Source organism: Tauraco erythrolophus, chromosome 7 (assembly GCF_009769465.1).
Source record: "Tauraco erythrolophus isolate bTauEry1 chromosome 7, bTauEry1.pri, whole genome shotgun sequence".
Lineage (NCBI taxonomy): Eukaryota > Metazoa > Chordata > Aves > Musophagiformes > Musophagidae > Tauraco > Tauraco erythrolophus.
The window spans coordinates 59,583,887-59,850,431 of record NC_141471.1 but is presented as its reverse complement, the minus strand read 5'-3'; the positions used below and the strand labels follow the sequence as shown (position 1 = coordinate 59,850,431).

Here is a 266,545-nt window from a genome sequence, read left to right as displayed (position 1 = left end):
AACATCAGGTTCTTATCCCACGACTCCTCGTCGTGATATGACTCCATTACCCAGCCCAAAGAAACAGGCACACAATACATTTGAGCTTATGTGATACAGAAATAACAGGCACACTTGGACGGAGGGCTGCCTTCCCAGCTCACGGAAGAACTGCGCGTAGACCCAAAGTGCCAGCAGGAGGCATCACATGGAGGTGGAGAAAGAGAAAAAAGGGGAAAAAAGCCAAAAAAAGACAGCCAGCCAACAAACTGATGTGGACTTTCGCTCGGTGGGTCACTACGAAACACAAAAGTAAGGGGCACAACAGCATTTTGCAAACGAGCACATCGCTAGAATAACTTAGGGGCAATAATTAACCACACGGGGATTTCTGTAAACTGAACTCAAACCTTCCCAGACAGATATTGATCTAAATCTTCTTGGCCAGAACAGACCAGGGTTAACTTTCAGTGGATTTGAAGACTTTGGTTTTGGTGGGGAAAAGGGAAAGAGGCACGCTGAAAACATACTGCAGTTAACATGCACAGATAACATGATGCCTGTTAAAAAACAACTCACTGGCAGGGATTTATTCCCATTATTATATTCTCTGTTGCGTCACGCAAACTGTCTCCTTTAAGCTTTTTCGAAATGACTCGGAGAAACGCGGACTCCTTCGCAAAAGTAAACGGGGCACCGTGATTTCGGCTTTTCCTTTCCTCCTTCCTCCCTTCCTTCCCTTCTGCTCCCTCACCGCCACCCCCCAGCCTCTCCTTACAATTTCAACTGTGTTTAGTGATCGTCAGCAAACACGTAAAAAACGATGTAGTCGGGATGGTGAACGTTCTGTTTAGCCAAGATCTTCAACCTTGAGCTTGCAAATGTTGCTGTGAGCACTGGTGGCTAAAGACAGAGGTTTTCAATTAGAGCCGTGTGAGTGCTTAATGTGTGCATCTGTTCCGCAGGAAGGCTGAGCATCTTTAAAATTTAACACAAGCCCACTGACATTGCAAAAGGAAAATCAAACGCCATTGAGAAGCGAATGGTTAAAAAGGTTGCTGAGGATCTTATTTGCATTTTTTGGATGGCTAATTAGGTCACAAGGGTTAATATGTTAAAGAATGGTCTGTCTATTGTTATGTTGGCTGTCAGAGCCTATCTCAATCAAGCATAACTACAGATTACGGGGCAGCTGTCTTTGATCAAAATCCGAGCCCTTGTTTAGTCTTGGTTCAAAACGAAAAGCCTAATAGTTAATACTTTAAAATATTTTGTAGCCCGAGTGCCATTGTGAGTAAAAGTCCCACTGAGGGAAACAAAAGCTTTCTTATGAAAAAACAGGGAACTTTTTTGCAAACTTAAATTGTTAGTCCAACGCTTCGCAAGAATAATTACAGAATAAGGTACAGTGGTGTTGGCATAATTTTTTTTCCTCCAAAACCAACAAAAACTAGTCCAGTACCACCCTGTTTCAGGAACGATCACAATCTGAGCAACATTTGCTGAGGACTTGTGTCCCTTCGATATATTGAACAGGAGCAGAAACACTATTACAATGGGCATATTCCCCCCTTAGAGTGAACAATTACTCGGGAGTCTCGGTTATTTTAATGGACATATCACTTTAAACTAAGCTTTCGCATCTGTTCTGCCCTCTAATTACAAATGCAAAAAGAACATAAATCACAATTGCATCATAAAAAAGGAAGCTGTAAGTGATTTAAATGCATATGTATGTTCTTTAGTAAACACAACATGCAATCTGCTATGTTTTTCCCATGTACTGGGAACAAATCAGATGGAAAACCTGATGTACCGACTGGAGATTTCTTTTCCCCTCTCCCTTTATTCCCGCAGTAGAAGAAAGATTTCACTGTATGAATGGATCTGTTGAAGAAGTAAACCGGTGGAAGAATCAAGCACATTCTCCTGCTTTCTTCTTATATGGTAGAGGATTGAATAAAGCTGAGCAAATACTTCATGGTTCTTATTTATTTAACAAATTTTGATGTCTTCTGTCTGCAATCTGTCCCTGAGCGACTTTTTTTTTTTTTTTTAGTTCTTCTTAAAGAATTAGGGAGAAAAAATGACACATGGGTTTTTCTCCTCCTTTTGGTCAATACCATATTTTTAAAAAAATAATTTTCTACCCACTTTTGATATGTTTCTCTGTTGCAGTTACTGAAATACTTGAGGAATTTTGCTACTGTTTTTGTTCCCAACTGAACATGGCTCATAAGCAATTTTGAACAGCCATCTGATATGCCAGTTTGGGCAGACTCAACTAGTTATTACTGGAACACAAGTTGCTTGGTTCATGTCTCCCTATCACAGTGGTTCTCGGAAGCAGGATGCCAGTAAACAATCACATTTAAACGTTGGGTTTTTTTACTCTTAATACTCACTTCGAATTCACAGTTCCTATAAATATGCCTGGTAGGAAACACTTGTATGAAAACTGTGTATGAATACGTAAATAATCGACAAGATCATTTGGACATCTACTCATTTCTCCCTATAGCACTATTCAGGGAGCAACAAAGGTGCAACTGAGGAGTCATTTTCTCCAGCCTACCAACTCTACTGCTTGCTTTTCCAGGCGTTACCACCAGGCTGGGCAGATGACACGCTTGCTGTGATCTCACACACTTCCACAGCCCCACGTGTGCTTCTGAAGAGTGGGCTGCAGGACTTCTCTCCACAAAGTCGATTCTCTTATCTAGCAATGAGCCTTACAGAACAGCTGCTGTAGGGGCTGGTATTGTGGGGTTTGTAGGTTTTAACCCCAACTGTATACACCATTCAGCAAAGCACAGGAGAAGACATCAGGAGAAATGCTGATGTGTCTGAAAGTTTTTGCCAATTTTTTTCCCCAGCTATGTGTGATATAAGCCATCCTCTCACTACATTCCTCTCTTCTCATTTAGTTTGCCCTGTACATTTATAGCAGGGATGGTATAACAGAGAATTGAGCTTTTAAGCTGAATCCTTAGATCCCTGATGTGATGAGGTCTCCAAAGATATTTGGAAAGAGACCATCAGCCACCGGTGATCTGCAATAGTCATTGAGTGTTATCGCCATATTTCAGACCTTCTGCTGGTCACCTGACAGACCAGAAGAAACTCCGTTTTCTTAACTATAACCCCATCTTTTGACGCATAGCATGGTTTCTGGGACATTTTTTCACCTTCTCCCATTGAAACAATTGGAGACTGGCCACAGCTGTGAGCAGAATGGACCATTGCCCACTTTTTATAGTCCTCTGAGAATCTCATGTAGTAATACCTGTTGAAAGGACCAAACCCCCAAATCTTTAATTTCCCCTTATTTTCATGGTTGTCAGTCTTCTACTACTCGGCCTATGTTTGTAACAGCACCTCAGGAGTGTTTGGTGGTGTATGACGACGCACGGAGCTCCCTATTGATCCTCCATCCCTTACAACACCTAATTATTGTGGCTAAACAGCTGAGGAACAGCAGTGCCCGCGCGCTCCCACCGCTGCTCCGCGTTAGGAACAGATCTAGTTAGCAAACAGCGAGCAAGGCTTGAAGCAGAACAATTCAAAGCTTTAGGGAAAAGCCTGGATCTGCAGATTTCACTGACGTCTGCCTAAAGCAGCATTTGCACGGCAGCTCAGCAAGCCCTGGCCGAAAAGCGCGCTCCGCCGTACGTGTTCCCCTGGCCTTGACGTCATTCTCCAACAGAGACGCAATCCTACACGATGAATCCCACGCTGGCTCCCTCGAAGAACAGAAAGTCCACAACAGCGTAAAACTTAGAAAATCAGATTTCAGGCAACATCCCTCATTGTTTTCTTTTCCTCACTTCTTTCCCCAACCAGTAACCACGGACCGAGCAGGGGCGTCGTGCCGGAGTGCGGTGGGGCTTGGAGCCGGGCGGGAACGCTGCAGCATCCCAGCCCGGGCGTGCTCTCCCGTCCCTGCCCTCGGCCATCCCCGGCTGCAGCTGGCACGGCAAACGGCCGCTTTCTCACCGCGGCAGTTGGTTCCTATTGTTTTTGTGTCGGGCATCAATAGGCCTCCGCCGCTCCGTTTTATCCCCGTGGCAGCGAGCGCCCCAGCAAGCTGCTGCGCTGTTTGTCTCCGCCAGTCCCCGGGGACCGTGGTGGAGACTGCGTTGGGTGGGTTTTTTTTTTTCCTCAAGAAATGGCAGGTGCCTGCTCTTTGACAAGGTGAATGTAAGTCTAGCATGGCAGACGTACTGGGAAGAAAACAACCCTCGCCGGGATTGTGCCTCCGGCATGAAAGGCAGGCGTTTTCACTTGGTAGTTCCCGTCTGTTCTGGGCAGTTTGGTGCCCTCATGTTGGGTGGGAAGGGGAGATACGACATCAGAGGGAAGCGCCGCCGAGCTCGTAAGCAGCATGGGCAGGACTGGCCCCCCTGGACCCTAGCTCCTCCTTCTCCCAGCTCCTTCTCTCCCATCTTTGGGCTCTCTGCTGCTGTTTGCCCTTTGCAAGGAGCCAAGCCGGGCCAGGCTGCATGCCTCGCTTTCCCCTCACTTGTTTCTTTTCCTATTTTTTTCCAATTTTTCCTATTTCCTATTTTTGCTATGACTGCTGCCCCACAGCAGTAAAATCCCTATTTTAAACACATCCATGGCTGGCGCTGTGGTGGTGTATTAGAAGCGAGGTCTCGTTGGCAGCCAGGTCACCACCCTCCTCTCTGCTACTCACTGCAGCAGCTGCCGAAAACACCCGTATCACTATTCTGGCCTCTGAGAGCATCCTTCCTCTTGGTCCTGCTGGACCACAACCCCTGGAGCAGTCATTCATTCTCTCCTACCGCTCCTGAGGATTGCCCAAGTGCTCTCTGCAGGAGCATCCTTCTTATGTCCGTAATTGCAGTAGAAACATCACAGGTCCCAAACGAGAGATAAGGAAGGACAGTTTGGGGCAGAGGAGCCAGTGCTGCTGGTCTTTCTGGCGGAGGCTAGTTAAGGACTCATGAAACCTTCTCATCTGATGTTTTTTTTCTCCCTTCAACGTCCTACTTCTTCTGGAGCACTGCAAGCCTGCCAGGAAGTAGGCTGACCTCGAGAGAGGAACAGATACATTTTTGGTGATGAGAAGGGAGCAAGAAATGGGAGGGTTTCTCACTGGTAAGAAATATCCTTCACAGAACTGCATCAAATTTGGCAGCTCTGAGAAATCTCTCTGGATCTCCTCGCCCCATCATATGTCATGGCTAAATGATAAAACACGCTGTTCTCTCACTAAACGAGAGTGGAAAAATCCAGAAAGTAGGACACTGCTTTCTCCTGAGTGGTACCACCTCTCAGCCAAAGGCCAGGTGGGCTGCGGGAGGACTTTTGCCACTGATATTTAAAAATGGTTGCCACTGATATTTAAAAATGGTATGGTCTCACCCTCCGTCATAACAGTTGTGAGTAAAAACACTTGCAAAGTAATGCAGACAGACGATAAATCAACACTACGGGAAAGTGCAGAGGTCTGTCACGCAGTGAAAACCCATCTCACAAAAAGTAAAGCTTTCCATGCTGAAAGAATGACTGCACGGTTGAGGCTGAGTAGCTTTTTGGGTACTTTCCATTAATTTCACATTTCGACAGGAATATAATGATCTGATTTGTAGGTCCACAATTGCCAAGCATTTAAGCAGCCACAGCTCAAGAAGATTTTTTTTTTTAGTTGAAATCTGAAAAGAAAATGCAAAACATGAGGATTAAAAGAAAGTTCTGCTTAGATCTTTGATTCTTGGGATAACATCATGTATTAGCAAACTACACATGTAGGTTCCCAGATACTACGTGTGGATACGCATATTTTTAACTTTTCCAGTTGTCCTGCTGCTGTGGCCTCACGTGGCAGAGGAGTCTCATGGCTCTGCTTCGGAAGGACACCGAAGCACTTGCAGCCCTTACAGCATGAGTACTTCCACTGCAGCCAACCAAGATCATTACATTCCCTGTGCTAGAGCTGCCTGGGAAGCCTTTACCAGAGGAGGCCCTATTTGGCTCAACTGACCTCTAAAATTCAGATATTCTTCCCATCATTCCCTTTTTTACAAGAAACAGAAGGTCATCAGAGCCAACATTACCACTTCTTCCCCCCTCCAACTAAATCCTTCCACCCCATTAAGTGTTATGCATACACTCTCCCAACCCCAATTTACACAACTCATTTTAGAAACCTAGAAAAGGTCAATTTCTGTATTTATATCTTTATTTAGTGAATTATGGCAGTGGCATTTCTTCCGTTTTTCCATGTAACTATGTAATTCTTCGCAATATGTCTTCTTTACACTGCTGTGGTATTTTATCACAGCTACTTTGTCACATAGTGGATATTTTGGTAACTGAATATCTGCATTTTCTATAATTTCTATACTGTTCAAGTAGGATTGCCCAACTCATATCAATAATTGGTCATTCCCAGACGATGCTTACTAGTGTAGCTATGCTGAATCTTGTGCAAATTAGGAAATCAAAATGTAGAGAGTTTAAATGTCTTTCTAGGGGTCTTACCAAGAGTCGGGCAGCCAGGCATAAAAATTGCACCATATCCATTCTGGATTTATGATTTCTCCTTCAAGCGCTAGGCCAGTCCAAAACAAATGAGCATAGGATTATCACCAGAATGTATAGTATTAGATAGCTGATGCTATTTTAAAAGTCATTTCAGATAAGGAAAAATATAACAGCCGGGTTTCGCAAATACGGCAGGTTCCCAAGAGAGGGCTGTGGCTGCTGATGCCACAACAGTTCATCGACTGGATAAGCATATACTTCTGTCTCTGCTAACAAGTCATAGAGCAGAATCAAGGCTGACATGTTTAACTACTTCTAATCTCTTTTCTAATAGGATTATATCCATTATTCATAGAAATTTGCATATTTTGCAGTATGATGCAAAGGTGGGATTCTGCTTTATTCAATTACGATACATGTCATATAGAGGGGACGATAGCCGACCCAGCTCCATCAATACACTTATTTCTAGCCATGGATATTTTTCCATGTTTAAAGTTTTCTATGGAGGAAGTTTGGGCCAACTGCTCTTCCACTTATTCTGGCTGCATATAATCACGTTACTGTAGAACTTAGGCAAATTTCCGTGGGCAGAATACGATCACAATATTATATTCTTTTCTAGACTTTTTTTTTCTTTGCATTTTGAAATATAGCTATTTTCCTAGATTTGAGACAAAACAGCTCACATTTCACAGGTGTTTCAAAATTCTTAGCAGACGTGGAAAAAGCTGGAAAAGATTGATTGCAAGCGGGCCATTTTGGTATCTCTCCCCCCATCAAATTAAAACATTAGCCTGTAGTTCCTTAGAATGTTACCAACAGCATAGCTGCAGGTAGTGTTGAGTTTTTTCTAAAAGGTAAAGTAAACCTAAAGTGTGAAGAGGTTTTTGTGCAAAATCCTTGCAAAAGTAACACGATGCTTTTGAACCCGGCTGCATTCTACCGAGCCTCAGAACTACCAGAAATCTGCATTGAAACAAGAGGGTTAACTCCAAAAAATCTCAAATCATATGCTTAAAAAATGGGAGATACTGGGAAATCATGCCAGAAAAGCTAAATCAGATGCAGCCTAAATTGCGCAGCACAGTAAAATTCACTCCTACGAAGAATTTCTACTGAAGAACTCAGAAGTTATCTTCTTCATCTGCTGAAGGTGAACTCTCTCCTGAATTTAAAGTAGTTAACAACAGCTTGGCTAGATTGATCTTTCATTTTTCCGAGTGCAAAGGAAAAAGCCAAAAGAAAAAAAAAAATGAGGAAAAAGAGAAACAAACAACAACAACAACAACAAAAAAAACCAGAGGTTGTTTCGTCTGAAAAAACTGACTACCCGCTGGTTCCTAGCGGGAAGCCTTAAACCTCAGGAAGAGAAAAAGAAATGGCAAGAGGAAAAAGACAGAGAGAAGGGGGGACGAAAGGCTCCTCGGGAGCTGTGGGAGCGGCCCGCAGCCCCCCCGCCGCGTTCGTGTCGGGCCCCATCCAGGCACCGACGGCGCCGGGCGCGGGGGGAGGCGGCGGAATCCCGGGCTGGCAGTGACCCCTAGGGGCAACCGCTACAGCTGCAGGACAACCCCCCCCCACCCCCGCTTCCCCATGCGAAGCCTTTTGCTTCGACACAAAAGGAGTCTCCTGAAGACTTTTTTTTTTTTTTTCCCTAAGGATCATCCAAAAATCCTCCGTGAGGAGCAATCCAGTGCAGCCAGGTAGTCGAAATGGGGAATATGTCTTTCCAAATACCAGTTTGCTGCTCAGGAAACAGATCGATGTAAAGAACTGAGTGAGAACACCGTCTCAGAGTGGGGGGGAAAAAAAAGTTAAAATAAACAAATTAGAGTCCTCAAACCCTCTGTACATAGAACGTAGTGCTGAAACTCACACTCACCTTAGCGAGCGAAGGACGCGATGGGCGTGATGGATGTCCACCTTCCATTCAGTTAATGCTACCCAAAGGAACTCCAGCCATAGTCCTGCAAGAAAAAAATAATGTTTTTATAAATAAACCAGTAATCCTCAGCACCTAAAGGCCATCATTCGTGAGTGTTGTTCTGTGAGAGCCCATCCTCACTTTAAAACATCAAGAATCCGATTCCCATTTACTCGGAGACTCCTTTCTCCAGCCAGACCAGTGTAAAAAGTCTGTAAGGCAGAGTAATGTGTACACTGGCAGGTTATGTTTTAGCACACTTCCCACTGCGTGAGGAATTAAAAGCTCAGTCCCTGTTATTTGTAAAAGTTGTGTAATTAATTTGCAGCATGCATTAAAAAGCTCCGGGGAACTCGAATGGATTAAATTAGTGATTTTACTATTGTTCAACCAAGCTCTGCTCCAATCCTCAGAGAAAAGACAGGGGACTATAAACTGGAGGTTTTAACTTCTAAATTCCACTTCCAGTCTTATGCCAGCTGTCACTAAGGTCCGAACTCTGACTTTCTGGCTATTCACAGGCTTTTCCCCAGAGGTGACCTGGGCCATACTGGTATTTCAGAGGTGAATGTTCATAGGGAGAGGTGTTACACAGAGAGAAACCATTTTCTGGTCTTTTCACTGGACACAGAGGACTTTCTGATGCTACTAGCACAGGCGGAGTGCGGCTGTCTGTCTTCACACCCTGGCAGAATCTGAGGGGTCTCACCACAGGGACGTCCACGGTGCCTGAAGGCACAACTTCCAAAGCCTTACAAAGTCTGTATGTTAGATGTTTGGATCCGATGTGTTAGATGAGAGGAGGAAGAGAAGGCCCATAGTGGGCCCAAGGAGAAGACAGAAAGTGTGGTGCTCTGTCCAGGTGGCTGTTGAGGAGCGAGCTTCCACCTCCTTCCATCACGGATGATCCTCGTGTGTTCAAAAGTATCTGGGCAACTGATCTGGTTATTTCTCCAATGCAATTTTACCGCTATTAAAGTCAGATAATACGAACCTCTCTGGAGGGAAAAAAAAACCCAAACACAAACAAAAGAGCAGCTAGTTAGAAGAGTAATTTGATGGGATTTATTGGACACAAGACTGCAGACAGGGGAAATACTGCTTGGTATTTAAAAAAAAAAAAATGCCCAACGCTTCTTTAAGCAAGGGAGAATCAGAGCAAAACAGCCTTGCAAATCAATCATCCATTACAAACCAGAACATATTGGCATCTCAGTCTGCAGTCACTCAGGATGGGGGCGAAGTCTCCTGATGCCAGCATTGCTCCAGGCTTTCTGAGACATCTGGTCATTTCACTGAAAGGTGAAGACTCCAAACAGAAGTGAATATACATGAAAATTAATTTAAAAGAGGGGGGAAATCCTCTCGCTAGTGCTGTTGGGATGATTTCAGGAAAAAAGGGAGTCAGGGCAATGCAGTGCATTGGCTGAGCAACAAGCACAAGTTGGGGGGGTGTGTAAGTGAGCTTGGCTGCACAGAGCAAAACCAGCATCCAAAGAGATCTGGCGATGTTTTCATAACCTTACTGGAAACTGGATAAAGGAAACAAGTAACTTAAACAGAAGTTAAGCGACATAACACGAGAGGTCGCTCGAGAACAGGATTACAGAGGGCTGGAGCACCTCTGCTATGAAGACAGGCTGAGAGTTGGGGCTGTTCAGCCTGGAGAAGGGAATGCTCTGGAGACATCTTCTAGCAGCTTTCCAGTACTTTATGAGGGCCTACGAGAAAGCTGGAGAGGGACTTTTTACAAGGGGTCCTTTAGTAGTGGTAGGATAAGGGCTTTAAACTGAAAGAGGGGAGATTTCAATTAGATAGAAGGAAGAAATTTTTTACAATGAGGGTGGTGAAACACTGGAATAGGTTGCCCAGAGGAGTTGTGAATGCCCCATCCCTGGAAGCATTCAAGGCCAGGTTGGAAGAGGCTTTGACCAACCTGGTCTAGTGGAAGGTGTCCCTGCCCATGGCAGGGGGGTTGGAACTAGATGATCTTTATGGCCTTTTCCAACCCAAACCATTCTATCATTCTATGCCACATTGACAGTTCACCTGAATCCCATGTGGTGAAAAAACCCCAGCAAACACAGCTGCCCAGTAGTGCAAGAAAGTTACACCAGATTGCAAATCAAGTCAGGCTGATTTTTTTTTTCCTTTTGCCTGCATGTAGCTTTTTCAAACATACATAATGGTCATACATTAGTGGACAAAACTGCTATTGTATTTTCCTTCTTCTCCCACTGATACTCAAAAAAAATCAAATGGAACCAAACTCAAGCTAATAGCAACGCGTCAGAGTGGGAGGCATCTTCATCAGTTACGTTCATTCACTGAAAGAAATATTATTGCCCACAATGAATAGTGTGGCTTCGTTTCACATACAGGGATTATCCAATATGGGGGGGGGGGGGGGTGTCTCCAAATAGCCAAAAAATGAAGAGCAATCAATGGAAAATAACCAAATCTAGGTAAAGCATCTGACGACAAGGTCTGCTGACATCTCCAGAGTGTCTTTATCTTCAGTAGCTTTAAAACTACCTTTGAGAACAAAATCTCCTCAGCCATGGTTACTTTTTTCTACTCGATTCCCATGTACATGAGGAATTGAGTTATTGCCTGTTTTCTAGTCTGCGGAGCGATGCTGCCTGTGTTAAACAGTGGCTCTCAAGCTCTTTCCTCAAATTTACGACACTTCCTGCAGCATATGACTTTCTTTCATTGAAAGAAAGCTTGTCATTTTGTTAATAAAATTCACATTTTCAAAGAAAGAAACTGAAACCTCTCTTCTAATTGCCTACACTCATATAAACTAATGATGCTAGGTTGGTAATGAATATGACAAATTCCTGTGGTAATTTGCACTTCACGCTGGCTCTGTGTGGGCTTGCAATAACATTTGCTATGCTAAAAACATGAGGTGAAATCTTGGCCTCGTTTGAATCAAGGATTTTTAATTTCTTTTTTTTTTTCCTCTTTCAGCCTCCGCAGGGCTGTGCCGCGACGGTGCCGACTGAATTCAGTGGCATTATCTGTTTGATTGCTGTGAACACGGCCATATGGACGTATCCTTTGCCACATGGCATCACAAATGAATATCTGATTTTTTTCCCTCAAGAATTATAAGATGTTATGCTATGTGATGGTACCATAAAATATTTAGGTTAAGTCCCTGCTCCTGCCAAAGTCAACAATAATGAATCGCAGAGCTCCCAAAGGGACAGGATTTCACCCTAAAACTCGCAGGAGGGCAGCTCTCTGGTGGGGAAGCACAGGGGACTTATTTAAGCTCAAGTCCTGGAAGCAGCTTTGGTAATGTACTACTGCATTTTCAGTCATGCGACTATGTAAAGCGAGTACATCACCCTCTCACTGCTCTTTCCCAGCTTTTGCCTGCTTTTCAACACAAGTGTTTTCTGCTTTTTTGCTACACAAACAGAAGATTTGCTTTTCTCCTCCCTTCCCCTAAAGTTATGGGCATCCATCAATTCAGCGATAAGTAGGTAAAGCTGAGCAGCTTCTGACAGACATGGGATCAGGCAAGACTCCGTCTCGCCTCCGTTATATGAATCGTTTATGGCTTCTAGCAAAATTTCTAGAGGAAAGGGGTGGGTTCTCCCCTTATTTCCTCAGTTTACTGTTATAGGGCAGTTGCGATATTATCTGAGAAAATAGAATAACAAATAGGGAGAAAATAGAAGTATGGGAAAGAGGAGGAAGCGTCTCAGTGTGGAAACACAACATACAGCTGGGAGCATCTCAGATACCTTCTGCTTCAGTCAGCACCGGGGTAGTATTCATTTAGCATTAAGAAGGATGTCCCGGTTCCATCCCCTCCAGGACATGGACCATGTAACTATCACAGAAAACTTCCATGTGTAGCACTTCTTTTAAAAATAACCCGCGTTGGGGCCGGCTCAGTGACAGCCTAAATAACGCTGAGCTTTTCCTTGACTTCTTTCCCTCTTCCCCGAGCCCCAAATCTTTGGGTTTCTTTTCCAGGCATATCTTTGGGAAGAGCACACTGGGAAGCCGGTGAGGCCCATTCAGATTTCCCCCTGGGATCATGGGCTTTGCGTGCCGCTGGGCTACGACGGCAGGGCATCACCTTGGGCGAGCTCCAGCCAAGGGAGCGGTGGGTCCCTCTGAGCTGCCTCCGGCACTTGTGGGGAAGCGCTATGGGGAAGATGCAAAATATTCCATGGTGGTATGTGACCACGCAGACTTCTGGCATGAATAGCAGAAAATTCTGGTTAAAGGCTTCAGAAAATTGAGTAAAAGCTCAGCTTTTCAACAGCCCTGGGTTTCTCTTGATGTGCTTTTTGAAGTCCACACAAAGACAATAAATGCCTGAAATATGTAACCAACCCAAAACCCCAGTGGCTGCCAGTGAAGAAGTCCTGCCCAGGCTTTTGTATGTAACTTTCAGCCCTGTGGCCACACTACTTTACATAATGGAGCCTGTTACACGTTAACCTGATAAAGTGGTGTATAAAAGAACTAAAAAAGGCAGAACTAATCCTAGGGGTAGCTGTGGACAGCTAGTAGTGTCAAAGGAGTTTAATCAGAATAATGAACACAGCATAGCTGAAAAAAAAAAGTACAATAAGTCTTTGTTTCAGTGTCATTTCTGCACCAAAAAATTAATGAAAGAGGAGTAACTTTCTTGATATGATGCTAAATTTAATAGGGAAATTGGACTGCTTCGTACCATACCAAAGCATCTTTCAAGTCACTTGTAACTGTTGTGCAACAGTTACTTGCCTCCTAAAGACGGTAAAAGTAATGATTTCTTTTAAGAGGGTTATCACAGCTTTTTAACAATACAGTAGTCAAGACAGCAGAAATAATTTGGTTTTCCTACTTACTGTTCAAGATCTGCTCACTAGCAGCGAGTAGCTCTGTGTACACATAAACTTGGCTTTTTTTGAGTTTATGTGGTGTCAGTTTTACCTCCAATGTTTCATTTGGCATGTAGTGTTTGACAGCACTAGCACTGGACTGTAAAGCAGACAAATAAAGTTTTGTGGGGAGAAAACATTTACTCAGAGATTCCGTTGCTGAATATTGCAAAAACCTAGGAAAGGAATATTTAAGGCAAGTCAGTGGGCAATCTTCATTCCTTTCCACTTCCAGTATCCCTTCCAACTTCTTTCTTTCCTCAGCCACTTTAACTTCCAGTAAAAAATAAATCAATACATTAAATTAAAAAAAGAAAATCTTCAATCCCTAATGTACTTCATCCAAAAATGTCACCAGGGTCTCTTTCTGTGCAGTTGGCTAAAGCTGCAAGGCTAATGTTCACGTCCATTAGTGAACATTAGAGTTGGTCTGATCTCTAATTTTACAGTCATCTTGCCTTCAATAGCCTGTAGGTTTTCTTTGGCAGGCTGCTTTTAATGATAATGAATTGATCACCGCTGGATTGCTGGAGAGCTACATGAGCTTTATAGACAGTGAGCTTAATCCTCCTCAGATTTACATTCACTCGGCTGCTCCAATTACCTCCGCTGTGGCTGTGCTAGAAGTGTTTGCCATAAAGAAATGAAAGCACCTAAACTAAACAAGATTTTTTTTAACAACCAAATGTTTTAATTTTTTTTTTTTTTTTTTTCTGTCTAGGATTCAAGGTCTATCCAGGTTTCAAGTAGTCTGAGTTTTTTTTTGTATCCATAAAGTAGTGTTTGAACTCACAGACTGACCTGAGCACGTGCCAAACAGTGAAAAAGAAGGCTCCCTGCCCTGCTACTTCTGCAGTTTTTACAGTCCCAGGCACCAGGTCAATAAAACAAATGGATACAGGAATGCAGAGTGGGATGAAGTAGTAAGACACAGGCCATTACAGTAAGTGACACAGCAGGATGCTGTTGTGGTATTATTGTAGGCATCACAGAGACAAGCAGTTTAAGGAGATTATCCTAATTATCCAAGGTGGCTTTGAATACACTAGTGATTCAAATTCAGGACAAATGAGCGGAGTAGTATTACGTTAGAAGATAATGATCCATATTTTCTTAACCTAGCCTACAGTTTTTAAGACTATTACAGCATACCACTGCTTAGGCAGAGCATAGACTCATTGCTTGGCAAAGTTAGGTGGTTGATTCTTTAGTAATTTAGGTCAGCCTGGTAAATATGAATTGCAATAGAGACTTGTCTGTTATCAAAACGGATACTACTTCAAAAGCGCATCTAATTCCAAGTGCGTTCAGAAGTGGACCACAAAGAGGATGCTGCCTCACACTAGAATAGCTTGCTTTTAAATCGTAGGATCAGTGTCACTTTTGCTAAAAACAAAATGTTGTGTTTCAGTCTTCTTTGGCACTCTCTGTGCTGACCCTGGAGTTTTCAATGGCTGGCAGAATTTTACATCACCAAGATCAATCAGTAGGATAAAGATCAAAATCCTGTAGGATCTTCTAACACTACAGAAGCTTTGGAACATTTATTTTATTTCACACAATAGGGTCTAGATCTTGGAATTTGTTGGTGTTAGTGTAACATCAACGTACAAACAACAGCAGCTCAGGAGACAGGTAGCTGAGTCCACTGTTATTCAGCTTTAAAAGTGCATATTTTAAATTACCCGGTAATTAATTCAATGTGATGCGTGTTGGTGGTCTACATGAAATGAGTCTTTGATTCCTGCTTAGTCCCTGGTTAAATATTGCCAACGCTAAATTGATTATGACTTTAGTCATAACTTCTCCTCTTAGACATGTCTGCTGTAACAGGCTCAAGGAGTAAGACTGTTCTGTGAAACAGCACACGGACACCCACCTTACCATTGGCAGTTCTGTTGAAATTTTACTCACAGGTAGAAATTAGGATCCAGCTTCACATCCCCTCGGCATCTCTTGTTATTCCAGTATTCAAATGTTCACTATGGCAATACTCATCACAATGTTGGTGATGCTTTGAGGGTCCACCTGTTCCCCAGGAAGAGGACTTGGTCCTTCAGAGCTTTCGTTTTGCCACCTCTCAAAGGGCTACAACTCTGCTGGGGAAAAAAAGAAAAAAAGAAAAAAAAGAAAAAAGTGGGGAAACAGAGCATAAACATTTATTGGCACTTCATGTTACATGATTGTTGTGACACAAAGCCATGGAAGAAGCGGTCATCAACTGCTATTTTGAGGCTCAAATTACAATTTCAAACTGCAATTGTTTGATGTTCTTTAGGTGGACACTTCTAACTTTCAGCCATGTTCCTGACTAGCCTTTAGCAGCACTTCAGCTTTTAGGATGAGCTAAGCAAAGCAGAATTTATTTCTTTGTTGTTATTAATGTTGTTGATTGGCACCTGAAGGACAGTTTTCCTCTGGGGACAACCTGAGATGTTTTGCTGCAGTAACATATGTTCAGGGTGGCAGGGGGAAGGTATTTGCCATCAACTATGTGATGGGAAAATGCTAGGCAGTAAAACAAATTGTAAAGAGCTATGTCAGAAGGAGCGAAAACTTTAAACGGCAGAAATAAGCAGAACGATTAGGTATCATTTTGGTGAGGCTTGAGATGACTCAAAATGATATTAAGAAATTGGATCTTTGGAGGACTTGGCATTGGACTCTTGAGATATTTGATATTAGGAGCCTCTCATAGTCCAAAATACTAATTTTCTTTAGAAGTAGTTTCTTGAGGAAGTAAAAGAGCTATTGGAGTAATCCACTCTCCAACTGCAAAAGGAAGACACAAAGATTGAGATGAATAAAAACACAAACCAATCTCCTCAATCTTCCCTGTTCTCTGATATTATGTTCTATTATTCTTCTTAAGACAGATCACATCTGACTTATGTGGAAATGGGGATGTTTTTTCCTCCTTATATGGAAATAGGAATTATATTTTTATTATTATTACAACCACTGAAACAAAACAAAAAGAGCTCCCTTAGGAAGCCAGAGGAGTTCTCTGGTGCCGTAGCTCATCTAAAGAATTCCCTGCCCCTGCCTTGCTCATGGAGGCCAGTTGGAAGCCATGAGGATAGACAAATGCCTGCTCTGCACCCGTCCATCTCATCCAGCATCCTGTCTCCAACACTGTCTAGGGGTAGACATGAAGAAAAAAGACCAGGTCAAGTGGGACTTGACATTTCCCCAGAACACTTGCCCTGCCTCCAGGGCAGAAATCACTGGGATTTCCTGAGCCAGAGGTGATCTATTTTCTTTTAATAACCATTAGTGGATTTTTTCTTTTGTATTCCAGTCAGGTTTGCATTGAAAGCAAATCAGTGAGGTAAAACCTGAGTATTATCTTGTGTGAAAAAATCTGAGTATTTTGTGCTTTCTCCGTACCCCAGAACCATCCCCATGTACGTATACACACCCTAATGACTGAGGGCTGACACGTTTTCCCAGTGTGAAGGTGCGTCCATTGCTTCTTCATGAGAATGGTAGGATTCTGTACATTATAAATGCAGTTTAATCCATCTAGACTTCTCCACGCCAGGTCTAACGGAAGTATCTCTAAAAAATTTACAGCTATAAATATAATAAATATGTAAATGCAAAGCTACATTTGAATCATTAAAATAGTTTGGTAGGAAGGGACCTACAACAACCCTCTGGTCCAACTGAGTTAGTGAATAGTACTTGTGCAATTTTGAGGAGCCTTAGCCTACACCCAATGCTAATCTCCCAAGGAACAACACCACCAGGCGTTAACTAGTGAAAGAAATTAAGACAGAAAGAAATAATTCCGGATTCTTTCATGGCACTTAGCCTATACCATTCTTTCCTTAGAAAATATGTGGGCTTTACATTTTGGCCATTTTGTTTTTCATTTTATTGAAGAAAAGATTATTCCAAACAGAAATGTTTGATAACTAACAGCGTCCCTTTCAGAGTATATGTTGGCTTTTGTTACCTGTCACCAAAATAGGTCATTATTTTTAAAAACACGACTAGGATTTTATCACCTTGTTGTAAGACCGTGTTCTCTGTATGGTACGCCAGCACTCAGAACTATGAGACAGCGATTCTAGTCAGAAAATCAACCAAATAAATCAATTAAAATAACATTTTCCAGTGCATATTAAAGTAAACTAGCCTGGCACTCAGAGACAGAAAGAGAAGAGAAGCAGATTGTTCAATGGGCAGCGTGCTCAAACGCCAATCCAAACCCTATCGCACACACACAAAAAAGGGCCATTATCAATGAATACCTACTGAAGGTGACTTTGGCACATCAAGTATCAAATACCTGTGTGGTTATGAACTTCCAGATACTCAGCATCTGGGCGGATATTTATCTTGTTAAATAAAACATGCACCTGGCCCCTTAATTATCAGCTGTAATTGACAAGTTCACCATATCATAGCACTTTTATTCTGCCCATACTGCATTGCTGAAAAGTAATTAGACAGTAATTAACAGTGCTTTAAGTGCATGACATCTTAGGAAAGACTCCAAGCCTAAGACCGATGGGTGTTTTGGTCACCTAGCATGTGGTCAGCACTATTTGGGAATTTTCTGATGAAAATCCTCAGTGAAGTTAAATTGCTTTATGCATTTACATACCAGTTTCAGTTAACTTTTGTCAAAATACAGCCAAAACTTCCCATGGAGAACCTTTTTGATTCCTTTCCAGCTCACCTAGCATGAAGGCATCGTTCTTCGAAGATCTACAGCTCCAGACATAGCCATGAGATGGTTCCCTTCAGCTTGTAACAACTTTCTCCATGGGGCACATATATTTGGGTTCCAGAATCCACAAAATGGTAGATGAAAAGCTCTTGAGAAAGATCATTTGTGCTAGGTTTTCAATGTCCCTCATCGTTCAAGACATCTCATGGAGAGCTGGTAACCTTCATGGAGCCAAGAGAGCCAGTCTTATGTACAGGTGATGTACAAGGCATCGGACAAAGAAATTGGTTCCTCACCTGGAAAATAGTGCCTTCTTCTGGTCATCCATATTCAAGAAAGATCAACTCAGAACAGGAAGGAAGGAAGGGAACTATTTAAATGAATAGACTTTGTTGGCAAGAGGACAAATTGGGATTAAAATGACCATTAACAGCACCATCAAAATGAGGTGATAGAATAGTCTTTTAGCAAGAATAATATAGAAAAGAAATTTAAATAGTTCTACTGGACTTTGTTCAGTTAGTTCATGAAAGGAAATATATAGCACAGTTGCCAATAAAAATAGGAGACTGGACTTGAAGACCTTCCAATCCCATGCTCCTAATTGCATTTCAGAATTTCCAAACAAAATGTTTACATTATTCTGATGGGCTGAGGCTTTGGCAGGCTTGGCCTTTTCATGTGATTTGTCCACTTACAAAATAAGTTTCAGTCATACACACGTGTATCTACCTACCTACCTCAGACTTCATGTTCATTAATGTTTTGACAGGTACACTTCAACCGTAAGTTCGATGAAAAGAAAGCCAAGGAAAGGACCACAGTGCCCAACACAACCTCCCGCAGGTCTCAGAACTACTGACGCAGTTGGGAAAACTGCCAAGTTTTCAGGACGAATCTTTCTTTGGGTCTGAAACAAAAGTGACATATTTCAAACTAAGGGCAAGACGGGGAAAAAAAAATCACTTCAATGTAAGTTAGCCCTCTTATTCAGATAAATTGAGAGAAAAGGGTAGTAACACTTAGGAAGCAGAGGAGATAGTTAAGAGGAGGTCAGGTAAAAAAGTTGGTAGTGTCTGTAGGATGGGAGTGAGAGTGGGACACGCACACTTGAGCAGGCAGTGGAGTATGAGACAAGATTATAATAGGGTGACATGTGCCACCTGGTCAAGGTGAAGCATGGGTCTCTCCTTTGATGAAGTCATTTCATGGACACAGTCTTAAGCTACAAAACAAGGCAACACACCACCTTGATTTTGGCATTTGGCAATCTCACAAAAAAATTTGTATTTTCTTTCACTGTCGGATGCAGCTTCTCATCCTCCACCCTGAAAATCAAAAGGGGGAAAAGTATTTTACCCCATTTCTCTCATCTTCTATCCAACCTCATATATAAACTTAATGAATTTAATACTGAGCAGTACTCTGATCTCTTACTAGGTAATCACTTCATTGCCAGCTTCCTGTTCTGTGCCATCCTCCTAAAATTAACACAGCAAAACATATAATTGGAATTTTACCCATCAGCCTCATTACTCAAGTTGATAAAGGTAAGGGGGCAGCTCATGGCCGGTTCTCAAGGGCCCCATCTCCACTGAGAGACCAGGATAGGACAGACTATATCTTCCCTATCAAGTGGATAAAGTGATGGCTTTTTTACTATTCCTTTGCTCTTTCTCAATATAGCACGGAGCAGCATCATTAGGATGGAATTACACAGCTCTCAGATAGCAAACCCAGAGGAATACTGTTTAAACGACAGAAGTTACTGTACATTACCACTTATGCAGAGTAGTGCCAAGCTTGTCTCATGATGTGTGTCCATCAGCTTCAAGAGAGCCTGTTTGAGCCCCTTCTCACTTGTGTTAGTATAAATCTAGAATAATTTCATGAAAGTTGATACATCATATCTGAATATGTGTCTGCAGCAGCAAAATCTCTGCTCAGGGTTACTATTTCATAAATTTCTGATTCTTTACAGCTGTTGAACTGCTGGTTAACTTACCAAAACACCACACATCTAGAAGTTTGGGCATTAAAATGACACTAACTACATCAAAAGCAAAGAGGAAACGAACTGGAAATCCATTAATTAATCCTTTCAGACAGTCACAGGAAATTACAGCATGGCTAAGACATGAAAAACTGATTTCCATTGCTTTTTTGTGAAAATGATTCATTTCTGCGCTATCATGCTTTACGTCTGTCAAAACCACTTGCAAATAAAATCTCCATTTGCAGCCATTTAAAATGTTGAAACCTTGGATGTGCAGAAGTGAGCAGCCATACGACTTTAAATCTGTTTGTGCATTTGAATCTTCACAAAACAGCTGCTTTTGTTGTCTTCTAATTCTGGTAGCAAGCCAACCGGGGCCAGAGGACCAGAAGATCTACTTTGCATCTTTAATGATTCCCACAACACTCTCCCCAGTCATTCCAGGACTCAATTATCCAGTGTGCTACGGGCACTCAAAATTTTAATCAAATCAAAAGATCTTACCTAGGACTACTTTGGTCAGTACCCACCCCACTAGATCCAAAGGGCTGTTGGGAAAAGTCACTTTTCTTCTTCTTGTGGGCTATGTCACTGCTAAATGGAAAAGACCTAGCAGAGGAGCTCCCATTACGCTCCATTGTAAGAGCAGGCAAACAGGCAGTGTAGGACGCCGAAACATCAGACCAGCTCCAGTCCTACACATGAGGCAGGCTGAGCAGCACGCTAATAAAGGAGCTGTTTTTTCCGTGGTGAAAGGACATCTTCCCTTTCTTGAATTTTGATGTACTTCTTCCCCTCTTGGGGAAACTGGAAGCAACAATTTTGCAAAAGGCTTTGGGTTCGTTTTCTAAAACGAAGCCACTTTTTCGCAGAAATTCTAAGAGGTTCTTAAAAGCCGCTTAGGTGGAAGGCAACGTGCAAAATCCAGCCATGTAATCTCTGCTCGTTAAAACAAAAAAAAGGCAAGCCACCCCCAGGGAGGCAGCGTTAGCTCAGCAATCCTCCGTGCCCAGGAGGGACAGCCACTGCCTGCTCACACACACACACGCCCTCGCACCATAACAAACAGGTATTAATACATCTGGTTATTATTTCAGCTGCTGCTGCTGCGCTGAAGCTTCCACCAACCTCCAAAAGCAAACCGTGCGTTGCGTTCCTCTCAGGCAGCCGCATCCTCCTACCACTTCTGCCCAACGATGTTTTCTTGCCCCTGAAGAAGGCTTTCCCAACTGAGAGCGTTTGTTTTTACTTTGAAGGGCGATACTTACGTGCCAGGACCCACACCTGCTGGGAGCTCTCCTAATGCCTTTGGCTTCATGGTACATAAAGCCGTGGTCTTCCAGCAGCACAAACGTGCTCGGAGTCATAGGTTAGGTACTAACTCAGCCCAGTCTGTTCTTAGATATTTAGCTGACAGCCTAATGGAGAGGAAACAGGCTGTTTCTGTAGGGCTGGAGAACATCTAAACACTGACACAGAGGGTCTCCACAAAAAGCAGAGAACTGAGCCAAAGATGAGGAGAGGGAGAGCCTGAAATTTCAGGTTCAGTTTTTCAGTTTTGTTTTAGAATGTTCAGGTCAACTCATTTTACTACAGAGGTTTCATCCATCCTCAAAATGATGAGAAAACTTTGATAGGACCTCTAATGGGTAAGAGAAATACAAAGAGGTACACCACAGCCATAGAAATCAATCAGGTTTTGTTACTGCTTCTATCCAGCTTCTACACCCTTGGACAAAGTAAGCAAACAGAGAGTCGAAAAAAATCTTTCCAATGTATAATTTAGCTACTCGTGGAATATAAATCCTCGCAGAAAAAAATACGTGAAGCTGAATGATTTGACTTTCATCCAAATTCACACAGATTGTAACAGAACTCAAGTTACGGAGGTTGACGCTCTCATCATAGGGCAACACCACCACCACGTGGGGTTTTATTTGATGTTGATAGAGCAAAACTGTTGAAATATAGATAATTCCCACTGCTATTATTTCATTTCCATGGTTTTACAATATTGTAGTCAAGTTAGTTGTACTCTTAGTCTCCAAACAGCCTGATTTTATACTAGTGACAGAATTACGACAAAAGTTGTCCATTATCCACACGCAGCTAAACACATCCACGTACCATTTAATTCAAACATACACAAGAAAATGTCTCTCCCGATACTTCAGCTGGACGAGGACAATAAGTGACAAAATGATATTATTAGGATAATTTTGCAGCCACTTTTTATTCCAAAAAGTTGTACTTTTGTAAACCTGACATTTCCAAAACAGTGCAAGTGAATTAGAATACAGGTGAACACGAGCTTCTAAATACAGGTGACATCAATAAGAGTGAACACATTCTTCCAACCACAAGTTCACAAAAAGAAACATACAATTTTACAATACATAAGGAGTGACATTCTAAGAAAAAGGAGTGACAATGGTGTGGGTACCCTACTGTGTATGCAAACCATGCTCCAAAAGCAATTATAGTCTTCATGCCAGTTTAATCAATGTACACTAAATGAACCAAATCCTACTTTCACTTATATCCAAGAAACCCCAGCAAGCGGATGGACTTGGACAAAGGTAGAAATCAGTTCCACGACGCCCTTAATCCTTTAGTGAAAGCAACATTACATATTTCCACGCCACATGGATACTACGCTTGAAACCTGTGCGAGACTCCAAAATGTGCCGATAAACAGAAGACATTCACGAAAGTCCATATTAAACATTGCCCAACGCAACCTTTGGGCACCTGTTGCTTTCAGCAAGCGAGGTTACCTGCACATCACCGACTCGTACGTAGGGTCCTTCCCATTCATGGATCGAGGTATGCTCAGCATTGCAAAGCCTTTGCCACTTCGAGATGCACGGATTGCTCAAGCGGTTTACGGGCTTAGGGTTCACATCAAGCACAGCTTCTCTCTCAGGTAATCCAAGTGATTTGTGAGGTGACTCCAATTCAGAGGCTGCTCCAGCGTTTTCTACAGTTTGCTGACCTCCTCATTGTAATTGAGCAAATTAAAAACTGGGTTTATCCAGAAAAACACAGTTGGTGTTTTTGTTAGCTACAATGACCAAGTACCAGAGCACGCTCGTGACAGCCTCAGAGTACATGAGCCCTGCTGTTGCTTGGGGTGAACTGATGGAACTTCACCTCCAAGAGCAAACCCTTAGTCTTCAAACGAAATGGTCATAAAACCTGCTGCGAAAAGTGGCAAACGCTTTCAGCTCTTGGGAAGTGAAACTCATCCCTGTTCTGCGGCCCACCAAAACTCTGAAATGACTGTGATCCTCTTGATGTCAAGAAGGAAATTAAATGGGGTTGCAGCAGCATGGACGCTGCATTAAGTGAATTTTTCCTTAATTCCCACCCACCTCCCCACCCACCCCCCCCGCTTTCTTCCTGATCATGTTCTTCTGAGATTGTTTTCTTCCTACCCTAAAAGTGACTTCAAGGGTAGTATCCATAAGAAGACACCCTGCCCATTGCAAGCTTCAGGGCTTAAATAAAAGATCTCTCAGGTGCCAGATGATGCATTTGAAAACATTATTGCCCCACTTTTAAGCTTCCACCTGCAGAGCTTAGTGCCAGTGCAAAGTGAGCCCACTGAAAAAAAAAAAAAAAAAATATGCAATGCCAATTCAGCAAACCTTTCAGTGAAGTTGTCCAAGACAATTAATGACTTTGTCCTGAAATGGATTAACTGGAGAGAACCAGTACAAGGACTTCCCCCAGCTCTGCTGTGCGAGCGGTACAGCACAAAGGAACTAACGAGCAGCTGACAGATGGGAACTTCCAGAGCCCTAGAAGCAATTTTCAAAGTAACCATGTCTCTAGATTTTGACACAATTACATTTATTAAGATTTCTTAAATTAAGAAAAAAACCCAGCAGATCTATACCACAGCTATTTTCTACGCATTCTACATGTTTTCATAAGATTTTTGGGTTAGAAACCAATTGCAACCAACTGATATTAGTGGGGTGGGGTTTTTTTGTCTTGCTTGGTTGCTTGTTAAGGAGAGGAAAGGTACATCTACAGGATTTTAATACTAAGTACTAGTATATTTCACTGTCAAATCTGGTTATCCTAACTGGAACCAAGCAAGAGCGACAATGGAATTTGACAAAAAAAAAAAAAATAGCAAGAGTATACATATAAAACCAAAAGCATCTGTGAGAACAGAACTACTGAGCACCTAACAGTGATTATACTAAGAATTTATAGATTATTTCAAGAATTTGTCACTAATCTGGCCAACAACTAGATTTTCACTGAGTGACGACTTGTGCTGGATCAATAGCAGACAATTCAAGTCAGAGATCAAAAAAGTCCAGTGTGGGCTCAATCAAATGGGATTTACTTTTTTTTTTTTTTTTTTACTTTAACAAAATAAGAAAAACATTTTTGTCTTGAGCCAAAAAAAAAAAAAATGTCCAGCACAATATGAAATGCTAAATGGGTATTTTACCTTTTTAACTCTCTTTTTTTTCCATATACTTAAAAAAGATGTTTCAAAGGAATAACTAATCTTGATTTTTAAAATACAGTCATGAAGCATTTTTGGCAGATCTGAGAGTAGATTTTTGTTCAAAAGTGGAAATGAGGCATTTCAACTTTTCAAAGAGTATTTCCTCCTTTTTTTTTTTTGATGGAAACTTTCAAATTCAGTCAAATTTACAAACAGTTTCACTTGTTCTCTGATTTTTTTTTCAGCAATTTTTTTTTAATCATTTTTGAGGGGCTCAGTTTTAGAGAGGGTAGATACTGAAAATTTTTACAGCTAAATAAATGGATGTCTGTCTTTTCAGTAAGTATTCTAAGCAATTCCTTATTCAATTCATAGTTGTCAATCAAACCCATGTCCAACTTCTATCTGCCAATCTTAGATATTTTTCAACAACAGAAAAAATAGACACACTAGGCTTAAATATTAGCAAAATTAATCGATGTCAGAAATATCATACTGAGAGGAATTCAATAGCCTCTAATACGACAGTGCAGTCAAAGGCCACCAGCCTTTTGTTTTTGCACTCTGATGAAAAATCTGCAGTCCACTACATGTGGTTATAACAGGATTTTGCCTCAGCAGTTTTTTTTTCAAATTATGGCTGAAACGATCGTTTGCTATACAAAATCTGTCCCGTCACCAATGATTGTTTTAAGAAAGATAACTGAGTAGACTAATAGCTTTTCTTGTCAAACGTTGAATCAATACACTTCATTCACTTAAAAACCATCTTCTGCCTAATGGATGCAGATAGTTAAGTTAATAAATATTGATCAATACTGTAGTAATAGCAGGCACTTAATGCCAGTGAGGGGAAAAAAGCAAACAGGTATACGGACGTGGTTAATTTTTTAAAATTTGAAGCTATAATGAATTTGGCAAGAAAGAGCAAGAATAAGACCTGTTTTCAAGCAGATTTCTTGCACGTTCTCTGCATTCAAGTTTCCAAACTTCCAGCAGTTCTCTTACCTTATCAGTATGGAAGGAGACATCCTGCAACCATTCATTCCTGTTTCTCCTTCACCTTCTACCATAGAGCTCGATCTTTCTTTCCCTTACATGGATTTTACACCAACATGACATTTACTTCTTATTTACACAAGGTGCAAAGTACAAGTAGAATCTAAAACCAAGTCTCACAGAGTTCCGCTATTTCCATTCAGAAATCAGAGCTTTTTGACGAAACATGGTTGAATTAATTACAACTAAGTTTCTTTTAATTCAACAAATGATTTTCTAAGGAATTACCAGTGAACAAAGCTGCAATCTGAGATCCAGTAATGTCTGCACCTTGATTAAACTTCCTCCTTTATGCTTGAAGAACGATGACACTCAGTACTTGGAATGCCCAGATAGAGAATCTCAAGACCCAAAGATCCAAACATTTTAACCTTTGCATCTACTTATCTCTCCTAAAATTATCATATAAACAAAATCATGACTCGTGTATAAAACTCACAAGGCAGGCATAATGCTCATAGCTTGTAGCAATTTATCACTTGCTTTGGTAGCAACAGATTACAGTCATTAACAGTAGCTTAAAAACTATCCCTCTTAATATTAATATGGCTCCATTTATTTTTTATTTTTTTTTTAATTCCAAGGAATTTGTCAATGCCATAGTGGTTGGTCCAATTATATCCCTCTGGTATCTCAACCGTACAGTCCTAGACCATTATCGAAGTGCTAGAGACTGCAAGAGAAACATTCCCAAAGGAAAACATTCTGTGATGCTTTCTTCAGCGAGCCAAAGTAAGCTACAAGTCTTGCCACATGTCACTGAGGACACGTTTTCATCCTCTCCCATTCAGGCCAGTAAAGGACAGACTCAGATACAGAACATCACATCTGTGTAATACTTCAGGTTCTTTTGTTTGTAAATTGAACACCAAATTCAACTCAAAAAAAGAGATACTGAAGAGACTTTGGCTTATTGCCATTAAATGGTCTATATACAACATTACCAAGTCTTGTGAATTAAGCATATGAGGATTTCAGCTACTTTTATCTGCAAATCGCTTTTCTCTCTTGCATTGAAGTTTAAAAGTACAATAGGATTTATATATACATATATGTATTTCCAAGGATTTAGCCAGATATCAGTGCTTGAGTGAACTATATAGCTATTCAATAGAAACTATAAAACATTGATACAAATATAAAGACATAATCAATATAAAAAGCTTATATTTATAAAAAATATTTTTAGGTAACAGTCTTCCCCTGAGGGTATACCACATAGTTGGATTCATAAATATTGCTCTGCACTGCAGCTTGGTTACCAAAGTTCGAAGTTGAGCTCTTAAATGAAGTGTAAATCGCTCCAGTCACCTGACATGGCCGCAGTGGTTGCCTCAGGATATGTTCCCTAGCTTGGTGGAGTGATAAAGACACAGCGTCAACGGGGTCTCCGAAAAATCTGGAGAAGATTCCTTCTTCCACATATGGAAGATACGAGAGCAGGACCTATAGGCTAGCAAGCGCGTGTCTCATGACTGGGCTTTAGTTTTCACGGGCAGTTCACTGATTTTTCTGGACCCAGTCCCAACTATCTTCATTCTCCTTTCTGCTCTTTTCAGCCTCAATAATCTCTTTGTACCTCCGGCGGAAGAAGCCCATCTGCAAATCAAGAAGAGATGATAGTGGTAAGTAACAGTATCATTAAATTGAAACTTACTTTGTCAGAAAACAGCGTGTAGGGAAAAAAAAAAAAATAGCACAGGTGTTAATGCCTAGTTTCTCCTACTGCCAATCCGGAATCATAGCTCCTTGTTTACATCAATATGAAAGGGATCTAACCGGGTCCCAAATCTTCATAAGTACTCTGTTTCTATTACATGAAACAAGATTTTCTAAAAAAATGCACATAAAGTATTTCTAATAAACACAGACCAGAAGAGGCAGATACAGGTTTATTGGTTTCAAACAGAGACTCATACAAAATCTGAACCTAAAGCCAGGCTGGCTCCTGAGTAAACGCTCCCAGAGTTTTCTGAACTGTGCTCTCAGTGTCCACGACTGCACCAAACAACAGAGATCAGAGGAATACCGTACGCCCACCTCCCAGCATCCAAATACCAACTCTCAGCCTTTTTTTTTTTTTTTTTATAAGGAAACCTCTTCCAGAAAAGCCAGCACGGTTTATTGTCCATCACAGGTGCTCCACCACCGTTCTGAAGAGCTCTGCTGCCATTTCGGCATACTTGTCTCCAGAAGTATCAGCCCACTGCTGTGCAACCACAGGTGCTTCTCTTCTGGTCAGTAATCACTCTAACTTCAGGTCTCAAATTTTCTATTTAAGGATTGTTTACGTTAAGATGTTTTGGAGGAAACCAATACCTACAGACTTTTCTTGTTGCTAAATGATCTCTCTTCTCTTGTCCCACCACTACCAGTTATATAATCGGCAGCTCAGAAGGCAAAATACAAGCCTGATCTTACAAAATGCAGAGCATCAACAATAACTTCTCTGAGAGCTTTCAAGATGCTGCAGGGCTGATAATCACTTCTGCATATCTTCTTGTTTCCTAAACTCTTGTACTTAGTTAAAGTAATGCAAGTGGTTTTAATTTCAGTTTGGATAAAAACCTCTCATATCTCTTTTTTTTTTTGTCTTTCAAATAAACAAAAATGATTTTAATAACAGACTTTGGTAAGCATTCAAGAATAACTCCTTAAACTTAGCAGTGCACTACGGAGACCATTGAATCAATATTTTGTTCATCATAATTAAACATTTATGTAACTCCTAGCATTCTAAACCTGTTTTCTTACTCCTGCTGGGTAAAACATGATGCTTTAGTCTTCCTTTATTAACCAGTTATTGCCATTCTTTATTCCCAAACTGGTTGTATGTAGGAATATTTTATGCTGTTTTGTCACTACTAAGTTTCTGTTAAGTTGGGCTTTTTAGTTTCAGTTCTTTAGCAACTTTAATTTTCTTCAAGTATATTTTAACTCACAGGGAACCGAAAGGCAGCTTGTTCAAACTGCCAACGGTGCTTCTCCAGCAGAACTTCCTAAAGCCCAGGTTTTTGCCAGTGCCCCCAGTTACATCCTGAATTCAGTACAACATAACACCAGGAACACACCATCCTCTCACCACCCCTTACCTCCGATGCTTGGCTTCTGTGCCTGTGCAAAGGACAGAGAAGCTGCAGCGTGGTCTAACAAGCCTCTTTTTTGGATAACCGTGGACCCCAGCCCTGGGGCATGCTATTGATGTAGAGATAGGTGCACCCTGCTGAGTGCATAGATACACATTACATACATGCACACCTACAACCACTTTATAAATACATGACAGGTTGGTTTATGCCTACGACCTCAACTTTACAGAGGTCCCATGACATTCTGAAAGCCCTCATGAATAACTGGAATTAGACTGTAAAACTCATTTGTTCATAGTCTTGTGCACAGACTATGGACGTAGTCTCTTTCCTGTCTACCATAAGCAAAGCTTTGTCTGCTGCTCAATACAGGCAAATGCATGGATAATGGTGGTTCTGTTCTGAAAAACCACTTCACAAAAGGGACACTGTCGAATTTTGGAAGGTCATGTCTCCTTCCCCTCATAGCATCTTTCAGAACAGTGTACACAAGGATTCAGAAAAAGAGAATTACAGAATAGTTCCTCTAGTTTCCTATTCTTCAAACTTGCTCCAGAAGTCAGATCAAGTTCTTTCTTTAGCAGAAAAATATCATTACTAGTAATTTTTTTACTTGTACCTACGAGCTACACCAGTACAAAGGACTTATTTTGAGAAGACATCCTCAACATAGCATTGTCATAAAACACCAGGGAAATTTCACCATTGATGCTAACACACTTCGGCTCAATGGAGACTTGAAGCCAATAGCAAAAATTTCCCTATATTTTCACGGTCTAAAATGGAGGTGAATTATTTTATTGATAATGAAAAGAATAAAAGTGTAAGTACCTACTACTCCTCTGTTGTTCTGCCCCAGTAGGATCAATCTTAGGTACTTATTTTAGTCACAGGAATCTGCAGATACTCCTTACATATGTTCAGGGAGCAGATGTGTTGAAGAAGTGGGTGCCATTTTTGTATTATCAGTTTTTATAACAGACCTACATGTTCTGCACATTAGAAAAGAAAATTGCCACAGGACTTTGTTTCCTAAGATTAACAAGAGAAGTTCAATTTGTAGCTTTTAAAAACAGGTTTTAAACCCTTAAGGTTTCCATCCTTCATGCAACCACATCCTTGGTACAATAAAATCCTCTCTTGAAGTTATAATCAAAATTATAGAAAGGCTTTTTAATTTCCTCGAGGGCCAAACAAACAAAAGCAAACTCCTTCCCACTGTTATTTTAATAAAAATTGTCTCTTTGTGAACATCTGTTTCAGGAATTATCTTTAAAAGTTGGTTAGGATAGTTTTGGTATTTTACTATTTTGTTACTGGATACAGAATGCTTTTGTATAACTTTCCGGGAGGGAAAAAAAAGTGAGCTGAAGTCTGTAATAAATATTAATGAAGCACAAAATCCTACTTCTAGAGGTGATTCCACTACAAAGCTGTATATGTTTACTTGCTATAAATGATGTGGATAATTTGAAATTATATACAGGACTTAAATTAAGTGAAAGCAGAAAGAGAAACTGGACCTTAAGGAATTTATTTTTTTTTACATTTTTTAAAATAGCAGTCAGGGATTGGACATATTTCCCATCTCTGAAAGGTGAGGATGTGCTTTGTTATGGGATACTGTTCCTTAATGTTAAAACCATATATTTCCATTAATGTGACAGAGTCCCTATCATCACCAGAAAGAGTGGTTTTTGGTAATGGCCGTGAAGAAATCTCAACATAGTCATTGTCTCACAAGAGACCACACAATCCACATATCCATCTTCTTACAATAAACTGATTTCATTAAAAATGACAGAAATATCAACCCATATGGTGAGGGCTGATAAGTGCCTGTGGCAAGCTGGAGAGAGTAAGTGAATTTAACATACAGTGAGGAGATACAGGGGTAATAAGGACAAGGACACTCAGACCAAAGCAGGAGAATCGATGCAACATGGGGCTGAGTAATGCAAAGCCCTTCTTTAGGGAACTCAGAAAACCCAGGGAGGACAGCACTGCTGGGATTCAGTCCTGGATTTCAAGCAGGGAGAGGAGGAGAGATCCTCAGCTTTAACAGGAGTGTTGCTGTGATCTCATTTTGGAATGGGTGTTTGCAGTGGGCCAACAGTCTCCAATCCATGTTTTGTGGGCAATGCGCCTCTAGTATTGTTCAATTCTCCCAAACTTTGCTTTCCATATATACAGACAGACATGCGTGTGTGTGTACACATATAGATGTATGTAGATGGTCCAGAGCCACGACCCCATCGTGCAATCCCCAATCTGTGAGTTCACACCACCATATCCAACGACAGGACTGATGGAAACATTTTGATCAGTTAAGCTCTGCCCGGGGAAGGCACTCATGAGAACAGCAGCAACAGGAGAACATATTTACAAGAGGCAAGGAGAGAGGAATGTGGGAAGCTGAAGGGTTATAACGGAAGAAAAGGCATCAGCCACCAGAGACAATGTAGGAAATGAGAAAAGCAAACTACAGTCAGCATTTCGAAGTTGGGTGCAAATTATTTGGGAAGGCTGAGGAGGCCTTCTTGAGATATAGGCCTTTTGGGTCAGTGTGGCTGAAAAAAAGGTCTCAGGAGCGGGACGCTGCTCAGCATGCACCATGCTTTACTCTGAACCCTGGCAGACCTCACCAGAGGGCAACTCCTACACCAAGGGCACCATGCCCTACTTCTTTTCTTCTATATGCAAACAAAGAGGAGAGAGAGGGCCATGGAAGACCTTGGGAATGTAGGTGTAGTCCTGAAATCCTGGTGCTAGTAATGTCACTCACAATGGATTCAAGCCCCATGCCAGGGAAAGGAGAGAGCGTCTGAATTGTCTCTGAATCCACAAACTCATGCTTCACATCTGCCATGATAAACTACAGAGATACCTGCTTGCTCTTAAACAAATCCAAACAAATTCAGGCAGAACCAAACAAAACGGAAAGAAAAAGCTGGCCTGGTCTTTACCAGCAGTGACAAATAATACACAGTCCTTTCTGGAGGTGCCTCAAGTAAGTATTAGAGCTGCTATAAACAGGCAGCTTAGATTCAAAATCTGAAACCATCCATAGGTTTTACACACATCCTTTAATTTAGTTGTTCCAGTCCCCGTACCCTTTTGTAGCATAACCTTACTGCCATCTACAGTATATGCCGAGCAGAAAGTGTGTTCCTGGCAAAACCGAACAATAAAGCAACAGAAAATCTGTGTTATTTGTAGGCTGGGGAATTACACCTGTTATTGTGAAGTTACTTCTTGCCATGCAACAGCACTGTCAAGTCCTCTACTCAATCTTGAGTATTTAAAGCCTCTTTCACTAGCACACACAACTCCCTTCAGCTGTCATGCCAGGCTTAAATCCCTTAAAAATCACAGATAAGTTGCATCTAATGACACTCATATAAAACTGCATTCTTCAAGCGCTTGCACAAACTGAAAACTTCAGTCCAAGTGATTTCAAAGTGTTGAATTAACATCACAATAATTTTTTTTTTTTTTTTCTGCTGCTATTTTCTATACATCCAAAGGCTGATCACGGAATTAACGGACTTTATATTTTTCCAAACTCCGAAAGTATAAACATTTAGCCAACACTTCCTGCAGTACCATCCTGTGGCTACCTCTCTAAGGTGCCAATTGTAAGTATGTTTGAAGAATGACAATCATAGAATCATCGAACAGCAGCTGGAAAAAAACAAAGCTGACCAGAGGGCAAGCAATATCACTGCCTTTGTTATATTCACTGTTGGGTAAACGTCTACAGCATTTTTATCATACCCGGCAAGGGTTATTCTCCAGCCAAATAAAAAGAGAAATAGTTTGAAGTGTGGATTGTAGAAGAATGGTTATGCTTCATATTTTTTTTAAAAGCCTTTTTCCCATTAACATTATCCATAATGAAATGAGAAAAAAAAAGATAAAAACAGTTACACATGGCTGTAAAAAGAAAACTATGTCTTGATTTGCAGTAGTGTTTTGAGACTATAACTGAACTAAGAATAGAGGTTTGTGAATGACAATGTTGAAACAGAATCCAAAACTGTATCAGACACTTTTGCCACTTTTTGTCCAATTTTTAAATTCAGTTTCTCTAGCATATACTGACGTACTAAGCTGCACACAAGAAGTATTCGTATTTATCAGTATGGCTCTGCTGACAAATGTCTTCTAATGGAGGTTACTGATCATAGTACAAACCAACGAGTAAAAAGAAAAGGGAGCAAAATCAGTACTGACATAGGTGTAACCAAGAAATAAAAGTAAATGTAAGCACTGCTGAAGAAATCTCCCATTGAACTAGGCTTTGACAAGATACTTTGGGTTCAGTGCCTTAATCACAAGCTGTCTTTTCTCTATTATACAGTTCCTCCATCTACTGTAAGCACCACCCAGCCGTACCTAATGAACAGTCTGGACTTACATCACGAATTTTTTACTGCCACATCTCTTTAAACTAGTCAGAGGTCCCAAGCCATTCATCTCATGGCCTTTAGAAAAAATTAAATTACTCTTCTCCTCACCTTTTTTGGGTGCGTGCCCCTTGGGCACTTCTCCCTTCTCATTAACAGTACCACAACTGGAAAAATATATAGCTAATCATGGTTCAAAGCAGGGCCAGGAACCTCACCCCAAGCAAGATGCCATCAGTTGGCAGAGCAGCAAGATCATAGAATCATAGAATGTTTAGGGTTTGAAGAGACCTCAAAGATCATCTAGTTCCAAACCCCTACCATGGGCAGGGACACCCTCCACTACACCAGGTTGCCCAAAGCCTCATCCAACCTGGCCTTGAACACTTCCAGGGATGGGGCAGCCACAACTTCTCTGGGCAACCTGTTCCAGTGCCTCACCACCCTCTGAGTGAAAAATTTCTTCCTTAGATCTACTCAAAATCTGCCCTCTTTCAATTTAAAGCCATTGCCCCTTGTCCTGTCACTACACACTCTTAAGAAGTCCCTCTCCAGCTTTCCTGTAGGCCCCCTTTAAGTACTGGAAGGCTGCAATAAGATCACCCCGGAGCTTTCTCTTCTCCAGGCTGAACAGCCCCAACTCTCTCAGCCTGTCTTCACAGCAGAGGTGCTCCAGCCCTCGGATCATCTTTGTGGCCCTCCTCTGGACCCGTTCCAGCAGCTCCATGTCCTTCTTGTGTTGGGGACTCCAGAGCTGGACACAGTATTCCAGGTGGGGTCTCATGAGAGCAGAGCAGAGGGGCAGAATCCCCTCCCTCGATCTGCTGCCCACGCTGCTTTGGATGCAGCCCAGGATACGACTGGCTTTCTGGGCTGCCAGCGCACATTGCCAGCTCATGTTGAGCTTCTCACCCACCAGCACTCCCAAGTCCTTTTCCTCAGGGCTGCTCTCAATCCATTCTCCACACAGCCTGTACTTGTGCTTGGGATTGCCCCGACCCATGTGCAGGACCTTACGCTTGGCCTTGTTGAACTTCATGAGACATCCCCAATCTCTGCACAGCAAGAGCTGCTGAGTTGGAAGGATGGAGTGTTCCCCCACGCAGAGATCGATCACTGGTTATTAAGTAGTCATCTCACTTTACTGTTGCCAAGAAGGCAGGAAAAAATACTTTGTGCCTGGGTTCACGTGGCCCTTGATAATTCTGGCAAGTCATCAGCTCCAAGAGGATGCACAGTTTCCTTCCTCCCAATTAAAGGGCCCTTGCTGCAGTACAGAGGGGTCACGAACAGATATTGTGTATCAGCTTTTCCATAGAGGACTGGCAAACTACCACCTCCCGGGCCCCCCCCCGCAAGGAAAAGGCACGTTTGGAAGGCAGCCACACGTCCTGCCTGTAGTTAAAGGAGAAACTGTATATTTAGGAGAAAGGATGATACTGTGGCTAAGGTAAGTTCATGAGAACTCCGGTGGTCTGGCCTTGATTTTTCAGTCTTTCATTGACTTTTGAGAGGCAAATCTCTTACCTTTCCTGTAATGTAGGTCCTCGTTTGCTCAATGAACCATGTACAAGAGAATAAATACATATGCTTCAAATGTCACCGTTCCACAAGTGGCTGGTGTGTGTATGCAGCCACACACGTACAATATATACTCTGTATATACACACAATGCTATATATACCTACGCAGCTGGGGAACTGAGGCAAAGTCAAGTTCAAAGATAAATTCTCCTCTACAAATACTCGGTTTAGCTACTTTGGAAGAATTTGATACCTAGTGTCTGTATCTGATCCCAAGGTATTGCAACAGACATTGTTGTGGCATAAAAGAATTAGCAATGTAAGCAAAATTGCCCTTGACTTTTAAGTTACTTTCACATAGCCTAGCTAACTGACTTAAGATATTACTGTTGGAACCTAAGGTGAAGATCTGTAGCCCTCCATAGATTTTACAAGGAAATTTATTTTGTATAGTTTTTAAACACACATTTTATTAGGCAGTTACTCTGTAATTTCAAAATAATAAGAAAAACTTCAAGTGCTCTTTTTTTGCCAAGAACAGTCAGTCAATTCATAAACTTAGTTCAAGCGGTCATTAAATGAACTATTAATTTAACCAAACGCTTTATGCCTGTCTCAAAGGCCAAATTTTCAAAAAATAGTCACTAAGGCTCGGTACCTCAAAGCAGATACGCAACTCAGACTAGCAGCAGGCATGGAAAAGATGCATTTAGGTGTGTGAAAGAGAACCGTACGCAGAAACAGACACTGGTGCAGACAATCTAATTTAGTACTTTGTTGTTTTTTTTTAATACAACATGCCTTGCTGTTGTCACTCCCCTCCGAACATAAAGCTCAGTCATCAATGATTTGTTCCTCTAACCACTTCTCATGCAACTTTTCTCCCAGGAGTTGTTCAGTTGGCTTCAATGGACCTAACTTGCTAATGTGGTGAATAAAGCTGTAGTTCTGGTGTCTGCCCTTGGAATATCTTTACCACACAGGTAAGATCTGGTTTGCTTCAGACAAGACTCACTCACCTAGCATTTGATTTATTTGTGCTTACATAACATATTTTGCTAAGGACTTAGTACTTACAGTACTTTAGAAATGAGGAGAACTCCAGTGACTGGACTTTTAAAGATCTTTCAGTGCTGAGTTCTGGTAACCTGAGTTTAATGAAAGCACGAACTTCTTGCAAGATGGTAACTGTGTACAGTAACTTGTATGACAGATGTTACCAGTATACTTATAAGTGCAATCAAAAAGCAGATTAGCCAACATTAAAACTTATAAACATTTTCAAATAGTTTAAAGATTTTTTCCTATTGCAAAATTTTACTAAGTAGTAGTTTATTTTTAAAAAAGTCATAGAACTAACACAGCTGTCATCCAAAGTTCATCACTGATTATCAGTCTCAAAAACTAGAAAGAAAACAATGTCTACTGCAGATATGTCTGGACAAATTACTACAGACTGATTTCTTAAATCTCGGCAAGGAATAGGACAATAATTAGATATATTATTCCTGTAAGTGCAATTAATTTAAGATCTATCTCAATCCATATTTTCCATTTCCTCTCCAAAGGAAAAAAAAAAAAGAAAAACTACTGATATATTTCTGGCTTTGTGTGAAAACCAGAGACTAAACACTAAAGACTATTTCTGGAATCAATAAAAAGTAGCTTTACAATTGTATTTTGATATATTTGACCTGCCAAAAATTTTTGAATGAAAGTTGTACTATGTCCATAATTATCAGAATAAATTACTTTCAATGGGTTTAGCCAAACCAGGAGGAAATGGCTATGGCTGGTGTAAGTCATAACATAGCATCTCCCACTGTCACACCAAGCTTAAAGAGAATTCAGACTATGTAAAAGTCACATTTTCTCTGTTCTTGGCATTTGAGTCTAAGGGATGCTAACGACTTCCAATAAATACACATGTTGTGTTCCAGCAATGGGGAACTTTGGAACCTTAGGTACTTATTTGCAATTTTTCAGTCTACACATATATTCCTTTTCTGGTTTGGGCTCCTGAAAATAATGGTTATCTTTCTTCTTTTCAGAAAGACGTTCTGAACCACAACCCAACCTCTCTTTGCCAGTGGAATCAATTTGTTTGCGCGGTGCCAAGACGAGAGCAACATAGCTGCGATGGCTGTGATGTTCTCAAAGCACCCTGGCATGAACAGCTCCCATTTGGAGGGCACTAAGACCAGAGAGAACATTCAGCCACAACATTATTGTTGTACATTGACATAGCTCATTTTATCTGGAAAGATAACAAAGGCATTTCACAAGTGCTGGACACACACCACCACTGAAATGTTGCCAACCTTGCTCTTGAGGGTGGTGAACAAATATCACATGGTAGCCAGTGAACTCATTGGGGAAGGCAGTGTTTTGGCTACAAAAGCAGCACTAACTATTTACTTGTATAAGAACAAATAAAAGATGTCCAAACACAACCTTCCTCTAACATCTATTCAGAATTCAAAAAGCGCAGCAAATCACCCAAATAATCTACTGTAGAAAACTCAGCGTTTGAGCCACTGTTGCTAGAATAGAAACCCTTCTGGTCTTGGGAAGCCAAGGGTCTAACAAACATTTTGTGATGTTCACTTTGGTGCAAGAAAAGGAAACATAATAAAACATAGTTTTGTCTGTTCTTTAAGAACACAAGCAGACTTGAAACGATCCACCTAACTTCTACCTGGTGAAAGGATCATTATTTATATAACCAAGTACCTCCACTGCCCCATTCCCTCAAGGTTTCCTAGCTGCTATACATAATGAAGATCCACCTGTGTTTGGGAGATATATAGGTTTGGTTTTGCATCACAGAAGCTAATTATCACCTGACTGCATTTTTACTATTTATAACAGGATAATATTGAAAAAACTCAGTTCTAGCCTACTGAGTCTAGAACCTGTGTCAAAAAAGTAGTATTCCTGACAAGCCTACATAGGAGGTAGCAAGTACCAACTTACTTGAAGCAACTAGATAAATGCTAGTTTATCTAGCATTACCAAAGCAAGAAAACGAAAAGTTTATCAGAAAAACTCCACAGAATGCAATTATTAGAGGACTACAGAAAGAGGAAATCCAAAGAACAGAGTCACACTTTTGCAGATTTGACAGACAGACAAAGGAAAGGTACGGGCTATGTAGTTCCTGAAGGTAGGGATCATACTTTTGTAAGTGAGACAGACTGAAAAACAAGTGGACAAAGCTGGGCAGGAACTTGGAACAAAGTGTGAGAAACTAGTATTGATATGGTTTTAAACTGAGGAGAGATAGTGAAGTAGGAAGGGGAAAAAAAAAAGAAAAAAAAAGAAGTATAGACCTCCCTTTACAAGTTCTGAGGCAGCTGGTGCATCCATCTACACCTCCAGAGGGAAGACCTTTGTAATCTGTGAAATCCACCCTTCCCATCACCAGTCTCTAGTAAGTGCTTTCACAGCAAGTTGAGCCAACTGCTTGGTTTATCTGAACATCAGTAATGATCCTTAATTTTAAAGCATCACCATAGCAAATAATGGTTTATTCTTGGAATTATATGTACAGAAAGGAAGAAGAATAAGCAAAATAACTTTCATCAAAGACCAGAAATGCCACTTAGTTTCAATAGGTTTCTCTGTCCTCATCTCTGAAACCAACATTTGAAGGTATACAGCGTGATAATGGGTGGGTTACACCCACCTGGGAGACTTTTAACTGGAAAGTGCTTTTCCTGGAAAGATTTGATATATATAAATAGAATATAGATAGATCGATCTAGATTAGAGAGAGATAGGGGAGGGAGAGAGGAAAAAAAAAGAAAAGAAAAAAGCGCCAGACTTCTGCCTTGTACTGAAATCCAAAGAGGTTTTGTGCCATATGTACCTCTGGGGGAAAAAAAAAAAAAAAAAAAAAGCAGTTTTATTTCATCGCAGAGCTACTACTCCAAAAGCTGGCCACCAGGAAAGGAGGTCGGTACAAGGACCAGCCAGGAAATGGTAGATAGCTTCTGCCACCTGAGCTGTAGATAAAAGGGACAGAAAATGTTTCGGGGCTTGTAACACAGGATACTGAGCAACCAGTGGCAAATAATCAGTGCAGAGGTTTTTTGTTGTTTTTTTTTTCCTCTGATGGAAAACGGTAAGCTGTATGTTTTGGCCCATTGTAAAAAGACTTAATGTTTGAGGCCCTACGTAAGGGAAAGTGTCTTATTCCAAAAAGGGGAAAACAGTGTTTTTTGCTACATAGATGGATTTCAAGTTAGCTTTAGCCTTAGTTAGCTTCAGATATTTTCTGAACGCTCAAACAATATGTGAAGCAATGGCAACTACTGCATGTAGAGGATCACACGTGTTCTTTCAAAGACACTTGTGCAGCTAGAGAAAAAAGTCATATGGCTTCTCCAAGCAAGAAGCCCAAATGGACCTTTGAAAAACCTGCGTAGGTTGCTCTGGCTTTTTTTAAAGAACTTCACGTTTCATAAAGAAAGCTTTATATTTCAAAGTTTGTCCCTTAAAGCAGTGCTAGCAAACAGCAGCATTCATACATACAGCCTCTGCTTAAATGAAGATTTTGCAAGTCCAGCACTTGGTAGGATTCATGTTCCCCATTGGAAAAAGCTGCTTCAAAGCCTGCACTACTCAACTCAGTAGACAGAACTGTCCTCACATTATTTCTCCTAAAAACTCAAAAAAAATCCCCTCTTCAGACTCTCATTTTAAGACAAAGGGCAAAATTGATCCATCTAGCACGTATTGAGGAGCAGGAACCCTCTGGCTAATCAAAACCCAACACACATGGGTGCTCTTCTGCTTGTTCTTCTGCCTTCGAAATTCTGTCAGAAATCCAGGGTTTGGAGCAGAAAAGCGTCTTATTACATAAGGGACACCCAGAGATCAATTCTTTGCCCCAGGAATCCAAAAGCTGTAAAACAGTGCTAGAAACCTCATTTTAGGTTAAGTCAGAGATTAGATACCACAGCGACAAGCTCAGTTCAGAAAGAAGCTTGATGTCTAGATCAGTGCATTGAGATAAAAGTCCAGCTCCTCTGGACAACAAAATAATGTTACTGCAACAAATAAAAAATTTTTGTTTGGCAAATCACTTCCACAGCTGGCTCCACAGCTCACTCAGCTGCCCAAATGTCCAGTCTGGCACTGGCTTACACATCCCCTCTTTCACATCGTCTGAGCACAAACCATTTTTTTAGATGAAGAGCAAAGTAAGAAAAAAATGATATGGATTGAATAATCCCCTCCACAACTGCAGCCAGTTCAAATGTGGGAACTTCAATCCACAGCATTGTAAAGCACTACTATTATTAATGGAGTATGTATTGTGTTATAATATAACACATTTCAGGTTTTCATTTGCATGGCATCTGCCAACTCTCCCCTGGTTTACGCGTGCATAAAAACGAGCAGAGAAGCAAAGCCAGTCAAAAACTGATCAGGCTCACACTAAAAAGCTTGTTAATATGTGTAAAAACATGGCTGTGGTCTTGTATGTGAATAAATAAGCTTTTATTTGAAGTGAAACAACCAGGCATTTAACACCACTTCCACTGATATGGACCCCTAAACTGTGCAATTTTAGATCCATAAATTATGAAATAATTACCACCCTCTTCTTATTGCACGTGCAGTAACTTCATTTTGATTTAAAATTGGATTTTGGGCTGGCACTTCCCTGAGCTCTCATCCCTGCTTAACACCATTAATTCTAGCAATGCGCAAGGCTAAATAGTTACATGTATTCTAATATTTTTCTGCAACTTTAAGGAGCTGCTCACTCCGTGTATGAAATGCTGACGTGCTGGAGGACTCTTCTGTTGTGCTGCACCACTCACGGCGCAGTCGTGCACGCGGTGAGAGTGCACCTTCTGCATCGGGCTGAGATGCAGTTGCTGCCAGCAAACCCTGCGCTGCTGCCAGTGCTCAGCTCCCTCATCATGAGTTTGCTCCAGCTCCTACTCTGTTTAGTGTAAACAGCTGCCTTCCAGGACCATAGCTTAGCTTTAATTAATTTCTTAATGAAAATATAATTTAGTTTACGCTCAAGTCTTAAAATTGGGGTAATTTCTAGTTCTTACTAAGACTCCCAAAACTCCATGTAATTCAAATCGGTTCTTGCACTCCACAGTCAAAGACTAAGACACTTCTAATTGAAGTTTTTTTGGACTTCTTCACATACAAAATTTAGGAATGACTGTAGGATATACTTGGCTAATTTTGCCTAACAAACATTTACAATCAGACAATTAAGATTCCTCTGCAGGACTGTAACTTTCCCATGTCAGTTTTATCTCAGACAACTTTAATATTGCCAGTAACTTTAATAAATACAGCAACTAGAGAGTGTGAAGTATGACTTCTGTATATGTTCCAAACTCAGACTTAAATGAAAATACTGGCTGATACTAGCAGCTACATACTTTTAATCACTCTTCTCTCAAACAAAACCATAAATTATTGATTCTTTTAGTAATAATAGAATGGTTTGGGTTGGAAGGGACCTTAAAGATCATCTAGTTCCACCTCCCCTGCCATGGGCAGGGACATCTTCTGTTAGACCAGCTCGCTCAATCATGCAACTCAGTGGATAAAGCACTGGAGGGCAGCTGACAAAGCCTGGCTTTTACTGTCATCTCTGCCACAGGGCTCTGGGCAAAGCATCTAACCTTGCTTTGCCTCAGCACTTTAACATCTGCATGCAGAAAGGGCTAGATAAGCCTGGTGTTAATTATAATTATTTGTTGCTGCCACTCGGAATTTCTCTCAAGGCTTTCATTCAACAAAAAGGCAGCTTCTTCATGTGTGTACTTGAATGCTCCCTATAAAATTTAAAAGAGCTCAAGTCTGAAGATTAAGCCAGGAAGCAAAGGATTACATTCATTCTAGTAGAGACCAAGAACTGAACTTGTGTCAGATTCTCATGGAGACTCACAGTGAAAGGTGCTATTCCTCTTATCTTGCACAGTTTGTCTAGTGCCTTTCCACGTCCAGGAAACGAGCCGTATGAAACCAGTCAGATAGGTATTGGCAGCAGTAACTCCTTTTTCAAACCTGCGTGTCATCGGGCCATAAACCCTGGCCCTCTTCCAATCTCACATTTTTCCATTCTCATGGTTATTCTACCACCTTAATTGCACCAACTTTTTTTTTTTTTTCCTTCTTTCTGCCACAGAAAGCAAAAGCATTTCTCACATGCCAGAAAAACAGAAGTTATGAGATATTCTAGACTGTGGTCAAACATTGTTTTCCAAATGGAAAGCGCAGTCAATTTTGACCTGGCCAGTATATGTTTAAACATCTTTAAAACTGACTATAAAAATACTTTAAATCTCTAACCCATATAAAATTTATATAATCTATGAAGTAGATGTGTAATCTATAACACCGATATACACACATCTGTATAATCTACCATAAGAATTGCGTGGCTTTTTGTAAATCCATGTGACATCCTCATGACCTGCAGCGCTACGTCCCCTCGCAGCACATCGGGGCTGTGACCTCCGGTCCCGGCACAGCCGGCGAGCAGAGCCTGCAGCGCACATGCTGCTATGCAGTGCTGCTGGACCTCTGCCACGGGAAACAAAATCAGGTTGGACTTGTTCCCGTGTGTGCATTTGAGATTTACTTCTCTCAGAGACAGTCCCTGACCTTGACCGTGGCCTTTTAAATTTATGGATTGGTAACAAGGAACTGAGGAATGAAAGCACTTGAAGCTCCTTACCCTTCATATTTACCACACCAGATGGCTGCTGCTAAGTGTCAGCATCAGCCCAGTTTTACCATGTAACAGTGCCTGGGTACAAGAATTGTATCTTATCAGAGATGGTGTGAAGCCTGGCTTTTAACAGGTCCTGGTGCTTCTTGCTCTGGTAATGCATTTTACTCATCTGGAACTCTTTCTTTGAGGGATCTGAAGAATTTATAGCTGGGTATTCCTCTCCCTCATGAGTTTACCTCTTGAAAATAGTAGCTACTGACTGGTTTTTTGCTAAGCATGCACCCAATCTTTTAGCTGGTCAAGCAAAGCTAACCTGATTTTCAGGAAACCCTGTTACAATCAGTGAGCCTCAGTCATCAGAAAACCATAGAAGTGTTAGATAACAGCAGGTTTCAGAGACTAATCCTTCCTTTGTCTTGAAACAGTATCAGAGGTTTCAATTCTTAATAGCCAGGCCCTAAAAAAATAAAAAATCCACTTTTCCACTTCTTCTCTACATCACGAGTCTCTCCCTGTCCCTCACAAAAGCGTAGATATGAAAATATTTTTGCTGGCTAATGGCTTCTGTAATGGAGTGGACAATTATTTAGTTCCTAAAGCAAATGGATGTTAAGTACAAGGATAAATTTAAGCTTTTTATTCATGGGACTAGCCTTGGTGTGTATGTTGCATCTGTTACCTTACCTTCCATAAGAGTACAGCCAGCAACAGGAAGATGAGAATTCCCACCAGCAAACTGATGGCAATGATCCATCCGACAACATAACCACGAGGCTCCAGATTGTGCAAAGCCTCAAAGACCACCTACAAAGCAATTAGAAAAAGATCTTTTAATGACTGGAAGTTGTATTGTTTTCTCTTGTACTTATCTTATTAAACACATTGCATGGTGGCCTCACTGATCATATTTCATCTGTCAAACAAATATGGAATGTGTCCTTAATTTCGTGCTTCCCATCTATTTTTCACAAGGGATTTAAAGCTTTCAAGTGGAATTTGTGTAGCCATGCATTGGATCCAAAAGATATCAGCTTCCACTCTGAAATAACTCTTATCCTGCCAACCTCCCATCCCACCCCAGCCACTGAGCTTGTTCTGGTCCTGGGCCACCAAAGGTGCATAAAGGTTTGCATGAAAAACTCCATCCCTTGGATTTGCAGGGATTGCCATGACATCTCATGTGGCATGTCTCACTCATCATGCTCCTGTCCCTGCCAAACACCCCAGTGCTTCACATGAAACACTCCTGTATGCTGAGCTTGTTAACTTTTTTCACAAAAAATGGGACAACGCGCGTCTATCCCTGTTGAATACAAATTGTCCCTGCTAAACTTCACAAGACACATTGTGTGAAAGAGGGAAGGGCGTGTGCAGTCATGGGTTCTTCTGGGAACACAGAGAGCAGTCCTCTGCTGTTCTGTTCTCTGGTTTTGTATAGCATGTATGGCAGGGAAATATATCCTACAAAGAGCTTTCCTTAACCGTCTGCCTTAAAAAGAAAATGGGAGCAAATTATACCGCTTGTATACACTATGTGAATTTCCAGTCTCTTATTTCAATCAAAACCAGTCCTTCAGTGGAAAACTCAAAAGCAGTTGTCCTCAGTGAGGTCTATTTCGATGTTAAATTTTGCAATTTAATATCCAGCAAATACAGAGAGGCAGTAGGGATTTTTTTTTTTTTTTTTAAAGGTAATATGTTTGCTTTGTCTGGCTTTGTTTTGGAAGGCAAAGTAGTGAGTTTTCCATCCTCCTTCAGAAACCACTTTCATCATCTTTGCTTAAAAATGTTAAAGCCTTTTTGTAGATATGAATCGTTAAATCAATCTTTTAAATAAAACAAAAAAATGTAGTAGCTAAAAGTGGGTGAAAATTCGGGAGTTAGAGTCAGGTACAATTACGCAACCCCAAGATACCTATCTTTAAGAGGCCTATGGAAAACCCATGGAATATCTCCAGTCGCTGGTGACACCATTCAAACAGTGTCACTTACGAGACAGCAAAGGGAACGCGATACCATACAGCCCAGATGGATGTTGAAGATGAGCATTCAGGAAAAGGCTGCAATGGGGAGGTGATGGCAGCACTGGAACAGGGGGACCCTGAGCCAGTGTGGGCACCAGCCCTGCTTCGAGTGGGAAATGGGACACGACAGCCTCCCCAAGATCCCACTACCTGACATTTCTCTGCTTCTGTAAGCATACACACCCTCAGCAAACATCCACAAAAACTACAGGCATAGCTGAGAGAAAGCGGGTGAGTAGGGCTGTGTTTTGTCACGGTGTCCTCATAAAGAAGTACTCAAAGATCTTTTGTCGCAGTTTCACAGGCTAACACCGATTAAGACCACAGCTTTTCTGGAGGAGGAATTTGAACACAGCTGATTTACACACACTGTTTTTTCTATTGATGAGATATTATCAGGCATTTGGTGACAATGAGACTTGAAAACATAACAGACGGACAGGAATGAAGCTATACATAGATACCGTTATCCACACGCATTCCCATAACTAGTACCACAATGCTCAAGATAGATATTGAATACGGACTAGTTCTTCGCCCAAGGAAAAGAATAAATTTAGTGCTTCAGACATTAGCACAAAGCCGTTGTCAGACTTTTTAAGACATCTTGCTGAACAGAGAAAGTTTCCTAAGCAGCACAGTTTCCCTCATAGCCAAGACGAGTGTAAGGGAAATACCAGACTGAGAGATCGAACACAAATCTTGTGCCTTTCCTTGTATTTCTGAGCCAGCTTGGAAAGATGATCTGCTGTGGCAGTCCATTTGTCACAGAGGCCATGGTTAGCATCCATCTTGCAGATACAAGTCAGATGACTATTTCTTAGATGATAAGGCACTAACGTTATTTTCCTTTCTGACTCTTACAAGAAAAAAAACCTCCTAATATTTTAAGTATTGCCAACTTTAGTGAAGAGACCTTTCAAGCAGCCCCTGGATACAAAATGAGGTGGTGCCTTCTCTCCACTACTCAGAGAGTAAACGTTAACATAACGCAACCTCCAGCACAATAGACCAGTATGTCCTTCATGATGCCAAAAGAGAGAGCCAGGAATAGCTGCAGAGATCAAGTCATACATCACCTCTACAGCAAGAACCCCACATTTCAGGTCTGAAGCACGCTGGCTAGAATAGCTCGGCTGTAGCTTTTGCAGTCACAGCTTGAGCTATAAGGGTAGAGAGCAACACCTTCTTATCTGTCCTGTTTCTTCCAGCAGTCTGGGATCAACACACAAGCATAAAAAACCCTGTTTGTGGCTTTGTGGTTTGGAGAGGCGCAGGGATGCAGTTCATGTTAATGTCCTTATCCCTCTTCAAGCCCTTAAAACCTGCCTGCACTAATATGCAGCCACTGCAGTGAGTTTTGCTGAAGAAGCAACCAACAACAAAAACCCCAAGCCAAACCTCAATCAAACCAGACTGAGCAGACAGTCAGTGTACATCACACGTTGGGAGTACCAGTGAGAAGCCAGTACGGTAAGTGGTGGGAGGGCAAGTCAACCCAGGGAGGGAGGTCAGGCAGAGGGTGATGTTACTAAAGAGAAGCACACCCTTGAAGAGAAGTACACTGAAAGCCAATCTCAAGCGAACCTTGGACGCCTGGTCCATCCACTCCAGCAGCCTGGTCCAGCACTCCAGCAGCCTGGTCCCTAAAGGGCAGCCAACATGTTGGGGAGCACAAGGCTGCCCTTAGCCCAGCACACTTCCCACAGTCCCGACCAAAAGAGAAGACAGGAGTGATGAGAGCGACTGATGCAGAAGACAAGGGAGGTGGGGTTGGGAAAGCATCCCAGAGAAGGCGGTGGGGTGCAGCAGTTGTCTGGTTCAGAGAAAGCACATCCAACGGTCATAAAATATGGAGTGGATTACAGGCTTGATTCCAGACTCCAATGAAATGCCAGGGAAAGGCCGTGAAAAACACAGTTGTCTTGACAATGTATGAGGAGTTTTGGTTTCATATTTATCTTCCGCGTTTCATGCCGTACTGGCGGTATCTCAAAGCGGGGAAGCCTGGGAGGCTGCGCCGCTTGTCGTTCAGCTGTACGGAGCTCACACGTCAATCAGGTTTTACACAGTCTAACTGCCCTTCTGTAAAATAACAGAGATCTGCACCCTGCCACTGATTTCTGAAATGTTGAACCTGCCTGGACAAGGGCATCTACTAATTCATCTTCTACCTGTGCGAAACACCTACTATATTCTGATAGTCTTAGTGAACAAATTGAAAAGAATCAGAGTTTTGTGTTTTTTTAGTGCTTTTAAAACACCCTATTTCAGTAAAGTATGTAGGCAAGAAGTTAAGAAGTTAACTGAGCAGGAATTTTGCAAATATTTAAAGTTCATACTATGCTGAAGCCCTTTGCAGAATAGGTACATGCTGCTGCACTGGGACTCAGAAAGACATGAAACATACTTTAACAAAATCTAATTAGAAATATGTTAATGCAGTTTTCATTTCTTTTTTCTTATGTGCACTGAACGAACTTTATACACTTGTATCACAAACCACAGCACCATGGAAGGCACAGGCTTATAATAAAAATGCTATTTTATTTCTGTATTATCATCTGGAATATTTTTGTTGTTTCAAATCACACCGCACTGCTGGCTGACTTGTCCACTTGAGTGTCGTACTTGGGGGAGCTTGCAGTCAAGACACCATTCTCCTGTACATCTGTACATATATGTATATGCACCTCTTAATATATTTATTTATGCATACTAAGAAAAACCTTGGAAGTTCTTGAAAAATACAAACTTGAGGATTCCTTGCTACCTGCTCATCTCTATCTCTGGAAATTAACTGTATTTTACTGCTGTTGTGCATCGTTCTGTTCCTTTACCCAAGTGTGTGTTTCTATCTGCCAGGCTGCATCATAAAGACAAGAAAATCTATAAAGGGATTGTTACGGTAACAGATGGAGAGGTAAAACAACGAAATGAAAAACGAAACACGATGAAAACAATAAGGCAGCAAATAACCCACTGGAAGGGGGTCTGCAAAGCTGCTGGAAACACATATCTGGTTCCAGCCAGGCTAGGAGGTTGTGCCCGTCTCAAAGGTAAGCAGAAGCAAATAGGTGCCTTAAAATGTTGAGTATTTCTAAAAGGCAAGAGGGAGTGGTGGTGGGTTCCTGAGTGGAAGATGTATTCCCATGTGCACTAAAAAAAGGCTGGGACGTCACGAGCACTGCCTAGCGCCACTGGCTGCTCCTTCCAACGCAGAGATGGAAAACAGGCCAAAGTCAGGAGTCCTCTGCACCACAGGGAGCCAGCTAAAGCTTAGACACGTGAATATGCATTTACATCTCTCTGCATATAAAGACCTCTCAAAAACATCTTGCAGGTCTTCACAAGCATAAATTTAATTTTTTAAAGTTTTTATTTTTCATTGTTTTCCCTGATATATATTTGTTTATCATCACAAACATAAATATATTTCAATTCTGAGAAAAAAAAATAATCCATGTAGGGCAATTGCTTGCCTGTGCTGAATTAAACCTGGGCTGGAAATGAGAGAACAGTGAACTCCACCCAGGAGGAGAGAAAGGTTCAAAGGCTTGATGAAGCGTGCCAGTGCTGAGCTGACAGCACCAGACAGCTATACGGTGGCCTTCAGCTTTACAGGGGACTTTGTTGCAGGAGCTGCGTGCGTTTTATCTGTGGTTCCTCTTTCATCTCTTCAGCTTTGCGTTGCGTTCCCTTACTTTCAGGACAGTGAGACTTGCAGGCATTTGGCTCATTTTGACATAGTGAAATCCAGCCTGTTATTCCCTCCACACTGGCACTCACGGAGGGAAGTCCTTTTCCTCCATAAGAGCACTCCTCCTCCTGCACATGAGCAGCGAGCACAGGATGCAAATCCTTGGGTCTGGTATTTGACCACCATGGTCTCATGGAGCTTATTGTTGGTTTTACCTCACATACAGAGAAGAAGGGAGCCAAACCTTAGTGGAAACCCACATGCTCAAGAAAAGAAAGCATGCCTCCTGAAAATACCACGCCATCGGTTTCTGCCAATGTATACTCATGTTAATACAACTGTCATCACAGAGCCAAATCCAAACTCTGCTCACCTTCTTCATGTGATCTGTGCAATGTAAGAGTTCAAACAGCCTATTGTAACTGGAGACAGAAAACGTATCATTCCCAGTCACATAAAACCATATCCAAATCCAGATAAACGATTTCTGAAAATTGCATCAATGCAGCTTTTTTAAAAATGGATTCACTTCAGAGATAGTCTGCTTCCCAACTTACAGATATTGACACAAGCTTTTGCATCTCCCTTACAAATCATCTTCCAGAGCTCCTGACAAAGCTGGTATTTTGATAGGTGATCCTGCCTCCACTGGTACTCCTTACACTAGCATCACAAACATCAGTGTTCTTTTTCCTTTCGTCTTCTTTACAGGTAGTTTGCGCTCTGATATTGTACACTATATTGTAAAAGTGCCCAGTGAAGTAAGAGCACCTGGTTCTAAAGAACTATTAAATGGGCTAGTAAGTCTGCACTTAGCTATAGAAAGCAAAAAGGCCTCTTCAAATTTACCATGATAAAGTGTCTAAGAAAATGTTTTTCATTGTTAGGGAACACTTTCATAAACAGACTCAAAGGAAGTTCATGCACAACTGTTCAGAAGGAGCTGCAGTCCAAACAGATCCGGCAGAGCAGTCTATGCTCAATGAAAAGAATACAGGACAGGCTTTAAAAAGGAAGGGAGAAGTATGAACAACGGCATTTTATCTCTCCTGCCTCTACTTCCAGCTGAATAGCTGTGGCTTGCAACAAGTACTGTTCTCTTCTGCATTCCACAAGAAAAAAGAGAGGGGGGAAAAAATGAATACCTTGAGCCAAACCACATGTCTTAAATTTTTCCCTGAACATGACCCTATGCAAAACATACAGCAATGATGAAGCCAACAGACATATGGAAATATCATCAAGGAGAGAGCAAATGGCACTCGCATTAGAAAAGACATGAAATTACAAATTGATGTTACATGGCTACAACATGTCAAGCACGCTCCTTTACAGCCAGGGCTTCCCAGGAACTACGAGCAAGCTCTCATTTGAAGATTAATATAGCTTCCCAGAACATACAGTGCACTTTATAATCATTGCAACTCAAGGCTTGATGAAAGGCTTTCCGGGAACAGGAAAAAGATAATGTGGGTTTTTTTTGTTTTCTTTTTTTTTTTCTTTTCTCCGAACATTAGATAACAATGAGATAGAGTAGAGCTTGCATTCCTAGATAAAAGCATTTCTAAAATTTGAACATTAAATAATAGTAATCCCAAACATTTTACATCATGCCTATCATTCTGAGATATTCTAAAACCCATTACGGATCGAAATATTTAGCAGAGAGATCCTGGCTTCTTCCATTTCAGCTGGGGCATGGGTATCACAGTCAGATGTTTGTTCAGTCATGAATGAAATTTCATCATAAAATTGCAAGATTTGCTCTGTGCAAGCTGCAGAACTAAAGAGAGACTAAGCAATGTATTAACAATCAGGGCTGCAGGTCACCTATAAGGCACATTCTCAGGGAAGGCTAGTTACGTTTTTCGTTTCAGCTGCCTTGCCTATTTTTTAATGCTCTTTAGGATGGTCCAGAAACCTGACAAAGAAAATTAAACAGAAAGGAAAAAATGGGGTCCTGTCATATAAAAGAATTTATTTTTCTGACAGGTCTAATAAAATTGAAAGTTAAGTCCAGGGTTGCAGGTATGATGGTGGAGAAGATGGTCACTGTAGTGGTGTCTCTACTTTCAGACAGAAGGTTCTAAGTAGGTGCAGGTTCAATTCTTCCTTTCCCTGTAGGGTTTTAAACCGTGTCTCTGAGATGAGTGCTTTAATTTGAGATGTCAGTGTCTTCCGAAAGTGTGTTGAACTCAATACTTTCACACTCAAACCTCAACAATACCGAAACGGAGCCAATGAGAGAACAGTTGCATGGGCTGGTGATAACAATCATTGGGGATAAAAGGATAACTGAGAGATGAGATCTAGATTATGTTCCAAAAATACACAGCAAGAGGAGAAACTGAAAGTAGTCCAGACTACCTCTATTCCTTACATGAGAGGGAAATAAGAAATGAAACTTTCAAATTTCACCAGAAAAAAGAAAGCTGAATTTGGGTATGGCTCTCTGTTCACTTTTCATGCGTAAGTATTAGGTGACTTGGAAGTAGGAAACCAAAGCCATCACCTCCTCCTCCTTCTGATTGTTTATATAGATTGTAAACATGGCCCTGTACAATTTTACATACAGCCAAAACTATACAGTGAATTCACACTGAACTTTAATTCCAGCCTCACACAGATCAACACAAATAGTGGTACCAGGTCATAGATGAATTCTACCAGCTCAGCACAATGGAACAGCTAAAACGAATCTCTGAAAGTTTAGACCCCCTTGCCCATTTTCACAGGTCCCAAAATATCATTAACACTTCTAAATACTTCATACTGGCATGTCTGAAAAGATTTTGCTGGGTTTTCAAGTCTTTGCTGGGTTTTCAAAACTCTGCTAGGTTTTCAAGGAAAACGTGAATTAGATTAAAGCAGACGTTAACCTTAGAAGAGAAAGCTAAACCTAATTTTGGCATGAATACCTCAAAGGTATTATAATTTTGGCTAGTACAACACAAATCCTCCTGCTCCACATAACATCATTGACTGTGATGGCACGGTTATCACAGAGAGCAAAACCACAGAAGCACAGTTCACAGCACTGCTAGTCTGGCCAGACAAGGTCTGGGCGCTCTCATGGGCTAGCCCAGCCCAAGCTCAGCCACAAATTCCAGTTTGTGTAGAGCTCTCGATGATCTCCATCCCACTGAGATCAGGAAACCTTTCTCTTCAGGTTTATTTACTTACTGGTTTTTCTTCTGGGCTCCCATTGGGCACCTCCACAACTCTGAGGTCAGGGTCCACCCGCACCCTGGCCCTTGTGACGAACTGGATGACAGATGAACTGTCCTGAGAGGTAAAAAGAAGAAGAATTGTATTTCAGGGTACAAAAACAAAAAAAAAGCCCCCCCTCAAACAAAAATGTCAAACATTTGCCAATGTAATAAACACATCTAGACAATACTTGATGGTGGTTGGGTTGAGAGTTAAGTACTATCCTGGTTAAAACCCTGCTTTGAAAAAAATATATACTCATAACAGACAGACAAAACCGAGCACATTATCTTATATTAAAACAAAATCAGGTATGTTGGACTTTAAACACATGGCTTGTATTTGGCCTGTTAACGTTTCCCATATTTCCCACAAAAGCAAAGGACAGAACATTGCCAATCAACACAGGCAGGCTCAATATTAACCAAAGAAAAGTTCCTATTTGTTTTCAAGTGAACAGAAAAAAGATACATGAAACCTGAGATAAATCCATGCACATCCAAAGGTGAAAGCTTCTTAATTATTTGAATCTGTAAACTGCAAATATCTTAAATATTCAATGTACACTTCCCCTTATTTATATATTTCTCCTGTGTTTTACACAGTGCATTTTAACAGGCACATTCCAATAAGCTGCCATCTCAGCTCACAGGTCAGGCATTTGTAGGCTGCTCACCTTGAGGCAGTAGCAAATGGGATGTAACTGGTGATACTGACCCAAAGACACGTGTAAGCACTCTATGTCTTTCAAAGGAGTGTTGCTAATGGTCACCTTGGAAAGGACTCAGCAGATGAGATGAATCCTGGCTATTCCCAGCAGCACGTTTTGTGTGCACTCAGTTACTTGCTTACACATTCCAGCATTTCTATAAGCATGTCACAAATACCTGGAACTTCTGGCCTTGCCTATACTTCCTGTTTTCAAATATGAACAAATATTAGCTCTGGAAAAGCTCAGAGCTATCAATCGCTTTAGGAACTCCTTTCTAACACGGGCTCTCTCCAATGCTTTTAATCTAGCAGCTATCAAAGACAGGTTTATTTTAGTAGGCTCATGTTATCAGCTTTCTCCTCTGATTATCTTATACTCTCACAATCTTACAGCATCTTGCCACAATTACACAGTCAGCATTTTTGTAAGTATAGGAAAACAGGGCAAAACGCAGTAAATCACTAGAAATTTAGAAGATTTGCTGTCTCATTCAGTGGCTTCAGAGAAGACAGGAATTAACTCACAACCATTTGTTTCTTTCGCAAATGTCAAGCTCAGCATTAATACGGTTGTGATGCATCTTCTTTGAATAATAATCATTTGAAGCAAGAAATTACAAAAAACTGCCACGTCTCTGTTTACACAGAGGGAATGACAGATAGTTGGTCACAGTTTACATGCACTTAATCTACTTTTCATTTTTGAGAATGAAAGTTTTTGGAAATCAATTTAATTTTCAGAAGTCTCTAGCCTTAACACCATGCATACAATTAGGGGCCTCATTTGTTTCTCAATGTATAAATTCCTGAACTTAATTTATTTCTGCCCTAGTGGGTAAGAACTAGGATTAACACCTCCGTACACGCTGTTGACAAATAGATCTGTTTTCCTTGACACCATGATTTTTTTACAACACACTAATAAAGAGAGAAAGGAATGCAAGTTTGGAGCCCACTGGCACACACAAGCATACTTAAATTGGTATTTAAGGCAAACTACAAAGGAAGCACGTACCTTCTTCAGTATCTCAGTATTCAGCAGCGTGTAGATACTTATATCACAGGACTCTGCTTTGGCTAGTGAGCTTAAGTTGCAGCGTATAATTAAGCAGGACCTGCCTGGTCTTTCACAGTCCTACAGGAAACATGGAAAAAGCTCTTAGGTGAAGGAGGAAAAAATTCAGTGACAAACTGTGTGACAGCAAACACATCAGCGGACTAAGTTACATAGTAAACTGCTAAAATAACGCAGTCCTGCAGTGAAATAGCAGCAACTTTCCAGACCTGAGGATAGCTAGATACAGAGACCAGCATGAAAGCAGGCCAGGTAAAATTCTTCCCTCTCCAGAGCTGCTGAACTACGGGAGCGCCTGGGGCCATGAGGAGTGGGGGGCCACCGCTGCACGTCAGCCCTCTGTGCGGGTCAGGCACCGAGCAAGGTGCTGCACTTCCTGAAACTTCCTATTTCCGTTTAAAAATCAGATAATTAAAATTATTTGAGGTGCACATACCAATATTAGCATACACGCACCGAACAGTTTCCCTATAATGAACTATCTGCTTGAGTTCTTCATGCTAAGCCATGCAAAATCTTTTGTAAGATACACTGTATGTTCAAGTTTGCCATAAGTGGACTTTCTTACCAATACTTTTCTGCCAGACTTTGTGAAAAAAGCAAATATTGTGTGGAAAATATTTTCATTCGCTTGAGGAACAACACATGGGCTGGGGTTTCTGTGAAAAGAACAGCTTCCTTTATCCTGGCCGACCTGCAAGCACAATTATAATCACAATTATTATTCTGAATTAAACTAAATGACACAGGAAGGTGGATTAGTCTGTCCATGAAAATACACCTACATCAGAGCTGGATGTCTGGACTCCTATTACTAGTCAAAAGAGAGAAATAAGTGCTCCAGAAGTCAAATAATCCTAAAGAAAATATCTAAAGTTTGCCAGACGCACCATGCTCTGGAAATGCTTGTGTGCCTTGACTGGATAGGATACAAACGTATGTAACCCAGCTCACATGTAGGTGTCTGTGTTCTACGTGTCTGGGGATGGAGACAGAGGGGAAAAATCTCAGCAAAAGATATAAACCACCACATCACATTTTAAGCCAATTGTGTATCTCCTTTTTTGTAACTGTATTACTTGGTGCTTTGGCCAACTTGGCTGTTTCACTGTTTATACCAGAACTAATGAGATAAATTAAATCTTTGTGTAAAGGCACAAGCCTGGACACTACATCTGTTTTTTTACCTTCAGCATAAACAGCAAAATAATCAACTTTTTGTATCATTAGCTTATTCACTTGTCCAGAAAAGTAGACACTTGAAGCAAGCGAAAGGTACAAAACTTTGACAAAACGTTCTTCAGTCAAGATAACCTTGCACTAGAAAACCCTTCTTGCTTTTTGCAGCTTATGAATATTCACTGAAGAAAAACTACTGGAATTTAATACAAACTATGACAACAAAGTTTCAGAAAATTCCTCCTGCCACCATCCTTAAAACCTGTAAGAGTGAGAGAGAAGGAGATTTTTCCCATAAATCACCAACTGACATTCTTATACAGCCTGCTGTTGACCTCTCCACGTCTTCTACTCTGAAAGGATGAAAACTTGTACCTTATTCAGACCAGAAATCCTTGAAAGAGGGAGAAAAGAGTTGTTATAGATATGAAATCACTGCATGCTCTGAGCCTGATTCTGCATTAAACAGTTTATAGCTGAGTTAGCCAAAGTATCGCCAAAAAAGAAACAAAACCCAAAGGTCTATCTAGATCTTAAATGCTATTTTCAGATGAGCAATGTCTATGTCTCTTGGTAAGATACACCTTTTCTGCTTCACCAGCCCACAAGCTCTTCATAATCTGTCCTTTGAAGTACATATCCGTAACCTGTCTTTACATAATCTATCCTTACATTCCTAACAGATACGGGCACAGGTAGCTACCCCACAGGTTACAGTCTCTTTGAAATCAACTGACAATTAAGACTATGATGTTCTCCATTTGTCCAGATCACCTGGAATGAGTTTTCACCATTTATAGCATGTAAAAAACTCACAAAGCACACGGATGTTTATTTTCTTTGAACTTTCACACGGGAATTAGATCCAGATCAACCAGAGGGTTTATGTTAAATCAAGAACAGCAAAGATTCAAGATCTATTCAGTACTTGCTCTTTCTTGCTGAAAGTTTCAATTACCAGACACTTGGACTGATGTCATTAGATTCATGCAAGAGATACAGAAAGGACAGTATGAGCTTCTGCACTATCCCAGCTTTTGGCATACTCTCCAAATAATCCTGCTTTACATCCTGTACAAATAACGCCGTAAGAAGAAACCAAAGCAGAAATATCTCACAAGACTAAAAGAAATCATCTGGCATGAAGCAACATAAATCTGGTCCTTTCTTCTCTAAGTGATTATCTTTTCTAAACTGAGGCTTGGCTACATCTCATCCTTTTTTAAACACTTTATAGCTGAAACAGAGAAAGGCACCTCCAGAGAACTAAGTCAGAATTTGGAAATACCCTTTCCTCTCTGCCAACTACGCAGCAATCCTACACAAGGCAGCTATTAAATTCAGCGTCTCTGCCCATGTTAGGAGGGACACACGCAAGGACCAAGCACCTCCTGTCACCTGTGCTGCTCTGGAAGAGACCAGCGGGTCACCTACAGCCTGTTTTAGTAGCCAAAGGCAGATGGCACTTCCTAGAAGAAGGCAGACACTACTACTTGTCCTGGAGAATTTGAGGGAATTCAACCAGGCAGAAATTAGGTCGTACTCATCTGTGTACCTGTGATCAATCAGCTTCATGCTGACAGACAGCAGGCAGGAAAGGATGCAAGGCTGAGGAGCACTTACTTTCTTTTAGCACTCTTAGAAACAGCAGAGTCACAGAACTAGGAAAAAAGTAACAAAAACCTTTGAAATGGGTGGATCGTGCTGAGGTAGAAAGAAATCCAGCCTTTCCAAAGGACTAGTCACAGATGTTTAGGGTTTGTTTGTTTTGTTAAGGTGACTGTCAGACACCTATATTTCACACCATCTCTTATTCTCCTCAATTTTTACATGCATAAAGTGAAGGTTCAGTCAACTAGTCAGACAAAACTATGGGGACTTTTCATTAAACTTTGTTTTAAATGAAAAATTCAGCTCCAGGAAATCAACCTGCTAAATAAAATCTTGGCAGAAAGCTCCTGCCTGCATTGTGCTGCGACTGAACTGCATCTCTGAAACACAAATCAGGGTTTGGCCTCATGTGTGAGCCCCTCCTTGTTCAAACATCATGCTGCCCCAGCCACCTGTTTTCCTCCTTGTGATCAACCTCATAATCTGGTACATGGAGAAGAACATTCATTTCTGGCAAAGTTTAAAGGCTTTGCATAAGCAAATGCTTACGATTTATAGACAGAAGAACTGTGCGAGTCTTTGAAACACAGTAGGTAGCCAGGTTTTTTGACAAAGTTTTGGAGTTTCAGGGTACGTGACACACTAGAGCTTTTTGGAAATCTCCATGTGGTCTCAGCAGCCTATAAACAGAAAAGGACTAGCCCCAGAGTTATCTTCCCAGGACCTGGGATCTAACATCTCACAGAAAGAGCAGCAGGAGGTTTTCGGAACAGTGCAGAGGATGTGGAAAGCGATGTGTGTTGCCCTTTGCACTCAGAACAAGGACTATACAGAAGCCACTGAGAAAAATCAATGTCCAACTCTTAACACAAACAAACAACAACAAAACTGGGGCAGGGGGAAGAGAGACAGAAGGGAGGCTCTCTTAAATCCTTCCTTAAGACTGCAGCCTCCTAAGGGACTTCCTAGGAGCTGTGTCAGAGCTGTCTCTGCTGAAGGTTGTTTTGTTTTCCAGAAGGAAACTTACCTGTTTTAAGTCTTACATAAAATCATTTGTGGTCTGGTGCACTGGCAATACAGTTAAACCTCCTGTACTGGGAGAGTACCTAAAATCTGCACCCAGACAGATGCAGACAAAGGCTACATTAGCACATAATGCAGGCCAAACAAAAAGGTGAACCAGGCCAACTGCATGGCAACCTCAGCACCTGGTGCTCCTTTGTGTTTCTTTTGCCCCAAAAGGAATCCAGTTGGTGCACTCTGCGATGCGAACCACAGCTCCCTGCCAGGGGACAGCTGGAGATTTTGCTTTAAAAGCTCACTTCTGGACTAAAGTAAGATGCTAGCAAAGAAGCACCCTCAGGTGCCTCTGAGATGCAAACTCAAAGTGTTTTGGTCTTCAGCCCAGCAGAACTTCTGCAAAGGGCAATGATTCCAAAGGTGCACAAAATACACATTATGCACTATTGCTAAGAACAAGTTTTCAATTTTTTTCACCCAGGAGTGTAGATATTACACATTAACTCCTATAAGCAGGACTCCTGGAATTCATATTCTCTGTTATGTCCTAGAATGGTTACATTTCTACATAAGCAAACCCTTATGGAACAAAAATGCTGCAATCCGTCTTGACCATACAAAATTCCTCCATAACTACAAGTGATACATATTTTTTTAATTGGACCCAGCAGATTTCATTGAACAGCTTTACATTGCAGAAAAAATGGCTTAAAAATAATTTCAAAGATTTTAAATTCTTTTGTACTTTTTTCTTCCCTATATACAATAGTCTACATACTCACATATAGTTGAGACTTCCACATATATAATGAGTTTTTTCAGGTTAAGAGTGTAAAATTTTTCTAACACAGAACTAAATATTATCAACTAGTGATCCCAGCCTTCAATTCCTAGAAAACCTTTCCAATGGAAAAAAAAAAAAAATCATATTTTCGCTAAGAAATTACATTTTCAGATTTTCAATTCTAAACTGAAAAATTCATAAGGGGGTGGTTTTCTGATGGAAACTCAAAAAATTCTGAAAAACTTTTTCACTAAGAATTTATAACCTAATATATATATATTTAGATTTGTCATTGTTCTAATTAGAATGAAGCATGTTTTGACCATCTTGAATAAGGACTTCAAATTTCACATTAGGCAAACCAACATCAAGAACGAAAGTAAAATTTTCCCATACAAGTTTTTACTGGCAATGGTCTCTTTTTACCAGGCTGCCTGTGTGCAGGGATGTTCCTGTTCTCCAGGAACACCTTTGTCATAGACTGCAAAACACCTAACATCAACACATCATGCATTATTTTTTTATTGTTTTTCTCTCAAGTTCAAAGGCACTTTGGTCAAACTGCTTAGTCCTAAGGTAAAGAAAAGTAAAAAAATAAATAAATCCGTGATTAAAGCCAGCACAGCCTGCATTCAGCTCTCACCTGCACTCTTGAACATTGCTGGAAGACAGAATAGCCATCCACAATTATTCGACGGTGAGACGTTATTGCTGGGTGCCTCACTTAGACACCGAACAGGCAGCCTGCTTCCAGAAGGTGGACATGTGACACTTAAAAATCACCATCTTTTAGAGAGTTTTAGCTGGACATTCAAAATCTAAGGGACTGAATCATAGAATCATATAATGGTTAGGGCTGGAAGGGACCTTCAAAGGTCATCTAGTCCAACCCCCCTGCAAGGAACAGGGATATCTCCAACTAGATCAGGTTGCTCAGGGCCTCGTCCAACCTGGCCTTGAACGTCTCCAGGGATGGAGCATCCACCACCTCTCTGGGCAACCTGTTCCAGTGTTCTACCACTCTCATGGTAAAATATTTTTTCCTAATATCCAACCTGAACCTACCTCCCTCTATTTTAAAACCGTTACCCCTTGTCCTATCACAACTGGCCCTCCTGCACAGCCTCTCCCCGTCTTTCTTGTAGGCCCCCTTGAGGTACTGGAAGACCGCTATAAGGTCACCCCGGAGCCTCCTCTTCTCCAGGCTGAACAGCCCCAACTCTTTCAGCCTGTCCTCATAGGAAAGGTGCTCCAGCCCTCTTATCATCTTCGTGGCCCTCCTCTGGACCCTCTCCAACTGGTCCATGTCCTTCTTATGTTGGGGACTCCAGAACTGGACACAATACTCCAAGTGAGGTCTCACAAGGGCAGAGTAGAGGGGGAGCCTGAAAATCACTACTCACTCACGAACATATATATGTGTATTCTCCTATTGTACTCAACACGTGTCCATATACATGCAACATGCATAAACAAGAAGAGATATAAACCAGAACATTTGTACTACGTAGACTGAAAACGGCCTCTGAAGGTCACCATAACTCTGCAAAGGCTAACAGTATTGCTAATCTATCATCATGCAGAAAAGCAGAATATCCCTTGTGCTGCCTACCCTACCCATAAACAGCCACACGTTCAGAGACAAGCTAGTCTCTACCTTTGTTAATTTACTGGAAGTTGTTGTCCCCCTCAAGAGCCCATAAACAAGCTCAAGAGACAACGTTTAAATAGGACAGCCTACACAATGGGTTACTCTGCCAACTTTTTGTCGTCAGCACAAACCACTAAGCTTCTCAGAGACAAGACATAACCACTGGAGAAAGCATGTGCATTACTTCATCCTTCAAAAATGCTGTATCTGCAACAAGGAAGAAATTCCCACAGGATGACTTTAGTGGACTGAATATTTGAAAAGTCTTACAGAGCAGTGGCAAACCCATAAAGTAGCAATGATTTTTAACCATAACTGATTACACCACCCTTAAGAAAAAGTGGTGGGAGGACATTTCAGAGTGAAACAGTTGTATGTAAAACATATCATGTACACTCACACACATTACATCCTAAAAAACCTGCAGGATATTTAATAGGGCTGTATGGGAATAGCACGCTGGATTTATTACGTACACAGGGATTATCTTCTCTGACTTTCCCTGCATGTGTAGGGATTTATGAGAATACTTGGGCTGGGCTTGGTGCTCCAACAAGGTAGTACCAGTGTAAGGGAGACAATCACCACGCATTCCCCTGGGAACACACAGGACAACCCAGGGATGCCAATGAAACACTTCTCGTGTTTCTAACCCAGGTCAGCCATAGGTTTAGGGCGTTTGGAATTTCTAGGAGAAATAATACACCTGCTGCCTCAGCACATTCCCCTTCTACTATCAGCTCTGTCCCCTACCTTCAGGGTACTTGTAACACCATTTCTGCTCACCTGTATGACAATTTCTAGTGAGCCTTTGGGGCCTTTAAGATAAACTGCTGGGGTTTGTTAGCAAACATTTTAAGGGTCCAGGTCATACTGACTGTAACGTGAACTTCACAGGTCAACTGAAAGCTGGTGGTCCCTGCTATAATTAACCTCAATCCATTTAACATGCATCAAAGGCAAGACCCTCCACTTTTTTCAGATCCTCGTATCCTGCACAAGATGTCAACCTGGGAGAGAGAAATGAAAGACAATTTCCAAAGACGGGGCTGGAAAGGTCAGCTGAGGACCAAGCACGGGGAAGTGGAAATGGGCAGTTGGCATCAGGTTAAGTACATGCATGTGATAGGAGTCTCTTTGAAGAATGAGACTGAAAAATACGAGGAAACTAGCTGTGGGTCCAACAAAGCATTAAGTACTACACCCTGCTGCATATAAGCAGCTGAGTGCTAATCCCATATTTAATGATTGGCATTTTACAAGATCAACAGGTGAGCAAATGTGTATCTTGAGCTCAATCCTCGTAGACAATACTAACGTCCCACTAATGCAAAGCAATTCATTATCATATTAGAACTTAAAGTTTCCAGGCTCTTCCAGTAAGCCTCATTCTCCTCTTGAGCTAAATCATCATCAGTTATTAACAAAAGCCTGGAAGCCAGCAGCATTAAGCTGACACAAAGCAAGTGTGAAGGTGGAATCCAGCCGTGAATGCATGTGGTGGAACCAAACCCAGGTCCGAACACCAAAAAAGTGTGGAGGCAAGTTCAGAGAAAACATCATGAGACACAAGATATTTGGAACAGCAGTTTTAGCCGCAGGAAATACGCTCGAGGTCTGAACACAGGTCAGTTGTTTCATAAAATTGTTAACATTGTTCAACCCCGAAATGGATGCCTTTCTCATCAGCCCTGGGATATGCTGGCTCCAAAGGACAGTTTAGCTGTAGACTTCTTGAAATTGCTGCCAGACAGTTTTTATATATTTCTCCTTTCTTATTAGTTTTTTTTTTTACTGTTTTATTTATGTATGCACGTCTAATCGGTGGTTCAAGTTTGCAAATTGGATAATAAATAACAGATCCACTTTTGTTTATCTTTGTTGCTACCCATAGCACACTCACTCTAATATTAGGGAAAAAATGTATACGTGTGTCCTGATTCAAAGATACTGATTTACCCTATAGTAGGTGAACAGAGATGAATTGATAGACATGGTTAATCTAACATGTCATAGGCACTGAGGAAAAAAAAAAAAAGAGTACTCTCAAGAAATTCCAGACAAGGTCAGACTTTCAACAGTAGACAAATAAGTTATGTAAATATGTTATCTGAGTACTTGCTCCATATGCCAAAAATGTTTAATATTCACAGATAATGAAACATGTTTGAATCAGAGCAGTTTTGTTGATTCTGGCAATAAATTTAAGAGTCACTGAAAAAACAGAAAAGAATTTTTACAATTAACCCATTTTACACAACCCTTGAAAGATTTCAACTAAAAATAGCAATGCTGTTAAGCAAGACCAGTACTCCACAGATTCAACAGGTAAACTTACATGGCCATGAGATACAATATTTAAACAGCAAAGAGGAGACCCTAAAGCATCAAATCAGGATAGAAGAGTTTCCACCACAGCTCTGGCTCCTGCTCCTCCAGTCGGAAGGAAAACACCAGATGCACGTTTGGCATAAATCTGTGCTAACCTGATTGCAACGCCTGTAGATGTTTTTCTGATGCGCTTAACCCTGCAGCTTAATTAAATAACCTGTTAGGTGGGTTTGATCAGCATAATCCTGCCACATTTGCCTGGTCTGTGTGCTGCAACCATTTTGCACATACTTAGCAGCAACCCCCAGACGTACTACTCTCAAGAACTAGTGCTGCCTACCCAGTTTAGTAAGAAAACAAAAGATCATCTGACTTAAAGTTCGTGACTAACAGGAACAGCTTACAGAAGACAGCAGCTTCTTTCCCAGACAGAAGGCACCGCCACATGTTCACAGTGAGAAGAAAGACCAACCACTCCTATGATTTAACTGTGAGGTCCACAGAATGGTCAAGCCTAAGAACGAATGAATGCCACCTCACATGGAAACCAGTTTACCTCTAACTTTCGTATGCTCCTTACATATCACTCAGCCTTCAACAGTTGAAATCCAAGACAGAGTCACTGACAGGCATGTTTCCTCTCCCTACAGTTAACTGTGACATGCTTAACACGAGGCAGCAAACAGATCTCAAGGTACGTCTTTTTAAAAAGTCTCTGAGATCACTTGAAGTTGAGTGCTCCTTCAGCTAAGTTCTACCTGTCTCCAGCAGATCCTCTTCTACAGCCTTTCCTACGGTGCATAAAGCACAAATAAAACCATGTTTTTTCTTTACCCAATTGTTGGACTTTCCTCATGTGCTGGGTTGATCTTAGGATGAAAAGTTCTGAAGACTGTGCAGATAAATACATTCCCTGTAGGGTTCAAACAACTCGGGTGGGATGTTTCACTAAAGCAGATACTTGAAAGTATTGGAAAGGTATCCAAGATCAGCTCTAAGATCTAAGCTCTCTTTTAGAGGCAGTGAAGAGAAGGTATGACCTCCAAGAGGATGATTTTGCTGATCTACCATAGACACTTGAAGATTAAATGAGTCATCCTCATTAAAAAAAACACAAGCTCTTGTTGGGTGGGGTGGTGGTAGGGTATTTTATGTTACACAAAAGATTTTTGTTTCCTGGACATCCTCAGAGTTCTTATTCCCCCAAGGAATGCTTTATTGATACTTTTCGTACTAACCAGTAGCTTGCACAAGACTAGAATGATGTACTTTCAAAGTGAGGAGAGAAATCCAACCAAAGATGCTTATTTCCACTCTGATATATGAACAGGGGTGTAAACCCTTCTTTCATCAAAAGAGAGATAGAGTTTATACACGTAGATACCATTGTTTTTAACTCTTCCTTTCTTAGTTTCCAAATTTACATTTAAACCATAAATCTTGTATGCTCTTTATAAAAGAAAAAGGCCAGTTTATGAATCAGCATTTAAAAGAGGTGTGTATGTTAAAAGAATTAATCAATCAGCTCTTTATTGAATTTCCTTCTTCATTGTTTTTTGGCAGGAACAACTTCACCAATGGGAAAATGGTGAAAGGATGTGATTCTTATACTCCTTCAAAGAGAAGAATAATTAAAAAAAAAATGTTTTATTTCGTTATTTTAAAATAAACGAAGATAAATAAAACAAAAAATAAAATAGCAAATCAAAATAAATAAAATAAATTACGAAAATAAAATAAAATATTGTAGACTCTCTTCTCTTACTCGGTAGTTCCTTCACCAGGGAATCGTCTGCCTGGGAAGCTGACAAAAAGACTACTGTATATTTTTTTCCATATCTCCTCAAAACTCCTGATTACTGTGGTATCTACCAAACTTCCTGCTTCCTTCATGAATCTGAGCTAATGTATATACTCAACACACTTCATAAGACTTCTTTCTTTATCTGAAATTCACTTTCGTAAAAAGGCATATCAGCTGTCTTTCTAAAGTTGGAATTTCACATACTGAGCCCAGAATATGAATTATGAGCAGTTCACGAAGAGAGTTCACACTTCAAGGTGACACAAAATATTAATCAGACTGCCACAGGTAATGAGTTTTGGGGAGAGAGTGTTGACAAATTTCAATAACTAAGTAATTTGACAAATTTCACTCCTTTAGTTTAGAAGCTAATTGTGAGCAGGCCACAAGTGAACATGTCAAGTATTGCCATAGTCTGATTCAATACGTAGATCACAGTGCATTTTTGACCAGGTTTTGATGGCCCTGATCTTTATAGTACCAGTTTTTCTTGAAAGACAGACTTATCTTTGTACATTCAAAACGTGCTTTCCATGAACGTTCTCTTTATCTAACATTTGCAAAAAAAAAAATAAAAATCACTGCTTATGCAAATACTACAGCACCCTCATTGGCAGAAGATTTGGATAAAACAAAAAGAAAATGTCACAAAATTTGTGTGAATCCGGTTTTAGCTAAAAATCCAAACTAGGAAGTCACAGAAGACTTTCTGCCATGTTAAGCAGTCTAGCTGTATCCTTAAGCCAATATCCACTAATGCATGAAGCTCATTTTCAAGCACTGTAAACGCAGTGAACTCTAACCACGACGCAGCTTTTCTATAGTGATTCGGATGGTTCCTGTAAAGCAAAAATGTAATGATTTTTTTTTTTCCCCCACTTTGGATTATTTTAAGGTCCTAACTCAGCAAAGAACTTAATTTTATGGCCAGGCACCCTTTCCTGTATAACAATGAAGTCTTCAATGAGAGCTAAGTTCCTCTTCACTGAAAGAGCTTTAGTTCATTGTGCCGACATTAGGAAGGTGTTTATGAGAGCTCTTTCTGAGCTGCTTTGGGGTCCTGTTTCCCATGCCTAGAGGCGACTGTGCCATGCCAGACCATGGCATATGCTCCTGCCTCCCCTCACGACCATCCCAGGACAGGGTGGACACATCAGTTTCTCCTGCAAGTGACAGGGCTCCCAGGCAAAGCCAGATTCAGTCGCTCTCACAGAGATGTTCTAGACCAGGGGTGGGGGGAACACCTCCAACTGCCTAAGCAAAATGTTTTGGAACAGTCATTTAAAGAAGCAATTAAAGTGAAGGAGGCAGGAAGGTCAGCGAGTTTCTGTACAATACACTCCCTGGAATGAATAATTTCCTCCAGCAAGCTAGCTTTGCCTTTAAATACGGTGCCAAAACATGGGTATGCAAGCTTGTGCATAACAATCACTGAAATGAAGAGACTACAGGGGGGGATGACTAATACAAAGGGCTAAAATAAATCTTGCTGTAAGTCCAAAATTTTCCTATACAAATCTTTTATCAACGGCGGCAACCAGCAGCAGCATAAATTGCTGCTGGAAAAAAATAAATTCCTACATCAAGAACTATCAGCAAATATTTATATTTTCTATATGCATAGAAAATATAAATATTTTGGACTGTGTATATACGCTTTCAGAGCCAAGACCTGAAACTTCAAAAGACAGAAACTAAACAATTTTAAACTGGCTGCCAACAAACAAGGGGTTTTCTACACAATGACAACAATACACAGGTTTGCCCCTGTATGTGGAGCATGCAATAGTGAGCCTGATACGAGGAACATATGCTACAAAGAGCACTCAGGCTGGTAGCCCTTTGGAGAGCTTGGACAGTCCTCCTTTGCTTATGGTTTTAAATATGAGCAGCGCAGTCACCAAAGCATCTTATTCTTATGCTGGAGGATAACAATCTACAGATAACAAGCAGAAATTACATTTAGGGTTTTAAAGTCGCAAAGACTTCTTTTCCATTATACAAGTGAAGAAAAACCTCAAGCAGCCTGGGATCTTTCATGGAACAAGACAGCAAGGTTTAACTCTTCCCCTTAATGCTTCCCGCTCCTTACAGACAGTCCTTTGAAAACGTCAAGAAGAAAAATGACATGAGTGCTACACAAAATCGGCCTTAAAAATGTAACCTGTCATCAGCCAGGAAAGACTTGCGGCTCTGGGACTGACTCCATTTTACTTTTTCTGTTTCAACGTTCACAGAAAGAGAATAATGTTTATTTCAACAGTTTTTCTTATTGAACATGACAAGCTTTTCTACAGTTCCATGCTCAGGCAGCTATTAACTTATAAGGCAATTTGGGAAAGGACTTCTCTTCAACTCCTCCACGACGTTAATTCATTTCCAATTCAGGTTTTCTTTATTTTTTAAATCTTACTGCTACCCAGTTTTCATAAAGGTCTCACCCGCTCAGACAGAAGAAAGAAGTGTGAAGTGAATATGCCAACCATAATAAGACAACTGGAGGACTTCCGTTTGCCCTTCCAACAGAATGACTTTTTATTTTGCTCCCTACCCAGAAAGCGATGGGACTGCTGGATTAGGAACAAGGGACTTGAGCTAAGTGGCACACTCAAGGTTAATGGGAGCAGGATTCACACAAGAGTCAGGTTTAACCAATTTTTTGCTCTCTGGAGATAATTCTCAACGTCTAAGCTTAGAGACGTAGGGAAACTCAGAGAGACTAGATGGCTTTTGTATTGTCAGTGGAGACAGGCAAGTGCTTCTCCAGAGTTGTTTCTGTGCCTCTCTCTCTCAATTAATTACTAGAGTAAGAGAACACAGTAATTTAAAAATGTTCTATTACTAGCAACTACTAAAACAGTAATCACTACACTCAGATATCAAAAGCTACATGCAGGGAGGGAGTTTCTTATCAGAAAATTAAGGACAGTATTTCTTTCCATCTCCCTCCTTCCTCCAAATTCCACTTTATTCCATTGCCTAGACTGCAAACTCTTTGAAGAGACTGCCTTGCAACATGTCCATCTCACTTTCCAACAAGATTCTTATCTCGGCAATGATAACAACACGGTTCTTTACACCCCCAGTATTCATTCATCTGAACACACTCTTAAAAAAAAAAAAAAATAAATCAATGCTTGCTGGCCTGTACAACACATGCAAGAGAAGAAGCAACAGCTCCTTCCAAAAACACACAGGTGCTCGTGGCACTTGCTCTGGGTTAACACCGTGCATCTTTGATTCTGGTGGCAATTGTCTGACCGGAATCTGAACAACCTGGCAGCCCTGCAGAGCTTGGTCCTTCCAGAGGAGGGGTGAGGATCACCTCCTTGCACTGCGTTTGGCTTTCAGTTCAAACAGACAAACTCTGTTTCCAACTGTTAGTCCCTCGTTCCTCACAATTGTGTTTACTTTCACTGGAAATAAAATAAATAGGAAGGCAACAATCTGACCCAGTTTCATAAAACCAGCATCAGAGTAATCCTGGACACATTGCTCATTTATCAACAGCTTCAGGAAACACCCTGGTTAATTTGGTAGGAACTCCCATTGTGAAAATCTTTTTGGATGCCCTGGAAAGCAGCTCCTTGGCTGGCAAGTCAAGAAGCACTTCCCTTGCCCTCCAAATTAGCTGGATACCCAAAGGAAATTACTGATCTTTCAGTTCAAAACCAAAACACACACAAGTATAATGAGCACTGTTTTCTTCTTTGTGGAAGAATAGATAATCAATGGCTTGAAGAGTGGAGAACATACATTTCTGTTAACGCTAACTCTACTGTACTCTGTTTGGGTGAAGTTCTTCTGTGTCATCACCTATACTGTTCATATCACAAGACTTTTACCAACAAGCTGAGGTATTTAATTTATTTTGTTTTTAACCTGGCTTGAAACTTCTGCAAGAAAAGCAAATACCAAGATATATAAAAACAAACAAATACTTGTCTTATCTGCTTCCAAAACATAATTTGCCATAGCAGAATATGAATATCTACTGTGTAAAATCAATGTCAGTGGTGATATTCCCTAGATAAAATAATCTGTAAAATTTCTAGCATTTCCTTTTGGTTTAAAATTTCTGATAGGAAGTTTACTTGTTTGTTTTTTTTCCTAGTTTTCTTTCAATTAGCAATTTTCTTCTACTTCTGGCTTTTACTATTGACTTATTTCTTTCATATATTAGGGTTGCGTTGGGGAAAATGCTGCATAAACTCCCAAGACGCCTTGAAGAGGGTCTGAACATCTCTAAGGCAGAACTCCAAATGTCAAAACATCGTTGCGACCTGAATTTCTCTGGAAGAAAATCTTAAAGCAGTTTCTGCAACACAGCCAACAGCTTAGAGCACCAGGAACAGAGGAAGCATGAGTGCTGTCATTTCCTCTAAGAGCTGCAAGAGAGTAATTCCTATTAACACCTCCCAGAGATACAGACCGTTCCAGTGGGCCATATGTGAGACTCTTCCTTTTATTATTTTTTGTGCCTGAAAGGCTCGCTCAGCCAGCAGAGTGCGAAGGAATGAGCTCCTGGCGCTATCTTGCGTGGTACACGTGTATTTGAGACACAAACTCTAGTGCTTTCAGTGCACATTTTCACCCATCGATTTCACTGCTGCACTGTACATCAGAGAAGTGGCAAAAGAATTATTAGCTTTAAAAAAAAAACCAAGAGCACAATGCCATCCAATTCCAAATGCTGTATCGACAATTTCAGTTACAGATAAATGACAATTCCTAATCCTTTGTATTAATGACAGCTATTCTGAAAGGTCTGGCAACACTGACACCTAGCACGGCTGCATTATAGGTATAAAGGTAAAATTACAGTAACACTTGCACTGTCTGAAAGATTACTATCACCTTTACTGCGGTCTAGATTCTGGGAAGTTCAAAACAAGCAAAAGCTTGAAAACTTTAATGACGACGCTTACGAAAATGCTCCTGAAAAACAGCTGTTCTAACCCGTTTTTCAAAGTTCATTCCCATCTGGTGCTTTTTAGTTTTTTTTGTTTGTTCGTTTAAGTATATTTGGTCTGTGAAAAGTTCCATGATTTTAGTTCCCTTTTCAGTCAATAAAAACTCAGTGGGAGAGAGGCAGAAGGAAAGAGAGCAGGATACTTTTCCTGTTACAATAGTAAGACTTGGGAGACATGGGTTCAGTGCCTGGCTCTGACACAAATTTCCTGTGTGACCTCAGGCAAACCATTGAGTGTTTCAATTATTTATCTGTAAAGCAGGGACAACCACTATCCCAGATAGAAATTTCTTGGATAACATTTATTAACATGTCAGAGGTGCTCAAAAAGTCATGCGTTAGACTCCTACTGACCATGTATCCAAAATCAGTGGTTGAAATGACCCAGGGTACGCCAGTGTACCATGCAGACATCTCTCATAAAACCATACTTGCCTACTACCACGCTTCAGCCTGCAATGCAAATAGGCCTCACAACAGCAGTCTGAAATTTCTACAAAGAGAAACTGCAAAGTAGAAGAAAGACGTCAAATAACGTGGCAGGAAATGCAACTTGTTGCTGGGGAAAAGGGATGCAAATGCTGTAAGTATTTACTAGCACAGCTCCCAAGGCCACAACCACCCAGCTGGACCTCCTTTAGGTAAGCCATCAGAGGCACATGAGCAACGAAAAACAAGTTAAGCACAAGATTTAAGGTTTTTGCCTTGTTTTTCTGACAGTTATTCAAAACCATACAGTCACGGAATCACAGAATGGTTTGGGTTGGAAGGGGCCTTAAAGATCATCTAGTTCCAAACCCTCTGCCACGAGCAAGGACACCTTCCACTAGATCAGGTTGCTCAAAGCCTCATCCAACCACCACCAACCTTTTGGTTAACATCCAAAGTCCATCCCATCCTTGTCAGTTTAACTTAGCGTCCTGTGTAGAAATGACAACAAACTATGCCCGGAAATTAGCCCTTGCCCATTTGGTGGGCAGTGTACATCTCGGCTAATTCAAGCTTGCAAAACAGGTGTCTTGTCTAAGACAATTAGCCCAGCCTTCTGAAAGAGTCAACACAGAAAAACAAGCAATGCCTAGAAGAACCTAATCACACCCTGAGTCAGATGGGCTGCGTTTTCCATTCATCTCTCTTGGCTATGTGGGAATATGACTGACTTCAGAGGAGACACCAACATTTGGGCAGACAAAATCTGTTAAAGAGGCTCCTGCCTCTCTGCTGCTGCTGCTGCAAACACACAGACAGACACACACCCTCTCCCTCATCACACAGAGACCAGAGAAGGGACAAGGAAACGGGTCACATCCCTTTGACAGGCAATGTGTCAAAGGGAAGCTGATCTTCCGCATATAAGGCTGGACTAAATAAAACATTAAAATGCAATGCCATGGAAAATGAGACACAGGCTGGAGAATTAATTCAGTCTAGTTGAAGAATTGACTCAGTCTATACAATATTGATGCCTCATACAATATGTCAAATCTGTTTCTTGACGATTCTGTCTTTAGTGTCCATCGGTAAGCCATATACATATTTATCTCACAGCTTTCAACAGCACAAATCTTGGAAACGTGCTTAGAAAGCTCTTATTGGAGCTATATTTACACAGATTCGGTGACACAGTTACCTGCATATGAAGGATGGTAATATTTTTCAGCCAAAAGGCTAGGAAAGTAGCTAACGACAAAGTATAATATTTCTTTTCAAGTAGCCCAAAGAGTTAGTTCTGTCTCACAAAGACAGATTACTCTGAATTTCAGCAATAAATTCACCTCAGTAGTGAAATTTCCCTCTCTTGGCCACCACAGTATAAATGAGGGTATTTTGGTGGTTTAACAAAAGCTTTGAAAGTAATAAATAAATATTAGAAATGAAATCTAAGAATGTGTCTCTTATCACAAGTTATTTTAATTTTCTGTGTAGTTGACACAAAATCATCTTTTGAAAAACACTGTCTTGAAAGAATAAATTTCTCTGTTACTTACATTTGTTAAAAGAACACTCAAAAAGAGCAAATTATGATGTGGACTACAGAAAAATAATTATTGACAATGTATTCAGACCTAGCTAGCATTTTTGCATATAACTACAGAAAAAAAACCAAAAAAAAACCAAAAAAAACAGAACGTGAGTCAGCTTGGAAACACGTCCTGCTGATATTACATACACTATTTAATCAGGAAGGACTGATTAAGACTCAATCCTCTTTGGAGGTGTGACTCAGGGAAGCGTTCTCCACATTTCCTTTGGGATTAGCCTGACCTAGTTTTACATTGCATTGTAGGAAACCAGGAACACACAACCAGCTGTTTGCCCTAGGTGAGGGACAGCAGTCAACAGCTGGAGGGGCTCAGCTACTTATCATGATCAGGCCACAGATACAAAGAACCTTTCATTGTCTACAAAAGCAGCTGATTCATCTAGTTCTGCTGAACTCTTTTTGTTCCAGTCATTGATAGCTCTTAGTGCCTCTCTGGGCTCAGGGTACTTTATAACGTACTCACCATCATCTGCTGAACGTGAAATATTTCAGCTCCAGTGGCAGAGAGGCGGTTCGGAAATGAAATGTCAAGAAAAGCTCCAGGGAGAGTGCTTGGTCCAGCATTGTAAACCTATAAGACAAAGATACATTTAAATGCATAAAAAATAAATAAAAATAAAATTACATTACATATATGACTGCTCATAAATGGGAAACTACTGTAGAACCAGAGCTGGGAGTATAGTTAAATTTGAAAAAATTCAAACGCTATGCAAATTTTTCAATGTCTTCAGACTAAGACTTCTTTTGTAAGTATCAGGATGAAGTCACAGGTTTGGCTTATCTAATAAGTCTTTAGGCACAGCTCATATATCAAGCAAAAAGCAGTTTTGCAGGGTAACTACCAGTCACCAATACAAAAAGCAGAAGACTTATACTTTATAAACAGAGACACTGTTAGTACTTCTTGAGTGGTTTGGTAACACCATACGGAAGACTAAGAAATACTGCTGTTCTCATTTCCATCTGGTAACCACTGCATTATATTCTGCATATGTTTTCCTTATGGAGCAGAAGCCAAAGTAATGATGATTGTGACTACTGGACTGTGGGTTTGCTGAGTAAGTTGCCAGGAAATGCATGTGAACAACTTCCATTCAAGTTCTGGGGTTTCCGATTAAATGAAACTCTTAGTGCAAAACATTGGCTTTCTATCACCATCCCCCTCCAAAATTTTCAACGAAAACTCAAAGAATTTCCAGTCCATTACTGAAATATATCCAGTGAAAATTCCAAATTTGTGGGTTTTTGCTGGAAAGAAACAATCCATGGAAAAATTTCAATGAAAGTAAGTTTTCATGTCTACCTACATTTTTTTATCAAGAAAAATATTTCCTGGTTGTTTCTAACCACACGTATAAAAGTGCATACAGTAAAAACATTAAGCCCATCAGAAAATTCATCCACTCTGAGACAGTACTGTCAAAAGATGTAGCAATCAGTTGTTAATTGTGTAAAGCACAAATATTAAAACCAACAGGTTTTCATTCTTCAAACACTGTTTATATTTGAAGAAATGTCTGACTGATAAAGAAAATCAGTCCACAGTACCAAATCCTTACAAAAACCCTGAGGCTCCAGGACAGGAGGGGAGAAATCTCACTACAATGGAGCATGATAAATGCTGCATGAAATATAAACACCATGTTTCGTGTTAGACATTTAAAAAAACTTGATTATCTCACTGAGATCAGATATAAGAGTTAATGCAGAAAAGACACTTTCATGGCACATCTTGTTACCACCAAAAAATGTATAGATCTTTTCCCTTATTAACATTAGACATGGTATAGATTTTCACATATGAAAACCTCTATAAAGTCCCATATTTCTGTAAATTATCTCTTTTTTCTTGGTTACAAAACTATTACTTTCCTCCATCTGGAAAAGTTTAATACATAGCAGGCAAATCATTAAAAAAAATTAAGCATACAGTGATACAAACCATGCTTTGCCCATTAGGAAACTCTACCCTTTCTTTCTGACACACATAGTTACGAGGTTTACCACGTTACTGGAAAGCAGATCTGTGACTTGTTACAGTCTAATTTTCTACTTCCAAATGAAAAAAAAAAAAAAAATTGCAACTTGCAAGTGTGTGTGAGAGACAAGAAGATGGGGCAGCACAAATGGTGGCTCTGACAATATATAGATTCTCTCTCCCTTACCTGTTATCACTTTGTTTTATTGAAAATATTAATCTAGTTAAACCATCAGTACATCTGTTCTTGATCTGGTTTTACGCAACAACTGGCTATGGGGGGGAGGGAGAGGGGAAGACCTATAAACCCTCAAGAATGAAATCAGAATCACAAGAATTAATAGCCTGGCTCACAAAAGCTTTAATGTCCTGAAATCCTGCTTTCACTCCTTTTCAGTAAATAGCTAAGGGCACTGCATGACAGTGTGGGCTTAATTGCTCTGGACCACAGTCTGTCCACGGAGGCAGGCATGTGTTATTCATTATGAGCTGAGTGGCATTCATGCCTAGGAGAACAGAAAGGGGAAAAAAGGCAAAAGACTATTTTTCACAATAAATGATTCCCTCACCTCTGCATGATTTATCATTCCCTAGTTCCATCTAGTGGTCAAAAAGGATTTGAAGTGCTTGTAATAGATACAGTCACGGCAGCGAGACAAGTTCGTTTCGGCTGCATCACAGGAGTTGGTTATAATAAATCATCCATATGTTTTGCCACACCAGGAACCCATCTAACTGCCATGTGAAGTGTAATCTATAGATAATACTTGAATAACACTGAGATGCTATGAGACGTTTAATGAAACCTTCTCACACCTGTCTTTTTAGTGTCACAGTCTCTTCCCCGTGCTGTACTATTACCAGTAGTGCTAAAACATTTTCATACTGGGGCATTTAGTAAATCTGAATTCCCTGCACAGGTATGCATTTGTTCTCACAGACAAAGGCTGCCCAGTCTTCTGTTCAATGGCCACACCCCTAAAAAGAATTACTCTTCCCTATCGAACCTGTGACTGCATCCAAGATGTGGCACTCGAGAAACTAGAACTCTTTACTCAGCACACGAGGAAAGGCAAAAGAGAAACAAATAGTAGCAGCTTCACTCCTGTGGAAGTGAGATGCCCTATTTGCAATTCTTGTTATAATTTATTCGGATAAGGAAACAAACAGTTGTTCAGCCTGAAGAAGAGAAAGCTCCAGGGAGACCTTATAGCAGCTTTCTGGTACTTCAAGGGGGCCTACAAGAAAGCTGGGAGAGAGGATTTACGAGGGCATGTATTGATAGGACAAGGGGCAATGGCTTTAAACTGAAAGAGGGGAGATTTAGATTAGATATAAGGAAGAAATTCTTCCCTCAGAGTGGTGAATCACTGGAACAGGTTGCTCAGAGTAGTTGTGGGTGCCCCATCCCTGGAAGTGTTCAAGGCCAGGCTGGATGAGGCTTTGAGCAACCTGATGTAGTGGAAGGTGTCCCTGCCCAGGCAGGACGGTTGGACTAGATGATCTTTAAGGTCCTTTCCAACCCAAACCATTCTATGATTCTATACCGTCCCTGCACACTGTAAATACGTCATCCAATCAAGACTGCATTGCGCAGCATACTGTGATTCAGAAACATGCACCAAAGCCCATATCACACTCGAAATAAAAGAGATACAAAACCAGAATGAGCTGTCAAGTGGGAAAGCAGTCAAAATAAGGATCCATTTTACCTGCAGTGTGAAGTTGAGAGACTGGAAAAGGCATTCATGGTTTTCCAACTGAACAAAGTTGGATGCTTCCACAGAATCACCATAGAAAAATGAAGTAGGGAAGACTTCTCTGAAAGATCAAGACATAGATTCAGTCAGATGTGTTTGTCATCAAAACTAAATATATTTGTTACAAGCTGAATTGCACTCCTTGCCTTCTGGTCACGTGAAATTCTGTGGGACCGTTTCACATTAAACTATTATTTGTGATTTGATTTCCTCTGGACGACACTAGACTACACAAGCAGCATCTCAACTGACCCACGTTAACATCCCATCATTGAAGCAGACTTCTTTTGATTACTTATCCCTCTTTCTCTTTTCCTATCACAAAACCTCTTCTCCAGGGCCCCCTGCCATGGATGATTTGTGCAAGTCCTATAGCTTGTGCAACACAGGCAGTCATTGCACTAGGAAGTTAGTCTGAAGAAACAGTTACTAATAGGAATACTTTCAGTTACATACTCACTAAAGTAACATTTCAATTTTGTCTACCATTTACATAGCATTGCAGTAATAAACACTTCATTAATGATCTGAGCTTCATTGTCGTTATGATTAGCAGATGGTTAAGTGGAAGAATAGAGGGGGATATAACTTGATAACTTGCTTTCAACTACAGTGGCACAGGCCAAGACTCCTACAGCTACTTTTATCATCTTATCTCAAAGTAAAACGCAGTAGGGTTTTATCAGAAAAGACTTGGAAGCACAACACAGTACCTGGAAATCCTGCAGAAGAGGACTAGGAGTGCTTTAAGCATCCTTTGTGCCTCCTTCTAACCTCAGGCTGCTCCACTGGCTGGAAATGGTCCTGGTGTAATTTCAGACAAACCTTGCTGAGGGACTGCCTGAAACTCTGCTTCCTTCCCAGGCTGTCCTTTTGGGTCAGAGTTTTTTGAGACAGGATTTTAAGTCAGTTTAGGTACATTTCCTTTTTTCCTGCCTGCCTCATATGCCAGGGATTGCTAGGGGAAACAGCAAAGCACAGATTTATTCCTCCCATTTACAGGGTCGTGCCAGAAGGCTCCTCCCAAACATGGTACAAGCCCTTCCGGTCTATTTATGACCAGGAATGAAGTTTTCTCTTGTAGCACGATAGCTAATAGAAATAAGTTTCAAAAATGCACTGTCCAGAAAAAGAGTATTATTAATATTACCATGCCTGGGAACATTGTGCCCCCAATAAACCCAACCTTTCCCTGGTAGTTAGACATTTCTGTGAACTTGAATTAACTAAGTCTCGTCTATGAGAAAGAAAAAAATAATCCACAGTCAGTTGGGTGGGGCTTACACATTGAGAGACCTCACACTTTAAAGAAAAGTACATTCTGAAGAGAGAGCAAAATTTTTATCTTTTTTTTTGGCATGCAGTATTCTGTAGGTGACAAACAGAGACCTAAAGACACAGATGAAAGTATTCCTAGCTGTGAAGCTGTAAAAAAATTGATCTGTATCAAAGCATCAAGAAGCAAGGGATAGACTTAAATTTATACACAATCTGTAACAATGAAAGCATTCAAAAACTTCCAGAACACATTGCTGAGACTGTACTCTCAATATAGAGATTTTTGTCCTTGCTAGTCATCTTGTGAGGTCTGACAACATTTTTCACTTCTCTAAGTAGTCTGAAGCATATCTTCAACCCATTCTAACTATTGTGGCAGTAATTAAGGGATTTTATTCCTGTGCAACACGAGGGGAAATCAACTTTATGCGGAAAAATCCAGACTAGGTCACGAATTTTTTCAGTCAAATCACATGTCAGCGCAGGTAACTTTCTTCCTACACATGTAGCACACTGACGAAGGGAATCTTTGACTTCCACTGATGCCAACCTGCACCAGCCATTTGGACAATACGTATTCCCTGGGGGGCTGCCATAAACGGAGGCTAAAACAGACACTGACCTTTTGGGGACACTGCTAATGAGTTTTTGCTTCCCCAGTTTAGGAATGAATGTCAACTTTCTCAGTCTAATTCCCCTCCAGTGACCAGGTCCCCCAAATTCAACTTGAGCTCTGCCTACATTAGAGGATCGTCTGTCTATTGGGACTGAAAGCACATCTTTCATTCTAGACTTAAGATTGTAATGCAGAAGGGGAAGGGAAGACCCCAGAGTATAAAGGCAGGAACTCGCACACGTGCAGCCCAGGGAGAGGACAATGGCTATGTGTTACACAAGTATTTCAGTCAAAGGGTGAGTGATGTTCCTCGGTTGGTATTCAGACGCCTCGAAGACTACAGAGTAGGAGGATTGGGAAAATGAACAGAAGCAGAAGCGAATTCTGATTGTGAAATTAAACAGAAAGGCAAACAGCTAGACTCTACCAAGCTCCTTAAAAATCCCAGAACATTTGACCCTAACCTTTGGCCTGGTGATTCTCAACCATATCTTTAAAGACATGCCCTAAGGAACAAGATGCGATTTACTTGTTCTCTTTTTATTTTATTTTAAGGTCCATCATATCTACAGAATCGCATGAATTCAAACACGATCACTAATATACCTACTACAAATGTGATGGTAACTACTAAGTGTTATCTAGAAAGGAGAGAGAAAGAGGTACAGGGCTGGAATGAAAGACATGACAAATAAAATTCCCTGATAATGAATGAGGTTGTCGGTATTTCCAGAGTCTGGGAAACAGGGGAAAAGCAACAGTCTGGCTACATGTAAACAAAGAGAAGAATTCATTTTTTCACTGGAAGAGACTCAGATGTTATTGTTAGGATTATTTTTTTGTTGTTGTTTCCATTTGGTGACTGGTACTTACCCATTGATAGATGAGTCCACTTCATGCATCAGGGGCACGGACAGGGTTAGAGTATTATCATGCAGAGACTCAGTGCGTTCTAGGTTTCCACTGTGCCGGAAAGAAAAAATAAACATGCTGTAAGTCGACAGCCTTTGCAATATATCACACAGTTTCACAGCTACCATCTCTCTGCCCTGTGTTCCAGCCTCTCTATTTGAGTGATGTCAGCTCTCCTTAAGAAGCCTCTTAAAGATTAAGAGTTACATTTGTTCATCCCACCTTGGAGAGGGCACACACATAAAGCACGTGTTCTGTGGCTGTGACACAACCAGGCTCACAATGGAAAACCTATGTCGGAGCAAGGCGTGAACTCAAACAGCAGTGCCAAACTACAGCGGCCACCATACATAGCGGAGAGAAACAAGGACATTTAGATTCCAATGCAAGGATCCATTTTCTCCCAGCCTGACCGTACATGAGTTTGGGAGCGATACACACACCCCACAGAGGGTCTTGACTCAGTAAACGAAATTGTGCTTTCATTGTACCTGCACCGTACCACACCATCAATTTGGTACCACTACAAGCAGCTTTTTGGATGAGATCCTCGTTCTGAACTGCCTGTAACCTCTCAGCAGTTCAGCCACCTCTGCTGGTACTTAATTGCCAAATTGAAAGCACTTCTACTTTACACTTGGAAAGGCAGTTGTCTCAACTGGTCAAAAGCAGAAGGAGAAAAGAAAAAAGTGAGCAACCCTCTCTCATGGAAGTCAGTTTATTTCAGTGTGAACACAAATGTACAAAGTCTGGGAAAGGTTCCTGAAATGCATGTCCAACATGCAAACTTGTAATTATTCTGATGACGGGTCTGCTTGGTGAGTGACAACTCAGAAGTACAATCTTGAAAGATATGTTACACACATTTCCAATTTCTTCAGCAGCGACTCTGGAATCACTTTTGCCTTGCAGTTCATTGGATTTACGCACAAATCAAACCAGTAAAACAAACGATATCCTATTTATTTGAAGACCGTCACTGAGGCAACAGCAGGCAGTAACATCCCAAGTGATACCATGCAGATGATGCACTGCTCAGATTATAAAAACAGAGCCTGCTGGCTACATACACGCATAGATATAGCTCAGCTTTCTGCAAGTGACATTGGCCATGTCTGCTAATAAAACTATGGCCCAGATGGAAAAAACCCACAAACTTTCAGTCCCAGGAAAAAAACGTTCAATAGAAGATTTTCCTCTGAATAGGCTCAAAGAAAAGTCCAAAATGAAGACATTTCTCATCCAACACAAATACTGAGATACCATGGTGGCAAGCAGAATAAGCAAGTAGAATTCCACATAGGGTTCATGAGTATGTGCTTATCTGTTTCAAATGGAGCAAAGGTACTGTCAGAAAAGGAGACTATAGCTCAGTGAATCCAGCTCCAGAAAAACAGTTCATGCTAGGAAGCACAGAAGAGGGTTTGGGTTTCTTTTTTAAACAAAAGAGTAAACGTAACGTGATGTCTAGTCTTTTCTCCAGTTGATCTCTCCTACTACTGAACCAGTCTCTTGTTTCAGATGCTGCTGCCAAATTTGCAACTTCAAGGGATACGCTTACGTGGCCACTTCAAGGGCAATACTTTCTTTCCCATGACACCGTGGCACAGCTTCTCCCATTCCTGCCAGACTAGCCCCAGTTTCTTTGGAAACAACATGCCCACTCATTGCAGTCTGGCCACAGCACAGACACTTCCTCTCCATTTCCTTATCACTGACTTTACCCCAGGACTCCCTGTAACTCTTGTGGTAGACAGATTTTATTACACTTATTTGACAGCGAGGGAATTGAGCAATTTGCCCAAAGTCACAGAGAAAATGAGGGTAATCAGCACTGGGACCTGCACTGTAGCCTTTGGAGGTTCAGCTGAATCCTTCAAAACACAACTGTCTTCCTGTCCATCCTTCTGAAATGAGAAACTTTCTCTTTACTCCTTCAAGCGAGCACTCACACTATGTGTACAAACTACTATTTATTTCTTTGCTCCAGCTAAAGGCACTGACTAACTCTTCTCACTGGTAGAGCACAGAAATCAGAGAAGTGAGGTTACAAAGGTAAGCTCTGTGCTATCCAAGGCAGGGAAATGAGAGGAAGAATCTGGAAAACACTGACTAGGCAAATTTAAAGCAGTGCTGTCCATCTTTGCACCAGCTGACATTCACCTAGCAGATACTGATGCATCTCCCTGATCTGGACGCATCACAAGGCCATCCGAACACAAGATGAACTTCTCACGGAGAATAAAATTTCTCTAACGTGCAAGACATGGTCTTGCCCTTCTGATGGGAGGTCTCACTTTCAGTGTTTCATACCAGCCCCACATGCTGCAGCATCTTGTTCCCACCTACAGCTGTTACTGCAGGGGGTGGACCACACCTTATGAAAGCAGCCACTCAGCAACTGCTACATCTCATCTCTCATGTTCAGCCAGTCGATGAGATGTCACCAAATCCAGCAGGAGATCCCGATTTTGACATGGGAGAGTACAAAGTTGGCCCACTCGCACAGTATGTGGAAGAGAGAACCCAGCATGTCAGAGCAGCAGTTCATGGCATAGGTTAACGCAGCTGTGCTACCATCAGTTCACATACACATCCCAATAGTGCCTGTGAATGAATCACCCGCTTGTGGCACATCATCTTAGGAGGCACGGAGCATGTGTCACACCCTTAAAAAAGTCCCTACACACGCATACTTGGCATCACTACTTCAATGCCTGCTTCCAGCGCCCTTCGGGAAGTATCCTACTCAGCTGCTTCACACAGCCTGTCATAGCTCGCAGAAGATCCAGAGGTGGAAAAAATGGACATGCAACTTTGGAAACTGTCAGTGAGATCCCTCATCATCTGATGAAAGCATTTATCTTTTTTTGGTTTGCATTCAAGCAGGCTTACTTCATTCAAATGCTGGAACAAATGGGTCTGCCTGGTGCTGATCATCAACCGCAGCTGAGCTGAGCTTGAAATGGGGCCCAAAGGGATGGGCACAGAAACACAAGGGCCTCCCGACTGAGAGAACACAAAACGCTCCTTCAGAATTGCAACCGCCTGGCAAAGAAAGCCTAAGGATGATCCTACCTCATTTTTCAGGAAGCTGTGTCACATGGTTCCTCGATATCATCAAACTCCATGCATTTAGCCTCAGTAATTTAGCTACGTATACATGTCTACAACTAATATCACACAACTGTCAAGCATATGCAACGCACACTTAATGTGACAAGGAATATCCCAAGTCATCAAGACGTACAAAGATTCCCTTACCTTTGGGCAGTGATGAAGAAGGTAAGCATTTCTTCCTGCCCAGACAAATGGCTTGTGTCAAATATCACACTGAACTCGTACTGTACAAAGAAAAAGCAGTATTTAGAGACACAGTATATTGTTTCAAAAAGCATTTATTCTGAAACGTCACGTATATTTTACTGGCCTGGCTGTACGAAAGTAGCATATTCTGATACATGTGAAAAAGCCTCCTCCACTGTAGAGTGGCTTTCAAATCTTAGCAATTGTGTCTCTGTTCAAATACTAGAGAGTCCGAGTTTTCCTTCATTGTGGAAAGGTCCTTACCAGAATTGCCATTCAAAGATATTTCTTGAGGAGATCATCTGCCAGGGGAAGAGTCTTCCAGTACAAGGGGACTGCTAACTGAAACTACCTCAGCACGAATCTGTATGTTATTTGCTGATGAAGAGATCTTTTGGGGGAACAAAGATCATGCCATAGGCCAGCACAGAGACTTGGGGCAACTGGCACAAGCTAAACAGCATTCAGGCCACCTCTCGTAATGGATAAAATCAGGGGCCAATTTTGACATGAGAATCTACTTCCATGACCACTGTAGCTCTACATTAACTTTTCCAAGCACAACGTTTCTACCTAACTCCAAAACAGTTTTTGGCCGAGTGAAACAGTTTCCAGATTCATGTTAATTTCAATGGCTTGCTGGAAAAAAACTGCAGATCACCCAACTATGTAATTCTGAAGCAAAACACTAAAATTCTTAATAACTGCATTTCTTTTTTTCCATTCTATTTAAAATCTTTTTAAATGTTTCAAAAGAGCATGTTAGAGTCAATAAAACAAAAAATTTCATATCGAATCACAGGATATGTCAATTCAAATGGAAAGGACGAGTTTTTTAAATTTTCTGAAAAATTTCAGACTCATTTTGTTCAAGTCATCCTGAAGTTATTCCTCCTCTTTCTGGGTTGGTCATTTGTACAGCTCGGTTTAGTGACAGAAAGAACCCAGCTGGATTTCTAAACATCATGAGAGAGCTCACCCTCTATTACTGAACAAAATCCTCTTTGAAAGCTACCGGGAGACCATTATATGAAAAAGTCATTAAGACATTTTCATTGTAATTTGTATAAATTTAATTGCACTTTAACGTGAGAGAAGACAGAAATAAAAACAGAACGAGGCAATATAAATAAGACAGAGAGTCCTTTTCTAATTTCGGCAGAGGAAATACATTAAATTTTTTGTAGCTGCAACTCTTGCATCATTTTTCAAGAGCATTGTATTGCAGTGCACAGGGTACTGGCATAGGCTCTATGCAGTGGGAAAGAGGACAGCTACCCTCCGTAGGGAAAGTAGGGAAAAGCTTCGATGTCTGAGTTAGAAAGCTACAGAAAGTATCAGCCACAGACATTAAACAGAGCAGTCGCCCTTCCACTCCCTCTCTGGAGACAGAGGAGAATGGACCATCACTCTGCAAATTCAAGTATCAAAAACATTACCCTAGATTTCGATCTCATGAAAGGAAATCCCACGCTGCACTTGAGGAAGTCTGACTCTAGCAACTCACAGGCAATGCCCAGCTCCTCCTGTAAGAAAATAAGAGACGATGAGATGATAGGTTTGGGGAGAAAAAGATTACTAAGAAACACCATTGAGATGAAGTATCGTAGAAAACGAAATATTTCCCACTACGACACCGTTATTCCCAGAAAACTAATACTCATCGAATAAGGAAAAGCGCAGTGTTGCACTTCCTTACTCCACCTCAGTCAGACCAGCACTGGGAAGAAGATAACCATCACAACATGTCTCTGAGACACACCACAGGGAAACACTGCATGACTAAACACAGTCAGGGGATCAGCGCAAGTTCTTGGATAACTCAGACCACCAGTTTTTCCCTGTTTATTAAAAGGCAGCTTTCACTCGGTCCAGAATACAGGTTCCCAAGGTGGTTTTTCCAGGTATCGATATCATAAAGAGACAACTGAGGTGGGCAATGGTGACCAAACCATGTCACGCACAGATGCTGGAGAAAATGCTAATCTGGTCCAGGTGTCATTCACTGCCCTGATCAGTCCATAGGATGAGCCATGTAGGTAGGGATATCGACTTTCTTTAGTGATACAATGGTGGCATAAAGCAGAGGGATGAGTCCCTCTTCACACTAAATATTGACAGACTATGACCATTGTTAATAATACAAATGAAAAAGGTTGGAGCAGTCCTAACCTGCTTGTCTGGCGACTCCGCTACAACAAAAGAAATACTTCTACTGAAGGAAGACTCCACAAAAAGTGTCTGGCTCCAGGTTAGCACATTCTCATCTCTAGATTATCAGGGAACAGTTTTATGCTTTGTGATTGTGGAAAAGTTCATCTCACTAAATGTTAGGAGCGGGAAGGTGTCAGTGCTCCCATCGTAGCCAATGGATATAGGAAAAATGGTTCAGCAGACCAAATGCAGACGTTTAGTTTAGACTGGGCTGAATACCTCTCCAGGCCCTAGTACTGACTGGATCATCACTGGAGCTATGGAATTGATGTTATGCAGCTACAATATGAACGCCTAAATTTAGACATCCGAATCTACAAATTAACTCTATTCTAGACATGTAGATGAGACTCTCTTAGCTACAGGACATACGATTTCTTTGATCTGTTTGGTATCTACAGCAGTTTGTGCAGCCCAGGCTCTGTCTCTGTATGCGTATTTCCCAAATCACTTCAACTATGAGTTCTGCTTTAAACATGCACTTAAAATTAAGCATTTACATGAGTATCATTCTCAGCTGGAACAAGCACATGTGGAAGTAGCTTCCTGAACCATGGACTCTAGGCTATAAGCATCTCCAGGAAATGCCTCTCTGCCTTTCATGTTCTAAGCCAGACATTACTATTATCCTAATTACAAGCCTGACAGCATTCAGATTCTTGATCTTTTAACTGCTTCCTGGGATATCTGAAAGACAAGGTTTCCTTTATCTTCAAAATCATGGTTCAAATCAGGGCACACATTTATAGAAAATTATAGCCCTAATGCTACCCTTCTTCTCTGATTCAGACAGTATTTCACTCGTTTTATAAGAAAAGAAAATAACATAAGGAGAAAATCCATGCATGCTCAGAGATGCCTGACGGTGTGATATTACTCCAGTACTACTCTAATGCCAGAGCAGTGGCCTCCACATGCAGCTTATCTATGGATTTGTTTCCCTGCAATCTTCAGTATGCTTTTGTTTCCAGAAATACAAAAGATGGCACTGCCCAGCAAATTAAATGTCTAGCTTCAGCCATACAAGGCTACCATCCTCATATGCTGTGTTAGATTTTCTCCTCCATTTAACACAAAACAGCAGAGCAAGTGCTTCATGGTGAAGCATCCCCTTCACTTGCCTTTGCCTCTCAGCAATCTGGGAGGTTCTCCAGTTTTATGTGAGTGATCAAGTGAACACAAACTCTGAGCAGCTGCGTAACCAAACGAAAAATTTCACAGCTGTTTCCTCTGGGAACATTCTTGGTTCTGTGTTGTTCAAATGTCCCTTGCTGTCTAACTGTGGCAACCTAAGAACTCTCTTTCATCAACTCCTCATTCATTTAAGAAGAGTTTCTATTTACATAGCTGTCTGGTGGTGACAGTGACCAGACAGACCCAAGAGGCTGCCCCCTCTCCTCTCGTATCACTTCAGAGATGTCAAAAACCACAATAACAGAAAGAACTCTCATCTTGATAACAGAAGAAGTGAAGTACTTCTTCATTTTGCATGTTGGCAGCTGCCCGCCTGCCTACGTAGTCCTGCCAAGGAGCAGGGAGTTACACTCGATGATCCTTAGGTGTGCCTTCAAACCCGAGATATTCTATGATTTTATTAATGCTGCAGACTCAAACTGTTCAATGATAGGAAATAGCAGAGATAAGTTTGCCTGCACCACACTTGTTCAGCCTTCTGCACGTCTCTGAATTACACAGGCTACCCAGAAAACTTTTCCCCTGGACCCCTTGCTTTGCTCTGCGATTAGGATGGAGAAGCTCACCTAATCTAATGAGTAAATATTTTGTTTTTCCTTCACTGCTCACTGTCTGGCTTCAGGCGTTATTTGCAGTGTACTGTTTTGGAGAGAGAGAAAATTGTTTCTTCATGGGGTTTCCTACGGTGTTCAGGTCTGTAACACATGGGCACTCTGTAAGCACTAAATCAATTCAATTTTCACACTATTCCAGCAAGCTGAAGGGTTGGTGCTGTCTTATCTAACAAACAGGCAACAGAAACAGTGGAACATAAGGCTTACAGAAATTTTGGATGCCACTTCTTACTGATGTTAGGCAATGCTTTTAGTGCTCAAGGCTTCTCTATGACAATACAACCCAGCTAAGAACCCAGCTTATTGCCCGAGTTTCCATAGCACTTTCTAGTTTGCTTAGGAAAACATAGCTGAAGGGATTGGAAGTTTCCTTTTCAACGAGACAGTGTGAAGCTTTATCTAGAAAACTTTGTTTCCTTTCTGAAGCCTTTCACAGCATTTCATATTTTTAGGAGAGTCAGTCAGATAAACAGTGAGCTAATTAGCCAAATAGCTGTACTACTACTGCATAACAAATGCAGACCTGGGTGTGAGAAACATGAAGCTCGGGCTGGCTCACAGTCTGTTTCTCAAAGTCTTTTATCTCAGAAAAAGAAGTTTCTGATAATTATAACATGAGCAATGAAACAGCCAAGTTCTAACTCCATTAAAAGAGGCACATGGAGAAACAACAATTCAACCTAAATTCTGTAGCATAAAGCTGTCAAACATAATCCCTGGGGCATGTAATCAGGTGTATGAGCAGAGATGTAACAAAATGGCCTTATTTTTGGACATGAGTGTTTTGAAGTGTAAACATTATGCGTGGTTTCAACTAAGTAGTGCAGGAAGCCTGTAACGATCATATTAATACAGTGTGTAGAAGCAGCAACCTAAGAATGGAGCTATTTGCTAAATTTAAGACTCAAGAAATTTCAGCAACGCTCATGTTCTTCTCCAGTCCTTCCCCATCTCTCTGCTGTTTCACATATTCGCTTGGTGCACCACACAGTCTTCACTGAGGGACACTAGCTGTCTCCTCCACCTGCATCTTTGGCCAGTAACTCTCAGCAGAGGTGGGCAGGTGCCAAACATGGGACCTAAGAGTACATCTGACTACAGGCTGACAACATGGGATGTGCCTCGGAGCAACGTCTCCTCATATTCTTGCCCCCAACCCATACACTACGTGTAGTCAAACCTTTACTGCCCAAAACAACTCCGATACCTAACTAGAAGAAAGTAAGAGGCTCACAGAGTAATTTTCTTCAGACAGGTAGACAAGATAGACCAAGCTGAATGCTTAAAACAATGCACTCAGCTTGGTCTAGAAAGCATTTCAACGTGAGTAAAGCATTTTAACCACACAGGTGGAATGCTGGATTATGAGACCATTATTTTGCCCTGGAATAACCCAAGAGCAATATCCTTTTGCTGGCTTCACCTAGCTGATTATCTGGGGATATAACATACGGAACTCTGTCAGATTTTTCTCTTTTCCTATCACAGAGATCATAACTGGACTGCAAGAGAACCACGTTTTTCAGGCCACATGAGGTAGGTTATCACTAAGAAAACAGCTTGTCAGCACTAGAATAGGTCATAGCAAATAAGTCTTCCACTGCATGTATTTTGGCATTTAAAAAGCCTGTCTTCCCTTAATAGTATTTGACAGGGCCTATGTTCCCATGGTACAAAGGTGGGACCAGTGCCAGCTAGAGCACAAGACCAGATTACTTTAGGTATGAACCTGGAAAAGGCCCCTTATTAGAATGAAATCCTGCTCAAAGACAGCTGCTGTTTGTCCCCCTTCCTTCCGAAACAAACATTTTTAGCAGATTTTTCAAATGTTGTTTACTTTGACCTCGAAGAGCCCTTTTCCACTCAGTAAAATGCCGAATCTAAGAATTAAGAAGAAAGTAATGAGAATGCCTTAAGAAAACAGGAAGAGAGAACTGCTGGTGGAAGAAAGGTTGTCTGGCTCTGGACAAAACACAGTCACAGGTCAGAGACTCTCTTTCTGGGAAGAATCTTCACGGTGACATACTGCTCCTAATTGAGCTCTCTCTTCCTGAATGAAAACGATCAAAACCAGCCACCATACGTGAAAGGGCACAGCCCAAAGGATACTGAAACTTCCCCAGCTTCACCTTGACTAACCTTTTTCAGATCAGATCGCATACCTTTTTTTCCCCAAGAGTGTCACATAGCTTGTACATGATGACTTACTGATACACCCTTGTCCCTTCTCTGCCTCACTTATGTCCAACCAAAACCCTCCAACCTTCCCAAGCCTGATCTGGCACTTCATATAACCATATTCTGTTTTTATTTTTCCCACCCTTAGGGTCACTCATTTCTTCCCCAAAGGTAGAGCAGCTCCTCTGAACTGATGTTGGCCCTACCCAGAGTCATCAGCATGCTTCCTCAGCCCCACCCATGACTGGTTGCAAGCTCCTTGCTTCAAGCATCTCCTTAAGTAATCTCCCCCAGCTCGTGAACTCCCCTTCAACTATCCTCCAGTATCAGGTTTTTATCCATCTAACAGCTCTTCTACCAAATTACGACGGCAAAGCAAACAAATATAAAAGTATAGGTCACTTGTGTTACTTTGCTGTCACAGAAAAGGTGTGAATTCAACTTTCTTAACCCTCATTTATGGCCTGCCAGCTCTCTGCTTTTCTAAGCACATGAGCTACTAATAGATACTATATCTGAAATGTTAACAGGGAGATGCAACAGAACAAGATTAAACTTGCAAAATGATGTGCTGGATATGGCTCTAACTGATTTTTTAAAATAAAATCATACCAAGACAGCCAACAGAAAGTTATAGTAATTTCTGAACTTAGGGTGAGTTCAGTACTGCTCTGAATGCTGTTGATTATCTGTGCCAGAGTTGACCTCACCCTTTTAAACACTCTTCTGATTAGCTGCTATTTTTGAATGGATTAAAATCACTAATGAAAGGCACTGAAAATATCTTCATTGCAGAACTGTTAAGATAATCTTTTTTTTTAAGGAAAAAAAACCCCAACTTGTTATAAAATGCATTTATATTTCTCTTTCCTTAGCTATACTCAAATTAAAGTTTTTGTTGTTGTTTAGATGGAAAAAATCTCTCCTGCAAATCCTGGCTACTAGCATACATGCTCTGGAACAGAGGAGAAAATGTCCTGGAAGCCTTGATAATACGTTGGCAGAACACTCCTGTTTTGAAGATGTTGAGAATTTATTTAACTTGTTAGATTTTTTAATGCTGCTGCACATTTTCCAAAGGGTACAAAAGAAGAATGACAAGAGGGAATACTGAGGAACCCTCCACTCTTTGCCAGAGCACACGCTCGTTATTGCTTTTCTTGCTGTTACTGGTTTTCTTGTTCTAAAATGCCTGTCTGTGAACCATTACACTTGACACCACAGGGGACCACGAACAGTATCCTCATCTGAGAAGTCCTAAAACAAACATGCTAAAGAAATATCACAAAGGAGGGCTACTTGCACTGTCCACGCTACACTAAGCCTCAAAAGTTAGATACTATGCATCTACCTACTATGTATTCTCCAGGATACAGACTTTACAACTGACTCTTCCCACTAGTTACTTGGGAATGTAGGTTCTCTGATCTGCACCAAAGGTAGAGGCTTGCATCAGGCACTGGGAAAAATACAATTTTGCTACATTTGTACAGTTTTTTATTCTCATCATGGACCCTGACTTAAAGCACATACTTATACCTCAGTAATTCCAATTCGTACTTTTGGTGAAGAGGGATACTTTCCCAAATGAGAGTTTAGATGAACATCTGGATGTTTTGTTCCACCCAACGGGACAATTATATAGACCTGAACTGCATTTTAAGAACTTCTTATTTTGGGGAGATATCGCTGAACATATGTCTGTTCACAGCTGGTAATCTGCTTCCTACACACTTAGCTAGCAAAGCCGAGTAGCACAAACACCTCCCATGTCAGGAACCTAAAATAAAGGCTTGCCTCTTTGATTATGTTTGAGGTGGCTTCTTCAAATGACTCTTCTTAATCTTGGTCTAAGCCCTTTGGCTGTACTATCAACAACTTTCCCTACTGTGGCTTTCTCTAGGGTTTTGGGAGCGTAATTTGTATTTTGCTCCTACCCTTATCTCCCTGCCTCACAATCCTCTTCATGCCTTCAAAGATACGAAGATTTGTCAATTCATTTAATAGCCACCCTCTGAGCATACTGATGTACTTCCTTTCCATAGCAACTGAGGTCACCAAAGAATGTGGGTCGCAGTTACCCACATGCACAGAATAATTAGGGATGCCTGAGCTCCTGAAAGCTCGCAGATTTTTTTCAGACAAGACGACTGATCCAGGCTGAGTTTTCCTATGACTGTGTGCAAGTGCAGCTCAGAGTAATTTAATCTTGGAGGCCCCTTCTTGTGCATACAACAGCTCGATTTTTCTAACACAAAATTCCACAGATACCACACTTTCCTCCAAAATGGGGCTTCGCTGGGTATTTTAAAACTGCAAGAACACAAAGAGAATCAGTGGTATTACTAAGCGGGAACTCTTCCCGGAGCTGAACAACAATTCAAGCAAAAACCATCTGAAACGACTGAAATAGTGAGTCTGATCTACCTCAGTTACCTCTTAAAAGTTGCTCTGATTATCACCCCTGAAAGCCCTCTGGGTATGTTTTATTCGTACAACTGTCAGTCTGACACCTGCTTTGCCTCTTTGTCACCAGTACTCTCTGTTGGCTGAGCAGCTAATATTTCCTCCGTGATTCTTGCCCAGACCCCTCAGCCACAGACGTTCCCCAACTCCTTTGGTTCACAGCAAATGCCACAGGCATCAGTAGCTCGCTCGCGTTCGGAAATCTCACTACTTGACAAACTGGACCAACAGTTTTGGGGTTTGGTTTTCCTTTTTTTTTTTGCTCATCTGCTTCAGGAATTACAAATGCACGAAGCCTTCAAACACCCACTGCCACCAACACCCAGCTCCCAGGACTGCAGAAACAGGGTTTCAGGCAGAGGAAGGCGCAGAGAAAGCTGTGTGAGGTGGTGGGATGCACTGCTTCCCCAAGGCCGGCTTCCCAAGTGGTGGTGGTGGCACGTGGTGGTGGTACTGGGCCACTTGGGAAGGCCACAGGCTCGTTCTCATGAGTTCTGAGCATGCAATTGGCCTGGGGGGGTGGTGGAAAATCATACTACTGATGGTAGCTTTGAAGATGGACCGCAGTGGTCCAGCACAAGTGGTCATTGGCTTTAAAAGCAATCAAAGATCCAGGAAAAATTCTCGTGCATTTCAGGGAATTTCTGCTTTCAGAGCAAAAATCTCACGAGTTTTCTTGCAGTTTTTTGCCACATGGTTTACTCAGCAGCTTCAAGCAAACGCCTTGTGTTCAGAAACTCTTCTGCACGCGCTTCTCCACTTGCCAAAGCAAAGCATGTGACAGAATCACACATAAGGAAGAAATGGAAAGAAATTCAGGTGGCTTTACTCTTTTAACGTAACAGCTCTGTTGCCTGAGCTTCACAGGTTTCTTCTGCTGTAAATAACTTCCAAACAAAGGTGGAACACAAGTAACAATGCATATAACAGGAAGGACAAGTCAATGGTAAATCAGCAGCAATAGCAACTATAGTGTGAAAATTATTGTGAATTATTACCTGCTAGGAAAAACAGTACAGAGAAGGAGATACAGACTCAATACGGACTTGCTCAGCTAGACATTGTCATGAAACTAGCATCTATCTACCCTCTTGAATGCAATGATGGAAGAATATTGGATATTCAATCAAATTATCCGATGGAATAACAAGATTTTCGTTTGTGTGTCACAAAGGTCTGTTTTAAGGTGTCACAGGGACTGAAAGTTTTCCTTTACTTTTGAACACACAGATACTCCCCTGACAAACCCAATCAGCAAATGTCAATGTTGTGCATCATAAATTCTGCAGCTCTACAAATTGCCGTTTCACGGGCAAAGATCCATGTCATCCCAGTGTTTACGTGAGCAAGCAAAACTGCATATCCGACTACGCTGACATGCACGTTGTCAGATGTGCATCTAAAGATCTGGAGGAGTGGGGTGTCTGGCTTGTATTCTGATAATGAATCGATCTTCTGATTCATTATCAGAAAATAAGATTGAAAGGCGGGTGGGGAACCTCAACAGTTGTTTCATAAAAAGAACTAGGGGGGGGTGGAGGGAAGTTTTCTTTGGCATTAGGGAGAGATTTCCTGTCCTATTCCATGATCTCACTAGCAAATGCTGTAGGCACACCCCACCCCCAAGCCCAGTGAGCCTGGTTTCAAACATCTTGGATTTGCTGCCTATTTTGTGAAAACAACTATTTCTATATAATTAATTAGAGCCTCCCGCCTCTTCCCTCTCCTCCCTGGATGGAATCTATTTATAGACTATGAGCTCATCAAGCCCAGTGAATACAGCAAATCTTTGGGTAAAAAGGGACAGAAAGGAAAAAACCTTTCTATTTACTGAATATTCCCAACATTCTTATTTTTTCTCTCTTTTCTCATAAACATCTATCTTAACTAGTGAAACACTAGTGCAGCAGAATTTTAAAGCACACCATCTCAGAAGCTGAAGAAGCAGCAGAAACTGTTTGCTCAGCTCAGGTAAGTGATTAAGCCCCAAAACATGTTTCAGAGCCAGTCAACAAAATCGATTGTGTTTTTGCTTTTCCCATCTTTTAAAGGACGTGCAGGGCAGGTGGTGAAGCTATAAGGACAAACAGGGACTTGGTGCCACCCTGAGAAGTCTCACCTCCTTTGCTGCCACACTAACTCTCATTTTTAACAGATCAATTAGACTTATGTGTGATACGCAAGCTACATTTTTCTTTTTCCCCAGCTGCTGAGAACTGCCGAATTTAATTTCTTCAAGATACAGGAAATAATCCAGGGCACATCACCAAGATCCACCGTCCCCATAGAGCTGTCAGGTCAGCTGTCCCTCGTTCATCGTGAGGTTGGCCATGTTTCAGCTACAGTTTGGTCAGGCCTGACTGTACGATCCTTTTCCATACGTGTTAATGTACAGCTACACATACTCTGCCAGTAGAGCAGGAGCAGCTGAAAGGTCAGAATTCCACATGCCCACATAACAACACTCATCCACTGGAGCACCCTTGGGCATGACCTGGGTGTTATTAGTAACATAAGGAATGCTTGTTAAATTTGGGCACTATGGGCCATATGACTAAGTTGCCTAAAGCTTGTTCTTTAGGGTAAACTGATAGAGTATCCCCCAAGTGCAGGACAGTAGTCTGTTTTGCAGTAGTGGATGACCAGCACTCCTAGTGGAGTTGTCCAGGCAAGTAACAGCTGAAGACACCAGACTTGCCCTGTGATGTTTTTACTATGTCTCATAAAAGTTTGGAATAGAGATGAGAGCCTTATTCTTGCTTTTATATCCTTTCCACAGACAGTGGTGCAAATGCAGTCACAGAGGAAAATAGTTCTCAGCACAGCAAATATGTATTTTTTGGAATCTGGCTCTTAATGACAAGTTTGCATTTCTGAGGCCACCCTTCCCCCCTGCAGCAGCAATTAGCCTCCGAGAAGTGACATCATTGCTAACACCATCAGTGCGGGAACTCAGGCCGGGGCTCTGGCCCCTGCAGCTATCCCATGCCCTAGGGAACGTGCCTTAGCTCAGGCTTGGCACTCGCGCCTCTTTTCCCAGCGCAGGGGGCTGCTGGTCCAGTCGGGATAACCTCAAGCTCCTGACAGCCTCTCTAACTCCTGAACGTAACCCAAACCAAACGTTTTCCCAAGGCCAGCTGCCTTTTTTTCCTCTCGTTCCCTCAAAACTCTAACGCTTCTTAGATCCCATCGGGGAGGAACCACCTGAGCTGAAAGGCTGCAAGAAGGAGGCCAGCAGCTACCTTGACTGCAGGCACTGGAAACTTCCCAAGAAAGTATCTTGCCATGCCATTTTCTGGGCGTTTTTGCTATCTGAGGCTTTGGAGCAGCACACAAGGGCTTGAGAGCTTCTCCCAACAACTTTCTGCCAATGTTCCTCCTTGCTTTTTTAACACTCATCTTGGGTTGGGGGCATCATTGAGATGGGATTTTCCTGCTTCCACAGAAGAACGATCCCAGAAACGTTGGAGGAAGATCAGTACCAGCCCCAAAGCCAGTACTTTCATTTTCTACCAAAAAAGGAAGAGTGCTCTTTTTGTGGGAAGGATTCGGACGAAATCCTCTGTCCCTTGCAGCATTTAAGCGAAACCTGTCTTGAGCAGGTCGTGGCAGAGAGCCCCACCTGCGCTTCAATCCCATTCTGCTTTCTCTCTCCTTCTCTTTTGTCCTTCCTTCCTTTAAAGGATGATAAGCAATGACAAGGCAACTTCATTTACGACTGTATTATGATCAGCTGTCTCCTGAAAACAGCCTTTCTTTTTTGCTATGTCACTTCCCCTCTTCAGAGAACCAAGAAAAGGGAGGACAAGAGGACTGCCTGCTTGTAGGATAGGGCAGTTACTGTCACTCCACAGTTAAAAAACTACTAAAAATGCAAAGTAGTGAAGCATCAAGCTTGGAATACAAGACAGTTTTGCAAGCTCAACTTACCTACTGAATATAATTCATGTCTATCATTACCAGGAAACTACTCTCTTTCTAAGCCTGTATGAATTCATGTTTAATAAAACCAAACACAAAAGCCATTCCAGTGATCCAGTTTTCACCTGCCCTTTATAATCCTCACTAAAGAATCAGGCTCATAACTTCTATTAAGACCTAAGTGCCTTTCACATAACAAGTACTTTCTATAGTAGAAAAATGTAATTATTGCTTGGAATAGAAAGAGAAAGAATTCCTTGCTTGGAACTCACTGGCTAAAACAATAAACAGGCCCCTTTGCTCTTGCTCTTCTTTGCACGCAGCATTTCAAAACTATGTACAGTCACTGGGGAAAAAAAGAAAGAAAGAAAAAAAACTAATATCAAACTTGATTTGAGGTCTACTGCTCATACTATTTTCCATCTGAGGCAGACAGATAAAAGTATATTGGTTTTAAACTGGAATTAACTCATTGGCTCCACTCATGATCATAATCTAATTATTTTTATTTTCTCCTCTATAGGCAGTTCAGATGAGAAATGGGAGAAAGGATATCATGACTTTATCGAAGCTGGTAAAATATCACTCTACATCAGGTACCTTCACAGATACTGACCTTGCAGATATTTCCAAAATATATGCTGCTCCTATTGCTATACTCCTTGCCCTATAAATACATACGGATAGATTTATGGCTGCCGCATTAAAAAAAAAAAAAAGACAAAAATAAAAGGGAATAATAATCAAGATAAGACTTTTTTTCCTCTTGGATCAGAGTCAACACAACTGCAAACATCAATCCTTCAACTTCCAGAAGTTCTGACTATTCCATAAAATTTCACCAAAAGTTTATTTTTGATAAAAAAATAGACTGCTCTGCCTTAGTTGGAGAAGGATTAGGGACGTAGAGGATCCCTAAGTTGACTCAGTGTTGTCAGAAGCATTTATATGTTCAGTGTATTCATATTGTACTGCATTTTGAACGAGCTCAGGTGCTTTCTTCCATACACACACTCACACATCCACGCACACATCCACTGCCCCAATCATCAGCAAGGTACCTGGCAAAATAAAAAGCTAACTGCATACTTGCAGCCAAGCAAAAGAAACTATTTCCTAGCGAGAAAATCAGTCACACACACACGCTGCAAACGACCCAAACACAGCCACTTTACAGCAGGTATTTTGTACCCTACAGATTATTACCATCAGTAGATATTATAGTTGAGTAGTCAAGCACATGCAGGTTACGCTTACGTTTGTGGGGTCTTTTCAGTAGATTTTTATACACATCATTTACTTTAGCATGAATTTCCCAGCTCAGCATTGGAAAGCATGGCAACCATCACTTCCAACGTGAATTCTAATCACATAGATCATTTCATATTCTTATTTTTTAGGACCAGTGTCATGGGTTGCACAGACCAGACATGGTGTGAAGCACGTCTTTCTTTTGTTTCCTACCATAGACAGCAGAAAAAAATTCATTGCCCCTCCTAAGTCCTAGATGCCTTCCCCAGTGACTGTCTTAGGTAGTCACCTTGGAAAACAAATCTTCTGTTGCCATCATTTGAAATACTGTTTTTCATTTATTCCAAGAGATGTAGAGTTTTGCCTTCCAAAGGCACACAGCATCATTTCCTGGCATAATGGGAGCAACAGCCCTTTGCACCCAACAACAGGACAACAAGTAAACAGGCACAAAATAACATGAAGCAAGCTGGCCAGCTGACCTCCCACCATCCACAAGGCAAATGGAAAACGGACTCAGCAACCTCCTCTCCATTTGGAGCACTGGTCTGGACACTCCTCCCCAGTGGGATCCCAGTGCTGTCTGCAAATGCCACAGCATCAGGAACATTAATATTAATTAATTAACAGCTGCTGAGATATTAATGCAGCCAAATACAAAGCTGGGAACTTGGACTAAATCTAATCTAAACTCCATCTTCCCTATATACTTGCACCTTATTTTAGAATTTGTACCTTTACTGGTCTGGTCCAAGGATTCTGTCAAGCAGCCAGAGGTCCATACATAGATGACCGCTAGATCATGAGCCAACTGCGACAGGAAGTTTAACACAGACCACTCCTTGCAAAAGCGACGCTTAAAAATGGTTGAATATGATATATATTTGTTTCCTCTCTGCATCCCTCGATTACAAGTCTCATCTTAAAAAAGAAACCTGCAAAAGGCAACCCGGTGCACAACTGCCAGTCTTACGAATCATGCATTGCCAGGATATTTTTCAAGCTAGACCAAAGATTCCATGAAAAATTGAGACTTAGGTGCAGAATAGGAAAAATATATAATCCGCATATAGCAAAGTATTACAAAATAGTGCCTACTTACTAATGAACTAACAGTTTGCCAACCAAGATAAAACCTTTGCTCACAAAAACGTGAAGACACACCTTTTGAAAACACTACACTTGGCTAGTTCATACATTAATACACTACTAATCCCAAGGCAACTTCCACGTACTTGCCATGTCCTCCACCTGGGTCAGGGCAACCCTTGGTTCCAATACAGGCTGGAGGATGAAGGGATTGAGAGGAGGAGAAGGACTTGGGGGTATTGATAGATGCAAAGCTGGACATGAGCCAGCAACATGCACTTGCAGCCCAGAAAGCCAACTGTATCCTGGGCTGCATCCAAAGAAGCATGGTCAGCAGGTCAAGGGAGGCAATTCTGCCCCTCTATTTTGCTCTTGTGCGACCCCACCTATAGTACTGCATTCAGCTATGGGGACTCCAAGAGAAGAAGGACATGGACCTGTTGGAGTGAGTCCAGAGGAGGGCCACAAAGATGATCCCAGAGCTGGAGCACCTCTCTTCAAAGACAGGTTGAGAGAGTTGGGACTGTTCAGCCTGGAGAAGAGAAAGTTCTTCTTGCGGCCTTTCCATACTTAAAGGAGGCTTGTAAGAAAGATGGAGACAAACTTTTTAGTAGGGCCCCTTGAGACAGGACAAGGGGCAATGGTTTTATACTAAAAGAGGGTAGATATAGACTAGATATATGGAAGAAATTTTTTACACTGAGGATGGTAAAACACTGGAACAGGTTTCCCAGAGAGTTGGTAGATGCTCCATCCCAGGAAACATCCAAGGTCAAGCTGGACGAGGCTCTGAGCAATCTGATCTAGTTGGAGATATTCCTGCTCATTGCAGGGGAGCTGGACTGGACAACCTCTAAAGGTCCCTTCCAACCCAAACTATTCCATGATTCTATGTTCTTCAAGTCCCACATACAAAAACATAGTAAAACCCTGAGGAAAATAGAGACTAAGGGAAAATCAGGTTTCTGACTCCATAGTGACATATTTAAAAAGCAACCATAAAGTTATTACACAAAATATCTCTCTCATACGTATTCAGCTAAATTCAGCAGTAATTTCTCTATATCTCTTGGAATAAACGATGAGATGTAGAGCTTTCCTTTCTAAAAGCACACAGCATCATTTCCTGGAATGATGGGGGCAACAGTCTTTTGCATCCAACAACAGCACAACAAGTGAACAGGAACAAAACACGAAGCAAGCTGGCCAGCTGACCAATGGATTGCGCTGTTTCTAAAAAAAAAATAAAAATAAAAAGCTTTTCTCTGTAAAATTGCAGAAACTTTGTTGGATTAAGTGCCTGTCAAGACAAAATACAATTATCCAGAAAAGAAAATTAAGTCTTGAGAGTCCAAAAAAAGCATGCCCAGAATTATACACTTGCATGTTCATATATTCTTCGTACCATTACATGCATTTCTAAGCTGCATATACTGTTGTAATCTGTCAGCAGTGCATTGCATTTCATTACATCTTTATTTCAAAAATATTGTGGATGAACACATATCTTTTTATCTTTATTATTCCCACATGATCTGTGCATAGGAATATCACAATAAACTTAATATCAGCGGTGCATTCTTATGCATATGAGTCCATGCTCTCCAATAACGCAGGGAAAAATCAGAGACAGGGAAGCCGTTGGGAGGAGAAACATCTCTGGGTGAGCCTTCCTTCATCTCACTTCAAATGTAGATGTATTTATATATGTGCTTGCACACATATATATCTCACACTAATAAATCATGGTTGCATGGCAACATTGAGAGGAATTGTTTTACAGATTACCCATGGATTATACACACTATTATTCTATAATAACAACAGACCTTCGAAACATTCTTCTCAAAATTAAAAGCAGAAAAAAAATAAGTGGCAGAAATCAAATAAATGAACCAGCTTCTATTTCCTAGTGGGATTTCTGAAAGCACAGATAATATATGCCCACGTACACTGCAAGACAATCTTCTGTGTGTAAGGCATCAATTATACTGAATATTGGTACATTCAACTGCAACACAGCTATTGGCTCTTAGTGTTACAAGGAAAAGCTTAAATTAATAAAGAGTTCATGAAATAAATTCTAATGTCATCAGCTACACAGTTCAATGAAAAAGCAAACAGAAAACCTCAAAATTTAAAAAAAAAAAAGTTTAAAACCAAATTGGATGATGAAACACAATCAATAAAGTCAAGCCTTCCACCCTCCCCTTCTTCCCTGGTGGTAATTTTTAAGTGTAGGGAATAATATTAAGGTAATAACAATAATGAGTTTGGCACTGGGAATTTTCCTGGAATTAATAATAAACCTTAGCTCAACCTACAATCCCTAACCAAAGCCAAATCTGAAACCCCAGCAAATGCCTTTTGCAAACACACACAGGTTTGGTGGTTTTGGTCTTTCGCTTTCAGAAACTGAAATACAATGTGCAATCAGGACTTCTTCACAGAAAAACCTGATGACATGATAAATACTACATAACCTAGGGACACTGCTGAAATGCAAAGCCATAATTCATTACCTATTGCACCGGGATATTGAAACAGTTTTTTTTTAATATGTATATTTTCTTTTTTATAAACAAAAGCTTAGCAGTTCACTTGTAAGGCTTTACTTTAAGAGGTGCTGCTCTACTTTATAGAGCAGCTTTTTAGTGCGCTTCTCCTTTTTCCCTTGCTAAGTGGAAATCACGGCATTACTAGTCTGCAGATGGTTATGGCCAAAAGCCAAGCCCAGGTTTTCTGGCCCCCTCCCAAAGGCAGGCTCCAAAAGCACTGCCGGCTGGGAACACGCCTGGCTCGGCATCCCCTGCAGCCTGCCTGGGGTGGGGGGGGTCCACTGAGACAGCCTGGAGAGGGGGTCCCCTGCCCACCCCCAGAGCCTGCAACCGAGCCAGCTGAAACACTCCTCGCTCTTCCTCCTCGCCTTGCTCAATGCCTCTGGTTTTGATGAAACGCCACAGGAAGCTCCTTCTCAGAAAAAAAGCCAACAGATTTGGGGCCCAAAAGCCTCCTTGAGAGAGAAGATATAATGTGCCTGCTTCTGCTAACAGGAATGCCAGCTGATGCCGGTGGAACCCACGGTCATGGTGGAACCATGGTCATGTTGCTGCCTGTTAGCTGCTCTGGCAGGGAAATGCCAGGAGGAGGGCATTAATGCCTCTCCCAGTTCCCTAGGAAAAAAAAAAAAAAAAAAAAAAAAATCAAGGCTCTCCTGAGAGCTTTCCCATCATGTTTTTGAAGCAAGGGAAAGAGCAAAGAATGAGCAAGAAAGAGGGAGAGGAAACAGAAACAAAAAGAAAAGAAAAAAAAAGGCCAGGACTTTCCTTTCACATCAGAAGTAACCAGGGAGTCTACAAGACAGTCTGAATATCCCAGGGCCCCAGGTCAAACCCAAGGAAAGGAAAGCTCATGATTTCCTAAGCAGCACTGGCCCCTCCTTGGATTTTCAGCTAAAACTGTTCACGCCCTTACTCATCTTTTTGACTGAGCAGCTGGGGTTTTTGAAGTCTTTCTACAGTCAAAACTGCTGTTGACTTCAGGGAGGCTACGCCTGAAGTATAACTGCAGGATCGTGCCTTGTGCTTAATAAGATTAATTAAAGAGAGTTTCGGTTTTATCTGTAAATCCTATTAGCATCACAGAGGAAATCTGAACAACTAGGTGAAAGACAGCAATTGCCACCACTTCCAGCCACACAGCACCACAACTACAACACCCCACAGGACTAAGCAACATAAATACGTATATATGTATACATGTATATTATACATATAATGTAAATACACATATTTGTTTATATAGGGTGTAAATATATATTTGCCTGTGTGTATATATTTGTTTACAATTCTATTGGCTTTTCCACTTGGGGTGTTGTTTATCTTCTGGCACCACCCTGAGCTGCCTGTCTTAAAAGGGACTAAAAGAAACTCCTGCAAGAACAGAATTGACCCTTCATACCAGAAACTTGATAAACTTCAAGCTTCACGTTGCAACAAAAACAAACCTCAAATTCAACAGCTTCTTGCTGTAATGAAAGCCACTGAAAGCTGTACAAATCAACTCTTACTTCTGTCTTCTGCAGGGGATGGCAAAGTTCAGGCAATTTTAAGCCTCATCCTTAAGAGGCACAGGAGACTAACCCTATTCCATGGATTTTCTCACCTCACACGTTGGCAAATCTCTCTCCACTGAGTTTAAGAGGACAAGCTGACAATGAAGGGAGACACTGGGACACTGGAAAGTCATTGGTGATCTCTGCTGTAGAGACAGCATAGCCTCTAAATAAGCACATGCAAGATCAAGCGTATTGAGCTCACCCTTTACTGGGCTCTACCCTCTTTAAAGGGTTTTCCCCTTTCTCCCAGAGATGCAGTTTTATCAAGACAACTATCTATCTAAATTGGGATGGCTGGATCTCAGCAACCGAATCTCTTTTCCAAAGCCCTCTCCCATGGCCAGCACTGATGCAACTGTGGCAGCAGCTCACGGCTCCTGAAGACGTGCAGGGGGAAGCAGTTCAGCTGGTGAGCTACGGGCCACACAGGGACTGAACCGGGGTGGGCAGCTACTGCATCCAGCCCAGGCAGCCCTTCTCCACCCCTCAAGGAAGTCTTATAATTTCAGTGCTTCCTTTTCCCTCCCTTTTCCCTGGACGGAAACCAGGACCTCCAACGGCGCCCAGTCATGGTGAAACCCCACCTTGGGTGGTAGGCCAGCAGGTAGGTCAGGATTCGCTGCACACGGGCTTCGCTATAGCACAGGCTGCCTTCTAGCCTCTACAAAAAGTCCATCTTACATGACTGTATGCATCCACACAGCTGCTCTTCCTTTAAAAAACCATTCCCCTCGTCTCCCCCAGGGAAGAGCAGAGCTAGGCAGTCAAACAAAACCTCCCTTCGTAATCTGAGCCACACAAAGCATCCCAGGCTATTCCTGAAAACCACTATGTATATATACATAAACAGTCAAATTAAGAGTCATGCAAGCTACTTCCAGGACAAATATTTTCTACATCATGTAACCCAGTGCATAGCCTCACCTGATCAGCATAAACCTTCTCAATGGATGTGGTCCCATATGTTATTCCAGGACCATCAAGTCCTTAAAACCAGAGATGTTTGGTAATAGGTTATTAATCGCAAGCTGTTTAAAAACAACCAACCAACTTGACATTTCCCAAACCCTCACAAAAATTTACAGTACGTTTTTGTACTGCAAAATAAATTTTTACTCTGCCTAACGTCACCTGAAAGAAACAGGTGAATATCATCAAAAGCCCTGTCTTCTTGAATCTGAAGTTTCTGCTGCTTTCTGTGGAAATGCTTGGGGTGGTCCCTCACTGCAACTCATTGTTTCCTTGCAAGTAGCTAAAGATTGCAAAAACTTGGATTTTTAAAGCTAGTTGGAGTTCGCTGTGTTCGGTTTGGCAAAGCCAGAGTCATTTAGGCTTTTGGGACCTTATATGTAGCAACCTTCAATGAGTTGTCTAAGTGTTAATCCACTTCTGAAAACGGGGTTTAACAATCAAACTCACATAGACTCTTCCAACAGTGAGCAGAATGAGATCTGAAGTCCTGAAAAATCATGGCTTCTGAATCATTTATTCCAATAGACTTTAGGGATTTTGCATTTTATATTTGTTGGGAAAAATAAAAAAGACTTCTTTCAAATATACATGATAACTCAGAGTATAGGAGAAAAATTTACAAGGCTCCTATCAGTACTAATCACACAACTAAATCCAGCCTCCAATGCCCATTCCCCAAATGTGGGAGTGATACATGAATCCCAAGTGGAAAGACTGGATAAGAAGTCTAGCCTTCAATTCCTGCCTGCTAAGAGTAGGGGGATATTAGATGGCTCTAACAGCTCCTGGCCTGAAAAAGGTGCTGCTCCTTACTTATCCCTAGGGAAGTATAAAATTTGAGGTTTTCATTGAGCATCCACAGAAAAAGAAAATTAAAACAAATAATGAAGTCAGATAGCTTGAACTGCACATATTTTTTCTTCACCAATTAAGAAATTGGACAATTTTACTCCAGGGATGCAAAAAGTTTTGGTGCACTCTGGAGCAAAAGTTAAGCATTAGATTTGCAAAACCAGAGAGGCAGCATGTGGTGTGGTTACTGCCATGCTACTCATGTTCCCAAACCCTGGCTATAAAAGCTCTCATGACAAAAGGGTTCAAATCCCCTCACATAAGTGATACGTGGCTCGGGCAATCTGCCAGACACACTCGTGTCAGTGCAAGGAGTCACAGCTTCCATGCTACTTGGCATCGCTCCCCTCCGACCCTCTGGCAGAGTGGTTTACAGGAGCAAGTCCAACTCACTCCATGTACAATCAGCTGGATTAAATCAAACTACTAATTTAAAAGGTTTCTGCTAACCAGCTGGATATGAATTGAGACTGATCATGTTAACTTGTCTGCCAGTGGATCCAAAGGAGCAGTAACTGCTGGAAAAAAAGACATAATGAATACCTAGGACCTGAATTTTCTTCCAGTGGTACAGCTGGATCCAAAAGAGGGCACGTGTCTTTGGCTTTCATGCCCTATCAGTGTCCTGCCTCTGCCAGCCTTAAGACTCTTAGAAAGTATGAGTAGTATGGGAAACTGGTGCAAGAGAATTTCCAATTTGGAAAAAATTAAACCCTGCCTGCGTTTGCGGCTCTTCTGGGCAATCCTAGTCAAGAGATGCTGGTAAGTGCTCTGGGAGCAAGAAAGAAGAAATTCATATCCAAATTGCATGACATCCCTGCTAACCCAGAAAATAGACGGTATGTCAGAAGAAAAACTCTGGTTATCGGCAATACTCATACTCAACACCAAAGTTTCAGGTACACGCTCACGAAGGAACCACGGGAAATTACTACCTCCCTGTGCACCCTGCCCTGGCCCAGCCCCACTAACTTTACTCAGCTGTTGCTTGGGAAAGCTGCTGTGAGAAGCAGCAGGAACGTTATACACAGCTGGCTTCGGATGCTGGGAGCCTGTCTGAAATTTAGGAACAATCCACGGCTGGAACTGATGGTCAGCAATGGGATTTCCTGACCTACTCTCTCCTTAAACAGCACTGAAATGGGGTTAGCTGATAGACTCCCACCAGCTCTTGCAGAGGAGTGAGATTAATGCTACACATATTGCATTATTGTTGTTTTTATTATTATTATGTTATAGATGCCATTCTTATATGATTGCTATAAAATCTCATGCTGTAGCTGAGCTGATTTAATACAGAAACAGCCCTGCCCTACCACATTAAATGCTACTGCCAGCAAGTTTATAGCACTTTTTCTGCTACTGTACTGAACAGCAGCTAATGAACGGTTAGCAAAGTGCCTAATGCTGACAAGCATTTTCAGCAAAACATCACAAGCCAGTAAGCAATTGCAACAGATGAAAAATGATGTAGAAATTAGTAGTAAATAGCTTTTTATTCTTTTTCCAGACTCCTTAGCACACAAGCAGCACTCTGCATTCTTCTATAGGAAAATGGTATCACCACTGTTAAGTGGATTTTTCAGACTCTGAAATAGGCTTTCCTAAAATGGAAGATTATGGGACAATAAACTTGAAGATAAAAATAAATAAAAATAATCTACTCTACAACAGAAAAGGGACAAAGGTTTCTTTGTCAACCTAGTAAAGAAAAAAAAAAATCTTTCTAAGTGATCACGTGAGGTGTCTTTCTCCCTCTCCTTTATTTGCTTTCTCATTTTCTGTTTTGAAGAGAACATGATTAAATCTCTTTGTATTTCAAAAGGAATATTCTTCTTAATGGACACATTACGAAATTCACTCGTACAGTGCAGTACTCCCATGCACTTGTAAAACAACCTGCTCCTTCAAAGGGAAGCAGTGACAAGGGATTTAAAAGCTTGGGCAGGAATGAGAAGTCAGCCCGTGCCACATACTGTGCCTCTCAAGAGAAGGACTCTCTGTCAGGAGCTATGGAAAGAAAACGTTGGGCTTCGTCTGTGGAGCCAGGGAGGACTGGCTGCAGCACAACAGGAAAATCAGACAGTGGAATACGTGGAGTCCCTCAAAAATCAGTCAGCAAACGCTTGTTCACCTCACATATCAGTGGCAAAGCCCTACTAGGTAGTAACTCTATCCACCACATCTCATGAAATCTCAGTCTCCAGAAAGGAAAGAGAGGCTAGCTCCAACCAACACCCTTCAGGGAATGCTGCCCTCATCATCCCTGAGCTAGACCATTCACTTCTTTTCAAACACAAGATGTGGCATTTCGTCTCAATAACCCTGTTGAAAAAAAGGAGAATTAAACTTTTGCACTGTCAGGTCTCATTGTAAACAATTCATAGAAAGAAACAAACCCTCACTGAATCTGCTAGGAATGTCCCCATTGGGGACACAAGGAAAACAATGGGGGCATTCACAGCATCTTGAAAGGGCTCCAGAGACAGGTTAGGAAAACCCACCACATGGTCATCGTTCTCAGAGTCACCTTTCAGAAAAAGGATCACGCAACCACATGGAAGAGAATGTTCTCTTCCACTTTAGCGTTATTCATTAAAAGGCAGTTGCTGCTGAAAGTTTCCCACAACAAGAAGCTCTTTTGATTCCAGAATTGCTCCACTAAGGGAAATCTTACGAGTTGTCATTTTTACTCTGGCTTTACATTCTGGATTTTTGCCTGGGCCATGATCAATCAGGAATAAAATCTATTTAAAGTACATATTATGCATAGATGTCAAGGGATGGGAGTAGGTTATGAAACATGGAGTCCATGATACTTTACCAAAAAAAAAAAAAAAAATCTTTGTTCAAAGAGCTTAGGGAAAATGTAACACTGTAATTGACGCTATGAGGTCGTAATCCAGTTTCCCAACTGGACAAATGGTGAGGCCAACAGTATATTAGTTTGTCCTGACACAAAAGCTGACTGAGAGGAAGTAAAACAGCCCAGCACAACCCTGTGACTCAGTTTTTCAAAATTGTTGCTAAAACAATTATCAAAAAACCCCCAACACCCAAACTCTATTGCATCAGTCACAAGAACAGTAGAACAGCAAGAATAATAGCAGACTATACCCTGATCCTGTTTGCAAGACCTGAGGAAGAAGGAAACCTATACGCTTCCTCGATGTGTGCTGTATTTTTTTTTTAAAGAAATGCAAGTTTCTATTAGCAGAAGACACACTCAGTAGTGAGATAACCCTACAACAATGTCATCTGCTTCCAGAAACCGCTCCTTCTAGGCAGCATTCAGCACAGATGTTTCAAGTCTGCTTTAGACCCAGGCTTAAGGTAAAATACCAAAGGAAACAGCACATCATCTTCAGCTTTTTCCCCTCACAGTGTTGGCTAAGGATAAGGAAGGTAATTAGTGTTCCAGTTAATCCGTATGTGTAAAATACTCAACATGTAAGCACAGAAATGAAAAAAAAAAACCCCACACAACCACCTTTGGAAAGAACATACATCAAGCTTCGTTTCTTTTCCAGTGCAAAGGAATGGAAACTCTCCCACTGACTTCAATGGGAGCTGGGCCAGACCCTGAAAGTCTTCATTTAGAATTCCATTAAGGAGAAGTTGCGTATGGGCGTAAGGCATTTATATTTTATCTCCTGCTTTTTTCCTTCTGATCAACTGCACACTAGCAGTATATAATGTCTGAAAACGAAGCTTATGAGACAACTTCCTGAGGCTTGCAATTGTGTTAAACATAATAGTCAAAACTCAACACTAAGAGAATTGACATGTATAAGAATCATAGAATAATTAAGGTTGGAAAGGATCTCCAAGATCATCAAGCCCAACTCTCAACCCAATACCACCATGCCCACTAAACCATGTCCTGAAGTGCTACATTTACACATTTTCTGAACACTTCCAGGCATGGTGACTCCACCACTTCCCTGGGCAACCTGTTCCAATGTTTGACCACTCTTTCAGTAAAGAAATTTTTCCTAATATCTAATCTAAACCTCCCCTGGTGCAAATTGAGGCCATTTCCTCTCATCCTATCGCTAGCTACCTGCGAGAAGAGACCAACACTGACCTTGCTACAACTTCCTTTCAGGTTTTCAAGAAATTATCATATTCTGGTTTATTATGTAATAAGTTGATTTAAGAGGTTTATAATAACCAAAACCTATCATAAAACACGACAAATAATGGCAAAATGTCATTGGTTCAACGGAACGAGTTAATCCCATGCTTCACAACAGTTGCACTACTGTTTTTAATATTGCTCTTAAGGCTTCAAAAGCTAAGCAAAGCTCCAGCAGAGAAGTAAGTGGCTGTGAAAAGCAGGAACAAACAGATAGAATGTTGTTACAATTGTACAGCTCTCATTTTGTACAATTATTTTCACATTACTCACACCCAGACAGCTTTCGTGGCCATCAGTTTGTAAAAAGTTCAATTCAGTGTTTGCATTTCAACAACATTATCTCTAAATGAACTCATGCTAATGAAAACATCCAAGTATCTAAATCTAAACATAAAAAGACTACAGCTCAAAATATTCACCTGACTCCATGCAGATGTAATCAAAAGCACTTTTGAGCTCTTGGATCTAGTGATGTGCCCTGGCCATAACCCAAACTTGCACCAGTACATGAGCAAAGAACAGGCTTCTATCTTGGTTTCAACAAGGACAAAACCTAGGAGCCCAGGTCAGGAGATGACCTGGGGTGCTGAATGCACTGTGGCACCACTCAAACTGGAAGCACCTTTTGTATTTCAGTGCCATTTGGTACCCTATCGGTTTCCAAATCAGTCTCCTTCTACCTCTTAATATCTTAATACCTCAAACAAATGGTCTTTTTTTTTTCATTAGTACACTCCAAATAACAGTGCTGTGTCTTCTACAGAAACACAAAGGGTAATTTACACAGATCAAACCCATAAAAGACCAGGCTCTCAGTAAAGACCCTAGAAGAAATTCAAGCCCAGCCTAAGCAGAAATAACTTCCAAATGTCTCAGCAGCGTGGACCAGGCCACCCCCTGTCCCTACATCTTGCAATTTAATTGATTTAAAGTTAAGAGACTTGCTCACAGAGAGATTAGCCTTTCTTACCTTTTGCCACATTTTGATGAAGAAGAGCTCCCCAGAAAAATTGAAGAAAACATTGGTGTCGTAGGCATCATCCCCAACGTTAGAGATGGAGATGTTAAGTGAGATGTTCCTCACCGCTCCCAGGGCCAGGTAGGCAGTTCTGTCATCAACACTGTGGGCAGAAACAATTACATCAGTTTAACTCTGGGCAACTTGCACACTCTGGTCCTTTATCCCTGCTCTGGAAGTGTCACAACTCAACTGCTTAAAAGCTCAGCAGTCGGTAATTCAGGAGCGTGTGTGGTGGGCCATACTGGGAATGAGAAGTTCCTGAGTCCTGGTTTTGACACTGCCTTTTGTGACTGTAAGGAAACTCCATGACTCTCATGCAAAATTATTTCATGTGACTTATTGTTAATATGGTTTTATTGAGAACAAAATAGCTGAAAAGTGATTGGCCAGGGGAAATGCAACCAGTGCAAGATATTATGCCCACATTCAAACACACAGGCTGTTTCATTTTGTCTCTTAACAATCCAAACTTATTCTAACATTCTAGTAACTTTCTGAAAATCTTAGAGTTATGCTACGCATAGAAAAAAAACAGAAAAGAGGGCCAAATAAAATCCAGAAGCAGATGTAAGTGGAAAAATGTATAAAAATTATAACCACCATCCACTGAACGTGACAAATCTTTCCTTGGGTGTTTATGGTGGATCTAACACGATGGAGTCATCTTCTCTAAGTGGAATACCAAAGGAATGGTTGAATTAAAAAAATAGCTATACATAATGAATTAATATGTGATTATGATAAGGCATCATAGATTACAAACACATAAACACAGACATGCACACATAGAGGTAAATATTCATACACACACACTAATTATTTGATATTTGGTATATATTTAATCATACTAATCTGTCCAGAAGATAAGCTAACAAGGAAGAATGAAGGCTAAAGATGTATCACAGGAAAATATAGTATCAATGCATGGATCTGCAGGTCTAGGAACTAAAGGTAGAGTAAAAGATGGTCCAAAATATATCAGGTATAAATGTAAAAATAAGCAAAACCAGCCAATGTATCATCATAGAATCATAGAATGGTTAGGGCTGGAAGGGACCTTCAAAGGTCATCTAGTCCAACCCCCCTGCAAGGAACAGGGATATCTCCAACTAGATCAGGTTGCTCAGGGCCTCGTCCAACCTGGCCTTGAACGTCTCCAGGGATGGAGCATCCACCACCTCTCTGGGCAACCTGTTCCAGTGTTCTACAACTCTCATGGTAAAAAATTTTTTCCTACTATCCAATCTGAATCTACCTCCCTCTATTTTAAAACCATTACCCCTTGTCCATCAAACTGGCTACAGTTATCGTAACTGGAATCTAAGACCACTCATATATCCCGGAGAAATAGAGACAGTGCTGATGGCTGTGGATTGTGAGTTTCACTTTTCCATGCGATACAGACAATATTTATAGCATATTTGTTTCCTTTACTTACTTTATTTATGATGATCTTCATTTATTAAGCTCAAAATTATGGCTTACAGTTCAACAACAGCTTCTTATAAGGCAGATATAAGTCTCCAGGAAACACGCCTGCTTTTTCACACTGACAATCAACTGCAGACACCAACCAATTCTACCAATAATTAGACAATTTGCTTCCTGAACGTTAGGGTTTATTCTCATAGTCAACTAGCAGTGCAAATAAACATTTGCAAAAGTGTACACAGCACAGGATTAACTGCAAAACTAGTTTGAGAGGCCCAAATAATTCGAGTTGTTGCTCATTTTATACCAAATTAATGGCACAACTATCTGAGAGTACTTGGACACATTTAACCTTTTGGTCCCAGCCCAACTGTTGAAAAGCAGACAAATTATGAAGATACAAAACAATCTGCTGAGATTTTCTAATAATCAAAAGTGCATATTTGGAAGCAAAAAATTAAAACAACTACGAATTATTTCTCATGAACTTTATAATCTCACTTCTTGCAATCACTTCAAAACTTAATCAGCATCTATCAAACCCATCAGCAAAATCTGGAAGCATTGCTTCAGTAAGCAAAGCAACCTTACGAGATATTTATCTTATGCAGGGTTGATACCAAATGCAAGGCATGCTACACAATCCTCTCTAAATTGGTAGTAGCAGCGCTTTGAGATTTAACATAAAGTCAAGACAATCGAGAATACTCTCCTTCCTACTGAATAGTAACAAATACTCAGAATTAATTCCTATTTAAAACTAAACCCACAAAAAATAATGTCAAAATAAACACTTATCAGGTTGTGTTACTCCTTTCTAAAGCTATCGCTCCTCTGTTAAAAGTGCATCATACCAAAATTATGTTTATAACTACAATTTCCTCAGCAGAGAAAGAAAACCAACTTTCTAGGAGCACACTGTAGTTGCTCCTACACAAAATTCACACACTAATAAACTCTGAAAAACCTCCCTGATTTTAGGCTGACAGAGGAGTTGAGGTCTTCCTCTGAAAGGTTATACGAGATTGTGCTGTAAGTCCCATTTCAGGAGAGCAGCTTTCTGAGTCGTTAAATCTGTGTGCATCTGGAATGAATCAGGTTCACTTGCAGCGAGGATCAGGAATCTCCCTGCTCACAGGGGAGCTCCCAGGCCCCGTTTGCTGCTCGAGAGCATAACGTCATGGGGCGCGGACGGGCTGCTGCAGGGCTGGAGCAGCTCTGCTGCCAACCCGGTGCCATCCTCCTCCAGCACGTCAAGCAGCCTAGCTGCCAAGTGAAAACGTATAATGAAAGGACTGTTGTCACCCGCCAGAAAGAAGAAAACAAAGTAAAGCCACCCCCCGCTTCATCTCGATAAGGTATGTCAAACAATTTAAGAAACATAATCAAGTAATGGCTTTCAGTTTACATTTTGTTGGATGAGAAACTATAAAGTGGCCTCATAACTGTGCCCACATCAAGGAAGACAGGCTAAAAATAAGTGCACAGACTTGGAAAAGAAAAAAAAGGGAAGAAAAGTAGGGGAAGAATGTCAAGATATTATCACTGAATTGGACAGAAGAACACCACCTCATTACATCAGCTAGTACACACAAATAATGAATGGGGTAAAGGTTCTGGGTAGACTGTAGACCTATATATACATTATACATAAGCAACCACATTTGCACACACATTATGTACAGGCACATGAAGCATGTCAAGCTATCAATGCTTGCACAGAAAGGGAAAGAAATTTGACATTGAGAAGTACTAAATACCTGCAGCTTCCTTTCACATGACCCAGACTTGCAGATAACAAGCAATTCTGAACATCAGGCTCCAAATTTTTGCCATGGTTTTGAATTCACTGGCTGTGGTACTACACATCAAAAGTAAACAGAAATATTTAACATTTTCCTCTTAAGTGGTTAAGAAAAGGAAACTAAATTCCAGGATAAAACAAGTATCATCTTTTTTTGTACGCTTTAAAGTTCTTTGTCAACACCTGCGCCACATCACTGTGATCAGCAAGGAAAGAAAGGAAAAGGCAAACTGAAAAGATCTGCAATGTTCATTTCAGCACCCCCCAAGATGCTGTTTTTATTCATGTGGGTCAAGGGAGACATAATCTGCATTCCAAAAGCTATACAGGGACATATTTCTCTATTTCCTGCACTAGAGAGAATTTAAAAGGAAAAAAAAATTGAAAAAGATTTTAGCACTTCCTCTCAGCCTGTGCAGATCATACATAGGGCAAGGAATGTGATGGGGTCACACTTCCTCTGTTAGCCCATGTCACCGACTTTCCCTTTTATATCAGGAGTCTTTCCTTCCTTACAGCAAATGGGCACCTACATGGATAAATCATTGCTATTGTTCAACGGACAGTGGAAGTTACAGCTGGGGTCAGCTAGACTGCACATGGGTAAAAACGCTTCAGACAACTAAAGTCCAATCTGCCCTCCATTTCCATCAGATGAAATTCAATAGGAGTTCCACCTTTTCCTTTTAAATCAGTAAAAGGTGCAAGTTAGTAAACAACATTGGTCCTGTGACAGATCCAAATAGATTTCTACCTTCACCAACCACCATCAGAGTCGGTCTTCGTAGGTACTATGATACTTGAATATCACGTTTGTCTCCACACACTGTTTACATCAACCCTGAAAACCTTCCTCTTGTTGGGTTTTTATCACAGGCTCCAGAGTCAGCTGAACTTCGGGGGGAGTTTTGCAAACACTTAAACCTCAAGGGCCAATGAAAAACTGAAACCCTCAGCCGATCTTCTGGGAATTCATTTGATGCCTCAGTGCAAAACTGAGAGGTAGCAGCCCCATGAACAAATCCAAACCAAGTGAAAATTTTAAACAACTCCACAGGGAGAAAAGCTATTGGATTTTACACCATTTGGTTACGCTGCCTTGCCATTGGACGTGCGTCCGAGGTCAATTCTCTCTGCAAAGTTCACAGCCAGTCTAGACTAAGGTCTCTGACAAACACTCAGGATACCCCGGCTCATTCTGCGCTAGCTGAGCTGCTGCCTTCCCTCTCTTGCACCGAAGCCTACGCTAGCAAAGGTGATAAGAGACCTCACGCAGCTGATGACCACAGCTTGGCTGAGATGCAGGTGATGGGAAAAACATAACAGAGAATTCAAGGAGAGGTCCACAAAGGTCCTGTGTCATCAGAGCACAGTTTGGGAGTAATAGAATCATAGAATCATAGAATGGTTAGGGCTGGAAGGGACCTTCAAAGGTCATCTAGTCCAACCCCCCTGCAAGGAACAGGGACATCTCCAACTAGATCAGGTTGCTCAGGGCCTCATCCAACCTGGCCTTGAATGTCTCCAGGGATGGAGCATCCACCACCTCTCTGGGCAACCTGTTCCAGTGTTCTACAACTCTCATGGTAAAAAATTTTTTCCTAATATCCAATCTGAATCTACCTCCATCTATTTTAAAACCATTACCCCTTGTCCTATCACAACAGGCCCTCCTGAACAGCCTCTCCCCATCTTTCCTGTAGGCCTCCTTGAGGTACTGGAAGACCGATAATAATAAGATACCAATATCGCTCTCTGTGAAGACTGAGTAACAACGTGCCAATGTTTCCCAATAGGAAGGGACCAAACGTCCCATATGAAAAAAAGCAGTTACTGTGGTGAGCCCAGGGCCGAGGAGGTGGAACTGCTCATGCTGGTACCCTTCCGGAGCAGCGCTACCGTCTCTAGTGCTTCAGTTCCCGTACATATCACAGTTCAGGAATATTGCACAAAGCATTAACTTTAATTTAAAAATGAATTCATTTGAGTAGTAAACATTGGGGCAAAAAAAAAAAACCCACTCTAGGAAATCTTATTTGCTCTTTATTATGGTATTGAAACAACAGACTGATTTCTAGCTACAGCTAGCTACCATAAATTCAAAGCTTCTCTGGAGAACGTGTTCTCTTCCCCAAACGTGGTTTCTCCACATAAATCCTCCATAATCACACTACAGATATAACTGCCAGCCACCTATGTCTCCAAACTTTTAAGTAAAAAGGACAGAGCAGGACACAACACACACATAAAAATACCCCTTATCTTATCGCCCTACAGAAATCTGGTGCCTTTTATTATTATCAGTAATTTCAATTGTACCCAGATGTTCCAAACCCTTTGTAAACAGAATTGAAGAGTCAATGGGGAAAGAGTGTCTCTGTTTTCACACAGTGTTTACTCCAGGGAGAAGCTTTTGGTTTGAAAGGAGTTACCCTGGTTTATGAAACTGTCACATGAAAGCACGATGAGGCACAACATCTACAGAAGCTCTAATCTAATCTTTCACTCTTGCAGACACATATACAAACCAAAACCTTTTATAACTACAAGCAGTATCCTTGAAATCAGTGGTACTGTGTCCCAGGACAAAGTTATCCCTGCATGTGTGTGTAAAAGAGCATCTTAAGGTTGGATCACAAACAAAAACTAATTATGAGTGGCAGAAAGAAACGCAAAAGATAAATGCTACCAGGCACGTAGCTGGAAGTCGTATGTACCAGCCTGATGTGAAAGAAAAGAAACACTATTTGTTTTCCCTGTTCATTAAAATATCTGAAGAGCTCAGTTGAAATTGATGATTATTGACTATAGATCTGGCCCTCAAAGTTGAGGATGAACTCAGTAGCACTTTCTAACATACTGTTTCTAGGAATTAGAACATTAAAAAAGTCGTTATCACGCAAACCATGTATTTACCACAGAAATTATGCCTTCAGAAATAGATCTCCTATTACTAGATAGCTTCAGTTGCTTGTCTCATTCCTGGGATGTAATTTAAAACGCACACTCAGTTGAGCATTGATGAGGGAAAGAAAGACCAGTGCCCTATCCAGCAATCACTTTCAGTGGTCAATAAAAAGCAGTTTATCAGAATGTTAGAAACAGCACAGGTTTGTTACTTTAGGAAATTTGTTTTGCAGTAGCAGGTGTTACATGTCAGGAGTAAGTTATGTCCAAATGTCAAACATGATAAGCAACATATACCCATATCAACACATTTCCGCTACAGCTCATGCAGAACTAGTAAGACTATTTAGTTGGTGACCTGTGGAGAACCTCAGTCTCACCAGATTTTGTAACTGCAGGACATGCTACAGAAAAAGTTCGTGTAGCTGCATCACGAAAGAGCATGTGTAGATCTACATATACATATATATACACAGACACATACACGTGCATGTACCCATCAGCCGAGATGCATCCTGCAAATCCAAAACAATGGTGCACCTGCTTTTCATTGTAGTCTGTACAGTATCGAGGAATTCCACCTCTGGAGGCAGCTAATGTATGGCAGTTCTGCCTCAGGTTAAGCTTTTGTTTCGTTAGCTTTATACTTTGGTTGCTAGAACAAGAAACAAAATGGTGACCTGAACTATCTTAAGTCCATAAAATACTGATGTTGGGATGTTCACAAGGAGGGCCAAGTTATATGTCAGTTCGGCAACGCATTCAAACTACATGAAAGAACATCTCTTTAGGGTCTAGTTTTTTTTTAAAAAAAATCCAAACAGCAAAATCCTACTCCAGTAGATGGAGTCGAGTGATTCTTACAAAAAACGCCAGTATTTTATGAAGTGACACGACTGGCTTGTACAGTATCCCTGTCTGATCATCAGTGGCCCATTATTAGAAAACAGAATCGATATTCCTGTATGAGATGTGGACTGCTGAGGTTTGTTACAACTCATCATTTGATGGCTCTATTACCACCTGTACGAGTTCAATCACCATATGCTCCAAAGGAACAGTACTGCCCTCTGCTATCAAACTGGACTTATTTATTTATTCGGGGAGAGATTTGTGAAGCTCTGAGCACAACTAACCAGACGGAAAGCAAGAAACCATTCCTTCATCCCCATTCACCCTCAACAAGGGAAAACATTCACTCATTCCTGAGACGATGCTCCCACTGCAACTTGTACTGCACCCTTAATAATCGCTGGCTGTGCTGGGCAGCCCTTTCCAGAAACTGCAAATCAGATCCTAGATGAGCTACAACAAAGTTTTCCATGTGCCTACAAACATATCATTCCATACACTACTAATGATCTGTAGGTGAAAGATAAATAGAAGTAAATGTTAACTAGAAATCAGAACTGCTTCCTGAATTCTAATGGAGAGACTTAATTCCAAATAGAATTACAAAAATGCAAATTGGTATACTAACGTATATGAAATGGTATAAGCATTTTCACTGCGCCCTTTATAGTGTAGCAAATCACTTTGAAATAACATTAAATTACACTGTAATTTATGAAATCACTTAAATCACAGTGTGAAACTTGGCATGGCTTTCTGAGAAAACTGAAAGCAATCTGCTCATATTCATTTTTCCAATGTTTTGTCATTCTTTTCTCCCTGGAAACAACTCTTTTGATACTTAAAAAGATCTGGAGTTAGGACAGCACTGAGGTATGACCAAGTGACCAGCACACGACTGCAGAGGGATCAACCACGGCTCCGCATTTGTGTCCCAGGAGTTACAAACTCCCATGTTGGTACATGCAGCTATATACACACAAGGTCCTGCTGAAAGCTCAAGACCACTTTTCTCACACTAGGAATGCTAAACCATAGCATTTGCTCATTTTTCTCTTGTTGTTTTTTGTAAAGCAAAAAATTAGCTCCATCTGAGCAGCTCGGCTATTTAGGGTAGCCTGTCTAGGGTAAACAGAACGTCAAAAATATTTTTGAAAGAAGTGTTTGTTCAATGAAAGATAAAATAAGTGAAAACAAATTCTCCATCTGCTATGAATGAAGAGGAAGGGAAAACCAGATACTATCAGAGCATGTAATTAAGGTCCAAATGAAAGGATATTGTTTTTCCTCATCACGAGTGTTTTGTTAAGATGCACTTCAGGGGCATAAAACCGCAACGGGCATGCCATGAAACGTGAGGCCTCTCTGGAAACAAATTCCCATTGTGTGATCAAAGGAAGATAAGTGCTGAGGTGTGAGTCTGGTCAAATTTATTAAACAGCTTTGCTTCCCACATTAAACCACAGGCTTGTAGCCTTCCTCCATGGGTTTACAAAAGCCTATGATAAGTGAAAATCTTTATTTTTTTAATTTTTTTTTTTAAAAACACTATTATATTCATGAGACTCAAAAAGTTTTCATCTTTCTGATCAAAAGTTTACATTGCTCCTTTCTTCAGAAGACACTAAAAAGTTTTCATCTTTCTGATCAAAAGTTTACATTGCTCCTTTCTTCAGAAGACACTGACTCTCAGCACTGTTACTGCACTAACCTATGTTCTGTGCCACTACGTCTCATGCTGGTGAAAAGCAAATTGGACAAAGCTGTCATATGTTTTAATCTACGATTTCTGTATTCCTTCAGCTCAGGTTCTGTAAGAATTTGACAAGTCGATATGGAACTGCTGAGGTTCATTTTTCAAATCCAGGTGCCTGATGTCTGATGATGTGCCTAGTGAACCAGAGGGAATCCCTCCACTGATATCAATAGGTCTATGAGCATATTCTTCATTGCATCAATACACAGCACATGCAAAATAATTAATTTTGCAGTGTATAGCTAGTCACCTATGTGAAATTATTCTTTCTTCATTAATACAAATAATATGCTTACAAGCTTCAGAATTGCAAGCTCAGGGGCTGGAGACCATAGGGTGGTAGTACAGAGTCTCCCTTGCCTTTTCAGACACTTCTGGGATAGGTACTTTATTATATCCTGAGAGATCACATCAAATCATTTATCTGCCTATAAAATGAGAGATTTAGATATGTATAAGACAACAGAGATCACAGAAAGAAAAGGAGTACTGGCAGAAAACATGTTAATCCTTTAGTAAATCACAGAAGGAGTTTATTTGGGGAAAAAAACCCACAAGCCTTCTGTGAAGATGATCGGAAGATATGTGGAAAATACTTTTTCTTCATATATTACCATTTCACTAAAATGGAAACATTTCAAACTCAGTGAAATTTTTGACAGACTGGGGTTTTGTCCATTCTCTGGCTAATTCCAGAGGGACCGACAGAAGTAGAGACGGTCCAAGTCACAGACCTGACCTTTCAACTGGAAAAAGGCATTTCTCAAAAATCCCATTTCACAAGAAAACTTTTGAAAGCATGGCCTCCAACTCAAAAAAATCTCACAGTTTGAAAAAACTTTGAAAATCTCTGCAAAATGCACCTGTTGCCCCTTCGGCTTTCTATGACTTTTGCTTCCAATTTCCAAAATCAACAATTTGCAGCAGTATATATGGGAACTCCAGCCAGTCTGTGGAGGAAGAACATAAATTTCGGTCTAACGAATGGTGGCCATTAAGGATGCTCTAAACCAACACATAAAAGCAAGCTGCTTATTCCAAACAGCCAAACATACACTCACAAGCACTCCAGTGGGTGAGTAATTCTGTTTCTAATGACGGACGAAGGGTAACCTCACGTCCTATAAATATATGGAAGACAGCCCTCCTCCTGGAACCTTCTTGGGAACAGCAATATTTATTACAGCATTTTTTATTGCTATAATATTTATTATAGCAGTATTCATTACAGCATTTTCTATCCAAGGGGGCTCACAGTCCTGTGCTTACAACCTGATTTGCATGCCATGCACACAGCTCGTGCTGGAACACACCACCTACATGACACGCTGCAACATCATCTTTCTTCTTGCACCATTTGTTTACGGTAAAGCTGCTCTATTCATAGATTCATAGATTTCTAGGTTGGAAAAGACCTTAGAGATCATCGAGTCCAACCATCCCTAATCCCCATTAAACCATATCGCTAAGTAGATCATCCACCCTATTCTTAAACACATCCAGGGATGGGGACTCAACCACCTCCCTGGCAGCCTATTCCAGTGGCTGACAACCCTTTCAGAGAAGAAATACTTCCTAACATCCAACCTGAATCTCCCCTGACTAAGCTTATTCATCGCGACACACAGGCTGTCAGTATATTTACACAGCCATACAGGATTTCCTTCCTAGCTGCATCTCGCAGGGAAGCCACCACTGCTCTGGTCTTTTTAGCTCGTTTGTTTATTATAGATGGAAGAAAGTCTGTTTTTTTTCAAACACCCTCACTGTTACTCAAATGTCTTCTCCATGGTTTTCACTTGGCTCCCATTCCAGCCTAAACAGGGCTTGCTAACTACCGTTCCCTTTGCAGAGTGTCAATCCGATGGACAGACATCAGCTCAGGACCTGCAGCTGCCCTGATGTGTCGGACAAGATGTGTGTTCCTGTCAATCCTGCTCCCTCAGCACTTTCACCTGAAAAGTGAAAAGTGCTTTCCCTTCTTAAAGGACCAGAGGGCTTTTCTCCCATATAAAGCACCAGAGGAATGGATTAGCAGATTTTAAAGGCTGAGGAGATCTAACTGTCTACAGAACACCTACTTCAGAGTTTCCCTCAGCATATCTTGAGGAAGCAGATGCAGTTCAGTCTCTAAACAAGTAGCTACAGAGAGGCTCAATAAAAATGTGATATTTGCTACAAAAACCTGATGGAAAAGACATTTGCTGTGCTGAGAAAACAGAGTGAGGCACTGAAGTCAAGAATGATATGTAATAAATATATTTTTAATATTAAACAATATTTGAAAATAATAGTTAACAGAACACACTTTGATTGCATTTTGCTTTTCAGTACTGGGCTGCTGGAAAGGAAAACTGGTTTCCTATTTCTGTCCCAAAGCCGGAGCCATAAAAATAAAGTTTACTGCAAAATATTCTATTCCTATTTCTTTTATGGTTTCAGGTTGTGCCATGAAAGTCACCCGTATGCAACACAAACACCTTCTTTAAACTAAGATACGTTTAATTCTCTTCCTTTGGAAACCTGTTTCCCCCTCCCTTCTTCCCTCAACACAGGGCATTACCGCATGGATAGGGCCAGATTTTGCTATCTCCTATGACAGCTACAAGATTTAACACTGGGGACTCTTTGAAGGGGAGGTGATGAGTAGTCTCTCTACTCTGTACTGCCAAAACCTCATGTGTTTACTCTTTAAGAAAAATGGATTTGAAAACAGTCATGACTGGAAAGATGAAACACTTCTCTCCTGCTCGTTCAGCTTCTCCCAGCACTGCCTTCAACGAGTCCCCAGCACACTCCATGGCTCCCTTTTCCCTACTTTTAAGTTGCCACCTGTAGTTTGGGCTAACAACATTCATACTCCTACTGGTAAGTCAACCACTAAAATGACCACTTGTAGCAATACTAGCACACATCATTGCAGGTGTTTCTACAAGGTGCCTCATAATGTCTGCCCTAGAAAGTTTAATCTGCACAGTTTGCTTTGCCAAGTCCAGCCTTCGATACTACTGTCCCCTCTAGTGATGCATGTTCTCACTGGCAGAGGTGGCACAAGTGAGAAGCAAGGAGTCCCACAAGCAGGTTTCCAGACACAGCACTGGAAGACACCTATAACCATCCTAGGTAGGTGCTTCCATGTTGGCAAAGAGCTATTTTTTGTTGTGCCAATTTTGTTCAGGTTACAGAGAGGATTTACCTTGAGACGAGTCAGAAAACTGCAGAAAAGTTGGTTGAAAGGGATCTCCAGAGGTCTCACAATCCATTCTCATTCTCCTTGATGCAAGACTATTGCCAACAACAGATAAGGTCAGCTTACCTAGCCAAGTCCTGAAATCCAGGATGGCAAAGCACACTGTGCTACATGGGAATGATGTGTGCAGAGATAAACTGTCTACACAAGAAGGTTTATCCAAATCTCTGGTCTGAACCTGCAAATCACAGTCCATGACTCTTGCCCCATATGCCATCTGCCACAAGCAGAAAGAGTCTGTCCTTTCGCAATACCTACAAGAAGTTGGGATGGGTTTACATGCAAAGGGATGCTAATGAAGGTGGATGAACCTTAAAGATTTATCTGTTGACTGAAAACAAATCTTTTTCTTTCCAGAATCAATAAATTCTAACTCTTCTTCACTCCAGTACAGCATTCAGTCTTCAGCCCAAGTCTCCCAGGACACCTTTCACTATAACAGAAGTATTCAAAAAAACCAGAACACGGGAATCACCACCACATGCCACACTCCCAAGTCTTTGCAAAGGCTTCCAGAGAGACGCAGAAGACTTCTTTTTTTTTGTTGTTGTTGTCACCCACTTTCAAGCAGCTCTACCCGACCCTCTTCTCCAACTTCACAGTGGAGGGTTTCAGCTTGCTCAGAAACATCTCCTCAAGAGCAGGAAATAATGAGGCAAACCCAATCATATCTGGTCAGAATGGCAGTGAAGTTTCTAAGTTATGGATGCAGATTTGCTTGGTTCCAGCACTTTGGATAAATGGCCATATAGTAGGTTGTTTCCTAGACAGAGTATCCCAGTCTCTTTGTTATTTACCAAAGTGCAGTGCTCCCAATTTGAGGGCACACGAATAAGTTCTCACAGCAGAAGGAAGATCCCAAGAAAAGCAAAATCAGAGAACATCTGGTTAGCGCTTGCCAGCATGGGCTGGTTTTCCTATTAGTCATTTGTTCTGTGGGTTTGGCACCTTCAAAGCTGGGTGTAACCTTTTAACCAGGTAATTCTAGTGATTCATATGCATCCCAGGTGAACTCTAAATCGGAGTGGCTTGTGCAGTTCCTGAGCTCGCAAGAGTGACCTCAGCAAGAAATTCCCTTGAGGATAATGTAATCTGAGCTAACTTCCTATGCACAGATACGCTCTAACCAGCACGCATTTGAAGGTATATTACATATAGTGATGGACAAAACTATACCTTACAATGTATAGCTTGCTGCATAGCTTTTGGCTCTAACATGCTACAAATTTATCAGAAGTATGTAAGAACAGCCAGACTAAGTTGGTCCATCTAGCAGAGACCCCTATATCCAACCATGTCTAAAAGCAAGAGGCCTACGGAAGAACAAGGCAAACAGAGTGCTATTTTGCTGACATATTTCTGCAGCTTCCAGCATTCAAATTTGCCACTTCTCTACTATGCAAACTCTCAGCATTTACATCCTCAACAGTAAAATCCACGGATTAATCACACGCTTCATGAAAACATACCTCCTTGCTTGTTCTTATAATTGCTTTGATTAGTTTAGAATCATAGAATCATAGAATGATTAGGGCTGGAAGGGACCTTCAAAGGTCATCTAGTCCAACCCCCCTGCAAGGAACAGGGATACCTCCAACTAGATAAGGTTGCTCAGGGCCTCGTCCAACCTGACCTTGAACGTCTCCAGGGATGGAGCATCCACCACCTCTCTGGGCAACCTGTTCCAGTGTTCTACAACTCTCATGGTAAAAAATTTTTGCCTAAAATTTTTAGGTGATAAGCAAACTTTATCACCCTGCTATTCATTTCTAGAAGATTATTTCCCTGAACATTTATCAATATGCTGAATACCACTGGCCCCAGCACAAGCACTTGTGGAGTTTTCTCCACCAGGAAAACAAACTATTTACTCCTCCTCTCTGCTGACTACCTGTTAATTAATGACGCTCAGGCATCATTCCTCTCAGACTTAGGCAACTTACTTTCTTTGTGAGCCTTTGGTGAGAAATCTTGAGATAAGTCTTTTGCAAGCCTAGGTAGATGATCTTAACTGAATCACCCTATCTACATGTGCAGTGACATATTCAGAAGAGCTGCAGTAGATCTGAGGGAAAGCACTTACCACTGCCTTCACATAAACATCCTGTTTATTTCAATCCAATGTATCTGTGTGTCATTAATGGCATTCTTTCCAATAAGTAGTCCACCAAATGTAGTCAGACGCGATTATTTAGACAAAGGCATTGCCATAACCTTGCTAACAATGAAGTCAATTGTTTAGTGCAGATAGTAATAAACAAGTCATCTTTTCTGCTCTTTCTACAAAAAAAAAAATGCTTTGTGCACAGACTCAGCATAAACAGGAACAATGTGGAAAAATGTTGACAGAATTCTTTAGTATGAAACACATGGGGCTGGAAAAATGACCATATTCTTCAAGGTAAGCACTTCTCTAAAATCAGAATCCATAGTGTGTTTTTGTAGTTTCGCACGCAATAATAGTAAAAAAATAATCTGTTTTCTTTAGAGATACCCATTGTGTTGTTTCTTAATAACTGAAGCTTACACAGGCCTTTAGCTAAAAAAATACCCATTCTGTGCAGACTTGATGGATTTGACAACGTCCTGTTTATTTCAAACAGGACTTCAGAGTGTCACTGGATAAAGAAGATGTGAAAGCATTTGTTCAACATTTTGCTATACAAATGTGGAAACAGTATTTGAATATCCTAAGCTTTTTTGACAGTTGTGGCTTTTAAATTGCCAAGATAACACAAATAACAGTCGTAAAAATAAACAGTCTAATGCTCCAATCGTGAATACAGCTCTTAACTGCTGTGATTACTACACACTGGCTGACAAGTTTTTAGGACTTGTCCCTTGCTTTTTATTGATTATTCCTCAACTGCAGGACGAAATCCCTTACTGGCATCCCTAGTCCACACAGACACATCTCCAGCTCTCAGCAGACTTGGCTCACCATGAAGATCAAGTGGAAGGTCAAAAATCCAGACTAATCGCAGCCACAGCTCGGACTCTGCAACCTGAGACCTAACCCTGCTCCCAGTTCCCCAAAGCATTCCTGTGGACTTCAGTCGTGTCTGGAGAAGTCCATAACTTCTCAGACTTGACTCTGGTTCGGTTTCATCTCCAAGTACAGTTACAGCATGCTGTAGGCTTATATAAAATGTATATGTATCTCCTGACTATTACTTCTTCCTTTTTTTTTGCTAATGCAGAGGAGTCTCTTCCCTGCTCTTTCTTGACCCCAAAGCAAAGCATTTCACAGAAGGCGCTTCCATCAAACAAAAATACCTCTGGCACGCAATTAAATAGCTCCCATCACCACTTCCATCTCTAAAAATGTGCTAAAAATGCTGAAAAAAAGGAAACAGAACCCATGTGTAAATTTCACCTTTAGCCTGATTTATCCTGAAATTGAATAACTACATCCTGGCAAAACAATAGGTCTTTTCCCAGGATCACCAGTCACAAAGGACAGAACATAAACTTCACCTCTGGTCTTTTTGATGAGGGTTATTATCCCAGAAGAAAGTGAAATCAGACACTTCTCCCCAGGTTACTAACAAAACCAATCTGACAAAGGAGAGCAGTATTTCAGGAGAGTTGGCAAAACTACACAAGTTCAGAAATAGAAAAAGATAATTTGCCATGTTCTAAGGGTTTTTTTTAACCTTCCATGACACAGAACCATAGAATGGTTTGGGTTGGAAGAGACCTTAAAGATCATTTAGTTACAACCCCCCTGCCATGGGCAGGGACACCTTCCACTACATCAGGTTGCTCAAAGCCTCATCTAACCTGGCCCTGAACACTTCCAGGGATGGGGCAGCCACAACTTCTCTAGACAACCTGTTCCAGTGCCTCACCACCCTCTGAGCGAAAAATTTCTGCCTTAGATCTAATCTAAATCTCCCCGCTTTCAGTTTAAATCCATTGCCCCTTGTCCTATCACTATACGCCCTTGTCAAAAGCCCCGCTCCAGCTTTCTTGTAGGCCCCCTTTAGGCACTGGAAGGCTGCTAGAAGGTCTCCTCAGAGTCTTCTCTTCTTCAGGCTGAACAGCCCCAACTCTCTCAGCCTGTCTTGACAGGAGAGGTGGCTCCAGCCCTCAGATCATATTTGTGGCCCTCCTCTGGACCCTCTCCAACAGCTCCACGTCCTTCTTGTGCTGGGACCCCACAGCTGAATGCAGTACTGCAGGTGGGGTCTCTCAAGAGCAGAGTAGAGGAGCAGAATCACCTCCCTCAACCTGCTGGCCATGCTGCTCTGGATGCAGCCCAGGATACGGTTGGCTTTCTGCGCTGCCAGCACACATTGCCGGCTCATGTTGAGCTTCTCTTCAACCAACACCCCCAAGTCCTTCTCCTCAGGGCTGCTCTCAATCCATTCTGCACCCAGCCTGTACCTGTGCTTGGGATTGCCCCGACCCATGTGCAGGCTCATGAGCATAGGACATTTTTTTTGAACAAAACTGCTTTTCTGCATGCAGTTTTAGTCCTACCATGTCATAAACAGTATATCAACATCTTTGAAAAATGACATGGTCTCCATTGGTTCTTGATTTGGGCATGCAGTTTTACTTTCCCTGCACCTCTCTGCAATGCTACTTTTTTCTCCAGTTTTGTCTTTTGTGATTGGGAAGGTGAAAGTGTCTTGCTCTGTATGTGCACAGAGCCCAGCACCACAGGAATTCAGATTCTGTGCACATCTCAAGACCTTTCTGCAATCAAGGTAATATCACTGTCATCATCCTTCTAGTCTGGATATAAAAATGTCTGAGTTTGTACTTCAATTTCTCAATGCCATCTTAAATAAAATGAATGGCATACTAGTGTGTAAGAAAGAAAAAGAAAAAAGTTCACCTACTCACCTAGACAGCAGTAATTTACCCTGGAGTTTCAAATCAGCAGCACAGTCATCAGATTGACAGTTCCTCTCAAAAACGGTCTGTAAAAAACAGAGAAAAAGAACTGTTACAGCATGAAAAGAGTAAGATCAAAATTGAAAGAGGGAACATACTTGGCTGAAATAAAAAGCCCACCAAAATCTGTGACACAGGAATATACACTGTGAGAGTTAAGGAAATCCAAGGGCGGGCAAATCTCATTTTTATCAGAACTGGTTTTATTCTCTTCTAACTGAATAAGAAGTTTCACCAACATCAGACTCTCTCAGAGGTTTTCCTCAATCCATTCTCACTTCTTATCTGACAAGAATTACTGCTCACACAATATTTCTGGCACTCTTATTTCTCTTCCCATGTGCATGAAAATGAAACAGAAAATAAACTATTTATGAAACTCTTTTCAGTCCTAAGAATTGCAATAAGGAAATCGTGCGAACATATTCACTACCCTATATTAACGATAAGGAATGAAATCAGGGTTTTTTTTAGGATTTTACGTATGGTAGGAAACATTTCTGCTAGCAACAGAAAATTACAAAGGCTGTGACGTACCAGTGATACCCTCAAATAATAGAACTGCTATCAATCTTGTGAACTCTGGAAAAGACTATCATTTAGGAAATTTAACAGATGAATAAAACTGGGAACTGTGAAAGGACGACATACCACTAGACGCAGGCATGCTATTTAAGCAGCAAAAAGAAGGGGAATTCATGAGAAGTCTAGGAGCCTACACAAATCTCTACGGCAGTTTGTCATGGCTAAACGAGGCAGCCACCAGTGAGTGAAAGAGGACAGGAACACATTCCTGGCCTCCAAGAAACCTGAATGGTGTCGAGATCATAGTTACTTTCCCCTGCTGTTGAGAACCGAGACCAATACCTTTCTGAACAGATGACTAGACTTTTCAGGCTGGAGGATTCATTCTTTCAGAGTGGTAACACTCTTCAGTTTATCAAATATTGAAAGGACAAATACCCAAAATTAGGGTTGCCAACATTGTTCAGTTAGGAAACCTGACACTCCACTGGTCTCTTCCTTTAATATGAATATTCCTTTCTACAGGCTTGGCTCCATGATTTTTATCACCAAACTAAATATATTTCAATCTTAAATGCAAAAATAGAGCAAACCTGTGCAGTACATAGATTATGGTCATATAGAGTCAGAGACACTCGGGAGGTGGAGGGGCAGGGCAGGTGTGAGAAGAGTTAATACATTTAAGAGCTCTGCCTAACTATATCAGCACTGGAGAAAGATTTTGAATCTTAAGCCCAGAGGGCATAAATATTTCCAGTCCTTGTCTCTCCAGGAAGACTCTTAGCTAAGAAGGCAGCTTGCTCTCCTTCTTCTATATTGTCAGACCTCTCCAAAAAGGAGCAGACCCGTATGAGGTTAATCAGTGTTGGACTAGCAGATATTAAACCATGCTGTCGGTTGTACTAAGTTGCAAAAAAAAGAAAGGTGGGAGGTGGCCAGTTCATTTGGGGCTATTTACTTTGCCCTTTCATTTTCCTTTCCCACCTGTTACTTTCTCAGAATGTCAGAAGTGGAAATTGTTGAGAATTTAAACACAAGGGCTGAACTTACCCTTCCTCCTTAATAAAGACTACCAACACCAAAGGACAAGAAGAGCCCTGAGACAGGAGCCAGCACAAGGTATCCCTCTGAAAACATGGCACATTTCAGAGGTATAGTCTCAAAAGTCCTCAGAATTAATCCTCAACCACTGCAGTAGCTATATATAGGAAAGACCATTTGACCTTTAGAGGAGAAAGAAAAATAAACTGTAAAAATATTCCTGCTTGACAGTTTCCCTATTTGCATTGCAGAAATCTTGGCAAAGCGAACAGAGTGATCAACGATATAACCTGCATGTTTCAAAGAGTAAAGTACTGCAAGTATATTTAAGAAACTACCTAATAATTCTGGAATTTTGTTAATAAATCTATAGTTGCGGTTCTTCAGAAAGAACGAACAAATACCTCATTTTCTAAAACTAGTGAGCATGTATCTCTTCCAACATATCATGCACTAGACAGCAAGCTACTTTGAAGTTGCTAGGAGTATTTCATTACGTCACAGAAATCCAAGTTCCTACACAGCACTGGGAAAGGAGAAGGAAAGAAGGATGACGAGTCCTCAGATCCATAACTGTGAAGGAGTGAATCCTTTGCTTCTGTGGAGAATCTTGAACCTGTTCAGGTTTGGTGGGAGAAAGGATTTCCAGTCGAGTCAGCTGGTAGGACCCATCGATGAGGCCACAGCTGGTTCAGCAGCCCACCGCCATTGCAGGCCAATGACATCTATAGATTATTTTGCTATTTTCCGCTATTTCCCTGGCCTGGATAGACATTGCCATGACTCCACTCCACCTCCCCTTTTTCTGTGCCTGCTAGAGCCTCAACTCCACAGCTTCTCACAGTCAATCTACTTCCTTCATTTTATTCTCTGCTATCTTGAGCTTCCCCTTCCCCAGCCTGTTGCTGCTTCTGCTTTTCCAGCTGACTAATTCCTGCCTGTTCAAATCCCTCCTAAAGAATTAAGGAGTAAACACGCTGTGAGTCATCATAACATTTGTGAACATTGCTTATATATTCTGTTACTGTGCCCTTACTTGGTCTACTTGGGCTGTGATTTCTTTGGACCAGAAACTGTACCTAACTCCACGCTGCACGTCGTTAGAGCAGGAGTCCATTCCTGGGATACACACAGGCCCTACTACAATATAATCACTAATTTTAACCCTAAGCAATCTTTAAAGTGGATTCAGCTTTACAATACCAGTTTTAGGGATTTATAGAGCTCTTTACATATCACAAGTGTCAAAAAAGGTAACCAATGGGCTGTATGAACTATACAGATCTGGAAAAAGGGAAGTAGGACAAAACAAATTCATTGCACTGTGGAAATACTTCATAATTTTTGCAGTTACTGTTACACAAAATGAAGATGAGCAATTCTGAACAGTGGTTTTACCAAACTTTAATTGATTCTTACTGGATTCCATTTATATTGTACCAAGTACCTCATAGCTTTGAACATATGTATCAGAGATGGTCAGGAAGCTTCTTTACATAATAAATACATACACGAAAAATTTCAAGTCGGCAGGAAGGGGCAAAAATTGTCCTGAATGAGAAACACAGCTGCATTTTCGTATCTCAAGGTCACCACACTTTTGTTTGGCATTTCCAGGAGAGAAATAGGTGCTTCTGTGCTCAGTGGCAGGGACGGATAACCCCAATGTTTCTAGGACGTATCTCTACCGTACAAACACAAAGCTAACGTAAAGTGCATGCACAGTGAGTCTGTCAGACTTCCTGCAATCACCAGATCTACGGCAAAGTACAGAGCAAATCCAGTGTTTCCAGGATCCACAATTCCTATCTGTGCTCTTCCCTGCTGCACAAAATCCAGCAGCTATGGGGAATTGCTCCACAGCGGTTCCCACCAAGCCGCCAAACATCCTGGGCAAGCGTGGTTTTCTCAAACTCAGCCTGGCAACTTTTCTGGGTAGAAAAGGTGATGCTTCTTGGGACATCAAGGAATGAAAGGTTAACGGATATGGATGGTTAACGGATATACGGTTAATGGCCCATGTCCTCCACAGGTTAAGTCAAAAGCCTACATCAATACATACTCATCATAAAGAATGAACAGACACATCCGTATGCAATTAAATGTACAGTAGAGCCAGCTGATAAGGAAGAGGATGTGTCTAGACAGGCACTCAGATCAGGGCTTCAAAGCAAGTACCTTTGTGTCCACTCTGCCTCTTGAAGAGAGGTCATGGGTTAAGTTCCACAGCTTGTGCTAAAGGCCAGGGGTAAATGTACAGTTCTCTGTCGCAGGAAGTAGGAGGAGGAGGATGAATGCATAGCTCCTGCACCTAAGGCATCCTAAGCACAAAGCTGCTGGATAGTAGGGGTGAAGATATTCTCCTTTTCCTTCCTGCTGATGGTAGACTGCTAAGGAATGCTGCCAGGAGGTAAAACATGCAAGAAGGAGCCTGAATTCAGCCTAACGGTCACAGCTCTCCTCAGAGGAAGGCGATCTGAGATTTAAAACCTGGCTTGCTAAATTGCTTCACTTTCTTTCAATGGCTATCTAAAATTAAACACATTTATGTTTCTGGGAGTAGGGAAGAGAAAAGAAAATAGAGGAAAAAAAAGAAGAAAAAAACACAAAAAACCACCTGTGTTTATGGCACTCTTGCCCACAGAAAATAGTGGAAATCATCCAATAAACAAAGAAAACAAAAGTATTTCAAGACATTCGACCTCCCAAAATTCAGGGATGTACATGGAAATTTCAGGTTGTAGCCAAAACGTGCAATCAAGACTTTGACAGGTTGCCAGTACTGTGTTCCAGTAAGAGCTGTGCCCATCCTTTCACAGAAAAGGGAAAGTGACAGCTGAAGGACAATGCTTAAAGACAAGGAGGAGAACAGGATTCTCAAAAGAACCCCTGAGAGCATATCAGTTTATGCTCTGGATAAGAGAATAGTGATTTATTCTGGATCAGGTCTTTAACTACTTCTTCACACATCAGGCCACAAAAAGGCGACAGTGCACCTACTACAAGGTTGCAGAGCTGGCCTTCAGGAACCAAGGATCCATCCTTTAACTTCATAAACTGCGCCATGTACTTCAGCAGGATAACTTGGGCTATGCAAAATAACCTGGGTTAAGAATACAGCATTCCAATTTCTACACTGATTTCCTCTAAATCGTCACCATACCCTACGGTATGTGCAGGGATGACTTGGCAATTAGATCGTGCTAGTAACACAAAAGCACTTCTATTTAAAGGATGCAGGATAAAGGGGTTTGTTAGTCTAATAATTCTTTACTTTTTAGATCTTGACACTACATGGCTATTACCATGTTATCTGGTGAAGCTGGGTTCCTAGTTCCTTATTTAGGGACAAGGATATGTAATACAATTTTCAAAAGCACTGAACTGTAAAAATCTCACTGTCTTTTCTAGGAACTATTTCCTCTTTTATAGCTTCACAAATCAATCAGTTATTAATGTGCCTAATCACAGAATCTTTTAGGTTGGAAAAGACCTATGTAAATACAGGAGCCAGATTTTAGACCTTTATTTATTTTGTCTTTAGATTTTCAACTTGCCTGCAAAATAAAGGAAGATATAAGGAAGAAATTCTTCACTCAGAGGGTGATGAGGCACTGGAACAGGTTGCCCAGAGAAGTTGTAGATGCCCCATCCCTGGAAGTGTTCAAGGCCAGGCTGGATGAGGCTTTGGGCAACCTGGTGTAATGGAGGGTTTCCCTGCCCATGGCAGGGGGGTTGGAACTAGATGATCTTTGAGGTCCCTTCCAACTCTAACCATTCTATGATACTGTGATTCTAAAGCTACTACCTACAGATCTATTGAAAAAGAAATAGTGACTGACTCTCCCCAGACATCCTATGCTTCACTACACTACTCATGGAAACGGTCCATTCATACATGCTGTTAAGCCCAGTGCAAAATGACTGATTTAAATTCCCACTAGAAAAGCAATTAATACTGTGAAAAACTTTCCAGGATTTCATCAGATGTGCTGGCTAAAATGAGAATGTATGATTTCCACAATACTCCTAGTGAGTGGTGGAGCAAACACACAATGAAGGCAGGAATACCAGGGGATCAATAAGCATTCAAAGGAATCCTGCTATGAAACCAAAAAGCCATGCCAGTACATGGTGCAGGGGATCGAGGTCAGCTAGCAAGCTCCCCCAGCTCCACGTAGACTTCATCAGAGCATGTCTTCATGCAAAGAAAACAGATGCTTGTTTCTAGTGCGTTAGTATAAGAAAACAGAAACTGGTCAGTAATAATCCTTTTACTACACTAGTAAAGGTGCAACCATGTTAAGTCGAAATTCTGCAGCTATGGAAAGCTACAAGGGAATTCACCCACTTTATTGAGTGGAAGATCCTGGGCCTACAGCTCATGACTAGCATGTTGCCACTTCTCAAGCCATCTGAGGCCAAATGCAATAATTTCTCCCCTATTTCAGCTGCATCCTGCTTTCAGTAATTGTTAAAAACTGGGCTGGAGCACCAAGCTAAAAAGGAGAGAGGACACTCAAACATAAGGGGAATAGGAACTCCCAAATGAAATCAGCTGTTTAGAAAAGACCAGGCGTGAAACCTGTTAGCTATTGAAGGCAAGTATAAATTAATAAGCATATGTATTAGTTATTCCTCACAGCAGTGAGTGGATTTAACAACACGATCTTTTGTCCTCATATTCTCCTGGGGTGAAGAATTACAATTGGTGGCAATAGAAATAAGCCCCTAGCCTTTCAGAGCTTTATGAGATTTCTAGTCTGACTCACCCATTTTTCAGGCTGAGGCAATTTTTTCTTTTTTAAATCATTAACCGTTCAAATCATCCAAATAGTGTTCTCATTTTACAAGACTTCAGACCTTATAAATTCATAGAACAATAGATGGGAAAGATCTATCGAGTTAATTGTCCCATCTCTCAATACCATTATAGGATGGATTTCTGTAGCACGTTTCTTAACATACTTCCTGTCTTGTCTTAAATGGTCTTCCATTCATTTTGGATGACTACAGAATAATCCAATTACATCGCCTCAGGAGGGTTCTTTAATGGTATTTTAGAACATTTTCTACTTTAAACCTCCTTGTTCCTACTACTAAAAGTGGAACCATATAAGATGAATCTTTTTCACCCAGGATGCTTTCATACTTAAAATTTTATCACAAGAGTCAAAACCTTTGCTTATCACACAATCGTGTAATTAAAAATATAAAAGCATAACAACAATGAGAAATGGAAAAAAAAAAAGATGCGGCAGCTGTTTCGTCAGCTGGAAACACAAAAAAGTCTTCAAATCATCAGATAAGGAGTTTATGTCTACCTTCAGCTCATTCAGACCTCTAAGGATATGCGAAAGCCCTCTTTTAAAATCCACCTGCACTTCAGTGGCTTTGTATGTATGAGTGCTACTCTGAACCGACAAGGATTTTGTGGCACTGAGGCACTCCAAACTGAATGAACTAATACTATCATATTGTCTGCTCTCAAGATGTTAGGTATTTCAATTAAGCTCTACTGATCCTTCACATAACTGCTGAAAAGATACAAACAGAGCTAATGGAGCCTGGCTTCCTGAAGGCTGTCACCTGTCTCTGTGGCTTTTTCAGTATATTACAATTTTCTTTTTTTGCTCCATCTGTAAGCAGGAACTCCCCCTCTCTTACAATTCTCCATCCATAAAGTAGTTTGGAAATGAAATGCATGGCGTTACGCTGAACTGCAGAAATCACCCGATAGGATTTTAAGTTAGGGTTCAGCTTACAAATGCTTATTTGATTGTCTCTCCTTTCTCTACCTATTTATTTGAAGAACCTGTAAACTATATTCATGCCAGGACATGAAGGTCTATATCTGTGTGTGTGTGTGTTCGTGTGTATATTAGCACATGGTATTGGCTATTGTTCTTTAGGAAGCCCAGGAGATCTAGACCTGGGGATTAAACCATGTCTTACATATTCTCAGTTGTGTTGTTTTTCCTCCACTGTTAAACAAGGATATGAACACGTTGGACAAGCCTGTCACTGCTTAAGAACACACATACAGAAACATGTATACCATCAGAGGCACTGATTTCCCCTCATTCTTACTTCATCGAGTTTGCTAATTATAAACATTTCAGAGGTACAATACAGCTGGACACCTGCTGCTCTTGCTCAGTTCTGAATCTTTTCCAGACTTGTAAATCTTTCCTCTTTATTGCCATTCAACAACAAAAAAAAGCAGGCAAATGCAATACTCAGCTTAATCCAGGACATGCTCAGGGTGGGTCCCTTCTAGATTTACTGGCATGAACAGCACCCAGCCCCTGCCAGTTCAGCACCGACTCCGACCAACATGTCTAGAGCAAGACAGACACCACTGAAGGGATGGCAGAGGGAGGAATGGAAATCATCCCTTTCAGCAATCCCACCCCAACTGAAGGGAAAATAATGGCAATTGGGCAGCAAGGGTGGCACACGGTGGATCTCTGCAAGAATAAATGTAGATAATTTGGGAGCTTGCCTTGCCCAAGGAGGAAAGAGTTTAGTGGCAAGACGTTTCATCTGGAACACGGCAATTAGGCTGACTCCTGCAGTCTCCCAAAGACTTCCTATGTGCCTGGGAATAAGATAATTAATCTTCACACTTTCTACCTATCCAGTAGATAGCCTATCCAGTATCCAGGCCTCCAAAACAGCAGCATCCTAACTCCCAATCTATGCCTGGGAATGGTTTGCAGTAGTTGGCCCAGGCTAAAATCATGCTAAGAGCCATTCCAGCAGCTTACCAGGGTACAGATGTCACTCCAACACCTAGAAATGCCCCAGGCACAGCTCAGTTTGCTGACAGAGACGTGACCTGATTCAAGCAGGCACACAGGCATCTCTGCTCTGGAGAAGGCACTGCTGACAAACCTGGATTATGCTGTGTGTGGACACTACATTTCAGCCTGTCCAGATTTGCCAGTGCTTTGTTCTCAGTATGAGACTGGGGGGGTGTGTGCCTGTTTTAAAATAGAGAATGTCATTGTTTGTGCAGCAAACCAAAAATCACTAAAGGTGTTCATAATTCAGCTCCATAAAAATCCTCCTATACTTTCTCATACCTGTCAACTAAGCTAACACAGAAGAACAGAACGTCCTAAACATTTTCTGTCTCTCCTTATAACTTACAAGCAGTTTTATGGCAGGCCATTCCTGAAGTCCTGAAGACACTGACGCAATCAAATCTACTGAGAATATTTTCCTATAAAAAAAAAGGTGTCTCCATCCACATAACAGCAGGTGATTTTATTGCAGTATTTAGAACAGGCAGAATTCTAACATACTACGTTCTGAACTCTAAGATACATTACTGGATACTACTAGGAACAAATCCTCACTGTATTTGCCAGGACATCTTTCTCCTTCTTGGTTGACACGTATTTATACAGTGGGTATACAAAAATAAATGTTATAATACAAACCACTTACGATGAACTAAGCCAAATCAAGTTCTAAATACACATTAATTTCCCTGAAGTAAGAAGACTTATTAGTTTTTTCCAGTGGATGGAGGTAGCAACTGGATTTGGGAGGCAACAAAGAAGCTAATGGAAAGTCGTCCTCAGGGTGGGAAGTTTTAAAGTTCATAATACGCACTCAAAAAGTAGAATGTTGTTTTCCCCCACCCAATCTTGACCCATAAGAGATTCTCTGTTTGAGCAAAACTAGCTGGCTAGCCACTTACAACTTGGAAAGCTGTAATCTTCTCCACACAACCAGTCTCCACCCAACAATTGTAAGAGTTGCCGAGGCATCTATCAATAGACATGTACACTAACCCTTAGGTATTTGCTTTTGCTACCACAAATAATTACACTAAACTATAGCAACCATAGTTTCTGGTAAGCATATACGAGAATCAAGAAAATAATTAAGTCCATGAGAAATCAACTGTTACCCTATCCTGGGCCAGATAATCCCTCCGGCCAGTCTAATCACATTATTACTTAATTTTGAAGTGTCAGACCCTCTTTTCTTAAAAAAAAAAAAAACAGTCAATACATGAAGTCCCACAATTGCCTGCTTTTTCATTAGGAAATTTTAGTTAAGATCCTTTTCTTTAAATGAATCAGACATTCAAATTTACTATATTTGATTGTTCCAAGCACAGTTCATTTAGGAATACAAGTAGCCTCCTTCACTGAACAGTCAAGGTTTGGTTTTGTTGAGGTTTTTTGTTTAAATACAAGTATTTTGCACTGCCTTACAGTAAAACTCACATTCGTTTAAAATGAAGGTGTCAAATAAATAAATGCAATTTGAATGAAATCCTACATCATGTACTCCTTTACTACTGTAGCTCTGCTTTGGTCTAAGTGATTAGTACAAGACCACATTGTTCTCTCACATGCAGTGTAACACTGATTTAAAAGATAAACATGCAACAAAACCCTTTTCTGTGATTATGTCATCAGAGAGGGATACACCTTCCTGCTGGTCGGTGTCCATGAATGCTACTTCCAAGCTGACTCTTTAATGCATTGGAGCAAAGCATTATGAACAACTTTGTATGCTCAAAATAATCTATAATTCTCTTGTCAAGCGGTCACTCGATGGCTTTCCTACCTCCTTGTTTGTGAGACACAGGGCTGTACACTCTTGTTGGGCTGTACACTCTTGTTGGGAAGTCACATATACATTCAGGAAACGTGGTTCATGAAAAACAAACTGAAATTCTAGTGAAAGTGATCACTTGAGCTTCAACATCACTTTAGTTTAAATAAAGTCATACCTAGGTGACTATAAAGCCCACATATTTGCAAGATGTGTGCTTTTCCAAGTAGGTCTAGCAGATCTGCATTAGGATTTTGAAAGATGGAAGTCTCCCTATCCCATGCTCAGTCACGGTTCTCCCATTTCTTCAGCTATTCACTACTTCAGTTTCTTCTCCTGCATTCATTCATAAAATACAGATACCTGTGCTTTTTTGCAAAGCATCAACCTCTAAGACTATCTTAATGGTGCCTCAAAGCAACAGATGCAACATTGCCAATTTCAAAATGCCACTTCTTACTCAATGAATAGGATCTAGGGCTTTGAAAACCACACACCGCTAGCTGTACTTAAAGACTTCAGTACTAGCATTAACACTAAGCTTGTTCACCTGCCCTCACTCATGCAGTATCTTCTGAAAACAGCCCACTAAATCTGTCTTGAATTGGACTTAAAGGTAAGGTCCCTCCAGAATCATTAGGTTCTTTGAAGACGTAAATCCTTTATTATATAAACTTTGGTTCCTACTATCCCCTTTGGCCTTTAAAAACAATTTCTACTTGTGAGATGAGAAGAATCCTGAAAGAGAATGCTATATCCCTGATTTTCCCATGAAATCGGTCTTTGAGGACCTTGCCACCACGCCTCAAGGCTACTCGGCCAGGGCTTTGTCACCATGACTGCCACACTAACTCTGAAGCTGTGCCCACTTCCTGAGCTGAAAGCACACTTACGGGAACACCCCATGTCAAAATCCTTTTCTTACTAAGCTAAGGGAACATCTGGAGAGCAAATGGAAAGAGGTTGTTAAACCAGCTTCCTCTTATCCAAATTACACAAGAAAACAAGTCAGGGAAATTCCCAACATATTTTTGTTTCTTCTCTATAATCTCACCGTTTAGGTATTTTAATAATGATCCGAGACTATGCCTGCAGGGCAAGATGTGACCTTTTGAGTCTAAACCCAGCAGAAAAGCATCCAAGTGGTTCTGTTCATGTAACACTCAGGTTTTCAGCACGCTTCTCAAGTCCCAAAGTTCTCTAGGAATTCCCATCATAATGTTTGCAACAAAACGACATTCAGACACCTAACAGCAACACAATGCCTCGTCAAAAAAAACAAGTAAATCTTAGATGCATCTTTCATTCATACATGTATAAAACTAAAACATGCTTGAAGAAATACTCATTTCTCTAAGTACAAGGATCGTAGTCAAATACATTTCAAAACACTTGGGTATATGGCAAAGCACATCTCTAAGCATTTTAGTTACTTTTTGAGTAGCACTCAGGGACCTGCAATTTCAGCACAGTAACATATCATTATGAGCAGCATTAGAAAGTAAGGTTACAGATGATGATGCAAACTTCACTTAATACACATGAACTTCCCAGGGTTAAAAAACAGATCTAACAATCCACTGCTAAAAGCCTCAGGCTCCAGACAGACTTTTCATGGTCTTTTTTAAAAGAAGTTTCCTATTCACACGCAATGCCAGCTCTTGACTCTGTAGGCATGCTTTGGAAAAATAAACTTGACTGGATGCAACCCTGAGCAACCTGATCTAACTTTTAAGTTGGCTCTGCTTTGAGCAAGGAACTGTATCTACAAAGGTCCTTCCAGACTAAATTATCCTGCAATTCTAATACACAAGAAGTTTTGCAAGCCACAGAAGAAGTCTGTTCTTCCTGCAGAGCCTCAAGCTTTACGGGTGGATGCTCTGGTGCCGGCACAGTGGGAGGTTGAATTGTCCTGCAGGCTCCTTCCTCGGCAGGCTGTCCTGCACCTACAAGGACCGTGCTCAAACTAGAGTCTTTCAAAAGGTCACTAACGAGATCTCTCTCCTTGACATGACTGCCTGCTTTCATGAAGGTATTAAATGCCTACGGGGTTCATAAGCACTGTTTTGGTCACTCCTGAGAAACCTAACAAAATTGGCCAGTATTTTCCAAAGACACTAGTGGGGTCAAGACAGAAAAACAAGAAAGGCAGGATAATCATATACACTTCATTTCCTCAGGGAACAATTCGGGGGCAGGGGGTGGAAGGATCTCTACTCTCTACATAACAAGTATTTCAAAATAAAGGGAATTCTCTTGCTCTCATCAAAATTAAAGACAAAAGGGGTTTTTGCACTACAGGGGAGCAAAATAGGATCCTAATAAATAGCTGCACTTACACCTTACTTTCTCTGAAACAAACCCATCCCATTTTACCACAGCATGTCCTGCAATAACAATAGCTGGAGCAGGCTTCCCCTGCCACATGACCACATGTGAAGAGCCCTCAGGAAAAGAACACAGTGGACCAGGAAAAAGTTTTTATTCTGTCCACTGTTATCCCCTTATGGAGAGAGGCAAGTTCCTGTGTCCCCTCCTGGGGCCAGCCCTGTCCCTCCGGCACTAACAACGCCTGCAAAGAAAGCCAAGACCAAGGCTTTCACGAGAACCTCCTATTGAAAAGGAAGAGCCAGGAGCTTTCTTATCCTTTCCCTTATTCAGTCTCCTTTTTCACAGCACAAGCAACTTGAAACAAGCAAGTGATGTCACCTTGTGCTGCCCAACCTTGTCAGCACAAGTTTTTACTACATCATGGAGAAGCACTGACATCAGCAACAGGAGGGACTGTACAAACGACGCAGAGCTTGGCAATCGCTTTTTACGTCCACTTCTGCTGTCAGTTCAGGATCAGACAGTGCCACAGGCCTTCTAGGGCAAACCTGACCTGATTCCTTTGTGCTATCTTCTGTCCTTTCTTCCAGCGGAGAATGGGCTTGAGAGCAGGTAGTTCCTTATCCTCTTTTCCTCTTTCTATCACATGTTCCCCAAGGCTGTACGCAGCTTCAAACACAATCGGAGATATGACGTCTTTGACTCTCTTCTGTAAAAGAAAACAGAGGTTTTACCTATGCGTACAGGCAAGTACATTTGTATATACAACAATTAATTAATTAATCAATCTTTATATTCAACACTGCAGACAGGAAGTAGGCTTCTCTATTCCTGTACCAAACAGGAATAAGCTCATTATGCCAATATAAGTCAGAAGATTAAAAAAAAAAAGTCAACAAAAAAGTAGTTATTATTTTGGGACCTACTTGTGGTTCCACTGAATCGCTGACATACTGGCCACACCTATACACCAACTGTTTTTCAATAAAATCAAGACATTTAAAAAAAATAAAATAAAATAGAATGTGTTTCCATTAGTCCTACAAAATGTCAAAGCAAAGAGTAAATCTCCTTCATCTCTGGGGTTTCTAAATCCTGGTCTTTGATTGAGGTTACCTCCAGTGTGTTCCACCCATTAAAAGAACACTCCATGTTTCCTTGTTGTTTTGCAATATCAATGAAATGAATGAATGGCTGAAGGCACCAATTTGGCTATAAAACAAGGCAACAGACATGCAGGGGCAAGAAAAGCAATCTTCCAGCATGGTTCTGAGAGCAAAACTCTCAGCTCCCTCCACTCTCTGTGCAGTAACACTTTCAGAATATAAAGGAAGAAAGTTTTTCAGTTTCTAGGCTTCATACCAAATGGATTATGAGACAGGCAGAATATGAGCCAGCATATGCCCAGTTGGTCAAGGCCAACAGCATCCTGTCTTGTATTTGAAATAGCGTGGCCAGCAGGACCAGGGAAGTGATTGTACCCCTGTACTCGGCACTGGTGAGGCCACATCTTCTCACTACAAGAAAGGCAGAGAGGTGCTGGAGCGTGTCCAAAGACAACCAATGAAGCTGGTGAAGGGTCTAGAGCACAAGTCTTATGAGGAGCAGCTGAGAGAACTGAGGTTGTTTATCCTGCAGAAAAAGAGGCTCAGGGGAGACCTTCTCACTCTCTACAACTATCTGAAAAGAGGTTGTAGCGAGGTGCACGTTCGTCTCTTTTCCCAAGTAACAAGAGATAGAAAAAGAGGAAAAGGCCTCAAGTTGCACCAGAAGAGGTTTAGATTGAATATTAGGAAACATTTCACCATCAAAAGAGTGGTCAAGCATTGCAACAGGCTGCCCAGAGAAGTGCTTGAGTCACCATCCCTGGAGGTATTTAAAGGACATGTAGATGTGGCACTTAGAGACATGGTTTAATGGTGGACATGGCAGTGTTAACGGTTGTACTCGATGACCTTAAAGGTCTTTTCCAACCTACATGATTCTATGATTCCATGATTCTAACTTAATGGTGCCACATTATCCGTCTGATGGGATAAACACTTATTACTGATTGCCTCTTCTTGTTGTTGGAGCCCAAGTCACAAAACTTACACCGTTTGTCATAACACACAACGCCTAAAGCTAGTTTGCTGTGCGAGGACAAAATGCTCATTGTGCTCTGTTCAGTCCTGACTTCCAGAATCCAATTTACCAGAAAACAGAAGTGGCAAACACCCTACCTTTTCAAAGGCAAACATTCCTTTTAAATTTTAGTTACTTAAAAACTTAGCATGAATTCCGCGCAGGCGAAATGGAACAAATATCATAAGTAAGCACAACAAAACCTTCAAATGGGCCAACTCTCAACTTCACTTTGCAGCAGTTAGCAGGCTTCTCTGAACACAGCCTGCCAACCACAACAAGTAATTGAGATGCAATGCAATTTAAACTGCATCTTCCAGATGTGGGAAATCTGGGCACTAACTGGTTTTCTGAACGCCCTGTTTGATCTGTTTCAAGGATTCATGTGCTCTAACACGTCAACTGGCCACAGATCTCTGAAATCAGATGAAGATTAGTGGCTAACCAAATTCCAAATCATCGGTTAGCTGGGTGAATAATAGCAGAGACTGGGTTGGATGACATTTACCCTCCTGTATCCAGAGGCCTCCAGCCAGCCCCTGCATTCCCTCCTCTGTAACCAAAATCTGCCAGTGCCTCATGCCCAGCAGCAGCCCAGAGCACCCAAAGTTCAGACCGTGCATTGCTTGGAGCAGTTTGTGCTTTCTCAGTCATGGACGCAGTGGTGATGGCAGCAGGTAGCCCTGTGACTCCCTTCCCCATCCCGTAAAAAGGATCATGCACCCTCCAGAGTGCTGTCAATACCCTTGGGGGAAGAGATGCTGATGTCTTCAGCCCCTTCTACAGTCCCATCCTCCGGGTATGAGTTGTACTAGACCAAGATTGCTAAATAACAATACTACAACTCACAGAAGCTACTAGCTTTGCTCTCACAGAAAATCATGTGTGGTAACTTAAGTGAGGATTGTATGAGCACACAAGGAGACTACATATACTCAGAAACAAGACCATAGAAAAGCATGCCATGCAGCAACCGTGAAACACAATAAATCATCAGGCAAATCGCCACCCAGTCCAACTGTATGCAACCAACTGTGCAAACACTGAACAATTAGAAGTGTAGGAGTGAGCTAAATTAAAATCCACCTATAGTTTTTCTAGCTCTATTACTGCAGTATGACAAGAATAAGCACTTAATGACTTCTAAGTGTTTTAATATGATCTTTGCAGGGTTCAGTGCGATGTCCTTTGAAGTCAGAAGACAAGTTTCCCATTGACTTCAATGAATGTTGGAGCGTGCCCATATTGTTGGCTGGTGTCTCTTTCTGCTTCATTTTAGTGGTGAAATCGTGACTTCCAGCAGCTAGATTAATTACATGTGTGGATACTCCCTCACCACAGCCCTGGGGAAATATATTTCACATACCCACTTGTCTTTAATTAAGGATGAAAGTATGAATGCTACTCAGTTATTAATTTTGCCACATGTTCAGTCCCTTCTGCTCACAATCCTACAAACACAAAAGCGACAGTCTGTGCGATTTGTCCTCAGTAAGACAGAGACAAGATAGTTCTGCCTCGCAGGTACACCACAGACTGTCTGGGATGTGCTCACATAATGAGAAAAATGAATATTTGCCCAAATGCAATCTGGAGAAGTACTATTTTAGGTTGAAAACACGCCCAGTTTCTTTCTCTTTTGGTCTACCCAAACATACCGCTTCCAGTGGTTGAATCATATACTGATGACACAGCCCACAGATTGCTTTTAAGTATTCCTGATTTCTAAAAGGAAATCAAAATACGCAATGACAATCAGGTTTGAGAGAGATTGAAAAAATCCTTCAAGTCAAGGAAGCTGTATGTGTTGCTTTTTGTATCAGTTACATTGCCCTAATGAAGTGGATTTGCCAAGGGAAATAATTTCCACAAACAGCTTTTACATGTATTCACCATTTTTCATCATGACGCTGCTATGCTGAGAAGGTGTCAAAGGTTAAAGACACTTCTGCATAATGAAAAAGCATCCCTGACAAATCATAGCACATGGACAGCACAGCTTCATTAATGGAAAAGTCTGGAGGACATTAAAACAAGTGTAATAGCCAAGCAGTTCACATTATCCACAGAAACAACCATGTAACAAGTGTTCAGTGAGTAACTGCAATCAACATTCAGTCTGTACAGACAGGATGTCACTAAACTGCTGCAAGTTTTCACTGTGCGTGAGTCAGCTTGGAGACCCGAAGCTGGGTTTCCCACAAGCCATCAGCTCTCCTATGTAGTTTTCTTCTTCTCACAAGCAGTTCTCAGAAGCAGTGAAGGGTTTTTTCCCCTCTCTCTCTCTCTTTCAGACCGGATTTTATTCTGGACGTAAGAAACTTCTGCAATAAGGCTTTTGAAGAAATTAATACACTTCAGTCCCAGTAAGTTACCCTTCCACCAGTATCCCCTCCTGCAATGGAAACAGTCCTAGCCAGCCGTATTCCTTTGTTGGGATCTTTCATATTTTCCTGCGAGGAAACGCACTTTAAGTCAAAGAAACAAGTGGTTTGGTATGAACAAGCTGGGTTTTTATCAAGGTTCTTACAGGATGATCCCTCACTATTATGCAGCAAAGACAAAGAACTCTGAGTCCAAAAAGAACACGCTTTTAAGAGCCTCTAAGAAAGCAATAAGCCACTTTGAGATGATTCAAAAGTCACAATGGTCTTGAAAGCTCACCCTAACAAAGAGCAGGCTTGCCATCTTCTCTCCCAGAACAATCACCTCAAAGAAATACACATTTTTAAAATGCTGTGGTAGAAGCTGGGCATGGCCATACATTTCTTCCTTTTTGTTTTCTGGCTTAGCAGGGGAGAAGAAAGCAAGCAAGCAAAGCCTCTGCCAGATTTATGACTGCGTTTCTGTCTGGCTTTAGTACCAAAAGGTCCTAAAAATCTGAAAAGTAATCACAGAACAATGATCAGATGCCAGAGCTGTGATTGTGAACATCATTTCCAGTTCTCTCTAGAAGGTGGAGTGTGATCATAGAATCATAGAATGGTTAGGGCTGGAAGGGACCTTCAAAGGTCATCTAGTCCAACCCCCCTGCAAGGAACAGGGATATCTCCAACTAGATCAGGTTGCTCAGGGCCTCGTCCAACCTGGCCTTGAACGTCTCCAGGGATGGAGCATCCACCACCTCTCTGGGCAACCTGTTCCAGTGTTCTACAACTCTCATGGTAAAAAATTTTTTCCTAATATCCAACCTGAATCTACCTCCCTCTATTTTAAAACCATTACCCCTTGTCCTATCACAACAGGCCCTCCTGAACAGCCTCTCCCCATCTTTCCTGTAGGCCCCCTTGAGGTACTGGAAGACCGCTATAAGGTCACCCCGGAGCCTCCTCTTCTCCAGGCTGAACAGCCCCAACTCTTTCAGCCTGTCCTCATAGGAAAGGTGCTCCAGCCCTCTTATCATCTTCGTGGCCCTCCTCTGGACCCTCTCCAACTGGTCCATGTCCTTCTTATGTTGGGGGCTCCAGAACTGGACGCAGTACTCCAGGTGAGGTCTCACGAGGGCAGAGTAGAGGGGAAGAATCACCTCTCTCGACCTGCTGGCCACGTTCCTCTTGATGCAGCCCCATCAAGAGGACTTGATGACTGTAAGAAATCATTTTCTGTGCTTTTCAGAGGCACAGCCTAAGGGACATCGCGACAACACAAACACAGGCACAGATTCCAACATCCTAAAGGCACACTGCCTTGGCAGGCAGCCACTGCCTTCTCCAACCTTAACTTTGTGCTACCAAGAGCCCACACACATCAGGAACTCAGGCAAATCTGGATGGAACAAGGGAGAGTTTTTAGTCAAGGGGTAGAAATTACCCTGCTCACGGTGCGAGTGGTTGCCAGAGAGGACTGGGTACCATTTGAGCTTGCTCTCAGCTCAGTGCCACAGTACAGTCAGGGGACTGCACACGAGCCCAATAAATCATCACATCTAATCCCTTTCTTCCACAAGGTGAAAGTCTCCAGCAGCAGCTCTGGAGAGCACCGTGTTCTATTTTATTATTTTGGCCAATGGGCTGAGAAATAAATCAAGATGCAAATAATCCTCGTGATCTAAAGCAAGAGTCCTGCTGGAAATAAAAAGAGTGAAACGTGGTCCTTTAAAGCAATGAAGATTAAGTCATTTTCAACAGCATCAAGTGAGAAAATACACATAACTGTCAGGGTGACTTCCACAGTTGCCCCTTGCTTTCATTCCTATTCATATCTTTCTGAAGTTTCTCTCTTCTTTCTCTGTGGGAAAGTTCTGTTCTGTTGGGTCTTTTTTCTGCTCCCTCTGACTTGATCCTGAGGACATCAACCAGGGCATAGATTCCAGAGCTTTTACTGAATTTAGCACAGCTTTTCAGTACTTCTGAGAATCAAGCTCTGTTTACTTTGATGACTAAGAATGAATTCAAGAACCTGGCTTTTAAAACACTCAACTTGAAACTTTTAGTCTAAACATATTTATTTCAAATTTTAAACAAGCACTAACAATAGACTACAGGAATTTTTACAGCCTTAAACCACAAAATAAATTTGACAATCCCAATTTAGTAGATAACACATTAATGCTGTAAAATGTATAAAGCCATCATGCTAATGTTAATTCAGCATAACACTTTAATCAGCTCACAAATCACTACAAGTCCTCAACTCAGTACTAAGAGATAAATAGTTCCCTGTTCAGTGATATCAAAAACTACTCAAATGTCCAACAGCCTTCAGAGGCAAATGCCACTACTTCCACAATCTATCAAACAAAATATCAGCTGCAGGTCTTAAAAAAAAAAAAATGTATTATGGCTTATGAATCAGTAAGACGACTTTAAAATGAATTACCTTCTATTATCTCAGCCTCCCTCCCTAAACTGTGAGTCATTCAGGACACAAGGCATAAGTGCCATGCAATTCAATGAAAACATCAATTAGACAAATTGGCTTTAAACTGGAAGACAAATTTCCATTCATTTCAGACAAACAAATGTGTACATCTCATTCTTGTACCTGAAAATGAGTAAGGACCAAATTAACTTCCCTGCCCTGTTCCTTGCAACACTTAGCGAGTCCAAGTTTAGAGCCCTTGGTGTCAATTCCTAGTGCAAGTTAACACTTCCAACATTCTACTATTCCTATGCAAAAGAATAGCCACCTCTATCCTCGTAAGAGCCTTCCTCTGTCCTATGAGTACATTGACTTGTAATAATTTATTTCAGATTGGCACAATTTCAGCATTGGCATCTCCCCACTGCAGAGGCAGACAAAACATGGTCATGCCAAAATGGTCTAGAAAAGATCTGGTTTCCATTCTGCACACAAGCTGTTTTTTTTATATACATATATATTTTTTTTTTTTTTAAATGTTACTGTAGTTAAAGGGGAGAAAAACTCAACTGCAAACTCTTTTCTAGAGAAGAGGCTGAACTAGAGGTTTCCTTCATTGGTAAAAGCTCAATTACAACATTATTGGTGACTTTTTTGTCAAATTAATAGCATATGAAGGCAATCAGAGGGCTGATGTTTCAATAATACATGCTTCTGTTTTCTTTTAAGGTCTTGTGACAGCTACAATTCAACAAGTAGGCAAACAGCCTTTGTTGCTAAACTTCAGACATTACAAGGCCTCCAAAGAATCCCAAAGTTTAGAGCAGGGAAAAAAAAAAAGCAAAGGACTTGCAGGGTGTCACACCCTCGAATGTTATTTAAGGTTACTGTTTGAAAGAACGGGAGTGTTTCCTTTGTCCTCTTCCCAAATGCCTTACTCCTGCACACAACTGTTTCCATCAGGTCAGCAAGCCCTCTTTGCAAATACTGATAACAGAAAAGACGTCGTGGGAGAGAAAAAAGCAAATCCTGCAGGAAGATGCACCCAGGAGCCTGCGTGAATTGAGAGGACATCCTGAGACAGCGAGGGAAGAGCTGCAAGTTGAAAGCCCAGCTGGGTCCAGCTGCACTCTTGAGTTTGAGTGTCCACCATCCCGCGCGTCTGGCTTCCCGCTATCGGCTGGGGGGTGACAAAGGTATTACTGACATCAGCATGGGAGAGACTGCAATCAATAGCGTAAATATTCCATGTCAGAGGTTACAAAGGCTTAGCAGTAATATATTACTGATAATCCTTTGGTGGTAACCAGTGAGAGAAGTCACTCCATGCCACCCAGATGTGGCATTATGTATCAGTGAGCTCAGACCTTGATTTTCCAGCTCAGTACTAAAACGCATTATGACAGTGCAGTTTCACATCCTATCTATACATTTGGATGTTGGGTCTTTTATTGGACCTAATGTTTTCAATTATGTTTTTATCATCTTTTCCCTTTCTCTCTTTTATAGTTCACTTTCAGTCTTTCATTGGGTTTTTTTTAGATGAAAAATAAAGAAAATTCCTCAGCTATCTAGAATAATGCTATTCCCCTCTGAAGAAAACACCGCTCAGACACCCAGCTTTTTCCCGGTACCAGGCCGGACCAATCTCCGTAACGTTTGACTGGCTACCTGCAATACTGACAGTATGGAAACACGAACAATTAGAAAGTCTGGGAGCTGATGGGTATTCATGAAATGAAAACCTGAACACAGGTGAGCAAAGAGAACCCAAGGAGGAAGAACAAGAGTTACAACTCAAAATTTATTTTTACTCTCTTTCTGAAAATATGATATATTTCATCAGGGAACTATACATAGAATTAAGACAACAATTAAATCCAGGCTCTTCCTGCACATACGTAACTATCATATACTTGTCTTTTCTGCTGGAGTTAACACTTTCATATTCTGCTAATACGAGATATTATCAAAACCAAGCATTAAAGAGATTTCCTTTAATAGTGTCTTCAAATGTGTTGGGTCCAGAACATGAGCTAACTCAGCTACCTGTTTCCCTTTATGCAGCATTTCCCTCCAACCCTGATGCACAAGCTGAACACAGGGGTGTCTGTGCATGAAGCCACTAGAGGAGAAGGAGTTTAAGTCCCTTGGCTTCTAGGTCATCGTATATGATAACACGTCTACTAAAAGTTCGACATGTCCACGAACTTGTGAGAGCAGTGTTTAGCCAAAACATCACAGTTAACTTTAGCATTCATATCCTGTATTTGTTGCTCGCTCTCTCACTTTCTTTGTGTATGCGTCTAGCTAGAGATAAAACCAGCTGCGCTTATGTGTCATCCAACAAACTTGCAGTGCAAAATCTCACACACAAGCTGGCCTTAAAGGCAAGGACTGGGGTCAAGGACTGACCCTCCCAGCCCATTCCCAAACCTACAGCCCACAGGAGTGGTCAGGAGCCCTTCTTGCTGGTCCTACACCCTTTCTGCTGTGTGTAGCAGCTCAGATAAGCAGCGATGGCTGCTGACCAGGGGCTGCTCCAAGGCACTGTGCCACTTGGTCTTTGCCTGAGCTCAGCCTGCTTCTGTGCAGCCTTGAGTAAATCCCTGATCTGCTCTACACGAGACAGCAGCCATTTCCCCCACATTCCCTCACTCTCCAGATCAATCTTGTTCCTCCATTCTTGAAAAAAAGAAAAAAGGCAGAAGCACCTTTCTGAGAGCATCCCAAGAGGCAATGGCCAAGTAATCAAAATGTTGTTGTCAAAGCCTCTGTAGAGGACACAGGAGCCACAGGGAGGGCCAGGATATAGGACACGCACATATCCTGAGTTTCCCATTGACCATCCCACAAAGTGACTGACTCTAAATGCCTGCTCCCATTTGGAGGTGCTGGTCTCTTCGACTAAGCATCTAACACAGGTTTATGTTAATTGAGACAGGATCCACACCCCTTCTTGGATCTAAGTCCTAAGGCACATTTATCTCACACTGTCATAAAGTATGTCTACCTCATATCTAGCAGGTCAACTTATTATTAGTAGGTCAAATATCTATGGACTGAATTAGATTATCCTGCTACATTCTCTAGATTTGCAGTGAATTTGTTTGAGAAAAGCATCAGCCTGTACCAACAGGCAGGTGTCCAGGTGTCTCCTCAGTTCTAATCCTGCTGGAAGAGTCAGGGCAGAAGACTGAAAGCCTATGGATGGCTATGAAACATCACAACAGCAGTGGAAAAAACATTTTGATGGATACCTCCTTTCAAGGGGACTAGAATTGAAGGCCTGACAACACAGTTACCATCCTTTCAATGTCATTTTAACAAAAAGCATTTCATCAATACAGCTTCATAAGAAACACACGTATGGAACGAATAAATGTTCTACCTAAGCCCAGTATCCTACAGAAAACAGCTAAAGGAAAAAAAAAAAATAGTAGCATTGCGCCAGGATTGCAAGTAAGCAAAATCATCCTCAGTAGAAGAGGATAGATAAAGATGAAAGAATGTTATCATCAATGTTTTTGCTGACAGTATTTTAAGTCAGTTGAGTAGAGCTGATAGAAATGGTCCTTGGAAGTCTTGCAAAGCAAGCAATAAACTACTCGGCCTGCCTGCATGCATGCATCAGAGAGAAAGACTGAGTGCACAAGAAGAAAGGTGTTCATATACTTTCATTGACATATTATTGAGACAAGAACAGTTTACTCAAGAAATCTGGAGATATTTACACAAAAAAATATAAATCCTTCTTTCAGTCACAGGAGAATGAATAGGTCCACAATGGGGGCCTGGGAGGAGTGTTGCCATAGCGTGACCCAAGTCTATTCTTCCACTACTAAATGGAGGAGGCAGTATTTATTAGTCTAATCCTCTTGAGAGCAGGATTTAAAATCAATACCATTAAAAGGAAAAAGTGTTATGATTGTCTACTCTGCCACATGAAATTCAAAATGTGAACAGAGCTCCTCTGCGAAGTCTACTTGTATGTTTAGTACCAATTCACGCTTCACATGTAGGTACCCAGTAGAAACCTTCTGAAACTTAGACCCACAGTCTGAGCTCTTCACTCCGTTGTGCTATGGCTTCTGTACGCACATGAGCTGCAATATTTGAAGAGGGTGAGGGAACGATATTGTTCTGGAAACAATGAAATCTCTAAGGATGATAAATTCCCATTCACTATTCTGCAACAACCTAGTTAACACCACTAATTATTAATTAATAGGAATTACTATTAGTAACCAAGGAGAAGGAGAAGAGTTGAAGGAAACTTATCCATTACATAGCACAAGCATTACTGATGACTCTGAGGAAACTTCATTAGCTTCTAGGTCTCCCATCCTGCACATACCTACACATCAGCACAGTGATGACCACCTCAGTAATACCCTAACTCCATGTCATCTCTCTCTCACCACTTTTCTCCTCTTCTCCCATTCTCCTCCAATCATCCACTAACACTAACCTCCCGTCACACATAATCCTCCACCTCACTAACACCCTCCTCCCGTCAGGCTCCCAGCCTCTGCTCACAATCAACACAAAACCAAAACAAAGAGGAAGGAATGAGGACATATTTTCAGGAACCTCATGGTCATTTTAGTGCATTTACATCTGAAATTATGAATGAATCATTTTGCTTGCCATTCATTTCAGCAAGGATAAGGCTTTTCCCCTTCTTTCACCGACCACTCACGAAGAGGCAAAGCCTCCTGCTCAGCCACCACGTCAGCGGATACGGCTGTCCGGCTCTCAGAGATGGCAAGGCCAAAGGATATTGCAGGGTGACAAAAGGCGATTGTTTAAACCCACAGACGGGAGCGGGATGAACGAGTGTTTCTCAGGGGAACCAAGGAAAAACAAAACTTTCCCTTCGAATTCCGCTGCTTTAAAAATAAATAAGGCAAATGTTTCTGCAAATAAGTGCAAACCATACAGCTTCCCAGATCAAAGCCGAGAGCTCTGCTCTGAAGCTGGAGGTACATTCATGAGGAATGGAAAAAATGGCCATTTATAACTGCAATACTGCGTTTACTGTAATAAGGTTCTAACCAAATAGGATTAAGTGCAGGTATTGCCACTTTACACATCTGCAGCCTGCGTTTGATTACTTTTGATTATTTTATACATTATCCACCGAGGCAAGAGTGCTCTTCCTGACAGCGGCACATCCTCAAAGCCCCATCTCTCCCTTCCACAACACGTAACACTTCGGAGGCGACAGACGTTTATGGCCCACACAGAAGACTACTGTAGATAATATGCAATTACTTTAAACAGATAACTGGAATGTGCTGTGGTTTCGGAAAAGAGATGCCAGCAGAGCTGGGAAAGCGTGGAGTTAACCCCTTCCCAACTGCAGGCCATGCCAGCTAAATACACACAAATCCACGAGGAGAGGTCTGAAAGAAATTGTAACTAGTGGGAGTAGTAAGGGAGAAAGTATCAGAAGAAGGAGGAAGTTGGGGATTGACTTTTTTTGGTTCTGTTTTTAGGAAGAAATAATGTAACAAAAGTTCACAAAAAGGCAAGTTTATCTACACTAGATATTATCTTGTATTGTAGAGCCATAAAATAAGCTTGATCTGTCCAGAATATTCTTTTGAACAGAAGCATCCTCCTCTTACCTAATGGAGGCAAATCCAACCAGACCTACCCCAAGAGCTGATTTTTCCTGTGTCCTGCACATCAGATTGAGATACAAAACTACACAAATGCCAGAACTGACAGAGGCTGAAATGCTGTCTTTATCAGGAAACAAAATCCTCTTTTGATTCCAAAGACAGCAACGTTGTTTAGCCTTCCAACTACTTTATCTGTGAACTGCTCACAGTATTCCTGAAAGCGTGTGCAGGTAGCTGCAGCCAGAGCCCAAGGAGCAGAAATAGCTTGTGCTACATGTCAGCAACATCCAAACTGTTGGAAGCTTGATGGTTTCACCTGCTAATTCTACTTTTTCACTGTAGAAAGTAACTTCACATTAACCTCAACAAGACATGACAGCACACTGAGCACTACGTTACATTATCAGGAAACTCATCTCTTCAGGGCCCTTCTAAAATTCCTCTTTTTGCCCAGCTGCTCTCCTTGAGTGGCCCAGAAATAACCACTACTTTTCTTCCTATCATCATAATTTGTATGGTATCTCAAACACGCTGTAAACGGTTGTGACACAAAACAAACCCCTCCGCAAACAGCGACTGATTAAAACAAGAGCTGGCGCCTGGAGAAAGGCACCTTTCCATGTCTCAGGTATAAGCCAACTGGAACTGGTTGCATGGTGGGGGTCCATAACGCCTCTGACACTGGCAATGGCAGACTCCTTGCGGGAGGCAGCTTTCGACATCACCAGCCAATGCTTCAACCCTTGTTTCCAGCTCCAAAGGGAAAGAGAGCTCTTCTCTGCCCCTCAGCCTGGGCGTACATAGCATGGCATCGCTGCCCATGGGTAACTCGCTTTTTGAGGCTGTGTGCTCAGTGGCACCAGCCTTGGAAGAAGCTTTGTTACAGTGCAGAGCACCAACAGCAATAAATGTGCTCGCCTTAGCTATGAAATTAGGTCAAAGCTGAGGTTGTTGCATTTTAAGGGGTGAAGTCAGTCTTTAATTTTCTTACTGCATGAACTTCTGGACCGTATTTTTCCAGTGTCTGTTCATTTCCAAATTGGCAGGGATGCAGCACTGAAGTAAGAGCAGATCAGAGAACAGTAAGCACGTCGGAGGAAAAACATCAGACAGTGCAAGGAGCAACTGCAGAGGTTGGGGAGTACTTGGAGAGAGCTGCAAATGCATCAGAAGCATGGCACTCAGAGCCTGGGAAAGATGAAGCAAAGAGGAGATGGAGAAGAAAAGAAAGCCAAAGCCACAGGCCAGGATGGCAAAGATCTGACCCTACAAGCAGCACATACCAAATCCTGAAAATCGCCACCAGCCAACTTTAAATGTTTAGTGATAGCTAAAGAAAACAGAAGAAAAATAGCCGTGTAGGAAGCTTCAGTGGTCAGATTCAAGACACAAAGAGTCTTTCACGAAACAGTCATGGGTCAGAAGTGTGCATCAGACTCCCAGCACAGCCTGCTCAAGCACCAGCTCACGTTGCATGGTTTTGCCTAGACTTGGACGTTTACCAGCAGCATGTTATATTCACAGAACTATGCTGTGAACGTACTAAATACATACCCACTGGCACCGGCAAGTTGTCATGTTTTTACCTTTATCTTAATTTCATAGAATCATAGAATGGTTAGGGCTGGAAGGGACCTTCAAAGGTCATCTAGTCCAACCCCCCTGCAAGGAACAGGGATATCTCCAACTAGATCAGGTTGCTCAGGGCCTCGTCCAACCTGGCCTTGAATGTCTCCAGGGATGGAGCATCCACCACCTCTCTGGGCAGCCTGTTCCAGTGTTCTACAACTCTCATGGTAAAAAATTTTTTCCTAACATCCAATCTGAATCTACAATCTAATTTCTGTATTACTTGTTCATAAACTGTATCTTCAATCCCAGACACAAACCACATCCTGCTCTTTTTTAGCCCACTGGCTGTGGGATTTTGTCCTATCTCTCTGCTTTGGTACTGCTTCAAAAATCCAGTACAGAGAAATTGATATTGCTCTGTTATAATTTGTCCCTATTTTATCAACAGGAAACTCTTATGAACAAACATTGGGATACTAATGATGCTCCTTAAAATTCTCCTTTTTGTAAAAATAAATGATCCTAAGAGGCAGTAATAGACTGTATCATTTAGTCTGCCTACTTGTATGTCCCAGACATCATATTTCATTTGTTAACCTTCCACTATATGAAATCATTTGTTTAGTTACAGCATATTTTCCAGAAATGCATATAGTTAGGTCCTATAGTAATCCCTTCTGAACTTAAAAAGTCCTGGGTCTGGCTTATTTAAATGCATGTGACATCTCCTTTATCACAGGTTTTTGTGACACCTTTCCCTGCTAGATTACAAATACCTTCTTAAGTGCCTCTTGTCCTAAAATAAAATAAAATTAAAATAAATGCTGTGACTATAGCTCAGATTTCTAAGTGAGGCCTTCCCTCGGACACTCAAATAGGTTTTATAATTGTTTACAACATCATCTGAACAGAAAGCATCTATCTCATCAGTGAACACACAACTCCAGCCCTAGCCAGAGCAGGAATCCAAACAGAACAACAACACTCCAAGGTACCATTCTCTCTGTATATCCAAATAACTCATTACTCCTTTTTGCCAATCATCATGCTGGGAAGTCACGTTAAATTGTCGGTCTGCTATGACCCTGAAATCCTTCTGAAGGCCCCTGCTTTCCAGGAGACAAGTCCCTTTCCCCTCTGTAGGCAGGACCCACATTCTTCAGTCCTGGATGTATGACCTCACACTGAGCGGGATTCAAATAAACTCTGCTTGAGTGGTTCAGCTTAGTAGCTGATCCAAAGCACTTTATAAAAAAATTCCCTATCTTCCCCTTTTAACCAAGTATTTTTGTGTTATCTGCAAAATGTCAAAGTAATTTTGTATTTATTTCCAGATCTTTAATGATTACATTACTTTTAAGCCTTGTATTGATCCCTGAAGAATGTCTCTAGAAGCAATCCCACTGAATAACCAACACTGACATCTCCTATTTAGATCAGACTGCTGTCCAAGTATTAACTTTTATATATACAGACTTTGTATAATCCTTTTTGAAAAAAAAAAAAAAATCAGAGGGCCTAAAACACAAAGTAAAATTGCAAACCTCTCTTACATCTTCACAGCTACCTTCACTGAGCAATCTCGTTATTTCTTTTCTCGGGTGATTTTTTTCTTTTCTTTTTTAAAAAAAAAAAAATATCAAACTGTATTTGTTCCTTTAATTCCTTGAGTGATCACAAGACATATTGGCATTTCCATTATATTGCTTGTATGATGATGTCAATCTACAGCCTTTCAGATCCACTTTCCTATCCTTTTTTGGCATATTGACACTTCAGAACTCTTAACGCTTGCTGGAATTTCCCTTGCATTGCAAGAATTAGGAAAAGTTAACAATATGGAGCTAGGGAGCTCTTCAGCTGGTCTTTGGGACTCTTAAGCCTCCAGACCGTTTTAATGTGTTTATTTCTGGTAAACATTATTTGGCATCGTCCATATTTACAAAGGCATTAAAAGCATAGCATAAACTTCATGAAACATAAATGCATTCTCCTCCTCCTTTCAAAACGTGCAAGTATTTAATGAAGCACTTTTGCCTTTGTGTATGAACAGTTTAATTATCATATGAAATGATGGACCAATATTATTGTTAGGATTTATTTCATTATTGCATCACGACTTCATTCTGAAGAGCCTATTATCACAGAGGAAAAGACTCCCATATAAATTCTGAGGGGAAAAACTACAGCTGCTGTACCACAAGCACTGATGGTCCCAGTATGGTTATCATGGAATGGCCAGGCAATATGTCAGAAATGCTTTATCATCTCAGAGAACAACATAGGAACTGACACGTGTTGAGAAACCTCTCTAAAAAATGCACTGCATCTCTTCCTTTTCTCTGTAAAGATAAATACACGACCTACTCACAGCTTCCTCACCATCCAGACTGATTTCAAGCGTGACAGCTTGAAATCTCCGTAATCTGAAATCATGAAAATGTCCACAAATAACAGCATGAAGACAAATGTATACCCTAGACTTACTGGTATAGTGTGGCTCAACAGAAACCAAGCTTTTTACTAAGAATGGAAAAATGTCCTTTAAAAAGCTCCAAGCAACACAGTGGGTGTTTAAACCTAGATGGCAGAAATGATTTACAGCCACCCACAGGTGATCTGATTCCTTTTTAAAATACCTCACTCAGGCAAGGAAGAATAAAATGAGACATCACAAGTGACAGGATGAAAAGAAAATGCTTACTTAGCTCTATTTTGTTAAAAATACGGAATGATTTTTAGGTTTTCGTTTTATTTAGAGTGAGTGGAACTCTTTCCATGGAAACCTGTTTTTACCACTACCCATCAATAAAAAAGAATCTTCTCTCAGCATATGACATTTTAAAAGCAAACAAAAAGGGAAAAATAAAGATCGCGTTACGGTAGTAGGTATCCACCTCCAGCAAGTTTTTCCAAGGCCTCTGAGAGGAAAACCCTTTCCGTTATGTAGAAATAGCCTCAATTGACTTTTCCACTCCTTTAACTGCCATTCTGCAGCACATATAATCTCAAAAGTCTACCTTTAGAGCTGACCAAATTAACAACCACATCTTTTCCTTCGAAAGGGCATTTAAAAAAATAAACAAAAACCCCAAAACAACATAAAAATATATTACAAATCCTCCTGAGGATCCTAAAGTAACAAGCGTTTGCTGCCAGCAATTTCCTAGCTTGTTGCAGATGGATGAAACGTTTTACTGAAACATCAAATCCTTGGGCAAGACAGATACACATAGTGCTGTTAAACTTTAATGCTTTAGGAAATAATAATTGAGATATTTGTGGGATTCTGTGTATACTACAGAAACCTCGATACTGTTATCTGCTTTGCAAAGATGAAGTTATATAAAGATTGAAAGTTTGCCAGCTTACTTTCTTGGCTAATGCAAATGGAATTTAAAATGAAAATTGGCTGGGAGAGGCCAAAACTACCCTAGGACTCAGGATAACAGTTACAAAGGTTTGTTAATCTCCTTCCCCAGAAACCTAAAGAGCAGAAAATCATCCTTTTCAAACAAAATCTGGGTTACTTGATGCAAGTCCAGAAATCATTTATACTTGAAAAAGGGCAAAGAAAGAAATGAAAATCCAGGCACCTAATTGTTGAAACCATTGCCTCAGAGATGAAGTGTGGGTGAACACCACTGTCCCACTGCAGCTGTACAGTCCTGAAACACAGTTGTGACATGACACGAGAAAAAACTTACACACTTTGAAAGTGGTATTTTACACATTCTTCACTCTTTCACCTATAATACTTATTTTTAAAGCACTTGTTCAAAGAAAACATTTTTACACTTTCCAACTTGATGGGGAGAAATTTAAACAACTCCTCAAGTGACGACTCCCACGACCGAGATTTCTCATTTGATGTCTCAGATGATGACCTTCAAAGCAGTATTGTCACGCTCAAACAGTCAGCCAAACCACTCACGAAAACCAGTTTTCTCTGAAAATCCCTGCCCAAATGGCACCTGCCTATTTGCATTCTCTTTGACCTCTGGGTACATGAATGTGCAGCTTGACACGCAAATCAAATGATTATCCTTCCAATTGACCACACATATAGCTATTATTTTGTTCTTACATGAACACAGTTGCAGTTTGCATCCATAGTTTTCAAAATCTGCCCTTGGTCTGATCATTTCTCCACACTGAAAAACCCTACGCAGCATCCTGAGCTCCCACCCAGCCTTAAGCCAACAGCACAAGCTATAAAGAGTGTAACAGTTCAAAACAGACCCGTTTTTCCTTCCATTTAGCAGAACTGTAACATATTCTGCTTCGCTTCACTGTGTTTTACCACCATACTGTAACGTACTAACCATTTATCACAAAAACATGCCACCTGAAAGTTTCTGGAAGACCTCTACTCCATTATCAATCACGTTCAAACTTCAAGCTTAGCCCCATTAGACTCGCTGTAAGACTTCTTGAATAGACACGCACAAATCCCACGTACAGTTCAAACTGGCTTTCTATCAAGACAGACATTATTAACGTATGGTTTGAATGCAATGAATTACTAAGGAATTGATTTGGGCAGTCCCCACAGAGCATAAGTGTTATATCAACAAATAGACCCCCAAATGCATGACAACCTAAAAATACAGGTTATTTGAAAAGGATGGGATGGGAAGGGAGAATACCTGTCAGTGACAGTAGACACATTTCTAACCAATACTCCTAAAACCAAACTATCCATTCCGTGTCTCTTAGGAGCTGAGCCTGAAGTCAGGAACTCCTGTTTTCGCATGAAGAGCATACACCAAGTCCCGCTTCTCTGAATATGGTGGAAATATGCGTCAAGAAACCAATTTCAAGCACCTCTCCACAGTACTGTTTGCCCCCAAGCTCTTTCAGCCTATTCTTCAAGTCAACTTCTGTCCTTCCAGCAGCCTATGGTGCTTCCCTGCCACTGCTGCTGCCACCTGCTGTGAGCCCATTACTGGGTCCTTAGACTACACTGTTCAGGGTCATCTATAAACCAGAGCTGTAATGGACATTCTTCATGTCCATCACTGCCACTTGAATAAAACGCAGCCACAACATCCAATGATTTTAAGGCAGCAAAATGACGCCCCTATCCTTGTTTATTTATGAGGGGTAAGAACATCTGTATAGTTTTAAGAGAAGAGTGAGGGCTTAAACGGGTCCATGCCATAGTTTCTCAACCCATTCTTTGTTCCTGAGCTCAGATCTCGCCGACCTCGCCAGAGGAAAGCGAGCGTCAGGAGGCCTTGACGAGGTGTGCCACGGAAGGGCAAGAGGCACAGAGACAGTTGCGGGAAAAGCAGGAAAACACCATTTTTGCTTTGTAAAACTTCTGCGGCACTTCTTGCTTAAATGAAAGCCCTTGGCCTTTGGTCTGCCTAAGGAACACCTCCGCAGCCATTTACAAGGACGCTGTCAGGAGTCGTTTATATACAAAGCACTCAGACATACACTGCATATCTTTTAAACCAAAAAAGGGAGACGCTCTGCATTCTCGCTTTCAAAGTTATTCTTAAAAACCCCTGGTGCTGTTTTTAACTCTCCTTTCTTTCTACCCATTTGCTTGCTGGAAAATTCATATATTCAGCCTTTTTTTTTTTCTTCTCAGAAGGAGGACATAAAGCAATCTAAAACTAGATCACCGGTTTCTGAACTGAAGTAAGTGTAAAGTATACCCTTGCTTTCCTAAAACCACCTCTTTCTATTAATACAATACAAATATCTGGTTAGCCAGATAGCAAACAACTATGAAATGCAATGGAGGAAGGAAATGTTTTCGGAGAGAGGATGAGTGGAAGCAGTGTGTGAGAAAAACTCAGCATGAAAAGCAAAACGAGTTTTCACACCAAATGCGAAGAGCAGCCCCAGAGCACGGAGGAGCCCTGCCGCGCAGACCCATCACACCCCTCCCATCACCACAGCTCTATTTCCACACTGCACAGCATCTGGCTGTAACGTTGGGCCACCTCTTCCAGCTGCACTGGCACAGCTTTTAGCACAGTCAGGCTTTAGAGAGGGCTCAGCTGCCTTCTCATTAAAAGGTTTGGTCAGAGCCAGCTCATTTCGACCATCTAGTTCAGTCCTGCGTAACGGAGGGTGCAGCGTGAGATGGTGCCGGGGCAGAAAGAGGGCTACAGCCCAGGGACCAGGTCTGTGAATAAAACACAGATTATGCCAACTAACTCCAGGTGCACCAATAATGAATTAAATCCCTTCTATCCAGCTGTAGGTTTTCTGAATCTTTCACCTCACCTCCACCTCATGGGTAAGTGCGTATGGAGTAAAAAGCAAATACAAAAACAGGATTCTGCTTCTAAGCAGAAGCACTCTTGATAATTGCCTTTTGTAGTTATAATATATATCTCCTCCACCCTCCTTCCCTGGTAGTGCCTAAAGACCCCAACTCAGGCAAAAACTTCTCACAGCCACGTCACATGGAAAATTTCATTCCCCAAAAAGCAATCCACCAAAAAGGTATGATAGCGTGAAAAAAGGATGCTATAATTGAAATCCTTTTGCAGCTGTAATTATAGCAGTTGCTATGAGGCCAGGGCTGTAATTTTTGCTTGCCAAACTAAAGCGAAGTAACAAAAGTACTGCAATTGTTTTGGAAAGCTATGAGGGAGGTTTTCTTTCCTTTCCTGCTGTTTAATCAAAGTAGCGAAGGGTGGAGTCATGAAGACACATGAAAGCTGTACTAATGTTCTCCACTGGGATCCAGGCTCCTCAGTATTTTTGCAACACAATGCAATTAGAGGATATTTATAAATCATCTGGAACACTACCCAAATTGAATCCTCCTTGTTAAATAATCAATGATCTTAAAAAAAAAAAAAAAAAAAAAGTGAGTCCCAGTCCTGCGATAGGCTCTGTAATGGCTTATATTCCCATGATCACTTCTTTACACAGAGTACATCAGAGAGGTGTTGCAAGCTAATGGAAAAGAGAAGCAGGACACACAAGAACTCCATCCAAGTCAGTCAACCACAGTTGCAAGGGGATGTCCTCACTGAAAAATGCAGGCTGAAGGATGGTCACAACCAACCTGACCTCCCAGACCTTCACCCTAGTCTGGAGAAACCCAGCAACACAGTTGAAAATCAAATCTTTGGAGAGGAAAGCAGTTTTTGCTTTGTTTAGCTACTGAATTTACATTAATTCAATGAATTAATTTCATTGTTGATTTTCAGCACAATAAATAGAGCCCAAAGAAAATTCCTTAGAACAACTTGACATGGTTCCAGTCCTTCTTAGGGTGAGGGAATACACTAGCAACCCAAAAATCTCTGCTTTAAACATTTTATCCACATTAAAAACATTTTATCTTTATCTCTTGATTTCAAAAAGGACATGTTTTAACCCCCATACTATATGTTAAAAGAAATCAGAGGGTATGGGATATGCTTAGCCCAAGCAGAAGGAGACAATTCAGAGGAGGGCTTGGTCTCATGTTTCTGCTTGCAGCTAAAGCAAGCAGCATGGACTACTTGCTCAGAATTCAGCAAGAATGCTGAAGATGATGCAAGATCAGGTGCTATTTTAAATTCGAATAGCATTGGCTAAGCTTATGAGCTCTGAGGATTCCCCAGCTGTCAAAATGGTAATCACATGGAAACATTAAACACGATCATACTTACTTAACCACGTTTTGAAAACATACCACCTTAGTTGTTCCTCATGTATCTTCTGCAGCTGGTTAGAGGGTTTGTGTTTTGGATTTTTTTCAAACTATAAAAATTCAATAAAAAGTGAATCTGTTCTATTCTTTCTACATTTGAGAGAAATAGCTGGTTTAGCCAACAAATAAACCTCTGTTAAAACATCCATATATCACTGTGTGCCATGGCCAAGCATCCGTTTTGAAAAAGCAGTGAAGTACAAGTTATCATTTTGTTGACGTTTACATGAGAATAACAGTGCTATTTTTGGTCACTTTAACTTTAAAATACTAGTGCAAAGAACTGGTTGACCTCTTCTAAATTATTTAATTATCAGTCAGCTACTTAAATACAAAGTCTATCTTCCTTGCTTCCATTGCTTCTCATTTCTCTTTTTAAATCAATTTTCTTTGAGATAAAAGGTTCCTGCAGATTATGCCTGTAATTACAGATAAGCAGGACTCTGGAGACTGCTTCTCTTTCTTTTGTGATAGAAACATTAACATTGTTATGGTCAAGCTTCAGAAAATCTTTCATTAATCTGAATGAGAAAAATTGTGAGTCCTTTCGGTGACAAAAAATTTTCTCAAAACTTTGTGATTCTAGGAAAAGTTTCAAAGGATTTACAAAATTGAAAAAAAAAATCAACGCTATTTAGAAACCATTAATTCTGAATTTGAGGGGGGAAAAGTGGAAACAAAAATGAGGGGATGATTCACAACCATTTTCCATAGAAATTACTGTCCCAAACAGAAAAATACTTTAAGCATAAGGTGATGAAAAAAATGAATCAACCACAGTTGGAGGGCAAAAACCCAACCCTTTAGTTCTAGACTGTCTCTTCCCACATAAGCATACAAACAGAAAAATGTGCTTTCTAATGTTGCTGCATGAAATGGCCACAGCTTGAAAAGCTGAATTTTTCTGATCTTCAAACTTCTGGGTATTTACATAACTTTATAAAAAGTCTATTGTTTCCACTTCTGCATAGTGTCTTTTCTCAAGGCAACATCAATGTCTGCATATAACTTGTTCTTTCCTGGAAACCCAAGTCACTCCTTTTTCCCCTGTAATTTTTGGGCATAAAGTCTCAACTTTCCTATATCACAATTTTCCTCTCACTTGCAACCACCATTCACCGCACGGAGTATGACTTTGACTCAGCTTCCATCTCTGATGGAACACAGAAAAAAATTCTAACCCAAAGATAAATGTTACAATTGATAAATATTTTTAAAGCGTATTTCAGGAGTTGTAGAAATTCACAGCAGAATTTCACATGGAAAAGCATTACTGCTTACGGGCAGTACAACTGACTGCTTACTCACAGTTGTTCAGAGTTTACATAGCTTTACTAGACTATGAAATTTCTCCTTCCAGGGTTCTGAAAGATGAGAAAATGCATAGTTCAATTACAGCAACTTGTTCTCATACAAAACCAAGCTCATTTTTACCCAAACTAAGTCTCTACAGAAAAAGCTCTCTTTACAAAAAGTGGTGTTAAGGGTTTCTTTACATCTCTTCCTCATGCGAGCCCATTTACACAGAATTAGCCCACTATTACCAGAAAGTTATTACTATTTTAAGTCATGAATGTCTGTCTCACACATTGGTCTAGTCTTGTCCCAAAAGAAACAATTGCCACACAATATATCTTACACAGCAGAGTAAGAAAAACACATTTTCTTTCTGGTTTGTGCCAAGCTGACCATGATGGGACATCAGTTGCATTTTTTGAAAGTCACCATGCTTGCCATCAAAGCTTGTGTTTAAAGCACAATGTTACCCCACCAAAAAGTTGTCCAACCATGCAACACTGATCAATCCAACTAACAAGGACTGTATCCAAAGTCACCAGATAGACAAGACAAAGGGCTTGGGTTAGTTTCCGGATTCCTCTAGGGTTTACGCGGAAAGATTGCTTTAGTTTTGGGTATCAAGGGTTTAATCAGGCAGGGTCAGATGTTGCTCTTACATATCACTATTTTTGTTACAGAAAATGCCTTATGACAAAGCGCAAACTGCAACTCATCAAGTTCCCTTCAACCTGATAAGAAACCTTCAAGAGCAACGTAATAATGAGAAACATTTCCCTGGTTGGCATGATATTCATAAAAGTGGTCCCTTCTTTAAAGTGTAAAGACAATACAGTCTTTCAAACTATTCCAAGTAATGCCTTTTAGAAGAATTGCATTTCATATGAAGAAAAAAACACAGGAAAAGGAAATAATATAAAAAAAAAATAAACCTCTTGATCTGCTCATTTTCTTAAACTACCTTAATAAAGGTAGTTCATTTGCAAATCTAAGATATGGACAACTTATCATAAAAAATGTGAACATGAAAAGGCACTTTTAAAGTCAGAAAACAGAGTTCCCTAAATGCACAGATAAAGCAAAGAACGTTCAGAATAAAAGAAATGGGAATAATCCGCAGGATTTTGAAAATAACGTTACCTAATGAACTCTCTTACAGCCCAAGAGTGTAACTGTGTAGAGATATCTAAACTAGCTTTAAACTGAGTTACTGATAAATATGTAGCTGCAGTTTTGCAATTTGAGGGATTTCTGGAAGTGGCTAAGGGATTTATACGTTTACATCTCTCCAAATTATTTTTTTAATGCTCCAAGCACATTCCTGGGTACAGTTTTGGCCACTGCTAGCTTCTAGAGGGATGCAGAAATCTTGATTTACTGACCTAAAAAAAACATATATTCTCTCATTAAACCCACCCCATCAAAGAAGGACACATTGCACTGCAGGGATATACTTGTATCAACTTTCTCTCTCCTATTGTCCTTCCATTCTAAAATTATCAAAGGGTCATTGCACTCTTCCACCCTGAAAGCCTCAAAACACACAGACCCAAAACTTCCCAGGAACTCACTTCCTGCCCAGGTATAACTGGTGGTATCTGTACTTCATTAATCCCTATTCTCCACAAGGTCTCTGGAGACCGGTCACTACCTGTATGTCCCCTGAGGATTATTAAACCAGCCGGAGGTTTAAATTAACTCCGAGTGCAGCCCCACAGACAGGGGTGGCTCTCACAAACCGTGCAGCAAAGGGGTTTCATGTGCTGCACCAGCACATAGAGAGGACCCTGTTGCCCGGTGTCACCAGGGCTCTGCCGGGTACAATGCAGTGCCTCCCCTTTGGGCACAGCTCCATGACGGCTGGGCGAAACTGCTTGCGGAAAAATGGGTTTGCTAAAATGGAAAAAAAGGCTTTCCCATACGATCTGGAGTAGCTCCAGAGAGCCTCCCCCAAATGGAAACACACGCCTTGGGAAAATGCTTCTGCTTTAATGACCAGCCTCACCTACAGCATTATAAATAAAGAACCCAAACACCATCGGACATGGAAAATGAATTCCCCCGAGAGGGTTTCCCTGCGCTGGAGGAAGAGGGGACAGAGAGGAAAATCAGCGTGGGATGCCAGGACCCTTTGGGTCCCCACGTGAACCCAGGCAGACACCCTCGCCAACCAACCAGGCTGCAGCACCCACCTTTGTAGACTTGCCAAATCCAACCCAAAACCCTCCACTGCTAAATGCAGCTCTAAGTCCTCCACACCTGAGGCCAGCATGTGTCCTGGCTGCACATGCTTTGGGGCCAGCTGGGGCAAGCTGCAGTCCAGGGTGGTGTCAGGGCTTGGCTGCAGGGAGCACATGCCAGTTCTGCTTTCTCCCCTCCTCTTTTCTATTTAACTGCAAGGGCACACTAATGAAATTGGTCCCCTGGGGCTCCCGTGGCTGTCTGAGCTGCCACTGGGGAGTCACGGTATGGTTTTGGGGGAGTCTGGAAGAGAAAAGGAGATGGCAGAGTGCCTGCTAATGCTGTTCCCAGTGTGAAATGCCTCACAGGCTGACATGGCTGCTCCTCCGGGGCTAAATCACCGGCAGAAACAGTAGAATGACTTGCTTTTAACTTGAGGCCTTATTTAAAGGAAAAAAAAAAAGTCACTTCACAATGAGCCTCGATCTCTGGAAGAGCTATTTTTAAGGAAAATCAATAACAGAAGAAGAGCTTTTAATCCCGTTAAAAATCCTTAATAGGCCAAATTCGTCCCTGCTCTAACTCCGCAGGCTGAGCAGCCCCCCTGGGAGGAGTGAGATAAGACCACAAACACACACATCTGGCAACTCTCTTCCCTCCCAGCCTCATGCACGCGACCCACCAGGAGCTGTATGCAGTGCATGCCAGCTCCCAAAGTCTGCCTGGAAATCACTGGAGAAGGCTAGTTTGGTCCAAAACCATGCCAGGGGCTATGCTACAACATGGCACCACAGCAGTCAGTAGACCTTCCCAGTGATGCTTAGTTCAGTAGTATGGGCACAGTCATAAAAACTAAGTCCTGTGCTTAAATTCATAAATATTTATACACCAAGCTATGCAAACCACCTCAAGGCTGGGAACCTTGAGCTGCAAGGCAGCTGATGCCAAGAATAGGACAATACACCTTTGTAGTTACCATCCCTCTCTGGTGACACTTGCCATTTTCATTCTAAACTGGAACAAAATCAAGTTTCAAAACATCAAAGGTATCACGCATGAAGTAGAAATACCTTTGTCTACCAAAAATCTACCAAAATCTGCTGACTGGAGGCAGCCTACATCAAGGAGAAACACAGCAGCCACAGGAAGCTTTCAAGTCTGGGCGAAATATTTCACTGCATTCCCTCCTTGCCTAGTTTTGCTTTCAAATCTAGACTCCAAATTCTTCTGTAGTCTATAAAAGAACAAGAAAACTGAGAAGAAAGGTCAAAAATTACTTCCCTCAAGAGACCTGTACAGTTCTGGAGGTTACGTAGCCTCTTGGCCACGTCTAAACAGCTCAGCTGAATGCTAAACAGAAAACTCCTGCAACAAAGAAATTCCACTACATCCAACTAACAAACATTTTGAGTAAATAAATATAACTGATTCTCACAAAAATTGCTTCTGATGACCCCACTACTGGGGACCTCGGTGCGGCTTGCACAAGGCGCAGTGTGGCCAGTCTCCCCTAACCTGGTCCCAGTGCTCCCGTTGCACATTATATGAAATAAAGCCAAAGCTATAGTTTTAACCCCAGGACTTCAACAATTACTTCCTTGGTAGTTTGAAACAAGTTATTTAGTTTTGCCACCTCACTTTCCCATCTGTAAAATAAGATAACGCTACTCACTTATCTTAAAGAAACTTTGCTGGAATTAATTCACTAATGTCTGCAAGGCACTCTGAAGAAAAACACTTTACAAATGCTAAGCATAATATTTTTCAAGCTAAAATCCCATGGCCATCCTGTTTATTAACAAAGGGAAAAAACATTTGAGCTAAAACAAGGCATGAGGCTATTGTTTCCCGTGAGGCTCGCAGAAATAATAAATCGTCTCCAGGGTAATCGCACATCATTTAACTCATATCACAAAAGAAAACTACGCTCGGAGCAAACTGTGCTAATAGAAACAAGGCATTTGGGTGAATAACACACAACCCCACTGTGTGTTCAGTGCCTCACTCTGAAGAGACAACATCTGACCAGTAGAAAAATGGTCGTGCTCTTGGGCTGAAGCCAAGACCCTGTGTACCAACAGCACGGCCACCGGTGCGGCTGACGTACCGAAACCCAGGTGCAGGCTGTTTCAGGAGGTGGGAAATAGGATATGGGGTGTTTTTTTTTTTTTTTTCCCCTGTGCAATGTGTTGTCATTTCTCAGTAACCCTGTGGAGGAGGGGAGGAGGTTAATTAGGATTTATTCCTGATTTACAGCTGTTGGAGTTCAAGGTGCAAATCTTAAACGCAGTTATGGCAGTAGCTGCAGACAGGGTGTGCAATGATGAGACAGATCAGCAGGGCACTGAAGGAGACCTTGCACTTCCAGAGCTTGTGCTGTACTGGAGGATTTCATCTTGCAAGATTTCCCAGACCAGGAGTTTTCAGAACCACTGCAGCTCCCATTAAAAAGAAACCAAAAAAATCTGATGATGCTACTTTCAGATTCAGCTGCATAATGGATGATGCAATGTTGGCACAAGATTTGAATGCTGCTATAGAGCGCAGGAAAAAATCACTGAGACAAAAAGCAGCAAGAAAACTAGAATGGTTACTAAATAAGGCAAATAATTTCAAAATTAGAGTTGCAATGGGATATTAGGTCAGAAAGAAACAGGAGACTTTTACCAGATTATCAGTACTGTTGCTAATGTGAGTGCAAACAGTGTATCTAGAGTGGGGGTTGTTGGGTGGTTTTTAATATAAAAAAATAGAAAACTTTTCAGATTAAAAAGACACAGGAAAGATTACAGGTTTCATGAGAAGCTCATCTCTGATATTTTTCCCTTTGAGACTAATTTCTGTCAGTAGAATCTAGTCAACAGCAAGGTTTAAGAAATGTGATTTGACTAGTCACCAATATTCTCTTTTTTTAAAAGAAATATTTTAAACATCTTAAACATTTGCTATTCTACAAGTCACCTGTCTCCCACTGACTTCTACAGTTTATTTCGTCTACACAAGAAGGAAGTCGAATGGTTAAAAGCGCAGTAGCAGCAGTTCCATTTGTTCTAGTGCAACCTTAAGTGACATGAAAATCAGACAAAACGCTCCACTGTGCTCTGTGAACTTCAAATAGTCAAACACAGAAACAGCTGCATGTAGCAAACTCGAGGTGACATGACTGGGGACTACAGACTTCTTAGTTTCGTAATGCTTGACTTGCTGCAGCACTTAAATTTGTGAACTCACTGCATCTCCTGAGTTACAAAACCTGGGCTTGAAATAACCTCAAGTGAGAAAGAGGCTTCCTGTTGCATCTGCATCCTGTAGAGAGTTGGCATCTGACCTTAGTCTCAGGAAAAGTGTACGAGCATGTAAGTTCAGTGACCGAATGCTGTGACTGGACAGCATGGTCTTGTAGTACTGTTTAAATTAAGAAATAAAAAAGGGACAGAGAGAAAAGGAAATGAGCATATTAACTCCAGAATTAGCAGATGAAAACCCACTTGTTTCACTTTAGAACGCATCCAGAAGCCTGTTCCATCACCCTCTCATCTTGAGACTTGGTCTTTTAACCAAAAATTTGACATTTTTAAATTCCTGGCACAAAGACGAGCCATTATCTCCACCTTCCAGTAAATCAAAGTATTATTAGCTAGATGTTATTTGCTTTGGACTGCAAACAGCAAGTCCCATCCTAAATGTCAGAGGAAGCGTAGGTGTAGCAGTACAGAAGTGACCGCTCTTTTTGCTCACTGGCCTCGCAGTTTCCCAGCAACACCTTGTTTGGTAGCTGGCCACATCAGTACCAAGCACCAGATGAAGGGACCTTCACCTAAAAAACACGTTGTTTCCTCGTTTATCAAAGCAAACAGGTAAAGATGCATCACACAACAAAGCAGGTGGAATCTGGGGACCGTAGCAAGGAGACTGGCCGTATATAATTTCAGTTTAAATGTGAAACTGAAGTTAAAAGCAGTACATTTTCTTAACTACATTTACAGCATCTTTCTTTCCCGGTGGAGTTGCCGTATTTCATCAGAAGCAGTGGACGTTAACTAATAGCAGCCTAAAACCAGCCCAGTGCATCTTCACATCAGATTGGGGCTTTTTTAGTAGCAAAGTCATTAAGGGAGTGTATCTTCATCCTTTTTATTGTTTGTTTCCACTGAAAAGAACCAAAATATCAGGACTATCATAGGAGTTCATTAGGGAATTAAAATACACAGCGGTAAAACTCCAGGGGCACGATCCATTTCAATCGTAAAGTTTTCCCACTTGACAATTTTTGGAAAGGTTTAACCAACCGTGTTCTTTTGTATAAAAGAGGGGCTGAGTCATCCCACGTAGGAGTAACTATAAATACCTAATGCCAAAACTTCTGCGCAAAAGCTGCAGCACTTGCTTTGCAATATTTTGGAGACACCAGAACACTGGAGAAAGAGTACAGCATGTCCTTTTTAGGAAGGAACATCTGCTGCGCTCACTGAAGAGCAGCTGGCGTGACCTCCCGTCCCCTAAATAATGTCAACTCACCGGTGTTACTTTTTACAAGCAGCATCGCAAGATTTCCTCACGGATTGAGGAGGGGAAAAAAGTGTTTGGCATGGAAAAAGAAGCTGCTGCCAGAGGATTTGTTCAGCCACTACAACTTTGTTCCTTTCAGTAAAACATAGTCATTACGTTATCTCGTAATGATGCAAAGATCTGGTTCTCTTTACCCTGACATTATATTTTGCAGTCTGCCTTGACACAGAAGTGGAACACTCAACGCCTGTTTGCAACCCAGCAGCCATCGTGCTGCGTTCTCGCTCTCCCAAGGCATGTGCCCGAATTCAACACCTCTAGAGATTAGTAAATACGAAAGCAGCTATTTTGATGCACAAGAGTAAAAGCTCACGTATGTGAGTTTAATTCAATGTTAAGATTATTTTTTTCCCTGCCATTATCAGATGTAGGAGTGTAACCTAACAAGACAGACCGGAATCAAAGCACGAGACCAAAACAGTAGCCAGCCCTGGAAGTCTCATTTGCTTTGCAATCAATACAATGGATAACTAACGAAGTCTTCAGGCTCTGCCTTTTTCCTTTCTTCTGTAGACAGCTCTTCCAGTTCCCAAATACGTCTGCGTCAATGCCTTCTGCTGTCTGGCTCTACAGATTTCTGTAGTTTCAACACTGGTTTTATAAAGTTAATATTTATAGCTACCTCAAGCGAAGGCCTGAGCACTTCCTACCCCCTGCAGATAAAAGCAAAAAACCTCCTCTGAAATTCCCTGCCAAATACTATAAACAACCATATTTCATGCCTGCAATGTCAACAGACTGTTGGAATAGGCCTTGGGTCTTCACTCACATACCCACTTTTCCCTTTCACATGGACACTGAGGGGTTTTTTGGCAAACAAAACTTGGCTTTATGCTAGTTTAGTTTGCTAACTGTTTAATTTTGAAAGCATAATTAAGATCTTTAAGAACACATTATCGGGCTATTTGTTGTTGTTTGTTTTGCCCTCTTTAAAAGAAAAACCTGAGTTCTTTAACATGTTCTGCCAGGACGATGATGGGCATCACAAGGGAAGACTACATGAACAAACGAGCGTGAAAACCTCTGAGAAGCAATACAGTCTTAGTTACAAAGCAGGAATTCTTTCCTACGACCCAGAGCGGTAGCCAATTACTGTCTGTCACAGAGAAGTTAGAGGGGACACTCATGAATGGTTTTTTTGTCCCTCTCCATCATGATTTATTGAACCTTTCCTGTGATGGTGGTCTGCTTGCACAAAATCCACAGGTCCTCCTAACCGCCTGTGAGGGAGGCCAACAGCCACCACATGCCCTTTGCCTCGAGCCAGGATGCGCCAAGGAGTGCACAGACCCTGCTGTAAAAGGGTGAAAAAGGTTCTCACCATCTTGCTATGAATCCAGCAGGAATACTTTTGTTTCAGCCAAACCTACTAAGGGAAATCTTGAACTGCTTCCCAGTCCTTCTCTCTCGTGAAGTACCCCTATTTCTGACGCAGCACAAGAACAACTTGAAAAAGTCCAGTTTATACCCACTCTAAGCCTGATGCTTCGTGCACCACCAAGCTCATGATTTAACGAACAGGTTTTGGTCAAAAGCTTACATTTTGCCTAAAGATTACAACACTTAGTATGAGGTGGAATAGCACTACTGGACTGCAAAGCCCAGACCAGAAGAGCACCGAGCCTCATGATGAGGGTCCTCCCATGGCCAGTGAAGAAGTGCTGATTCAACCAGGAGCACTGAATAGCTGTACGGGATCAAACAAACCATTAGGTATAGGATATACAAGAGTTAATAAAGGACATTGAGGGGACAAGGACCAAGAGAAGACAGAACAACATATTTCCTGCTATATAATTGTAAGTTCGGAGACTTTATTTTTTACCTAAACTTTTTGTTATTAACCCTTCATGACTTTTCTTCCTTGAATTTGCGCTATCACCTTCTAAAGCCATCTTGCTCCTCCAACTACCCTTATTTCTCCATACCTCTTCTGGATTTATCATATCCTTTTCTGAAAGCATAAATCATGACAGTGCCCAGGACACGCCCACACCACAAATATATCCTGAACATAAATGAATTTTCATTTTGGCTCTCTACTTCTCTTCTAATAAATTTTGATCGAGAATTGACTTTTTGGCTGCCACTTGAGCTGAAGTTTTCAAAGAGCTGGCCATAGTGACTTCAACATTTCTACACTGAATTGTAACAACCAGTTTAAACCCTATAATTGTGTGTATATATTTACAGCTGGCTTGTGCCATCTATCTTACTGGGAATTTTATCTACCATTTTATTGCTCATTCGCTGCGAAACCTTTCTGCAAGCCTGCAATGACATCTTTTGTTTTTTCTACCCTGAATACTACCATACCAATGGCAATTTTTTCCTACCTTGACTACTACTGTATCATCGGCAAACATTGTTATCTCACCATTCATCCCTTTTCTGCATCACTTATGAAGCACAGGCCCACCACAGTTCTCCAGGACACCATGCTAATATTCTTCAACTACAAAACCCAACTATTTATTCCCACTCTTCAATCAGCTCCTAATTCACAACAGTACCTTTCCTCTTGAGGGCTTCAGTTCTACAAAACTACATCATGAAAGAGCTTGTAAAACCTTTTTAGAAATTCATTTACACAATATCCAGAATAATATCTTCACTGACACTTTCTAAAGAATGCTAACAGTGTAAGAAATGGATATCCCCCTAAGAAAGTCACACTGATTTTTCCCTCATTCTATCATACGATTCATAGACAAAATAATTCTATTCTTTTTATCCTTTTTATCAATTTCCCTGTTTTGTAAGGAAGATGACTAGTATTTAGTTTCCATGAAGTTTGTTAAATTTGTATCACATTTGCCATTGTTCTGATACCAAAAAGCAAATTAAGTGGCAGCTTATGAACTGGAGTTGGTAGCTTGCTATTTCCTATTTGAGTCCCCTCAGAACTTCTGGGTGAAAATCAGTTGGTCCTGGAAATGCACACACAGTTATTCATTGCATCACTTTGTCACACAACCACTTCCACTGCCACTTTGGTTGGAGACAACTCTCCCCATTTGTCTCCCACAGCGAAAGGAGTCGTCGTGTAGGAAGCCTAAGCATTTCAAGAAGGAACTTAAATGGAAAGAATTAACTGAGATTTTTCTGCCATGGCTTTTCCATCTGTGAATCATTGTTTAAGAACCTGATCTTCTACAGATCTTTCAGTTTCTCATCTAGGCTTTTTCCTCTCCTCAGGCAGAGGGAAGGCTAATATTCTTCTCATACCCAGGATGAATATCCTACTCACTGTCTTGCTTAGCAGTTGTTACCACCAGCCCACCACCTACCTCTATTTTCCACTGGTTTTGTAAATGTTTTTGAAGTTTAATTCTTTGTTTCTATTACTTCCCTTCTGTAACAACTCTTTCTAAAATAGCAAAAAAATACCACCATTGCTTTCACCAGATTGAGATATCTACCTTGAAAACATCTGAGGTTTGGTTTTGCCGTTTTTTTTTCCCCCATGGACAGTTTTGTCAAGAACACTTCTGTTCAATTCAACCCTTGTTCCCCCTTTTAGTTTTCTTTTTCCTTTACCTCCCACTTTTTCCAGTGTAGGACTGAGCCAAAACTCATTCAACATTCATGTAGCCTCTAATTAACTAGTACTCATGAGATAAGGAAATGACATACCTCTATAAACATTGTTTTGCAGATGAATCAGAAAACAAAATTCTTCATTAAAGCCACAGAGTGCATCCTCTCTGCTCCTGTATCGGTTCTGATGGGCTGTCCAAATCCCAGCCACTCTCCATCTCTGCCTATTCACATTGCTCCGGCACAGTTTCTGCTCCCAGCCAGCACTCTTCAAACCTGCTAAATGTTAGCTGCCTCTTTTCAGAGCAGAAGTATCCTTCTTTCAGGAGACCTTATACTTTGTACATGGCTGCAAAAAAAAATCAATTTACAGTCCCTTGGGACTCAAACCCTATTCAGAGTACAGAAATGGTAGATACTATCATTGGGTTGGGCACTCCTTTATTTTGGAAGATGCAATTTCTGGAACATGGCAAGATACAACAATGATGACTGCAGGGTGCCAAACTACTAAGATTTCAAGATCTTCCCTCTAGCACCACGTTTCATGAAACAATCTCTGGAAGATTCCCCACTCCTCTTTGCTCATTCACCCCCCTCTTCAAACTGACCATGCAGAAACAAACTAGTGTTCTTCAATTGCTGTCAGGCACACGTATCCCCAAGTTGGGGGGAAATGCTTCCCTTCACTTATGCCGAGGCAGACCTACAAAACTGCAGATGAATGGCTTGCAGGTTACATGAGTCTGCACAGAAGCTCTTGGGGCTCCACAGATGAAAACAATCAAAGCAGTCTGAATCCCTGAGATACTGTCATCCATGTTTGTGTGTATACCAGGAAAGGAGAACATTAGCAATTTTAGCATAATCCCAGAGGGGGCCAAAATGCTCTCAGATGTTTGAGCATTGCCAACTGTCACTGTGTTTCTTCCTTTCTGAGAATTAGGTGGATGTAGCCATCAGCTTTAGCTGCTCTTTGCTATCCCATATAAAAGTGGGTTTTCGGGAGCACTTGTGAGCTGCCTGACCCATCACACAACACATCTGCCAGGGCTTAATGATATCATTTGAAATCACACTGTCTTCCACAGCCCAGTCATTTCCCCCGGAGTTCAAGTTTTCCTCTCATTTTTAAAATGCTAAATACTAAGCCACAAAAGGCTTCCAAAGTTACTTCAACCTCTCTTTGGGAGCCTTTTTTTTCCCTTTTATTAAATCAGAGGACTGCTTTTAGATCTAGCAAAAGAAAAGAATTTGTTTGGCTTGTCAAAGAACCTGTTGACCAGACACAAACGCAGCCAGTATTTTTAAAACTAAAAATAAAATCAAGGAACAGCTTACGTATTTTTTCATTTTTCTGACAATTGCCAAGATATTCATCCTGGGCCTCTGCAACGATAACTTGGAGGGGAAAGAAAATGCTAATTAAGAGGTGGTAGAGGAAGACAGGTTTTCCAGCCAGCTTCACTTTCATGTCACTTGTTACCTAACGAAATACTTGCTTCCTACTCGGTTAATAAGAGCACTTCCAGCTGATTACGGAAACAGGAAGCAGTGCAAAAAGCTGATTTCTTAAAAACGAACAGTGATAAAAACTAGAATTGTTTAATAACAATATGGTCAATTTAGAACCTTTCCCTTCTCCCTCTCAGTTCCTGGAAACAAATACACACCTGCAAAGGAACAGTGCAGAATTGTTTGCCATCACCTTCTTTTTATTACATGAGACATTTATAGAAAACTGGGAGGGACAACTACAGTAAGAGGAAATGTTCTTTCAAACAGACCTCTGGCTTTAACTTATTCATCTTAAGAGTCTCACATCCTATTGACAATTACTTCTCTGGACGGTAAAACTCTGTTGTTCCTTCCTCACCTTATAGCATGGATTTGGTCTCCAGCCTCCTCCCAGATCAGCCTCTGCCCCTTCTGATGCCAGAACCCATCCTTTTGCAAATTATCCTCCCTATAACGTGCCTACAGGGACAGCTTTTTTGTATCTTCCTCTTGTCAGTATAAAATACTTCGGGTGCAGCCTTGGATGAAGACACTACTTATGCAACCAGTTACTGAAAAACAGCTGTCAGCCAACTGAAGCACCAGCAGACATGTTACATTCATTAAAACCCTGTTTAAGGATCTTCTGTGGTCCTAGTATTTCAACTATAACCAACATAAAATATTCACAAGGATGAGAATGGGAGTAAGAGTACTGGGAACTGTCTCAGTCTGTGCCCATTCCCAACCACAACCAATGGCAAATCCTACCAAAGAAGAATAAGCAAAGGCCAAGCATACAGCAATACCACCCTGACACACTATCCTAGCTTCCAGTAAAGGCTCCCTGAGCCCAGGGCTGTATCTTTGCATTTATCTTTGAAGTATTATGCCATGGATTCATGTGATCACCTTTTGAACCCAGGTAAACTTTTGGCATCCACAAGGAACTCAATTCCAACCAGCTGCCTTCTGCCATACTAAGTTAGGAGCTCTGATTTTCCCCAAACACATCCCCAGGTTACTGAAAGGCATTCAGAGAAAAAGCTGGGAGATACACCCCTCTCAAGCTCATCTTTTAAACAAAATCTCATCTCTGCCTCCCTCACTTGTTCTCTGGGGCTTAGCTGGCACCAGCTGCCGGAGACCAGAAAGAGCCACTGAAATATTGGCTCCACCGATATCTGTAATATTTATATCTCCTGGAAAGTAGGCTTGAGATATCCCAAGGTCAACACCTTCAACCGAGACTCATGACTGGATGCTTAGGTGTTTTTCTTTCACACTCTCCCTGGACACCAAGACCCAAAGTCACCTGCCTCCCGGAGGTATCCACCTCCCTCGTTTAGCGACACAGCCAGACTGCAGCCATGAGGCCCTCCCTTCACACCAGTTAACTGCCTTAAGTCAGAAGGGATAATCTAAGCTTAACATTTTCTGGTCCGTTTGAACTAAAAGCACTTGCAACAGCAGAGCGTTATCATGCTTGGCAACTGGCTCATCGCTAAGTCAGAGGAAGGCAGGCCAAAACCCAAAGCCCCACACCCACTCTGTTACAGCTTTTCAGCCTTCAAGTTTTCCCACGCAGTTTCCCAGCTCTCCAGGCCTTGTTTTTATTAGGAGATCTAGCAAGGGCACAGCTTGAGGTGTTATAGCTTGAGGCGCTCAGTGCTATTCTCTGCCATCACCAGGCCAAACAACAGCTTGTTCTGCTTTTGTTGAAAAACATCAACAGATATTTGTCACAGGGCACACAAGGTTTGAGCTGTGGCTGTACGAAGCGCTGAAATAGATTCGAGTGGAACAACCCAACAGAAGGTCCCAAACAGAGAACGCGACTGAAAGCATTGTGAAAAACATATTTACAGAATGAGACTGATGTAGCCCAGCTGGCAGATACGCACACACACACAAAATGCGTGGAAGATGAGAAGAATTTTAAAGCAAACAATCAATGCCTCCAACTTAAAAGCATCTGTGTGATCTATCGCCTTGGCCCTTGACCCTGAGATACTCCGTCTCTTACAACACCACTGGCAGTTGAGAGCGACCAGTCTGCACACTTTCACCCAAGCTCTCCGTGCCGCAGGATACGGCGGCGAGATTTGGTAACGTCTGCCTTTGCCGAAACACTCCAAGGGAGGGGGGAAAAACCCAAAGCGCAAAGGAAAAAGAAAAAAAAAAAACCACAAACGCAAATTAATTTCTCTGGCACAATCAGACTGAATTCTGAGCTGGATTCAGAGAATCAGCGTTCCAGTTACACACAAATACATAAAACAAAAGATCACCATAGGAACTGCAAGTTACAGAGTGTCCTCAAAGCGCAAAAACCCTGTGGAGCAAACAGGCGTGACGACTCAAGGGCAAGAGAGGAGGGCGACACAAAGATCAGAAACCAAAAGAAAAACTGTGCCTTCCCAGCTTCACACCAGATTACTGCTTTACAGCTGAGAAGTCAACTCAGATTTCCGAACTCCCAGCCCAGGACTTCAAACATACAACAATATTTCCTCTTAGGGAAACAACAACAGCTCCAAACAAAGCTCTCTAGGATATGCCAAGTTTGGTGGTGGTGGTGGTGCAAGAGCCTGGTTTTTTTAAACTCTCTGGATTCTTTAAACAACAAACTGGGTGGCCAGGAGTGTCTGTCATACACTGGCTAGCTGCTGGCTGGTTCACAAAGAAGATGGTGACTGCTAATGGTAGTAACTAATAAAGTGATTCCTTCAGTTCAAATGGCAGGGATGCATGCCTTGGGAGATCAAACGCCAGGGTTTCTTTGCTGGAGATAGTAACTACCCAGGCATGTTTATTATTGCATTTGTCAAACAGGGGAGGCTTGGAACATTACTGTCTCATGCGGGGCCCATGGAGGGACCACTGAAGACTTTGAGGTCTATTTTTATGCTGAGAGAGACCAGGGAAAGAACCAGACCAGACCTGAATTCACCCAAAGCATGGAGACAACTAGACACTTCCTATCTTTAGATGTTCAACGATGACATTTCAGTGCTTCCAAAGTCATTTATAAAGCATGGAATATCTTTGAGAGGAGAAAAAGGTGATAACTGCACCATTTCAAGAAAGTAACTTCTTTGTTAAAAAAAAAATAAAATATCAGCCTTAAAACTTAAGCCTTTACCTGCACCCCTTGCCTTCTTATTGGCTTACTTTTGTTTTTTGTGGGTTTTTTTGGGGGGGAGGTGAGGGGGAGGGAGAAGGTTAATGAGGGCAAATTCCTAGTGATGTGATAGCGTTTCTAAAAGCTTCAATTTCTATGAACACCAGGTCCACGCTCTAGGCATTGTCTTTCACATAAACATTTTCCTTCCCCAGATGATTCATGTCAGAATTTTATCATGTTAAACCATTAATAGAATGGACATCACAAGGGGTTAAGAGTGCAGTCTGGTATTCAAAGAGTGAGGACCACTGTTTAATGCAATTTGAAATGATTGGGAAAAATAAGCAAGCACTGAAGTGGCAAGTGATGCCAAATTATTAAGTTTAGTCAAAACTAGAAAAGACCATGATGAAATTCAGGAGCATATAGAAAATGGAAAAGATAGCCAGGGCATGTGAAATCTAATTTTGATAAAGCTAGGGTAATAGCCACTTTAGAGAAATAATTTCATTTATATAGTTCATTCAAGAGAAAGAGGTGGGTAGCGCTACGGACGGTTTCAGGCAGACTCACCTCCCGCGGTGTGCAAGGCAGTAACCTGAAAAAAGACACTTGAATTAAATGTTGAGATTCTGCTAGGTATGAAAAGAACAGATGCTTTTATCTAACATGAACCAGTTTGCTCTACTGTGTGTAATGAATCTCTCATTGAGTCCACATTTTTATTCTAGAAACTGGATGCATACGTTCTTCTAGCAGAAGAGCTGGCCAAGGCTTCACCAGTGAAGACTGCATTATGGGTCTGGCTCTGGTACAGAGAGAAAATAGCCCTGGCTCAAACATCCATGCTAGGGGAAGTTTTGGTTCAGACCTAATCTCATGTAATTCTTAAAAGGTTTCTTGCATTACTTGGAAAAATATTTTTATATATGACAGAGCTTACAACCTTCCCAATAATCCTTAGCTTCACATTCTCTGCCACAGAAGGACTCATTTTTAGGGCTGTGGATCACATCACTCGAGGAAAACACTGGAAACTCTAGCAAGAATAAATCCATACAACAACATGGCTACTGGGTATGAATATACTGACTCAGGACTTGCAAAACTACAGTAAACGTCCACTATAGCCCAACGCAATGAAAGATTTATGAAAAGCAAGAGCAGCTTCTTCAGGTTAGATTAAGCAATGAATTCAAGTTTGGGTATTTCATCCAGAAGGTCTTTTTTCCCCACCACACTTTGAGATGCAAGCAGGAGTTATTCAGAATGTTCTGGAGAGCTTTTCTGTTCAGTGTATTTGTTATTTGGTAACCAACCAATCAACCCAGGAGTTCCACGTGTCCTTGTCCTAAAGCTTGCATTCCTGAAAAGATGAAATTAATTTCCTTAATGAATAGCGATTTTCAGCAAAAGAATAGAGCACCATTCTCAGAAATTATTTCAGATGCATCATCTGTGCTGTTTCTAATCAAAACTGTAGTAACACAACTGTCACATTTCTTTGCACACAATCCCCACCTTTGAAGACTTTTAAAAATCCTACGCCTTGAAAATAAGGCAACGGATGAGTGAGCTCCTCAGAGAGTCTACTCAGCAGCCCAGGAAAAGAAAAGGGCTTTTTGGAACACGAAAACAAAATAAAGGACCAAGAGCAGTTTCTAGCAAATGGAGTGCTCTGGAGTCTTCAACATATTACATGCACATGTTTACAACTAAGACTCCTGCGGAAAGATAAAAACTGTTTCATTTACAGACAACCACTGAGCTATACATGTGAAAAAGACTGAAAGTATTCATCCACATGGTACCATTAGCACATACAAAAATCACAGCACCGTTTAGATGGACTCACTTAAATTTGACTTGATCACACTGAAAACCACCCACAGAAACCAACGCCAGAATAAGTCCCTAGCAGAAACACAACCTTGTCCATTGATTTTAATACAGAATTCCCCATATATGCTCATTTTGACTCTTCTGTTGTAGCTTAAGTCTATAAGGGGAAGCAGCAGGCTGGCTACTTTCCTGAAATCTTCTTGGAACTTGACTTTCTACGTAAAGCAAAGTTCAGGTTCCCACAAAAATCCTTAGGAGGGAAGGATCACAACACATCACTGACATCTGAAAGTGAGTCTGCTCTGCTGAAAAGATGCAGGCTGAGCCACACCGAGCAACGTGTCGCTGCCCACGCTTAATGTCGTCTCCTGTGAACAGTTCACACCAGTGCTGCTCTGACCTGACTGAGCAGCCCCCTCAGCTTTTAAGCACCCAGCTCAGTGCTTCTCCAACACATCCCGGCATTCAGATTTCCTGTGCATCTTTCCCTTTCAGAAATTCATCCAAGTCAAACCTTTCTTTCAATCCATATACACGGCAGCATGACTGAAATCTTTCTTAATTAAGTAGAACAATTAATATGGTTTCTTTAGAACGAATTCTTCATCCATCACCTATTTCTAAATGACAAGAAGCTGAAGCCATAGCTGTGCTATTGCTATGTGGTATGTCTAGAATGCACCCAGATCGACACCTGTCAGCCTAAAGCCAACATTAAGCAAACAAGAACCTGTGTCTGCAGCTCGAAGCTGAAATCAGACACCTGCCTCATAAAAGGAATGACCTGCATTGACTTCAGAAACACGTGTATTTTTTTTGTTGTTGAAAAAGTTATGTTGGCGCAAGACTGGCTGAAGAGGTGCCTGGCCAGGGCTCACAATTATTTCAGGTCCTGAGTCCTGCTGTTCACACTGTGTTGGAGTACGGCGGCACGGAACTATGTGCAGTATGCCCATGGGATCCTCAGGAAAACATGCTGCGTAATTAAATCCCCGGAACGTTTTTGACCCCAACAAACCAAACTCTGATGAAAATGAAGAATCAAGAAAGCAACTGCATTCCCTGCTACTGGTGGCTCAGGAGATATACACACAAAGAGATGAATAGGCAGGATTAGATCATTAAGCAAAATTTTACCTCTGCCTATCCAAATATGATGGATAGCTTGCTTTTTTTCAAGTGGCATCTTTCTTTGCCATATATTAACAAAAATAGGGAATTTTGAGACAGTTTTCACCTTTGACTGGAGCACTGACTAAAAATTCTCTCTGCCAGTATTATATGGGACTATAGCACACTGTAATTACTATAACTGAAATGCAACAGATGAGAATCAGTGGAACAAAAAGAGATGGATCTACTTTCTTATCTTACATTTCTCATTATTTCTTTTTAATTCAGTACCCTGGGCTTTTAGAAATTCTCCTAGAAAAAATGAGATTTACAAATAGTAAATATTTCACAAAGTATGTCCAAAAAAAGCAAACCTTTAATTCTTTTTCTGAGCAACATAGAAACTGAGCATCACCACAGGCTACAGAATCTCATTTATAGTAGAAAACGATGCTGCTGTCCTAACACGAACAAGAAGGAAAGCCCCTGTGCCAAAAGGATAAAATATAACTGATAAAAAAAGGTAAGCAGATGAGAGCAGTACTTGGACATAGCAGAATACAGTATTGCTCTCATCTCTTTAAGAAAGGTGCTAAAGTAATTTGCAAAGTCTCCTGAGTTGACCTGCTAGCTAAAATCTACAAAAGTGGAAGACGATGTCACATAGCTTTATATATATTACTGCACGACAGCAGTCCACGATTTTGAGAAAGCCATGTAATGCAAAGCTCAGACATAAGGAAAAGTGCTTCTGATTACACTGATGTCTTTGTTAGATAATACTATCAGGACTGTGCTCCTAGATAACAGGACACAAAACTATTGTTCTGCAACATCACACACGGTGGCATAAAATGGTTAATGAATGTCAGGGAAATCGTAGGACAGAGCGTGAGCTCGTTCAGTTGTTAAACAAGGCAGTGTCTAAGCTGCTGCCCAGGAGGACTGGTGACAGACCAGACACGGCAGCCGCATACTGTGGGAAAGCAGCAATGCCATAAAAATATCAAACACCAGATCCACTCTGGCTCTCGTGGAAAAAAGGGGAACAAAAAGAAGGGCTGTGAGGAAGCACCACAGACAAACAGATCTGCAATGGAAAGCAGAGGAAGATGAAGCCTGGGGTGAGGAGAGCAGCATCTAACATGCATAAGGATCCCCAAACAGAGCTTCTATCCTGCCTCATAAGAGTCAAAATACAATCTTATACAGTACATTTGGGCACCTTAGAGAGGTCCTTCTCACCCTGGGGGATACTGGTAGGTAGAATTAGCTGGGTACAGGCAACGCAACCCACCACATTGCTTTATGAACAAATATGAAAAGTGGTCTTTTTTCTTCCCCTTGGAGTCCAGGGGAATGGCAGTTCTGCCATCAGAAGCCTTCAGGGACAATTTCGCCTTTTATAAGCTGCCTGACACCACGGGTACCACTGAACACAAAGCCGTGCAACTGCGAGTGCTGTGGCTGCAGGAGTGGGAGTTTATCTCTCAGCTTCCTGCCCTGTCAAGGCTTCCTTCGCCCAGTAATTGATGCAAGTCTGATACCTAAAATATCATCACGCTAATCCAGAAGAATGCTTCTTACGCAGCTATAAATCTTCACGCAAGAACGTGAACTCCTTGGTTAGAAGCCATGGGAGGAGGTCTCCTCGCCTTGCTGGCACATAGAACTGCGCTCCCTTCAACAAGGTTACGAGCAAAAGCAGCAAAATGCAAAGCTCACATCATTCTAGTAAACCATATCGTAGCAATAGCACTTCAGTGCCTGAAGGCAATTTGTTTAAATTAACACATTCTGTCACACTTTAATCCTAAATTCTATGGTTTTGGTGAATTGCTTGAGGTTTTTTTGACTACCACTTGGACACTGAAAATCCCAGACCCCATAGCAGTGGGGTTGCCCCTAGACTGGAAGGAGAGGAGGAAGGAGAAGGTGAGAGTCACAGCTGCACGAGTCCTTTGGAAACCTCTTGGGACAAGCTACAGCAGCTGCACCACACAATGAGGATAAGGAAAGATGCATTTGGGCTAGTAGAAGCATGGGTCTGCAGGACAGTCGTTGAGCCAGCGACCACAAAGCACCTCACTGCAGCAAATGAGAGTGGCCAGACCATGCTAGGGCGACCAGACCACCCGAGGGCGATCAGGGATGAGCAAATGCGGTGAGGGGCACACTGTGCCAGCCAGCCCAGAAAAAAGGGGGTGTCCCCGCAACAGATCTTGGAGAAGATCATAAGTACGAGCAGCAGCATCTTCACTAATGTCCATTCTCCCCTACAAGTCCCACTCAACAGCCCCACGGCAGCTTTCTGCAGCTGTATTATTTGCTACGCCCACTTTACAGATCAAATGAGGGCTACTAACATTCAGGTGTTGATCTGAAGTTCACCTCGCCAGTAGCTACAAGCATTTTTCCCAGGTTTAGAGGAAATAATCTCTACAACTGGAACTAACTGTCCTTTTTAAAGTGTGTTACAGGAACAGCCTCCCAAGAAGAAGCAGTGAGGGTCTCTTAAGAAATGAATCCCCTCTTTGCAATGCAACCAGGGATCAAGATCCTACATCTTAAACGTGCTGGTGAGTTAAAATTAAGAAAAGAGATCCCTACAAGCAAATAAACCATGAAAGTTTTTGCACTACATACAAATTTAGACTTTTTAATCCAGCATACTACGAGGTCAACTCTGCCTCTCCTTCTTTTCACTTTTTTGTAGACTAACTAAAAATAAACCACCCGAGACTGACTTTTCCATTCACAAGGTGGCAAATTAGATCTGTCACACATGCGGTGGTGGCCACAAACACAGAGCATGCTCTGCTCAAACACAAGCTGCTACTGGGAGGAACGAGCATGTTCCCTTACCAGCTCTGCTTCATCCTCAGTCGCCGCTACCTAATCCCTGCAGCGGAGGCCCTGCAGATTAAAATGTCCTTTCACTAGCAGGAAGACTGCTTGACTTTTCTTGACTGCTTGACACGTTCCTTGCCTGTCCACTTCAAGTTTTCCTCGCTGTTTGTTTGGTTAAGGCAGGAAACGCAGTACTAATTCAGCAAAAGCAGCAGCCAAAGATATGGACAAAGTTTTACATTTCATTATAGAAGTCAAAAGGTTAAGAAATAAAAATCGAAAGTATCATCATTTTCCACCAAAAGCAGTGCTTGAACAGCAGAAAGGTATTTATTTTTATCATGGCAGCCTGGCCTTGAAAGAAACTGGCACAGAATGAGAGAAACTCCCTCTCTGCACTTCTAAAGCTTTTAAGATGAACACTGTTGGGAAGGAAAGAAACAGAGAGCGTGTTTTAACAACTTCCTTACCGTGCATTTAGGAAGCTAAGTAAACAGGACAGACAGAAGTCAGCCAAAGTCAACTAAACCTTTCCAGGAGTCATTTTCACACTTGCAACCCAGTGATGGAAATGCCAGGTCCACAATCCATGGGCACTGCGTGACCCCTCTGCCAGGGACCCTGCAGGTAGGGGATGCTCTCTCCTGGGAAGGGGAGAGGAGCTTGACAGTGTGCATGAGCTGTGCAGTGCTGCAAGTGCATGGGTCCTCAGAGATGGTGCTTATCACTGGCAGATTGGTAACTAAGGCAGCGGATTGGTCCCTCCTTGTATTGCTGATAAGCTAAAATCCAAGCTGTTGCAGCTCTGTAGTTTGGACCAGGGCACATGGGGTGGTAGCCACAGTTGTAGGAACATACTTGCCTACACCAGAAGTCACCACTGCAGCTTATTTAGTATTTTGCTCACCCACTGACTACAAGAACAACTCCTCTCTAGGTCTGTCTGCCAGCTCTCTTCCTCTTCCCTTCTCTTCCCACAGCAAAGGCAACCCAGTCCTTCATTTATGGGGTAATAAAACTTGAGAAAGAGACTGAAGTACATTTGCTGCAGCAAAAATGCAATTTCTCAGCAAAAGTTTTGTTTGCTATAGAAAGGCAATGATTTCTCATTACTGCCCATAACGCCTTCCTCCCCACCACCAAGTACCACCCCTTTGTCACAGCACCCAGCGAAAGCCCTTTCAGAGTAGTACAACTCTTTCCACTGACTTCAGTACACTTGGGATCAACCTCAACACAGCAGCTTTTAAGAGACAAGACCCACATGTTCTTTTGCCTTCACATGTACCACCAATATTACTTCAGTCTTACGTAGATGTTTCAACAGTTACTCATTTCAGCTCAACAAAGGAGGTGACAATGATTCAACACGAGGATAAGTAAAAACTTTTCAGGGAAAAACAGTGGATTTTTTTTTTTTTTTTTCAAAAATGCTTACTTTCCGCAGAAAAATTGAAGATTTCCATGAAGAAAAACAACAAATTGGCTAACTGCTAAATTTTCTTCAAGGAACTAATACTTTTCACGAACATTATTTATTTATTTACTTTAATCTACACAGCAGGTCAGGTAGGCATCCTCCAAGGCCCGACTGCATACTTGTGAACAGACAGTCATTTCCTACCATAGTAAATAAAGGTCATATCACTGCTTCTCCCACTCCAGGAACCTCTCTCTGAAACTACTTGGAGTTCAGTCTGCCAGAGGGACGATGCTGCACTCTTTGTTCCAATCTCTCTCTTTTTAAGATCAGATCTAAAATTAGATGGTAAACTGTTCAGGGATAGATTAAGCGGCTTTTACAATTTCTTTTGTCATGAATCTAGTTAATTATCAGGCAGAAAAATAACCTAGAACAATTAGATCCAACTGGAACTTCTAAAAAAATCAAAACAAGGGGGAAGAAGAGAAGAATTTTCTTACGGCTTTACTTAATAATGGTCATTCACACGTTTTAGCTGTTTTCCCTATTTTCCCATGACTGGAAGGAGAGATCTGAAAGATTTTAAAAATAAATCCTATAAAGCAAGTGAGTCAGCAAAACCTTGACATAAAATCTCAACTCAAATGTTTAACACTGGAACATGAGAACAGACGTTTCATCAACACCTTATTTCTTGAGGGGCCAAGAAAGCGTAATGCAACTTTCTGGAGATATTGCTAATCACACAGCAAAGAAGACAAAAGAATAAATCTATTCATTAGCTCTCAAAGCCACATTATGTATCAGTTATTAAAATCCCAAACACCTCGTGCCTGTTTTCACCTCTTGGTTAAGCCTTACGTTACACATACACACACAAAAAAAATTAAAAACACACAAAAGGTTTTATTCCTATCCAGAGGGAAAAGGGTTTTCACAGAAGAATAGAAGAAATTTATTTGTCTCCATACCAAGCTGGAAACATCTCTGAATACTTAGAGCAGAAGTAATGCCTGAATTTATTGTGCCTGCATTCCTACAGGTTTGTTTGCAAAAACATTTAATATAGCTGTGGACACTGCTAAGAAGAAAAAGCTGATGGCACTTGATCCTGGCAGAGCCTGAACACACACCTCAGCTAGCCCCTTGCATTAACATTCCCCTGCCACACCATCTGCCTTCTACACTCCACAGTCTGTTCTCCAAACTCCTAAGTGATGACAAAAATTGTAAGAGTCTTGTGCTATTAAATTCATGTACACCTCATTTCCAAACAAAGCCAATTTCACCCTTATGCTCACTCAATTTTCAAAAGATGAGGTGTAAAGTATGACTGGTTTCAAACACAAGGTAACTTTACAGGCGTTTCAAACATGAAAAAGTAGTAGACCATAACAATGCTACCACTAAGCTCTTCAGTGAGAGTAATATAAACTATTTAAAACCATTTAGCTCACATCTTTCACAGCTGTTGGGTTGTTCGCCGGGGCTCTGATCCAACTACTACAACTAGCAATAGAAGGGGTATGACAAGCTCCCACACACATTGGTTGTCATTGTAAAAGCAAGGCAGGATACCCAGCTGTAACACAGGCATAGAAATTTGCTAATTATGGGTAGGCATCACATCACATTTCAGCGAAGCTGAAGAAAACTAGTAGGATTTGGATATACAAAAGACTCCTGTATCTTTTCCCCTCTGACCAGCAGACAAAAGAGACAGGAACACAGGCTAGCAGTTGTGCTCTGCTCACTTTAATTTATTTTCACTCAACTAGACCTTTTTTGTCCCATGTTGAGTTTAGATTTACAGCTGAAAAGCTTGGGTTTTTTTCTTGTTATTTGACTGTGGGGAGTGAGGGGGTGGAAAACGGGTTTTTGACTGTACCACTTCTCTACTCCAATCCTTTGGCTAAAACTCAATCTGATTCACTTAATAAATAGAATATTGGAAAAAGATCAGTACATTGTTACCAACTGAGCATTTTTCCCCGCTTAATTTGCAAATATTGTCAGAAAACACTGGACTGGATCAAGTGGGATTCATTTAACTAAATGCGGACATCTGGAATACAGATGTCTACCTCCAAGAAGTTGCCCTTGGCTTTCTTGTGAGCCAGTGGAGACTTAGTCAATGGAGTTTGACTTGTCTCGCCCTAAAACACACACGTGGAGTGGGCCAAGTGAATCATGCCCTAAAAACACTAATTTCTTATCATTAATTATAAAGACAATCAAAGGTGAATAGCTACAGACTTGGAAGGTGTCACGAGAATCACCCAGTCATGCACGTCAGCCTCCTTTACGCCAGTGCTGCTGTCACTTTTTCTCTCAGATGACCACTGTTGGCATCTTGTTCCAGACAAACTCCTCAAAAATGTCTTAAGTCATGCTACCTTCCCTTGCAGTAAAATCATTTATTTCTTCCAGGGAGTCTAAAAGTGCTATGAGGTAACAAGCTTTAGTGACTGAGCTGGAATGAAATATGCTCAGCATCATAGCTTAGTCCCTTTGCACTATTTGGGAAAGAGATTACCTGGAGAGAAAAAAAAAAAAAAAAAGCTAAAAAGCTTTCTGGTATCCCTTGCAATTGTGTTCATAAAACCCAGGCTTGAAAGAAATCTATTGCAGAAGGAATATGACACACTGTATGCAAGAGCTGCAGCCACCTCTTATTCCCTTTAGTGACTTCATCCTTGGATTACCCAGCAGCAATTCTTGAGCCAAGAGAGTAAGAATAGTCCTGACAGACTATCACATCCAAAGGGTAGACGACTGTTCCTAAATGTGCTTTTGTTCATGACCAGCATAGTAAAAGCTCATGTCTTGTTAGGAATTTTTAGACATGACTATAATCTACCCTTTTACTGTTCTTTTTCTAAAGAAGATGTCTTATAAGCTACCTTCTAAACAGGCTTTTTTTTTCCAACAAATTTTCATTAGGAGTGTTTTCCGTAAACATAATTAACATAAAAACTAGCATCAGTCCCTCTCTCTTCATATCAACAAGACTGCTCCAAAGTAAGAGAAAAGGGGAACAGCAAAAGACTTAATTATGCAAGTGACTGGAGTTCATCGCAGCTTATTACTCAGAAATGCATGGTCTGTATAAAATGAAGGATAAGATAAAAATGCATACTAAAAAGTTGTAAATATTAGTCAAAATATTAGTAAATTAGTGGTAATAATAGTAAAGTAAAAATAAAGATTTGTTTGTATAGACACTTTATGACCCAAAGGCCTTTCTTAAGGGAATGAAATAAACTTGCATATTTTAGTTAGCTTCATCCATCTGTCTAGTGAAGCAATCTTATGGGTCAAGACTTCCATCATCTGTGTTTACTGTATACAGAAGATAACAACTTGCAGCCCAGAGCTTGATGTAGTCCCATCTTTCATATCCAGATTCAGTAATATGCATCCACAAAAATAACTTCTCGCAGCACGTCAAAAAGAAAAGCTTTTCTGAGGGTGGAGCACAGATCAAATGGTGAGGACAAAGCTGAATAAGAACATTCCATCTGTTCAAAATTGCAAGTGGCACACAAATGAGCAAAACCTGATCATACCTCTCCTTGACTATATTATTACCACCTAAATACCCATTAAGGAAATTAATTTGCAACAGAGGTACATTAAATTCAGCTGCCAAAGCCTGGAGTCAGCTGTTGGTCCAGCATAGACCATGAGCTCCTAGGTGGAGTGTAAGTTTGGCAGTACCTTTCTTGGCAATCTAAGCTAACCTACATGCCATGCTTTCCAGGGATCATAAATCAAGCTCTTTTTGGAGAATGCTGAGCTGCTGGCAAAGGAAAACTGCCGCACAGTGCTTGTCTCATGGCCTACACCTATCATCCAGCCTGGCACTGGAGGAACATGTTCAGCACAAAGAGAAGAGATTTAGTAGTAGGAAAACCAACACGCTAAACAGCATCTGTTTTGTTGTGAAGAAGATTCCCAGGTATCAATCTATCATATTTTGTAGTAACTCCTTTGCAAAATACGTCGCAAAGCATAAGCATTTCTCTAGCTGACTAGATTTCTCTCTACCTCACATGTAACACATCTCTAAGAAGTTCTCCAAACCTACACACAGAGTTCGGGGACAAAAAAATTTAAGCTGAAGATGATGATGACAGAAGTATACAATTAGAAACACAACATCATATCCTAAATTCATTTAAATAGTCCTTGCATATTGACATTAGAAGTATATGACATATAGATATCTCAATACATATTTATCACTGATGCTCTTCGTTTCTTCTTCATGCCTACTTATTTCCTGCTTCTCAGCCACCAGTAGGATACTGCACTGTCCAAATGGCAACAACTGCAGCTATATCAAAAATAAAACACACACACAAAAAACTTTACATGAGCCTTTTTCAAGCTTTGGATTTTTTTTTTCTTTTTCTTAATAAGCTACTATTATTTCTGATCTTTCTTTTCTTTCTGGTTCTGACTTGAACTAGAAGGATGAGAGCACGTACATTCCCAGAAACATCCCTACAAAGCATCTACAGACAAGCCAGAGCTGGGAAGTATAAGAGAGGAAAACTTTCTCTCATGGGACCTCCAGCCTAAACTTTTATTTCTTGAAAGATTCAGACAGCTTATATACTCTTTTGAATTATTTTGGGGATGTCTATTTTAAGAAAACAACCCCTCAAACATTCAAACCTTAGAAGTTCCTCATCCATCATGGTGGTTGTCTCCCACTGTTTATAGCCATGAACACTGCTGCTGTTTATACAAGGGTCTGTACCAAAGTCTGTCCTGGATCCCGACAGCTCGCAACCCAAAATCGTGGATTGATGCAACCAGTCACTAAAGAGACACATAGGTCTTAGAAGGTATCATCATGAAAGGCAGATGTGTTGCTGTACTTTAATAATCCCATTGACTTTGTGGGCTAAAGTCAGGGAGGAATTGTGGTGGTCTCTGTGTCTCTGGCACAGGTGGGAGCAGCGGCTCCCAAACAGTACTGGTAGTCAATAGGAAGAAATCTGCACAACCTTATTAAGAAGCATTTCACCTTTCCTACCTTTGCAACATTTTCAAGGCTGACAAGATAAGAACGACTGCATTAAAAGAGTTAGGGACAGACATAAGGCAAATGTTTACAAGAATAAGAGATTAATAGCAATTATACATAAGTGTTAAGCTGACTGCCCACCATGCAGCTCTCCAGAGGTACACTCAAGAGTATTCCTTTCAAGACAAAAAAGACAGTGTTAACACTAAAAGCAAGATACATACAGATTATGCAGTCAGAAACGTTAAGATTTTTAGATAGCTATCTTGGTGGGCAGCAGGGGGACACAGCAGAAGCCCTGCAAATTATTCTGCTTGTTCTCCGAAGCAAGCAGCCTTGTGTTGAACCCAACAGCCTTCAGTCAACACAGGACATTAGATCATTGTCTTACAGAAGGGAGGAGAGGGAGAACCAATGTCAAAAAAGACCAACAGAAACAACGTAGGGAAAAATCAAGACTGTTCCCAAAATAGTAAGGAAAGAAAAATGAGCCATCACAAATATTTAAGTTGCTTATATAAAGTTTAAAAATAAATTCTGGCATTTGTCCAAGTTCTTGGAAGGGAAAAATAAAAACCAGCACTTTGGATAATATTTATTACTTGCAACGGGTATGGTGTCACAGCACAGTTCCATGCAGTATCTCCATTTCAGGGATGGATTTTGCCACAATTGACTAAATATGTATCAGTCGAGCAGAGATACAGGCAGCACAACTTGCTTCAGTGCATTTAGCAGGAACGTAAATACCAGAGGTGGAAGCACTGTCCCAACGACCTTAAACACTCACCCATTCCCCCATGCCAGAAATATTTAATGGGTTCAGGAAAAGCTTTGAAAATGCCATCTCATGTGAGTAGGGTCTGCTCTGGTGTCCAGGTGAGATCCTCACCCCTTGTTGAAGCCTGGGATAGTTTTTGCCTTTGGTTTCTATTGCCAGGGTTGCAGTGCTCGTGTTGTCTCGGCACAGACTGCGGACTGGGATCCTGAACCTGAACCTGGCTGTGCTCCAGGGCTCAGCCTCTCCAAAGCCAGCTCATGATTTCTGTTGCTGCAATTCAGAGTGGACAGGGGCAGCTTTCATGGAAACGATCCCATGGGGAACACAAGAAAATGGAAACCACCTCCTCCAGCTCCCTTCCTGCAATCGAGCAGTGGATGGGTTGAATGCTCACATGTGCCAGGGACCCCTCCCAACTCCAAGTCGCAGGGAACTCATGGGTTGCCAATTACAGCTCGAGGGCTCAAGCCTCCTCTTCACCATGAACTGCAGAGCTCACTGAATGGGGGCAAACCACTAGCCTTTCCTGGGCAAGCTACTTCTGGAGTGGGGGGCCATGCACCACAAATGGGAACTGGATTCACTCGCTTTCACAGGGGTAATATTTTTCATACAAAATTGAGTTTGTTACCATGTGAATCTGTCAGTCTTTTGTATTTTACCAGGGCACAAAGCAATCATTTTCCCTGGTGGCACATAACCAAATAAGTGATTCAGAACCACTCAGTGACCTGCTCAATGACTTAAAAGGAGTAGTTCATAGCTATTACAGTTGCATGAAACCACCTGTTTTCTCTGAATAAAGAATATTCTTATAAGAAAACAGTAACAAAAAAAACATTCCTCTTTACCATTTTTCACCCTGGTCTCAAAGACTCTTCATCTGAAAGAGCAGAGCTTGAAGAGCAAAAATCAAAGTTAACAGGTTGTGCTGCTCCAACGCTGTTGCTGCTTCTGCACTTGCAGGAACACTTGCCACATTTTTTTTTTTTATTATTTAAGGACTGAAAACCTCAACACTTCCTAAAAACATTCAAGATATCTTACAGATAACTTCAGCTATCCAGTCAGTTCTCATAGCACCCATGATCCACAAGCAAGAGCACATAAGCCAAATTTGCACGCAGAGGGACAGAGCTCAGTCTCTTATATGGAAGGGGTTTTTAAAGCCTTTCCATCAGACCATTGTCTCTGGATCTCAAAACCACTTTTTTGTGGCTAATGGTACACTTCACTTAGTGCTTTCTACATCCTAACAGGTCAAAAATATGTGAAAGAAGGTATAAATTTATATAAGACATACACTGTCTTAACTTACATTCTTTGTTAGTTGCTTCTATTTTTACAGTCTTTTCTTCTCAAAGTGACAATGTCACTTCCCTTATAGTCAATCATGCCAAATGAGAAGCTGTGTGTCTGCTAATAGGATGAAAATTACTAAGTCATGACAAGTTCAACCAGTGGTATTTTTAACTTATTTTGTCATCTAAGGAAGTCTTAAGTGATGCAGTGTGTGTGCCAAAAGAAGGAAGTAGTAAATTTACTTTACTCTCACATTATACTCCCTTAGATTTACAGCTAATTCTTCAAATTTCGGTCTAGAATTTAACACCAGACCTGGGTCTTCTAGGACAAAAAAAAAAAAAAAAAAGGCACAAGATAAACTATGGCAGGGTTCTCTTTTCATTACTATTTGTTATTACAGTCAGGTTGTCACCCAGTCCTAGCATTATGGTGTTAGGCACGCTCACGTATCACAGAGTAAAACAGTGCCTTAAAACCTATGCCCAAATGGAGATTAAAAATAGCTAGAACAACAAGATGGCAATAAAATAATCCAACTTGCACCAAAAGCATGCAAAAGTCATTCATTATTAAGTATTTTTCAGGTTTTTAGGGAGAAGATAAATGTTCACAAAAAATTTCAAGGAGAACTTTATTTACAGGACACTGCTCATGTTACGTATAAGAAATCCTGAACACCAATAGGTGCAAATTGGGCAGAAAAAGTGGTCAATAACTTGACAATAAAGGCAGACTACAAGGTCCTCGGGTTAAATTTTCTGTGAAACATCGAAGTTGCTATGTTATGTTCTCAGTGCAATCTGATCAGAGAAATCTCTCTGGTGCAGTAACACTGAGTTTTTGCTTAAGAATCAGTTCTTTGTGTTACACGCAGCCTTTACAATATCCCCCTCTGAAAATTGTTCTTTTAAAGCTGCGTAATTCACATGCAGCAATACAAATTTTAACACCAGATGAAAACAAATGGCACATCAGACTGTGAGCCAGTCAGAGGACACCAACGAAAGAAACATTCAAAATTAGATCGCACACATTTCTAAAATTTGACTGCTTCACTGTTTGAGGATAGCTTTCCAAAGTATGCTTATTTCCAAAGATGATCCTTTTCTCAAAACACAAGTGACCACTGAAAGCAACCACAGTGGCCACAAACATTTGATGGGAGAAAAGGCCATTGTAAAATCATGACACACCAAAGTGGAGAAGTGCAAGCTAATTTGCCTAATGCATCCAATTCATAAGAACATCTTGCATATAAAGTCAGGAAACAAGCTTAAGCACACATTCAGTCAAAGACACTGTGAGCAAGTTGAAAACAATTGGAACTCCCCGATAACCACCTATTCCAAATCTCCGGAGGAGCACAGCTAGCATAGGACAACACGCAGGTTCCAGGTACAGAACACTAAATTCTCTAAAATAACTGGGACTCCAGGAGAGGTCACACAGCTCTACGAGGGGAATCGAAAATTTAAATTACGCAACAGACTAGAAGCCTGTGACCAAGGATGTAACTTTTGATCATCAGCACAACCACAGGGTCTGTAACTACCCCACTGCATATGAAATGCCAGTGGGAGTGTAGGGGTGAAGGTAACAACACAGGGTACGGATCTTTCCTCAACTGCTTCTGGACCTGAGGAGTTCAACATGAAATTATGTAGTGGGGAAGAAAGGGAAAAAAGGCATTTTCTGACAAAAAAGCTCCAGGCCTGCAACCCATTACTCCCATATTTCTTCAAACGTATTGTCAGGCCCTTTTGGTATGAATTAGGGCACTGGATTAACATTACATGTTGCCATCCAAACCAAACCAAACCCAGCATCTGTAAGAGTCTCTCAGGAGACCCAAGTCTGTCTGACTACGAGGAGGTCATATGTTTGGAACACACTCAGAAGCCACAGCCAGCAAAATTAATTGTTTTCTTTTTAGCCTAGAGAGGAGTTTTCTGTTGGAAGTTGCCTCCAATGTTTCCCAACGAAGTGCCTTGCTCATTCCTTCCTAAGGGTAGCAAAATGAAAGGGTGATAATTTTAGGTACTCCCCAGTTTGCACAGGATAAGTCAACCATGTACATGTGTGTGTCCGAGATTACCACAGACTGATATTCCTCCATGTGTTATAAACAGGAAAACCACTAAGACAAACAAGCTGTTCCCTATTGTAATTTTCTGCAGCAACACTCTAGCATTAAGCGTAGTCCCCTTAAGTGTAAATTTGTCCCAAAGAAGTACTAATAAACTTTTACGGCACAATTTGCCATCATGTGTTTAGTTTATATCACTCTGTACAAAAAACAAGCTTAGAAAGTTTCTAAAACAGTAGTGTTGCTTCTTTCCACCTGAGAAAACAAGCTCTTTGGTTAACCAGGAGTGCTAGAGAAAGCAAAAATATTCCTATCCATCATTACCTGTCTTTTGAAATTACTTTTTCTAGCACAAAGCGCAGCACCTCTTATCTCTGTTTGGCCATTCACTTCCTAAAAACGCTGTCACTGGGAAATGCCATGACTCCTCTCAGAGAAAAGCCTCAGGGATGGCCTCTCCAAACTGTGAGCTCTGGTATTCTCCTCCCTAAAAGAGCCATGCTCCATCCAGGCCTAAATCTGCCCCTCCTGGGTCTCTAAAAGGTTTAATCTGCAAATCAAATTTATTTTTGAGGAACAACAGTATCGGACAAAAATAAATCAGTGGGCAGTCAGTAAACCAGGCATACGCCTGCTACCGAGTGTCTAAGAGCAGCAATGAAGTGTCACACTTCATTAAGACCTAACACGGAATAAAAGTAATTTTCAACTCCATTAAAACTTCAGAAATACGTATTTTTGAGAGACTACTTAAAAAAAGGAAAAAAGTATTTCTTCCCCATTACAGAATATATCAAAGGGACACGTTTATCAAAGGGCTCAAGATTAAAAACTTGGATCCTTTTAGGGTTTAGCAGGGAACAATGCTGTTGAAAAAAGGCAGGTAAAAAGAAATAAAAGGCAGGCAGAGCAGAATTTCAGCAGCTGCTGTGCTTTAAGTCTACTGACTTAGCCTCATTCAAGATGATATTCATTTCATTTGGGGAGCATAAAATCTCTCTACTCGGATTCATGAATGTGATTAATCAGGCACTTTGTCTGACCAGAGCAACCAAACTTGTCTGGGCCATAAACAGTGCACTTGGCTGTCTTCGTACAAGCTGGCAAAAGTCGAAGAGCAACAGTGAACTAAAGTAAAAACCCTTGATAAAACTTCAGTGGAATGTATTTTTTTGTTTTGTTTCATTGTTTTTGTAATGCACAAGCTTCGTACAGAAAATACTCAAAGACACTCTCCAACCAGAAAGGAGAAATTTGCTACCCGTGGATATCATCTACCAGTGTTAGGAGAATAAAAGCGGTTTCTTTAAAAACCTGGGAAGATGGGCAGGGGAGGGCATCTGAGCAAAACTTCTGCCTTCAGCTCACAGCTGAAACCTCCCACTGGCCTCAGGACAGATGACCTTTTGGGCTACCAAACAGCCCTACTAGCTATGTTGTCCAGTAGAGCAAAGTACCAAAACATTTACTACAGCAGTATCTGCCACAACTTGCTCTCCTATGTAGCTGCACTCCTGTGCTTAACCACTTGCAGCGTGGGTCCCCTCTGAAAGGATGCTAATGCCAGGCACATTTGGCACCTTCATTTTGGTCACGTTATGCAGGACAGTTCCAAACCTGAGTATAAACTCACCCTTGAAAGTTAACCTTGCAAAAACCTTTGAAAAAGCCAAAGACAACTCCATGGTCATTAACAGTATTTAAATCTTGATACAGTTAATGCTCAGCTCAAAGATATCAGTCTTCCCACCAACTCCTAATACTTTTTCTGGTATGTCTAAATCCCTGTACTTAAGGGGCAATGAAAAGGAACCCAGAGTTACACAGCTAACAACTATTCTTCCCTTACCCATATGAGCTACTCAGGAAAAAATGCACCTTCTATGCTCCCTGGCTTACTTTTCAAGGTGAGACATCAGCTCTACACAGTGCTGGCCAGAGTGCATCTGAAAGGAGAGCGTTGATCACTTCACAACAGAGTAAGACAACAGAAAACACTGTATTTATTTTGCTAAGATTGTATTTATTCCACTCTGCTGGAGGGGAGGCAGGCTGTTCTAACACATTGTGAGCACGCTTTGCGCAGTTTTGGAAAACAGAATTGTTCTGGAAAGTACACTTCTGTAAACAAGTCTCTGAGCTTCGTGATGACCCAACCCATCCTACAGCCCTTTAAGACTGAACATACACTATGACTGCATCTGGCTCGGCCTGACAGTTTCTCCAGTTGGCTCAGCAAAAGGGTAAAAAGAAAAAAAATTATATCAAACAACAAAAAGGAACAAACCCAAAGACATCAACTCTGTTCTTGGTCGTAGCACTGAATCTCACTGCAGTCATCATTCCTGGCAAAACTACACAGCAGCTTTTGTCTTCTTGCAGCGACGACAAACTTCCTGCTGCAGGCTGGAACAGGTCACCACTGCCTTTGTCTGCCCTGCGCTCCAAACCCTGTGAAATTCTAGATAACCGTGCCTAAGCTTTCATAGCTGTTGCTGCTCTGGTTCAAGTGTTATCCCCTGACTTGCTCTGATTTCTCTCCTCTCCCAGGGAGAGGTGAGCAGGGCTAGATAGGCACTACTGAGAGGAGCTGCACTCACTGAGGGACCAGTTTTCACCTCTTCCTCCTCAAAGCAGTGGTTATCATCCATGCCCATACACAACCCATCACTTGCAGCACCAGCGTCCCAGGAAGAGCCTCTCCAAATGTGAGCAAGCAGGCTCAGCCTGGAGCCCCCAAACCTAACTTGAGTGCTTCAGCAGCAAGCTCTGCCGCTAAACCCTCCTTCCTAAAGGCTCAGTGTTGACAGTATGGGAGAAGCCTGCCTCAATTCAAAAAAAAAAAAAAAAAAAAACCACCAAAAACCAAACCAACTTCAAAATAAGCTCTTGAGTGTATCCTAGAACACAACTTTCAGAAGAAAGTTCATGTCGCAAATGATCAAAATGATACCATCTCTACAACGCACGTGGTGGTGAGACTGAATGCTTTGCTACCCAGATTCTAGGAAAAAAAAAACAACATAACAGATTACTATGGATTAAAAATAAAAGGCTTCAATACACACATCCCCCTCAGATGAGATCAAAGAGCTACAGAGGATAGTCAAAACCACAGACCATGACTGAGCGAGCACTAGAGATGAAGTTGTGTGAGATCAGCAGCCCAGAGTATCTTTGGAGACCTGAGGTAACAGGGATGCATGGCAGACAAAGGCCAGAAACATACTTATAAAATGGCAAAATTTCACTACTGTACATAGCTGTACAATTTCTGCTAAAAGGCAGCATTTTATTCCAAACCTGCCGGTACTAACACAGCACGAGCTCCTCACCAACACACCATTATGAAAAGCCTCTGGTATCACCGCTCCTCTGCTGCTTCTGAGCCCCATTATCCCCACGATCTACAACCGGATCCAATAAGAGTTAATACGATGAGCAACATGAGACTGCTTAAAACAACCAGACAGTCACCAAGATAAAAGATCTCTGGAAAATATAAATGCTGTGTCTGGTTTAATCATGTGCCAGGACTGCTGATGGTGTTTGATGGTGTACAGTGTTTGCTCTGCAAACTGACAGCAGTGACTGGTAGCAACAGGCAGCCCAGTCGGCTGCTCCGCAGTGGGGTGAGAAACTAGACGGTATTCCTTGAATAAATGCAGGAATCATACAAGGGGCTTTCACCGTCATCACCATTACATCTTTGTGACAAGTCAAGGAAGGCAAGATTTGACCTTACATAAATCTGTAGGCACAATGTGCTTTGCTGTCTGCATCAAACTCTCTTGTCCTGTCCACAGGCAAATCTATCCTAAATGTTAGGGGAGCCCACATAAGCAGGAAACAACCAGGGCAGGTACTGGAAACAGGAGACAATGTTTCCTCAGAGCTGATGCCCTGATCACAGCATGTCTTAAACACACAGCTCAAGTCTTCTGAGCACCATCAAACGAGTGCAGTTCCCAAGAGGAAACTCTATATTTCAGCTGCGGGCCCAGATACTAAGATTAAGGAGACACTTGTAAAGCCTCCAAACCCATTTATTTTCTTTATCTTTTCTGTTTCTACTCACTTCTGCACCTCTGCTCCTTCTCCTCTTAGTACCACATTCCACTTTATCACGTTTATGTTTGCCATTCCTTCTACCAAAAAACAAATCCATTTAAAAAAAAGAATTAATCAGATTGAAACTTTTGCTTCATTTTCCTCCAGCAATATTGACGGAAGGTTACTAGCTTTACCACCACTGAAGGAGACTGGCAGCACCATCATACCCAGGTGGCTGGAGAAGGAACTGTCCAGCAGTGGAGCACCTCCCAGGAGACAGCGAGGCTCAGCTACACACCAATGTAAGAAAACCAGCAATGGTCCTGAACTTCTCAATTAATGGCCACTTGCAGCAGCTGTCCATTTTCTACTGAATATATCAGTCAAACCTCCAAAGGTTGTTTAAATTAAAATGAATGCAACTTTGGCAGATGACACCTGAGGTGCTGTATTGGAATTACTGTCTAGGTACACTAAAGATTTTCTTAAAGAGAAATCATCAAACAGGTTCCAATAGTGGCTAAGGGAGGGAAAGAAAGAAAAAGAATCAGAAAACTGTATCTCTCCTCTACTTCTCCATACCCACCACAAAACTAAACAAAGCATTTTAGAGTCCCAAAGCAGAAAAAAACACATTTTCTCATGAATTACCGTAATTCTAGAAACTAGAACTGCAGTTCAGTAGCCTGCCTTGTACAAGATCAAGTTCTGAGCTACACATATCCTACAAACCTTCTGAAATCTGTTTATCTCAGTCATGCACTTATGAGGAAAGACAGACTTTAATACTCAAATTCATTAGCAGCAATAAGAACAGTAGCTCCTGTCCTGAGAAAGGACCACAAATAGGAAAGGAGTCAAGCTCAAAACATTGAGACATCAATTGCAAAACAATTTCATTGTCCCTGTTGGTTTATTTGCAGCCTGCAACTCTGTCAGTGCTCAGTTTTAGTGGGGTCTCTTGAGATCACATCTCTCTCCTTGATTGCAGGCAGCCCAGAGCTGACATCCTCACATTACCTTATAAACAATAATAAAGTGAACAGGTTAAGGATGCAACTGCAAACAACCCAATTTGCCATGGAGGTGAATTCATCTAGCATACAGTAAAAGAAAAGGAAGAAGGAAAGCCTAAGTGAAATACTTCATATATTTTAAGCCCACATCTTTTGTCACCCATTTCATCACAAAACTATGCAATCAAGGAGATTTCTGGTTAGAGTTTGGGGATCTTTTTGTTTGTTTGTTCTTCAGGGTTTTTACTTTACTAGCTGTTACTTAAGGATAGCAGCAAAAGATCATGACCCCATTTCTACTCCTCCAGAGTCCACAGGGCTCTCTTTGATGTTTCTAATGTCATGTAGCCTCGTGGATCAGATCACCTTTCCCATGAAAGCACAGGGATTGTCTTTCTCCACTACTTCGCATTCTCCCTTACATGAACAAACAACACTTCCTGCTATTCTTCCAACTGTGAAAAATAGCTGCTTATATCATATAGCAAGCCAGTAGCCTTGTTTGTTAACCAGCTGTTTGGCTTTAAGTTGTTGGTATTTTTAAACGTATTTAAATGTTTCTGTTGCCTGTGAAAGTCAAATTTCCCAGGAATTCTCCAGAAAAATAGTTCTTACCTTTGCATTCCCAACATCAGCTAGAAACGCTACAGTAAATAAAACAGTTACCTGGGCATACATTGCCCTTCAACAAATTCCATGCAGTAGCCAAAAACTACAACAGGATTAATGTGAAAGAAACCCCTTATTGTGTTAAGATAGAAAGAGACATGCTCCTTTTCATCTGAACTCAACACATTAAAGACTAACCAGATGTGCTCATTTGAGAAAGATCAGAATTAGTAAACTCACAGCCCCATTTTCTAAGTAATGGAAATCTCCTATGTCTACATTTTATTTAATGAGCTTTTCCACAGCAGAAAAAGGTTGTTTCGAAAACAAAAAAACACAAACATGGACAATATCTAGTCTCTTCACAGAGATCCACATAACTTAACAGGACATTGTTTCCTCCTTGGTGGTCCCTTTATTTATTTTATTTTCTCTCAACAGCCATGCACAAAATGTTGATCAAGTCAAAGGATGACTTTTATCTCCTGTTCTCACAGTTTTTAGGTACAAAGAAGCTTCTGGGAAAGGTTTATACATTTAGAGATGTCTGGACCTGCTGGATCCTCAAAACAAGACAGTGCCAAGTGATATCCACTGAATTTAGGTCATACTACGGGAACACGTCCTTCAGGAAGGAGGATATGCAACTCAGCCACGCAACCATATTACCTCATACTGTGCTTGTGAAACACACGTGGTTTAAAAGATAAATCTGCTTCCTATATAATTTTCAAAACCATTCTATACATTTCTCAGCTGGAAAAAAAGCTATTATACTTGTTTTGCAAACTGAACGGCACCTGGGTGACATTTCTTCAACAACACCTGCCAAGCAAAGATAACGACAGTCTTAGCAGACTCTGGACAAAGAGTTTGTCACAGGAAGAACAGACCCTCTCTAAGTCCCAGCATGTCTGGAGAGCGCTCTCTGTATCCCTAGGACCATGACATGGGAAATGACGTTATCCCACTGCTATTTTCAAGCTCAGATGAAATGCAGGGTGCTCTTCAAACCCAAGAGCCCAATTGCTTCAGGACGGACCCCACATTATCCTGCCATTCCCATGCAGATTGCATCACCAGCCCCCTGCGCAGTCAGACCTTACACAAAGCTAAACACTAAACCTACCGCTCCTGCCAAAAAAAACTTGGCCTCCTTATTTTGAGTATAAAAAGTGTAGCAACAAACCAAGCCAAAAGAAGAAAGAAATTCCCCGCAAATGCACCTGATCAAAAGTAAATAAGATACACATTCCTGGCACCAGGTCTTGAAGGCCCAATGGTGCTTAGACAGACAAATCATGCCAAGCAAGAAGTTCTGAGCTTCCACCCAAAAAACTTCATCTACCTGTCACGAAAACAAAGAACATCTGAAGTCAAGCAGCACCACTTTAATTTGTTGAGTATTTTTTTTTTAAAGAGTGGAATTGCAGTGAGGCCAACGTAAGTAAGGACAGGAATGAACTGACCTTGACATACGCTAGGTAATGCTCGCACTTTTCCTGCATGTAGGACAGTTGTAACTTCTCTGTGATTTGTCCCACTGTCTCTCCAGAAGTCACAAAGTAAACTCTGGGTTGCTGGCTCTTTTCCTTCTTTGCCACATCAGCAGTCAAGTTATAATTCAAATCTGTTTTAAAAAGGAAGAAGAAGAAAACAAAGGATGTCAGTGAACAATAGTTACTTTTTAGCCACCTATCAATGGATCCTGTTGCCCCCGGGGAGTGTGTGCTTGAAGAAAGGTCAACCCTTGCAGGCCCTCAATCAATCACTAAGTTTCCTGTGGCTGCACAAAACCAAATCCACTTTACTGACGTATTCCCAGGTTTTCGTGTTGCTACATTCCCCAGCCCATCCTTTCCCATAGGAAATGATGTGTAAAAATATACACACGCTTAACAAAAAAAAAAAACACCAAAAAAACCCAAAAGATGCTTAAACTACCTTGCTAACAGAAAAAGCAAAAACACAACACAACTAACAACAGCAGCCTCGAGCTTTGTTTTCCTTCTAGAACAGCCCAAACCATGCCAACAGACAACCACGATGTGGCATTTCCTGCCAATTACTTTTGTTGATTCGCAGTCATCTTAGCGTTTAGACCTTAACCAGAGGTCGATGCCTTGCACTCCGTATCCCCCTCTCACATGTTACACATCCCTGGCAGTTTATGGAAGACATACCCGGAGACTAATGAGCTGTATCTCTGTAAATCCTGTTTCCTACTGTTCCACAGGATAGGGAGCTTAAAACAACCAGTTGGTTTGCGACTTGAAGTATCTGTGTCCACAAGGAAACTTATTTGTTACCTGAAGTAGCTGCACAGTGATTGAATAATCCCAGATCCCTACACCTTTCGTGTCGGTAAATGCAGGAACAGGAGCAACAAAACTGCAACAGAAGCACGGATGCTTGTTCTGCTGCTGTCCACAGAGAAGAGAAACGGTGGCTGTGAGGTCCTTTCACTCATCACAGTCCGCAGCCTGTACTGATTTCAGCTGCTATCAAGGCAATAATGGGAATTACCATGTGATGGGCTCACTCTAAACGGCTTAATTAGTTGATAATCTTCACAAACGACAGCCAGCACCAGCTCCTGGGCTGATTTGTTACATATGTAGGATACTTGCCAAATTATTGCTTTGTCTTTTATTTATGTTTTAAGTCCTAAATGATTGATGCCAGATAATATGCTCCCCATAAATGTAAACTTCTTTTAAGCCAGAATTTTATAAACAAGCAATGTAAACGTAACACATTCCTGGACTGAGGTCTTCTAATACCAAGTTTCGGCAAGGGGTCTTTGCTGGGTTTTGCTGTGTTTTCTTTCTGTTTTGAGGTGGTGTTTATCAATGAAAATCCTAAGCTCTCTAAACGAACACTGCTGCCAATGCTATCACCTCCAATCATTTCTCCACCAAAATTTCACTACTTTGAAGCATTTATTTAATGATGCTGTAAAACTTGATGCAAAAGTCTCTGTGAACACTCATAATGCACATAAATGAAACCGACTTCACTTTCATTTGCAGCGTGTTGCATTCTGACGAAAATCTCACTCCCAAATTCATGCAAAGCATCCAGAGACATACCCTAGGTAGTAAAAAAAAGTCACAGCTGAGAAATCAGCTTATCATCACAGGGCTTCACCTGAACTTTTTTTGCTTGCTTTTGGCAGAATAACTTGCTTAGAAGGCTAATGCCTTCAAACTGACAAGCTCAGCACCAAAAACTCTCACTGTGTTCACTCAGGCTCAACTAAAGAACACCACCTAAAACAAAACCATGGAGTTTAGCCTGTTTAAAATCCTAGCAGTCTCTTTCTTAACTTTTTTTTTTTCTGTTTTAAAGTGCACATCCCACACCCTTCCCCAATTGTCTCCTTTCCACTTTCAAGACCTCACACGCACTCACGTGTGCTGAGAACCGGCATCCTAAGAATAAGGACAAGAAAACCTGTTAGCAAACCCAGGCCCTTCGTAGGCAGAGGTAAAAAGCCCTGCAGGGAGACACAGCCCTCTTCAAAGTAGGAGCACCAAAGAGAGCCGGGTCTGCAGAGGCACCCCGGGAGGCTCTGTTCATTTCTGCTCACGCTAACGCCTTGGAGGTTCTCCGAAGGAGATGCACAACTCATTACTGACACTGAAGATTCCTCGCTGCAGGCGCAGAGACGCATCCCAACACGAGCCCCGTACCAGGCCTCCAAGCAGAGCAATCCCAGCTACTGTCTCTCCAAAAGAGCAGTGGATGTTTTCAATCAAGCAGCACAGTTCCCGTCCTCCCCCCCACGCCTCCCCTTTATTTTGACAACTTGTTTCTATGTTATATCCAATGATGTCACATCAGTGGAAAAACTGAAATATCATGAGTAAGGCTTTTTTTCCCCCCCCTCAGCTTCATTGCTTCCAAAAAGCAACCAGGGTGGGGAGATAACTGGCCAAACTTAGCACTGCTGGTGGTGTAAGTTCCTCCTGCTCACTCCAGTAGGAGATCGGGAAGCAAGTTTTTGCTAGCAAATTAACTCTTGCAAGTAATGCCTTCAAATATTTGTCCAACAGCTTTGAGCATGTCTGATTAGAAATGTTTCTGGGGATCTGACCACCCAACTTCACATGATCAAAATAAAACTCCGGCATGGATTTGATGAGCTCAGATCAAGCGCATGATTTTTTTAACGACTCTTTCTTTTCCATAATTAAAGTTAAATGCCTAAAAACTTCAATAACGGCTCCCTCTGAGAAATTTTTGGTCATACCTGCAAGAGGACTGCCAGCCAGCAGATCAGGAGAGTTACTCCAGCCAGTAATAAATGCACTAAGTAAATGGCAGCAGGCATTTTATAATGGATTTTCATCTTAAGTGGCACATACGTACTCAAGATGTAAGAGAGGAGTAAGAAGGGATTGAAATCAGGCAACGGCATCCTGTGAGCTAAAACAGGAATCACAGCTGGCTGTGCTAATGGAGCAGTTACACACCCTGAGCCACCTGACACATCCCTCCATCGCCCATTCAGATGATGCTACAGCACACAAAAAGCAGGAGACAAAATGCTCAGCAGTAATAACCACATCCGTAAGTCCTTGTTAAACTACTAGCTATAGCACTGATTTGTGGTGGGGGCAGGGGAGGTGCCACATGGAGAAAATGAAGAACTTACTAAATAATAACAAAAAGCCATTGGAAGAGGAGTGTGTTTCTTTGCCTTCTCTACCAGTAATTACAAGGAGAAAATGATTCATGAACTTTGCTTGCAGAGAAAATTCTTAAGTAATGAAAGTATTAAAAAACTTGCCCTAGCGAATGACAACACAGGACATTCCCGCCATCCTCTTCCAAAAAAAATCTTTCCTTTTCCCCTTACTTCAAACTTTGTTTCAAGCTCTTTCTCATAGAGTTGTCCCTAGCTTCCAAGCAGGGAGCCATCCTCACTGCTCCAGGCATACACTGAACAACACACCCCTACAGCATCCCTGCTTCGGAGGGTAGCGCTGACTTAGGCCCGCATCCAAGAGGACTGGAAAAATGAGAGACAGACAGAAATAATACTCCTGCACCAAAGGACAGCAGGATACACACAAGAGGAGTCTCTACTTTAGTCAGGCTTTGGATCAGGCATGTTTCTTCAGTGCTAGAAACAGATTCAAACAGAGTGAAAGGGTCAAGCAACCCATTATCCCACACTAAATCTCACATCTGTCTTCCAGGTAACAGTATCTGGGACATGAAGACTACCCTAGAAATGGACCGACACACAAGCAATGCACTCCTGAAGTGAACAGTACAAGAGAAACTTTGAAGAAGTTTCTGATGCATCTGCCTAACTCTTGCCCAAAACTCTTTATTTCACAGGCACTTAAAATTCAACTAATTCTTACACTGGCACTATTATTACTATTATTGTTGCTGTTGTTGTTGGATAAAGTATCCAGACTGTAGGCATAAGTTTATTTCCATTCTCCTGCAGAGATGAATGCAGTAACAGCACTTGATGCACAGAGATGCCAGCAGCCTCCGTTTTCTTGTCCTGGTCACCCAGAAGCACATGGTCTCAACAGGCTGATGCCTGCTCATCCACACTAGGAACAGCCTTTCTCCCATCCTTGCCTTTCCTGCAGATACAGAGACCCCAGGGGAGACAACGCAATAGCCCCTCAAGGGAGGGAGGAACAGCCTGAGTGAGATTCCGAGGTGAATAGGCTGCCCAGGGAGGTGGTTGAGTCCCCATCCCTGGATGTGTTTAAGAATAGGGTGGATGATCTACTTAGGGATATGGTTTAATGGGGATTAGGGACGGTTGGACTCGATGATCTCTAAGGTCTTTTCCAACCTAGAAATCTATGAATCTATGAAAGAGTGAAAACTGACAATGCCGTATTCTCACCCAACCAGGAGGTACCCGAGGCTCTCTCTGCCGGCGGGCGCACGACTAGACACGCTCAGCTCTCCAGCAAGCGCGGAGGCAGAGCGAAGGGTCAGACAATGCCTGGCACACAGTGCAGAGCACATGCTTCACTCGGGCAGGGCTCTCTGTTCAGACAAAACCATTTCAGCAACCAATTTATACTTCTGCAGACCGTAGTCTGCAAACAGTATCTACAAAATGGATGGGAATTTTACCGTCGTTGCCAGTCTCAAGCAGCACCGATAAACACAGATCCTCAAATAGCTGTTATATGACCAGTAGTATTGCAACTACCACTAGAAAAAAAGAAAAAAAGAGAAAAAACAGGAGAGTGGGGAAGGTTTATATGCAAGTGTGCGGCAGTGTTCAATGAAGATCATCTTCCTTCACATGCTAATTAATGAAATAACCACACATTCAAGTAGGCATTGAAGACACACATTCGCCACAGAAGAATGCTGCTTGCATGTTCAACTTGACTTTCTAAACACTGTGAAGTAGGTGACCAAGTCCAGCTGCTCAAGAGCAACACCCAGCTTTTCACCAGTAAGCAGCAGTCTTGAGTGTCCGCGCTGACAAGCCTTAGGGGAGCGGCGTTCCCTGTGGACACTGTGTTCTCACCTTCTGACTTAACAAACCCCCTCCAGATATCTGAAGACGAGATGATCCCAACCCTTTTAGCCACAAAACTTTGACATAGCATTTTAACACCTCCGTATGCCTTTCAGATTCTGAACTGGACAAAAATGTACTTACAGGGATATTTATTCTGCCCCCCTCCCCCCCGCATTTAACCACGGAGGAGAGGAACCACTGCAATATTTCCACGAATTGTTCCACCCTTTGTTAATTGATACTCCTCAAATGCAACATAATTAAAATGGCCTGACTGTTAGGTTACAAACTGAAAGCTTATTTGAGATATTTTATCCAAATCATATCCCTGAGGAGTTTTACACAGTCAGAGACTTCTGGCTGCAGTGTTTTCAAGACAAATCACTTTGCTAGAAGCATTGTATAAAAGGACAATGGTTGGAATTTTTATAATCATCTACTTAATAGTAAAAAAATTCCTTACAATGAGATGGGTGTTACTTGCCAAAGAAGATGCACATGTGCTTTCACCACAGTGAATCATCGTGAGTACAGTTTGTATGGTAACACAGAGGAATTCAGCTGGCTCTTACAAGACATGATGAAGCAAGAAGATAGGTCTTTTGCAAACAAAGGAACAGATACTTAGATTGGAAAAAAAAAAAGCAGCCCACTTCTTAGCCATAGGTCCAGAGAGATGAAATTCAAACAAAGGAAACATTTTAAACAGTACTCCACGAAACATAAGGAAACATATTCAGAAAATCTATTCAGTGATTTTCAGAAGGGAATTAACACCCCTGGGGCACTCAGAGATAAATATTTCCTTAACTGACAGAGTAGCGTGTAGTACAAAAAAAACTTTATCAAAGCATGTGTTTGTCTGCTAAGAGTCATCATTCATGGTGAAGAAAAAACCGCAAAAATAGAAACGGAAGTCTCAGTTGCACCAATATGTTAGAACCCAGTGGAATCTTAAAATTTAGTAACTTCATTTTTTTGATCTGCTCAGGTGACAAAGTGACAAGCTGCAAAGAGCAACTCCAATTTTCAGCTTGTAGTTCTCACTCCATGTGAACGGCAGAAGTTAGCAAGAAGCTGCCTTCTTCTCTGACTCATTTACAATCCAAACACTGCAGCAGGCTCTGCATACTGGGATGCACAGCTGCAACCCTCTCCCTTCTGGATTAGCGGCTCAGAAAGGCTGGGGCACAGAGAGGAGGTGGCACTGCTTCCCCCAGCTCCTCACCAGACTCACTGCAGAGACACAACACGCCGTGAATCTGAGGGATCTTCCCTGAGCAGCACACTGCATGTCCTCTGCTATTCCTAAAGCACAGCAAAGGTAAAACATCATGGCCCAACTAGATAAACCCAGACCTTCTATTCCACACCACTTCACACAATATCTAAGCTTGTAAACACTGGGATGTAAAAGACGTAAGTAATATTTTAATGCAGCCAAGACATGAAGGCTTGCACAATTACACATCTTACACAATTCCATTCAGCCAAGAAACTCCATGTGTTTTACACAGACTAACTAACCTGGAAGATATTCTTGCCATCAGTAAAACGCTGAGCTATTTATAATTATTTTACAGACAGGTAAACTGAGGCACAGAAAAGGACTTGGTCATGTTGGGTAGGAAACCAGATTTATAGTGCTCTGTTTCAAGAGCTCCTTGTAGACTTCCAATAACTATTAATCTGGAGAAAATTACATCTGCTTTCTGATAACACTGATAGAGGACATGAATACAGAAATATGTTATTGTGAGGTAAACAGAATACGAACTTACAAAGCATCAATTGCTTCTGTGTTCTCTGTCGTTGCAGTAAGCCCAAGGACACATTTCTCTCCTTTCACTGAGGACGAAACTGCCCCAGTATTATGTCAGCCTCATCAGATGGTAAAAACGAGCCCAAGAAAGTTCCCGGGGAGCCTCCAACTTTCTGGAACTGTATAGCCCAGCTCACCTTGAAACAACTTATTTCACATAAAAGCTCCGTTAACTGACTTCAAAGGGAGCCCTCGACTCCAGGTCAACCTGCTAGCAGGTACCTTACCTATTTCTCCAGGAACACGTTTGCCACTGAAGCGAAAGCATGCTGTGACGTTGAGGCAGTTCACCGGCTGCAAACCATCGTGGCATTGAGGAGCCGTGATATTGATGGACACAGGTAGGAAAATGGAGATGTCCATGGTGATGACAGGCCTGGATCTGGAGATCAACAGAGAAGTGGAATCGAGTGATCCTTCAGAGGGAGGTTTCTCAGCCAAAGGAAAACAAAGTAAATTTGGTAAAATGCACCATTTCAAGCAGACATGAAAAATAAGAGAGGACATTTGAACTGTAAGATAAATTCGCACTTGAGCTGACTGGTAAGGACTACCAGTGTCTGAATGAAAACCATAGCATCAGCTTGAAGTTCAGTGATTAGATACAGACTGCAGGCAGGCAGCTGGGGAAACTGATAATATATTAGAACAATAATGTAATTGAATATATTGTAACAATAATAATAATCTCCAGCCAAAGTTGCATAAAACCTTCCTGATGACTGAAGAGGATAACAAAATTGGCACATCAGCAACCAAGGACAACAAGCTCATGCAAGTGAGACTGCTCACTAAGCAGCCTGGACAGTCACGAAAGGGCAGGCAGAGACCTTAGTTTTCCAGAGAATGGTCTACAGTCAAATTTGTGACCTGAAAGTCAGGGAGGGAGCACAGGGGTAGGAGATGGATCCATACATAATTTTTCTGACTGTATAAGAGGGACAACAGACACCATGTTCATGTTTTCTGGAGAAAACGTTTGGCTAATTCCCTCCCGGCAAGTTGCAAGGATTGAATACTCTTTTCACGCTGTTGACCTCTGTTTCAGGAGTCACCTGGTGCACCGTGAACAAAAGCTTTCTACCCTTGCAAATCCAACACTGGGTTATTGCTACAACTCTTCCCGGCTGAAGAAGATCTTGGCCAGAGTAGCAGAGCAAGCCGAGTGCCATCAGGGCCCAGGTGGGTCTCCCCTCTCACACAACACAGAAACCCCGCCGGCTTGGTTGGGAAAAGCTGCTCGGAAACTCAGGCTCTCCTGAGCCGTTCCCAGCACAGGACTTCAGCCCAAAAATTCACTGAGCGTTATGCTTCGTGGTTTCAATTCTGTACATGTTCAACATGAGCGTGTTCTTCCAAAACCAACTTCAGTAGCAAAAAAATGTGCAGCAACCAGCGGATTCACTTCTAATGTAGTCCCAGCAGCCGTGCAAAGCCAGAGCACGTAAGCAAACCACTTCAGGATTCTCACTCCACAAGCCACTTAATTTAGAGGCAGGGGAGACGAGGGAGAAGAGAGCGGGGATCGTGGTTACACCTAATTCATATTGACTGGAACAAGTTTCGCATCAATCTCCAAGACAGCTGCTCAGACTCTTTTACCACAGCCCAAAATAACAGTTTGAGTTCACCTTTTCAGATGAAGGATGAAGGTAAATGCTAACCATTGAAATATATAATACAGTAATGGGGGGGGAAAGTAGGAAAGAGAGCGAGCTTCCTAGGATCATTTCACACCTGGGAAAAACACTCTTTCCAAATGCTTGAGGAAACACAAAAGAGTAAATAATATAATTGGTGTAGAAAAATATTTCTGCTAGAAAAAAAATATATTCTCCAGCCATGATGCACTGTGTGATTTTTCCTTAACATTAGCTCACTTGGTTATTCACTGGGGGGGGAAAAAAAACAAAACAAAACAAAACAAACAATGCATCTGTCAAACAGCCATACACACACGCGAGTAGTACAACGACGATCCGCCCCAAGTCACCGCGGCTTCCACCAAAGCCTTTAATATCACTTGGCAAAACATTTGTTGGTTTTGGCCGGAGGACTTCACAAAGGCTTCTGGAGGGGTGAGGAAAAAAAAAAGAAAAGCTGATTTCTTTATCCTAATCTGAATCTAAACAGCAAGAGTGACACGCTCTAAATTGGCAGTAGCACCAATTAATCAGGCTGCCCACAAAGTCAGTCAGCACCGTGGTGCTAATCTCCTCCGAAACGCACAGGCAGTGACTGAACACATGGACAGAGGTCACCGTGCTGTTGTGATGTATGTCGTTTCAAACACCACAGCAAGCCTTTTAGATAGCCTTTCCTTCCCTGCAAGTAACAAAAATGCAGGAGAAAAATGCATAGGTTTCTTTCAAGGGGTTTCGGAGACACAAGGGTTCAAGATCCCATCTGGGGCATGGCATGCCTTTTCACAGAAGCAGCAATCTGCTTCCTCTGCATGTGTAATGAAGGACTAGAAAACTCTTCAGAAGGCTTGATCACCTGCCACATTGATCACCACACTTCTTTCCCCCTCTCGTTTTTGTTTTTGTTTTGTTTAATTGATTCAAATGGAAACGGAGCCAAATTTTTCCTGCCTAGAAGAGGAGTCAGGCTGGCGTGTCCGTTCTGCAGCTCCAGCGTTTGTCTTGCCAGTCACACCACATCCCTGTTTCTTCCATTAAGATGCAGGAGTCCCTAGTGACTTGTAGTTCTAACGACATCTAGGTATTTACAGGATTTTTCTATTAAATATTAACAAGTGTAACAACAGAGCTACTGGCAAAATTCAAACTTCCCGTTCTCTTACCCAGGTCTGTGCATCTCAAGCCTGCTCCTACTCTAAATCTCCACCTCCATAATTTGGTGAACCAAGCTGTCACACCTCTCTCCATCAGATGAAACAAGCAATTGCACTTAACTCCCACACTCAAAACAGCAGCCCAAATCCTGCGTGCATTGCAAATGTCTCCGTATTTCATTTCCCTGAAGACTCTTATTTCACTCTGTGTCCCATTATAACTTGCAAAATTACTGGCATCGTACGCAGCTGGCTTTTTGCACAACTGCGTTCCCTTAAATCATAATTTATTTACTTTATGCAAATGTAAGAACAATAAAAAAGCCTTCTCACAAGTTCAGAGCAACCTTTCTAAAAAGGCACCGAGATGCAACTTATCTCCTTCCAGCTCCAGCCCTTTGTTATCTTCATAGCCTTGGGAGTCCTACTTATTGTCACACCTCCCTATGCTGTTTAAATTACATTCTGAACTCTTTGACACCATCCATGTCTAAGGTTCTGCTTAAAAAGTAATCCAGCTTGCTGCTTCTGACCACAATAAACTAGGGAGAAAGTCAGCGTGGTGGAGCACTTAGGCCACATAAGATATTAACAGAAAACAGACACAAAAAGAAGACAACAGTGGATGAAAAAGACATCAATCTCACCTCAGAAGTACCACATTGTCTGACAAGAAGGCTCCAACGGTCATATCTGAAATTTTTATAACATTGAGACAGTTACAAAGGAGGCACAGAATTCAGTTCTCTCAAGGCAGCTGGTAAATTACAGAGCATATATCTCAAAAAAACATTTTTCTGACTTAAATCAGCCAACTGGTCCCTTCGAATATCATTATGTCACAAGTATTATAAATGGAGAATTATGTCCGTGACTTTACTTCACTTCTACTTCATTGTTTGGGTTTTATTATTACTATTAAGTTATTGTCTAAATTTTTAAATTTTTTTTAAGTTTGTCATCATGACTGACAAGCTTCCAAAAAACTTCCAATCTTGGCCAGATACTGAAATCCTCTGCTTTAATATGTCAATCCTTTGTCACGATTACCCAAACACCTGAATCAAGCAATCTGCTCAAATTCTTATCAGGAGCTTCGAATAATGGAGAAGAAAGGGAAGAAAATGCTCAGCTTCATCTGCCTCCCGCAACAGCAGGAACCAGCAACCTTGAAACGACCAGCTCTGATGTTTTCTCAGTCTGCTGCTGCATTTCCCCAGTGCTCTCACTGCCAGAGTAGTGGACGTACCTGGATAACCATTGCCATCCATATCAACTCCCCCTGATATGGACTGGCCGAACATCCGCAGCATCGGGTTAATTGTCTGCCCAGACAGCTTCTGCAGTGGAAAACACACCAGTGAAATCAGTCAGGAACACAAAGAATCCTCAAAAACAACAACAACAAAAAAAACCAAAACACACCACAAAACCAAAAAACCTTCAAGCCTGATTTTCCTGGTCACCGGGGCTCCATTCCATGGGCTGGGAGTGCTGCACACCTGCAGGCTCGCGCTTCACCCACGCAGCCCTGAGCAGGAAGGCTGCCGACTGCAGGAAGCCCTTCTGCTCTGGGCTAGGAGGAGGCCAGTGTTGGCTTGGATTAAAAAACACACCTGCGTTACAACCCTCATGCAGACCCAAGCAAAATAAAGAACATCAAACAGATTTCTTGGAGAGGGAGGAAATTTAACTGCACCCTCGAGATTTTTTTTTTTTTTTTGCATTACCTTCATTTCTGTAAATAAAAGTTTTAAGCAGCATCTTAAAAAAATTAATGATTAATTGAAAGAGAAAATCCTGCACAACCATTCCTTTTCACAAAGTTTGCCAGCATACTCAAAGTCAAAGTGATTAATTTTCATCCCACTTGGAAATTCTGGTTTCCATCAGCTATTATGCAGTATTTTGTGTCGGTTTGGAAGCTGTGTCTCATTTCTGCCTCCTCAATGCAAAAATTAACTAGTTTCTAACATATCTTTTTTTTTTTTTTGTAATTACTAACACAAAAACTTTCTCTGAACTGCTTGAATTGTCAATGCCTTTGTCTGAAGCAAATTAACATATCAAAATCTCACTTTCTAAGACAACAATCAGACATCTCCCAGCTCTCCTTCCTTACTATGGGCCACCAATGGAAGATGTGAACTCAAACCAACATCTGACTGCAGAAGTTATAGACAGAGGAAATCTATCCCACAGAGGAATTTTGAGGGTGCTGGTGGTGCTTCACAGCTTGTGACATGCGATCAGCTTTTCCTGGCTCTCCCATAACATTGGACAAAAGGTCGGACGGGAAACGCATGGAAAAAAAGACAAGTTGAGGGGAAGAAAGATATCCTGCAGTCCTGACGGCCAGTTTAAAGGGAAACCAGTGCTCCACTGTATACAGATCTCCTTTTCCTACTCGTGGGCAGATAAGATTACGACAACTGGAAGAAACTTCCTCCCCACTTGCATCGCGTTTTTGGGAGGTCCCAGTCAGGGTGGTAAATCTTGCCTGCAAACATCCCAGTGGACATCTGCAGGCTATTACAGCCTAGAAGGCAGAGGTATTAACTCTGCTCTGCTTTTAAGTGCCATGAATGAAAGCAGCAGGCCACAACGCCAATTAAGCTGCTGCTTCTCACAGCCACCACTAAAGCTGCCGAAGGGATGTGCGGGAACGACACTGATCAGCAATCCAAGCGAAGGAAATGGGAAGGGAAGCTAACGAAATGAAAAGGGTGAAAAAACATATACCCTGCAGGCCCCCCTCCACCTCTCTCAGCTTATTTAAAAAAGGAAATCCAGGGCATTAAGATGGCTCAGGGGTATCGTAATAAGACACAAAAAGTCTTTCACCTCTGGGTTCAAATCTAGGGCAGGTAGGTAAAGAGCTGAAGTTGATACACAGCTTTTTTTGGTAGCCCGCAGGAGATGAAGAGGTGGTGTGCCTAGTGCCCTGCAGCAGACACTGGGAAAGGGCACAGAGACGCTGACCGTAAGTGGTGCCTCCTTAGCTGACTCAGGACGCAAGACAACAGCAGGAATGGTATCAAGAGTCAAGGACCACAGTATCCTGCCACCCTCTTGAGCTGGACTTTGTCCCACTGACCAAGCACAGAGGCACACCCACCCCATGCCTGACGGCCTTGCTCCAACGGGGAGGGAGAGATCACAAGCAGGATGTTTCACTTCCCACCCTGCTGATCCGGTCTCTTTCAAAAATGTTACGTTTTCTCATGAATGCTCAAAAAAAAAAAAAAAAAAATCTGATCCTTTTCAGCAAGAGCTGGAAAGCTCCAAGCTTTTGAACAGCCAGAGAAGAGCCTCCCAACCAGTGGCTCTCAGCAAGAAACAGGCAGAATCATCCACATGCCACACACAAGCGCATTTTAGAAGTATCCATAGAGAGTCATTTAACTTCCTTTTTTTCTAAAAAGCGGTGCATGGCATATACATGGTCAAAAGTAGGAGGACTAAATTTCTACAGTCTGTTAGAAGAGTCTCCAATATAACCACTAAACTCTTTAATTCTGCTTAAACTGATTTACTGTGAAGGATCCCACCCAGCAACAAAACAAAACAGCCAGAACTTCAAACACACGGAGGGAGGGAAGATTCAGGCTCTCTGAAAAAAAGAAATGTACTAGACAGAGACCAGCGGACACATGTGAGGCAGCATCAGCATCAATTTATCGTGTCTGCTGCCTGGCCACAGTAGCTAAACTGCAGTGTGTCATCTTTGCACAAGATGCTACAGCATAACCCCAGCTGAGTTTTTACTTCACGGCAACGGTCAGGGGAATGGCACTCAAGAACAGCCTTGTGATATGTTGTCACATCACAAGGAGAGGGCCAGCAAGATGGGTAAAGAGGCTTCTGCAAGGAACCACAGAAAACTTAGTACCTCTTCCTCCTTGTTAAGCCTGCTTCTGCAGGAAGAAGGAGCAGCCTCCCAACTTGCCTCTGCATAATTTGTATGCTCAACCTCTCCAGGGTTTTCATTTCTCCTCTGCAGCACTACTATCTCTAAAACCTGACAATCGAACCCAAGACTTCATTTGCTTCAAGAAAAAAGCTACAGCTGGTAACTCTAACAAAAGACAGTGAAAAATCTCTCCTTATTAACATAATTACACCCTACAGCACAGATATGTACAAAGTTTGAGAGAAGCCATTTTCAAACTAGGACTGAGAAAAGGATATAGAGCTATGATGAGGCCACCTATAAAGGGACCCTAGCCCTTCTTTGGTTTAATTCTGCAGGCCTCAGGAAAGTCACTTCAGACGGGTATCGTAAATGATAGTGCCACGTACCATAGAGTACTGATGTACAATTCCATTGGCATCCCCATGATAAATGTACACCGCTCCCACGTAATTATCCTCCTTAGGCGCCCCAATGGCAACATCTGTAAAACAGTACAGATTATAAACATTTCACAACCCATTCCATTAACCCAGTTTTTTCATAATTTTAGAAGCCAGCTTTCCATAGGAAAATAGCTCCCCATGATGAAGAAGATCAGCAGTTCCTGTCAATCTGGCTAGAAAAACTTGTCTGATTTAATGAAGAGTTCATGTTAAGATAAACTTAAAAAAAACTACACAATGTACATGAATTCGTACACGCATGCGGCTATGTTGTGCCTAATCAGAAACACGTGCTCGTTATGAAAACGTGTGTTTATTAACCAGCAACCATGCTCAAAAAGTTAATTTAGAATCCTTTCATATCAACATCTCCAACCCAGGGGAACATCAGCTTTGTGAACCAAGACAGCATTGGCAAAACAATTATTGTTGCACTACATTACATTTGCTCCAAAATTCAAGGCTCCAAAATGAGGCTGGGTATATTAAATGGATAGGCAGGAAGAAAAAAAGGCTGCCAAGGGTGCACTTTCAAATTGCATTTGATCCAATTTAACTGAAAACTCCTGCAGAGTGATCCCACCTCCCATTCTCCTTTTCTAGTTGAATCTAGTGACAACACAGCTGCTAAAATTAAACTCTTCCCAACGGCTTCATACCCATGGACTGATCCAACTCACTCTGCAGTCTCTCCTTCACCACACCTGACCCACAAGCAGCAGCAAGAATGCACAAACGCACGTCCAAGCGCAGAGGAAGTACATGCCCACCATTTGTGAGGGCAACCTGCAATGAGGTTGAGTTAGGCTTAACGGGATACCACACCGAGTGGCCTGGAAGAAATAAATCCAGGCACGCATGGAGTAAGTCAGCCTTTGTTTGGAAGTCCTTAATCTGCGCTGCCAGAAATCAGAGCAGAAAAGGTGCCAGCATCAACACTTTGCTCTCACCTATTGCTATCACAGCATGGGGCCTCCCACTGAGCAGCTGTGAGAGGAGCAGGGGTAGAATAAAGCGAATGAGAGAAATTATTGATAGAGTACACAACATTATCAGGAGTGAGAAGCTACTTCTTAATTACACTTCATGATAAGAAATGCGATTATGTCAACAAAACTGGAAAGGCTTGAAGACATATGAAAGTCAGACATACATTTCTGTCTTGCTAAAGCCTTTTGTAAACCAGATAGGGAAGAACGTGCTAGAAGGAAAGCAAAGCAACGTTAATGAGATTGGGGTGCAAGTTGCGTGGATGTGGACTAAGCTCACAACGAGGACAATAAGCTACAAAAGGCTTTAGCAGACAAATCCTGTGCAAGCAAATTTATTCTTTGCACAAGCCCAGGTGCTGGTCAGGTCCAGAGGAGAAATGGATGTCACGTGGCACCCAGCCAGCCCTGCTGGCATTCCCAGAGAAACAGTCCTGGAGGAAATCACACCAACCTGGGAAGCCATCGTCATCAATGTCGCCGAGGGCAGCCATGCTCTCCCCAAAGTGCGCGTTGTAGGCACCGTCACCATCCAGGACAAGCTGCTCTTCCAGCACTCCCTAGCAAGCAGGAAATAAAACAGGATCAGGGAAAGGGTGCGAGCCCTGGACAAGGTGAGCCTTCCCCATGGGAGCCACCCACGCGCTGTGGGAAGCACCTGGGGCAGGGCTGCAGCCTGACTCTTGCCCTCACTGCACACAGATCACCTGGGCACTAGAAATCTAATTTATTTAGGTTTTTAACCTTCTGTCTTTTAGTTTTAAGGGGAGGGAAGGAGTGCATGAGTCATATAACTAAAATGCTAAATTAACTAAATGATAACTCAATAATGTAACTAAATGCAGTCGCGGGGCTCGGTGAGCTCCTGAAGGTTTCCAGATATGTAAAAGGTAACAGCCCAGAGCTTGCTCTGCTGGCAGATTACGTTAGAGGAGTGAAATCCTCAGTCCAGGCTTATTCAGCTAAACTCCAGTAAGTTAAGGAGAATCTTCCCCTAAGCAAAGAACATTTGGGCAATTGGACTTGAAAACTTTTTAAGTATTGGACAGAAAGATTAAAGCAAAGTCCTCAAAAAGCCTTCTGAAATGAAGAAAAAGGAAAGAGATTTAATGAAATAAAGAGACAGAGGAAAGTTCAGAATAAAGTAGCTTTGTACTCCAATGCCACGAGAAGCCTTATATGGATCTGGTATTTCTTGCCCACCCACTTTCTGGTCAGATACATAAGCTTTAGTTTCTTGCAGTCTTCCCTCAAGGGAAAAGGAACATTTCCACAAGAAAACAAAATTTAGTTACGCAATCCAACTGTACCCACCTCAAGGGTTATTTTGTTTTGCTTTTGCTTCCTTTGTGAATGAGAGTAAACTGCCCTCTGGAACATGTAATAAAATCTTTTTCTTGGCTGCGGGGAGCTGCTGACTTTACGAAAATCCCACATAATGAAATCGAAACACAACAGAGAGGAGACAGGCAGGCCTGTGTGTGCGACTCATTTCTTTGCAGTCCTCACAGGAAAGGGCAAAATATAAGTGTATGAAATCTAGCATCACTATACATGTTTGCATTGTAACGCAGTTTTCTCCAATCTGCTGCAACGGCCTCTTAAGCAACGGTGCTCACAAATGAAACAGAGTCTAAAATGACCAAACCCCAAAACAAAACCCACAATCCAGCAAGTAGTTCTTGCTGCAGGACTATAAGAAACTCCTACTAGCTTCTTGACTGTTTTATAAAAGATAAAAACGAACTCATGCGTCCTCTCACTGTGAGCAGGAAATATTAGATATTATCTGCTTGGTGTTGTGGACCCCATCCTGAGGGCCCAGCAGCAACACTGCAATGTAAGAAGCAGAACAGCCTGTGGATCAAGAAGCTGAAAAAGTAAAGCTCGTTTAAAGGAGCAGTGATAATAGAAAATAAAATTACACCAAAAGCAATTCTGAAGTCTGCCAAATGCTGCCTGTAGGACTTGTGATGAATGTTAAGTCTAGCATAAACAAATTCCATACATTAATGTTCACAAGATACTGATGAAGCAAAGCAATTTGCTTTTAGTCCATAACAACTCCAACTTTGAGACAGCAGGTTTGACACCTGAATATTAAATACATAGTAATAGATAAACAATCATTGTTTTCCTGTAAGTATAACATAAGAATATCTTGTTTTGCCAATGCAAGAAAGTTTAGACTTTTCCAAGACTGCTGTTGGGTCATGTGAAATCCAACAGTACCAACTGATAAGAACTTCCCACTACAGGCTATATATGGGGCATAATGTAAGGATAAAGTGAATTCAACCTCTGCCTTCTCTTCACAAGGACTTCTAAAAACCCAGGCATTTTTGTTCTGATGTGTAGGTCCCAGTGACCACCCAAAACACAAAGGAAAACTCAGTCAAAGCTGTTGACTTTTACTTGGTTTTGGCATCAAATTTATGAAAAGCCACAAACACCATCAAGTTTCAACATAAAACCAGAAACTTTCCCAGACCTCCTCGAAAGATTCACAGCTCTGTGACGAATGTGGGCTGGTGTCTGGGAAACCATGATACCAGATGAGTTTTCCGTGACTTCATGCTCTGCGAGAGACATCCAGAGCCCTACTATTTGAGACACCGAGTTTCACCACGCAGTGCTGGGAAGACACTCGCGTTACCCACACCCTCATCCCTCACCAAGTCATCTCCTGTACATACTCACGTTTCCTCTGTTGATATAGACTGTGACTTGACCTTCATCTCTGATCTCAGAAAACATAGGTGCTCCGACCAGCAGGTCTGACAACCCGTCAGAGTTCAGATCAACTGCACATAAGGAGGAGCCAAAGTAAGAGCCCATCTGTAACCAAGCCGAGTCACAACAAAGCATTCAGTATCTGCCCACACACAGGAGGAAATCATTTAGGCGTGTTTCTTTTCTTAAATGTCAAATGATGACTTGCTGTTTATCACTCACAAGCGCTCCTACAGAGAAAGCTTCAGGGATAAATCCGACAGGAATTAAACACTTCACTGTAACAGTGCATCAGCTTGGATGTTTTACCAACAGAATAGAGTTTATACTCTGGGACATGCTTAAGTGAGACATTTAATCAGCTTTCTTAGACTAGCTTTCACTTGTCAAATGCTTAAGACCAGGAAGGGGCGAAATAAGTTTCCCAAACCAAGACCTGGCTAGTGATTATTCATGCCCAGGGCCAAAATTCCTAAAGAGACTTGAAGTTGAGTACCACAGATCTTCGGAGGATAGCTTACAGAAATAAAGAAAATAAAAAAGAAAAATAAGCAAGGAGCAGGGTATCCATGAAAAGAGGCATCTAAAACCACCTCTTGATTATGGACTATCTTCCCCTGTTCTAATGGTATCTATTTGTATCAGCCACCTTCAAACAACAATACTGCTTGTGGGTTTTGGTCATAGCCTTTCCTCTCAGGTACAGGCAGGTGAGCTGACACAGAGAGAAAACTTTGAATAAAAGCTTTTCAGTTGATACACAAAAAAACAAAGCCACTTTCAATCTCCAGTTATTATCGCTCGATAAAACTTAATTGCTTAGATTTAAGAAATACATTAATTTCATTACATAATTTTTGATACGGGTTAACATTAAACGCTGACAATCTCCCAACCAGCACCCACATCACAAATTTCAAACCACATTTAAACACAAAAAGGAAACCGAAAGCAAGAACAATATTCCACCCTTATTTCATCCAATTCTGCTAAGGCACCACAAGGCATACTCTTTGAGACCAACTACAAACCGTAGTCCCAAAATTAAAAGCAACTTCTACAGGAAAATTGGAAATACACTACTTCTTGTTTGAAATTGAGAGCTGTTTACATAGTAGGAAAAAATGAGGTTACATAAATAACTATTTAGGTTAAAAAGAATGAATCACATTTCTTGCATGCTGCTACAACTCCTCATGGCAGATCTCTGACCCGCTGCCTTCCACGCCTGGTAAGTTCCGACGCACGAGCCGGAGCTACCAGGCATGCCAGGAGATGGGCAGCAGCAACTCTACTCTGTGCAGTCCGTAACATTTAAAAGCTGCTAAATATATACAGTGGGGTGAGTTAAGGATAGAGTTTCAGTTTGTAATTCAGATTTTTGTGTTTGCGTGGGTTTAAGGTCAGACCTCAAACATCATTTGATTCCAGTTATTTTGTAGCTTAAGTTCCCTTGTGGGTTTTTTATCTGTTTATTTTTTTTTTAATCCACTAAGGTTTTAAAACAGATTTCTCATGGGTAAGGAGTGAGAGTTATGAAAAGCATTTCACTACGTATCCAGTTTTCAGGGAAAGGCTATTATATACTTAACTGCAACACGGCACGACTGCAGCGTAGGTGCGTTCACCGTGCTGTGAGAACCTGAAGTTTGTGCACTTACCATTTGGAACAAGGCACTGCCTTTTCTTTTTTCTTGTCTGCATTTGATTTCCTAGTTCAGCCTCCAGCAATAAAACAGGGAACGAGGAAACTGGCCTGCTTTTAACATCTGTCTAACAAGAATGTCAGAGCAGTGAACTCTCACACCACTGGGAAGGACGCAGCGTTTTGCGAGAGCTCATTTCCAGGCAGTGCTCACTGCTGAGCACGTCTGGTTATATTTCAATCACCAAACAAAGAAAGGGTGATTTAGGACAGCCTTCTCTTTAAAATGAAATTCTCATTTGGATTCCAGAGAATTTGGAGAAGACAGATTCTAATGGGGAAGGAGGAGATGAGAGCCTAGAAGTACTTGAAGGATGTACTTGATATAGTTGAAATACTTGATTAGTTAAGTTACATACAAGAAAAATGCAATTAAATTGAAAAAGAAAAGTTCTTGGCTGAGACCTAGAAACTTCCTGATAGCTCTGTTTATTAGGCTGAGGAATAGTTCTCCAGGAGCGCATCCTCAGGGACATTTAAAAGTCAACAGGGAAAGAAATGAACAGGAAGCAATCAAACACAGGAGATGCCCTGGATGAACTGGAAGGTCTTTTCCTTTCAAAATGTCTACAATTCTGCTAGTGCAGAGAAAGACAAATTTTGGAGAGGCCCTAAAATACAAGTCACACCATCCACCTACACAATCTTGTAGTTTTCCCCTATTCCAGGCATGCTCTTTAAGACTGCAACTGCATTTTGTTGGGAAAAAAAACAAAAACAAAAACAAAACATGCTAGCACTCCCAACTTGATGATACAGTCAAACACTTTAGAGCCTTCTGAGGGTGGCAGGCCTTCCTAGAGCCAGAAGCCACCAGTAACCTTTTTCTTCTGTATTTTCTCTCCTTCCAGGGGAACACAGGCAACACCAGGTGAGGGGTATTGTTTCCTCACTGCATTATTCTCAAATAAGACACCTTTTTGTTATTGCCTATGGTTAGATATACTGTCCACTTTGTTTCCTGTGACACATCTCCAGCAAGCCCTCAGTAAAGAACACAAGCTGGTCCCCACTCAAACACAACATGGCATGAGGGAGCTGGATCTCACTAGCATTCACTGCATTTCATGGGGGCGGGAGGAAAGGGTCAGCTCTAGGACAGAAATCCTACGATCGAAATGTAGGACTGATTCATGGTGAGAAGGCAGAAATCACCATCTCTTGAGGCAATGAGGCTGCTCCTCCCCAAAACAGCAACTCCAATATCCTCTCCATCGCAGCAGGACACAGAAAGACAGACTGGGGCTTTGTGTATGAAACTAAGCTCCAGGGTATCCACTTCTCCCAGCAACACCTACTACAAGGAAATCTCTGTGTCTAGGCTCATCTGGCACCCCATGTCCCACGCCTCAGAAGGCAACAGCAGAAACTGCTGCTACACTTGTGTAAGGCTGAAGAGAACCACTAATACAATTTCCAGCAAGACCTTTAATTTCAGCCACATGGGCATTGAGCAGACAATGCAGCCATGACCACTACAGGAGAAAGGGCATATGGCTGGTCTGTACAATAGGGTTAGCTCTTCTGGAAAGACGAAAAGAAAAAGAATTTTCTTGACAATTCATGAAACAGTGGAATGAAAATGATGCTCTGAGATGACCCTGCCATTATTTCCCCCTTCTCTACTTCTTAAAAGAAAACACATGTATATAAAAGCTCACCTTTTTTCCTGAAGCCTGAAAAATCTTTATTAGCGAGCCTGATCGTCTATCTGTTCTGAAAATATAAACCTGAAAAGCGAAAAAAGAAAAAAGTTAACCAATACTAACTACGAAGCACATAGTGGTACAGCATTGGTGCTTTCTCAGTGTATCTAAATCATGATCATGGCCATGGCTATTCCCAAGATCCAATTTCAAGAGCACTTTATTGCTCAGTCTTCTTTTAAGAGACAAAACAGAGTTCCCCATTTGCCTGATGAATCACTGGCCTCTTATCACAAAACATGCTTGAATAGTATCTTGTCGCCCACTTTTTTGGTACATGGGCGCATGTGCACACGTGAGTATCTAAAAGCGCCTGCTAAAGGAACTTTCCAGCTCTCAAACAAGTGGCATCTGGAGACTGCCTGGAAATGAGCAGGGCAAAACTCTCAGAAGGCATGACCCTGTTCCCCTTGGCTTATCCAGCCTTCCCTTTCAGGGACACATGCTTGCACGTCCTGCACTGCAAACTTCACGATGCTTTAGCAAAGGTCAGAGTAAAAATCCCAATTGGACCACCCAAGGCATTTGTGCCATTTCTGTCCAAAACAATCTGTAAATCAGAAAACTATTAAAGCATTGTCCACCCATTGCTCATTTCTACCGGAGAAACTGTCTTACCAAAAACTCTTGGGGGTAATAGTATTGATGCAAGTTCAGTAACACATCTTGTACCAAAATTTAAGACCTAACACACAAGGCTTGTAGAAAGAGACTCTCTTTGACAGAAAGGCTGGCTCAGGCAGTGTTTGAGACTGCTTCAGCATTTGTCAGGCTCCCTCCTAGCAGGTGCTCAGGCAGTTTGCAGGACAGAGGATCCCTTACTTCCAAGGCCACGTGGCAGAGCCAAGCACTTGACATAGTTGAATATGTGGCGAGTTATTAATAGGCGGTGAGACAGAGTTCAAAGCTGTTTTCAGCCAAGAACATAGGACAGATTTACTATGAAGAATTGCTCTAGATATAAAGGACTCTTCAAGTCTGGCAGTGGCACACTTAGCAGTGAGATCACGTTGCCAGGTGTCGCAACTCCAAACTCAGTCTTACTAATGACACTCCTGGTGACTTTGGAGAAATGACTCAGTCTCATTAAGTGTCTTGGCTTTACCTTCAGTGAAAAGAGTGAGACAATGCTAATCACTTTCAGTCAGGGAAGTGGAAAGGATTAGCTTATTAGAGAGTGTGGACAGCACAACTGGGCTGCTTAGCATAATGTCCTGTACTCAACACCTCTTACTGGCCCTTTGCCATGCGTTCACTACCCACGTCCCACGCCAAGGGAGAATAACGCGAGCTTTTGCAACTGGAGGAAGAGTCTTTAAATTACAGAGCTAGCTGCTTTCTCATGGATCTCATCTTAGTAGCTGTTTTTACCCCCTGCTCGTACAGAAATTAAATCTGTTCCACGGAGAAAACAGGTTGGAAGGAAGGTGCATTGGAGCAGTCGTAACAGAGTACCTGGGATAAGAAAACTATGCCTTTCTCATATACATCTCAATAGCAGTTGTGCTGCTGCTATGTCCTGTATGTTTTAGTCACATCAGATCAGGTATATGTACCAAGTTCATCCTCTACTTTTTTTCATTCTCTCCATTTGCACTGTTACCCCTTGGGACACTGTTACTGCCAAAAAAAATCTGCTTAAACCAAGGGATAGTGTTGCTGGCAATGCAGACCTCTCACTCCTTGTTGTTATGACTCAGCTACAACTGATGTTGTAGCGGGAGAGCCAGAGGGAAGATGGAAGGGGGATGCAGGACATCTCTGCTCAAGCACATGGTGGCAGCAGGCTCTGAAACAATCAGATTTTGAAGAAGGAGGGTGAAAAGCAGATCCAGACGGCTTCCAACTACCTCACCTCTCCCCTGCACAGTGCTCCAAAACTACCCTGTAGGCAAAAATCTCTTGCCTATTCAGACACGTGGGAACTGCACCAATATCACATTTTTCCACGCTGTTGCATCCGACCAAACATTACTGTTTGACAAAAAGCTGCACCTTTCCGATGCCTCCATCCTGGGGAGCTCCTCCTACAATGTCCGTGGTAGTCGGCTGCGAGAAATGACCTGCTGTCACCGCGTATCCTGAGTGGGAGATGGGGTGGGAGAGGAGAGAGGAAATAGATAGATAGATAGATAAATAAATAAATAAATAAATAAATACAGCGTCACAAAAGGAAAGAGTCTGAGAAACAGGGTCAGCCAGGTGGATCATCCTCAGTGGGTTTCACCGCTCCTCCTGGGCTGCACATTGTTGGTGTTCAGTAACCGTTCTGAATGTTTCTGAATATATGTATTTTGAATATCTGAATATACTGGCCCAGGATGCTCCAATATTCAGCTCAAGAGCCCATGGAAGCAAGAAAAACCAGTATGCCCTCCAACACTCTTCCAAAAGCTGAGAGAAGGAAGGGGCGTGTGTGTAGCTTGGCAAGGGACGCGTGAAGCCAGGTACGGGGAGCAGTTTGGTAACTGCAAGTCCAGAAAGGGATGCAGTAAAACAGGAACAGGCACACACAAACAGAGCAATGAAAGCACATCATCGCAGAGAAAGTATCACATTGGATAATGACAGTCTCACATTGACCAGACAGAAGTATCCTCCTTCGGCTAAAATCACTGCCCAGGAAGGCTTGGAAAATTACGTGTCTTTTTGGTTGGGGGGAAGGCGGAGGACAGTAGGCAAAGAGGTCAGAGAAGTTAATGGCTTAAAAAGATTTTTGTTTAGGCAAGAAGCAAAATGGGAAGATAGATCAAAAGAAGAAAGAGTACATTTGAAAGAAGGAGATCAAAGATTCACTCCTGATATATTAAAATGATATATAATAACTAAGGAAGAGTGTTTTCCTTCTAAGGCTGTCTTGCATTTGCCTTGCTCTTCTGCTGTAAATTATGAGATTCTTGTCTACATGCTAAACACTATAATTCAGGTCTATCAGTGGCAAAGCCTACTTAGGTCCTTAAATATGTATATATACAGTCCTCATTTAGCTATCGCCAAGCAGCATCTTCCAAGTAGTATTTTTTAAAAGACTAAAGGTTAAGCAGAAAAAAAGGTCAGTGCGAGTCCTTAGTCAAACAATATCAAACTGTTTGAAATGCCTTCTAGGGCTCAACATTCTTAGCCACTGGGGATTAGGTGGAAGCCTTTAAATTAAGTTTATCTGGGACATGCTGGTCTTAGAGCAAGTAAAACCAACTGAACTAAAGACATACTCAAACCTATAGCCAATTCTTTCACAAACTCCTTCTGTTGCCAATGACTCACTCACATGGTGTTATTTTTGTTGAAAGAAATTTGTATCTGCAACATACATTCTGTAATTATGTGTTGTATCCATTTTGAAGGCAGGTGTGAGCACACACACAGCCTAACCAATGACAAATAATTTGTCCATCACAGGGCAAAAAGAGGAATGTAGGAGGCTCACTACCATCCAACCTGCTTTTTGGTCAAAATGTATTTTCTATATTAGTCAAAAAAATTATAATAAAGTGGGGTTTTTTAAAACAAGCAAACAAAAATGGAATATTCTGGCTGTTTCTTTGCTTATAATTCTTTCCAGGTAGGTAACTCTTTAATTCAGATGTTCTTCCTTTCACACTTTTCACAAAAATACTCTACAATACCCCCCAAAAAAATATCAGTATCAACTTTATAGCATCAAAGCCTTGAAATATTTCATTGGACTAATCCACTCTCACAGTGAGCACGAGAGAGCTGCTTACCAAGGTACGTGTACCGCCTGGCTATCACAGCATCATCGTTCAGCTTGTAGTATGTGTTATCAGTGAGATTCAGCACTTTGACAGTTCCTGTCCAATAATAAGATCCCGGTGCCCCCATGATGACCAGCTCCTACAACAGGAAAAACAAAAGGGTGTGGGGGGAAAGGATGGGGAAAAAAAAATAAATAACAATCAAAACTGGACAAAAAAAATGTGCTTTACACAGTAACAGAGAAGACACAGGATATTAACTTAAAACAACAATTATAAGCCCATCTATAACAATCTCCATTCTGTGTGTGTGTAGAGAACACCCTTCTTCCCAAATACAGAGGTCACTGCACACACCCTAGAGACACGTGGTCTTCCTTTTTATGGCCCACTTCTACTCAGCTGTTCTGCCATTTCAATAAAAGACCTTCCTCAGCCTTACCAACCACCAAACTTACCCCTACTAACACAGTCCTCCCAAAAATATCTCTCCACCTGCTGCCTTTTCCACACATCTTCCAGAAGACCTGAAGACCTCCACCAAGCAACAGAAGCGCCACGGCCCAACCAGACCCACAACTCGGCTACAGACTGTGCCTCAATGCTGGCTGACATGCTAAACAAACGAGTCATGAAGGATATAGCACGAAAGGTTTGGATTTTACAACCAAGAAGCTGAAGAGCTGCCATGCACTGAGCAAGCAGGGGGTGTGTTATGTCATAGTTGGAACATTTTGTCTTGCTCTGTCGTCAAATACACTCTACTTTTCAAGACAACTTGGCTGTACTTCATTACAGACACCCAGCATGATTCAGGTTTTTAAAAGACTAGAAATCAGGCAAAGTTTGATCCAGCATCCAAAGGTAGATGCTCACGGATATGGCTTTTCAATCAAAATCAAAGGTACATTCACATGCAAGGGAGATTGTGAAAATGTTGTCTCAAAGTATCCAGCATCCTTGCAGGGAAACCTTACTCCTGCTGTGGTTTTAAATACCTCCAGCAAGGGACCAAGTTTAGCCTGGGAAGTATTAAGCGTAAGTTCTCCATCCCTGGAGAAGATACGAGGACAGCTGCTTTGCCTCACATCTCCATTCCATGCAAGGCCATGGGTGAACTCCATCCTTGTGGGAAAATGCTCCCATGCCCAGGACTCCTTCGGGTGACAAGTTCCAGACAGGGGAAGACGTTAAACAAGGGATTTTCCTCATCAGACTACAGGGACAGGACTACAAACCCAACCAAAGAGCAGGACGTGCTTGGCAACAGCTTTTTACCACAGGAGGGGCCGTGCCCTTGAGGTCAAGGGATCATTTACCAGCAGGAATGACTACCATCAGCAGTGCTGACTATATGGCAGGGGCTTGCCTGTTTGACCCAAAAAGCCATTTATCTGCGTTTCCTGCTCAGGGAGCTGCCATCAGGCTGAAGCAATGAAAGTTCAAAGATATCTTTTGAACTAGGGTAGCAAAGGAGGATTCAAAGCATGGGAACAGAAACTGGCTGGAGAGAGCAGACAAGCCAGGAAACAGCTGCTGCTGGCTGAACATCCAGTTATCAGGCAGTGCCACTGGGGCAGCATCACCTGCCATCCCAGTTTACTCGGAAGTCACCTTCTGCCATTTCACAGAGGACACCTTTATTCTGCTTATATCAGCCTGGACAATAAATTCTGAGGACCAGTGCACAGATAATTAGGAGTGAGTATATACTTGACATGACAGTAACAAAGAGCCTGACATACAAATAGCTTTTTTTTTTTTTTTTCTTAAAAAACCCCAAAACAACAACAAACAAAAAAAAAACGCACCCAACTTGGAAACATTACTAAAAAACCATCAATACATAAACAAGGGAACAGATTAAGAATCTTTGATATATCTTAAACATGGCTGATAGACTTCTGTCCAGGAAAGAATATGGTCTAGTACTTATATCAGCTCTGGAGGACATATTTTACCATGCTATTTTTTCTGAGCTCAAGGAGAAGTAAAAAAAAGTGTTTATCTTCTGTATGTATATGAATGTGCATGTGCATTCACATATTCACACAGATGCATATACCCACCTGTACACACACATAAACAAAACCGATCAGGGAGGACTGTTTTACATCATCACTTAAAGAGTTAACATTAGACACAGAGATATCTCTAGGCAAGTTTTGGGATGTACACGATAAAGATACTCCCTAAGGATGTTTCCCAGAGTCAATTCATTCATTCTTGTCCACAGACCTTGCACATACGCCTACACACAAACCACGGGCAGGCGTTGTGCAAGACACAGTGCCCAGGAGGCTGGACAAAGCAGGAGGGTGTTTGCTGGCAGGAAGGGACCACGCTCAGCACTCAGCCTGCTGTCCAAGCTGTGATCAGGGCTCCCCTCCTGGGGCACCCAGCAGGACAGCTGCTCACCAATCCCATCCCGTCCGTGCAAGCACCCCGGCTCACCTCAGTGAAGAAGCCTGCAATTCCTGCCTGGCACGAGCCATGCTCCTCCCCATACTTCTTCTTGTACTCTGGATGGGAGAAGGGAACAAAACAAACCACGGTCATCCCTGGCATGGCACATACTCTCCACCTGAGCCATCAGCATTGCTGCACGCACGGCCTCAAGGGACATCAGCACGCAGAGCTCCCAAGTTTTACTGACGGATCTGTCACCTGTGTGCACCATGGCAGTGTCCTCACCCACGTCGGGGGAAAAGCGATGGGCCTGAAACCGAGGGGAACATCCATCGTGCTGCCTAGGGGCCTGCCAAAGGGGCAGTATCACAGTAACATGATAACAGCAGCAGCAGCATCCTGACAAAGGTGCATCAGCAGATGCCCCTGCCTCTGGTAGCTGGACCCGTGCAGCTGGGAAGGAGGACGATGCCCATGCCTGCATGCCACTGACCCTGCACCAGGAGGTTTAATCCTCAGGTTTGTTACTACCTCAGAGAAATAAGTGATTCTCCCCTACAACAGTCACCAAACACCCCATCAATGTTTCTGGTGGAGGGATGCTTCAGGACACTGGCCCCAGGAGGGAGGCAGTGAGTGAGTTTCTAAGTGATCAGACAACAGTCTCATCTGGGGGATGCTCAGGTCCACTGCTTTTCATGGCCACCTGCTCAGAGCTCCCAGTCTGCAGGGGACCCAACCAGCATCACTATAGTTTTTGTTTCTGTATTTTGTGTAGCAATTGTTTCCCCTATGAAACCTGAGGAATTTTTACTTTTATCTTTTTGCAGAAGAGGAAAAAAATATTTTTAGAAATGCATTAAGTTTGGGGGGGCAGGGAAGAGGAAGAAAAAAAAAAAAAATTAAAAAAGACAATCACTTTCCGCCCTGCCTTAATCCAAACATTTTGAGTTTAGGAGCATTTGAAACAGAGCTGGATCAGAACCTTCGCAGTTTTTTTCCAGAGCATTATTTTCAAATATTTACCATACCAAAAAGTGCCCAGCTTCAGCACATTGCCAATTCCTGTATGTTACAGTAATTTAGGCTTCAAAAACATTCACCAGATAACCCGGTAATTTTGAATTTACTTCCCCCCTCCCCCCCGTTGTTTGTTTGTTTGTTTTTTAAAGTAAGCACCATTAACTTCTTGCTAAATGAGAACAATGTTAATGAAATCACTGAGCAAATTGCCTCTTTGGAACCAAGCAAGTTGCATTTCAGTTGCATTTTATCTTATTGAAGACCAAAAAGGAGTTAATTATAGACTACTGCCTTCTCATAGAACTTTTTCAAAACAGTGTTCGTACATATATATATATATACACACACACACATATACATGCACACATGCACATATTCCCTCACCCACCACTCCCTCTTTATATATCATATATAGTCTCTTCCTAACATCCTAAAGATGCTCAGATTTTAAGGAATTTGCTGAGGTCATACCAGTTGCACAAGGAGAGGTTTAGTTGGAGAGACCATGCAGAACAGTGACTCGATCCACAAATTACAGCCCAAATGCCTAACGCCCTTGGCTGAGGCAGGGTCCTGTCAAAGCACACGTGTGTCCCAGCAGACCAGGAGGGCCAGAAGCACACTTGGGTTTCCTAGTGGGAATGCATGACAATAATTCCACTGAGGAATGAAGCCCATATTTGCTCAGGGTTATTCAGAAAGCACTGGGGCTCTGAATCATTAGCTCTCCACAGATAATCTCTCGCAGAGCCAGGCACTCCTTGCCTGGGAAAAAAATATTTGTTTATTGATATGAACATTTTTTATTCAGAGAGCTGAGGAGATGAGGTTTCTCCTTCTGGCGTTTCCTGAAAAATAATGCTGTGCACGTCCTAAAGGCCCTGCCTTTGCTACCACTGGATTCCCACCCTTGCACAGGATAAAACGCAGCAAGTTCCACCTCCATCCCCTTTGGAGGCTTTCACTTCCAGCCAAGATTTCCCTTTACATGATGTACTGAAGCATGAACAGACCTTGCCTCTTCAAATTTCTCCTTCTTTTCTTTCATAAACAGGCTTTCCAGAACTTTTTTCATAATTCAGCAACACATAAAAGCCTCAAACGTGACGGTGGTTTCCCATCATGAGCCATCAGAGCTTTGCCACAGACTTGGGTGAGGCCCGAAGGTCTCCAAACCATCGCTCCACTCAACTCCAGCCCCATCCACACACTCCTGCGAGTCACCTGGCTCGCAAGAGCCATCCCCTGAATTCGGCTGCAAGTCAAAAACAAGGGCATGCAAAACCGTCGGACAGCAGAAAGAACGGTAGCAGCTTTAGCCCTGGAATGAGGCAGCTATTCAAGGGTGGTAGATGCATCCATACTTTCATGCGGCTGTGTTTAACAAACATACCAAACTGCTTCATTTCTGAGGATAAACAGAGGATTTTCTTCTGATAAAACAATACATGCACAAAAATTAAATCGTTTCTCCAACCAAGTCAAAAAGCTTATTGAATTCACAGCATTACTTTATTATTATATAATTTTGCCAACTGTAAAAAAAAAAAAAAAAAGAAAAAAAGACCAAATTCAGATCTAGGAGTAACTTGAAACAAAAGCCCCAACACCAGAGGGCTCAACACTGCTGATTTTCACCAGCAATATATGTATTAGAAAAGGAACAGAAACACACATTATTGTTTTCACTGTCAGGCAACGAAAAAACAATTACTCTTTAAATGAACCAAATTATTATTAACTGCAATGCATAAGGAATGGGAAAGGTTTAGTGGTTTAAATAGTTGTATAATAAACTGAGTTGATACATCCACTGAATCTCATACTTCCACAATGTTCAAGGCTTTATGTGACGTTTGGTAGTTTTTAAGTCACTTATATTGCCAGTACTATCTGCTCAAACTAATGGCCCTACATTTCACTTAAATAACTAGTTATGCTTTGGTTGTAAGATTGCAGCATTTCAAGTAAATTCAGAGTCTGGATACAAGCAGTGCTCCTGTGAACTGAAGACAAGACACCAAAACATTTTGACTTGAATAAATACCTGACAATACTTTTCAGGAAAAAAAATAAGAGCTTACAGAAGAAGAATAAATGGATTCTTCACAGTGGTGTGGCATGACACACAGCAACGATGCAAAGCAATGACCATCCTTCCTCCCTATAGGTATCAAGACTCCATCCTATCATTATGGAGTCTGAGAACATAGCATGTACTGATTAACCTCTTTTCCCAACACCTCAGAGAAGAAACAGCTTTAGTGACATTTTGCAAGAAGAAACAGAATCACAGAGGCCCAAACAGCACAGACACTGAGGCTATTTGAGCATTTAAAGCTCCGCTGACACAGAGATCAGCACCATGTTTTGACAGGGACCCAAAGTCCTCCCCAGGGAGCCAGCAGCCCAGCCCAGACACACACTGGGCTCCTGGATTCCAGCATAACGCTTTCAGCACAAAACCACCCCTCCTTGTCCGCCCGCCTAACTCCTGTCTGCAGCAGTGTACTCCCTCTCCGTGCCCAAACAGGGCTCCTTTCCACCTGTGCACCCACGGTGGCAGCCCAGCACAGCTCCCCATCCTGCACGGTCACGTCCCAGCCTTACAGACTTCTGCCTCCTCCCTAGAGCTGGTCTGCCTCTCCTAAGCAGCAGACAGAATCACAGAATGGTTAGGGTTGGAAGGGACCTCAAAGATCATCTAGTTCCAACCCCCCTGCCATGGGCAGGGAAACTCTCCACTACACCAGGTTGCCCAAAGCCTCATCCAGCCTGGCCTTGAACACTTCCAGGGATGGGACATGCAAAAGATGCACCCAAAAGGCATGAAAAACAAGAGCGCTTCTGCCTCCCTTTCACTTTGGTGCACAGCAGTGACACCTGTCACTCATATGACACTTCTATCTACCCATCCATCCATCCATGCAGTGAAACGACCAACCAGCAGAAAATCATGCCGTTACTGAGCCAGCTCACAGCTTTTGCACACCTGAATAGCAATATTTGCATGAGGTTTAGATATTGCACACAGTGGATGCGGTAGTTTCCGCGTAGCTCCAGGCAGTAACCGCTGTCATGAACGGATCCTTTGTTTTCACACTTCTTTATTGTTCTTTCTCGTCTGCCCGCAGACTGCTGCGCACCTCCGACTCCACGGACCACGAGTCACTAACTGCTGTGGCAGCAGCTGATAGCAGAGCAGTAAGATGAGGCTCAGTCTGGAAGAGGTGGCCGCCTCTGCGACTTTGAAGCTGTGCCATGAATAAATAGATTAGGCAAAGAAGAGAAGAAAAAGATGGCAGTGTTCTGCAGCCATGATGATCTCAGGTTATAAGAGAAGTAAGGCTGAGGAAGAAGTGATTGTATAAAACAACGTACAAACAAAAAGGATAAGCTGTGACGTGTGATGGTTGTGAAAACAAACGCTCCTCAATTTCTTCTCTGAGTAAACCTCCTTAAAAGGCTCTAAGCAAACTTCAATGCCATAACACAGCATAAGCTTCACAGTGCAACAAAATCCTGTATCTACCATCTTCACCGATGGAGGCAAAGTAGACAGTTATGGTAAACTATCATTTGCTCTGGGAGCCTCTTCCTTCCTATCCAACTGCGCTTCACTACTGTGGGAAGAAACAGTAGCAATCTTTCCGACCTAGCATTGTGGTACTGGGTTTGCACCACAAAGTAGGGATGTTTTGATGGCTCCCAGAAAATCAAATGTGGTCTGGACCCTGTGGGAAAACTTGCTTATCCCTTTGGAGGCGAGGCTTGTGAGCATATGCTGTTTCTCTTATTTACTAACCAAAGGATCCATCACTCTTCCCCATCTCCACCACCAACTACTACCGCAGTGGAGTAGGAAACCATCCCAGCTCTCCCCATCAGCTGGGCTGCTTCTCACAGTAGATGCAGCCACCCTTCTTCTTTGCAAACTGAATGCGTCAGGGGAATGAAGAGGCAGCTCCCTTTTTTTGGAAGGCCATTAAAACTACAGGAAAAGTAGCCAAGCGAAAGCACTGCCTGGAAGACTGTGGCTCCGTACGCCAGCTACACCACAATGGACATCCAGCTTATATAAACCAGATTAGTTCCTACTCAGGCAGATTGCATTTAACTATTAGGCTTGCTGCTCTTCTCATTAGCTCTCAATCGCTTCCAGACTTCTGTCAGCCCTTTCAGTGAAGCCGGACAAGAATAAGATGGATTGAGACTACTACGTCGTTACACCACTACCATCCAGTCAGGAAATTTCCATTTCCTCCTTTATCTTTAATTATTAAGCCTGCTTTACGTGGAGAGGAAACAAAGTACGTCTGTCCCAAGGTCAGCCTCCTCTCCATTTCTGGCACAAGACATTTGTTACACAAGCTAATCACCCATCTCGAGGTGCACACACGCAGACGGACGGAGACTGATGTGCACTCAACTGGCCGGCACCCTTCTCCAGTTAGGCGAGAGCCAGCTCTGGTTGTGGATGATGCAGCCACGCCAGCCTCTCACGGGGCTTCATAAACTGCGTTAACGACGGGGCTTCCAGAAAGTGGAGGAAAAAAACGTTTCGAGGATGACTGCAATCTTATTTCACAGCAAAGCTCAGACAACGAATCGCTCGGCGTGACGTACCGCGGCTGTCTCTCTCTTTGAGCTTGTTTTATTGAAACCTAAAAGACCCGGGAGTAAACAAATGCAGCCGTCTCTCGTGATACTTTGTGATTTCATGTCTGATGGAGGGGGAGAAAAAAAATCAGTCCCAAACCTCCAACTTTCACTCTAGCATGGAGTGAAATTAAGCCAACATCGTTCCGCACCGACCCTGCCAACTTTCCGCTGGCAGGTCTGTGCGTACTAGGCCCACACATTTCTATTTTCTAGCAATTCCTGGCAAATATCCTGTCAGATTAGCAGCAGTTTTACTCTGAAGACATGACGCACATGAAAACATAAGCGGTTTGTCTCTCCCAGAAAGCACCTCCCCGCCACAGCTTCAGGCGCAGGAGCAGCGACACAGGTTCCGAGGGAGCCCCGGCAGCGTGTCCGCACGTGTGCATTGACCATCAAGTTAATATCAGATTATTTGCAGTGCATTAGCTCAGTGTGAGGCCTTATCCTGATTTTGTGGACAGGAACAACCCAAACCCAGACCTTCGGAGGATCCAAAGGAGGACCAAGACACCTTACGGCACCTGGAACACGGTTTATATTAAACTGCTGCAGAAGTTCCCCAAAGTGAACAAGGTGTCAAGCAGCCCTTTATCCTCCTCCAGTCCTCTGATAAATCACAACACAAAAATGAAAATATTTTCGTAACACGGGCAAATTGGTTCCCAATTGCAACATAATTCAGGATTTTTACTCCATGCTGCAGCTAACCATGAGCAGCCAAGCTCATATCAATATCTACTGATTATTCGCCTAAGAGAGAGAGAAGCGTTGCCTCAAAAACACAGTTTGGAAGTGTATTATTCTTCCAGTAAAGTGCAACCACACACAATAAGTTAGAGGACTCGTTCAGTCATTGCGCTACTCTCCCGACTTCATCTAAAACCCAACCTCCACCCCAGCTGTGCTGGTAGGCAGCCTATGTTACCAAAAAAAATTAAAAAAAGAAAAATATCAGTAGCAAGGGTTTTGGAAACAAAAGGAAAACCCAGCAGCTGTAAAATGAGAGAGCAGTGATGGAGGTGAGCCCTGCTCCCGGCCCCCCCAGCCCTTACCTTCATAGCAGGGCAAGAGCTTCCTCCCGTTGGGCTGCAGGTTGGGCGGAATGATGTTGCAGAAGCCATGGGGCAGGATGTACTCAGTCTCATAGTAGATGTTTTTCCAGCGGTGCGCACATGCCTAAACAGATCATATCACACACGTTATTGACCCAGAGTCACTGGAGAGCTCTCCGACCAAGGCAGAGCACGCTTGAACAGAACCTTTCAACGTTGCCTTCCCTCCACAACCCCATTGTCCTCTCCTTACATCCCACTCTTTCTAGGTAGAGTATCCTCTTCCCGTTACCTTCTGCAGCTCATGACACTGCCTGACCTGGCAGCTCAGACCTCAGCCTCCACATGTGCAGGACTAGGAAAACAGCAGGTCTCAGAGCAAGAAGGTCCATGCAGGAGATTTCAAGGTCTCTCACTGTATATGAATCCCCACAGCCAGTGAAGCTTTTCTAACTACAGATGTACTGACAGAACCCAGCCAAGCCAGAAGAGGGGAGCAAAACCAGGAATAAAGACATTGAGAATACACATAAGAGGATCAAAAGGGACACCGAGACTCAGAAGGTTACTAAGATCATATTAGAAAGTTATCCCATCAGAGGATGTACTTGTGAGTCAAAGACTTATCTCACTTGGAAAGGCGGCTTTGTTTCTGGCAACAGAAGGGCTGGACCATGCTTACTGGTAAGGAATTTAAGTCAAAATGCCAGAGATTTTGTGGCAACAAGGGCAGCAACATCAGTCAAGGTGCAGATGAGCTGCAGAGATCAGGGTGCCTTTCCCCTCATAGTGAAGAATAAGATCACCCTGCAAAACCAGAGCTAAACCAGTCTCCCCAGGACACGTTGCTCAGTACAACTGCCACACACAGGCATGCATACAAGCAATGTAGAGCCTGGTTCACACCTTCCCAGAGCTCATTTGTTCCAAAAATTAACACCTCATGGCTGCCAGACAAATCACAAGTCGCCTGATGCTCAGGGGTTAGTTGGAATAAAAGGAAATGAAATACAAAACAGCAAAGGCTTCAAACCTGAGCACACGCTGGGCCATATCTCCAGCCCGTCTGAGCCACTTAAGTCAGTGTAGATGTGTCAATTTATATCGTTTAAGTCTTGGTCCTTTGCACACAGAGCAGCATCTATGCTACAAATCATCTCCTCCATGCACTTTCAGCTTTTCCCGGAAACTTTGTATCAGCCCCCTTCATGGTACCCATGTTCGACCCCATCCCTCCCCAGACGAGACACCTTCCCTCTTCCTTCCCTTTGTGCTACCCCACTTTTCTGCCTCAGCACCTCAGAGGTGAGCATGTTGCCCGTGGGAGCATCTCAATATTAGAAAAAACTCCATAAATCAGGCACTGTTGTGTCACCTACCCACCAGTAAAGGACCTGGGAAGTGTATCAACCACCAGTAAACTCAAAATTCAATCCAGCAGTCAACACAGGCCCCTGCCCATATACTTAACTCCAGAAAGACGTAAAAGGGTAATACTACTCTCTCACTTTTTTAACCGAAACAGAGCAAAACCAGTTGTGCAAAAGCCTGCTCTGCTGCGAGCAGTGCTGCATTCAGAGTCTGATATTTATTGCTTTCCTAACTTCCAGCACTCAAAGAGAAGCACGTATTTCCTGAAGACAGCTATTGCAGAGGGATAACGAGGGACCCCGGGGGCCGTGGAAAGCTCTGCACCGCACTGCGTGGCACCAGCTGCCACTCGTGATGAGAAGGATGCTTCTGATGGCACTCTGCTCGACAGCCAAACGTCGGGGAGTCCCGAAAAGAGCAGCTTTGGGGATTCCCTTCCTTGCTTTAAGGAAGATCAGTTACGATTTTAATCCTCATGCACCGCTCGTTCAACAGCAACAAAAAAAAAACAGCGCATGAAACGCTCGTTTTCAGAGTAACCAGGAAATAGTTTCTCTCCTGATGGATCTGTGCTGTAAGCACAAACACACACACGCACAGCCCTTCTGTACCAGAAAGGCACGTACCATCAAAGTGACAGTCAAGTCAACCCCAACTCCGGATACAAACTCAAACGGAAACAGACCAAGAGTATTTTTTTAAATTAGGGAAAGATAAATAAAGGATTGTGATATTGTAAATTCCTCGGCATTTTATATCTCAGAAACTGCAAGGGAATCACATAAATTAACCTACTAATCTCTCCCAGAGGAGCACAAACGACAGAGTCGGGGAGAGCAGCAGCACTTCATCACAAGCAGGAGGCTTTGCTCGGGAGCGAGGTGCAGAGGCCAAGAAAGACAGAGCAGGATCAGGAGAAAAAAAAAAAAAAAAAGAAAAGGAGCTGCTGCATAAGAAGTATGTTCAAAATCAACCGGAGGCTATGGGCTCAATTTAGCAATTCTGGGCACGCTTAACTAATCTGTTAGAGTTTGGGTTTTGTTTATTTTTTTTTATAAGGATCACTTTTCTGTGCCTTCAGCATGCTGTGTATTGAGACAAACTACAGTTTACCACTGACTGCCTGAGTCCACAGACAGCTCGTAACTGTAGCTCCAAGAGATGAGCTCCACCTCAGTTTTCTGAGTGGGGGCTTCCCTACACTCCCCCATGCCACAGCTGCAGAATTTGACATCTTCCCAATGGACGGCAGTTCAGCAGCTCCTCTTGTTCCCCAAAACTCATTTCTATGCAGCCAAGCAGCTAGAGCATTTGTCTCCCTGCCATGGAAAAGCTCATCCACAGCTGCTCTTGGTTCTCCTACCTTCCCAAAAACGTTTAGTTGGACTACAGTACACAGTTCCTGCATTATTCAACACTGCTGAGATAGGGTGATGTGCTACCCAAGCGGCTACAGCCTTCCTTCTTTGATGGCACATGTCTGAAGAGGTCTTGGGAACAGAGATGAGTCACCTGAATTTGATGCTGCAGAGTGTTTTTCTCGGACTGGTGTTTTTTTTTTCCTAAGGTGATTGCAAACAACTGACAACATATATACCCATTTTTAGATGGAAGCCATAGGTGTGCCCTGTGCAATGAGGAGGCCATCAGCACACTTTGGTGCTCAGCAGCTGCAGCTGAGGCGAGGGCTCCAGCTCTACCATGGAACAGGGGAGAAAGGATGCAAATCCTTGAAGCAATACAAAAAGCTTCTGGGCAAAGTACACAGAGGTCTCTATGGATGGCAGACACTGCATTAGGGCAATATAATGAATGGAACAGCAGCTACTTTGCTCTTTCGTGTATTGAACAGCAGCCACAGGCTTTGCACTGTAGGAAAGGCAACACCAGAGACCCAGGCTTTACTTCAGAGGCTGACTGCCCTACCTGAATGCACAGTGCTTATAGAGCCCTCTCCTGACACCTAAAGTCAGAGTCCAAACAAGGAACTTTTTGAATATGCCACTGTCAGACCGCTTCTGGTTTGCTCTTCCCTAGGAGGACGTCGGCTTTGCAGCAGTGACGGGGTTTTTTACAGACACACACACAATATCACTAAATGTGTCAGTAAGTCAACTCTTAAAATGAAAAATAACAGCACTCGGTAAAAAACAGAGTCAGGACAGATGTGGCAGGTATTTAGGAAGAGCAAGACTGTAGGACGTGGCTTCTCTCCAAATCACAATGCACTGTCCCCGGTTCCTCTCCCGACAAAAGTAAAAGGAGGACTCTCGCCATCTCAGTTTGGGAAGAGCTGGCAATCTCAGCTGCATTATCGCAGCTCTTGGATTAATGCAAATATTGACTGATAGCATACCCAAGGACAGGAAGCCACTGAACTGCAAATTCAGAGCTTTGTTAGCTAGTCTGACTTCTTCACTTGACTACAAAGATATCACTCCGACTTAAAGGGATCCCTGGAAGAGATGCAGTGAATAGAGCTGTAATGCCTGACAATATAGACTGCACATAGAATGACAGAATGGTTAGGGTTAGAAGAGACCTTGAAGATCATCTAGTTCCAACCCCTCTGCTATGGGCAGGGACACCTTCCACTACACCAGGTTGCTCAAAGCCTCATCCAACCTGGCCTTGAACACTTCCAGGGATGAGGCACCCACAACTTCTCTGGGCAACCTGTTCCAATGCCTCACCACCATCACAGTGAAGAATTTCTTCCTTAGATCTAATTGAAATCTACTCTCTTTCAGTTTAAAGCCATTGCCCCTTGTCCTATCACTACATGCCCTTGCCAGAAGTCCCTCTCCAGCTTCCTTGCAGGCCCCCTTTAGGCTCTGGAAGGCTGCTAGAAGGTCTCCTTTGACCCTTCTGTTCTGTAGGCTGAGCAACTCCAACTCTCTCAGCCTGTCTTCATAGCAGAGGTGCTCCAGCCCTTGGATCATCTTCATGGTCCTCCTCTGGACCTGCTCCCACAGCCCTATGTCCTTCTTATGTTGGGGACTCCAGAGCTGAATGCAGCACTGCAGGGGAGGTCTCACAAGAGCAGAACAGAGGGACAGAATCCCCTCCCTTGACCTGCTGCCCACGCTGCTTTGGATGCAGCCCAGGATACGGTTGGCTTTCTGCGCTGCCAGCACACATTGCCGGCTCATGTTGAGCTTCTCATCAACCAACACCCCCAAGTCCTTCTCCTCAGGGCTGCTCTCAACCCATTCTCTGCCCAACTTGTATCAGTGCTTGGGATTGCCCCTATCCATGTGCAGGTTTCCTTCCTACTCATAACTGGGCATTGCTCACAAGAGTTAGCCAGTAATTTTGTTAAAAAGCTAAAATCAGCAGACAGTGCTCCAAATACACGTTCAGACACATTTTCTCAGAACACCAGTTTCTCACAGGTGCTTCAAAGACAACTGCATTTTAAAGAAATCCTGATCTTTAAAATTGGAAGAGCACACGAATTAAATACCATCTGCTTATGGGAAAGTCATCAGTCTTTTTCATTAAAAAGGGATCTCAAAACAGAGAGTAACAATACCCTGAAACAGGCAGGTATTTTCCACCCATGAAGGAATTTGTGCACCTTCATTCCAGGCTCTGTCTACACACAGATGTGCACAGATGTTTAATTAGTAGCTTAAGACAGAGCATTTTGGTGATAAATACCTCACTGAAATCAATGGGAATTAGACATTTAAACATCCTTGAGCATCCGGACATGATCTACTCAGTGAGAGCAGCATAATCTTATCAGAGGGCTGGTTCAGGACTTCTGTGAATCAGTGCAACTTGTGGAGACATTTTACCAACTTAAGCCACACCAGAATAAGCCCACCACCAGCTGTGCATTTTACTTTAGCTACATTTTGCTTTTAACCTGATTTATGTCTGAAATTTCTACCCTCTCAGCCCCAATCTAAGCCCTCAGAGCCTCCCCACATTTCTCCCTCTTGTAGCCTCCCCTCAGCCAGCAAGTAGCCAGCCCCAGCCTTGGTAGGTGCCCAGCTTTTTTGCCAACCAGCTTTCCCTTCCTTTGCTGCTTCTGTCTAGGGAGATGACACTTAAGCATCAGTTGCAACCTGTTCCCCTTGGAACCAAAATACTCAAAAGCATTGTTCTTAAGATACTATTTTTACAAAAATGTCTCAGTGTTGCTTAAAAAAAATTAATTGAATTTATCTAGTTCTGCCCAATGACTGGAAAAGGGAGAGGATGCTGTGTCTCAAGGTACTGTTATCCTGATCAGTGCAAGTTACTCCTCAGTTGTCACGCAGGACTCTGAGCACACATACAGATCCGGATATTCCTTGAAAACATGGATTGCTTACAGTAGCGTGAATGCCTTAATTTGTGCTCTGCTGTACGTGTTTACAGTGTTATTTTATTTACGCCTCTCTTTTTCCCTTCCTCCTCTAGCGCTGAACACATGTAAAACACCCAAGAAAAGTAAAGCATCAGCCAACCCCTATAGCAAGCTGTACAGCGAGAGAGACAACGCCATCAAACACCACAGCACTATCACAGGAACGTATAGAAAACACCCGCTCCCCCATGGGGAAGCTGGTGTGCAAGGACTTGGGGTGTGAGTGTTTGGACTCTAAGTACACATTGGGAAAAATGCCTTTGAGTGAAGGAGCATTATCCACTCGGCTTACGCAGGCGGTTGGCACAGGGATCGGGGTACAAGACCTTTCTCACCAGCAGCTTTGTGACAGTTTGGTGCCACGTACCAGGGCAATCTCCTGTCTCATCGGAGAGATGGGGAAATGCTGCAAGTTCTCAACTCCCAAACAGTGGTATTTAGAACTAGATTGTTGTCAGGGTTACTCTGATACGAGCTTGAAATTTGCCTGCCACATACACTATGCACAACATTTTGTTGGAATTTTTTTTTTTAATTTTGGTTAACATTCCTGCAGACTCACTGACTCAAGCAGACAGTCAGAACCCCAACCACGGATGTGAACACAGACAACTATTGATTACAACATACCTGTGTATGTTAGAAAGGTTTTTGCCCAGCTCTCTTTATGATTTTTTTTTTTTCCCAGCACAGGAAATGTTGTTTTGCAAAGACAAATTCCACATCCTAAGGATCACATCTGCTCTCCTTGACCTGTCTATGTGCATTGTAACCGTATCAAAACCAACAAGGCCACCCACACACAACTAAGTAATCTCTACTCTCGACTCTTCTGCCTCGTTAATGGAAAATTAATATACAGAAAGAAAAAATATGGTCACAAAGACTCATCTTACGTTTTCCATAATAAGCTCTGACAGGCAATACATATGCTTAGGGAGAACAGACACATACATATTCCCTACATAAACACAGGCAAAGGACAAAAAGAACAAACTAGCAGGTACCTCTCAGACAAAGTTCTATTTATTCGATTCAAAGATTTAATCCCTCAGATTTAGGAGGAAGCCCTTGGGTGACACAAGTCAGGTGTGACGGCTTTGAAGTCCTCCCTCTGTAAATAAAGCTTTCTGGCTGGGGCTCGCTTTTCCTTCCGCTTGAAGGAAGGGACTACAGAATTTGCTGCCCGTGAAGCTGGACTCCGTCAGTCACTGCCCAACACATTAATCCTGACGTGTTTAGCATTAGAGTCAGACAGCAGCAATGGTTTTAACGAGATCAAAGAAAAGAGTGGACTCACCAGCACACTTCCACCGGCCTTTGGCTGTCTCGCCAGGCTCACGCCCATCCATTCGTCATCTCGGTCTTCTCTGCAGGTCTTTCCGCAGAGCGTGCCCCGAGAATTGCCTACAGAAAGACAGGAAAGGCAGCAAGGCAAGGAGAAATGAGTTTTAAATACCCACCAAAGAATCACCAAAAGAAAAGAGATTGCCCATCAAGCATCTGCCTGACAGTGCTTTTTTCCTTTTCATCCTGATTATTAGTTCTCGTATGCATTAATTGGGGCGATGCTCTCACTCTTACTGGGCACAAAATACCTAGCAGAGGACAGATCCTGTCCCAAACAGTCAGTAGCTGTTACAGCATGTCCACAGCTCTGCTTGAATAAACCCTCCAACTGAAGTCAATGGGAGAGATGTGAGTTTGCCTGCAGAATGCAACCAAAGCAAAAATTACTCTTGAAATTGAGATCTGGGGCACTTAAAAAAAATATATATATGTATTTGAGGCCTAAATCTTTAGTCCTGTCAGGCAGTATTCACGAATCCTTGAGAGACAGTATCCATTACAGTAGCAGGACAAATTTAGCCAAAACACTTTATTAACACATGTGAGCTTCAAAAAATAAATTCTACTTGACTCAGTCATGAAAAGATGAACAATACTAACATGTCTATTAAATAGGCAGAGAAAGCAATAACACTGGTCACCAAGAAAACCAAAATATTAAAAGGCTTCGATTTTCTCCGTCAGAATCCAGCATAAGGTTTCAGATCAGAGCCTTACTTCAGGACTCCACCTTCCCCTGATTCAGACAGCACATCAGAGAAACCAAAGTCGATCCTGATCCCGTGCAACAGCTCTCACTGAGAAACTTACTTCCTTTAGCACAAGAAGCAAACCCAAGGAATGATTTGCTGCATTATGGAGGAACCCACAGATGGCCACGCTGTTAACAATGCCGCACATCACCGGCCACCACTGCACCACCTGGGGTGGTCCCACCCACCCTTATTTGGGCACTGCGGGCAGTGGGCAGCAGCACTCCCAACCACTCACGGACCCACTGACACCCTGCAAAGGCACACCGAAGCAGGTGGAGAAAACACAGAGGCTTAGGGTAAGCAGAGGAAAACCCACCCTCGCCTGGCTGCTCACTGGAGAGAGAGAGCAGAGCCACGGGGAGGACACCAGCACCAAGTGGGATGCTATTTCGTAATGCTGAAGAGAACATGACACCTTTGCCATCAGTGCTCAAAATCCATCAGGAGAGGTTGACAAATCCCTCTCAGTGTCTTGGGGCCTCTGTGAAGCTGTCAGGAGGATTTCTAGCCATTTGGGGTACGATTGCTATTTTTTTGGTTACCTGTTTGTACCCCCCAAGCATCATAAATACCCACCTCGACCCATATCCAGTTCTGTGCATCTTCTGTCTGGATTGGTATGGACTCGACATTTAAACACCGCTCCTGGGGACTGAACAGAGGTGCTGTATTTAGATTCTGCCTTGGGAGCACCAACCAAGACCCTGGAAACAAAAAAGCAAAGTAACAAGTAATTAGTTTCAGGAGAAAAGAAAAAATAAACAAACAAACAGCAGCAAGGTTTCCATTGCCAGAGCTCTTTCAGCAAAAGGACTTTCTCCAGCAACCTGGTAAATGATGACACTGACTCACAAACTGAAAACACTACACACAGTAAAGGCATTTTTCCCCCAGTGAAGCCTCAAATACTTTAACAAGTTAAATCTCCATTAGGCTTGTAACACATTTAAAGTACCACCACCACCCATCCCCACCCCATAAGCATTTAGGAAAGTATTAGGACGGACAACAGCAGCTGCATCCATTTTTCCTCAGTTTTAACTGCACCCCTATCAATCCAAGAGCCCACAAGAGCTCACACGCACATCCACGAGAGGATGAAATCTGAACCTGCCTGCTTGCCAGCCAGCCAAAGATTAATAAGCTTGCTTAGAAAGTTGAGGCACCCCATTCTCAGAACACTTGATGTAACTACAGCTTTAAAAGCAACAACAAAAACACCCAAACAACAACACAGGAGCAAGTCTCTTCCATAATGCGCTGCTATCCACCAACATTTATCCCGAAGGCTGTGAAGACTATACCTGGGCTATTTATACCACATGAGAGCCAGTGTCTCTGGGAAGCACCAATGCACAACCTCAGACCACAGGGTTCCTTAATGTACCCTTGAAAGATGATGAGCACGTTTTAATCACTTGTGTTATGATCCAGTTAACCTTTAGCAAGCTGGCAGCTGCTCAGGCGCTAAGGGATGCTTTTTGAGGAGGATTACAGGGTAAGCACAGCATTCAGGGAGCCCTTTTATCACCTCCTCATTAAAGGGACAATCTTTTTCTCACCTGGTTGTGAGCTCACATCCGGGTACATGAAGATGAGGAGGGAGGTTAAGGAGGAGGAAGGCAGCTCCAAGGAGGATAGTGGGGAGCACCAGGTAATTTAGTGTCAGTTCTGCTGCTGCCCTTGCACTGTGAGGCAGGGCAAAGCATCTGCATGTGACAAAATCCTCGCTGAAGTTAAACCCGGGGCTGGAACTAAGGGCAGTTTTCCCCATTTTAAACAACTTCTCCTTTATCCTCTAATTTAAAGTTCCATTCCCAACCACTACCCATCATCACCACCCCAGTACACACAGACAGACCCGAGGCACAAGGCGTGCACGTGTCCAGGGTTGGCCTGAGCCACCTGGAAGAGCTGCTCCTGTATCAGAGTCTGGTCTATAACAGACAGCAGCAATTCTCCACTCCTGCTGGGATACGCACTTCCCTGGATGCGGGATGTGACAAAACTGTCCTGTGTCACTGGGAAATACGTTTACAAAAGGAAGAGAAACTGCTACATTAAGTGATCGCTTTCTCCCAGGTTTCATGAGCTAAGCTGTATGACTCTGAGAACTCTAATGAGGTTGCACTCTGCAACGCACATCGTGTTTTCACAAGTGAGAAGAATTAATGTCCAAAATACTTAAGTTGCTAAAACCTACAAAGCCTGCACACATTGGCAAGCGAGCGCAAAGGAGCCTGAAATAATACCTCCAAATGGAAATCCCACTAGGCAGGCGGCAGGCAGAAAATCAAACGCCAATCATTTCATTTACACAGGCGATGAATGCATGTCATTCACTTATTGACATTCACAAGGTCCAACAAAAATAAATAAGGGGGGATATTACTAGGTTAAAGAGTTACGGGTTCAGATTGCAAATGGCAAGAAACCGCTTCTATGACCTGTTATAACAATAAGATAATGCAGGCCACATTGACCTCCAGCTGAAAAGCTTTGCTTTAACCTGAGAAAAGTCAATACGATTCAGCAATCAGGGCACAAGATACAATTAAGGTTGCAGAATGCAAGATGGAGATGAAGGAGCCTAAATCAGAGACTCTTGAGCTTTCTTTAAAAAGCTGAATGGGAAAAATTGATAATTAACGATTTGAGTAGATTACTGGCACAGATCATATTGCTGTCTTCAGCAAATATACCTTTCAAAAAGAAAACACCTGTTGCCGTTTCTTCACGTGGACCAAGCAGAAGGAAGCAGCCAGTGAAGACAACTGGTGACGTGCGCCAAAAGCAAATCTAATTTGGATTGTCCTGAGTGTCCATACGTTCTAATTTGATATTTCAACTACATCACACACAATGTCATCTTAGGATCTTGTCTCATTCTTTCACTCTTGCACCTAGACCCAGCAGGTGAAACCCTGGCAGATCTCTTGTTCTATCTGGCATGACCCATGCTCACCTGTGCCCTGAGACCGTTACCTTCAGGAAGATGGGAGGGTTTCTGTTGGTTCACATGCTTTTCAGTTTGTCAAGCTGGTATTTGCCACATACTCCTTGCTTTGGTTTTATTCAAAGGTTTGAGACTGGAATATTTCCTTTGTCAAGAAAAGAGCCCTTTACTCTTTCATTAGTCTCTGTATGTAACAGCTTAACTGTTGGAAGAAAGTCACCTATTTAACTGTCATGAGACTTTTCAGCAGACCCGGACAGAAGACTCACTTGCATTCAAATATTTTGGGACTCATCAAGCAAAACAAATGCCTGTTTTCAGTCTGCCCTACACATTAAAATACCTTTGAAATCTTTTGCAGTTTCTACAAACCAACTCTGCAACCAGAGGAGGTGTTTTTCTCCAGTACCATATCAAAACAGAAATACATTTCTAAACAAAGCTTTAGAGTCTACTACAGTCTTCTTGCCTTTCAGTGCTGTAGAGTCTTGCCTGGCGTAAACACAGACGACACATAAACAGCCAGCAGAAGTACAAGCCTGTCCTCTTGCTATTATCAGGCAACCCTCCAACATATTCCAACTAGTTTAAGCGGCTCTCATTTAAAATAGCCTAATTTTGCGGTACAGTTTTCCAGTGCTGCTATAGGACCGCTTGGGTTTTCAGCAAGCAAGCACCAGCAGTTCTCCAGCCTTTTGCCAAAACGCTTATGATGTGGGCAGTACACTGCAGAGTTTATCTAGGAGTGCAGGTTCTCATCACAACCATGACACTCTGCAGGAAGCCCCTAGGATATCTCTGAGTAGCTACACGAAGAAAGGGTCACTTTTGCTTGACGTGCACAGAAATCTCCAAGAATCTGCCACATCCTACTGGCTCTGTGCACAAAGTGTTGGGGTCTAAACCAACATGAGGAGCAGCAGGCAGAGAGAGACCACTTAACCTTCTCTTCTTGCATTCATACTCACGTAATCAAGGACAAACGCCCTCATCTGTGTGAAGACAACTACCCAGCTGCATGGCCAGAAACCAACACATTGCAGGAGCTGCAGCAGCAGCCAATATTAATGGATGACAAGAAGCTTTTTTGGCCACAGGGAAATCCACACCTCCTTAAAATTACTTCCTGCAGAACAGTAACTATCACTTCGCTGGTGATTGACCCTCGGGACATACAGATTTGGAAATTAAGCGCTGCATTTAGCAGAAGGAACAGCGAACGAAAGTGTCGAGCTGAACGATGGCATGGAGAGATGCCAAGCACATTAAGCATTGGCCTACAGCACGCCAGCAGCGATTAGGCAATCACAGCTCAAGGACTGGGGAGTGTAGGTACCTCACCTCACTGCAATGTTAAGTGGCAGAGAAAAAGTCTTTAAATATCCTCACATACCGCTGCTGATTTCAAAAGCAGCATGAGAGGAGGGTGCACCACCAGTATATCCCAGTTGAGTTTCTTCTCACCAGAAAGGTCTCTGTCATTGCTAAGCTCTCAAAATAAAATAAATAAAAAAAAAATACAACCAAACAACAAAACAGTGGTTCATCCATTACGTGCAGAATGAGAAGTAGGAAGGCTGTTATTTGGGCAGCAGATCATAGAATCATAGAATGGTTTGGGTTGGAAAGGACCTCAAAGATCACCTAGTTCCAATCCCCTGCCATGGGCAGGGACACCCTCCACTACACCAGGTTGCCCAAAGCCTCATCCAACCTGGCCTTGAACACTTCCAGAGATGGGACATCCACAACTTCTCCAGGCAATCTGGTCCAGTGTTTCACCACCCTCATTGTAAAACATTTTCTTCCTTAAATCTAATCTAAATCTCCTGTCTTTCAGTTTAAAGCCATTGCTCCTTGTCCTATCACTAAATGCCCTTGTATGGACAGAGATGGATGTGACCTGTGACCAACAACAGTAAGCCCAGGTTCCCCAAAACACCACAGCAGCACCTACAGCACCACTACATCATTTATGCAACACAGCATCATTAACACAACACCCAGCCTCCACGGGGTCAGTCCGCTCCCGCGTCTTCCTTCTGGTTGCACACAAGTACATCGTGCACCAACAACACGTATCCACCAGCGTCAGATGCAGAACAGCCTTCATGCTTCAGCAGCAGCGCAATCCAGTGAAGAGCAGGGCCAAAGGAATGAAGCAACAGCACAGAAACCAGACTTACTCCTCATTGTAAAACTCACAGCAGGGCACTATGCAACTAAACTGACTCTGTTACTTTTTTGCTCCACATAATCTTGCCAGAAAGCATAAAGGTGTTACCCTGGACTTGCTGAGGGATTTGGGGATGTCATCAAGAAAGTGACATAGGGAGAGAAAGAAGAGAGATAAAGTAACATCTTATTTTAAAAAAGAATGATCTGAGATATCACATTATTAATATTTTTTCACTGGGGTATAACTGACATTGTTTCTTTTAAAACTGTCTGAAGGAAAGCAAAGAAAGGAACATTCTTGGTCGTTTTCTGAGTCTTTACTCCAAGCTTCAAAATTATATCCAGAGAACAGAAGCACTTCGGCTTGTCTCTGCTCCAAATGCAAGCAGCCACCTGGCAATGACAGGGAACGGGGTAAATCTTTCAAGATTCATAACCATAAAACCGACAAAAGGAAGGAAGAGGAGACATTGTCAGAAATACAATAACCTCAGCACATCTGTGGTGACAAACTTTTCTTGAGACGAAAACTGAGCAAAAACAACTCCTAAATGGAAGCATCGTTGCATTTAACCATTTCAGACAAGTCAAAGCCACTGACTTACTCCACTATTGTAGCAGAGGCTGAATACCCATACTCCACTATAATTTCTGTGTCGAGGGCTACGTGGCAGCCTGACCATTCATTCATTTATCTGACGTCGTATTTCAAACGAAATATCCCCCTTTTCTTTCCTCCTGCAAGAATATATGGCTCACATAAATCCTCAAGAATCACCAAACCCTGGATCGGTTGCCTGGACACCTGCAGGCCTATGGCAGATAATATAGATGGGTGCCTTTGGGGTGCTGGAAAACAAACAGCTGAACCACTGAAGTTGAAGATCCAGCAATTACAGATACAATTTTAATATGGAACAGTGACTATATATACACAGACACACATATATGTACGTAGACACACATTGATAGGCTGCTGAGAAGAACACACTTCAGCTAAGCAGCTCTCACAATCAGAAGTACATTAGGTGAATATCAAGCCCCAACATTCAGAGCAAGAAGCCCTGAACTATCACGACAACACTCTCAAATGCTTGAGAGCATATTAACATATTAAATCATTTTAGACAGGCAGGAGCCCTGTCAGCCTCAGATATGATCAGTCACATTTTTGCAGGCTCACATAGTGCACCGATCACCAGGCAAGCCACGAATACCCACAATATTACTGTCTGAAAAACTGAAACTATAACTCTTCTTTGTGCAAGGAAAAGCTACAAAGCGGAGAAGAAAACTAATGCACAAAACCAAACAATAACCCTATGACTATTAAGAGGAGCTATATACCACAATGGGATGAATAAAAAACATTTTTACTACAAATTCCCCATAAGACTTCAACTTTTTCCCCAGAATATCACATTTGAAAGAGAAAGGGGGGGGGGGGGGTGGAATCACCCAGCCAGTTAGGGAAATAGCTCTATAGCTTTGCACGCAAAAGCTTCACACACAAAAACCTGATAAATCTGAAAAACGTCATCACTACTACTAAGCATTTCCCTCTGCACTCATCCAATAAACTGGGATTACATCTTGCATCTCAATAACCTGCAACTGGTAATTATTCAAACCAGAAATCAGAGACTTCTATGCTCCAAAGTAATGTCTGGAGGCAGAAACAAGATTCTGCACAGCACAAATACGGTTTTAAAATACTACTATATAATACTGCAAGCTTTTATGCCCCGTTGAAGTGGATGTAGTTAAGGCAGTGACAAGGGTTCAGTCCTTTGATGGCATGAATGTCAAGGAAGATGGCCCAGATCTTTTAAGCTTTCCAGAAGAAATATGTTAAACTCTTGAAATTGGTAACTATGTGGCAGTATGTAAAAAAACTTGCTTGCACTCAGAATATGCCCACCCAGTACAGAGGATGGCATCTTCAGAAAACTGGAAGAAGGCTGCGTATATGTTTAAGAGCAGAGCAATTCACTGCTGTCTCCCCTGACCTTTAGGCTGCACGCACACACTAAAAGCACAACTGCATACAGCAAACTAGAGCCCAGGAGACTGTAAAAAGCCTATCTCCCAAGCTTGTCAGCCCAGCCTCTGTTGGGCACAGGATTTCGAAGCATCCATGAAAACAAACTCCCCGGTTCCACAATGAGAAGAGGAGCTCTCTCATCAGTGGTGACAATCCCTTCATCAAGATTTTTGACAGCCCAGTGCTGATGCTGGCCATATGAAGCTGCTGTTAATTCTTGTGGGTGTTAGGGCTAGAAGTTTATTTATTTAAAAACATTTCATGATCTCAGATACATTTCTTCCCTGGGTACCATAGGTGAGGGTCCATGAAAAGCTCCATTTTCAGAAAACTGGAGTTTGTATAAAACTAGCAGGTGCTATCTGAAGATAACTCACGTTATTGATCAGAATGATAAGACACCTACACAAGGGACAACAAATTACATCATCTTCATGCCACCATACCCCACTAGATCGTCATTTCATTCACAGCACCGTGAATCCCCAGCAATTTGTGCTGAACACAAGTCGCTTTCAGCCTTTGCATCCTCTGTCAGATCCTGCCTCAAGTCAAGCATCGCTTTAAACTGAGAGCTTTTCTTCTCCCAGAGCGCTTTTCCTCTATGAATTCTTCTGATAAGCCCTTAAAAATGAATGCTCCATGGAAGCCACTATGCAGAAAGGCAGAGCACACAACTACTTGTGAACCAGAGGGTGTGAAAGAAATTCATTTTTAAAGAACTGGACGCCAGCATGAATACATTTATTTATATCACAGAGCACCATAGTTCCAACATCAACAGCTGAGTAATCGGGCCATATCTAAGCGTAAAAGATAAAGACAAGCTTTGTAGACGTTTATTGGCAGCAGTGGCTCCTACTCACATTAGGAGTGCACCAGATGACATCAACTAGGTCCAATTAAGAGAAATCAGTTTTAACTCCAACAAAGAGTTTCTGACCCAGACAAGAGAGGGACAGTCTATGCTCCAAGGCTCTTTTCACTCAATGGAAAAAACAAGAAGCTTGCCAGTTTGCATAATTTTTTGAGATGTAGACAAACTTTTTATAATCGATTTTTTTTTTTTTTTTTTTTTTTTCTTTACAAAAAGTTAGATAGACATTTCCTCTACGGTCCCTCACGCCAAGAGCGGGCACCCAGAGGAGACGAACGCCTCCTGATTTGGAAACGTCTCTCCAGCCACCGGAGGGACCGTCTCCCTCCCCGGGCGCAGCAGGGAGAGATCCGCACGGTCAGTGCCGAACGCGCCGCTCCGGCTGGAGGTTACCGCGGCGAAAATCGTTCCCGTTTAGCACGGCATGACCTGCCGTCTGCCGTACCACACGCGTTCTGCATCCAGCAGATGAGCTGCTAAAGATTCCCCCCGAGGAAGCGGGGCCGCGCAAAGCACCAGAGCACCGGGCGAGGGACCGCTGGCGCTTGGGGACAGCGAGCTCCCGGTGCCGAGCGCCGGCTGCCAGCCCGGCACGGACACCCCCGTGTCAGAACACCGCCCAGCGAGGGGGTCCCGGGTTACGGCAGGGTGAGCCCCCCCCCCCCCCCGCCCCGGCCAACAACCCGCCCGCGGAGCCACAGCGCCGCATCCACCGCGCCCGCGGGACAGCGCGGAAAGAGGGTCCCGCTCCTCGGCTGCGGGAGAGGCGGCTGCCGCGGGGGATGCCCCGGCAGCGCTGGCCCCGCCGCATTCCCGCCGCCCGCGCCCCGCGCTTTTACCGCCCCTGGGCGCGCAGGGTCCGCGCTACTCACCACCGCGTGCTGTCGTGGTAGTGCTGCAGCACCGAGTACCCGAAGAACGAGCCGTTGGGGCCCTGGAAAACCACGGGGCGACCCACGTCCACGTTGTAGCAGCGCGCCAGGGCCACCCACAGCAGCGCCCACAGCACGCGCGCCCCGCGCCGCCGCGCTGCCGGCATCCTGCGAGCCCCGCGGCAGCCGCTCAGCCCCGGCCCGCCGAGCTCCGCGCTGCCCCCCCCACCCTCCCGGAGCCGACTCCCAAGCGGCGCGGCCGGGCGCGGCGCTTTTGTGCCCGCCCCGCCGCTCGGCTCGGCTCGGCTCGGCTCGGCGCTGCCCGGCCCGGCCCCGCCGCGGCTCTGCTGCGCCCCGCGCCGCGCCGCGCGGGGACTGCGCGCTCCGCTCCGCGGCGCCGGCGCCCCCTGGCGGCCGCGGGCGGGACTCGCCGCCCACCGGTAAAGGGCGCGACGTCCTCCCCTCCTCGCCCCGCTCCTCGCCTCTTCCACCCGGGTCCTCCCGCCGGGGTGTCCCACCAAGCCCCTCGGCATTCCCCTCTGCCACGAAACACGCCTTCAGCTGGGACTTCATCTCATTTTTCCACCTTCCTCCTCGTTCTTGCGTGTCCCTCCGGTTCTGCCCTCATCCGCACCACCGGAGCAACGACCGTCGAGGGTCTGGAGGGAGAAGAGGGACTTCACAAAGCCGAGGGTCAGAAAGAGATGCTGGAGGAATCGGTCCTGCCTCCCGACGTTGGTTTGGGGCCATTGGCCCTGCTTGAACTTGGAACGTGGAGAGGAACACATCGTGTCCTGGGTGACGGAAGAAGGGCCTGATACGCGTCATGCTGAAACAAAGGGGAGATTTTCCTGGGAGAAAGGAAGGTGTGAGGAGAGGTGGTGTCTTTTATCAGGGCAACAGGAATGAAAATACTTTGGAAAAATATCAGACCTCTCTTTTAAGGCATAAGTCCTTCAGGTCTGGAAGAGAAGTGGCAACCTTCACGACAAAGTAAAAGCTGAAAATAATTGCTCTAATATTTTAAGAGTTAGACTATCTGACAGCAAAAATAATTAGTCAAACATGTAATAAAAGATGAGCAGGAGCAAAGGCAAGAAGATAGCCTCCTCCCATGGGTGTGACAAAGGTGACAGATCACCCTGCAGGAGAAGGGGAGGGGCGTTACGCGGTAGAAAACCCTTGGGCCCACACAGCCCATCCTTTATTCAGTAAAAAGCAATAAATCTTAGTGCTCAGGATTCATGAGAAACCGTGTTTAGATCCCTCTTGAAGGATCAAGACCAGGATCTCAGAGAAGAAACGCTCCCTCAGAGGTCATCAGGAGTTCCGTTTGTTGTTGTTAGCCTTGGCTTTGGCTATTTAATTCCATGTGCTCGCCTCGTTCATGAGAAGGTGCACCAGGAGAAGCAAAGTAGATCCTGGGAAATGCAGGAGCAGAGGCAGGAACTCCGATAAGATGGGAACTGCCATGGGCAGGGACACCCTCCACTACACCAGGTTGCTCAAAGCCTCATCCAACCTGGCCTTGAACACTTCCAGGGATGAGACATCTACAACTTCTCTGGGCAACCTGTTCCAATGCCTCACCACCCTGATTGTAAAAAATTTCTTCCTTCCATCTAATGGAAATCTCCCCTCTTCCAGTTTAAAGCCATTGCCCCTTGTCCTTGTTTCGCGGAAAGCTGGTTCACAACAGCCCTGTGCCCCTTTCAAGAACACAGCCTGTTTCCACAGGGGAGTGTCCTCCTCAGGTAAAAAGATAGTTCATAAGCATCACCCTTGGGCATCACCCTCCGAGCGAGCGCCCCGGTGCCGTATGTAGATGTTGCTGTTTAGAAACTGTCATTTTTGACGTTGACCATGATGCCAGAAAGTGGCTGTTAGCATAGGAATATTCCAGGGACAATTTTAATATAGAAGTAATAACTAAAAAATTTGGTGGTGAAAAAAAAGAAATCTATGGGAGGTTTTCAGTCATCAAGGTATTTTATATTTGCTGCGTAAAGCCTAGTGGTATAATTATTTAAAGCTCTTATTCAAGGTGGCTTGTAGAAAGGTTGGGGTAGCATGAGTCTTCTCTTCTTCAGGTAAGTATGTGCGGGGTTATGGAGAAGTGAACGTTTTCCAGTCTCGAGTCTAAGTGACACAGTGCAAATGAAAAGTCACCTCCTAGAGAAGTTGTGGCTGCCCCATCCCTGGGGCAGTGTTCAAGCATGATCCTTCCATCCCTGGAAGTGTTCAAGGCCAGGTTGGATGAGGCTTTGAGCAACCTGGTGTAGTGGAATGTGTCTCTGCCCATGGCAGGGGCGTTGGAACTAGGTGATCTTTAAGGTTCTTTCCAACCCAAAATATTCTGTGATTCTCAGTAACTTCAGCCTTTAGCGTGTGATCAAACTGGAAGAACTGATTTGCTCACCAGAGCGCCGAGTGGAAACAACGGGGCATTGCTTTGTGTTAGCAGAGGGATTTATAACATCTAATGAAAAGATTTTCATGGGGGTTTTATAACTGTGCAATCAATACGGATAAAAGTAATCTGATTTAGGCACAAAGTCAATACGCCGTGATGAAGCAAATTCCACAAATGACATGCAATCCCATTAGCGCTACCGAGCCAAATCCTCTGCCTTTTGAAGCGAGAAAGCGATGAGGCTTTTCAATTAATTACCGGGGCACTGAACGATGCTCAGACAGCTCTCCAATGAAGTTAAAGGAAACGTGAGCTGATGTGCCGGAGGGAGCGATGGGTTCATCCGGCTCCAGAGGGAGGAGGGAAGCGAAGCGGCTAGACGAGGTGAACAAGGCACTCGCCTCTCACGTCGTAGAGCGTTCTCCGGAGGATGTATTTCAACTAGAAGTGATACATACGGAACTGTGTCAGTCCCTAAAAAATTTCAGCTCTCTCTCTTTTCTTGGCAAGGAAGACTATCCAGAGAAAGGCCAGGAATGCTGTACTTCCATCCGTTTCTTTCTTTCACTGCGCATCCAAATTCTGAAGTCATCTCACAACACTTAATCCAATGGGAATTTTGTCCGTCCGAGCAGAAACAGAAACTGCCTGCCTCGATGGTGTAGGTTTAGCTGCTAAAATCCTGGCACGCGTTTCGGAAAGCAACGGGAAGCATCCAGCTGCAGCGACAAGCATAATAATAATGTACTTTTAAATGAATATGATGGCTAAAATAAAGAGCGAGAACAAGGAATAATGCATTAGATTGTGTGCCAACTCTTTGTGAAGGAACCACTCAAACTAGGAATAGCTGTGTCTGCATTTCTATATCCCTGTTTTTTGCTGCTTGAACCTGGATGTTTGTGTCATCTAGGGAGGCTCCGTACCTGCACCATAGAGCAAATTGGGAGTTTACACCCCCCTGTATTAATTAAGCACTTAACTGGAATTCAACATGCTGTATTTTGGCAGGGCTCAGCCTCCAGATTAGTTTTTAAATTAGAAAAGTTATCTGTAAATTGAGGACCGTCAGTGAAACAGCACCCTTGACAATACTTTTTAATTAATAACTTGAATTGTAGAGCTCAGGAAAACAACAACAACAATACCACAACCCCAAGAAAAAAACACACAACCCCAAGAAAAAAACACACAACCCCAAGAAAAAAACCAACCAAACAACATAATAATGTTCTGATTGTGGAAAGAGAAAGAAAATAAACACCCCGTGTCTACATTGCTCACAGATTCACCCGTGTACAGACCTGGTTCATGGGGTGTTAACCGATAGTTGCCCTCCTGGAGCCTTCTCCTCCCGAAACGCCACTTCACACAAGAATCTTTTTTTAATACATATATAATTTGTACGCTGCACACACTGAATGCAAGTATCATTTTCCTTGTTGTGACCAATACCTTTCTGAATTTTAAGACACTGCTTTTTGGGATGCTAATAATTTGCCTTTCCTTGTGTTTGTACCAAAATGGTGCTGTGGCCCTCCCGTGGTGTTACCATGGTTGAGGTTTTACCATCTGCTGTCGGCCAGTCTACGTCCACGAACAACTCCGCATTCCCTCTGACTTCCCGTGGGCACCCACAACTTTCAAGCACAGCTGCTGTGAGCTTGTTTGATCATCTTCTTTGAGCCTCATCTGTTCATGTGTGGATTTCTCCAACCTGCCCCCTCCCTCTCAGCCACAGCTGGGAAGAGGCTGTGCTCCCACACGGTACGTGCTAACGATGGGAAGGCATCCCATAAACTCATTAATAGAAAGGCTGTTGCCTCTCCTGATCGTTATTCGTATGTTTATGTCAGTAGGTGCTTAGCAAGGAGGTTTCAAGTGAACTTATGTTCAAGCTTTCCCATCACGTGGTGAGACTCGCTGATTCTATGCGTGCGTTCTCCGTATGTCTCTGGCAAGTGCTCATCACAAGGAGATCAGTAACTATGTTTGTAAAGCAGCTCTTAATGATAATACTGCAGTTTATTTTTAGTCCCTTCCCACAGAGCTGTGTGATCTAATCCACCTTCAGACTCACCTGTACGGAGCTCAGGAGACCAAGCTTCTTGAGTCTTTCAGCGGATGAGGTGTTTCCCACATCTTTTTTGTAGCTCTTCTTGCCTACCAGGTAAAGAGCATCCTCTTCAATTCCCCTCCCACTGTGGCTTCGTGCGAAAGATCGCTCGTGCTTGCCTCCCCCATGGAAGGAGAGAGGAGAGTACTGCCTTCTGATCTTTCCTCCTTTCTTTCCAAGCCCTTGCCACCGCTGAAGCTCTCAGAGAGAGAGTGTTGCTTTGTAACAAATACATAAAAGGACTAACTACAAAAGACCAAAATATTAATGTATATATATGTAAAATATGATAAATATCACATTCTTTGGATAAAGAGGGAACTCCCCACATTCACTTGCCTACCAGAGAATGAGGTAGGAAACAGCTGGATTGGCAGAGACAGAACTCTGTGTTTCCAAAATGGCTACAGTCACACTGAGATGACCTGCCTACGTTTCATTTTCGTACCGTTTCAGCCTGTCAGACATCAAATCTGACAGCATCCAGACTCACCAGCAAATCTAGAATGCAGTTGTCATGATAAACTGTATCTCCCTACATTCTTCCCACTAAATTAAGGAGATGTCACCCTCAATTTTTGCATCAAATGCAAGAGGAATTACTTTTGCTAGGTAACATGTTCAGGTCCAGTTCCCACTGGAAAACAGAATGAGGTGCCTACGCTGATCTCCTGACATAATATCCGCATTTAATTCCCCCTGGTCTGTTCTTCCATTTGGCTGTAGCGAGTTGCCCAGCCGGAGCAAAGAGGGAAGAAGGAAAGTCATTCTCTTGCTGGTACTGTTATTTGGTGGTGCTAGCTCTGCAACCACTGTCTCTTACCTTTCTCATAGAGCTCTACTAGAGTTTTCCAAACAGATTGAGAATCCACAAAGTTTTATCTGGGTGGAAGGCAGAGCCAATGCAAGTCTCAGGTGATACAGAAGCTGTTGATTTCATCAAAAATCATCTTCTTATAATAATAGTTAAAAGAATAGAGTGGAAAGCCAGAATTTTCAGAGCTTCATACGCAAAAATCAGTTTTCCCTTTTCAGGTATTTAAGGGATTTCTTTTCTTTAACTGTACTGGTTCAGCAGCAATCCAGTCTATTTAGTGATCCAGCCTCACCATTTTGCTACCCCCTTGAAAACTATGCACTAACATTGCACTCAAACATTTGAGTATTGGATATTTCAATATTGCAGTATATTTCAGCCTGATTTATGGTCAATTTGCATCCAAATGAAAATGCACCCTATAATGTAAAACATATTTCTAAAACATTTATCATATGGTGTATATCATTAACTGAAGGAATTTATCTGAGCCAAGCAAAAGAAAAAATCCATCACGTAAATTTTTCTTGTTTGATAAAGGTGAGGTTTGTTTTTTTTCTTTCCTTAGTACACACAGATCTCTGCATTTTCATACTCATGTAACAGACCTCTACTCAGCAGCCTCTCCTGTCACTACGTGGTTCTACTTCACGCCAACAACAGTGACATCATGTGCTCAGTCACTCAGGGTTGATTGAACCTCATTACCACAGTTCAGGGATCAATGGATCAAAAAGCTTTTACCACCAAAATGAGAGGAAATGTGCTTTTATTTGGCAGTATACTGTAAGCAAATCCTCGGTGCGCTATTTCTTTTGATGCATAAATGTTACAAAGACCACCAGTGGATAAAAAGGAATGTATCCTAAAATAAGCCATGTGGTAATATATTCCAAAAGCACATGCAAAGTGACTCAGGTAGTTACTCCTAAAATAGCTGCACCAGCCCCATGAGGCCTCTCTCAAGCAAAATGATGAAGAAATGCCGTTTCCTCCATCTCCACTGACAGACGCCCATCAGGAGCACTGTGCGGAAGGGGGCAGGTTATCAAGGTACAAGAGCTGTAGTTAAGGAAAAACCAAGCTCCACCTGTGGACAATTTGGAGCGCCTGAAGCTGGGCTTTCAAAAACCATCAAGAGATAAAACCCCTCTCTCACCTGTGGCTGCAGAGAAACTCCAAAATCCTAACCTCACTACACCAAAGCTAGCCTCTGTCAGCACCTCCTGAACAATCACTGAAACACAACCCAAAATAAGACAGCCCTAAAACATAACTCAGGGATACTCCCAAAACATAACTCAGGGATACTCCCATACTTGGGAACGTCGATATGCTCTTAATGGAACTCCCTTGCTAGCATTGTCTCAGTCTCATCTAACTTCATGTTTCTCGGCTAACGAGTGAGCTCTCATCCATGGCTCAATTCTAAACTCGGACTAGATGAGGCTGTTGGAGGTACCATACAAGCTAGAGAAAAACGTGTCACTACCTTTCAAAAGGCTTTGCCCCAGCCTATAGTTTTTCTCCATAATCTTCTTAATAGCCTCATGGGGGTTATAAGTAAAGGAGGTGAATGCTGAAATGATGACTTTTCACAAAAGAGATCTTTTTCCCAGAAGACCACCTCTTTACCGCTAGCCCTGGGACTTCTGGGAAAAGGGCTGGGCTACCTGGAGAAATACATCAAAGAGACATGATAAACCAAATCCCCCCACTGATTATCATTCTTTTTCCAGCATCAGGAGAAGATGAGACCTGCTACAAAACCTGCAGTTTCTACATCAACCTCAGGCCGACAAGAATTCGGGTATCTGAGACATAGAGACACAATGGATCCTTATCACAGTTTTCTTAAGTAGCTTATACCCATCCTCGGTTGGTATCTTGAGTTGCAAACCACCGACAGCTCTTCCCCCTTCTCCTGGAAGATCCCCGGGACAATGGGGCAATCTCGTAAGGAGAACCGACACGTCGCAACGTTGCAGTGAAAAGGATAAATTGTAAATTAAATTCTGCAAGCGTCATCTCCCGTGCAAAACTCCTGCTGATTACAAACCCACGGGTTTCAGGTGCTAAGCACAGCCAGAGCTGGTGGGGAAAGCCACGCCGTGGTGTTTCCACAACGCTATCACAGCAGCTTATGGAACCACTGATTGTACCAACTTACATGCCATTAACTTTATGTGTCTTAGTTTTCTGTAAAATTACAGCTTAAGACAAAGATACTACATGTATATAATTATAAAGAGGCTGTTGATTGTCTCCTCCATTTAATTTTGACTTTTTAGTGAACCTCCAGCGATAGAGGTCCTTTTTGACAGCCTGGACCTAACCCACAGAAAGGCAAGGAAGGGTTCCCAAAAGCTGTAACGGAGCTGGACTGTTCAGAATTTTTTAAGCCCAATACAAGTGGATTTTGTCTCGTTCATCACATTTCACCACATGAAAACAAAAATCCCAAGTGGGAAATGTGTACTAGATATGAGAAAGTCACAAAATACTGGCTACAGAGCGGATCCTGTGATCTATCATTTTTCTATAGGATACAAAATCTCACTGATTTATACACCAAAGTGGTGTCTCTACTTTCCTTTCTAGCCTCCATTTCTAAAACTGTTAGCCTGAGACCCTGGTGGTCACACGAGCTTTGGCCACTTACCGAAAGGTCCAGTTTACACCGCAGCTTTCCAATGTTTTGCTTGGCATTCTTGGCACATCTGCTTTCCATTAGCCGGCCACTCAATGTTTATTATTCCACATGTTAACTATCATACACTGCTTGTGTGAAAAGTTCAGGTGAACAATAACCTATTTATCATCTTCGAGAGATCCAAACCTGTTCTCCCCACACAGAAAAGATGCTTTCTGCAGTTGTGTGCGTGGGCACTCAAAGCTTGAGCCTTTAACCAAATAATTTGGGATACACAGGACCCTTCCGTGACCCAGTTATTCCTAAACTATCTACTATGTTATGGCTTAATTTGGTGTGTGCTGTGCATACACGGTAGTTCAGAAAAGTAAACTGTGGGACTCCGTAGGACTTGTTATTGGCATGAGATATGCCATAAGTGTCATAGTTATCCAGATTAATAATGTGAAAAACACTGAATTTGGGCATCCGCATAGGAAGAAGGATGCTGCCTTGATGCCAGTGATTTTGAAAAAAACAAATAACAAAAAAAGAAAAAAAAAAACCCAAGCCCCTCAAACTTCCCACCCTCTAAGACAAAATTTTTTACAGGTATAATTCAACTTAAATCAGTGGAATTAGGGCAAGGATTTTGCAATCCCTAGAGTGATATTCATTAAAAGGAATGTGAAGAGAGATGCACGGCAGTTGTGATAACACAGCAGGCTCTCTTGTTTATGAGCGATGTTATTCATATACCTCAGTGACTGGCCCTGCTATAAGAGAGGTTCTGGGAGGAATCTGGCAGTAACAACCCTCTCATCCCATAGACCAGCAAGAAAGTAAGACAAATTTGGACATCGATGTGACAGCTTCGTGGTTTACCTGCTGATTTCTACTGAGTCACTTCTGGCATCACTCTATTAAAATAAAGTTGCACACTCCTAGCCCTCTTGCTCAGCCGATGAGGGCTGATCAGGTGGCACCAGCGATGTTAGAAAAGGCTTGGGACGTCTTCCAAAATGAAGGAAGCGACTGTCATGATGGGGTTTTGGTAGAGGCTCCTCCATAAGAAATAAAATAGTTCAAGCTCAGCCTCATCTCCTGTTTCAATGAAAAGCAGAACCTTTGGAAAAAGTTAAGAGTAGGTGATGCTTCCCCACCCTTCTTGTGAGTGCTTGCAGACCCCGCACGTCCCAGGCGAAAGCAAGCCATGCTTCTGTCCCCAGCAACATCACCAACAAAACTGGGACCAGCCTGGTTGGGCTGGCCACAGCGTGCGTGAAATCAGGTGAGATGTTTCATTACCTTGCCTTCCCTGACATGGTAAATTAGTCTGGGCATCCCGGTGCAATACATTAAAGAAACTATGCTCACAATTAATTGACAGCAGCAACAACAGAGATAAAAGCAAAGTTTAGTTGTCACCTTGTCAAAAGGGCACGAACTCAAGTTATTTTTACCTCCTCTTGTCCACCGCGTTTATTCGATTCCCTAACTACAGCATGCCATTACTGCAGCCACAACGGGCTCGCTGAAAGCCACCAGGATCCTGCTGAAGGATGTCTATAACAATACATAAATTGATCTCTATTTTTAGTCAATATTAGCGCTTATCTAGAGTAAACGTTAATTCCGGCTTCCCTATAGTCAGCATCCCTCCCAGAAATACGCGCTCCCATTCTCAACCTAAAAATAAGCCTGATGACTCCATGCATTTGCTTCTTATGCTCACAGTCTCCCCACACCACCTAAGCCAAGCAGTGGACCCATGCTGTCTAGCGGCTCTCTGAAGGTCACCCTCACCTTCTGCCTCTTCACAAACTTATTTCCAAGGAGATGTTGATGCACAAGTCCTGGAAAGGGCCAGCGAAGACACAATGAAATAAAGCATTTAATGAAAAGCATTTAATGAATAATTGCACATAACCAGCACACAGAAGAGGTGCCGAAGACACCAGCTGTACCACACGATGCTGCTGTCACCCAGTTTTATATATTTATATTTATATTTGAATAAGAAGAGCACTATAAGACCAGCACAACTTCCATAGTATTTTTGGGTAGCAAGGGAATATCCTCGTCTTGAGGAAAAGTATGGGCAACTTGGATCTCTCCTGCTCACCCCGTATTTATAGCAACATTTCTATTCATCCATTGTAGAAATGAGATCTCACCGTGGCAGAACCTTCATAAAATACACAGAAACTCTGCTTCATCTCAAAGAGTTTGATACCCTGAAAATCATCACGTCCTGAAGGGGCTACCTGAAGCTGAGGGGGGAAAAAAGTCCACGCTTACCTAAGCTAGACAGCTCCTGGACTGAATTTGTGGTTGGATCAGATTTTAATTCAGTGAGTAACAGCACTGGAATCTCAGGGCTGAAACGTGCTGTGCTTTAAATAACGTGCAGATAACACTCGCCGTGGCTGAGGGGCTTCAAGGTGAGAACAGTTTCTTTCTACGTGGAAACACTTTTCCAAGAAGTTGAAGCTAGAATTCAGTGTGGGAAAGCAAAATATTCACTCTCTGAAGAAAGCTCAGCCTACTTATTATTTTCATTTAGGTAAAGGAAGACCCTGGTCTTTCACTCCATCTCTCTTCCTATTTTTTTTTTTTTTTGCCACTTTTTTAATCACTATTCTAAAAGGGCCACATAACCTTTTTTTCTGAGGGGAAATAATCTCCATTACTTTTAAGGCACACTACTCTGTGTATTACAAGCCCTAGACAGGCATCACAACAATAGACACCAAGAAGAATTGTTGGATTGGCTGTGTCTTCTTTTTGCGTAGTTCGCAATTTAGTGGTTTCAAGCTTATAAACCATCTCCAGTGGGCTTTTCCACTGCCAGGCATAGGGAAGTACTGCCCAGTTCATTAAGGGACAAAGCAAAGTCTATTATTTTCAGTTCTTCAGTTCATTTCCAGAATAATTTGTTGCATCAGTAAGGATAATTTGGTAATATCCATAAGGACATACAAAGATGTGTAAGTGAACCAGAACATCCAGTTACATTAACACAGGATATTCCATTCCAGCAATTCTCATGTGTTGGGGCACAAAATCTCTTCGGCAGTGGGGAGGTCCACTTCTAGACAGCTTGTGCCTGCTCATGATCGATTACTTCTATCCCCTCCACAATGGCTGATGGGCTGCGAGAACAGCTGGAGTGTTGGTCAGGGACATGGCAGGCATGGTAAACTCAAAACATCTACACAAACCCCGTAATATATTTAACACTTCTCATCTGATCTGCCATGATGAATCTTACATCTCAAATAACTTTGCTCTGTACCTACTTCTCTCTTCCTCATTCAGACACTCCTTCTCTTACTTAGTTTTCCATTTCAGCACTTTCTCCAGAGCCTGTGGCTTGAGTGAGAAAGACTGGCACGACTCCGCAGAAGCAGCAGCTTGCAGCTGAGGAACCACAGAGCACATGTCACATGGGCTGCAGAGAGATGCCTGTTCTAAATTTGTACATACTGTTTGAGAGATCGTTTTGATTCATTTGCAAAAGATACACTACCGCCTCATCCCAGTCAGAAAACTTTTAAGTGCTTCTCTTACTTCAGTAAAACTGGACGATGCGTAGCGCTGCTAAATGCAACGGCTATTTGTCTTGCAGACATCAGCACTGTAACAAGTAGGAATCATAGATCTAAATAAGAAGGCTAAATACTTTCTTGGACCACAAAAGTTTCCAAACTATAAACAGTGGCAAAGATCACAGCACCCGCTCTGCTATTTATCCCTTTTCCTTTCAGTGAAGTTCAATGCCTACAGAAACACTGGAGACTCAAGCTGTCCAGCCACACGGCGAGGCTGGAAGAGCTCAGCAGGCAAAGGTGTTGCTGCCACAGGCGTGTGGATCTGCTTCAGCATCAGCCCCAGGGTGCCTTCCCAACCTGAACCTGCTCAGCCCCCAGGCCTTGCTCTCTGTTTGGAACAGCTACCTGCCAAATGGAAGTGGCTTTGATTACGGCAACATGCCTAATTAGAAAAAAAACTACCTCATTTATTTGCCTGATGGCCACCAGGCAATGATGTGACCTGGGCTGCTCTAGAAGCAGCAACCAAGAGGAACAAGTCATGGGTCACAGCAGATGTCTGCACCACACTCATCTCCATCGTCACCCACAGCTGTACCACAACGAGCACAGCCGGAAGAGAACACCTAATTACCATGGGCTCAATTACTGCTTCTCTGAAACATCACACGGTGTTCAGGGGCAACGGTAGGAAATAACAACTGTCACTGTTCTACAATGAAAGAAATCTCTACAGACGTGCTTCCTTTGAGCCAACGTGCCTTTACTATTACCCTACCACATCCAGGAAGCGAACTCAACGTTAACAGAGTAAGACCAGAGTCAGTGCAAAGGAGAGCCTGCAAGGGAAGAGAAAATCAAAGGTGGCAACTCCTGGATCATGAGTGCAACGTACAGTAACATGCAACTTCCTGCTTACTTCTGTTCTGGCACCTCTAATTTGCAACATTATGAATATACATAACCAAATAGAGTTTGGAAATGCTTTTGAGGAGCAGGGTCCAGGAACAGCCATGAGGTCTCAATATGTAGCTGGGTCTGGATATCCCACAAGCAGGGGAGAAGCTGCCAGTTTCTGCTCATCTTGTTTGCTGTAACAAACCAGTAATGCTGTTGTGAAAGAGTGGTCCTGTCTTGAAAAAGCAAATAAAAATGAAGTTTCTCAATTTAACAAACTCCATGGAGGAAAAAAATATTTTCTGTAGCACACAGAGATAGACAGTAAGATTGTATGCAAGAAGTATGAATTAGAAAATGAAACCAATCTTCTCAGCATTCATTCTAGTTTACAAAGAGTCTGGAATCCTGATTTTAGAGAGGAGAACCAGCATCATATACTATGCAGGAAAAAATACATTTTAGTATTGCTCACAGATACAATGTTTTATAAAAAGTCTGAAATAGTATGTTGCCAATAAATATCAGCCTAGACACTGAAACAATCCAAGAATAAAAAACCTGGCATTTTTCATCTAAATGAATAATGTTTAATCCTTAGGACACTAGAGGACATTTGATAAGCATTCTGTATCTTATCTTTATAAATAGATCTACATATCTTTTTCTCTGCACATGTGTATGGGTCCATGAAATTATAAATACTATGTCTATTGCATGTAAAACTGGGGGAAAGTTCAACGTAAGACAATCTAAACACGTTCTCTTGCAGCAGCATCTTTTAACAATCCAATCTGAACAAGCTTGGGATCCTCTAACCTTTGCTAAAAAGGCGGCCAAAACTTTGATACAGTCTTTGGCTTTGAGCTACGTATGTCTAAACAAGGATATTTTATACTCAGAAGTATTCGTGGCCTGGAGTATATTAGTTAATAGTCACATTGGCACTACTAGCAGTATTTTATGATGCTCCAACAACAAAAACAACACTGCTCAAAGTGAAGCTCTCATTTTCATGCTTTCACTCTAACTCATTTCCTTTATTTAAACTCTAAAGCAATGCTTTATTTACACATTCTCTTTTTAAAAAAAATCTAGAAGCAGTTAAAACTTCAGTCTGACAAAACTCTTGTACTTGACACGCTTTCCTATGATGTTACAGAATAGTTATGTGATGGCTTATGAGTTATATACAGAAGAGGAAAAAAAAAACATTTAAATTTTTCAAAATGTGAATTTGGGGAGTGGTTATCGGATTTTAGCTTTAAAAAAAGAATCAAGGATAACTCTCTAATCTCCTTTGTGTTCTTTAAGTAGGTCACTTAAGGGGAAAAAAAATTATTTACTCCATCCAATGTTGTATGAATACTATCCAGGCTATTTCAGTTTGCTCCACTGCACTTTGGTCATGCTTGACAAAGTACAGTCTTTCATGGAAAGGCAAAAGAACAAAAAGAGAAAATGTGAAAAACAGCCTATTTGTGAGGACGAGAGAACTGTAAGTGATCATAGTGATACTCGCTGTCAGAGTAACAGATTCCTGCGCTTCATTTCTCAAAGCCTAAGACAACATATACCTTACATGGAAACCTGAAACTCAGATCTACATTTTAGATTGCTGTAATGACAGTGACAGCAAAAGCCTACAGATCCTAAGCCAGCTATGAGAGGAACATGTATTTTTAACAGCCAAATGTACCCATGTCAAGTATAGTCCAGGCTGCTGCTGTGCCAGGCAATGTGCTGGAGGATGACCTTCTGCTTCGCAACAGAAGCAAAGAGATCTTATAACTGAAACCATTACAAAGAATTTATTTTGGTTTTTAAACCAAATTTGATACACTTAAAACCAGAAAAAAACTAAAAAAAAATAAAAAATAAAAAAAACCCTCAATAATAAAGCAGCATGAAAACGAGGATATTTTGCTGGAGACAAGGCAGTAGGAAATAAAAGATGGAACTCTGGGTCCTTAACTATCAAAGTCAAGCCATGTCCCTTCAGACCTTCAGCAGTACTTTAAAGCCAGATGTATTCTTTAAATCAGCTGGTGGCCAGAACAGACCTTGGAGCACTCAAATCGTTGCACTTCTTCCAGTTTCGTCAGAATACAAAACTGTGCAAATAAATTCAGCTTCTTATTTGCTTTCCTGCATATGACAAAAAAGGTTAATCCTAGTGCATTTGCCAAAAATAAAACACACCCTCCCCCCAAAAAAACCCAATAAAAAACAAAAGCAACACAAAAACAAACCCAAAACAAATCCTAACTGTATCAAACATCTTACATGTCATTGGCCTGTACTTATTTTTTCGGAGCCACAGACAGTATTAGGCTGCTATCCGTGCCTTGGCCCAAAGGCAAGCTAACTGAGCAGCACGTGGAAAACCACTGGACATGACAAAAGAAATTACTGAACTTGACAAGTAACGATACGAGAAGCTGACAAAGGGGATGGTGTTGTGAGGAATGGCTGGATCTGACTGGTGGTTATGGGGAGTTATGTGAGAAATGGCTGAACTTCATAGATAATCAGAGGCAAACATTGGGGATGCAGAGTCTTGGAAATGCCAACAACATCAAGGTAATCACAACTCTAATACTGTATGAAGCTGAGATTATCTAGGTAACAGTATCAGAAATAGAAAATTTTGGGTAGTGCTGTTGGCCACCACAGCTGGAGGAGGACAACAAATAGCATTTGCACCACACCACACTGCAAACTGTTTCTGCTGTCAGGAGGACCCGCTGTTTTCCTTAGCTGACCGCAGAGCACCCAGAGGAACAGACTGAGCACCCCCGTTAGCAGGATGCATGACAGCATCGGTAACCAACCATGGCTTCCTAACAGTATTCAGAAGTATCTTTCAGGCTGGCAGTGTGTTGAGAAGGGCTGCTTATGCTCAGAGATGAGCTATTTAGAGGATGGCTGCTCCTACAAACACTTGTTAAAAATTATATTCATGGAGAACTGATCATCTTGAACCACTGTGGCAAACCAGCAGATGACAGTTACTGATACAGAATCAGAGAATCACAGAATAGTTTGGGTTGGAAGGGACCTTAAAGATCAGCTAGTTCCAACCTCCCTGTGCCATGGGCAGGGACACTTTCCACTACACCAGGTTGCTATGGTAAAGCATCAAAGTAGCTGGAGAATGAGTTGTATTTATCAATATTTGTGTATCACTTCAGATGATCACAACTTACATGCCAAAATGACCAGACAAGCATTATTTAAAAGAACAAAAATACATAATTTAAAACTTTTACAAAGCCAGCTTCCCTACTTGCTGTATCCTCAAGCGAGCTCTTCAGCTCACCACGTCTGTTTCACAGATCGTGATCCCCTGAAAAATCTGAAGGTCTCCACTGATTTCTTACAGTTCCATGTACTTGAATAGCTCTTCTTATGAGAGGGATTTCAGCCTAGAAATGTCTCAGCTAAGGATGTCTCAAACAAGAATAAGAACAAAACTGGTGGATCCTTTTAAAAGAAAAATCATACCAAAGAAGTTCTGAAATTATACAGTAAATAAACTTTATTTCATCTCAGCTCTTGTCAGATTAGTGCTGTCAACAGTCACAGATCAGCATATGATACAGTTATGTATTAACTATTTACAATTTACAGTAACGTACTTTTCTCCAGAAAATATAAGTACAAAAGCTAGGAGTAAAGAAATGAGGTACTGCAATTTGGATTTATTGTAGGCAAAAGCATATAGAAGTGACCTTTAGCAAACAATCATAAGATCAAATCGGGAGAGAGTAGTAACCAAGAGTGCCTAGTTCATCAGGAAAATCACCCCAACCGCTACCCATCCAAATATGTATTGCACAATTCATTCAAAAATAAAAAAATAAATAGAAGAAACAACCCTTTTATTTCAACTCTTAAAAAACACCCAGTAAAGCCTGTATAGAGATACAGTAGTGGGCAATTCCTTCCTAGGATAAAGTCTTTTCTCTCCTTTAAAAAAATAACCTTTAACACAAAATAGAAGACAGTGTTCAGTAGAAGAGAAAAAAGACTCATCACCAGATAACCCCTGATTAGCGTTTCTTGTAAAGGCAGTTTTAATATATTCATGGTCCAAAGGTGGTACCGAGTTTTGGTTCTCGCTGTTCCATTTGTGACCTTGAATAACAGCTTTTCTTCGTGTCCCTTCTCAAGGGACAGCAACAGCGACATGAACGTATTTCTAAGCAGCAGTGCCATGAGACATTCTCGTCACAATGTCTTCAAGATGGTCGTAGCCATGACTGGAAGAATGGAAAGTCAGAACAAATGTTATGTTATTAAGAGCAACTTAGAAGCACGTAATATTAACATAATAATGACACTGTTGTTTATTGATAGGAATAGGAGATGGAAGAAGTTCAGATAAGCCAAATTGCCAAGCTATTAGTTGATTTTGAGCAAGTAATTCCATTCCAGTATCTGCAGAACAGTTGAGAAACTGTGATAAAAATGAAATAACCTGTAGCAAAACAGTCAGGAGTCTCACTGGAAATAGGCAGTCTACCACACCGTTGTACCTTGATCCAATGAAAAAGAAAGTTGTCCTCTCTGCAGAAAGCCTATCATCGAAATCGAAACGATGAAGTAAAATTTTGGGGCTAGCAAAAAGCCTCCTCTACCAGGAAAATATTTATTGCTTTCACAGTGAAGTCATCATCATCTTAATTTCTAAGTTTTATACATGCAAGAATATTATCCCATTTGGTGGCTATTTACTGACGTAAGTCACAAAAACACTTGAGATATAAGAAACTACAATCCAATAATGAGGTCTGAACAATTTCCACACATGCTAGCTTAAGTTATGAAAGTGTAAGAGGTAATTGCTGACATTAAGGTCAAAATCAACCAAGCCCTTCTGCGATATGCTTCAAATGCAGCTGAGACCGCCTTAACTTTTTACACCAGTATTACAGACAGCACGACAAGAATTTAGGTTTCAAACATGCTTTCTGCAAGGGTGTTGTAAATAGCTTTGTCCTACCATTTCCAACAACTCAATTGCTTTCAACAGAGGCTAGAAACAACAGTTGCTGATTTTGTCAAGCAGTGATCAAGGCTAGGAGGCAAACAGCTCCAGCTCTATCGCGTTTTAAGTGCAATGAAGAGCACCCGTGATTGTATTCAAAGGTTTCAAAGACCACTATTTAAAGCAGAAACCACGACCGTTTGCTAAGACAAACAGATTTTTTCCTTCGAAACAGCTATTATTTTGTACTGAAGGCTGTACTTGCAAGACTGCAAGAGAGGAAGGTAGCCTGCCAACTGCATTGTGAGAACTGGCAATGGAAACAGTCTAAATCCATCTGTTCTGCTCCAGCAGTGGTGCAGGCCAACCCCTGCATTTCGGCCGGCAGACAGCAATTGCTTCCCATGCACTGAGTCAATTCCTGGAAACTGCGCAAAGCTTTTCAGCTGCCAAGGAGGAAAAGGAAAGCTGGGCTGACTGTGTCCTACAGAACGCATCCCAAGAGTTTATGAATATCATACACCACTAACAACTCAAATTAGAATCTCATCAGGCAGCACAGAAAGTTTTACATGTGTACTTCCATATCCTACTCCTCTCTCAACTGCTATTGCTTGTTTGGCTTGGCTAGTCTGATGCAACCTGTGTCTTCATGCCCAAATCAGCTGATTTGATAACTGATTGATAATCAACAATTAGTGCCGCAGATTCATAGTGAAAGTAGCTTAATAGAACCCGAAAAAAGGCACAACAACCTGAGAGCACAAAGCTCCCCAAGTTGTTCTGCCTAATCTCTCTGCTCTAGCTTCTCTTGATACCAAGCCACAGCTCTGATTCAGAAAGGTACTGATGTTTAAATGCAATCACATCCTAATTCCTCTACAGAGGATATTTCACATCAATCTCTTTGAAAATAACCCATTCTCATAAGATGTAACAATTACTTTCAAGCAGTACAGTACATGTCACCCATAAATCTGATTCATTTGCCTATTCAAAAAAGGAGCTCAGAAAGCAAATAAAAACAAAGCCAAGTGCAATAAAATTTAATATTGCATGTTAATTGATTTAAAGTCTGGTTTGTTTTTTTCTACAAGTGA

At 42.0% G+C, this 266,545-nt stretch overlaps 1 protein-coding gene across 1 annotated transcript; it reads right to left on the bottom strand.

Moving 5' to 3' along the window:
• Positions 1-27,018: 27,018 nt before the first annotated feature.
• Positions 27,019-248,190, bottom strand: ITGA9 (integrin subunit alpha 9). The gene is made up of 28 exons (XM_086614754.1): positions 248,024-248,190; positions 239,673-239,800; positions 238,292-238,398; positions 231,261-231,384; positions 224,566-224,633; positions 222,121-222,250; positions 220,391-220,476; positions 218,351-218,419; positions 214,952-215,089; positions 212,706-212,811; positions 211,206-211,300; positions 208,153-208,243; positions 207,551-207,596; positions 204,334-204,488; positions 197,234-197,394; positions 136,194-136,349; positions 123,113-123,189; positions 106,208-106,358; positions 81,668-81,754; positions 80,187-80,266; positions 76,884-76,973; positions 74,069-74,177; positions 70,839-70,946; positions 53,548-53,673; positions 52,920-53,039; positions 51,167-51,268; positions 42,944-43,063; positions 27,019-27,117 (listed from the first exon to the last, which is right to left on the bottom strand). The coding sequence occupies exons 1-28, from the start codon at positions 248,188-248,190 to the stop codon at positions 27,019-27,021; spliced, it is 3,096 nt and encodes a 1,031-aa protein (XP_086470880.1).
• Positions 248,191-266,545: the final 18,355 nt, after the last annotated feature.

Excerpts from the sequence above, each read along its gene's own strand:
- ITGA9 (XM_086614754.1), bottom strand. The coding sequence starts at position 248,190 with ATGCCGGCAGCGCGGCGGCGCGGGGCGCGCGTGCTGTGGGCGCTGCTG. Across the intron at positions 80,267-81,667 it reads TCATGAGATCGAAATCTAGG|TACGAGTTCAGTGTGATATT; the intron begins GTAATGTTTTTG and ends TTCTTTGTACAG. Across the intron at positions 53,674-70,838 it reads TTCACGTTCAGCAGATGATG|GTCGGCCAGGATAAAGGAAG; the intron begins GTGAGTACGTTA and ends TTGTGCTTGCAG.